Consider the following 288,358-nt stretch of genomic DNA (forward strand, 5'->3'; position numbering starts at 1 on the left):
GTTGTTGATCACTGGATTGTCGGGTCTAGACTCGATTATTTACAGACCGCCGCCATATAGCGGGAATATGGCTGAGTGTGGCGTAAAACTAAACTCGCGTAAAACTTGTGAATATATACCTCTGAATGACTTTGCTTAACCAGTCACAATCCAGTATTTACTGAAGTCATGGTAGAATATTTATTTGTCCTCACAGACATCGCAAATACACATGGTCATCTTGTCATAACATTTTGAAACATACAAAAGTTGTCAGGTGAGGGACACAAGTCCCTGATTAGATCCTCACTGTTTTGATTCGATTCTATTAACTATCAGGAGTGTTCAGTTGAAACTGGGAGTACATACTGATTAGATAAACACACTAGTGACACCTACAACTAGATTATCCTTAATAAGCTTTCACTGCCGCTACCTTTGATTCATGCTGCAGCGCATGTGTAGGCAAGTGGAGACAGTCACAATTCAGATGGATACTTGTCCAAGAAAGGTAGGTGCATATCATCTTTCAGTGCAAATATCGAGTTAAAATATTATTTTATTTGTTGGGACCATGAAATCAGATCAAGATATCCAAAATATCAAGACATAGAGTTAAAAGAGTTCAAATAATAATAAATAATGAAGGATTTTCCCAGGAACAAGAAATAATATCAAGACAACAGAGATATCGACTTATCAGAGTTCAACAAAATGGTGTTCAACTGTATAACTAAAAACACACATAACGAGTACATGTACACATTTATTCAGTGATGAGATATTATATCATACCAACAAGATCTCAGAAAAACAGGACATCTCATTGTATGAATCTGAGGAGGATTAAGTCTATCCAATGACAAACATATGAACAGACGGCACATATTCCATGATCATATGATGTTTGACTTTGTCACATAGCTTGAATTTGTACGCTTTCAGTTAACAAACACACATCAACAGTGGGGTGTTGATGTGACATTGTCAGTTTTAGTCAGGTAGTGCTGATTTTACTTATCCCCTGGTAATATGACACTTGTCAAGTTTTAGCTTGGTCATGTTGACCTTCCCTATCCCCATGTTATATGACATTGTCAGTTTCAGCCAGGTCATGCTGATTTTACATATCCCCAGTTAATATGACAGGTCAGTTTTAGTCAGGTCATGCTGACCTTACTTATCCCCAGGTAATGAGACATTGTCAGTTTCAGGCAGGTCAAGCTGGCCTTACTTATCCCCAGTTATGGCATAACAGATATTGTCAAGTATTGCCAATGTGAAGGTGCTGGATTCTGGCAATCCATTTCAGCTGACTTGGTATTCATTTTACTATGAATCCCTGCATTGTGTCAGCATAGAAAACACGACAAGACATTTTGACTAAACACCTAAATATTTCATAGATTGTTACCAAAGAGATGTCAGAACTAAATATGTATCCAAGTTACAGCACTGTGACATCCAGAATCCCATGTAACATTCTTCACCATTCTGCCTACATAAAGAGGGTTAGCACCCTCCCGTGAAAACTTATCCATCGTATGCGAGGTAAAGTCTTGTTGGCAAAAAGACGGCCTTGTAGAATTTGCAAACCACATTTTCCTGGTCTGTGTCTTGCCTTGAAATGTTGTTTCCCAAAAATCTGTTGTTCCGAGGCTATTTGTGATGGCAGATCTGCTCCATGACTGTACTAAACAATGCCATCAGCTGAAGATACTCATCTGCGCCATCCATCAAACACTTGTCTACTATCTGAAAACAAATAATTTCAAAAAAAATTTTAATTATACAGCCTATATTTCAGGAGTTCTTCAGTCAAGGAACTGGTCCTTTATTGTGAGGGGAGCTGTCTAGATAAGTTTGTGTCATCTGTAGGTGAGTTTAGTTTTATGCCAAACTCAGCAATATATCAGCACATGTCAACTGTCTTAAAATAATCAAGTCAGGGCCAGACAATCCAGTTATCAAACACTATCAGCATCGATCTATGCAACTAGGATACGATGACATGGGTCAAGTAAGTGAGCTGGATCATCTGATCTTTTAACTCATTAAGGCCGAGAGCCGCATATATGCGGCAAATTAATTAGCTTCTCACAGCGAAATCCGCTTATTGGGGGTAATATAAAGCACCTCTTATTCAGCGAGAGCAGCATATTGGGGGTTATGTAAAGCACCTCTCATTCAGCGAGAGCCGAGTATTGGCTGTTTTACATTTTAAATTCGTACTGTACCTATAATTTCAATCAATTTAGCAGTAATAATCAAAGATTAGCCTTTCTTACGAGAGAGATTTCTTTCTGTGTTAATCAGAAGAACTATTAATGTGTTTTGATAACAATTGCTTGCAATGTCGGGGGCTTATACAGGCAAATGAACACATGTCTGCGAGAAAAGGGATTATGAGATGTTGTTACAGGAGGTACGTGTTTGTTACTCGTCATTGGGAGTGAATACTAAGATACTATGTTTGCACATTGATTGAATTAACGGTGACAAGGTTACGAAACCTTCTTCTAAATTAAATCATTCATTCATTCATTGTAATAGTTCATATAATGAAGCGTATTTGAAATAAACCAAGTTACTAATTTAGACCTAATTCATTTGCGACTATTGATTTTTAAAGTTGACAATAATACATAATCGAATATGAAGTGATAACTCTTGCATCTACTCATAATATACACGAATAGTACACATAAACCATACAAAGGAAACTGGGGTATTTTGATCAAGCTGTTTCATGCTTATTTGAAATGTGATTTTTCAATGCAATTTACATAAGCATTGTGTAAGAAACGTTTGTATTTGATCTCTGTAATTATCTTATCCTGTGTAATGATCACGTGTATCAGATCCATTGTCAATAAAAGGAGGAGAATATATCAGTTACGGAATTGATGCGTATAATCATTCAATCAGACAACACTAAATATATGAACACCTCTTTCAACCTCAAAATAACAGTGCTAGCCTCTGGTCGAATGCATGTCCAGGTAAACTTTTGTCCGGTGACAAGTGTAAAACAAACTTATGTGCCGTTACATCATTGGACAACCTGTTTTGTAGAGTCACGCCCATTGCCAATCTTCTGAACCTCGTTTGCTTTCAAATCAAACATAAGTATGCCCATCTTCATAAATATTTGGGGAGATTCAACTACAAGTGTATACATCACAATAAATCAGTATCGTGTTACTTTTTTGAATTCTATAATACATGTACTTGAATTATGATATTTATTCATAACAATGTACAGATTATATTGAAATGTTCAGCAAGCCATTATGTTTGATGTACAAGTAGTGTGTGCAAAAAGTATACGCAAATAAATACTATCTCTACTCAATGATTGGATTGTGTTATCCGGGGTAAAAATAATAGGGTTGTAGCGCGTTGAGCACTTAGAAAAAAAATAAACTCGTCAAAGTGCTTGTTAGTCCTACGTGTACATTTCAGGCATCCTTACGATTATGTATGTTCACGATACACAAAGTTTTTCATGAAAGCCAGAGTTGATAAAGCCGAAATCTAGCATATCGATTGGTCAACGATCTAACCAATAGTCAATCTGTATCCAAGCTGTCTAGTGACCGAACGTACTCTTCAGAAATTTAGCCCACGCCCCATCACCTGTCATTTCCAATGTCACAGGTATCTCATGATACGATTGGTCATAGATAACAAATCAGGGACTATATTGAACAGTTAAGATACAAAACATCCTATTTGGGAACTTTGATGACGCCCATCCCATGACCCTTTGTCTTATGTATGTGCAAGGAATAGCATTATACAATATGTATGCATGTATGTTTGTATATTTTCTGCGTTAAATCTAGATGAACCAAAGCGAAAAACTGTGAATCTGTTATGTGTAAGTCACAGACTAGCTTATTAGTATTTTCCTTAAAATATTCAGTATACACTGGCAATGTATCAGCAAAAATGCTTCTTTCATAGATTATTATGCATGTGCGTAAATTCGTCTTTACTGCCATTGACATAGATGTTTTGAACAATTTAATCTCTCACAATGATATGAGAAGGACATCATTTGGTTTAAGTATGTCTTACATACAATGAAACGGACTGGCAAACGTTGAGACATCAAATGCAGATGTTCAAGCTGTGATGAGTTTTTGTGCGTTGACTGTTTTGAGGCCTACCATAAAGACTTGTTCCAAAGACGATAACGCTTTATGCACTAGTTGTGTTGTACAAATGGTGCCGTATACCATTCTTGTCAGTTGTTGGGCACAATGTGTGAAGCCCGCGCGATACTGCTGGAATATAGCTAAAATCGCTGTAAAACTAAATTCACTCATTCTCTTCAATTGTTGCATTTCAGTCGTTATTGTTTTACATTTCCAAAATACTAAGACATGTGTGTTTACCATCTGAGAACGAATACACTCATCATAGTGTCAGTCTACTCCCATATGTCTTATGTGTTTCTTTCATACATCATTTCAGTAACTGATGTTATGTTTACAATTCACAAATTGTTGCATGATAGTTGATACAGCCGAAACACAACATAGTCATTGGTCAACGATAAAGCCAATAATCAATCTCTACCCTATCACTTTGAGTGTCCAAACATGCTCTTCAGAAATTTAGGCCACGCCCCATCACCTTGCCCTTCCTATGTGACAGGTTCTCACGATACGATTGGTCAATGTATCAGCCAATATAATGAGTAACTGAGATATAATGCGTTACATTCGGGATATTTTATCCCTTCACATGACGAGGAGCTTTGTTTAGCATCGAGTAATGATAAATGTATCATGCAGTATGTATGTGTATGAATGGTGATGTATGTTTGCAGCGTTAAGTTAAGATGAACAAAGTGACAAACTATAAATCTCTATATGTTCCATGTTACTTACACACCTATTGATACTTTCCTTGAAATAGTCAGTCAGCATGAGCAATGTATTGGCAAAAACCTAGACGATTATAATGCAAGCCCCCCTCTTTTTAAACTCTATTACAAATAACATATTATAATTCAGTCCATACGATGAGAGAGACAGGAGGAATTTGTATATTTGTTCATCTCGTACGTACTAAGACCGCGTAGGTGTTGATAAAAATACAGCACACACTGGCAAAGGGGTATGAGAGATACAGGTAATAAATTACATGAAATGCTGTAATATATGTATTCACATCGGCCTCTTTCCCATTTACATCTTTACGACACAATTAAATAATCAGCACTTGTTTGTGAGACTAGACAGTTTCCTGTCATATCCGAGACCTGCCAGGGAAATCAGGCATGATTAGCACTAATTAGCCTCGTCGCAGCAATCAGGCAGTCAGCGAGGGGTGCCAGGTGTTGGGCAGTGGAGCGGCTCCAGGGCTTAATGAGTCACATAAGCGGCACATAAGTCACTGCTAACATACATGGACTACTGAAGATTATAGCTAAAATGGATAGAATTATCATTAAAACGGCCGCACGTTATCAGAAATGAGCGGTCCACTGTAACTTGATAACGCCCGCAAAATGCTTGACGACGGGCCATTATCAAGCCCGTTGTTACGTGACGTCATAAGTAGCTCAGCTGTTGAAGTTCAATCACCTACGGCTCGAATGAACTTGGGTTCATTATTGACCATATATCTGGCTCACATTCGTCACATGTGCCTGTGCCATTATGCACTACCCTGCTTGTGCCATCCATAACGATTGTGCCATAAATGACAACATACAGCAATGAAAACATCGACTTGAAGTCTAACGTTGTTGATCACTGAAAACAATGGCAGCTGGTAGTGTGAGCAAAGGTCAAGGTCGAATGTCGTCACACTCAATAGTGATGTCATTTGTGCTGTTCTATGACGTGTCTATATTTGTAAAATGTGTGTCAGTGACCTCAGTCGTTTTGTTGTTGGCAGTTAATGCTTCTAAACCGATGCCGCTGTTATTATTCTTACCTTATTACAAATTCTATTCATTTTAGCTATAATAACGGTAACGCTATTTTTCAGGGCATTATCATTTGAAGAAGCCCTCGGTCTTTTCAACTGCCCTCCTTCGTCGGGCAGTTAATGAAAGACCTCAGGCTTCTGCAAATGATAATGCCCTGAAAAATAGCGTTACCCTTATACCAGTTCGAACCCTGATCTTCACGGGTCCATCTGTGGAAAGACACCAAACATTTGTCAAAAGGCATTAGTGAAAAGAGGCCTCAGCTAAGGAACATATTATGGCCTAGACTAGTTTTTAAAGAAGAGTCATCAAAAGATGACATATCCCCCGGCCCCCACATGTTAGAAAGGACAAGTCATATGACAGTTACTTATTGTTTTTTTTAGACTAAGTTTGAATTGTTTCCATGGAAATCATGAAAAATATAAATGCCATATATCTGTAATCAGCAAAGTCACCATTTCAAGATCTGTCTCACATATCTGCCAAGATCTGTTGAAAGATATCAAATGGTTTTCCTGTTGTGATCCAGGAACGAAGCCCATCCCTCCATTTTGAGACTAAGTGCAAAATGTTTCCATGAAAACTGAGCAAAATAAGAAATCACAAAAACCTGTAAATACCCAAAGGCACCACTTCAGCTTCTGACTGATATATCTACCAAGTTTTGCAGAAAAATATTGAACGGCTTTCGAGTTCTGCTCCGGAAACGAAACACACCTCTCACTTTTGAAATTAAGTCCGAAACATGTCCATGGAAACGAAGAAAAAAATAAATCACAAAAACCTGTACATAGCAAAAGGCACCACTTTAGGTTCTGATTGATATATCTACCAAGTTTTGCAGAAAAATATTGAATGGTCTTTGAGTTCTGCTCCGGAAACGAAACACACCTCTCACTTTTGAAATTAAGTCCAAAACGTTTCCATGGAAACCGAGAAGATAATAAATCGCAAAAACTTGTACATAGCAAAAGGCACCACTTTAGGTTCTGATTGATATATCTACCAAGTTTTGCAGAAAAATATTCAACGGTTTTTGAGTTCTGCTCCGGAAACGAAGCTCACCCTACCATAAGACTAACACCAAAATGTTCCATGGAAAAACGAAAACAATATAAATGCCAAAATCTGTACATAGCAAAAGGCACAACCATAGGCTGAGATTACTCTATCTATCAAGTTTGGTAAAAAAAATATTGAATGGTTTCTGAGTTATGCTCCGGAAACCAAATGATTACAGACGGACGGATTAACAGACGAGGCGTCAACTATATCCCCCTGCAATTACATGCCGGGGGGATAATGATGTGTGAATTAAGGTCAAGAAAATATGTAACTTGGAAAATATTTCCTGATTGTTAAACTGGGATTCCCCAGCATTATATATTTTTAAGGTGCAAGGGACTCACAACGTAATGTTAAATGCCAGTCTGGACTGATGATGGGATATATATTTTGTACTTCAATGACTTCCAGGAATATGTTTACAAGAGTCATCAGGGGATGACATATCCCCGAGCCCCCACATATTTGAAAGGATAAATCATCCGACAGTTACTTATTGTGTTTTTAGACAAAGTCTGAATTGTTTCCATGGAATTCATGAAAAATATAAATGCCATATATCTGTAATGAGAAAAAGTCCTCATTTCAAGACCTGTCTCATAATCTGCCCAGGTCTTTTGAAAGATATGAAATGGTTTTCAAGTTGTGCTCCAGAAATGAAGTCAGCAACATGTTCATGGAACCGAGAAAATAATAAATCAGAACAAGAGTCATCAGAAGATGACATATCACCCCGGCCCCCACATATTTGAAAGGACAAATAATCTGAGAGTTACTCATTGTTTTTTTCAGACTAAGTTTGAATTGTTTCCATGGAATTCATGAAAATAATAAAAGCCATACATCTGTAACCAGCAAAGTCACAATTTCAAGATCTGTCTCATATATCTTTTGAAAGATATGAAATGGTTTTCGAGTTGTGCTCTTGGAACGAAGTCCATCCCTCCATTTTGAGCCTAAGTCCGAAACGTTTCCATGGAAACCAAGAAAATAATACATCACAAAAACCTTTAAAAACCAAAAGGCACCACTTTGAGGTCTGCCACACATATCTAGAAAGTTTTACTGACAGATATTAAGAAGTTTTTGAGTTCTGCTCTGGAAATGAAACACACCTCTCACTTTTCAGACTAGGTTTCCATGGAAATCGAAAAATAATAAATCACAAGATCCTGTACATAGCAAAAGGCACCACTTTAGGTTCTGATTGATATATCTACCAAGTTTTGCAGAAAAACATTGAATGGTTTTTCTGTTCTGCTCCGGAAACGAAGTCCATCCCTCCATTAGACTAACACCAAAATGTTCCATGGAAAAACAAAAAAAATATAAATGCCAAAACTCTGTAAATAGCAAAATGATGCACACGGCTTACGTACAACCATGACAACGGTGAGTAAACAGCCGCTGAAAATGGTGTTTTGGGCAATATTCAAGGATGTCATCTTGCGGAAATATTAGCTAATGGTAACCATGTCAACAGAAACCCCAAAGCGTATATACTGCAGGTCAAATAAGTGTGTTATATGTGGATTTGTTTGTGGAGAGATCTGTGTCAGTGACCTGAATGTTTTGAAAGTTCATCCGATCCCTAAATAGTAGCTGTTGTCTGATTGGTTAAATCTATTTAACCGTCTCGCGTTTGATTGGATGGTCATTGGTCACTCAAAGGTTACCTGAGGCGACCTTCTACTAGGTTTTGTTAGACTCAGTGGTGGAGTGTAACGAAATACACTAAAACTAAGTTTACTTAGACTGCCCACATTACATGCCGGAGGGATAAAAAAAAAAAGGTAACCCAGAAATTCACATGACCAGTTTAAAATGTATTGTACAAATTCTGTCATGTTTAAAGCACATACCGCCATTTTTTCACATATGGCCGACTTCTGATGATCGCTGAGCTCCCCAAGAGTGACGACCTCATCATGCAGCTGCGTCAACACCTGTGTCGCGGAGTACCCTTCACTGATAATGTGCTGTAATCAGAGCCACTGCATCAACAAACACTGTAGGTGAGTAATGAGCTACACTTATCAAAAGGTCAGCTCCTCTGGCCACCAAAACAACTTGTCTTTCTTTCTGACTGACCAATTCTATCAGGAGATACATATCCTTTACCTTGTCTCTTACTAAAATAATTACACTAGCCAAATTCTATTGCTTTTATTGCAATATTCAATAAAGTGAGTGAGTTTAATTTTACACCGCAATATTCTGGCAATATAGCGATATTCGAGCTATGTGGCGGCAGTCTGTATATAATAGAGTCTGGACCGGACAATCCAGTGATCAATAACATGAGCATCGATCTGCGCAATTGGGAACCGATGACATGTGTCAGCGAGCCTGACTACCTGTTCCCATTAGTCGCCCTTTATGACAAGCATAGTAACAGCCAGGTGAGCGAGAGGCACGTGCAATGTTGGTTTCATTGGTAGGGGATGGTAGCAAAAGTCATCACACTGTGCTTCTAAATCACTGACTCAAATGGACTGTAACCTCAGCACCACTTGCATGGCCAGACAAATGGCCAGAGCTAGCAGAAACCATACTATACTAGCAATTTACATGTAACAATACCATCGTACAAGCACTTATAACTTCAAGGAATGAGCATTACAGTACTTTGTAGTCACGTAAAAATATGTCTGTTTCTCATCAGTTTTGACAATAACCAAAAACTGCAGTACTAATTTGAACACCCTCTGTTGTCAAATGTGTTGGTGGACTTGGCAGATCATTCTTACCTTGACAGTTTTATCCAGCTTGTCGTAGGAGTCAGAATGACACGTCTTCAGAACCTTCTGCATCAGCTTCTCTGGACAAACCTGAAGCAGGTGAAGTTTAAAAAGCCTGATATATTTAGTTTTAACAAGACGAAAATGATGCATCGAGAAACTCAAATGTAGAATCGTCCAACATGTAAATCTCATTGTCAGTGTGGTAAAGTATCAAAACCTGAAACAGTTATAGGTCAGAAACAGCGAGGTAGCAGTCATTCGAGACCTGGAACATTGGCAGGGTGTGATTCTTTGATCATTAGTGATTTAAGGCTAAACTCAGCAATATTTGAGCAACATGATGACCACAAATTAACTGAACCAGACCATTCAGTGATTAGTTATCATGAGCACTCATTCATGTCATCAGGGTATGCAACCTTTGACCTAAGGTGATCGTAACTACCATACATAACAACCATTACAAAGTTAAGATTGTTTTGGAGATGGACTCCAAGACTCATATAGTCTCTGAAAAGGTCAGGTTGGTGAACTTACACCTGCTATCTCCCACACAACTTCTTCAGTTATAGCTTCCTCCCCTTTCAGCCTGGATGAACTCTGTAGATACGTGATGGCTTTCCGCAGGTCACCTTCCGAAGTCTCCATCAGGGCTTTGATGGCCTGCATGACATGACATATCATTTGGTTATTGTTTTGTACAAGTCATCAACTGTCAAGCTTTTTATCAACGATGCCTGCAATTTATCAAAACAGACTGAACCAGTGGATGATACTGTAAAACGAGGATTTGAAGTTTGATGATAGCTATCCCTAAATGTTATTGGTGTCTCTGTATTGTTTAAAACTTCCAAAAAAAAAAAAAAAAATGATTTCCAAGATTTAATGATGATTTGAGACATGCTGTTAGTCTAGAATTTAAAGCTTCTTGTTTTACCGTATGTGAAATGATGAAATAAGTAAAACACATTCACCATAAGACATCGTATCAATAATCTTTGTTTACATTTAAACTCTCCAGACTCCAAAAGAAGCTGTCGAATATGGTAGTGTCAACTTCAATTTCAAATGACTGAAAAAGCAACATGTGAACCTAGTGTCTTATTCATCTTATTTAATCCCATGAATGCTGAACACGCAACTCTTCATAGTAAGGTGACCTGTAGATCCCCGCTGAATGCAGAGACTTGGAGGAGCCCTCTGTACATCTACAATACTGCATCAATAACATACCTTTTCATCACAATTCACGTTTTCTTTCTCACAGATTAGTTTAAGTCTTTTTGTTAAGATTTCCTCCGACAGGGGTTTAAAGCGGAACTTGGCGCATCGTGATGTGATAGGTTCGATGATTCGACTGACGTAGTTACAGATGAGGCAGAAACGTGTGGTCCTTGATTCTTTCTCCATTGTACGTCTCAATGCAGCCTTCAAACATAATAATCAACTTAATAAAATGTAGCTTATCACCTTCAATAATTCAGTATTCATAAATCCTGTGTTTCACCATAAAATCTTCAGATTTTCAACAAATGTTCTCTTCACTGTCAACTATTCATAATCAGTTGTGAAAGTAACAGTGTCTGGCTAATTTTATCAGGCCCATACTTTGGACAAGAAACCATCATTTTCTTTCTATGTGGCTGCGTCAAACATGAAAACAATGTTAGATGTTGACCACCTGATCATGTTGGCTGCCTCCTACAACAAGCATGGGTAGAGTGAGTGAGTGAGTGAGTGAGTGAGTGAGTGAGTGAGTGAGTGAGTGAGTGAGTGAGTGAGTGAGTGAGTGAGTGAGTGAGTGAGTGAGTGAGTGAGTGAGTGAGTGAGTGAGTATGATTTTACGTTGCTTTTGGCTAGTGTAACGTGAACACTTTGTTGTGACTGGTACAGCTGTTCTCACCTGTGCTGCAGCAGTCATGGAGTCAGCCTCGTCCAGAATAACAATCTTAAATGGTGGACATGGCTTCCCACTGAAAAACAGAACCATGTGACATTAAACATAAATGTCAGATGTTTGAGGGGAGATGAAATAGGTTCATGTAGTGTTCGAGATATTTGTACTGGGTCTAGACTTATGCTAAACGGCATAAGCATACTGTTAAGAAAGCATGGGGTCTGGGTCAACTTACTCAGATCGGGATCCCCCTGCTGTCAACATAGCAAAGGATTTCACCTTCTCTCTCACAACATCAATTCCACGTTCATCTGAAGCGTTCAACTCCAACACGCGACTACGGAATATTTCTGGTCTGGAAAATAACCCAAAACAAGGCATTATAGTGAGTTAGTTCATTTTTAATGTCACATTGTCAATATTTCAGCCATATTGTGATGAAAAACAAATCTGATGTCAATAACTGAATAAAGAATATGTCTATATTATAAAACCTGTTGTCAAAGGACAGTAAATCAACTAGATCATCACAGTTAAAATTCAAAACTAGCAACAAGACGTTAGAACAAACCAGACATCAGGTGAACATTGTTTAACAGCTCACTTAGCTCTCTTACTTTTATCTTTTAGCAATATCAACGCTTCTTTGTACAGTGTGTTAGGTACACGATAATCACAGTAGCCTTTGAACACTGAGTAGACTCACCCAAATAGGTCCCTGGCAGCTGCCAGTATAGTGGACGTTTTTCCTGTGCCGGGTGGGCCATAAAACAACAGGTTTGGCAGCTGTAACACAACATGTACATTACCATGGCAGCTTTTGTATAAAGAGTTACTCAGGTTTAAAAAGCTTTGATATGTATTTGAGTCGATGATTAGGTGAGTAGTTCTTATTCCTACTTAGTGAGCGTGTTAGTTGGTTTAAAATCAGCACTGAACACTATATATCTGAGAGGATGAAGAATTCAGTTTCATAACAGCCGTGAGTGGATCAGTTAGTTTGAATACAGATTTTGAGTCTTGAGCTTGCTTACAATTTTCATGTGCTAACCGATTCCCTCGAAATGTTAAGAATGTACGGGAAAATATATAAAGGAAGGAGGTTGGGATAGGAGCTTAAAGATACATTCTCAATGGTTTCAAAAACAGTTCATCAAATCACTGAATTATTTGATCATGACGGCAAATGAGTCTTGTTTTTTTTATGAATCCTCTTATTTGAGGCTGGTGGAATGAAAAAACTGCCACTGCTTTTAATGTTTTGAATAAATTTTCACATTTAAATATTAGGAGTTTCAACATATGTGAACAAAGTTTATAATCCAGGCACCACCGACAGAGCTAGAATTTTGCTGAGAGTGGTGTTAAACAATCAAAGCAAATCTGACCTGAACGAATCTCCACACTTACATCAGCCCCCTCCAGAGACTTGTTCAGCACAGCAACGACTTCATCTTGATGTGCAACGTCGTTTATACATCGTGGACGACTGCAAGCAGATCATATCTGTTAACTCAACAAAAACTTAAGGGAAAACTGATAATCTCAAACCACAAGCTTGATTATTTCTGCACACTTTTTGACATATCTTCACAAGGCCAGAACTAAAAGTGGCATGTTGTTTTTATACAAAATTAGATTCTGTACACCCAAACACTTTACATCTGCCTTGTCTTGGGCGATTATTCTTTTCCCTCCAGAAACAGTTCTACAATACTGATTGTCCCTTTAAAAGTTCACATTCACAGAACTAATACTGGCAAAACCCATCAGTGATATATCAGAGGTTCCTACTATTTTTCAACCCATGGTATGAGTTTAGTCTTTGCTTCCTTGTCTTGTTTCGAGCTTGAAGCCGGCTTGTCCTTAGTCTTTGACAGGCCAGTTGTCCCTCCTTTCAGAAATGCCTGCATCGTTTTGCTTTATCTGGTTGTAGAGGCTGTAGAGACACAGGTTTAACTCCTTACACAGTATTTTAATCATTAGGAAAACAAGACGAAAGTAAAATCACAGTGTGGAACACCAGAAACAGGTTTTACTGATTGTACTCATGTTGTAATCAACCCTGGATCTTGGGCATGATGAGATAACACTTTAACCACTGGGCTACCATACTGCCCTAGAATACGAAGTTTTTCTCTGACAGGTTTACGTGTACCAAACTACGAGTGAAGTAGTATATACAATGGGGGTTTTAAAACACTTTCAAGAAAAGTCTCTACAAAGCCTTATTTACTAAATAAGGCTTTGGTTGGGTCCTTAGCTCTTGCTACTATTACCCCTACTACAAAAAAGTTGGCGGTAATTACTGTGCCTATGTCACGTTTATATCGATGAAACAGTTTAACGTGAACCGCCTACGATCACTTTGGTGTTCGTAATAAAGGCTTGCTGGGCTTTTTGTATCCCCTGTTCTATGTACTTTTTTTTCTCGTCCTCGCTGATAGCAGACTTACGAGACTTGGACCGAATATCTTGTTTCATTCCGTTATATTTTGTGAGTTCAGAGAGGATTGAACGAAACTCCTCTTCTGAGATCTTACTATCAGAGAGTGCCGTGGAAATACGCTCACTCACTGTGTTGAGCTTTGCTTCGGCCAGAACCCTGATCTCGTCGTGTTTCAATGCCTTACGATGCAGTCTGCGTGATACTAACTTAAGCGCCAACCCTGCCACCCCAGCTGTTATTTCAATACCTAGCACTATAGGTGCGGCCACGATGGTAGCTAACAACCCAACGCCTGCCGCCCCTAGTCCCATGCTGGTTACCATAAGGGTAGTGTCAGCCCCGTCCACGATATTGAAAGCTCTATGGTATTTTTTACATAGTGCTTTCCGCGTGTCACGGTCTTGTTCTAGTTGGCGTTTCACATCACATAACTGCCTCAAGCGGAACCCATCTACGGTTTCCAGCGTCTTCGCTACTTCCTCTACGACTGGGTACAGACCCATCCTATAATATATATTTTGAAAGATATTTTAATTGGGTTTCAGTTAATACTCTATTAATGTATTTGAAGTCTACAAGATCTAGACTACCACTCAGGGTAATAGGTGAGAGGCTAATAGACTTTCCTGTTGTAATAAAAACCCCACTGAAGTTTATTAAGCGGTTTATAGGACCCGTGGTATCATGTTGTATAACAATACGACAATATTGGTTTATGTGTTCGTCAAACCAGTGTATTGACACCCCGGGTAAAAATTGGTGTACTCTTGAGGTGTTTTCATTGTCTAAACCAAAGAAGACTTCTATGATGAGCGTGAAAGGGGAGAATATATCAAGATATACGTTAAAAGAATAATTGATAAATGCTAATTTATTTTTTACTACAGTCTTTAACCTATTTTTTAGTTGCTATGGGTACCCTCTCCGGAATGAAATCCCCGGCCCAGATACCGTTGTTCCTAATCTTAGAGATATACCCCGTATCTGCGTCTATTGTGATATAAGGTGAGGCGAGTGTTAAGTTGATAAACCATTTGGGCTCTTTTAAATCTGATAACGACACCCGTCTGTACACGTTGTCTTTGAAGTGCAGGATGTATAATTCATCTTCCTCACCAGGCTGATCGAATCCCTCCGTATCTCCTAGGTCGTTAAGCGTAGTGTTGGGACGATGACTGGTCATTATTATACTATTACGATATAATTTCCAACTGGTTTTCTGATAATAATTCAGGGGTGAACTTCATACCCATGAAGTGTATGTTGTCAGGCAGGAAGATCTTGGTTAGTGATATCTTGTTTTCCACGATCACGTTGACCCCCTGCAGACTGGTGTTGGAGCCGACACTCACCCGCACGTAAACGTTGCAAACTTGATACTGGTGTCGTTTCACCCACCCGAGTTTGATTCCCTTCACGATCTCGACATCATTCCCCGATGGTTCCCCTAGGTAGACTTTGATGATCAGTGTTGAGTTTGCCGGTAGACTCTCTAGTATACTGACCACGCCTTCGAATTCAGACACCAACTGTAATGTCACGTTTTGTATGGTCGGTTTACTCGATAGCATGTGGGCTGCCATAGTGTTGAGTGGGCTGACGACTACGCTACGTCTCTGAGTTGGGACGTAAGCCACGAGCAGGGTTCCATTGTTCACGACTTTGTTTAGGTGGTTGTCTTTATTATCCGTGAACACGTAGGGGGAGCCGAGTCTAATATTGAGAAACCAGTCGTTATCGGGTAACAACACCCACTTGTCATCTTTGGTGAAGACGAGCATATATGGCTTGTTTCGGGCGACGGTAGTGCTCTCAACATCGTCTAAGTCGAACAGTTTACCCCCGAACGATGGGTATATTATCCAGTTACTACCGGTGTTGACAAGGGCGTACTTAGTGTTGATTGTTGCTCTTGTGGTATCTACTATATCACTTAGGGTTCCACCGGAGGGGACTTCAACGCGTTTGTAAATGTTGTTTTTTAGTTGCAAGGCGTACGATTTACCATCTACTCCGGGAGCGTCGAAACCGCGCGTGTCTCCGAGGTCGGAGATCCCGATATTGACGCATTTTTTCACTCCAGGCCCTTGTGCGCTGGTCATTTTACATGAAGCGTTAAGCTGAGGTATCCTATATTTACAGGATTATGATTTATATCTAACACCGATATTATCAGCTCAGGTATGTTGCCCTGGGTTAATCTCTTATACTGCCGTGGTGAAAACGACTCGGTTCTACCGTCGTTGTATTTCTCAGTTTTCACCGGCACTGCTCTCAGTATAGTGGAAGGGTGACCTCCTTGAATGTTGTACGTTGTGCTCACCTGACCGAGATGAATGTACAGCTCTCGGTACGGTACTAGGTCTGGTAACTTCGTGCCTGTGACGGTTGTTGTTGGTTTTATCTCGTCAGGAGACATACCGTGTATCCTCGCTAATGGCCGGCCGAGCCTCAAGGAGGTTCTTCCGTTGTTGATTAACACCACTGTACCGTTTGAGTCGTTCATCTTGAGTTCGGCTCCCAGGGGTTTGAAGACCTCGTCGTTTAGAGAGCACACGCTGTAGTAGCCGTCAGTTATCTGACTGCGAGTTCCACTGACGAACAGCTTATTGTTGCTGGCGTTGATGTTAGTCCATTGCGGTAGGTAGGTGATATCGCAGAGTGCGACTTCGAGTTGGCCTGACGTGTTATCGATCGCGTGCGTCAGCTGAACGGCCTCACCGCTCGTTATTCCTGGAAGTGTTATGTACATATTATAATATATAATTTATATATTATAATATGGACTTAGCACACTTGAAAATCGTGGTGGTAGGTAGTACGGGGTTTAAAACAACCTTTATTAATATCTTTGAAAACTATATCGTGACCGTTAATAACGCGCAGGCGGTGGTAAACTGGAATCAAAACCCAATGCAGTTTTGGCAGAACCAACTCAACTTTGCTGTGTGGTGTGCGACGACAGGGTCGGGTGTGACACTAGACTACGGTATAGGCGTATTTGAGTAAGGCGGTTATTTTGTTTCATATTTATTATCAAACGAGACGAATATTGAAGGAAATAAGTGCTCCTCTTCCCCAAGATAAAGCGTGGAGTATGACGAATAACCCCTATGATAAACGCGCTTATGAACGTGTTTGTGGGGAGTTTGAGATTCCAACGAATAAAGACTTTCGCCTTCCTGGTGTGAACCATGGTCTCGGTATAGTTCTCGTGTACTTCTACAGGTCCGGAACATATCAGGCCGGTTCTAAAGATGGTTCATACAACCCAAACCGTCATACATTTACAGGCCCCACAACGAATGAAAAGATCCATGTCAGCTGTATAAAGCAAACCAATCCTGATGCAGCCACAGCCTGGACTAAAATGATCTCAACAACATCGAAAGAATTCACTCATGCTGGTACAATACGCTTGAACGACTCGATTCGAACGTACGTGTGGGCGCTGTTGGGTGCGCAGTCGATGACGCGTTCCAACATCCTCGGTAAGGGAACTGCTTACGACGCTCAGAAACAGTTCGTTGCCAACGTTGAGGATGCTATCAATTCTCCAGTTGATCTCCCGCGGGCCATCACCCGTTACCAAAACGTGTTAGAATACGCCAGATCGAAAGTCAATTACGTGTTCGGCGTGGGGCTGTACATGGCTCCGAGTGATATGCAACTGAGAGTAAAAAAAGTGGTGGGTTATAACAACAAAATAGTCATAGCCACGGCAGATCAAAAGTTGGGTATCAACCCCGATATTAACACCCCCTATATCCCACACATCCCACCACGTGAAACGGGTATAGTGGCGCCACCCCCGGAGTCTAAAGTTCATGTGGGGGTACCCCCCACACACCCCCATATTCAGGCCTCCAATCATATTGATAGTAAAACGGCCCTGGTGGTTGGTGGGGTAGCTTTGGGACTTATTTGGTTAAAAATTTCTTAGCCGCTACGTACACCAGACCCGCCACGGCGACGATGGCTGCCCACAGGTTTTGACTGAGCCACGTGGCAGTTTTAGCCAGAGCGCCCAACAACCACGAGACGATGCTACCCAGGATGCCGGGAAGGGCTTCGGCGACCTTACCAGCCAGTTTAGCTAGACCTTCCCCGAGTTTTTTTATCCAGTCTTTAACACCACTTGAGGTTCCGCCACTTGGGGTTCCGCCGCCGGCAGGCCCTGTCAGTGACACCACCAGGGTTGATATGATGAAACCCAATGCAGTCAGAATGCTGGCGATGGTGATCCCTTGCTCCCGGAACAATATCCGAATCCTGTCTGCTAACGTGGTGTCTCGGTAGAGGACTTGATTGATGGTTTCCCGTATACGGCTGACCTGGGATCGAAGCTTTTCTTTGAAGGAGGATGCTGTCTCCAGCCAGGTCTGCCTTTCCTCTTCCAAATTACGTATTCGTTCCTCGATGGTGGCTTTCATAGACTCGTCCTCAGTTTCACCGAGTTTGCCCTTTTCATAGGCGATGTGGTCGTCTATCTCACTCATTTTAGCCGTGCTTTTCCAGAGCTGACCACGAATGGTTTGCATCAACAGGTCCAACCCCTTCAGTTCCCGAAAGGTAATTTCGAGACCCGGGAAGGGCTTGTTCTTGTAGTCGGCCAACACCTTTTCAATATCATAAGTCATGTTTTGATCCGATGTGGCGTCCCTGATGCCTTCCAGACTTTGAACTAACTTCGGAGGATACTGCTTAGGTCGCGCGCCACCGTAATCTATGAAGCCTAGTTCATCGCGGACAAAGTTACTCCCATGTCGACTGCTCAGTGTTGATAAAGCAAGCGGTTCTCTCGTGCGTTTATGCACGAGATCGATCTCCGGGTGAGCCTTCAAACGCAGCGTGCCATTGCTATCGAGGGTAAACCTGGAATAGTTCCTTCCCAACGGCTTGAGTTTGGATTTATTTTCAACTGCGTTGTAATAATCGTGACGGCGCCCTCCATGAGTGAGCCACCTTGCGAGAATGAGGTCTCCTGGTCATCATTGAATGCCTGGGCACTATCGTCCCACATATCATCCATAGGTATGTCTTCATCCATTAGTATTAAAAATATATTTCCTTTATATAACAATGTACGGCAGAAAATTAGATCCTTTCAGAAGATTGAGAGAGCCATTAGGCGCCAGAGCCGTGCGCCAGTCGGTTACCATCACCAACAATCGCAGCAAGATAGACCAGAATCAAACTCTGCTGGTTAGATTTCCAAACCTTGGTGAGAATGACCTCATTGTACCAGGCACTGTTCGACTGGCGTTCAATATCACGTTGACCTCCGACAACGACAAACGCGAGCTAGTGCGGAACATGGGTCGAGCTATCATCAAGAAAACGACCGTCAAGATCAGCGGTAACGAGGTGCTGAGTATCGACGACAGCGACGTGTTTCACTGCTACGGGGATCTCTGGAAAAGCGAGGGAGAACGAGTCAATGATGTGTACCAGGGCATCAGCAAATCAACCCGGTCGCGCATAGGGTATGCCTTCACGCAAGATCAGCTAGACAAGCTATCGGACGGTGAAAAGGCCATCACTCGAGCATACGGGAATTGATTCTGCGTGCCGCTCGACTTCGAGTTGCTCACGGGACACGCGCGTACGATCGCGTACTGAGGCATAGATCAGTCGTGCGAGATAAGAGCGACACTGTGTGGAATATCAACCTGAACGTGCCGGCGCGATCGATGAAAGGTATCCTGGTCGTCCCCGTGGAGGATTACGAGCCATTCCGGAGGGACAGCGAGAAGTTTTTCAACCCCGAGATTGAAAAGGTGGAAGTGACCATCGAGGGCGTGCCCAACCAGCTGTTCAGTCATGGTATGAGACCACACCAGCAGTGGGATGAGATAAAAAAGCTACCAGTGGGGGATTATATAACAAAGGACCTGGACCTAGGCTCCGTGCAGATCGGTGAATACCTGACCACCAAGTACGCCCTATGGTTGGACATGCGATCCACAGATGATGATAAACTGCACGGTAGCGGGCGTCGTATAGATAACGGCAGCGAAGGGATAACCATCCAGATTACTAAGAAGGCTCAACCCGCTGGTAAGTTGAAATTATATCTGTACGTTATTATGGACGCGCAACTTAATATAGACAATGGGAGATTCGTGCAAGCCATCTATTGACCTCCCCACTGACCCACACTGCGCCATAGTGTGCGGGCAGACTGGCTGTGGGAAGACCGTTTTCGTGTTGGATATGTTGGAGGGTTACTACAAGGATGTGTTCGATAACATCGTTATCATGTGCCCTACTCTGAGCATGAATAAAACGTACGCGCGACCTTGGGTGATGACGGACCCGGACGTACACAAAATCGACCCTGGAACACGCTTGCAGGACTGGTTGAAAGCTCTTCACGAGAAATTTAAAGGGGAACCGACGCTGTTTATACTGGACGACTGCAGCGCTAATCGCGAGATAACAAAAAAGAGAGACATGCTATCGTACCTGGCCTTCTCCGGCCGGCATGCAAATCACAGCGTCTGGGTGCTAACGCAGAAGTTCAACTCGGTGTTGAAAGACCTCAGGGAGCAGACGCGATGGGTGGCCTTATTTCACTGCAAGGACAGGGATTCGTTCGAGGAGTGTTTGAGAGAGAACGATGTGATGAGCAAATTAGAACGGGAACGGGTGAAGAAACAGCTCGCTGAAACTAAACACGCTAAGCTCGTGCTCAAGACCGACCAACCAGTAGCATATAGAGTGTGCTAAAGCTTAGCAAAGCTAAGCAAAGCTAAGCAAAGCTAAGCAAATGCTAAGCAAATGCTAAGTATAGCTATGATATTTGAAGTGTTTGTCGTGTGCAACTTAACCTTCATTTCTCTGTGTTTTGTGTGCATCGGGTATTATATAGTTAAAACTAAATCTTACTTGTTATATTATAAGATGGAGTGTGAGGAATTGCTCGAACAATTGTTGGTGGAGGGTTCCCCCACTGATGATAAGCGAGAGAAACTGGTGGCGTTGGCTGTTGGCGGCAAAGCCAAACATTACTTTGGAGACTACACTCCGGATAAAATTCACAAAATGTCAGCCGAAGAAATCGATAAGCTGTACGCTAGATACGAGTCCCGGCTCGGAGCAGAAATGACAAAGACAATAGGATCGGCTATGACCCAGATATACACCGGTATTGTGTCATACTTCCTTCCCATTCCACCAGAGCGCCGACTTTACCTGTGGGAGGACCTCGAGAAAGACCCTTTTATCGAACACGCCGTGAGTTCTATCAGCTGCGGGCTGTACCACAAATATGGTATGTTGTTGGCTCCAGTGACGGCGGCGATTATCACGGCAAAGCATTGTCAATTTGAGAGAAAAAACAATAATGGTATAGATGGATGCTGCTCCCGAGGTGACGGTGGGGGTACCCCCCACACCCCCAACAGTGAGGGAAACCCCTCCCGAGGTGACGGTGGAGGCCAGGGAAACAGTAACCAGGCAGAAGAATCCTAAGAGAGTAGCTGCCGGTAAAAAACGGTGGTGTAACCAACATAAAATTATCAACCCCCGACTGTTGTTGGCTGTAGGTACTGCCGTGGTTATAACATGGTTACACGTGGGAGTACCCTCCCACAGTGAGGTGGTACCCCCCAACAGTGAGGTGGTAACCCCCACTGTCGACCCGCATATCATGTTATAATTTTAATATTTTATATCATATACATAATGTCCGAGGGGAAAACGTTCGTCAACGACGCATACCACGCCACAGTGGTCGCCAGTCTAGCCGTAGGGTACGCTCGGTTGACTAAAATGGTGCTTAAACAACCAACTATCAAGCTAGATTTCAACCTGCAGGATATGGGTATGCTCATAATGAACCTTGGTATGGCGATGGCCACAAAAGACATCCTAGTAAAACAAGGGATAATACCTGATAATATAATGAAATAAATATAGGATGGCCACGATAGCTATGATGGTCGGTGGGGCGTTAGTGAATGCCCTGGCATTTTCCGGGAGTAATTTCCTCTTCTCGAAACTACAAGATGATCACGCGGCTGAAATACAGGAAGAAAGGAAGCGACACGATCTCGCTACTGAGAACTTACAAAAGGCACAGGCCGAGTACGCTAAAAAACGCCTCCAGAGGATTGATTTTATTAACGAACAACTCCAGCGTGAAAACCATGCCGTTCAAACATTCAACGATGTCGATGAAGCAATGAAAGAATACTACCTACTAACTGGTAAACGATTGGAACCGCTCAATAAACCCACACTCGCTCAGTACTACACACCATCCAAGGGACAAATGAATCGTGAACTGGGCTTCATAGTGTTGGGTATAGCAGCTACTGCGTTGGTTGCGAAGCAATTAAATTAAATACCTATATAAGTAAACATGAGACCCGCTCCATACCAATGCGAATACATACTTATGGGGAAGACCGAAGCCTGTGGTAGGAAATGCAGGAATCAGGGGTTCTGTTGTTTCCATATGGGAAGTCCTAACTACACGTGTTCTGTGTGTGGTATCGGGGTTAAAGGGCACTACTGTCTATGTAAAGCTCACGGAGCGAACGTAGTCAGACATCAACTCATCTACGAGAATAAAAAGGGCTACATAAAAGAACGTAGGCGACTGCTCAAGATAGACTCCAATTAGACATTGGTTATGTTAGGTGTAAACACTATGACTACTGTACGCGAGCTTAAGCGGGTCGCAAAACAGAGAGGTGTGATCGGGTATTCTCGAATGCGGAAGTCAGCATTGTTGAGATTACTAGGTTTAGAAGCCCCTCCTACGGTAAAACAATTAAAAGCTCAAGCAAAACAGCTTGGATACACGGGTTATTCAAACCTGGGGAGAGCCGGGTTAACCGCATTGTTATCACATGCCCCCGTTCCCACTGTAAAACAACTGAAAGCCGAGGCACACGATTTGGGTTTAGGCGGGTATTCCCGTATGAGAAAACCACAGCTTGTAGAATTATTACGACAGAATAGAGCTATTGACCTACAGTTCGTGCGCACTGAGCGCGCTGTAGGCAACTATTTGAGAGGTTGGCGCATGCACGTTGATAGAAACATAGACATTACAGATATCAAGCCTCTGATAGCTGATAAGGTCAACCAGGAACTAAATAACCTAGGAAGTATCAAGTTTCAGATCACAGTGAAAATGTCGCTCGATAAGCAGGTTGGGAGTACCACTGAATATGTTCAGCCTTACTTCCGAGGTAAACAAGAGGTTGTCACACATACAGAGACCATTGACGCATCAATCGATACCAGTTTTCAGCAGATACGAGAATACCTAGAACGCTACACACACTTGGGGTCCGGGTGGGCTGTAGATAAAATCGATAATGTCTATCTAGACATAGCTAACTACGTGCCATTCAGAGGCGGGTCATACCTAGCCTTGCCCCCCTACTATAGGAACAAACATGCCATAGTAAACGTTAAGAATAGAGGAAACGATTGCCTGAGGTTAGCTATCAGGTCAGCCTTATTTCCAGCTGACACTAATCCGAACAGGTCTTCTAATTATCCTCAGGATGATGGGCTCAACTGGGATGGTATAGATGAACCCACCCCCATATCCCAGATCACTAAAGTAGAAAAACAGAATAATCTGGCTATAAATATCTTTGGGCACGAAGGTAACACAACAATAGTACACAGGGTCAGCGAAGTGAAGGATCGCCAAGTTATCAATATATTCATGATCCAGCGAGGTGACAAGTATCACTACACATGGATAAAACACTTTAGCAGGCTGTTGTATGACCAATCGGCACACAGAGAAAAGACCCACTTCTGTGAACGATGCCTACATGGCTTCACACGAGCTGATTTATTAGAATCCCACCGGGAGGATTGCCAAGGTGTGGGGCAGACGGCCATACGAGTCGACATGCCTAAGGAAGGTGATAATATCCTAAAATTCAGTAACCACAAGAACCAAATGTCTGTGCCTTATATCATATACGCCGACTTCGAAGCCTTGGTGGTGGGGGAATCCCCCACACAAGAGCATAAAGCCTGTGGGTTTGGATACATTATCGTCCGTTGTGACGGGGAAACAAAAGCTCTGGTAGTGTATAGGGGCCCTGACGCGGCTGAAAGGTTTCTAAAGTGTTTGCAGGAGGAAGAAAAAATTATTAGGAATACATTGTATAGAATCGCTCCCATGCGTATGACCCGAGTCGACAGGCTAGCTCACGCTAGTAGCACTAACTGTCACGTGTGTGACTCACCACTTAACGGTGATTCGGTGAGAGATCACTGCCACATAACTGGTAAGTATAGAGGCGCCGCTCACAGCGCGTGCAACCTCAAGCTTAAAATCAACCCTAAGACAATAAACATCCCAGTTGTCTTTCACAACTTGAGAGGGTACGACTCACACTTGATCATGCAGGCCATCGCGAAAATCGATGGTAATATAATGTGTATCCCCAACAACATGGAGAGATACATCTCCTTCAGCTTAAACGGACTTAGGTTCATTGACTCGTTTCAGTTCCTCCTGTCGTCACTAGACAGTCTGGTCAAGGCCAACAATACCTTCCCTGTCACCGATCGATACACAGACGCCGAGACTAGACCCCTGCTTATGAGGAAGGGTGTGTACCCCTATGAGTACATGGATAGTTGGGTCAAGTTCACCGAGACCAGACTACCCCCTATTGACTGCTTTTATAGCAAGCTGAATGAGGCGTCCGTCTCACGAGATGATTACTCGCACGCGACTAACGTATGGAATAAACTGGTTGTAAGAACCTGGGTGATTATCACGACCTGTACTTGAGGACAGATGTACTGCTGTTAGCCGACGTGTTTGAGACGTTTAGGCGGACGTGTTTCAAGCAGTATAAACTCGACCCCGCATGGTATTACACCAGCCCAGGTCTGTCGTGGGACGCCTTGCTTAAAAAGACCGGAGTTAATTTGGAATTGCTCACAGATTACGACATGCACCTATTCATTGAGAAAGGCTTGCGAGGTGGGATTTCCATGGCATCCAAACGATACGCGAAAGCAAATAATCAATACGTGAAAGGTTACGATCCTAACAAGCCAACCAATCACATTCTCTACCTCGACGCAAACAACCTGTACGGCTGGGCCATGAGCCAGTATCTACCTACAGGGGGATTCGAATGGGTACCCCACGTTGATGTTATGGGGGTTGCACCAGATTCGAACAAAGGTTATATCCTCGAGGTTGACTTAGAGTATACCAAGGAATTACACACATCGCACAACAGCTACCCCCTGGCCCCCGAACGTATGAGGGTTAACCCAGACTGGATGTCTGAGTACCAACATAACTTGTTAGGTGGGCGTGTGACAGACGTTGAAAAACTCGTGCCTATCTTAATGAATAAGACCAAGTACATCGTTCACTATCACAACCTACAGCTGTACCTGTCGTTGGGTATGAGGCTGACCAAAATACACAGGGTGCTCATGTTCGACCAGAGCCCATGGATGGAGCCCTACATCAGAATGAACACAGACCTACGAAAAAAAGCCACCAGTGATTTTGAGAAAAATCTCTACAAGCTCATGAACAACTCGGTGTTTGGTAAGACTATGGAGAACCTGAGGAAACGCGTGACCGTGAAGCTGGTTCGGTCGAGTGAGGAAGACAAGCTCAGGAGATTGATAGCCAGTCCGGCATTCAACCGTAGTAAGATATTCACAGACAACCTGGTTGCCCTACACATGAAGAAAAGCCACATAAAATTCAACCGGCCTGTTTACGTGGGGATGAGCATCCTCGATTTATCCAAACACCTGATGTACGACTTTTACTACAACGAGCTCAAGAAACAGTACGGTGACAGGTGTGAAGTGCTGTACACTGACGATTTATACGACACCAGCGACTACCCTAAGACCCATGCCATACACAGTACGGTAAATAAGAAGGTCCTAGGTAAGATGAAGGACGAGTGTGCTGGCACGCCCATAGCCGAGTACATAGGTTTGAGACCTAAGATGTACTCCATACTGAAAGCCGACAATAGTGAGATCCGGAAGGCTAAGGGGGTTAAGAAGTATGTGGTGAAACAACACATCAAACACGCCAGATTCAAGGAAGCCCTGTTCAAGACCCGTACCTTTAGGCATAAAATGAACACACTTAGAAGTGATGGACATAAGATATACGGACTGACTATAAACAAGACGTCCCTGTCGCCTATGGACACGAAACGTTGGATAGGTATTGATGGGATAAACACATACGCGTATGGACATGAAAAAATTTGAGGCTATTTACTACAGCCCGCGTGGGTACTGGAAAGGAGCTAGCGCAGTAGATAAGCTAGCTAAAATAGCGCGAGTACCCCCGGAGGAAGCCAAAGCGTGGCTTGAAAAACAAGCCCTGTGGCAGATCTATTTGCCGGCACCACGCTACGTGCCTAGAAGGAGGTTCGGTATTAACATACCTAATAGCGTTCACCAGGCAGACCTACTGTTCCTACCCCACGACAAGAGGTACAAGTATGCCTTAACCGTAGTGGACGTAGCCAGTCCTTACAAGGAAGCCGAACCCTTGACCCGAAAGATTCGGCCCAGGTAGCCAGAGGATTCGAACGCATATACAAACGCAGTCCGCTGACGTGGCCAACAGAGCTGCAAGTTGACCCCGGACGGGAGTTCATGGGTGCCGTGTCACAACTGCTAGCCAAACACGATACAAAGGTCAGGCGTGGCACGGCCGGAGCCCATCGCAGCCAAGCCATAGTTGAGAGATTTAATAGGACTTTGGCTGAGCGCTTGTTCGGCCATCAGTATGCTAGGGAGATGGCCACCCCTGGAAAACGATCGACTGAATGGGTCACGAGGTTACCCAAGGTGGTGTCGGCAATCAACCATGAAGTCACCCGTCTCACCGGTAAGAAACCGGCAGACGCTATCAAACTAAAATCAATAGTTTCAGAGTCGGCCGCTCCATTGCGTGGGAAGGAGAAACAGATACCAGATAGGGCCCTAGTGAGGTATCTCTACCAGCCGGGGGAACACGAGGGTGATAGCCGTAAGCGGGCCACCGATCCTATATGGTCAGTCAAAACTTACAACATAGATATAGTGGATATGAAAGCCGACGAACCTAACTTATACTACTTGAGGGATGGGCCGGGTAGGGGGTTTGTAAGAGAAGAATTATTGATCGTACCGTACGGCACAGTGTTACCTCCAACACACGTTAAGTAGTAGGGGTAATAGTAGCAAGAGCTAAGGACCCAACCAAAGCCTTATTTAGTAAATAAGGCTTTGTAGAGACTTTTCTTGAAAGTGTTTTAAAACCCCCATTGTATATACTACTAGTGAGGTATCTCCACTGACTCAGTCCACTGTCCTGGGTTCAAATCCACAAAGTCTTCGTAACTTTACCACCTGTCATAACTCTAGAGTTTATCATAGCAGGGTTTGTACATAACTTAAAGACCAGGGCCCACTTGCACAAAACGATCTTAGAGCTACAATTATTGTAAATCCTTAAGATCACGATCTTGGGCTTCGGCTACAATCACCATCCACTTGCACAAAGCGATTGTAGGCTAAGATCATTGTAAGTTACAATCAAAACTTATAATTGGTCGGAACCAATTGTAAGGAGCTAAGATCATTGTAGTCAGTAGCAAAATGGCGTTCAAGTTGGTGTCAGTTTCACGCAGATAATTAGCTTTACGTTTGGAGATTGCTTTTATATTGCATAAAACTGTATGGTTCACCTCGACACTTCAACAACACGGAGAATGCAACTTCGATTTAACGTCTGAAATACCGTTATTCGAGGTAGTGAACAACATCATTATCGAGTCGATGTCATAAAGTACGATTCAGTGTTGGTAAAAGTATGAACACCATACCTTTTTGACAAACATGGAAAGGATAGTAACGAAAGGTGTCTGCATGCGATTAGCAGTGGCCATGACCTTTTCAACACCACAAGGGCAGCTAATCTTAGTTTTTACGCAAGATAGGAGTGGTTTCCCTTTGCATATTATGCTGTTGCCCAAATACAATGTATCTTATGTTATGACATCGCAGATCTCCACATATATTTCTTTTCGGTCGATGATTTTGTCTTAGTTTATCAATAAAATTATCCACAGTTGGATAACATACAAAATTATGTTTTTTCTTCTAAAATCTAAAATTAAATCTGACGAGAGACAAGAGTTTTAATCTAAGCATATTAAATATAACACAAGTATGTGAAATCTACAACAAAACAAAAAGAAAAAATGATTCTCAACAAAATAGCATAAAGTAATTAATATACTGTGGATGAGCATTTAACACATACAACACACATGAAATAATAACGTTTTCATATTTCCCTGTCATGCGTTTGCCACAACGCTCCCACAATCAATACAAGTGATAATATATGTTACCTTCCACGTTATCATTTCCTTCAAGGATTTGTTGGTTGGGGGGGGTGGGGGGAGGGGATATTGTTTCGTTTCGTTTTGTTTTTATGAAGAATCTGCAAGATGCGATTAAGGAAGGAATGTCAGTTGCGTGCAGTAACCAGTACGTTTTATTTGCGCTGCATGCTATGCACTCTTGCAGACAACTGTAGACAGGAGTTAAGATTAAGAAATTTCTACCTCCAACGTTGAAGAGTTTGATCTTAGTTAAGATCGCAATCTTAAATCCATGCTGTCTTAAAATCATCTTTGTGCAAGTGGATTAGGGCAATTGTATAGTGATTGTAAAGTTGATTGTAGGGGCCTAAGATTGATTGTAACTAAGATTGCTCTGTGCAAGTGGGCCCAGAAGTTAAGGCTTTTCCGGGCAAAACTAAGGCCAATAAAACAAGCATTTATATAAGTAAACCTAATGAAAATAATAACAAACAAGACATCTGCGCACTCTTAGGTTTAATCTGAAATTCTGATTTCAAGCAGTGTCAGCTTATCTATGGTAGTAAACGAAGATTTCTGGAGTAATACCAAGGGAGGTAACTCCAAACTGCTATTACATCAGATACACGAAAAAGAAAAAAACACTCCGAAATTGAAGACGTTTTCCAGGCTTTTAAGTCATTTTCCAGTTTTGGGAGGCAAAAAAATAGATTTTCCAGGATCTTAAAGACCAATTGCCCAAATTCCAGGCTTTTTCAACATTGGACAAACCCTGCACAGGCCTACGATTGTTGCAGCTACCAATGTGCATCGAGACCCAGGACATTCCTCATATCCTAAAGTGAGCTGAATTCAACATTCTGGTGACTTCAAGAATTGCTTTGCCTTCGCCATATCGGGGACGTATGCGCACAATCTGTGTGCAGATTGTTTCATCAGTAGAGCGGATGCCCAGTTACTGTTGTGAGAAGTCTTATTGACAATAGAAATCCGGAAGTTAAGTTATATAAAAAGCAAACAAACATCAATATAATTGATCATTCTTATGTGAGATCATTAATGCCACTTCAGAATCAGCTACAAAATCAGCTTCCTGTAAAACAAAAAATAACGAGCTAAATTCAGCAAGATCACTGAATAGTCATCTGCTAGTTACAGGCAATACATGAATAGGAAGCCATGTGATCAAAACACACTGTCCAAGTGCAGAAGGAAAGCATGGCTCATCTTTAATTACACATACGAAATACCCAGATGTGGCGAGCAGCTACAGTTTTGCCCATACAATGTCATGAACGCTACTTTTGTACTAAACACTTGATATTTTTGTGTGAAACAGATGAACATATCTTTATCTCTCAAGGTTAGCAAAATAAAAACTTAAATGATATCAAAGATAAAAATTATTTTTTTGCCTTACATTGTCAAAAACCCCTATCACCAGGTTATGGGGACAGCAAACTTTAACTTTCATGAAGGGGTAACTAGATCAGACTTCCTCATATGCTGTCTTATAAAACCATTATATCTAGACATACTGAACACTGAGGTTCCAAATCTGATCTGCTGGCATCTGCAGGCTTTAAAATCTACAGGCCCTGAAAGATATCTGCTTGCCCATTTTGTTAAGTCAAACCAATAAAAACAACATAGACTACACTGTACACAGTTCAATGTGCAGTTTCACACTATTTCCACAAAACCAGTTGGCGAGGCATATGGCGCAGAGAGGTTTATATGTTATATGTAATACTGGTGTTGCCATTCCTATGTTCAAAGAAATGAAATATTAGAAGGTGAAACTGTAGTTTATCATAACATGGGGGATCACAATTGAGTCCTGAACATCAATAACGAAAGAAAAAATGAGAAAGACTACAATTTGAAACAAAAATGACATCTAATTTACTGAAGGCCACAAGGGCCTGCAAATATTTTAAACTGACTGTTCAATACAATAACATTTTGGTGCTGGGTCTCCAGGCCTGTGATTATTTCGAACCCTGACACAATATATTCTCCAGGCCACACTAGTAAGGTTGGCAGCTAGGTGAGTTGGTTTTTTGGGCAATATTTTAGCTATATGGTGACAGTCTGTAAATAATTATTGAGTCTGGACCAGACAATCAAGTGATCAATAGCGTGATCATCAATCTATGCAATTAGAATATGATGACATGTGTCCTCCACATCAGCAAGCCTAACCACCGTATTGCCTCCTACGACCAGCATGTGTTTCAGAAGACAAATTCTAAACCAAATCTTCACAGGTCTCAGCTGAGCTGGAATATTAGTAGTAATGTTAGCATAATATACAAAATGAACTATCTGTGAGGACTGGAGATAGGAATACCAACTGACTACACACACTGTAAGTAAACTTCGGCTTAGTATTATTCGTTACACTGCATTGGTGGATCCAGATGTGGGTGTCCACCTCCAGTAATCCCTTCTTGTCATGAAAGTTTGTTATGTGATATGTGACCGGCGAAAAGTGAAAACGGATGAAAACGAAGTGTGCCCCCACACCACCAACCCCTCCGTAGCCCCCTAAAACACACACACGCCTTCTCAAGATGCCGTACCCGCCTTTGCACTGCATTACACCGAGTCTAACAAACCCCAGGTCGCGTCATGCCTTCGCGGGTCTGAGAAGGAGATGCTGATTACATTTAGCTAAAGACGTTGAATGACACCAAGTTCCGTACTGAGGAATGTAATTATTCAGGATGCAAATCAAGTACCTCAAGAGATCATGTGCTTCGGGTGTTCTGTTGTACTATTATTCACATTCCACATCGGCCATTTCCCGCCGTATTCCTTAAATCAACTCACTACACTGCGTGTATCCAGTTCTTTCAACACAGGTGGCGCACGTTTTCGAAAGCGGATGAGCTGGTTCCAGGTTCCCTTTGCGCGCCCGCTATCTCGCGAACACAATCATAGCTATATGCGAGACAGGGCCCAGCGTAGACCACAAGTGCATCTAAACTGGTTTCACGAAATATAAGTATTTTCTATTTCCTTTGTTGGCGTTTTGTGATCTATACCAATTTTTAACATTTTGCCTTTAGAAATAAATGAGTACAGGTCATCAAAATGCTCCAACAAAGGAACAAATCTGACTAAAAATTATAGGAACGGGTTAGTCATATAATATCGCTAGGTTCGACTTCCTGAGGCTACGGATTATCAAGTATCCCGTTATATGACCATTTCGAACTCATTCATATAAATATTTTGCAACTGTTCTGGTACATTTTGTTGTCCTTAACAGGATAGTTGTTTTGATATTTATGTTTTCATGGATTATATTTTAGAATACGTAATATTCAATGTGGACTTGTAACTTGTAAGCGGAAATAAACCTTCCGATTCTAAATGAGATGCTGCATTGATTTATAGATTCACCAGCGCTAAAATGGTCGTATCTCCTTATGTTGATTTAACCAGACTTCAAATAGTAGATCATTTCAGTCAATGCATTTGAAATTCAACGATTTTCATTTGCTAGAAACATTCAGGGCAAAGATTCACTTGGGATGAATATTGTTTAGAAGATTTCTTCATAAGGCTGGACACACGTATTATACAGGATGAATTTCATTTCCAGTGTTCGGGTGTTTCTATGACAACATGGGTCTTAGGCGCTTAAGAGGAGACTGTTGACTAATTTCCATACTGGAACACTGAAGTATACAATATTGTGTCACGAATTTGCCAGAACAGTCGACCATGCGAAGTATCTATAGAGAGTTCATTCCAGTGTTCAGTCCAGTCTAAGTAAACTTAGTCTCAGTGTATTTCGTTACACTCCGACCCGTGAAGGTCCCGGGGTAGAATAGGCCTTCAGCAACCCATGCTTGCCATAAAAGGTGACTATGCTTGTCGTAAGAGGCGACTAACGGGATCGGGTGGTCAGACTAGCTGGCTTGGTTGACATGTCATCGGTTCCCAATTGCGCAGATCGATGCTCATGTTGTTGATCACTGGATTGTCTGGTCCAGACTCGATTATTTACAGACCGCCGCCATATAGCTGTAATATTGCTGCGTGCGGCGTAAAACTAAACTCACTCACTCACTCACTCGTTACACTCCACCACTGAGTTCAACAAAACCTAATAGAAGGTCGCGTCAGGTAACCTTTGTCCGACCAATGACCGTTCAATCAAACGCGAGATTTAACCAATCAGACAACAGCTACTGTTTATTTATTTTGATCTTTCAAAATATTCAGGTCACTGACACAGATCTCTCCACAAACATCCGCATATAACACAATTATTTAAAGGTCACATGCAACCAAAAATCAAACATAATCAAAACACAATTATCACTTATTCATGACATCTAATATACATTGCTGTTTGTTAAAAAACGAATAAACAAAATTATAAGCGTACAATCGCGATTCAAAAGTGCAATATTTTTTACTTGGGCTTACTTCCCTCGACACGAAGCCCTCGGGAGATCGAACCCAGTCATAGCGGGTGGCTGTGCACTCAAGGGTAACGACGACTTCCGATTGGCTGGTTCATTTGCTGATACGCTGAGGGCTCATTGTGTGTACAGAAAGATGATCTGTTTGATGGGCCTTTTACAAGCATGGCTAGTCACAAGAAAGTAAGATTCTTTATGGATAACAACTTCTTTTATTGTAGTTGATGCATCGTTTCAGTATGGATTCATATACCGTTGTCAAACAAAATCATTTACACTAGAATAAGTTGTTATCCCTAGAGAATGTTTATAGAAATGCTGGGTTTTGTACACACACGTTCTCTGAATTTGAGTTTGATCAAATCAAAAATCATCTCAGTAGAGATGGTGAACTACTGCGTGACTGGAAAGTGTCATTCGTCCAAGTACAAAGTAGGACTTGAAAGAGTGAAAGAGAAATGGCTGTAGTTTGTTTGCAACCCACAGACATAAAAACTTGTCATGTGTACAAGGATCACACCCGCCTAATTACATAATTTGGCAGAGACTGGACTCGGGTGCACGAGTCATAAATCAATTTATTTTGTTTATGGCGCATAGTCTGATAGGTGTTAAGTTCAAATTCCATGTGGTCAATGATTGAAGCTGTCTATTGTATATTGTCTTTAGCAGACAGGCAGGCAGACATACAGGTGTCAATAAACCAGACAATGAGCTTTCTCTGTGGCAGAGGCTGCTTACTACAAGTTTTTCTTATGTAACGAGTAGATTATTTACTTGTTTGTGTACACAACCAACCTATTCACTGCGCATGCGTTATGGGCGCAGCGCAGCACAGCTGTTGAAACCACTTCCACCCCCACCCCAGCGCTTGGGGGAATTTAGTGAACCGTTTGAACTCCGATTTCGCGGGCTTTTTTTTCATCGCGTTTCTTTCAACTTTATAGACTGAATTGGCACTTTTCATGATTTGTTTCGGTAAGTGCATACCTAAAAGTATCAGAATCTGCAAAGTTGTGTTTTACGTTGCATGTGACCTTTAACATGCAGTATATACGCTTTGGGTTTCTGTTGACATGGTTACCATTGGCTAATATTTCCGCAAGATAACTTTCTTGAATATTGCCAAAACACTATTTTCAGCGACTGTTCATCACCGTTGTCGTGGTTGTACGTAAGTTGTGTGCATCACCTGGAAGCGAGCGTACGCTAAATAGCATTTGGAATCGTTCGGGTACGGACCTTTTCGAGATAAAAAGTTCAAAAGGTATGTGCGAATGTGCACTTTCGCGATTTGGTATGCTGTGTTCTGATTGGTCAATCCCAAAGGTTACCTGACGCGACCTCCTATAAATAGAGATTAATACACGCGCGAGTGTGTCATATTGTTTTTACGAAACGAGTGTCAGAAAAAATGCATATTGATTTTCTGAGACGAGATTCGTAAAAACAATATCACACACTCGCCAGTGTGTTAATTTCTTTATTATCCATTTGTATCTAGCTTCTAACTTTTTATTTCTAAACAACTCCATGTAAAACGAAATCAGCTGTTGTCGCTTGACGTATAGGTCAAGGTCGCGTAAGAATGCAGTGATACGGCTCTAAGGACGTAAACTCCCTGTGTAATGCTACTAAGAAAAGAGCGCGACATATTGACTAGCTACTCTTGCACGAAGACACAAAATACAAACACATTATGTATTGAAATTTCATCTTTATCAGTTTAAGTAACTGTAAGAATTGTATAACCGGACACATTATTAATGAGAAACTTATTCGTCGTCAGAAGAGTCACTGAGAGGAGAGCGAGCAACACGGCGATGGCTCATAACGGCTCGGTCTCACAGTCATAGAAGACTTGTCAGTTTTGATGTGGAATGTGCCCCCGTATATTGCACCTCCGAAGATAGTGCGAACAACATCTCTAGACAAGGCTTTGCTTGTGTTTGTGTACGACATGCATTGGGATGTTAGATTTATTTCAGACAAACTGCCGATGACGGAACGATTGAAGACGCGACGCGAGCATGGAAACATAGCAGGCTGATTTCCGGTCGAAGACAACAGATTTCCCACTTGTTGTGCATCAGAAAGGCTTGGATAACTGTTAGCACATTGTACTTTTTATGTCCAGACACTTGCATGATTTGCGTTGGCGCCACGTTATTGTCTAGCAACTTCTGAGTCAAATGTTTGCGGGCACTGTGGTTAGTTAGCCGTTTGTCGCCAGTCACGTGTGCTCCACTTGTCGTTATCGAGCAGAGTTTATTTTCACCTTTTCTTGAAATCTCATATCAATAAACACGGTGTTGGAAAAACCGTTTGTTTGTAACATTTTGTATTTGATAGCATTTCATTGGTTCTCGAAGTAGAACATTCGTAGTAAATTTGTAGTAAAAAGTTCTGAATGAAAAAAGTAGTTCCACATTCCAGTGGGGTCATAGAGGTCATGGTCGGATAACTGACCAATGAAATTCGTTTTAGGGTTTATTACACATGTGCAAAGTATGATTTTTATTTTTCACTGTATGGATAATAGGGTTTTGTTCGACTCAGTAGTGTAGTGTAACGAAAAGTACTGAGGATAAGTTTACTTAGACTGTGTCAGACTGAAGAATGAAGCTTTTTATGGAAATCAGCTTCTTTATTATGAGAACACAACGTTTCGGAGTTAATGCTTACTCCTTCATCAGGTGATTGAGAATGGGGTACAGAGCTATATTTATATGTACAGGTAAAACAATAACAAAGTAACAAGTGGAATGAATTAACGAAAGTTGGAAGCCAGTATAAACAAGCACTGATAGGAAGCCGACAGTTATGATAACAATGATGGAAGCCAATGGTAATACATTACAGATGATAGGATATGTTTACATAACACAGATAGGGGATTAGGACGATGTACATGATTGGGGATAAAGACGGAAGCCAATGGTGATACATTATGCATGACTGGATGATGTTTACATAACACATGATTGGGGATTAAGGATCATGTACATGATATGCATGAGGGTTGATGAACATGATTACATGATGAGGGTTGATGATGTACAAACACAAGTTGATAAGGATGTACACGGGTAGATTGGCTATACAGTGGCACACTGTAGTATAAACACTAATGAATTACATAGACAGAATGTATACAGATAGATGAGATTAATTTATCAATAAGTCCCAGGCACTTGGTAGGTACACTCCCTGGTCACGGTTGATTGCTGGTTTCTGTCTCCAGATCTCGATGGCCTCTTGTAGTTTCCTTTGGCGCCAGTTGTTGTTGGTAGATAGTATCCTAGTGTCCTCCCATCGAATTGAATGTTTAGGGTTCTGGAGAATGTGTTCAGAGATTGCCGATTTCTGGTCGAGTGCTGATGGAGGTCTGGTGTTCCTTCATTCTGGTGTTGGTTGGTCTCAGCGTTTCTCCAATGTATAGGTCGCCACAGTTGCAAGAGATCTGGTAGATGCATCCTGTCGGGTTAGGGTGTTCACAGCTGGGTCCTTTACCGTTGGCTTTTAGGTAGATCTTGATGGTCTTGCCACTGGAGAAGGTGACATCGATGCCGGCTTTGGTCTTGATGAGGCGTGATATCTGATGACTGATGGGGCCAAGGTAGGGTATGGTTACTCTGATGGGTGATGGAGAAGGCTTGAGGCGGGGTTCTCGGTCCTTGAGGGTCTTGTTGATGGTGGCTGTGACGAGTTGGGAAGGGTAACCGTTGAGTGTAGTGAATGTCTTTCTGAGATGGTCCAGTTCATTGTTTAGGGCACCAGGTTGGCACGTCTGGTAAGGGTGGCGATGATAGCTTGCTTGATCTGAGGAAGGTGACAGGAGTTGTAGTGGATGTACTGGTCGGTGTGCGTCGGCTTGCGGTATACTGAGGTTCTAAGTCCATCGTCTGTGGTGTGGGGGGATACATCAAGGAAAGGCTGGTGTTGGTTGGTCTCAGTCTCCATGGTGAACTTGATTCTTGGATGTTGGTCGTTGAGGTGGTTAAGGAGCTCGCTGGGGTCGTTGGCATCGGCGATGGTGGTGAATGTACCAACAGAGGGGCTGGAACGGGGCTATGGAGAGGACTGCTTCCTCGAAGGAGGTCATGAAGATTTCTGTAATGAGAGGAGAAAGAGGTGAGTCCATGGGGAGACCGTGGATCTGCTTGTATATCTTACCATTAAATGTGAAGTAGGTGGTGTCAAAGCAGCTGCGGGCGAGGTTGATGATACTGTCTATGGTGAGGTGGGTGTCCAAGTCATATATCCTGTTGGCTAACTTGCTGCGAAGGATGTCCAAGGCTTCTTCTAGTATGATGTTGGTAAAGAGGTCCACGACGTCGTAGCTGACCATGGTGCCTGTGAGGTTGGATTCTGTCAGCTGGTTGACGAAGGATGAAGAGCCGCAGGTGTAGGACTTGCCATCTTTGCCAGATGGAGCGAGGAGACGTTGTAGAAACATATCCTATCATCTGTAATGTATTACCATTGGCTTCCATCATTGTTATCATAACTGTCGGCTTCCTATCAGTGCTTGTTTATACTGGCTTCCAACTTTCGTTAATTCATTCCACTTGTTACTTTGTTATTGTTTTACCTGTACATATAAATATAGCTCTGTACCCCATTCTCAATCACCGGATGAAGGAGTAAGCATTAACTCCGAAACGTTGTGTTCTCATAATAAAGAAGTTGATATCCATAAATAGCTTCATTCTTATGTATTTCACTTCTAAATGCCGACCCGTGAAGGTCCCGGGGTAGAATAGGCCTTCAGCAACCCATGCTTGCCATAAAAGGCGACTATGCTTGTCGTAAGAGGCGACTAACGGGATCGAGTGGTCATGCTTGCTGACTTGGTTGACACGTCATCGGTTCCCAATTGCGCAGATCGATGCTCATGTTGTTGATCACTGGATTGTTGGGTCTAGACTCGATTATTTCAGACCGCCGCCATATAGCTGAAATATTGCTGAGTGTGGCGTAAAACTAAACTCACTCACTCTAAATGCCGTTCAAAGACTTGTGTTAGACTCAGTGGTGGAGTGTAACGAAAAGTAACTCCTCGAAAAGCCGCTGAACGTATGTCTCGGGTCGTTACGTAACCAGTGTTGCCAATATGGTGGCAGCGTAGTATTTAAGATAGAGCCCGGTTCATTTTCAACTGCTGATTAAGTTCGCTGAGTGTTGTAACAACTGAAATCCAACATGTAGAAGATAGGTTAACTATTTTGTCACTTCAGGTTTAGTCAAATAATTGGTATTAGTGTCCGTATTAGGACAGTAGGTTTGTAGTAAAGTTTCAAGACGCTGAGTTATAGTTCACTGGCTTCTATTCTCGATAAAAACTTCTTTCACACATTCGTTTAATTTTTAGAAGGAGAACATACCTTTAGTTGAAAGGTATTTGCAAGTAATAGTGACAGTTTTATGACTTAAAAATTGTTAGGGTGTAATTCAGGTATGTGAAAAATTGAAATGCTATACGCCGTTGTTTGAGTGTTTCTAGTAATTACTTCAAAAACATTTTTCACATACACCTTTAATTCTTATGAGGGGAATATACTATCAGGTGAAATGTGTTTGCAAGTAACAGTGATAGTTTCATAATCTAAAACAAAATGTTAGGGTGTATTTCAGTTGTGAGACAAATATGACATATTGCCGATCTGATCTGATTCGCCATTGACGCCTGAGGGTTATAGTTCCATAACTTCTTTCTTTCTTTTTGATCATATTATTTGACAAAACTGGAAAGGTGTTTTAGAACGCTTAGTGAGAGTTTTACACTTTATTTTTGAGGGCAGTGTGACAGCGTCAGTTAACATTTTGTTAATGTCCATTCCATTCCCCACATGCAACAAGGTATCGGAATTAATTATTAATGTAAACAAAAATGTTTCAAAGTAGATTTCTTAAAATGACAGTTGATGTTAACACGTGTTCTCGCGATACCTTTGCGTTCTTTAAAATGTTTTGGGAGGGAATGTCGCGGTGTATCATTTATTCTTTCATTCATTCACATGTGTACGTATTTCTTTTATTCTTTTTCTTTATTGCGTTCTATCATTCACATAATTCTTGCTCTTAGGTTCTTACTATAATGCATTCATTCATTGTAAAATTCCGACTGATACATTAAACTGACTGAAGTTTTGTTAAATCAGGGATAATCTACAACGTATACTTTATATAGTCTCCCTGGATAAACACAACTGAAGTTGCACTGGGAACGAGCCAAGTCACTGTGTGCGTTGGAGCATGACGAGGCACACGTTAATTAGTACAAATGGTAAAGAAAGCAAGCGAGTGACCTATCCCTGTTGTTGAGTATCCCTGGTATAATGTATAAATATCTAAATGCATCGTTACCATCATCAAAAAGAGGAATTATTCATATGTTGTACTCAATGCATTTACCAAAAACCCGTGAAGGTTCCGGGGTAGAATAGGCCTTCAGCAACCCATGCTTGCCATAAAAGGTGACTATGCTTGTCGTAAGAGGCGACTAACGGGATCGGGTGGTCAGACTAGCTGGCTTGGTTGACATGTCATCGGTTCCCAATTGCGCAGATCGATGCTCATGTTGTTGATCACTGGATTGTCTGGTCCAGACTCGATTATTTACAGACCGTCGCCATATAGCTGGAATATTGCTAAGTGCGACGTAAAACTAAACTCGCTCGCTCGCATTTACCAAAATTTGCATTCCTTTTGCACGTTTGTGAAAATTAATCAGAGAGAACGGGGAAATCTACATTGTTGATATTTCTGTAATATTTTTCCTTGTTTCCCGTCTCTCAACTCTCTCTAGGAGTATTCGGTCTTGTTGAGCGGTTTGGTAAAGCAATTGATGAGCGCCACCTGGCGGTCTGTAGAATATGTCGCTGTGTAGAGCTGCAAACAAGATTAACTGGTTCGCCACTCAGGTTGCGCTGTATCAGCCCTCTCTGTAATGTTGTTTGGAGACGGAAGCCAGCTTAAACGAGAATACGGAAGTTACATCTGCGCAGACACGGAAGGTGACCCTGTTGTATTGTGATTATTTCCATCCTCTACGAAGCGTGTGCTAAACAAGATGCAAAACGTGGAAAAAGCACACGAAACGCGCGAAGTAGATTTGTCTGCTGCCCCAAGAGGCGTATGGCTTGTAAAGGTAAGTAAGCTGAAATTTCAGTGTTTAAAGTAAAACTTCTTTCAAGTTCAATGTTGACTACTATGAATCAGAGACCTCTGTATGAATTAAGTTGATATTCATCATATGGCAGATCTTCCATTCAATAACAATTAATATAGATACTTGTGATATGTTCAAACTGATTTCTTCAGGTTCCAAAATATCTGTCAGAGAGATGGCAAAAGGCAGCGGGAGGCAGCGAAGTGGGCAAACTCCGGATCACAAGACCAAAGTGAGTGTTGATGTACGGTACATTCTTGGAGCTTTGTGGTATTTTCAGTAGTGTCTCCGCGATAGTTCCATAGAGATTTGTGGTGGCATAATTGAATAACTCGATCGGGACAGTCTGAACAAGTATGGCGATAATAAATCAAACTACATCTGGAGTTTCATTCTCTGCATCTCCAGGGCTCACATTTGCTCCACCCTTAACAAACATCCAGTTCTTGCCCATTGTTATCAGAATATCAAATCATCAAATCATGTCCTTGATTTTTATCACAAACAGGGAACAGTTATTGTGAGTGAGTGAGTTTAGTTTGATGCTGCACTCAGCAATATTCCACCTATATGGCGGCAATCTTTAAATAATCGAGTCTGGACCAGACAGTCCAGTGATCAACACCATGAGCATCGATCTGCACAATTGGGAACCAATGACATCTATCAACCAAGTCAGTGAGTCTGACTACTCGATCCCGATTCCTTTTACGACACACATGTCTTTTGGTAACCGCTAGGTTTTGCCACCACCCGGCATACAAAGAAAAAAGACGTACAGTACCATGTCTAATACACAACAACAAATGCAATAACTCACTGAACATTCCAAAATGGTTTTATCCTTGCAGATTTGGTTTGTTGAGGTTTTTTCCCCAACACCCATTTTCCATGAAAAGGTAGATCTTTCGCAATGTTTTGGTCGAATTCTCCAAAGTTCTTCTGTTAATCAAATCTTTGGCTTAGCTCTTATTTGTCTAATGTAATATTTGTAATTGTAAACCATGTCTTGTTCCAGAAACCAGGGTCAAAAGCCAGAAGTCATGTTCTCCTCTCATGAGTCCATGCTGAAAGCTGAACCAGGTCAGGCACCAGCACCTAAAGATCATAAATTTGTTCTGACAGGGGTCGGCGTTCAGAATCTGGTGGTCATGTCGCAAACACCCATATTCGCTAAAGGTACGTTACAGTTGAAATATGGACATGTTTGGGTACAGTTGGTTCATTTGTCCCCTAACTGGCCTTATCAGCTGATTGAGTCATAGGAGACAGTTATGTTCCTCCATTCAAAAATGGCAACTGCTTGTTTTTGTTACCAAGGCAAAGAGTCATTTCAAGTTAAATTATGTTTGTTTCATTACCTTTTGGCTCTGTCGGGTGACCCAAGGTTTTAGTGAATTCTTGGTAAGGCTGCAATGATGCATCAAACTATCAATGGATTGCAAATGTTGAATCTCTGATAGCAATGAATCAGTAGCAGAACTGGAAAACTATCGATGCATCAACGGTATGTGTGACTATTGATAGTTTAGTAAGTGACTTCCATTTTTAAATGTTCAGCACAAAATACAAGGAGTACCACATAGGTTCACTTTGATGTAGAGTTGTCGACCCCTGTTACCCCTTAAACAAAGTTATTATGGGTTTCAAGTTTCTTGTCAGAAGAGACTGAGACTGAGCTACTTCAGCCTGTTTTTGTTCATACAAACTATACGTTCAGTGGGGAAATGACTTCAGATAAGACAATGGAGGGGGCCAAAACACTATCGCAGTAGTGTGATGCAATCACAATAGTGTTTTGCAATAGACTATTGTTATCACAATAGTTTGTCACAATAGACTATTGTTATCACAATAGTATGTCACAATAGACTATTGTTATCACAATAGCATGTCGCAGTAGACTATTGCTATCACAATAGTTGTTTCTGCCTCATTAGTCACCCCTGATTCTTGGAGACATCAAGGAATGGTGGCATAGAGTTCCTGAAGAGCATGCATGTAGATGCGATCAACTACTGTTTTTCCAAGTAGTCTGGATAACCTGAACATCTGATCAGTCTGGTGATATTTCCAGTGAGATGGCGCTGTAGATATTTATGTCAGTGGCGTGTAGGCAAGGTAATGGTGCTGGTGATTTTGTGACGTCTGTAAACTTTCAAAGATGTTGCAATTGTAATCAAAATTGTGTGCCAAAACATGTCAAATTATTGTTCCCGTAGTGTCAGTATATTGTGGAACACTCCACTTCCTTGTTCTGTGGAGGACGCATGGGTTGAAGTTTTTATTCCTGTTAGAAACACTGTTATTTTTTATTATTGTGTTTGATTTTTTCAATGAATGTTCAAGTTGGCTCTACTGTCTTGAAAAGACATATCACAAAGCTTTGCCCTCTTGAATGGAGTTGAATGCTGAATTTGTGATGATGCTTAACAGTATCTGATGTACATACTCATAGATAGTTTTACCAATGTATCACATTTAGCCAGTTTTAATGATAGACATGGAGGGGACATGTACTGAAGAGTTTGTTATGTTCTCGGATGTTTTCGGTTTGATAGCATAAACGCAGCCGCTTCGCGGCGAGGTCATGGCTTTTCATGCTGCATGAGATTTTGTGCAAGGTCCGACTGACTGCGCATCGTTAACAGGGTTAAGAAAAAAAGTATACATTGAGTGTCAGAGGTGAAAGGGTGCTGATGGGTTGCATTCCCCAAGTATTAGAAATATTAGAAATAGACACATAGTTGGAGAAAGTTACCTACTGACAATTTGATAGTATCTAAATAGGCAACAGTTTCATATTCAGTTTAAAGTTCATAATTTATTAGTTTATTTTCTCATTTACAAGGGAATTTCAGGTTTAGTTGGTTACAAGGGGATTTCACGTTTAGTTCCTTAGGAGGGGATTTCACGTTTAGTTTGTTAAAAGGAGATTTCATGTTTAGTTCGTTAAAAGGTAAGTAAAAATTTATCTTAATAAGTTAGTTTAATTTCCACTGTGCAACAAGCTTTGACATTCACATGTTACCATGGTTGCATAGTCACAAGGCTGCTTTCATAATGTAGAATTTGAAGTCACATACTGTTCACATTACGTTAACTCATGTTTCAGATGGGAATGGTACCACCAAAGAAAAGGTTGCAGGTATGTATGTTTACCTTGGTAGTGTTTGGAAACTGGCATGTTTTAGATACCATGATTGTTGGCAATAATTAGTAAAAAGTCCTGTCAGAATTCCCTTTTAAGAGGGGTTGGGCAGTAGTCTAGTGGTTGAGATGTTCACTTGTTGAAGACCCAGGTTCAATTCCCCACACGGGTGCAATATGTGACGCACATTTCTGGTGTCCCCACTGTTATATTGCGGGAATATTGTGAAAAAGTGATGCTCGCTCGCTCACTCACTCACTCACTCACTCACTCACTCACTCACTCACTCACTCACTCACTCACTCACTCACTCACTCACTCACTCACTCACTCACTCACTCACTCACTCACTCACTCACTCACTCACTCACTCTGGGTACGTCCCAACATTCTTATTCAGGTTGTGACTCACAACCAATGCCTTGGTTCTGTGACTTGGTTGATTGCTAGTCTTTGTACCCTGATTATTTTTGCTTGTTGGTCATAATATCAGTCATTGGGTGGTCTGGTTGAAACTTGATCATTTCGAGACTACCATCACATAACTGGAATTCTGGGGATTATACCATGAAATGACAGACAGAAGTCGTGAGATGAAACCCACAGTTTGACTGTTAGTCACTAGTAGCAACCTGTGTCTTGAGTGTGAAGACTGTCACTGGTTGAGAGATTAGTACATTGTACTTTTTGTAGACAGCGAGAAGTGTTATGATGCAATTGCATTGAAGTATAATATTCTTGGTTCTGCTAGAGATTGTTGACTTCTTGTCATGTATAACAATGTACGTTCCAGAAAGGATTGCAGTGGAGGGCAAGGTGCTGCAGCGTGCCGAGTGTCGACCTGTTGCTGATGACACCTACAATAAACTCAAGAGGTGAGAACATTAGAAGCGATGCCATCAGTCAGATTTTGTCTGAGTTATAAGCCCGAGAGATCATGGTATGGTTGTGAATATTTATGGCTCAGATATTACATGTACTTTTGACAAACTTTTTCGATTTCCAATTTCTGTAAAATTTCTGGTACTGGAAAATTTCTTGATTCTGATCAGTCAAAATATTAGTAAAATCAAATACCATATGTTGTGTTATGTGGGGCTACATTGGGATGCCTATCATGTACATATCAGCGATGCCCATTGGTTGAAACAGCCAGTCCCATCATTTATGACCAACTTATGCTAGTGAATGACAAGCTGAAGAATGACTTTTGCCCTTCTCAGGGTCATTTTATGACTGAGTTCCCTCCATGCACTAATAGGCCTAGTTAAAAGAACTTGTGGCACTATATTTGCATAATGATTCATGAATTTTTCCCCACTCATATATATTGCACATTCTGTTTAAAAGTCATCGAAGTTGATATACAATATGCTTTAACACAGATATATACTGGGTACCAGGTATATATTTCAATACTAGACATGAAAAAATAACAAAAATATTTTAAGTCACCTGCACATTCTAATTGTTTGTGGTTTGTTTACATATGCCTTCCACAATAGTGTTACAGATCTTCTGGCAGATAACAGATATGGGCGAGTGGTGACAAGTGTAGTTTAATGTCACTCTAATAGAAGTCAGCAATTGTATATTCTGTTTGGTTTTGTTCCATATGAAGACGTCACTGGGAGATGCAGAACAAACCCAAGCGGGAGGTGATCCAGCTGAGTGGAGTTGTCCAGTCCTACAAACCGAGGAGTGCCTTTGCCATGCTGGTAGGTCTTGCTGTGCCTACATCATTCTAGAAGCTCAATCTGTGCCTTTGGCATGATGGTACGTCTTGCTGTGCCTACACCGTTCTAGAAGGTCAATCAATGCCGTTGCCATGCTGGTAGGTCTTACTGTGCCTACACCATTCTAGGTCAATCTGTGCCGTTGCCATGCTGGTAGGTCTTCCTGTGTGTACACCATTCTAGAAGGTCAGTCTGTGCCTTTGCCATGCTGGTAGGTCTTACTGTGCCTACACCATTCTAGAAGGTCAATCTGTGCCGTTGCCGTGCTGGTAGGTCTTACTGTGCCTACACCATTCTAGAAGGTCAATCTGTGCCTTTGCCATGCTGGTAGGTCTTACTGTGCCTACACCATTCTAGGTCAATCTGTGCCGTTGCCATGCTGGCAGGTCTTCCTGTGTGTACACCATTCTAGAAGGTCAATCTGTGCCTTTGCCATGCTTGTAGGTCTTACTGTGCCTACACCATTCTAGAAGGTCAATCTGTGCCGTTGCTGTGCTGGTAGGTCTTACTGTGTCTACACCATTCTAGAAGGTCAATCTGTGCCTTTGCCATGCTGGTAGGTCTTACTGTGCCTACACCATTCTAGAAGCTCAATCAATGCCTTTGCCGTGCTGGTAGGTATTGCTGTGTGTACACCATTCTAGAAGGTCAATCAATGCCTTTGCCATGCTTGTAGGTCTTGCTGTGTCTACACCATTCTAGAAGGTCAATCAATGCCTTTGCCATGCTGGTAGGTCTTACTGTGTCTACACCATTCTAGAAGCTCAATCAATGCCTTTGCCATGCTGGTAGGTCTTGCTGTGTCTACACCATTCTAGAAGCTCAATCAATGCCTTTGCCATGCTGGCAGGTCTTACTGTGCCTACAATATTCTAGTGACCTGTGAAGAAAGTTAGAATTGGTTTTCATGAACCCATCAGATTCGCTGACTTGGTTGACACTTGTCATTGGTTCCCAGTTGCACAGATCTATGCTCAGGGTGTTGATCACTGGATCATTTTGTCCAGACTCAGATATTTACAGACTACCATCATATTGCTGGAATATTGCTGAGTGCGGCATAGAACTGAACTCACTTACTCATTTATCAACCCATGCTTGTCGTAAGAGGCAACTAAAGAGATCAGATGGTCATCTCACTGACTTGGTTTACTCATATTATCTTATCCCAATTGCATTGATCAATGCTCATAAAGTTGACAACCTCATTGTCTGGACCAGATTTGATTATTCAGACTGCTAGCCAGAACGATCACTGAATTTTAAAAAATAGAATGGTTTTATGAATTCAATTTTGCATTTCTGTAAGTGGGGAAAATGTTTTCAAGGTATGAACAATGGAATTTCTATATGGCCTCCAGGAAACCACCTTTGATTTACATGAAAAAAACTTAAAAACCTGAAGGCTGATCGCTAGGATGTGTATTGGTCACCATTGGGGATTTGAGGCATATTGGTCGGGCATCAACTATGATAGCCAATGCACGAACATTATCGAAAGGTTTCTTTGTATATGTCACTGACAAGCTGTCTTGTATCAATAGGATGGGGAGAAACGGAAGAAGGAGGAAAGCAAGAGGTCAAGGTTAGACCGTGAGAAGGTGCAGGACATGCTGTTCAATGCCTTCGAGAAACATCAGTACTACAATGTCAAGGACCTGGTCAAGATCACCAACCAGCCTGTGGTAGGTCACATCTTGGGAGAACATCATCTCTGAACACATCCATTTGTGATATCCTTTCCAAGATCCTTAAGTCATATTCCTTGATCTCATCCCCTTGTCATATCCTTGTCTCATTACTGAGTCACATCTCTGTTACACTCCCTTGTTACAACCATTAGTCACATTCCTTTGTAACATCTCTGTGTCATATCCCATGGTAACATCCCCATGTCATATCCTTGACCACATCCTCTTGTCATATCCCTTGGTTCTAATATCTCTTGACATATCCTTTGGTTGCATCTTGACATAGCCTTTGGTCACAATCCCTTGTCATATCCCTTGGTAGTATCCCCTTGTCATATCCCTTGTTCACAACTCTTGGTCACATCAATCACATTTCTGGCCAGATCCCCTGGTCACATTTTCTTCCATCTGTTCTGTCATTCTATTTCCAAATTTTATTGCTGTTTGTTCATTAAATTTCCTTTCAAGATCTTACCAAGTACAGTCTTGTTTGATTCTGTAAGTATTCATTGTGTCATTTCAGCCATACCTGAAGGAGATCCTGAAGGAGATCTGCACGTACAACATGAAGGCCCCACATCGCAACATGTGGGAGCTCAAACCAGAGTACCGCCATTACAAGGAACAGAACGACTCCTAGCACCAGCTCCAGGACATTGTCTGTGATTATTATGTGACCCTTGGATATCAAGGGGAAAATAGGCACAGCGCCAGACTCATTCCATAGGTACACTAGGAGGTGCTGTCTCTGGTCAGACTTGTCTAGTGTGTACTGCAGAGGGGTGCCTTCTGTCCATGACAGTACTTACTGGTGCTGTCCCTAACCATGTGTGTCAGACGAGTACATCGGGATGCCATCTCTTGTCCCATAGGTACATGACAGGATTGCCATCCCTGTCTATGCTTTATTTATGACTGCATTCAGTGTCAGAATAATTGCCCAACACTTATGTGAAATCTAGCTCTGTTTGTGGTTATGATGCAGATGCCCCAGTGGTGCAGGTGTCAGACTTCAGGGAGTTGTGTCCCTTACACATGGGTTTGAATCTCACAAATCTCAAATCTCAATCTCAAAACATGGGCAGAGATGGTAGGTCTGTATGAGCCCAACTGGTTGCAACATGCGAGTTAAACATGGCAGCAGGAAGCATATTGTGCCAAATAGTTCAATCAAATCAAACAGAATCATGTCACATGTAGTCACATACCAATCCATATTGATATTTTTTAAAACTCTTCAGACTCTTTTTCATGAACAAATGAAATAATTTTGAGTTCATCTAAAAACACAGAAGAAGTGATTTTTCATCTTGATGATGTGGTAATATAATGCAACTCGCACAGGGTTTCATTCTTGAGTCTGACAGGAACCTATCTCGGTGGGTTCAAATCCAGAAAGCCCATATCTGGTGTCACCCGCTATGATATTGCAACAATATTGCTAATTGCGACATAAAATCATACTCCCTCACTCACTCAAAGCCAGAACATTCCCAGGATCGTCAGCCATAACCTCATACTGGTGGTTGTAGCCAAGGTGTAAGCAGCACAGTATGTGTTTTTGAAAAGATGATATGACTTTTGGGTGAGGCTGTTTGGTTTTAACTGAGTAATACAAGGACTTTTGAACTGTGGACCACCATGATGCATTTGGGGCAGTCGGGTAGCTGAGTGTGTGAAAGGTGTCTCTGATGTGATATTGCTGGAATAATACTAACAATCTGAGACGTCACTCTCTTCAGGCAGAGGGCATTGTTTTGCCCTTATCTTAATTAATGATTAGCACTGCTTTAAAATGGTACCTGTCCTTTTGACTTAAACACTAGATCTTTAAATATTTAGAACATATTTTATGATTTACTAAACTGCAAATGCAATCATCTTGATTCAAGGGCAGATATCTCTGCTTGTATACAGATATAAAAAGGAGATATCCTGAAAACATTTCAACTATTGTCAGTTTTTGTTTTGAGCTTGAACTGATTAATGAGCGAAATCTTTCAATCATCACTGCTCTGTGGAACCGTTACCATGGTGCCAAACTGATTATTGTGTGATAATTTCAAATGTCAATGAAAATGTTTTACTGGAAATTCCTGTATGTGTTCCACAGGAGAGATTTTGTACGTTTATCATCATGATTTTAGAAAAATGATTTCATAAAATATGTGTTGGGGTTCATCTGATTCTGAGATTTCGTTTTTCAGTTTTAATGGGCAAATTAAAACATCCTGAATTGATGCTGTTACTTTCACTTTTTGCTCACATTTATGTTGCCAGAAGAATGTTTTTGTTGGATCACTTCCAGTTAGCTTGGGATCCTTTTTGAAACTGTTTGCAGTTAAAGCGTTTATTAGTCATGCGATGACCCAGTTTCGATTCCGCATATAGCTGCATGATATGAAGTCCATCTCTGGTGATCCTATGTTGTCATATTGCTGGGAAATTGCTAAAAGCCGCAAAAAACATATTTCAGAGATTTCCGTTACTCCTTTGACGTTCAAGTACATAGGAATAGTAACCCAGATAGCAAACAGCAATAGGCGCATGAAGTTTTGCATCCAAATGGTTAATAGCTCAGCATCGGCCAGTTGAAGGAAGATCAACTGGAGTTACTATCATCTCAGCAGACTTACACTGGCTTGACCATCACTATATGTAATATAAAATTATAATTGGACGTTCAGTATATTTACCTTTCATATTCATATATTTCATATTGGAATTTATTATTTTCCTCCCAAATAAATGCTCAAATTAAATACCAATTAGTTTACAAATAGAAATAAATATTTAGGAGAAAAATGTTTTACACTTTTTTCATAAGTTTCTTTGTCATCTGACTTTGGCTTAGGTTACAGGGCCCGCTTGCACAGAGCAATCTTGTAGGGGCCTAAGATTGATTGCAACTACGATCATTTTGTGCAAGTGGGCCCAGGTCTTAACCTTCAAAGGCTGATGTTCTGTAAAGCGGTTCGCCTCCACAACTCATTGTGTGTAGTATCTTATCTGTCATACAAATGATGCCAAACATTTCTCGAAGTGATGCCCGAACACATAATACTAAACATTTCCAAAGATATGGCTCTTGCATAAAGGTTATGAAGAGAAAATTATGCACAAAAACAATGATGGAGTTATGTTTAAAATGCGGTAATAGTGATGGAAGGCATTCAAGAACAAAAAAGCCTGAAGTAATATTAATACATCTCCAGTACGAAACCATCCATAATCAAACAAACAAAAAGGAATGAAATAAACTCTTAATAATTAAGGTCAATCGGTGTCAGTGGTATGTAAACTAGTGTCCCAAAGAAACGATACCAACTTTTTTCAAATTAGTTTATTACTAAGTGATTTGTTTTTGTGTACAAAAACGTGCCAATCCGTATTGCATATCCCAAACAAAGCGTATTTGATGGAAAATATCGGGACCACTTTACCACTTCCGTGGAAAACAAATTTCATGAAAGTGACGTTTCTCGCTCTAGCATGTTCTGCGCGTGCATAAAAACTGTATAACGGATGGATCTACCCGTTGATATCACAGCAGCAAAAAGAACACAAGACATGTCATGTTTGACAGCAAGAGAGTGAGAGAGAGAGAGAGAGAGAGAGAGAGAGAGAGAGAGAGCGTTGGAATGATCCAACAAGGAGTGACACACGTCGACGTCGCCAGAAGGTTGGGCATCACCATCACCAGACCGCTCCTTACGCCTCGACATCGGCACGACAGATTGATGTGTGCCAGGCGAGTCCGACGCTGGCAACGTCGTAACTGGGCACGTGTTGTGCTCTCGGATGAAAGCAGATTCCTCATCTTCAGAAACGGTGGACGGCAGCATGTTTACCGAAGCGTTGGTGAACGTTTGGCGCCTAACTGTGTTCATCAAGTCCGGCCGTTTGGAGGTGGAGGGTTAATGGTTTGGGGTGGCATATGTGGTGACGTCAAGACAAGGCTTGTCGTAATTCGAGGAAATCTGAATGCGCAACATTATTGTGATGACATCTTACGACCTGTTGTGGTGCCCTTTTCTTCAGTAGCAACCTCGTGGAATCATTTTCCAACAGGACAATGCAAGGCCACACACAGCAAGGTTGACACAGGACTTCCTTAAGAACGCCAACATACAGGTTTTGCCATGGCCCGCATGTTCACCGGACATGAATCCCATCGAAAGCTTATGGGACAAAATCAGACGTGGCCCTGTGCCCCCAGTCAACGTTCAGGACTTGGAACGATATCTTCTTGAGGAATGGAAACGCATCACTCCCAACATCATCAGACGTTTGACGTCATCAAGTCTGCAGGGATGTTCTGGTGTGTATTGAGGCTGACGGTGGACATACCCGCTACTGACTTAACTTTGAGACGTTTCAGTTGACATTTCATATTGTTTCTCTGATCAGTGCTCTAAGGAAATGTTCCTTTTTCGACCCCACCCATCTTTAAAGTCTTGTCAAATTCAGTGTTCAAATGTGACTGAAATGAATTCTTTTACAGATATTGAGAAATGATTTATCAAAAGAATAACACCAATCTTAACCTATAAACAGGTGGTATCGTTTCTTTTGGACACTAGCTTACAACAAATATTAAGAGAGCGAGGCATTTCTGAAAATCTCAAAATCATTCTTTTATGCAGCACATCGTCTGCAGGTTTCCTTCTCACAGATTCAGTTACCGAAGTGGTAAACACAAAATGTGTCCGAAAAACCCATTTGTAATATATTTTCATAATGGCATAAACAGTACCCTGTTCACATGTAACTCTGAACGTGTGAGTGGAAATTGTGAGAATCAGTAAACTAAGACGTGTCAACAGCGGTAAACGCATACAAATGAGGTATGACAATACTATGAAGAAACTATGTTTCAGTACATTCACAACATCTGAAATAGTTTTTAAGATGATTCTGAGCACGCAGAAGAACACCTTGTAATTCAGTACTATCGTGTTAGTAAGAAATGGAAGCTGTGACACCCCATTAAAACTGCCCATTAAATATAGGTATATGTACTCGTTTAGTTTACAAACTACATAGCTACCATTTCCACAATGTGCAGATTACACGATAGATGTATGCACATTATTGAATTTCAAGTTTAGAGGACAATTCAATTTCTTTCAGGAGCATGTTGGCGTGGTGAACAACGGGGACAGCCCAGTTTATGAACAACTTCCTCACATGTAGTACCTTACAAAGACCGAGTATTAATACATGTTGTTATAGACATCGCCGACTTCAAGCAACATCGTCAACGACCCATCCACATACACGCAACTCATTAAAGAGCCCCCTAAACGACTCCAAAAGGGACAAAGGGCCCTGCTGAAAGACTTCCAAATATGTAATGAAAGCTCACTGTCTCACATCCTAAGCCGCCCTACGCCAGAGTCACCATCAGGGTCCCACGAATTAAGATCCGATCAAAGTCCGCCTCCTGGTATGCTCAAGAAGTACGTCCATTACAATACTGCCCAGTGCCTTGCCTTCCTCCTAGTCCTCCTTGGGAATCTGTTCCTTCATCGGAGACTCCACTGATGATCAGCGCCATGTAAAGCCAAGCCGCCTTATCTCCTACATCGAGCGTTCCCACGGAAGATGTCTTCATCAGAACGAGAAACCCACCTCTCCATCCGAGTCATCAATTCCTACGTCAGCTCAACCTTCTTCGCCTGGCAAGACAAGATACTTCAACAAAACCACGCGCTCCCTTTGGTACACACACGCGCGCACACACGCACACCACCCATACTCGCCGTCATCGGGGAGATCTATACATATGGAAATTAATTAAGCAACACCAAATTCAAAGACACATAAAAACTTAACAAAGTTTAACGAAGTAATTTTGATGATTGATTATTCAATTTTGATGTATTGACATACAGCATGAGCTTTTCATGGGTTGATATGACGCGCGTGAAGCTTGCACAGCGCACGTGCATTGCTTTAACCTCAACTTTCGAAAAATGCACTTTTTCCCTGGGGTGTTTACAAGCGCAGGTTGTCGATTGCATTCGGTTTTTCATTCATTTCAATGTCATGGCACGTAGGAAATTATCAGAGGCCACTCGTTGGCAAATAATCGGCATGAGGAATGCTGGTATGTCTCTAAGACAAATCGGGACTCAAATCGGACGACATCATTCCATAATTTCAAAACTTTTGAAAAAATACCGGGCCACTAATGAAGTTAAAGACCTGCCTAGACCAGGAAGACCCAGGAAGACCACAGTCCGGGAGGACAGAGCTTTACTGAGACTTGTACGGCGCAGGTCCTTCGACTCGAGCTCTCGGTTGAGACAGGAGTGGCTTCCAGGGAGACCCATCTCGAACAGGACTGTTCGGAATCGTCTGAAAGCTGCAGGATACCGGGCAAGGAGGCCAATCAAGCGACCCAGACTGTCTCCAGCCCATAAGGCAGCCCGACTGGCCTGGTGTAATGACCGTTTGCACTGGAACATTGCCTCTTGGAGGAAGGTCCATTTCTCAGATGAGAGCCGGTTCTTGCTGCACATGGTGGACGGTCGTACTCGGGTCTGGAGGCAGAGGAACACAGCAATGGCTCCACGGAACATCCAGGAGACTGTGGCCTTTGGGGGAGGTTCCGTTATGGTATGGGGGTGCATTTCCATGAACTGCAAGTTGGATATCATTACCATCCGTGGCAACCTTAACGGTGTTCGTTACCAACAGGAGGTTCTTGACAGGGCTGTGGTACCTCATTTTGAGAACCATCCTCTGGCAACGAGACCCATATTTATGGACGACAATGCTAGACCTCACAGGGCGCATGCTGTAAATGATTTTTTGCGGCAAAATGCAATTGACAGAATTCCATGGCCTGCCATGAGCCCTGACCTCAACCCCATTGAACATTTGTGGGACTTTATTGGCCGTCGTGTGAGGCAGAGAGACCCACCAGTCCATAATCTCAACGAATTGACGGCTGCCCTGCATGAGGAGTGGAACAGGATCCCCCAGAATCAGATCCGGAGACTCATCCAAGGAATGAGGAGGCGTCTGGAATCGGTGGTGCGTGCGCAGGGAGGACACACTAGATATTGATGAAAGTCGGTGTGCAGACTCTCAGATGACTGTTCTTTCTTTCCATGTGACATTTGTGTTAATACACCTGACAACAACGTCTGTGGATGAATAGTAAATTGTGTCCATTTTTTCATGAATTTAAGACAGTTTTAAGAATTTGGATTTCGTTGCAATAAAGCAAAGTCTTGATACTTTTTCCCTTTAAGTTGTTTGTCAGAGATCGTCTGTTGAATAAAAAAGTGTCAAACTATATCAACCCGGCATATTTTGATTGTCAGAACACTTCAAAGTTGCTCCAATAGAAAAAATTGGGGTGTTGCTTGATTAATTTCCAGGTGTATATATGGCGGACAGAGCCCTCGAGACATCAGTCTCCGGCCATCCGGTCATGTGTTGATACAGAAAGGTTGACGATGCGTTTGTAATTCTAAACCCTGGTGATGACCCCAATGTCATCATCCATCTCAATGACTTTGCAAACATCTCCGTATGCGGCTCACGACGGAGGAAACGAACATCCCCCTGAAGTCAAGAGAGGAGAGGAAGAATAATAAATATCCTAGCCCGGTGCAGACTCGACGACACCACCGCGCGGATGGAAGTCTCCCAAATCAGGGGCGACAAATGACCTTCTTGGTCGAATCCCCACTTCACGCAATCGATTATCATTCATCTGATGAAGGAGCAAGCATACACTCTGAAACGTTGTGTTATTCTTTATACAGAAATCCAGTTCTAAATGCCCTTCAGACATTTGAAGCACCAAATTTAGTTCGGTTCCTCAGTGAGTTAGTGCAGTCAACAGGTAAACTAGCTTTAGGTAATGGCTCAGTAAGATGGACGGCATCTGGACCAAACGAGAAGAGGAACCTGTTGAATGTGTTTGAGAAAGGGTTAAGTAAGTATGTGACGTTGACAATGCTACAACAGACGGACTGTAACAAAAACAATCTAAAAAGGGTTTGTATTGTGAAGATCTGCCGCAAGGCTTCAATATCATAATCATTGCAATAACGTGTTTCAACGTTAGAGTTTGTTGTTAGTGACGTATCGGATCATTCGCCTGAAGAGGTCGTTGTCGGCACATGTACTACAGATGAACCCTAAACAAAGTGATCATACAGAATCGTACACGTTACCGTAAACAGGAATACTCTACAGCAGAGATAGGTCACTCGATTGCTCTTTTTACCACTTGTACTAATTAACGTGTGCCTCGTCATGCTCCAACGCACACAGTGCCTTCGCACGTTCCCAGTGCAACTTCAGTTGTGTTTAACGAAGAAGAAGACGAAGAAGAAATGTTTATTAACGTCTCGCTTATATACAAATAAAATTCATTATAACATATAAAATTTGACAAAACAAAATTGTATACGACCAGTCGTACAACGATTTATGAGACACACACACACAAAAAGGCTACAATAAATGTTAAAATGCATATATACAAAACAATACAATACAATACAATACAATATGAAAAGGTAAATTAAAGTTATTTGTATGAAATACTTTAACTTGCTTGAGTAAGGCTGAACAAAAGTAAAACAGCAAATGTGTATTAAGCGAAGATATTACCGATCCATACTTTGAAAGTTATCACTTTGTGATGATTCGGGATAGAATATTGATCTTCAGCAACCGACATGCTCGTAAGAGGTGACTAACGGGATCAGGTCGTCATGGTCGCCGACTTGGTTCATCGTATCCTAACTTGCGTAAATCGATGCTCATATTGCTGATCACTGGAGTGTCTGGTCCAGATGTGATTGTTTACGGACTTCCGCTGTAAGAGTGGGTGTATTACTTACTTGCGGCGTAAAACTACATTCATTGCTCATGCTGTTGGTCACTGGATTGTCTGGGCCAGACTAAATTATTTACCGACTGCTGTGATATTCTTGAGCAAGGCTTAAAACTAAACTCACACATTTTGAGGAAAGTAATACAAAATCCTGCAGAAAATGACGGAACTTTTCTCGAACGAGCCACGACTGACGGATGTGAAATCCGATTGTCTGGGAAAACAGCAAAAACAAAACGTGCATCTAGTTACAAACATTTAACTGAATAGTTTGTACAATACATGTGGTATTATTCACAGCCAAATTGAAGTTACGTGCTGAAATGCTCATATATATAATTATATCAATGAACTTGCTTTATCGGGGGTATGTGTGGTGTTTCGAATTTCGACCCCTACACCCTCCACACCCTCCTTTCCCACTTCTCATGGTAAAAGTATTGGATCCGTTAAATGCATTATGGGCTATTTTGCCAGAGACCAATATCAAACATATTTTCGTACACTCGAGCACGTGTCAGCAGTCGATATTCGGTGTAATGCCAGAAAATGGTAACTTGAAATATATGCTCAAGGGTTAATGCTTGTCAATGTTCATCGGTGCCGCAAAACTTTATATAACGGATAAACTGATTTATACAATGACTGCATGTAAAGACATCTACAGTTCCCAGTTGACATACATAACCCTAACTTTATCAATCCAACTTTGTCGCGCTGTTGACGGATCATATTTCATAGGCATTATTTAAACGAGGCACCGGCAAGATTGAGAGGCGGTGGAGATTTCCGGCACTTGAATTTGATTGTCAAGAGAATCACATAAACAAATGTCATCGTCGTGGGAGAATTGGGCAACTTCTTGCCTGACAACAGGAGCAGCCAAGCAGCAAGCATCTCATCACGCAGGGGTTTTCGGATTAGATGGTTCCGTATGGGGAGCGACAGACGAAGTCGCCAGAGAGGTAAGAATATGGCGCCACTGCCAGTGTTCACTTCTGTTCAAGTTTCAAAATTTGTATTCCTTATTTTCACTGAATGAAATATATCATGATATTCACAGGTGGATAATTATGGGTGAACGTGTGAATTATTTGTGGTGCAATTATTAGTTTGAGTCTTTGGAATTCCAAACATGAACTTAATTATTCTTTCGCAGGCGACATCTCAGGCTATTAAATTGCTTGTCAAACGGGATCACATAATGGTGGCTCTGTTGTTCGTTGTGTCAGCATATCGTAGTTCCCAGTACATGAACCACAGACCCGCACAGGGCCCAGTCACAGACGTGACACTGTTGTCACCACCCCTTTCGGTCGGTAGTTGCTGTCACTATGTCAGATCCAGTCAGCTTCGCCTTCATGTCTGGCCCATTAAGAAACTCTGAGTCATATTTGTGTTCCCATGTCTGGTGTGAGTAAACAAGGGCCAAATGTATGTTTGATTTGTCAGTCTTTGTCAGAAATAATGGTGAGAAGTTCATTTCAGCATTGAAATATTGCCTCACACATAACAAAAATGGTGTCTAGTTTAATGCAATGCACCTGTCCTTTCCATTTAGGATGTCATGTTTGTTTATGCACCAATCACAAACTAGCTAGGCTTAATCCTGTTGACAGAACTATTGTCAAGAAATGCAAGTGACTAGGGTGGAAAAAGTAGTTCTGAAAATGAGCCATGGTGTATAATCATGGAGTCATTATTGGTATTGTCACAATATTACATCTTCCATGTTTGTGGTGTGCTCCTCTCGGGTAGACACGTCTTAAATCCACAGATATTATTTTGTACCTACATAGGGGTCTGCTGAGCAAAACACTGCTATTGCTATGATTTTCAGTATATTTTAGTAGTATTATAATGACAGAAATCTTCCTGCAGTATATCATTAGAACCTGAGCAGGTCTAATATCTTGCAATTTGTATTACCAAAAGACTTTTGTTAGAATTTGTCTTCAACATTTTATGCTTACCATAACAGCCTACTGAAAGGATCGTGTAATGAGACTTTGACCAGGTTTGTCCATAGCTGAAGATCATACTTGCATAAGTCGATATTCTTGATATCAGTCACGAAATATTTTGGGACAGAGTTATTTACAGACCCTCATAATTACGCTGAGTTTCACAGGAAACCAACAATAGATGATACAGACAATTTGTAAATCTCGATTTACGAAACCATTCCAAAGACTTGGTTCATGTTTCAGATTCCAAAAGATTTTTTCATGACTGTGTCCACCATCATGTCTGGAGGTCCTGGAGCTGGCAAGCTAAAGATCAAAGACAAGTCATACATCACAATTCGTTCTGATGCCAACCTCCTTATAGCCAAGAGTGGACCTGGGGGAATGACCGTCAGCAAGAGCAAACAGAGTGAGGCTCACATGAGTTGATGATGTTGACAGATAGTGCCAAATTGTTCTGATTTACTTCATGTGTGAGAAGTGAGCAGTGTCAAGATACACCTGTGCAGCGCGAGCTTTCAAGCAACAATACCAAACATGATACATATCTTTCTGTTTCAGTACATTTGTTTGCTTGTTCATTAACGCCGGGCACAGCAATATTCTAGCTATATGGTGGCGGTGTCTGTAAATAATCAAGCCTGGACCAGACAATCCAGTGATCAACAGAATGCAGATTGATCTACACAAATGGGGTACAATGACATGTCAGTAATGTGAGCATGCCAGTCTTGTTAGTTGGAAGACAAGCATTGGTTGCTGAAGACCAATTCTAGCTGGGATCTTCATGGGCACTGTTCAGTACAAGATTGTACACTTAATACTGACATGCTCCTTTCCATATCATCAGTTAAGCATGGCAAAATGCACAATATATCACAATTCACGTTTGCTGGTAAAAATGGCCATGAGAGATGCCTTTTCCAGCTGACATCTCCTTTCAAACATGCTCTCCCGTCTGTGTCTGTGTCCTGACTCATGCTTATTAAGCTTATCTTCTCCCTCTATGTGAAAATGTTGGCACGCTTGCAGGGGTTAAAAAATCCCATTGCCAGTTTCCCGGGACAAGTCAGTTTTCATTTCCGGCAATCAAATAATGCTGTCTTACTTGTCCATGGACTACTAATTTTCACTTATGGTGTTGATCTGCAAATAATCTTGGATTTCATTTCATGTCTGCTCAGAATGAAGCTATTATTATTAAAGTTAGCACTAATGATAAAGTAGAGGTAGTAGAGAGCGAAATTACCGCTCTTCGATTAACATCACGCATTGTGTCATAAAATCAAGGCATTTGGAAAATAAGTCAGGACAAGTAACTTTCTTGAAGTCACTTGCCTTGTGGCAAGTGGCTTTTCAAAATATTTTTGTACCCCTGACTTGAAATCCCTTGAAGTTCACGCCTAATTAAAGCTGACATACAATACACTCAACCATCGCCAGCATGTTCGTCACTCTCTCCTTCATCAACTGGCGAGGATAGCTGGATTTTAATTTTTTTTGCTTATATTTCAGTCTTACAATCTAAATTATGTCGTAATCGTTTTTTGGATTGTAATCATTATCATCATTATGTAAAATTATTGTTGAAACTTTTACATGTTTTGGACATGTTTTCCTAGTTGATGAAATTGTGCACCCACTGTAAACTGTGGCTGTCAGCATTTGATCCGTATGTATTATGTCCATCATGCAATAAAACCTATTTGTTCTTCCACTGTTGGCTGTGAAATTTGCCAGAATTTATCTGATTCAGAATTTGCATTATATTTATATACTGTTCAAAGGCATGGTAAGGACAAACAATGTAGGCTCTCGTTAGTCATGTCTAAATCAGTTGATTTCACGTCTAGTAACCGTACGTTGTTAATTGCTGACATTCATATTTCTAGTGATCAGCCTGTCATACCCTGGGGTACATGAACGAGATACTAGTGAGACTTTGTCTAGATCACAGAAGAGGGCATCGTTAGAATCGGTATCATCTCAACCTAGGAAGTTGAAGACATCATCATCTGAGACTAAATCTTCAACTACTAGGTCTGCGCTGTAACTACACTCAAACAGCTTCTACAATGTCTTTCAGCAATGAGATAGTCCGTCCCAACAAATGTTGTATCTACGACGAACCTCCACTACTACTTCTTGAGGTGCAGATCATCAGCTCTCATGATCAACGATCAACATTTACTAGGTCTTCATCAGCTAAGTCGACAGCTACACTTTATCCTTCAGAGAGACTATGATCTACACAGACATCTAGAACGTCTATACTCGACACGTCTGATGCTTCTGCTAATCAACCGCCGCCACTTGCACGGTAGTCACTGGACACCGGCCTCTTCATGCAACAGTTCACCACTCGTATGATGGATCTGATGGATCGCCGTTTTGAACTGGATGGGAAATGCCACTCAGCAGCTACAACTACAATTGCTCTTTGTGATGGTTCCCCAACTGCATTATGTCCATCGGATGAAGAGGATGCATCGTGTGCACACTCCCATTCACGGAAAGCATTGCCATTGACTGTATCTTCATGTCGCAGAATGGATGATGCTCATTCCATCAACTCACCGAATGCTCGCACTCGTGGACCTAGTTACACCCAGAGGTGTTCTCTGTCTACATCCCCTGTTCATCAAAGACGTCATCATCGTTCATCATCTTCATCGGATACATATTCACACAGACATAAACGTAGGCATTCATGGAATGTTAGTCGTTCCAGGGATACATATAGTCAGGGGGACTATGATGACACTTGCTGCATGGAAATCAGCTCGCAAAAGGACAGAGATAGATGTCATCAATCTCCATGACCGGAGATGTCCTCTTCTCAGACTCAGAGATCACATCATGGATCATGAACAGGACTTAGTCTCTGCATTGAAGAGTAATGAGGACATCAACAACTTGACGTTTCCGCAGATTGCACCTATATCTGCCATCCTGGAAGCTATGTCAACAGCTTTTCAGACTGCGACTAAGTATCAGCAACAGCAACAACGCATCCCGACCTCTAGCGCTCGTTGATTCCCGTTACAACACATGGAGCCTCTTATGAAAGTGCCTGAAGTAGTCAAGTCATATAAGCTCATGAAAGACACTCGCAACAATTCCTATAAAGTAGAGGATAGGTGACTGACTCAACTGGATACAACCACACATACTCCAGTAGTGGACTACTTATGTCATCTACGACATACCGGACGACTGAAAGGTTTTACACTCTCGACATACTTGGTGGTACTCAACTTTGTTATCACCATGAAAATAGGGATCAAGCTGATTAAAGTACCTGAACTACACATCTAACTACATTCGTTCAAGTTGGAAGACCAACATCACCGGTTAAGGCTCCACCTTGGAATCTGAATGTTGTACTACAACAAATCGTGAGTGATGTCACTAGCCTCCAGACTGGACATGGCTGGAATTATTGACAGAGAAAAGACTGTTCCTATTTGCCCAAGCAACAGCAGCACGGAAGTCAGGAAAACATGTTCTGGACTTAATCACACACAATTCGAGTCCATCATCGTGAGATTGTACATCTAGGATTCAGATGGGATTTTATTGCTAAAAATCAACTGCCTGGACAACCAGACACACAATTCCATATCCCGGCATTATCTACAGCCCTCGGTCCACATGATGCACAGGATTTATCATTGTGCCCAGTCAGTGCATTGAAAATATATCTCCAACATACTAAGACAAGAAGACAACTTTTCAAATGCCTATTCATTCATTATCTACTGAGACACTTATGGAAGTATCACTTTTTCATCATGGATGAGTGCATTATCCTGAGGGTCTACAAAACAGCAAGACTCGAACCTCTGTGAGCTTCCAATCCACATGAAGTGAGAGCCTTGGCATCAACATACACTCCACATGGAAAGTGCTTGCTAACAGCTGTAATGGAGGCTGATTTTGGAGATCAAATACAGTGTTTGCCAGGCACTACTCCCGGGACCACGCCACAGAAGACGTCAATGGCATTAACTAATTTTGGCCAGTTATTGTCGTACAACAACTAATGGTTCCACAAGGGCGCTGAGTTTCACTCACCCTTTTATCACGTGACTTGTTGAGAACAAGACGCTTTGCAGAGTATGATGGTTGAGAGTCCATGCGGTCGTCTTGAACAGGCTAGTATGAGTGATTATGACCCTGTACTCAGAATGAAGATACATGTACGTGAAGAAGGGTCGCGACTGGTCTTGAGGGAAATTTTGACATACAGTTGCACTAAACATTAGCAGGACTTGAGCTGATCTAGATATCATCACATTCTAATCAGTGAAGGCTTCAAAAGAAGACAGTTTCAACTGGATGTGATTCTTTAATTCTCTGACCCACCACCACTCCGTCGGATTCTGTAAGCATAATAAGCATGATTCAGGATAATGGAAAATATGTAATTTTCTGAATAAAATTGATATTTTATCCTTATCCTGGCTCATGGCGTCAACTCCTCCCAACCGCCCCTCTCAGGCATGTTGAATTCACAGTAATTCTCATGTTGGAGAGAGTGGCAAGCATGGTTGGTCATGTGACCCTTTTGGTCAGACTGGAGACTGCCAATGGGTGAGTGTATTGTAGGTCAGCTTCAATTAGAAGGGAACTTCAATGGATTTTAAGTGTTGAGCTATCTTTGCATAGAGGGAGGAGATAAGCATAATATGCATGAGTCAGGATCAGTTTGAAGCATAAATTTTATTCAGAAAATTACATACTCAAATACACAATTTTGTGTGAGTATGTGTATCATGATATGTATCCTGTTGTGACCTATGTATTGCATGACATAGTGTTGTGACCTTGATTCCTAGTGAGGATCTTTAGTTGGTCAGATCAGCAAAGGATGAGCGAATCGTTCACACCAGCTGTCCTGATTTCCTTGCCTCTAAAACAAATTACAGTATCTTTGTAGAGTAAAATTTTTAACTTGCCTTACCATAGGTTTTATGTATATTACCTCAAGCTTCACTAGAAGAGATCAGACAGTCGTCGATTCACCATTCCCTGAATGGCTACCTCGTGTAATCTACGGATGTAGTCACGGAAGTGACATGATCTCCCTACTCACGCGAACACAAGCAATCCAAAATTCACTTTTACCTCTCGCGTTCGTCTGTTCAGACGTGTTTGTTTCACTCGGAGTTTTCCTATCTGTGTTGAATACAGTTGTCTCTCAACAGGGAGGTGTGTGTTGTTTCCCTAGGTGCCTAGGTTCCCTCACTTTGCTGTGTCGTGTTGAAAAATGTTTTTCTCTCACTTCGGTGTGGGTTTTTCCTGCGTCGCTTGTAAAGGTGTCATGGCGGGTTTGGAGGTTTTTATTCCGTTTGGGATGCTTCCTCCATCTGGTCTGCCATTTCGTATGGTAATTTCTCCTTGTTTTGCCTTCTTTTTCATTTGTTTTTTGTTCCACGTGGCGTGCTTCGCAGGTAGCCATGTTGGTTGCTGACTGTCGCTGTCGTGAGCTTACAGGTGTACCCACTTCTTGTTGGGGGTGCGCTTTTGCTGCATTTTTTGTGTAGGGGTGTTTTTCGTTCTCTCCACTAGCGTTGATTTTTAGTTTGACGCGTCGGTTTATGTTTATCTGTTGCAGTTAACTGTGTATGACTTGGCAGTTTTGCACTGTCTACAAGGGGCAGAAGTCAGCTAAGGATCCCCACCCCAGGTGTCCAGATTGTGCATCACAGGCCTGCTCCTTTGACAGTCGCTGTCAGCATTGTGCAAGTCTTTCAGTGGCGGGTTTCAAGACCTTTTTATCCGTTCGTAGGAAAAGGTTTACTCAGCGAAGGAGGAGAATGTCTTCCCCAGCATCATCCTTAGGTTCCTTACAGGACAACCCAGAGCTACCTACCTTTCCAGTGCCTACGCCGACGTCAGGTTTGGAACGCTCGTAAGTGACGCCTGTTTGCTCGTCTCCGGAGCCCCCTCGCTCGGACGCCTTCGTCGACTTATCCCGTTCTGACGCCTTGGCTCACCCAGAAGTTCAGAGACTTTTGCAGTCTCTCCTGACGCCCAGCACTTCAGTAAGAGAACCAGCGCCTACCACATCTGCAGCGCCAGCACCTTTGCCGATGTCAGTGCCTACCTTGATGCCAGAACTTGCTCCAACTTCAACGCCTATGCCTGTGCCAGCGCCCTATGCCTGTGCCAGCGCCCACGCTAGCTCCGATGGGGACACCCTCACTGGTCCCGGTACCAGCGCCTATACCAACGCCAGCACTTGTTCAGACGCCAGCTCCTGTGCCTACGCCAGAGCCTTATCAGATCCCCAGGATTTCTCACACACTTTCCTGGGAGGAGGTGTTACAACGACAGCTGGACGAGGAGCGTGCTCTGCGCTTGAAAGCTGAGCGCTCGAGACATAGATCGCAGTCCAGATCTCCGAGAGGTCGGCGTTCCCGTTCCCCACACCATAGTCGGCGCTCACGCTCGTGTTCACACTCTCCTAGACGCTCCTTGGAGGATTCTTGTTCCAATAGGAGTCGGCGGCGCTTCCGATCGCGATCTAGATCTCCTCGGCACTGTTCCAGAACCCGGTGTTCACGTTCTCCCGGAGGCTCCTCGAGTTTCTCTTAAAGCTTCTTCTACTCGGACTCCAACTACCTCTTCCACTCAGCGGCGGGAATCGACTTCGGTCTCCTGGGAGGATTTGGAGGAGCAACACTTCTGCCCTGACTATGATGTAGAGGCAGGAGTAGGCGATGATGATGGCACTTATCTACCACTATCGGCAGTGTTTGAATGGATCGCTGATAGGCTGCCTGACTGTCCTTCTCCGTCAGTGGACTCCAATAACCCGTCGTCCATCCATTTGTCTCCTGAACTACTCATTCCACCTCATCCTATGGTGGCGGATACAGTGTCTCTCCTGGACGAGAATTTTGCCAAGCTTTCATTGAATCCAACGATCAAGGCATCCAAGTCAAGGAAGTCGGATTATAAGATCCACAGCCTAGACTTCACGGATAATGGAGCTGCTCAGGACGACTCTCTCAAGCGCCTGTCAGGTTCTACACTCTCGGCCTATAAAGTTCTAGACTCTAAGTTGACGGCCATTGACATGGAACTCAAACGCATGCTCAAACCTATTTCTGCGTTAGCCTCGGCTACTTCAACGGGTGCAGTAGACTTATCAGAAGACAACGCCTCCGGGGTGGACCACCACACGACGATTTTTCAGTGGCAAAGCAAGGTTCTTCATGACCTTCTTGGTCATTTGCGTGCAGCTTTGGCCATGACTACATCTGTTCGCCGCTCCGGCTTCTTGGATACGTGCAATTGGCAGGAAGAGTTTAAACACCAATTGCTTCGTGCGCCCTTCACCTCCAAGTTTCCATTCGCCGATAAGATCCCGGATGTTTACAAGTCTCATGCGGAGTTAACCAACACCGAAGTACAGTTGTCTACTTTTGAGGCGCTGGGTTCTGCCTTTCGTGGCAGAGCCAGAGGTAGCGGCAAGAAACGATATATACCTAGGAGGAAATCCATCCGTTCCTCCTTTGGGAGGGGGCGTGGCCGCGCCAAGGACAACGACAATCAGCGGAAGCCCCAGGAGCCGGGACACCCCTTCAACGCCAGGGTGAGGCAGAGGCAAGCGCCCCTACTCTGGTCGCTGAAGCCTTGGATGCCTACGACTGGGACCTCCCACCCCCTGTCGTACCTATCCATCCGACTCCAGTAGGTGGGAGACTAGGGATCTTCTGGCCCAACTGGTCATTCCTAGAGGACCCGTTTGTAAGCAAGATCTTGAAGTCCGGCTACAAGCTGCCATTGGTCGAGACTCCACCACTGACATCTAATCCCCAGTCGCGGATATATCCTCAACACCAACTAGCTCTCCTAGCGTCCAATATCCTATTGTCCAAGAGAGCCATAGAGACAGTGCTGGAACCCCACCGCTCCCCGGGGTTCTACTCACCCATCTTCCTGGTGCCAAAGAAAGATTCCGACAAGATGCGCATGATTCACAATATGGCAGCCTTCAACAGACAGTATCTGGCCGAACTTCCAAATTTCCTGATGACGTCACTAGAGCAGATTCGAGCCAAAATGTCACAAGGGGCTTGGCTAGCCAGTCTGGACTTACAGGATGCGTATCTGCACGTTCCCATATATCCACATCACAGGAAGTACTTGAGGTTCGTCTTCAACGGAATGCATTACCAGTGGAGGGTGCCTCCGTTTGGAATTTCTACAGCCCTGTGGCTTTTCACACAGATCACGCTGCCGGTTACCAGGTTTCTACATCTCAGGGGAGTGGACTTCGATCCGTACATAGACGACTGTCTTCTCAACCACTGCAGTCCTCAACTGCTATGCAAACAGTTGGACTTCTCCACCCGCCTGTTACATCAACTGGGTTGGATTGTTAACACCGACATCATCACATCCAGTCACATCTGGAGCCAACACAAGAGCTGACCTTCATCAGGGGTTTGTTTCTAACGAAGGACAATCTTGTCAGGGTCCCTCCAGATCGGTGGCGGAAGATACTTGTGTTTGCGGATTGAGGTCTCTCTCAACCCATGACCCTCAGAGAGTGGCAGTCTCTGTTGGGTCTTTTGATGTCGATGCAAGATCTTTCTCTCAGGGGGTGCCTTATGTTGTAACAGAGGTTCCTGTTACCATTCATCCAGATGAACGATCTCAAGTCACAGTTCCTTCTACCTCCACATCTACATCAGTATCTTCGGTGGTGGACGGTAGAATCGAATGTCTGCACCGGCGTCTGTTTGAAAGACTTCAGTCACGACCACGAGTTGTTCGTGGACGCGTCCCTGCTAGGGTGGGGCGCCCACCTGCCCGGTCGGACGATCTCAGGGCTGTGGTCCAACGCTGAAAAGTTGTGGCACATCAAACAACATGGAGATGCAAGCTGTTATTCTAGCAGTACGCCACTGGCTACCAATCCTGTCCAATACCAAGCTCCTGGTGGCGTCTGACAATTCCACAGTCGTTTGGGTTATCCGGAACCAGAGCACGACCAGGCCCAAGCAACTCCTAGACCAAATGTTCTTGCTAGCAGACCTTCTAGACAGCAACGGGATCACAGTCGCGGTACGGCACATACCCGGCTGCAAGAATATACTGGCAGACGCATTGTCGCGTCCCGGCAGACCTTCTCCGACGGAATGGATGCTTCATCCAGACACGTTTCGTCAGATTTGCCTTCCCCACGGGAGACCCCTGATGGACCTCTTTGCCACGAGCTTCAACCACCAGTTGCCAACTTACGTGTCTCCCGTACTGGATCCGCAGGCTTGGGCAGTCGACGCACTATCCCTGTCGTGGGAAGGTCTAGACGCGTACACTTTTCCACCACCTGTTCTGCTCCCAGAACGTGAGACTGCTTTTCGTCGCGCCTTGGTGGCCAGCCAGACCGTGGTTCCTCGATCTGTGACGCCTCGTCAGCGGAGAACCATTTCAGCTCCCAGATTGGCCACACCTTCTTCGTCATCCTCACAGTCAACTCCATCCAGATCCGCTGAGATTCCATCTGCACGGCTGGGCCATTTACAGAAGGCATTAAGGGCGAAGTGGCGCTCATTTGAAAACTTTTGTGTTCAGAGATCACAGGATCCCATGACAGCCTCCCCACAGTTTGTGGCGAACGTTTTGATGTTCCTACGCAACTCCAAGCATCTGAAAGGGAGTACGTTGGGTACCTATTTGTCAGCGCTGAACTCTGTCTTGACGGTCAAAACGAATTTTCAGATTTCTAAAGTACCCAAGTTGGTTGCCCTGCTTAAGGCTTTTAAGTTTGAGGACCAGAAGGTCAAGTTCTGCCCTCCAGCTTCGGATCTAAATGTCGTTTTACAACACTTGAGAGGACCCCCATATGAGCCTCTAGAGGATGCCTCTTTTGAACTGTTGTCAAAGAAGACGGTTTTCTTACTAACCCTTGCTACAGCAGCTAGAGTTACTAGTGAGATTCATGCCCTGGATGTCACACAAGTGCGCTTTGAACAAGCGAGGCATGGTTGAGTCAACTTGGGTTTACTGTGGGACTTCATTGCCAAGAATCAGCTTGCCGGTCAACCAGACAGACAGTTCTCCATCCCGCCTTTATAGACTATCCTGGGATGACATGATACTGAGGAAGAGTTCCTGTGTCCAGTCAGGGCTCTTAGATGTTATATCCAGAGATCTACCTCTAAGAGATGTTGCCGGAAAAGACTGTTTATCCCTTTTTTTCGTCTTGCAAGGGGGAAGTAAACAGAAACATGATTGCCTTGTGGCTTCGTTCGACTATCCTGGTGGCGTATGATGCCAAGAAACTTCCCCATCCGATGGCGAACAACCCCCATGAAATTAGAGCTCTGGCATCCGCTATGGCCCCCCACAGAAACTGTACAGTGCCACAGATTATGGAGGGTTGTTTTTGGAAGTCAACCACCGTTTTTGCCTCACACTACCTGAGGGACTTGGCGGTCGTTTGGCCAGTTGGTGGTTGCACAGCAACTCACCCGGCCTTCCGCCCATTAGGTAATTATGTTGTTCTTACCATTGGTCTTAAGATTAACCTCACCCTCTGGGTGCGTCGGTTTCTCTTTGGAGTTCCCTTGGGTTATCCTTTGTCCTGTTTCAAGGTTTGCCCTGTGATGTTTGGCATCGGTCTCCCAGGTCTCCTGTGCATGTGCTTTGTCTGCTGAAGAGTTGAAGGCCCTCCAGAGTCCACACCACCGTACTCTCTGTCGAAGCCATATACATAAGACCTACGGTAAGGTAAGTTAAAAATTTATTAAAATCTAAATATTTTAGATATTTAAATACTTACCTTACCATAGGGCGGTGACTCCCTCCCAGCGCTGGATGCTCCTCCACACTTTGGACTCTTCGGACCTTTTTTGTGCTGCTGCCAGTAAAAGTGAATTTTGGATTGCTCACGTTCGCGCGAGTAGGGAGATCACGTCACTTCCATGACTACATCCGTAGATTACACGAGGTAGCCATTCAGGGAATGGCGAATCAACAACTGTCTGATCTCTTCTAGCGAAGCTTGAGGTAATATGCATAAGACCTATGGTAAGGTAAGTATTTAAATATCTAAAATATTTAAATTTTAATATTTATTATTATCACAACCTCAAAGGAGTTATTTTACAGCATGTGGTCAAAACCCCACAATAGTTCATTATACTGTACCTTACCAGGGGCTCAAGCCTCCCATCGCCTTAAGCCTGGGGACAAGGCAGTTATCATTTCGGGCAGTCAAATAATGGTATCTTACTTGTCTGTAAGCTACTACATAATTTCTGCTTACGGTTTCAAACTGTAAACAAAATGTAAAAAAGAAACTGTATTTCTTTTCATGTCTGCTCAAAATGTAGGTATCAAATTTCACAATGATAAAAAATAGAGTTGACTTTGTTGCTATTAATCACTTCTTGATAAATAGTCAAGTAAACATTAACATCAAATACCATGTTGATTTATTCTTTCATAATTACATCATCGTGATCTTTTTGAAAGATATGTTTGAACCCCTGATTATTTGAGCACCTGTTAATGCCTGAGAGGAGCAAATGTCTCGTGTGTTGTCAGTCATGTCATTGTCATTATTGACAGCTGGAATACTGCTGAGTGTGGTGTTAAAGCAAACAATACCTTATGAAATAAACCATATGTGTACTGGCAAACAAGGATAAGTTGAGCTCTGACCTCACAGTTGACCTGTATTAGCATGTATGAGTGCCACCCACTGACATTTGCCATTGTGAGCAAGGGGACCCTTTCTTGTCCAGGATAGGTGAAGCTCGAGAGTCTGATGAGCAAGAATCAATTGCATTGTCATGCACTGCATGTGCACTAGCGTACATCTGCTCTACCTTACTCAAGTCAAATGGGTTTGTTCTTTGCTGTGCATTGCCTACTCCCCTCAAACGTGTTCTCTACACTGGTCTAACTTATCCTTGTTTGCCAGTAGGTCTTGCAATCCCCCAATTCTTTTATTAGATTCAGTAATTCCACCCTCTTTTGTTTTCAGCGTACGTTGTTGGACTCTATGACGATGAATCTGTCCAACCATCAAACAACTGTCTAGCTGTGACAAGTATCTGTGATGCGCTCAAAGATTGCGGTTACTAAGCCAAAGGCTGATTCTTGACAAGGTAGCTGTACCCTGCATTTAAAGATTTAGCATTTGCATTGAAGTTGGCAGTGCTGTACAACCTCATCACGTTTCTGAAAAAAATTTAATTGCAATAAGAATTCAGTCTGAGTAATCTTAGGCTTAGTGTTATTCGTTTCACTGCTATACTGAGTGTAACAAGCCCTTTTACAACATCATGTCAACTAACCTTTGAGCGACTTATGCCCTTCCAGTTTGATACGAGACATCAGGACAGATTTAACCAATCATCACTCTTTAGGGAGTAGCGAGACTTACAAAACGTTTTTTGGATTATCTGTTCCCCAGTCACTGACACAGATCTCTCAACAAATGAAATCTATAAAACACAGATATTCCACCTACTGTAGATATGCTTTGAGGTTTCTGAAGACATGGTTACTATTAGTTTATATTTCAGCAACATGACATCCAGGAAAATTGACAAGAACACTATTTTCAGCAGCGGTATTTATGTGCTCATGTTTAAAATAGCATTTGGACTCTTTCGAGTTTTCGAGCGAAAATGTTTGATAGGACGGTCATACATCACTTAAAGGGCAGTTGACCCGACCTCATACTGTAGTCTGGTTGCAGTGAAACTTTAAACAAAAAGGTAAACGAATAAGTGAAATTAACATTGCAAATCCTCATAAGTTCCTATGCCAAGTTAGGGTAGTGGGATAGCCCAGTGGTTAAAGCGTTCGCTCGTCACGCCGGAGACCCGGGTTCCATTCCCCACATGGGTACAATGTGTGAAGCCTATTTTCTGGTCTCCCCCGCCGTGATATTGCTGGAATATTGCTAAAAGCGGTGTAAACTAAGCTCACTCACTCCTATGCCAAGTTAATATATCTCAGTTTATTCATCTTAGGATAAAAGTTGTTTAACAAACGATCATGGTGTCAAATTATTGGTTTGTGTTACAAGGGGGTAAGACTCAGGGTAGGGGTAGACTCAGTACAGCAGTACATAGCCAGTTTGGCTCTAAAGCAGACCTGGCTGTTCTCTGCACTCCTCCCTCGTAACAAACAGTGAACTGTGCAGATATATTAGAGATAGTTTCTTAAACAACTTGTGGGTTTTTAGGACAAACATTTTGCAAAAGAAATCACAAAGTTGGTATGATGTTTTGATTATGATCAGCATTTCATTGAGTATTTTCTGTTTAATAGTTGTCTAGTTAGATTGCAATTCATCAGTCCACTTTTGAACCAAACGGATTATAACAAATAATACAGAGCCTAAGTTTACTTTTGGCACCCATTCTAAATCTGTAATATTTGTTAAGCACTAAACAATAAACAAACCAATAAGTAGTTATAGTGTGAGTAGATGTGTTGCAGAAGTAACAAAACTTTGGATATAATTGGTTTACGATTGTTCACAGTATTTTCTTTTCCCACAGACGCCAACTGAGAAGTTGCCTGTCCATATGGGTTTGTGTGTTGGCCGGCCAGCCAGTCTGGCTGATCTTAATGCAGCTACTATGCATTGTAGTTTGACTACTGACCACAGCTGGTCTAAAGACAGGTGTTGAGTTACATCCGATCCAACACAGATATTCAATTGCATGACATATTTTATGTACATTTTTTAAATTTGAAATTGAAAAGACTTTCAATGCTTGTCAGTATTTGTTAAGCCATTTCTTCCAACTGTTTATGAAATTGACATGCTTGTTATTGATATTAGTTTCATTTATGTCTGTTTTATATTCTTCTGTTAAGCCACTGATTTGTATTGGCCGGATTCCTGATCCTTAGGTTTCAGTCGTGCATGGCAGTGTTGATGCTGTAATTTGTAGTAAATATTTTGGGGTTCTTACACAGCTTGGCTGGTTCACTTGATCCATCATTTTTATGGAGCAAATGTGAATATTCCAAGCTAAGTCCCAGCACATGACACCTTTGTTAGCCTCCCAATATTGCTGCCATCAGGGTAGCACTGTGAGGAGCTTGTTAGTTTTCCAGTCAAGGGAGACAACTCTTGTAGGCTTCAAAGGGGAGATGTGGCAACTTGCAGCCTTATGTAATGTTTGCTCATTTAGGTCTAGAGATAATGTGTTAAAGCATTCTTGTGTTGAAATAGTTTTACACTGTGTGATACATCATGTATATTTTATCAATACAGTCAAACGGATAGTGTATCAGTGTTAAAAAACAGTAAGTTCAAAGTGGCATTAAAACCAAGCTCATGCTAAATTAACATAAGTAGTATTCAAAATCAGGCTGGAATTCAAAGGGGTTCACTTCACAATCCCTGAGTCTGACTGTCAAGAGTCCTGTTTGTCAGACTCACAACCTGCTTCAAATTTACTTTCCTGTATAAACATTCTTAATTTAATTCAACAGAGAAAACTGAACTGAAAACAGTTTTAGTAATGTCTTTTGTATTCTTGGTTGTGATATGTTCTCAATAAATACCAGGTGACGTGAATAAAAATTCCTGATTTCTGAAAACAATTCGTCCAGAAATAATTGAAATCTGTGAAACAACTCGGCCAATTGCAGCCAGGGTACTGTCATTCCTTGAAAATGTCCCATTCACCACCATTTAGTGCCAGTTCATACTGCTCAGTAGCAAAAATTCGTCCATGTGCCCTGTCTCTCGTTGGTTAGGCATGACAGTCGACCTTGTAAACTTTATCTTGGTTTGTATTTGTCAGGGTTGTGCTTATTTCTTCGGGCTTCGTTTCTGTATCAGTTTGGAGTAATCCTCTTTACAAAATCACCACTTTACAGTAATCTGAAGCAAGATGCTGATGTTTGAACTTCCGTTCGCATCTGCGTCATATTAAATATGACAATCAACATTACTGATATGAGCCAGAAGCTTACCATCTAAATCTGACAAGGTAAGTTTTTACGGGTTGTATTTATATCAGTTTCACTGTACTTGTGTAGTAAGACCATTTACAATACACAATACCATAGAATTTGTTTATTTTTCATGTGTTAATCTAGTCCAGAAGATTGATGGAAGTCTTGTATCGTCCAAAGGAGGTAAATGTTTGTTGCACTCACACTCGCTGTCAGTGTTATTCAATTTAAACTTGTACTGATTCAGAATTACATTTCTCCACTGCTACTGGGTGTTAAAGGGCTGTTATCATGGGACTTTAGACCTCTGTTTAGAGTGTGGCTGAGCTGGATGTATAGTGGTACTGTGGCCTGATGCTTCACCTTACAGATACAGGGCAACAAGCCAAGTGTCATCACCGCGGTGATATTGACTGTGAAAAGTCATCTTTGTGTGCTACATGCATGGACTACAACGACTTATAACATTATGATCCTTCATCAACAGACACTTTTTTTTGGTACATGAAGATGATTGTGGTGCCCAACTTGCCAGGACTGTAGGCCAGATTGATGACCCATGACGTGCTGATGTGGCCATGTGGTAATCAGTGATCCAGTTTGTACCATTGTGATCTTTGACCTAGACTGTACTGATACTATTCACATTGTACTGATTTACAATTCACATTGCCGATGTGACCTATAGTCTGCTGTTCCAGTGAATGTTGAAACATCTTGATACTCTGATTGTACAAATATCACATAGTGGTTGTGTTTCCTTCATATGACAGATTTACATTCTATGGTGGTTTAATGTTACAAGAATAATTTGTAACATGTAATTTGTTTGCATCAATGGGCCAGATTAGGCCAATAAAGAAAATGTAGTGGATCTGATTACCTCACTGACCTCTGAATTCTGGTACCGATCCTGTTTCTTTAAGTGGTATGATTAAAATAAGCTTCCAGATACCATTGTTTTTATCCAGCACCAAACGAACACACAGATGACATAATGGCTGCAAGTTTGATTGAATTTTAAATTGATACATGTGTTATTAGTTTGTACTTTAGAAAAAAAAATATAAAACAAAACCCTAAAGTTTAAAATGGTGTAATTGGAACCACAACATTATTTGCGTTAAGCTGACACTCCATGATATCACAGGAAAACTGTTCAAAGCATCATTAAATTAAACTTATTTGATGTGTAGATATTTGGTCTATCATAACGGTATTGGGATTCAGGGTGAATTCTCTTTGTGAATCCCAATCCAAAAAGGTACTGTATTGGAATACAAATTACATCTCATGTATATTTATCATCAGAGTGCTGCACTGGAACTCTGAAAGCCGTCCTCGCAGGTTTGGGTGAATCATTGAAGCCCTAATAGACATTTCACAGGCTCAGAAAGTCGGTGTTTTCTTTATTCAGTTGTTTGGGGGAGACTACTCAAGAGACTGATTTAGCCTTGTTTCAGGAATCCTCAGTGTGCTACTAGTCAAGCTTACACCAGAAAAATGTTATTGCCATGCTTACACTTTCTGCCCGTGAGAAAATTTAAGAACTGGTTGAAAATAACAATACAGGCAGGCTTTATGGATAACAATTTCCTATGGTTGTTATCCTTAATCTTCATCTTGATTGTACTTGCCAGCCGCTAAAATGACACTAAAAGCGCTTCAAAATTATAGCATGCAAATGTTTCTTGTCCTTAAGGAATGTAATTATTGGATGTGTGCATGTCTTTGGCTAGGGCCTAGAGGAAAATTTGATGACTCACTTCACTGTGATGTTTTTAGAATGTGAAGAGATCCAGAATGGATTGAATGATGTCACAAAACATCTTTCAGATTCGTGTTTTACTGAATGAGGTGAACTTTGCAGATTATCAAGTTTCTTGATTATGTTATAGGTACAGAGCTATGTCCCTTTCATAAAACAACATTCTAGACAAGTTCTTTAGAAGGTGTAGTGTTTCCAATAAGTTGGGTTAAGATAAGGGGATTTCAGAGTGACAATGTTCCTGTTGATGAACTTTTTCTGTCAATCAGACTTCATGGACCTGAAAATATCCCAATAGTTCCACAACTGTTTTTGTAATTTTATCCTTAGTTTTGCTTATTGTTTTGTATTTTTGTAAAGGTCAGACCAATACATTCCTTTAGTTAAGTAGGAGAACAAGACCATTAATGCTGTGTCCACTTATTTTGAGCTTAACACATCCAAATGTAATATGTTAGAATCAGACCTTTATTCCATAATGGGTCAGAGAACCTCAACTGGTCCAGATGAAAAATGTATGTGTGTGTGTGTTCAGATGTCAACATTGTAACACAACTTAGGCTTATAGTTAAAGTGTTTACCCATTACAGAAAGCCGTGGGTTCGATTCCACACATGAGTGTATTGTGGAAAGCCTAATTTTTGTATTCCATGTTGATATTTGGAAAGGACATAGCTGAAACAAAAATATTTGAGCTACATTTTTTGACAACCCTCATTCATAAAAACAAGGTGACACAGCACACAAGCCTTATTTTCGTACTTCCTTCACTAACATAACTTCCTATGGAGGTAACCTGTGACCTTGGTGCAGAATGGTATTTGAGTGAAAGGATCGATTGTAATTTGATTGGTCTGAACAAAGTTCTGCCATACCTGTGTGTCAGTATTTTATGTTTACATAAATATGGCCCTACAATTCATATGTGTGTTAGCTAAATTTATTTTTGCAGATAAAATCATGAATTCCTAATTCTAATCCGCATCTGATAAGATTGAGTTGTGTGATATTATTTGTACCCTAAGATAAGAAACAACAGGGAACTTGGAACGATTTACTAGCAAGGATTCGCCATTTAGAGAGGATTAAGACTTTTTTGAGAGTCAACTCCACAAACTTCAGTCTCAGTAAGGTTACGTTTTAGTGCCTGCTTTCGTAAACAAAACTGAATAGCATCCCGAAGGTCATATCAAAATGGCCTTTTTTAAGACCAATCACAGCAGGGTTTACCAGATCAGTGAAGTATGAGTTGGGATGTATTTTCCAATCTGCACCTTGGAATGAGTGAACATGCTTTGTTCCAAATGACATCTACCATCTCTACAGTCAAAGTCATTGTATACCATTGACTTCATTGTTATAAATATTTCAACATAAAAGACTCCAGGTATGCATTGGGAAGTCCTGCCATAAAATCCTAGCCTTCATTTTGATTTCCAAGAATTTTCATCAATTCACTGACCAAATTTTGAATGGAGAAATTTGCCCAAATATTTAAGAAGGGTAGTCTGGAATAGAAGTCTCCAGTTTGAGACTAGTGTCATAAAGCTCCAGAAAGCTGTCTTCTGATTGGGTAATATCGACTTCCTGTTTGTAATTTTATTGATTTGTCAAAATTTTATTTCGATTCCATTGGAACTTTGTTTAGAGGTAGTGAAAAAAAAAAACGTTTGATTTTTTGTGTGATTTTACTTCTTTGTAAGTGCCAAAAATACCAAAATGCTTAATCTGCAGGTTTTTAACACTTTCAAGTATACCTTCAAGTGCAACAATGCTCCACCCTTTGTCATCTCAGTTTGCAAGTGTAATATCTTGTCATTAAGTCACATCAGTCTAGGTGACAGGCAGATAAAATGTTTCCCAAATCGTTCATCTTTCATTTTCCTGAAGGTTGGCGTGTTGTTGCCATTAAACAAGGAGGCCATTAGAGTGTTTATATGGTGGAATGCTGAATATAACCTGTGTGTCTATCTTAAATGCTTCATGAAAACACTCAAATAAATCCCACTTTTTTTGTGTGAAAACTAGTATCGCTTTGTTGTGTAACTAGTATACCAGTTTTGCTGTCTTTTGTTTAACTGTTTTTAGACAATTGTACTGGTTCCATTTGTGAACTTCATCCAATGTTTACATTTATCAGTTTTATACTGTTTTTATTCCTATATTCATTTGTTGTGTTCAGTCTAATTACACTTAGTCTCACTGTATTTCGTTACACTCCACCACTGAGTCTAACAAAACCTAGTAGAAGGTTGTGTGAGGTAACCTTTGAGCGACCAACGGTTAAATAGATTTAACCAATCAGACAACGGCTACTATTTAGGGATCGGAGGGACTTTCAAAATATTCAGGTCACTGACACAGATCTCTCCACAAACAAAAATCCACATGTAACACAATTATTTGACTGCAGTATATACGCTTTGGGGTTTCTGTTGACATGGTTACCATTAGCTAATATTTCCACAAGATGACATCCATGAATATTGCCAAAAACACCATTTTCAGCGACTGTTTGCTCACTTGTCATGGTTGTACGTAAGCCGTGTGCATCACCCGGAAGCAAGCATACGCTAAATAGCATTCGGGTATGAACCTTTTTGAGATAAAAAGTTCAAAAGGTATGTGCAAATGTCCACTTTCGCGATTTGGTAAGCTGTGTTCTGATTGGTCAATCTCAAAGGTTACCTGACGCGACCTCCCATAAGGTTTTGTTAGACTAGTGGAGTGTAACTGTTGTTTTGTTCTGTGTCTTTACTTAATTAGAGAGGTGATGGGGTAGCCTAATGGTTAAAGTAATTGCCTGTCACGCCAAAGGTCTAGGTTTAAATCCCAATGTGAAACCCTTGTCTGGTGTCCCCTCACTGTGATATTACTGACATGGCTAAATACAGGGTAAAACTCACTCACTCTAGACAATTTGATTGTTTAATGACCTGAGATAAATGTATTGAGAAGAAATCCAGCTCTTCACTGAGAGATTGTGAACGGACATTACAGTGCACCATGCCATCTGGGTTTTATTCTGGCTAGACATGAAATATTCTGATTGGCAAAAAAACAGAATACTTATGACTGTTGGAAATTGCAAAGTTAAAAATATAATCAAAACATCTGAATCAAGATTGAAATCAGTCATAGAAACACGGCCCCAAACACAGCCGTGATACTTGTAACAAAGGCATCACTGTCAAATAACTTTTTCTTGTTTAGTTTCACTTCATACCACCTTTGTACATGGTTGGAAACTTTCTTTGCACAGCTCTTTAACATGTGATGTGTTGTAATGGTTCTATCATAGAAAATGCTTTTCAGACAACGAAGTAGCAGCTCTTTTTTCAAAATTTCATTTTTGTTTTGTTTATGTTACTTTAGCGGATATCTAAAACTAACTACTTATGGTTTTAGTAGAAATCCATGAGATTTTTTGTTGAAACTCAACATTTCCTTTGTATGACAATATGTCTCGTATTGTCCTCCCTTGATGGCACTATTGCTTGAATAGTTGCCAACATGATTTAACATATAGATCATAGGTAATACTCATGTATGTATCACATATGCACAGTTGACCTCCGTATATGCATATTTCAGTGCTAATTGTTTTTCAAATTAACTGCTTTCAGCAGTTTTGTTGTGCCAATCCAGCAATATTTTTTGCAGTTGTATTAATGCTTGCAGTATTATACATTTTGTTTACATTTGGTTGTCCATGCTTAAAGAGAATTTTTTATTGACAACATTCCTTGTAACAGACTTAAACAGCCTAGAAAGCTTGGGGAAATGAACCCTGTAAATGAGGGCCAGCACATGGCTGTATCAACATCCTTACGTACATCCTTTTGCTTTTCCAAGTAATATGACCCAGAAAAATTACTAACAGCTTGAGGCAGGGATCACGCTTCTACCTCTTCTAACCTGGTCTAACATATTTTCTTGGCTATATTTCTCACAAAATTATTTAAGAATAAGAATAAACTGAAACATTAAGAAGCCAAGGAATTTAGAGTTGTGTCCCTTTCAAATGGTCCACTGCCCTTGTGCTGTTATGAAAATAAGTTTGGGCCACATTTGCAAATCATTTTATGAAATAATCATTTTTCTAGGTATTTGTTACTTTTTCATACAGGGAGGGTCTACAGGAATTGCCATATTTTTATGACTCTGACCTATCTTCTCAGAACCAAGAAATGATAGGTTCCAAACCCTCAAATGATTGTCTCTCATTCCATGAAGCCTATCACCTGGCACCATTCCATGACAGCAGTACTTTGTTAACTAGCTCATATATCCACCAAACCGTAAGTAGGGTAATGTTGAATAATAAAAAAGTGTTTCTAATTCATTTGAGTGCAGAATTTACCAACACATCCTTTCAAATATCATGCACACTGTTTTAAAGGGCCCTTTTAATAAACATGGAACTTCAGTATCATCACATGTTGCATCAGTGTAGTGGGGTATGTTTGTTCAGCCCTTGTCCTGCTGTTTTTAATGTTCATTGTTGGCAATCATGTACTTATTTCAAATGCCAAACCATGCTAGTCAGAACACCGTGTTTTCACACTGGTTTGTCATATATGATGATATTGAGAGAGCAGTCAGTGAGACATCTATCTCTCCGAAATGGTGAAAATAATCAAAATGTGTAATTAATATTGTGAAATCAAAAGTATGAAATATTCATATCAATTTTTAATTTTTAAACATTTTTTATATTGTGGATATCCATTTTCTCTTGTGAAGCTAATTTTAGTAATTTGATGATTTGAATGTAGAGAGATTGTGGACTGAAAGATCCGTGAACAGTGATGGTGTTTTGGTATTGTTGCTGTGAATAGTAGCAAACTGGATGCAGCATAAAGCAATATTCACTCACAAACTCACTGTATTTTGGTCATGTGTACTGTTCAACTTAATATATGTATAACTTAGATATTTTGTCAGCTATTTCCAATATGTTTATGCTGATTTGTCTTGTCTTGCCATTGGGTTGAATTCTGTTGCTAACATTTTGAGAGTTATTTCTGTTAATAAGTTATTGCCTTGTGCATTCCTGTGCTCTACTTTAAATGAATTTTTCTGATAAACTGTGTTCATTCACAAGTTTTCAAATAAAAAAGTTGTCTTTACTCAGATTGTGTTTTGAATCTGTATATTATAAAATATTGGATTGCACGTTCTCATTAAAGCACAGATTCCAGTCCTGTTTGTTGTTTGAGTCCCATGTGGGATTCGAACACACTCTCAGAATTAGGCTCTTAAATGCTGGCTGATCTAAAAGGCTATGTGTATTCATCTAGACAAGGCTGTCTAACCAGGCAGAAAAATAGACTATTTGGTGTCAAGACACACACAATCAAGCAACAAGCACCTGACAGGAGATGGTCTAGACTCACACATGGGCACATGACAGGTTGTTCAGCTACACATTTGAAATGGATTCAAGATACATGTATATCTCACCAACTGAAAATGGCTTGCTGTACTAGAAATTCATATTGGACTCCTCTTGAGTTGGAAAGTTTGTGCTGTATTTTTGGCAACTAAAACTTTGATCACCCCAACACAAATCAAGATTATCTGGATGCAAATGTAGAGAACTGGCACCTGAATACTTTTCAAATAAGTTGCAATATTAATGAGTCAGAGTCAACACTTAGATTCTGTTTTAAACAGGATACATCCATGACCATTTATTCATTCAGGATATGTCCATAGTCATTTATTCAATCAGGATTCAGATATCATAATCTAGCATGTTTTTGGAGAACCTGAAAGTTAATACCTTAAAACTCATTAGTCATTTATTCATAGCACTATTTTCACACATTCAAACATATTTGTCACTTTGATAGCAGAGCAGCAAAGATCAAGTTTTCAAAAGAATTGTACATGATGATAAAAGCACCAAAACTGGTCATCATATAAAAGAACATGGTTCAAATAATTTCAGATAAGGAGGCACCTCAAATTTTGCATCTTGTACGCACGCGCAACACATGAACTTTGACGAAGTATTTTCAGTGTTTCCCCTTCAATCGTTTGTATTGCCATTCATTGGATATCTTTAATTTTCATTTAAAGGTTCGTGAAAAGACAAGAAATGGATAATTTTAGAAAAATACAAAACATTTTTGAAACAATGAGCACTCCCTCCTCCCAAACTGGCGGCTAACAGATAGCTGATTAAAACTGAAGACAACTATCCCCTTCAAAGGCAAAATACTCTTCATGAATAGGTACTTCAATTTATGATTATGTCAGTTGTTTTGCGTGTATACAGCAAAGTGGAAGAAGAGTATTGAAAGGTTTTTAACCCTTATCAGGCCAAGCTTTTTATACCCCATAAAGTGCCAAGCCGGGCCTTAGAGGCCCAGCCATCCCCCTTCCTTTGTTGTGATACCAACACTGTAGACATCATGGAAACCCTGAAGAGGCATCTGAAGGCAAATGGGTGAGAATAGCTGTTATCTTTTGTGATGAAATGATTTTCGAAAATATGTTTAGTTGTATTTTAATGGTGGATTTTATTAAAAACTGAACTTTCAGATTTCAAATCTTAATTTTTCTGTCTTCATATACAAGACATAAATGCTTGTGTATTTTCCCGATCTTGGGGTAATTTTCAAAGTTAAACCATGAATATTAACAAATACAATGCTGATTAAAATGGAAAATGACATTATGAATAAATAGTATCAGCTACTAATAACTGTGTCTCAACATTGTTGTCATGTCTGATGTTCATTCTCAATTGCTCTTTCAGTCTTACTGCTTCCCAGGGATTCATACATGTTTTGCTGCACCATGGTGACAGTCGCAAAGCTGTGTACAGAGCTATGTATGGACAGCTGATCGTAAGTATTAATTATTTAATTTTTTAAAAACCACCCATTGGTTCATAATTGGTAAATGACTTATTCAAGATGATGTTATATGTTTCAGTATGGGGGAAAGATAGCGGAACCAGGCACTACTCTTGTGTACCCTGAGGAGATCAGATCTGTTGTTCGAGAGCGTTTCCCAGATCCGTCTGCTGGTACATATGATGCACAGTATAGTGATGACAAGGTATGGCCATTTGATACATGTGACATTTTGTATCCGTTTTTCAAGCAACATTTCGGTCAGTACTAAGTTTTTATTTTATTGTCTTTGTAATTTTGTACTTTTCTCTATTCCAGAGCTCTCGACACCTGACCTTGACGCAGATGGTGGCACATCAGTGGTGTTCTCCTCCAGCATCATGTGCACTGTGCAGAAAACCTACCTCTAAACCCTACTAAGGTAGATCATGTATCAACAGAAGAAATAAAACAACTTGAAACTTGAAATGAGTTATTTGTTTATGTATAGCATGTAACTGAACAGGGGTTTTACATGGCAACATTTGTCTCAAACACCGTTCAAAGACTTCAGGAAATTTAAACTAATGCAGTGTTACAGAGTGCAGTGAGCGATAGTACTCGCACTTATGTCATCAGTCCACAGCGTCGCTCACTCTTTACAGTCATCACACACAATTGTGGAAGAACTGTGCTCCTTGCACACATTGCGGTAACATTCGCTGCACACCAACTTGGTCTTCCTATCCTTCTTGCTGTCACAGATGCAACATCGTCGACGCTTCACGGGGTCCTCTTCAGTATCTTGAGGTGCTCCATCAGGGAGGACACATCGCATGTCCTGTTGTATATCTCTTGATAGACCAACTGGGTTTGCCCTTCGTCTTTCAATCTGTGGACATATCAGGTCTTCAGCAACAGCCTGTAGATATGCACGTCTTCGATCATTGTTTGACACCTTCCATGCTGGATACTTCGTCTTCCAGATGACATATGCTGCTAGTCCTGCAATGTCAAGCATGTTGAAGAACATGACACGTGGCCAACGCTTTGTCTTGCGTTTGGTAGTATACTTGTGGGTCATATGATCCATAGTGTCAACTCCCCCTTTTTTGGCATTATAGAAGAGAATTATTTCTTTGGCGGACTGGTCCACCTCTTTGTCACTGTGCATGGTACTGAGCACTGTCACACACTTCCTCTTCTTACACTGATACGAGACAATTGTTGTCTTGTCATTGAACCCAAAAGTAGAGTCATGGAGCTGCCTGCCAGTCTTTGCAGTAAAATCCGTTGGAAGGAAGCGCTTGTTTTGTCGAACAGTTCCAACAAGTGTCAGTCCATTGGAGAGCAACTCCTTTGCAAGATGAAGATCAACAAAAAAGCAGTGATGTTCCTATTTGACTGGAAGAATGGACGACACAAGTCCAAAGTGATTTGTCTGCCTAGTCCAACTTGTCTGTTATGACCTTCTTTTCCAACATATGGGATGCATTTCAGAGGGTAGAAACTGTCAGAATCCACAATCCAAAAGAGCTTTATGCCATATTTGTCTGGTTTCATAGGCATATACTGGATGAAAGAACACTTCCCTCTGAAGGGAACCAGCTGCTCATCAACGGTCAGATTTGTGCCTGGAATATAGTGGCGGCCAAGACAGGAGTGGAATTTCTCCCAAACATCACGGAATGGGGCAAACTTGTCTTTTTCTTTTCTGGCTGACCTGGTGCATTTATCGTCAAACCGAAAAAATATTAAAAGTTCTTTAAATCTGCTTCGGGACATTGCAGCTCTGATCAAAGGAATACCATATGATTTGGTCCACAGTACTTCTCTCTTCTCTATTTTTGCCATAGGCACCATGAGAAAGAGGGGGGTGACCGGGCCTAATAGGCCCGGCTTGGCACTTAGTGGGTTAAAGATTTAATTTTCAAAATATTTTCTTTTTCGGAAAGAATAACCATATTTAGATTTCATTGGCATGTAACCGTCAAGAAACTTGACTAATACCTGGAATATGACATTTCATCATCCAACGGTTTTGCAGTTATTACATGATTTATGCCACTTCGGGTCCAAAAATACCCACTTGGCCTGATAAGGGTTAAAGTTCTGCTCAAGAAAGGATCACTACAATCAAATTTTGTTAAAATCAAACTTGTTGCCATGGTACCGCCAAAAATATTCTATTGAGAATTCCGAAACTCACCAGTACACCACCACCAGATTTATGTGCCAAGTTTGATGAAACAACATTGAACGGTTTTTATGTTCTGCTCTGGAAAAGATTAATGAGCACACATGAAGTCCATTTTAATACATAAAAAACGTAATATAAAGTCTATTTTACAATCAAAATCCATGTCCTTGTTGGTTCCAGGGCAAACAATTTGAACAGATTGTCTTTCACAAGGGAGCCATCATTTTTTTGTTAAAAGTCATGCTTAATTGGTTTTACCGCTAAATGGTAAATATCAATAATTTAGTGCAAAAGTTCACTTTTTACTTTATCAGGACTTATACTATTATCTCATATCACTTTTGAATAGTTGTGGAAAATCAAGTGACTTGTGTTCCCCTTCAACAGAAAAAAACACTTACCCCAACACGCTCCAACCTGCGCATATGCAATGGATGAACATGACCACACCTTTGACTCTTCAGTCTCTCATAAGTGCCAACAGGGTTAGACATCATGAGGGGCCAACATCAGTCAATCAGCGGCTAACTTGATCTGCAGACGGGCTAGCCATAGCTTCCCCATCCCCTTCACCATACTACCATCTCAAGCAATTTTGCGAGTCATCAAGAACCAAAGCTATCAGAATGCAAGATCTTCGGAGTTTGCTCGGCTTGATACTATTATCTTCTTCTTCTTGGATGATGTCACACTACAAAGATCCACGACCCGTGAAGGTTCCGGGGTAGAATAGGCCTTCAGCAACCCATGCTTGCCATAAAAGGCGACTCAGCTTGTCGTAAGAGGCAACTAACGGGATTGGGTGGTCAGACTCGCTGACTTGGTTGACACATTTCATCGGTTCCCAATTGCGCAGATTGATGCTCATGTTGTTGATCACTGGATTGTCTGGTCCAGACTCGATTATTTACAGACCTCCGCCAGATAGCTGTAATATTGCTGAGTGCGGCGTAAAACTAAACTCACTCACTCACTCACTCACAAAGATCCACAGTCCGACAAAGAATGTATGCTTTCACCCACGGTCAACCAGAAGAAGTACCAGGAGTCTGTCTCAGACCAGATCTGCTCAGCATCAGCAGACTCACCTTATTGCGTACACAGGGAAGGATTGACCAACTGGGACGTTCTGGAAGAAACCTTTAATCACAAAGTCATGAGGAATAGATATATCATCCAGGTGAACACAACGCCATTGCTCCAGTCTGTGTTGCACAGATACAGTATGCAGGAACCCTAAAACCACAGTTCATATATGCTATAGTCACTTCTATCCTTAGAGGGAATAGAAGGTATACCTCAAAGGATTCGACCCGTGGCTCTGCTGCCCAATTTTCTGGACTCCCAAGATTATCAGAAAAGTCCAGACTAATATGAAGAAGTTCAACAAAGATCACTTATTGAAGACAGAGATGTTCAGAATTCTCCGCCTTCTACAGCTGACGCAGATGATAGAACAGGACAAACTTCTGGCAAGCATGCTTAGATTTAACACATGCACATCAGCACGTGTCAGTCCACCCAGGGTCAAGGAAGTATCTAAGATTCCAACCATCAGTAATACCAGTGGAGGAGTCTACAGTTTGGCATTGTCATGGCCCATGTTTATTCACACGTGCAACCTGGACAACAGAGTAATGTACCTTCTGCCTAGACAACGGCATTAGTCACTTCAACAAGCTGTTATACTCAAACGTCAGTTGAATTTCACCCAACGATTGCTGCCCAACGTCAGTCCAATCACTCACCAAGAGGGGCAGACTTCAACTATATGACCCATTCCGAGATTTCTAACCTTGTTCCTGGACCAGCAGGACTTCTGACCACAAATGCCTCGTCACCTACTTCAGTATCTACAGTGGTGCACGATGAAATTGAAGGCCTGCACGGGGACCTTCTGAGGTCCAAACTGCATTTGCACGTATACGCGTCTCTACAGGTTTGGTGAACACAGGTGTAACATTAGGTCTGTGGTCTCCAAAAGACAAGCATTAATTGTAATTAATTTACATTAATTACCAACAATAGGCAGTTACCCGAGCCAATAACCCCTTGACTGTCCGATCAGTCATTGATGAGCAGGGCATCCAACTCAGCCAGCTAGCAGGCAGTTCAGTCCCAAAACTTCCAGATTGGTCAAACCCTCTTACTTATCCTCACATAAAGCAGACGCATCAAAACCTGGGTGTTTTCGATCTGCATGCATAGAGCATATGAAGAACTTGGCCAGGCGCGGCTATTTCAGCAGCGCAGGAGTCTCCCTGTCTCTATACAGATCTACCAGAAGCCTGTGTGATGATAAACAGATGAATGAGCCTTGTAGGGACGGGATTCCAGCAGACATACAACCAAACAACCTCAAAGGGTCTCAAGACTGGTCTCAGTCTTAGCACCTATCAGCATCATCTTGCTGAAGACTCCAAACTCACTCAGAAAGTCAGATATCCATTCTAAAGACCTCTGTCGCACCGGAGTTGATGAGAGATGTCAATGCATTGGTGCATCTTAGTCTCCGTTTGGAATTTACTGCCAAAAATCAGCCACACCTCTTTCACACCCCACCATTTTCTTTCATACTTAACAGTGAAGATACGGAAGACTTACCACTGCGGCTGGTCAGAGTCCTTCACATCTATATACGCAGAACGAGCACCAGACTTCAAAAGTTAAGTCCAGGGATAATCTACAACATCTTGTTAGAATCTGCCTGTTAAGACCTCCAATACATCCCGCTCATGAGAGATGTGTCAGCAGACGTATCGGGTTTTTTTTGGTTTTTGTTTTGTTTGTTTGTTTGTTTGTTTGTGTTTTCTTTTTTCATATTGTAACGATTAGACTATTTATTTGATTGTGTACACAACCAAGATTAGACGCGACCTCATACTCTGAGCAGGCATACTGCTTCCAGCTCCCAGCTCCGCAAACCTATTCACTACACATGCGTTATGGGCGCAGCACACCATAGGTGTTGAAACCAGTGTTTCCCTCAGCGCCGTGGGAAAATTGGTGAATTGTTTGAACTCGCGGGCATTTTTTCATCGCGTTTTTCTCAACTTACTTGTATAGGTTGAATTGGCATTTGTGATGATTTGTTTTGGTAAGTGCATACCGAAAGAAATCAGAATCTGCAAAGCTGTGTTTTACGAGGGTTGGCTGAAAAGTTCTAAGCCTCTTTGTGAAAAAAAGTTACAAAGTCCACGTTTGTAATTTATTTTTCTACATAGTCCCCTTCCAAGTTCACACACTTTTGCCAGCGATGCTGCAAGGCCCGACTCCCGGTCAGGAAGAAATCTTCTTCAGCTACCCTAAAAAAATCAGTCACAGCGGAAATGACGTCATCATTACTTGCAAAATGGCAAGTTCCTTTTTCATTTTGGGGAACAGGTGGAAGTCAGAAGGAGCCAAATCAGGTGAATAAGGAGGATGGTCAATGAGTTCAAAGCCACAATCGCGGATTGTTGACATGGCCACCACCGATTTCTGAACAAGCGCATTGTCTTGGTGGAAGAGGATACCTTTAGCGATCATCCATCGTCGTTTGGCTTTGATTGCTTCTCGCAACTGGTTCAGTAGATCAGTATAGTATCTGCCGTTGATAGTTTGACCTTTTTCAAGATAATCAATGAGCAGAATACCCCTGGAATCCCAAACGACTGATGCCATCACCTTTCCAGCTGAAGGAACAGACTTGGCTTTCTTCGGAGCTGGTGAATCAGGATGCTTCCACTGTTTTGACTGTAGTTTTGTTTCTGGTTGAAAGTGATGTGTCCAGGTCTCATCCATGGTTACAAATCGTGCCACAAAATCATCGGGATCTGCTTCAAAACGACGCAAATTGTCAAGGGACGTCTGGAGCCTGACACGTTTCTGTTCTGCTGTCAAGAGCTTTGGCACCCATCTTGCAGAAACTTTAGTCATTCCTAATTCGTTGGTGATAATATGCTCAACCCTCTCATGAGAGATGCCCACTACACTAGCAATATGTCGAGTAGTCAATTGTCGATCATCCATCAACATATCGAGCACTCGCGTGATGTTTTCTGGAGTGGTTCCTGTTGAAGGCCTTCCTGAGCGTGGGTCATCATCAAGGCTTTGTCTGCCACGCTTAAATTCTGCAGCCCACTTCTTTACTGTGGAAAAGGAAGGAGCATCATCACCTAGAGTGGAGACCATGTCAGTATGTATCTGTGTTGGCGACATCCCTTTCTTTTGCAAGTACTTGATGACTGCCCTGTATTCAGTTTTGTCCATTTCTGATGATTTCAAAGGGTAGGTTTACCAAAAGAGCTGTAGTTGAGATAAAACTATTAGTACGTTTGTAGTTCTTGTGTCTATGATTCACTAAATGATTGTCCTCATTGGTGGCAAACACCTGTCTCTACCTGGTGGGGAAAAACCACTCAGGCTGAGAACTTTTCAGCCAACCCTCGTACGTTGCATGTGACCTTTAAGTTCAACCATTTTCATTTGAGATTATTTGCGAACACAAACTAAATTCATACCATGAACACATGCAAATGTTGTACAGCATGTCAAAAAGGCAGCTTACATGCAGACAGGTCATATAATGGGTCAGTCATTCCTCCACAGCCTGTACTCCCATCTCCAACTTAGTGGGTCTGGATGGAGAAGGAGAGTAGTCAGTAAGTTCTCTACTGACGACTCTACCATGCACCAACATGTTAGGAGTGGGTATCTTCTCTCTACAAAGGGGTGTAACCCCTGGTGCACGTGCAAACAGTCTTCACTTCCATGCACTGGTGTGAGAACCAGTATTCCTAACACTGGCTCGGCGATGTTTTCAAGATATTTAATCAGTGTTTTAAAAAATATATCGCCTCAGTAGGTTACCGATGACATGCCTATAGCTGTAACAGAAGCCAGAAAAGGCAAATTATTATTTATCCACTGCACATGCGCAAATGAAATTATTTTGCGTGTCTCTATATCCTAAAATGTTCTCCACGTACCAGTCTATAAATGTACAAAATTTCATGCTTTTATTACTGACTGAACATTTTATCTGCTTAACCGCACTACAACGTATTCAGTCAACACCTTATATTCATTGATTCCACTGACATTTCCCTCACAAAGCTGAGGGGATTTTTGGAATTATCACCTAGACTAAGTTAACACATTCACAGGATGTTAAGACTTTGTGGTCTGTGAACTTTGTTCTCATCCAGTGACATCATCAAAGAACAAAGCTTCAAAACAACAATAGCATAACTGGAAACATGTTTAATCAATGTTTGTGGCAGAGATAATACATTTCAGGAGGGCGAAGCACTAAATGTGCCATCTAGAATTTCTTCATGACAACAGATCAATGTCATACTAAAAACCTTTTTAATTGACGCTTTGCGATAAAGCTGATATTGGTCCGAAGAGATGGGAATTACGAAAGGGATTTTCTTCAGTCTAAGTAAACTTAGTCTCAGTACTTTTCGTTACACTCCACCACTGAGTCTAATAAAACCTTATGGTCGTGTCAGGTAACCTTTGAGATTGACCAAATCGCGAAAGTGCATATTCGCACATACCTTTTGAACTTTTTATCTCGAAAAGGTTCGTACCCGAATGATTCCGAATGTGATTTAGCTTACGCTCGCTTCCAGGTGATGCACACGGCTTACGTACAACCATGACAACGGTGAGTAAACAGTCGCTGAAAATGGTGTTTTTGGCAATATTGATTCATGCCATCTTGCAGAAATATTAGCTAATGGTAACCATGTCAACAGAAATCCCAAAGCGTATATACTGCAGGTCAAATAATTGTGTTATATGCGGATTTGTTTGTGGAGAGATCTGTGTCAGTGACCTGAATGTTTTGAAAGTCCCTCCGATCCCTAAATAGTAGCCGTTGTCTGATTGGTTAAATCTATTTAACCGTCTCGCGTTTGATTGGATGGTCATTGGTTGCTCAAAGGTTACCTGACGCGTCCTTCTACTAGGTTTTGTTAGACTCAGTGGTGGAGTGTAACGAAATACACTGAGACTAAGTTTACTTAGACTGGGATTTTCTGGTTAAAGTGACAGTTTCAACTTAATATCAGACCATAGAAACAATGTTGTTAAATATATAGAGTTCAAAGTTACCAGTTATTAAGTTTATTAGGTAGTAGTCGGCATGGTTCCCCACATTTGGGTATGAATCATCCAAAATATACATTTCATGGGGTCCAGGGCAGGTGAAGCTGGGTTATGTTTTATTTCATGCGACTCTAGTGTCATTTTATATTTTGTTTCAGAAGAACTTAGTTCCTATTTAACATTTAGACAGACAGCGTTTATTCAATAAAGAGGTGTTCGACCCATAATACAATCAGATGACAATGTATTTAGTGGGTGTGCTGCAGTTGTATCTCCTGGAGTTTATCAGTATGTGTATATGATATAAGTATATGCCAACATTGAATATTTATTTTTGCTTTGGAGGAGATTTACAAAAGAGTAATAAGTATGTGGTTCTTTTGTGAACGTTGTTGTATATTTACTCCTAAGTTCATCATTCACATTACAAATAAATAATACATGATATTCATTTTCTGTATAACGCTGACCTGCTTTTACAAGGACATAGTCTTTCATTATATTCAATTACATTGTACCTGCCGTATTCAACTGCAATATTACAATTACTGCATCTAAACCTTGACATAGCAATTCTTAAATGTATGGAGATGTCACAACGCAAATATCTTTTAATATTGTACAAAGTTTTAGAGTCCTTTTAAAATATACATTTCAGAGATTCTCCGACTGATGAACACCAAGATTGTTTTAAGTTATTCCCTTGCCTAAGCTTGACTAGAGAAGCAAAATGCTCCACATTTCCAATTTCTTCACTTGGCCAAGCATAACCAAATCCAATTTGAAACAGTATGTGTCTAACTATTTGCTACCCAGCTTAAGCTGTCTAATGATCTTAACATTCATGTGGGAGTTAATTTTGTGGCATATGTATAAGTCTTGACCTGTACAAATGGTGTAATGAAAATCTGCCACACTCTCCAAGAACTATACCATTTAACGTATTTTTTAAAAACTTTTTACATGTATACTGCTTAATACTTCATTTGGAAATATATCTTTTCAGTAATAGTTTTAGTTTTTAAATATGACGTAACGGTTGTTTTACTAAGAATAAACTTTGTAAAGGAAAAAGAAAAACTGAGGCTCCAGGGGGATTCGAACCCTCGACCTTCTGCTTACTAGGCAGACGCTCTAACCAACTGAGCTATAGAGCCTCGCTTGGACCTTGGGTGTTGCCTTGCCATATATAAATCTACGTAAAAGGCCCGCTAGTCGATACTTTCCTGGTAATAAGTCTAAATTTATTTATTGTCATATACGTGGAAGATGAATGTATGGCGAATTCAATCGCAAAATTACCCTTTCACTTCAGAAAAATAACATATTCGACCACCCTTTTATTGTACGGAATATAACGGAAATGGCCGACTCTGCCTGGAATTCACCTCCGTGACGTCACGCAAGGGAAATTCCTAACATTTTCGTTCAGCCATGTTTATATTGTGACTCAAAGAACACGATCATGAATAGGCAACTTTGGGGGCATGTAGGGCAGTGTATGATGACGTATTGATGAAACCAAGCATAAACATTCTTTAAAGAAACTGACGGTAAGTTAACGGAGATTAAATTGCACGGTGTGATGGTTACCGCACATGCAGATTCAAACTGTCTGCAGGTGCCTGTTTTGGTCTCCCAGTCGGAGACTTTGTCGGCTGTTGGTTTAAGGTGTCAGACCTATATACAACACGTGACAGTTTGTGGAGAGAGAATAATTTAATCTTTACATTTTCCTGTAGTACACCAGTTTACCCGTGCTTACAAATATTTGAGCTACCAATGGAAAACTTTACAACCGGCTCATGAAGGCACAAAGTACTGGCTTTCGGCAGCATATTTATTTTATTGAGTTATTATTTGATTTGAGTTTGTTTTAAAAATGCTGCATTAAAACTACTTTTGAATGTGATTAAGTACTATTATAACTGGCATTTACATAATCACTGTAACGTCATAACATTTAATAATAGTAATGGAATGGTGACCGTGATGATCATGCAGGCATTGCTGGTTCAGTTTATGGCAGTACATGGCAGGTATTCACACTGTTCATGTACAGACATTGATGTAAGATGACAGATTGGCAAGATTCATTTGATCCAGACTAAAAATAGGTTTACCATGCTTAAAACAAAGCAAATAAAAATTTGTTTACATCCATGCTTAGTCTACATCAATAATGTTGTCAACGCATTTATAACACAATGTTTCCCCCAAATCCTGGAAATCTGACCATTAATTTCAAACAGTGGACTGAATACTGAAGTGTTGTGACAGCATGATTTTCATGTTTAATGATCTGAAAAGAAAGATTTGTTTCCACCTGTAGTTCATTAAATTATTTTGAAAAGGACCAACATAAATCATTCTGCTAAATAAAGTCAGCTGAGTGACAGTCACCATTATTATGATTTTGAGTTTATAGTTTTATACACATCTGTCATCTCTTCCGACGTTCCAGGATTATGCTGACTAGCTATAATATAACAGGAATACTCATTCTTGGAAAGTTTTTGTGTGTCGCATTCAAAAGTTGAACAATGTAATTTGATATGGTTGTATTGAAATTTCTTTTTGAAATGTCTTATCAGTCCTGGGGTACTCATTTTGAACAAAGGCCATGTCTTGTGACCTCAGTGGGGTGGGGACATTTTCTTTGAACAAACACCATGTCTTTGTGACCTCAGAGGGTGAGGGGAGTAGCGTTGTGGTTAAGGCGTTCGCTTCTTACGCTGAAGACTTGGGTTGAATTCCCCACATGGGTACTGTGTGTAAAGCCAATTTCTGGAATATTGCTTATGAAGGCATAAAACCATACTCACTCACTCATAATAAGTTGGCGCATGAAAGAACATATTTAATGGTCAATATGTATCTGGTAACTTGTGAAGGGCCAGGTCAGAATTCGTCTCCTGCTACCCATGCTCTTTATTTGAGGTGACTAACTGGCCAGTCATTGTCAGTTGATCCCAACTGCATGGATTGGTGGTCATGTTATCGGTTATTGTATAGTCACTTGATTGTTAGCAGGACCATGCTATAAAGCAATAACGTTACTGAAGATACTGTGTGTTCCGTTAACCATCAAGGAAGCAAACAATCTTGATTGTATGAATAGGCACCTTGAGCTAGTTGTTTTGCTCCATGTGAATTTGGCATATGGAAAGACAAACATTTAAGAAAAGACATGTATTGTTTGATAATAACCAAGAAAGCGTCTCATGCAGTATGTCTCAGAAAATTATGTGATAAACAACTCTCAAAGTAGACTAACAACTTGTCTCTGAAATGATTATATTTTACAGAAAAAAGGCTCAGAGTGAAAAAATTGTTTATAATGACAAGAAGCCTTGAGACTTTCTTCCCTGAAGCTGTGGAAATCTAGACTTGCCATATTTTCTAGACTTTACTGGCATTGGCTTTATTGGAATTGTTTGCTACAGGGTCTCTATGACAGACTGTTCCTCATAGTTTCATTGATTCATGTTCAAAGTGTTGAGACAGATTCTGACTAACAGTTTTTCACTGAAGCGTCACTACGACGCTTCAGTAAGTTAAACAGGGATTGGGAAAGGTAGGAGCCATGTGCCATTTTGCACATTTGAATAAAAAGTGGCCCTGTAAAATTTTGGAGTTTACTATTGATACAAGGGAAGGCCCATTCTTAATTCAGAAAATGTCTAATAATCTTGAAAATAACCCATTGTCAAAGTTCTCTTTCTTAATCCCTGGTTAAATAATGTTTTTTTTTTAAGTTTCCATGGCATCAGCTTGGATGTAGACTGACATTTAGATAATGCTCACTTCCAGAACAGATATCCAAAGTTGATCTGGCTTTTTGAAGGCGTGCATGTATAAGAGTATTGTTTTTCAGGGTACAACTTTGCACAGTGGCGGGGGAATTGAAATAAGAAGACTTTTGATTATTCCTTGTGTTGCCAAAGAAATTAAATGCAAGTGTGAGGTGGGAATTTCAGAGCAAAATATGGACCTCCTGACTTAGAGGCATTGGTTTTCTTACATGTTCTAATTTATTTCTCTACTGTATCTTGCATATTTCACATCTGGAACCCTGTACAGAACATGACTCCATGAGCCTGTTATTTGTTTCCACAGGTATTTTCTTGATTACGGTTCGTACTGCAGGAATATTTAATTACACTCTTAATTTCAGATCATGAAGTCAGATATCACTTGTCTCTTAAATGGCATTTCTAATATCAGATATATCCTGTCATACTGTTATCAACTGACTTAGTCTTACAGGTAAAAATGAAAATTCTAATTGTACAGTGTTCTTTGCTTTAATCAAGTACCCAGCATTAAAGCGAGTGAGTGGATTCTTTGCCGCCTTTAGCACTGTTCCAGGGAACACCAAACATGGGCTTCATGTACACATATGGAGAATCGAACACAGGCCATTCAGTGTGACACGTTTTATAACCATACAACAAAAATCTTTTATATGGCTATGGGTTTTCATATACTGTATTTTTACGAGCTGAAGTTGCGTCAGTTATCTATCTTGTAGCAACAAGCCTTATATGACGGTAAACCTATATATGGATATATGGATATCTCTTTTCATGAGCTATACAGTAGAGACGGCCAATCTCGCAGTTGACATTTACGCAGCAGCAGACATTTAGTAAGAGCTGTTTAAAAAATATCCCTTGAGTTCATTGTAAACATGTGCATATGTAAACATCTTATCAATTGACATGATAAAGCATTGCCGATAGCGCATTCCTTTGACATGATTAATGAAGGACTATATTTAGTTGTACTGCTGATCTGTGATAATGATTTGTGTGCCTTAAATGGTTATATATCCTGGCTGTGTAATAAACATAAGTTCTAACAATTACAGCAGGTCTGATAAACCACAGTTTCCTCATGCCTTTGCTAAATTACTCAATAAATTGAGTTTTCACTCAAGCTGACAATAACTTGAGCCCTATTAGTTAGTGATAAGAATCCAGTCTGCGAGACCCCCTCTGTGTTTGTTCTGTGGAGGGTGGAATGTGCTGGAGTCCAGGGAGGTATTTATCTTATTATAGGATAATAGCGTGCGGTATGTCATTCTTTGTGGCACAGTGGACAACATTCCTTTCTCAGTACTGCTCGCCACACAACTTATCTTACATGTGTAGGCGATCTTTTGTTAGCATTAGCTATCAGTGTCCATCGAGTTTATAATGTTAGCAGGCTGTGGAATCAAGACAGAATTTCATCAAGGCATCTTGTCCATGGAGATTTTAGTTTTGTTGAATAATACTTACTCAGTGCTTTTCTTTATGAAATCAACTGTTTGGTCACATCACTAGTGTTAATACTAATTTAAATACTTGAGTTATGATATGTATGTGCTAGTTTTGTTATTTTAAGAAATTTCAACGTTCCATGAGGCCAGTCTCACGTGGGGTGATTACTGATGACCGAAATGTCTGGGAGACATCTGATGGTCTAATGAAATTTGATTGGGTATAGCTCTGTAGTATGATTTATAGCTTAGCTCTTGACAGAACTTTTGAAAAATTGGTGAAGACTTAACATATGAATTGATAAATTGATCGATATATAATGTCTATATATGCTGAGCCAAAAAAAGTAGGAATCATGAATAGTTTTGTGGATAACACTGATATGTTCTTGTAGTGAAGGCTGAACTCTGTTTTGAATAAGATTAAGGAGTAGTACACATGTAGGACAGAACTTATGGAGGAATCTCCTGGTGAAAGAGTAAGAATATAGCATATGTATACAGTAGAATCTGTCTAAACTGGCACCTCATTGGGACTGAAGAAATAGTCCAGTTTAGACAATGTGCTGGATTGTAGAACTGATGACAAATGTACAAGCCACTCATAGGCCTGAGATTTTATGCCAGTGTTGACAACTTGCCAGATTGGACAGAGGCCCGTTTTGACAGCTTCCACTGTACACTGAAAAGCTGACATTTGTAAATTATGCCCAATAAGACTGAACACAAATTTCATTAAGTATCCCCCAATATAGACCCTTAACATGTTTTGTGAAGGATTTTTAAACAAATAAATAGAAATAGTATGTGTCTACTGATGTCAGCGATATCAACACACGTTGATAAAGGTACAGATATCCAAGGTTTGCCAAGGATATTTTTATCTTTATCAATGAATGTTGATATAATTGATATCAGACACAAGGATGAGATTCTTTTACTTCTTCATTAGTATTCAATGAAAAATGTACATCTCTAAACACTGTACTACCATGAGACTTGCAGTGCAGTGATGTCATAGCATTGTGACATGACATTGTGGACATGTAGCATTATACAAAATACCAGTACCTCTTAGATATATCATCTCATACAAGTGATATCTCCCATGGAGCACACGTTTTGATGATAAATTGTCTTTGGCTACTATTTTTGATTATTAATGATTGGAAACAAACTTCACAGATGCTGAAATTATATCATTTATTTTAATGGAGATTCTTTTTTGTTTCAAATGAAAAAGGTACCTGTGAATTACACAGTGTTCAGTACAAGGAGAGAAGTATGAGGTTTGTGAAGTGAGTCAAGGTTAAAGATAAGGTGCTAGACAGACAGTCAGACACACTTTGCAATACATGAGAAAGTCTACAGCAAAATTCTTGGTATCAGTGAATCATGTATGGACATTGTTTAATTATGACTGTTTTCCATTTCTGGTACTTGTAAATCATTCTTTTGTAGCTGATGTACATGTACATGATTCAAGTGTTTATGAAAATGCTTACAGTAAAATACTGCCTGTTGTCAAGAGAGCTGGCTGTATACCGTAAAGTATTGCCTGTTCTCAAGGGCATTTCCTTTATACTGTTAAGTATTGCCTTTTGTCAAGGGCTCTGGCTTTATACTGTGAAGTATTGCCTGTTGTCAAGGGCCCTGGCTTTATACTGTGAAGTATTGCCTGTTGTCAAGGGCCCTGGCTTTATACTGTGAAGTATTGCCTGTTGTCAAGGGCCCTGGCTTTATACTGTTAAGTATTGCCTTTTGTCAAGGGCTCTGACTTTATACTGTTAAGTTTTGCCTGTTGTCAAGGGCCCTGGCTTTATACTGTGAAGTATTGCCTTTTGTCAAGGGCTCTGACTTTATACTGTTAAGTTTTGCCTGTTGTCAAGGGCTCTGACTTTATACTGTTAAGTTTTGCCTGTTGTCAAGGGCCCTGGCTTTATACTGTTAAGTATTGCCTGTTGTCAAGGGCCCTGGCTTTATACTGTGAAGTATTGCCTGTTGTCAAGGGCTCTGACTTTATACTGTTAAGTTTTGCCTGTTGTCAAGGGCTCTGACTTTATACTGTTAAGTTTTGCCTGTTGTCAAGGGCCCTGGCTTTATACTGTTAAGTATTGCCTGTTGTCAAGGGCCCTGGCTTTATACTGTGAAGTATTGCCTGTTGTCAAGGGCCCTGGCTTTATACTGTTAAGTTTTGCCTGTTGTCAAGGGCCCTGGCTTTATACTGTGAAGTATTGCCTTTTGTCAAGGGCTCTGACTTTATACTGTTAAGTTTTGCCTGTTGTCAAGGGCCCTGGCTTTATACTGTTAAGTATTGCCTGTTGTCAAGGGCCCTGGCTTTATACTGTGAAGTATTGCCTGTTGTCAAGGGCTCTGACTTTATACTGTTAAGTTTTGCCTGTTGTCAAGGGCCCTGGCTTTATACTGTGAAGTATTGCCTGTTGTCAAGGGCCCTGGCTTTATACTGTTAAGTTTTGCCTGTTGTCAAGGGCCCTGGCTTTATACTGTGAAGTATTGCCTGTTGTCAAGGGCCCTGGCTTTACACTGTTAAGTTTTGCCTGTTGTCAAGGCTGCTGGCTTTATACTGTGAAGTATTGCCTGTTGTCAAGGGCCCTGGCTTTATACTGTGAAGTATTGCCTGTTGTCAAGGGCCCTGGCTTTATACTGTGAAGTATTGCCTGTTGTCAAGGGCCCTGGCTTTATACTGTGAAGTATTGCCTGTTGTCAAGGGCCCTGGCTTTACACTGTTAAGTTTTGCCTGTTGTCAAGGCTGCTGGCTTTATACTGTGAAGTATTGCCTGTTGTCAAGGGCCCTGGCTTTATACTGTGAAGTATTGCCTGTTGTCAAGGGCTCTGACTTTATACTGTGAAGTATTGCCTGTTGTCAAGGGCCCTGACTTTATACTGTGAAGTATTGCCTGTTGTCAAGGGCCCTGGCTTTATACTGTGAAGTATTGCCTGTTGTCAAGGGCCCTGGCTTTATACTGTGAAGTATTGCCTGTTGTCAAGGCTGCTGGCTTTATACTGTGAAGTATTGCCTGTTGTCAAGGGCTCTGGCTTTATACTGTGAAGTATTGCCTGTTGTCAAGGGCCCTGGCTTTATACTGTGAAGTATTGCCTGTTGTCAAGGGCTCTGACTTTATACTGTGAAGTATTGCCTGTTGTCAAGGGCCCTGACTTTATACTGTGAAGTATTGCCTGTTGTCAAGGGCCCTGGCTTTATACTGTGAAGTATTGCCTGTTGTCAAGGGCCCTGGCTTTATACTGTGAAGTATTGCCTGTTGTCAAGGCTGCTGGCTTTATACTGTGAAGTATTGCCTGTTGTCAAGGGCCCTGGCTTTATACTGTGAAGTATTGCCTGTTGTCAAGGCTGCTGGCTTTATACTGTGAAGTATTGCCTGTTGTCAAGGGCTCTGACTTTATACTGTGAAGTATTGCCTGTTGTCAAGGGCCCTGGCTTTATACTGTTAAGTATTGCCTGTTGTCAAGGGCCCTGGCTTTATACTGTGAAGTATTGCCTGTTGTCAAGGGCCCTGGCTTTATACTGTTAAGTTTTGCCTGTTGTCAAGGGCCCCCTCTGTCTGTCTGTCTCAGTCTCTCTTTTTCTCTCTTTCTCTCTCTCTGTGTGGGTGTGAGAGAGAGAGAGAATGAATGAAAGAATGAATGAGGTTGGAATCATTGACGGTAAAGATGTCATTCATATGAAAAATGGTAGAAACAAAATATCTCCCGAGTCAGCTTTCCATCTCAATAAGCAAATATGTAGTTAGGTGATAAATAAAAATAGAAGATCTTTTATTTGAAGGCAAATGTTTTAGGAAGAGTATTATTTTGTATTTGTAATTAAATCACAAATGATGCTCTATGTAGATGAATTTTATATGAGATGCTGATTTAGATTCGAGACCTCTATTGAAGTGCAATAGAGCAGCCCTCACCAATATGTCCAAATATATACAGTTTTTAGTGAGCCAAACAGAGTTATGGTATTTGTGACTAAATTATAAATTTACTTCAGTTGTGATGCAATTGTTTTATTTGTTGTAAAGAGTGTTTCATTTCTAAAGAACACGTATCTTGGAAGTACATTTTTTAATTAAATGATGCAAGAATGAAAATTAGAAAAATATCCTGACAGATGTGCATTTATCACTTAAATGATAAAAGAATGTAAAGAAAAAAATATATTCACAGATGTGCATTTTTAAATTAAACTATAAAATAAAACTTAATTTTGTACAAATATCTTGCTGCATCCTTCAAACCTACAATATTCCTACATCTGCAAAAAATCAGATACTCCTGGGAAACAGAATATTTGTCTTAAATAGCACTAATGAGGAAGTAATGTTATTCCACAAGAATGTAAAAGTACTCAGCAGGACTACATATTTTGTCATGTTTGCCCAGACAAATAATCACATTTTTGTATCTTTTTGACCTGGATGGCATGTATTTGAAGCCACTTTTGAAATTTGACATGACTGAGACATAAATAGTTAATGGCAGCGTGTGTCCTTCTGTGTTTGAGGCGAGCTGTGAACATGCTTAGTTACCGATGTAATTTTCTAATTTGGGTGCACTCCTGCTGGTCTGACTGATGTTTGGATATAAGCAGAGTGGTGTCATTAGCAGCAGGCCGACTTGTCTGCTTAACAATGTGTTATTGTTGTTGGTGGTTACGTGTTGTGTGCATATCAGAAGTTATCACCGGTTCTCGACAGCTTAACTGGTAAATACGTAACTTATTCTCTTGTCAGTGTTTAATTTGAAGTCTTTCACTTGTTGTGTTAGTTAATTTACAGCAATGTGGGAAGTCACTGTTTAAAATGAAAGTTCTTTGGCATTGACATTTTTCTGTTTGAAACAGGAAGTCCTCAGAATGTGAAGTTTTATGTACAGGATTGTCCTGATTTGGTCACGCACATACACAGACGCACGCACGCACGCACGCACACACAGAGAGAGAATTTATTCTGGACCTGTACAGTAACATGTCTCTGTAGGAATTACGGTATATTACTTTAAAAAATATGTGTGTGAAAAAAAAACGTGTGGCGATACAGACAATGGCAATTATGTTATGCTTGATAAGGATATCAGGATTTTATACTCTTGGATTGGGATACAGACTGTTGAAGCTAAAACAGCACATTGCAGGCAACAATATCGTATTTATTATATATTTGAAGAAAATTGATGGAAATATAGAGATAATCATCAAAATATTTTGCAGTACAAAATTCCTGGCAACGTACATGATTCAAATACCTACACTTTTTAAAAGATCATTTAGTTTAACTCATCACTTTTAATGTATATTGGGACGATGGGGTAGCCTAGTGGTTAAAGCGTTCGCTCGTCACACCAAAGGCCTGGGTTCGTTTCCCGACAATGGTACAGTGTGTGAAGGATGTTAAAACTTTTCACTCACTCATTCTTTGTGACTGACATCCTCAATATCCACCATGATATAACAACTGTCTTAAGATATTAGTAAAGCAAAGATTACTATATTAAGCCGACAGTTCCTTAATGTAGTACTATTGTGTTCTCAATCACATAAACATGTATGCAAATATTGCATTATGAGCAAGTTGAATGTGTAACAAAGGTGTAAAATAGACTGTATTCACAATTTGTTTTAGTGATTGGAACATGTGATTAGCTTACATTTGCTGAAGTAGCATGTACATGTCAGCTGAGCAGTTGGTAGGATCAACATTCTCGACGTTGAACGTGAAGCTGATGCAGCATGATTAAGTTCAAATTCTGTTCAAAGTTGTTCGGAGGTAGGATAGACATGGCCACTCAACCTTCAATATTCATGCTAGTCTGCTGTTGCTGTGTGTCCCAGCTTTAAGTCAGTGAGTTTAGTTTAATGCCTTATTCAGCAATATTTCAGTATATGGCAGCGGTCTGTAATTAATCAATCCTGGACAGGCATTCCAGTGATCAACAGAATGAGCATCAGTTTATGCAACTGGGACGTAATAATGTGTATCAACCAAGTTAGCGAATCTGAACACCAAGTGGTGTTAGCCATATCTGATAACAAGTACGTGATACTGAAGATAAAGCGGATTTTCACAGGTACCTGTATATGACTATATGATGGGAGCTAGTCATTCAGACCTTGAAAAAGGCATGTCTAGTACATCCTGTTATAATGTGTGGCTAGAAAGTCAGGGCCCATTTTCATATTTTGTGAGTGTAATTTCCGGACCGTTTTCTGTAACATTTCAGTGACTAGTATTTTGTCTAAATGAATGTCTGTCTGCATGTCATCTAGGCTGGACCAGGCATCCAGGCTTCCGTTTCACAAAGCTATCATAGCATACTGTCGTAAGTCTATTCTGAAGTAAAGGAGGTATGATTGCTATGAGAAATGCTATGAGGTCTTAAGCTTACAAGAGCTTTGTGACATGGGGCCGTGCGTTTGACATTACGAGCATCAATCTATACAGCTTACAATTTACAATCTACAAGACACCAAACCGGACCATCTGAATAGCTGCCTCTCAGTTGTGACTGGAACCGCTATCCTCTAATCCAGAATTACCCCACTTGTGTTCACACGTACCCCTGCTTGATAGGTTTTATTTTTAACCATATTTTCTTGAAATTCAAGTGTGACTGTTTAGGTATATATAATGATACTTTTCTTTAATTTAATGAACCAATCAGAGCACAGCTTTAATCACAGAATTTCATTACAAATTGGTAACTAGGCCAGACCAATTTGTTTCTTGTTTTATGGATTCACTGGTCGTATTTTTCCAAGAATAAGAACCAAAATCAAGTTAATTGTCCCTGCTAAAAAATAAAATAAAATCTCATGTTTTTTTTGGACAAAAATGTACTATTCATAAAATGCCAAAAGTAAAATGCTTTTACTATTTAAAGTAATATTACCTTGGTGATTTTTTAATAAATCCCCCCTTCCTTTAGGTTTTCTGAGGATGAAAATCTATAAAACAAGAAAAAATTTGGTCTACCCTTGCTTAAGATCAAAATGATCAGTAACAGGAGAAAGTGTTTGTGACCACAATTATTCCTGCAAAAGTTTCATTTGATGTTTGTCATTAAAACAAAGGAGTTCAGCTGATCAACATTATAGTGACCTCATAAACAATGTCATGGGAGTCTTCAATCTTCCCAGGAGAAGTCGGTCACTCAAGGTATGTAGCTCTGATGTAGGGAAGCACATGCTGGAATTTGTTGTTTACAGGGCTGTGAGCCCACTGAATGGTGTTTTCTTGCCATTGTACATATTTCTACCTGGGACAGGTCTACTGAGTTCCTCGTCACTGAACACACAAACCTCCACGTAGAATCGCCCCAACTAGCGGTCGAGTACACCTAATACTCCTGCTGACTGTCAGGAGGCGGCCTCTTGATACTAACTAAGAATGTGAAGCATGCGTTGCTTAGACAAGTTTCTTTCTCGCTTGAAATGCACCATTGACAGTCTGCAATTAATTACTATGTAGATGCTGATGCTTTGAATCATTAATGGCCTAGGTAATATCCCTGACAAAGACCTGTATGAATAGAGGCATATTTACATAGAAGTACTTATTTATGAATTTCAACCATGAAGGAACTGTCTACAGTTTTCCATTGAATAGGCTGTTGAATACCAGTGTGATACGTATGATATACATCGCTGGCATATAAAGTGAACGTGCAGTCCCTGCTTTGTATATCATATTGGTGTTCTCCATGCCTGGACTATAATGTTTTATTGACTGCGTGTGCGTTACAGACTGAAGGAATGTACAGTGTGTCACATGCTATGTACTTTGTATTACTGGAGTAGTTGAGTGTAAGAAGAGCAGTTGAATGCAAGAAGTTGAAGAGATTGGAGACAACGTGTGACATTCTTCAACGTATACTTGGATATACTAGCCCTGTGCACTATTCTCTTCAAAACTCCCCACAGTGGATTACTGTCAAACTGGTGCTTCATTTGAAAAGAGTTTGGAGATTCATTTCAGGTTCTGCCAGGATGTTGACTATGAGATTGCCAGGTATGGTTCGCATTTGGTTTATGTCTGTGAGGGATCGCCATATAGCTGCATGTGGAGGCGTGGATCCAGGTCCTGCTTGTAGTTTAAGCTATAAGTATAAATGTCAGAAATAATTTTCTAAATTTTTGTCTTTTTAAAAAATAGTGATAATGATGTACCGTAATTTAAACAAATGAATACTTGTGATGTTCAATTGTTTAATAATGGGTAGTATTTCAGGGACATATTTTGTTGTCCCTTGTAAACAGAACTATCTTGGGACTGAAATAATTACCCCTACCACATAATTTTAGTCCGAGATCTCTGTGACGTCAAGAATAATTTTATAACTCTCTGCTTTTTTAAAAAATTTTCATAGTTATTTACATGCTATCATTTTTACATTATTTTCATGAAAGCCAATCTCAAAGCCAGTGAGAATGAATCTTGTGGCAATGACAAACAGTTGGTCTTTCAGTGTGGGAACATTTGACAAAAGTGTGTTAAAACACGGCTCTTAAGGAGGATTCTTCCAGTTATTTCAAGTCAAAGTTTTATAAATATCCTTCAAACCCAAACTTTACTTAATGACACCATTAATGAAAATTGTGCCCATCTCAACATAGTGAGGAGTCTTAAAATAGGTTGTAAGTAGCTGCTACACTCATGAATTTCTTTTGAAATTCTCTCAGCACTAAAAAACCCATTTCAGCAACATTGTAACTCATTCACATAGCCATGGTTCATCTGTGTGGGTTCAGCCAGACACATAGCCTCTAGCCTGGGGCTGTATGGCATTCCACTGTAATTTAGGTGAGTATCGCCTGCAGGCTTCAGCAGCTGCTTGCGAGACTGTACAACTTGGAAGTGATACTATCTTGTCTGTCTGGTAGAGCTATCATCTTGTCCATCTCCTTGTGTGTAGAGCACTGACCAATTATGTCTCTACTGTGAGTTTTCATTAGGTCATAAACTTTACGACTCTCATGTGGACTGATTCCTATCATACTGTTACTTTTCATCTCCTTTGAATAAGAATACTTGAGTGAATACTTGAGTGAATACTTGATCAGGTTTGTAAGATCCCAATGCATAATATATTATCCATATTATCATGATTTTGGTCAAGAATTTTGGTTATTTTTTCTTCAACAGAGATACTCTGCTGAACTAAATACGGAGATTGTCCCTTACCTAGACTTTCATTTAGTCCAAGAAATAGAGTTATCTGAGCTAAAAATATTTACCTAAAAACTGAAAAGGCAAGTCCAAATAGTGCCCTATACAATTTCATAACAAGGCTTGTATTTAGCAATGTTGAATTGAGTAGGATTCCAGTCTTAAATAATTCTCAAGGGTCTTGAAAACAAGACTATTTATAACTTAAGTCTTGTTATAGTGAAAGTGCTGGGTGTTTACTGGACAAATGTAGATTAACAGAGTAATAATGGTTAGCGTGTGTTATTCTGTATTATTGTTCGGATATCTCGGGAATCGGATTATCAGGGTCCAGACTAACGCGTCCTGACTGTATTGTTAAGCCAATAACCATTGTCATAGGGACTAGTGACTAGAATGAAGATTTCTTTATTACTGGATACTATTTAAAGGATTGGTTTTGGTGTTTCTGTATGTCTATGGATCATTACATACAATTTTAATAGATTTTGCTTGGTAGGGTATCCTAATGGTTAAAGCATTTGCTTGTCATGCCGACAACCTGGGTTCGATTCCTCACATGGGTTCAATGCATGAAACCCATTTCTAGTGTCCCCTGCCATGATATTGCTTAAATATTGGTAAAAGCCTGATAAGGTTAAACTTATTCACATGACATAGAACGCTATGTAGGTTTGGGAGTCGTGCATTGCTTATCCTATGTGAGACAGGTTTACTACCAATTTATACATTTTGCGGGTATGAATTTACAGTGATTTTTATAAATTGGTCAAACGTAACATAACATATTTAACATTTGGACCCGTGAAGGTCCCTGGGTAGAACAGGCCTTCAGCAACCCATGCTTGCCACAAAATGCAACTATGTTTGTCGTAAGAGGCGACTAACGTGATTGGGTGGTAAGGCTCGCTAACTTGGTTGACACATGTCATCAGTTTCCAACTGCGTAGATCGGATGCTCATGTTGTTGATCACTGGATTGTCTGGTCAAGACTCGATTATTTACAGACTGCTGCCATATGGCTTGAATATTGCTGAGTACAGCATAAAACTAAACTCACTCACTATTTAACATTTGGGATTACACATTCTTAGTAAAGTACAGATTCTAGGACTTGGAATTCAATACAACAAAAGTACTAGAATCTGTACTTTAGTTAGAAAGTTTAATCCTATTGTGACATATGTTACATTTTGCAAGTATAAATAGTGTCAGGGTCAGAAGGTGATCCTTGAAGTCACCAAATGAGATGTGCTTTAAATATAGAAATACATTAATTAAGTTCCTCATTCTGTGGGCTATGTTATGCATGTGTGTAGCAGTTAGTTTGTAATTGTTTTTTTTTAATTAAGAGCCTTGTCATAAATTAATATATCATGGTTAGTTCTATACGTTCACGATATAATGTATACATTGAGCCATGTTATATATGTGTATACCACACAATATATCATGGTATATGGAGTCCATTCATAACATAATATATTCATTGAGACTAGTTATAAGTCTGTATATAATGCTATATATCATGGTGTGCACCATCAAATATAGACCCAAAAACCTATAAAAGTTTGTCTGCCTATTAATCACTTTCTGATGAATGTGTAAAAGCACAGCATCAGACAGGAATGTGTCAGTTTAGCCTACAGGTTTTTATTCAGTAGGTTTCGGGGCAACTAGCTAAATCAGAGGACATAAACCAATCCCTCTACCAGGGAAAGTAGTCTCTCTACACTTTCCTTCAGGGATATAGGCAGGAAATACAGCCCGGCTTTACCTCCTGTAATGAGCCAGCAATGAAAGACGTTGAATTTTCACGCCTGGCCGAACACGAGGTATTAGCATTCCAGTTCTTTTTTTCTCATTGTTGGACTGTGTAGGAGCAGCTGGTGTGTAGTGAGGTCGTGGTTGAGTGGGCAGGAATCTTGGAGGCATTGAGAGATCACTGTTGGTAGAGGGGCATTTCAGTGAGGAATTTCTTAGTGTATTTACGTGTCTTCAAGTGACTGTTCACTGGATGTTATCTAGGGAGTACTATGTATTTAGGTAAGTGTAACCAGGTCCTACAACATGTTCATCACATGCCGATTATGTGAGATAGGGAAGGACAGTGTTTTGTTTACATCAGACATAAGGGAAGGATACCAGTGGCTAACAAAGACTGTCCATGTGTCTGTCCGATTGGAGGGAGTTGTTGAGGACACCTGCTCTTTGTCACAAGGCTCTTTCCTAGCATACATATTTCTCTTTCATAAACAGATTGTCTTGAAAGTTAAAATTAATGTTATTGTTCAGTGATTATACATTAACAAGTTTGCATTATTACTGTGACTTCTGTTTATCTGTAAATGTATCTATAAACAGATAATTAAACATAGGGTAATGTTCTATACTCAATGAAATTAAGTGTATAGAGGGAAACTTTAATTTATCAACAAAACCCATCAGTTTGAATTTATAACAGATAGTATAAGCTCTTGACATAAGTGTAATAATATGGTAAGGGTTAGTAGAATTTCACACTTTTGTGTCATCATTCATATCCCTTCCTGGTAGATGTACTTACTTTTAACTATAGTTCCCTTAGCCGTCCCCTCCCGACGATACTTTCAGAAAAAACTTTTGATGGCTGTTCATGTATTGCTGATGAACATAACCTTCAGGTTTTCGGGTTTTGAAAGTAATGTGATAGCATCATATCTGATCAAAGTTTTGTTAAAATGTTAACATCAATGCTGTAATTTTGAAAACATTAAACTATCTATACTATTTTTTTTATCATATAGAAGGGGTGTCATGGCTTTTGAGGCATCTGACAGGATGGTGAATTATGTACATTTATTTCCATGAAAGACGTAACTTATCATCACTTCCTGCCTGATGAATTCTCGCGTTACAATCCCATTTCCGTGTCGGTTACTGACAATCTACTGTTACTTCAGTTCCTATTTCGTCAGATTAGCTTGTTCCGTGCAATTAGTGTTCATATTTTGGGGGAATTGTACAGAACTGAATAGAAAGATGCATCATGCATGTCGACCTCTCTGATCTAGAAGATGATATTGACTGTTATACCCTGTGATAGTGTTGAATAACTGTGATCTAGCTAGGATCAGACAGTGATACCTAACTTTCAGGTAAGATAGAGATCAGGAGAACAGTAGTGGATATATATTTGAGAGTATATGACATCAGTCTTAAGAAAGAACCAGAAACACATACTTTTACTTGTGGCCCGTCATGCGTAAAGTATGATAACAATTACAGCATGGCGAGTTCCTTGTTAAAAGTGTTTGTTAGATTTAGTAGAATTGCTTTTTTCATCACTGAAGTATGCCTTATGCTTGAGTGAGTGAGTGATAGGTTTATGCTGTAGGTATTATTACAAGCTAAGGAGCTGACGGGTATCAGATGCCTAATTTTGACTTGGTATTGCATTCACCATGATACACACCGAGGACACTTAGGAACCATCAAAGGAAAGAGGCTTGTATAAACTGTACACAGTTAACTATGTTTTCACAGTTCAGTGGTGGTGAACGAATTAACATGAAATATCGATAAAGTTAAAATATTTTTCTTGGTTTGTTTGAAATTGCACTCAGTAGTATTCCAGCTATATCACAGTGATGTGAAATCTCTACCAGACAATCTTTTTGATAGTATTTACTCAGAAAAAGATGTACCATTTGCTTAGTGCTACTGTTCTAGAAGACAAACTCTGTGTTAAATTGTATGTAAAGTATACAGGAAGAAGTAAGGGCTGTCATTTATTTTATGTGTTTGAGCTTGCATAATGGAAACAATTTCTGTTTCAGATTACCCTCTTGGTGGCTTAACGTCTCACTATGCTCCAACCTATGATGAGGTGATCGCAATGCAGAACCAGTACCGAGAACCACCTCCCTACCCGGGGCACTCGAAACAACTTTATAACCAGCAACCAGGTAAGACGTAGTGTCAGTTTTATCTCTCGGGGGCTATCATTCATTATTCTTCCAGTGTCTATCCAGGTGAGCTATTGTCTATTTCTACCTGTATCTGTCAGGTGAGCTATTGTCTATTTCTGCCTTTGTCTATCCAGGTGAGCTGTTATGTATTTCTTCCTGTATCTGTCCAGGCGAGCTATTGTCTATTTCTTCCTGTATCTGTCCAGGTGAACTATTGTCTATTTTTTCCTTTGTCTATCCAGGTGAGCTATTGTCTATTTCTTCCTTTGTCTATCCAGGTGAGCTATTGTCTATTTCTTCCTGTATCTATCCAGGTGGGCTGTTGTCTATTTCTTCCATTGTATATCCAGGTGACCTATTATGTATTTCTCCCGCTATCTATCCAGGACTCTTCAAAGAGCAAAGTAGCCCCTAGGTCAGATATTATCAGCTGCCAAAAATGTCTTATCTTCCAGGTCTCATTTTGCTTTTATCTAAAACTACTATTGTTATTCCAGGTCTTCGTCAGAGTTTTTCTGGCAGTGAGACCAGCACCGATGTTTCTGTTTCGTCCACCGAGAACCTTGCAACCTCACAGCGCCAGGAGCCCCAAGGGGAGGAGACTCAAACCCAGAACCTGTACAACCAGCTGGATCTAAATGCCACTGACAGTGACTATAGCATTCTGGCCCGACTTGGGATGCCCACTTCCACATCTGTGGAACTCAAACCCACCCCAGTGCCTGCATATTTCATAACCGGACCCCCTCAGGGCAAGGTGTACACAGTTCACAGTGAGGCCTCGCCCGTGTATGCACCGGGTCAGCTTACCGTGCCACAGTGGTCACCACAAATGGTCACCACAACACAGCCACCAGTGTCGGTTTCGAGAAGCGTTGAATATAATCAAAATCTGATTTCGACTTACAGGACTATTCCTCAGTATGTCAACTCACAATGGAGTTCTCAGTCTTCTATGGATCAAGGTAGTCAGTTAATATCGTATCTTTCAAACCTGCCGCCACCACCGGAATATCCAGGCCCCAAAGCACCGCATTCAACGGAGAAGCCCGAACTCAGAAAGCCGGGTGAAACTATGGAAAAAATAGAACTGACTCGATCACAGCCTGATCTGTCAAGACTGTCTGATTCTCAAAGTAAAGTTGCCATGCCAGTGTATGCTAGTGATCCTAAGTTCTCCACTGCAGGTTTAAGGTGAGTGTTCTAGCTTTTTTTCAGACAAACCTCTAAGGGTTAATAAAAATAAACTTATCATTTCTTTGCATTTATTGTATTTGTTTGTTTTTTATGAAACTTCATTGCAGTTTGAGAAAGTTTATAAGTAAGAGTTCTTGCCACAGGAGTACAAAATGGGTTCAAGATTTTAAGTTTTAAAGTTAATAGTCCCAAACTGGTTATGAATTATGTAATTTTGTAGAATTTTGTGTTAACTAAGAGTTATGGAATGGCTAAAGAAACACGGGTAGAAGACCATAAATGAGCCTCACACACTGTACAAGTTTAGGGATGTGATACTAGGTCCTTGGCATAGCAAGGGATCATTTGGACCATAGCCATGTCAGTGTCCTTTCCTTTACCCAAGGGGCAGTTTTTATCTCGCAGAGGGACAGTGCATGAAGCTCATTTCTGCTGTCCCCTGCTCTTTTATTGCTGGAATACGGCTAAAAGTGGCGTCAAACTAATCTATCTCACTAACTCACTCACTTACTCAGCAGCTGGGGTTAATGTTCATAACATCAACCATCTATTCATCCTTCAAGCAGCTGGTATAATACTACAAGGCATATGAACAATTTTGATAGTAAAACGTGTCATTAGACTTGTATCATCAGGACTCTTTGTGATATGTTCAGCAGCCACACTCAGAATGAGGAGGTCGATCACCTAGCCATTGCAGCGCGTACAACGCAGGTGATCGAGATGCTGTCGGAGGAAAATAGACGTCTGCGAGATGAGTTAGAAGTAAACTACAAAAAAGTTTCAAAATTACAAAAGGTAAAAAAGGATTTCACAAATTTTTTGGAAATGTTTAGAAATATGAACTTGTGGTTCAAGTTTTTAGTTTACAACCCAAGAATATTGTTTGCTGGACATGTAGAAAACAAACACAATGTGATAGAAAGTCAACATTTACCAAAAATATATTCTGTCTTTAAGACATCACTGAGATGAAGCAGATTCAACAACAGTGCATGTGGAATAAAAACTAATGTGCTCACACACTCATCAATACCCCAATGAGACTGATGTGATGTCAAAATGTAGCTATATTGGTGTTTGTTTCAGTTCGAATTTGAAATCCAGAAGGTTCATGAAGCATACGAGTCTCTGGTAAAGTCGTCTGAGAAGCGCGAACGGCTTGAAGCCACGTTAAAGAAACGCTTAGAAGACGAGTTGAAGAAAGCCAGAGCTGAAAATACTGACATACGAGGTAAAAAGTCGTTGATTATGTCTGACTCTCCCTTTCAAGACTATTGGAATTTTTAATTCAGGTCCATGAAAAACTTTGAGATCTAGTGTGAAATGAATTGTACATGTGTTGGAAAACTTTTTCGTCCCTTTGATCTTTTGGCCATTATGCTCAGTTGTCATGGAATTTCTTATTGTTTTTGTTTGTTAAATAGTATTAAATATTGTTTGGATTTTTTTAGTTGTGACGTAATTACTTTTGTCATAATATTTGACCACATTAGCACATTGTCTTACAAAGAGAAAAGGGATTAGTGTTACCATGGTTTCTTAACATTTCCATATAATATTGTAAAACAAAAGTTACTTACTTGTCTTGCTGATAATCAAGTATATTTTATGCTTTTTCAGAAAAAATGGAGACGTCATTAAAAGAGTCACAAAATCAGGTAGCTAGACACTTGTCTTCTGCAATAAATATTTTTTGATTGATATTGAGAACTTGTCTTTGAAACGAGATGACCATCTTTGATCCATGAATTGCAGTCCACTGTAGTCTAGGTGGAGTGTGCCATTAAAATTAATTAGTAAATAAGTTTTCTGGTTAGTGGTTTCATAAGATTCTCGCAAGAACTGTCCATATCTGATGATGATGATGATGATGATGATGGTGATGATGATGATGATGATGATGATGATGATGATCTTCCAGAACCTGAGATCAGATAATGAAAAGGAGGGAGACCTGGGGAAATTACTGGCTCAGAGTGAGTACTTAGTCGTTGTTCTCGTGCCAGATTTAAGCCATGTAGAGGCCAGGTGCTAATATCCATGTCCCCTCCTAAGGTTGCAAGCTGTTGATGGAATTTTATCATATTCGTCTTGTGGAAATTATATAAATTTATATACTCTCACTGTAAACCCTTTGTCTGGAATCGCTGATGTGGCATTCAGTAATATTCACTCTGATTGATCCATCCTCTCCACGTTTAGTTATGTCCATTCAGGACAAAGTTACAACAATCTTTATTGAAACGTTGCTCTTCCCCCTCCCCCAAAAAGAAGTTGTTATCAGTTGTAATTTCACCATGACTGAGAACCAAGCCATGCTAACGATATTCCCTGTACTGAAAACCATATCCCTGTACTGAAAACCGCCTTCAATTCAACTTCACTGAAAGTTTCACTTAAGGTACATGTATAAACATGATTAAGATGCCCCATATTTGAAAGATGTGTAACTTGAGCCACAGCTAGTTTCTGGTGAAGATACCCAAGTTGCGTGGGAGGCCCAAACAGTCCTAGCCACTCGGTATCAACGTCATGGCGTCAATTACCTAGATATAGCAGAGCACTGCCATGATCTTATCTTTCCCAGGAAATTTGAGCAGGTCTTGTTTTCCTTGTGAAATGTTCAGCCACTTCTTAGAACATGAGACATGATACTTGAATTGTGATAACAACAACATGTTTGTGTAATGAAATTTAGGACTTTTTCTTTGAATAAGTGAACATTCAATAAAAAGTACTTTGTAACTTAATCTGTTAATAAACTGAAGTCAATCTTCCAAAGATGTCTAGATTCAAACATATATGTCCATGTATTTCTGAAAGCAGATGTTAATGGTTTTAAACTGCCATCTTTTAAAAATTTCTTTATACAAAATAATGACAATTCACGCTTTACAAAGATGCCTGATTCTGCTGCAGTATTTCCCAAAGCTCTAAGTACTGACATTCACAAGTTTACCTGTTTGCCTACAAGCCCTCGCTATCTGAGCCCGTGTGAGTCATGCACAAGATATGTAAGCAAGCGTGTGCAAAGCTCTCAGTAGGTGTCTGATAAGATGCCAGAATGTAAGGTAGCCTCATTGAGTCATGCAGGTTGCACAAAGGGAGACAACTCTGCAGAGAATTACTAAAGGTTCATTTTGAGGTCAATCTGAACAAAGGCAGTTCGATTCCCATGAAATAGAAATTATTTTATGTTTTTTTGTTGGATTTTTTGTATTTGAATTCTAAGGGATTTTTTACAGTTTTAAGGATAAATTATTGAATAGTTACAATGATTGTGCTCAATTGTATTGAAAATATGTTAACTTGGAACAAAGTAGTATAAATTTGCCATTTTGTTGTAGAAAAGGATCTGCTGTCTCGAACAGGGCAGGGACAGGAGAAGAAACTGGATATTTTAGAATCCACTTTATCAAACACCGAAGCCAGACTGGTTCATCTTGGGCAAGAGGTAAGTAGTTTAAGGTTCCTTGAGGAAACACAGTGTAAACATGATGGTGTTTACAAATATACAGCATTACACTTTTAACAAGTCATACTAGTCATAATTGAACACTGATTAAATTTATTTTTGCTGCAATTATTATGAAATTTTAAAAACAAAGAAAATAGTAGATTCAAGAAAGGACTGTAGTTAAGGAACCTCTCTTGCAATGGTTCTTGACAAGACTTGACAATGCTGTATGTTGACTTCAGTGTTCCACGAAGCAGGGCCACCTTGACAAGATGGAGCAGATGCAAAAATCACTCATGTCTCTACAGTCAGCCAGCGAGAGGCGGGAACAAATGGACAGACAACTCCGTGCCAAACTGGAGAAAGAGCTGGACTCACTCCGGGCACAACAGAAGGTAGGCAGTCGGCGTCTGCAGCTGTAAACTAGCTGGCCTTTGAAGGACTTAAATCATGATAATCTAGCAGAGGTGCCAACCCTTATGATTTCTCCATATTTATTACAGTGTTTAACTTCTAATTACGGCATTACATTAGTATGTAGCAGTACTATGATTTTCTGACTGTCAGAAATTCCTAATTGCTTCTAAAACTTACAAGTCAAACTTTTTATCTCAAACAATTTGCAATGATCCACCAAGCTTTCTCCAGTCACTGCACTTCCTGTAATCAGGCACAATTGTTTCCGGAGTGCATCATGAGGTAATCATGATGGCAAAGGTTGTGTAATTCAAATATGAACTACCTCATGACACTGGGCTTGTTTCTGACTGGTTGTTAAAGTAGGTCGGCAAAGATTGTATATTTCCACTATGCAAATGAAACTTACAGAAAAATGTTGTATTTCTCATCACTTATTACGAATGGGGCACTTTTAGCATAGGCACCTGTGATCTAGGTTCACTAACAGGATTGGGTGGTGTCATGTCCCAATGGTGTGGATCATTGCTCGTGATGGCAATCACAGAATTGTTTGGTCTGTACACCATTATGTACAGACTTTGATCTTATTGCTGGAATATTGCTAAATGTACAGCTAAATAAATAAGTTGGCTGGCCTATGTTATCATGACCTAATCACATTGGTAAGGTTGAAAATGTCATTAATATAGAGTGTTTTCTTTCAAAACTTGTACATCTAAAACGCAGCATTATTCTGCTTTAGGGATTTCAATCTGTTTTTGTGTTTATTATTATGAAATATTAAATGTTTACCACATGATTTTTCAGTTGGGGTGGAAGCGAGTTCCTGGACTAAACAGCGAAACAATGACAGTGATGAGGCTACAACAGATGCTGAGTGAAAAGGAAGCAAAGATCCTCGAGATGGAGGCAGACATTGCCAAATGGGAGCAGCGTTACCTGGAGGAGAGCACGTTGAGGCAGCTCTTGATGGAGGACAGTGCTGGCACAAAGTAAGTCATGCTATACTTGATACATTAAGCCATCAGTATCTCTGGAGGAAGGTTACCTTTATTATTTGGATCAGATAACTTTTTTAGTCAGATATACAGCATATTTCTTTAAAAGGAGGAACTGTTTTAGAGGCATTCTAGAAGTTGCAGGTAATAGGAATGACAAGACTTTATGGATGATCAACTTCAACTATTTATAAGGAGTCAGACAAGTTGAGGTACAGAGAACATCCCATGACTTAGATAGTTAGGGGGAGGTAACTCTATCAAGGGACAGAATGATAATGAGAAGGGTTCGACCCAGGATGGTTATACATATACAAGCTAAAGTCGGTTTTCATTGGCTCAATATTTAGAACAAGGTCTAACTAAATGTTTTTGTTTGTTTTTTTCCAGAGATGTCCGACTCGCAGCTTTGGAAAAAAATTCTGCAGAAACAGAGAAGCTGATTGATGAGGCCAAGTCTGAGAAGCTCAAACACATGGAAGAGCTCTACCAGGCCAACCGTAAAGTAGCAGAACTGGAGGCTAGGTGAGTTGCAGTGTTGTGGTCAGTGTTTTTAAACGTAGTTTCCTCATTTGACTTCATGGGGAAGCCAACCTCATAAAACAGAAAATTTGCAGAATGTGTGTGCATTCTCTGCAGTATGCTGTGAAACAGATTCAGACTTTTACTTCACGTCCAGAAATACAGGGCATTGGGGTGGCATAGAGGTTAAAGCATTTGCTAATCACATCAAAGATACAATGTGTACAATGTGTGAAGCCCTTTTCTGGTGTCCCTTGCCGAGATATTGCTGGAATATTGCTAAAAGCAACATAGACCTACTCACTCACATCCTGAATTGTTTTATTCACATTCATGATCCCACCACATCTCCTACAGGGTGAAATCGTTACAAACGCAGCTGACCGAGAAGGAAGCGACATTGAAGTTAGTGCAGCGGTCACCAATGACCCGCAGCAGCAGCGTCCATACCATCTATTGCTCGCCACTGCACTCCCCTCGTCCCTCCATTATATCCACTTCCTCGCTCACTCGCCAGGGGAGTCAGTCCGACTCGTACAGGGACTTCGCTACCATCAAACATGTCAAGACAGGTACGTCTCATGCCTCAAGCACTTGGTCAGATGACATTTTCAACATGGCTGTCTGGTAATAATATTGATAACAATACTGATAATAATATTGATACACCTGGTTTAATGTCGCTTTGAGCCATCATTGTACATATGATACAGCCTGACTATTACTGACTAGCGTATTAAGCAGTGAACAAACCTTAGACAACTGTGCCACGTTTGATTATTTGAAGGACCAGTTCGATACTGATTCTGCTGTATTTAAAGTCTCAAGTTTCTGCATTCACAGGTTGTGTCCTATTGTGATTATTTTTAAAGAAAGAGAAGCAATTTAGAATGACATTGATGTTTTTGATTGATTTTTTTTTGTGATGATGATGATGATGATGATGATGATGATGATGATTCGCAGGTAGTGCAAGTGCCATAGACTCCAGGTCTGCAGTGGAGGAAGAATTGAGGGAGAAGTTCAAAGATCTGCAATCAGAGGTAAGGAAGGTTGTTGCACTATATAAATGTAAAACAAAGAGAGTTTTTGGATTGAAAGTAAGCAAGAAAAAAAGTCTCCTAAAGTGTAGTGACCTGTTTGGCATTCATTGGAGTTATTTTCTCTGTACCTGAATATCGTGTAACTTGTAAAATGGGATAAAGAAGCCATTTCGGTTTGAGGCTCAGAATATGATTTAACATTACTGGTACTGTATTAACACAGAACATATTTGTCTTTGTTATTTCGTTAGACATATATTATCTTCATCTGCTTTTCAGAGCAAGGATGATTCGGATGATGAAGGAAAATTGCTGATGTGGCAAGTTTAGCACTTCCTTAATCTCAGCAGATCTGAAGATGTCAACTTTCGTGGAATGTGATTGGAAGAAATACTAATCCAGATGCTGTCTGTTAGCTCTGATTGGTTGACTGCAAGTGATAGCTGAAAGTTGTGATTGGTTGAAAGAAGAACCCATTGTGATTGGTTGGTTGATTATCAAATTATGCAATATGACTGCCAAAATGTTGTATCAGATGAATAGCTTGCAGAAAGTGTGATTTGATTGTCTGAAACAGAAATCATTTGATTGATTGTGAAAAGGAATTTGTGATTGGTTGGAAGAAGAAACCATTTGACTGGCTGAAAGAAGCAACCATGTGATTGACTGGAAGAAGGAACCATTTGATTGGTTTGAAGAAGGAAACCATTGATTGGCTGAAAGAGGGAACCATTTCATTGGCTGACCGTATGATCGGCTGGAAGATGGAACCGTTTGATTGAAGGGGAGGAATTACTTGAATCATATGATTGACTGTAGAAAACAGCAGGGGTGATGCTCTGTGAGCGACTATTTGAGATGTTTGATGACTTGATTTGTGTGCTAGGATTGCTGGCCGTGTTAATTTAATGTGTGAAATTCTTGTGCAATATGTTGTGCCATGGTGCTATTTAAAACAAAGAGGTCTCAGTTGTATATATTCGTGTCAGCGTCTTCCTTCCACTTGAAGTGTTTTCGCAGCCAGTGTAGCAAGCGCGCAAATAGAAAGAATTATTTTGTCAAATGAAGAGGAACTTGGTCCCAAATTGATCCAAATTATATGTTGTCAGTTATGTCAGCGTTATTTTACTCAATACCTTGGAAGTTACATTCTTTTCCCGAGAGGAGAATTTTGTTCTCCATGTTAACCAAATCTGACATTCCTAACCCAGTGTTGAAATACAAGTAGTTCTGCCTAGAGTGAGGCTAGTTTGCTGCATGTCAACTGTTTTTTCGACATTTTGAGGAAGGGAGACAACTCAAGCCAGACTTGTATAGTGTCCGACTGTTTATCTCTACATTGGTCAGAGTGAGGTTTCGTGAACAAGAATTCTTGTAGGAAGTGAAGACAGGTTACCATGAAGACCTGTCTGTTGGTATGGAATAATACAAGTCTGGTTTTGAAATGGCACTTTAGACTGTCTTGTGATGCAGGGGTTGGCCTGATTTGTAAAACAAGCAAATATTTTTATCTTCCACAATTTTGGATAACCAAGTTGGCTTTAAGGTACATTTACCTTTTGAGAATCTATTTCATACTGATTTACTGAAAGTTACTTTGGATGCAGCACCAAGTTTTGTTTATGTGTTTGTTTATGTGTATTAAGGACCCATGCCTGGATTACAAGATGAGGGTAGTTATTTATTTTTCCACTGCCATGTACAAATTGTAAATAAATACAAATACTGGTTGTGCCGTTATTAAAATATAGCCCCAATATCTCTAATTAAAATCTGCCATTTTTACATTCATTGATAACTAGTTTTTTTATGCAAGAAACATTTTCATTTCATTATCTGTATTTTCAAATCATGAGCTGAGTAAGTCTGTAGATTCTACCCGGATTGAAGTTTTTGATACCCGTTTGTGAATCTGAAACAAGTTGTAGTCTGAACAAGGGCACGTTTTCATGGATAATCAACTTCATTACAATACTACCAATGCATGAGAACATGTTCTTGTTCCTAAAAAGTTCTAAATTCAAGTCAAACATGGTGAAAGTCTGGAGGTTTTTTATATTATGACTGTTACCATGGTTACAGTGTTTTTGCATAATATGTGGTTGAAATGAAGCAGGTTCATATTAGATTGTATTTTTTAAGACTTGTTCTGTAACTAGTCTCCAAGGTTGTATCACAGATGTTGTCTAGTTAAAAGGACTAGTAGGCCAGTGCCTACTTGAAACAGATATCCAGTTATAACAGTTATGTGATTATATAGGATATATGGCTATAGAGGCTATCAGGATAACAAGAATACGAAGTTATAATGGATATGTTATAACGGATGTGCAGAACAGTATACAATGTAATGACTGATATGAAATTCTTAAGTGGGTTATAAAGGGTAGGGGTTATAGTGTTACACATGGACGGATACAAAGTTATGACACATAGTGTAGGATTCTGAGTTATAACTGTAGAAGTTGTGACAGATATGCAGTGTGAGATATCAGATTTAACAACTGGTACTGTATGTATTATATAGGTAATTATGTTCTAAGGGTTCTAACTGATATGCTACATAATGTATCTAGAATGTGATTTTAGAGGTTACATTATGTCGTGTTCACCAGTAGGATTATAAACTCATGGGAGAATTCTGTCCAAAAGTCTTATTTTAATATTGATTAAAATTAGATATGCTCAACTTCTGCATTAGTTATTTTAATTGTAGCAAGAATTCCTGGTGAAAAAAAAAACTGAAAAAAAATTAATGCTTAAAAATGAGCACCAGTGATACTGTATCAATACAGTAAGGCAGTCTCATAAAGTATTGTAAAGGATTTTGTTTTTCCATTGTGTGAAATCTCTTTCCATTTTTTGGAGTTTTTGAAACAGTTGGACCTAAGGCTTTTCTTCAACTGAAATGGTTTGTGTCTCCCATTTTCTATGAGTTTTAGCAATTATTTTTGAAAAATGTTTATGTAATTTCGCCTCTGTCCCAAATTGCATAATGCTTCCATCTGCATATACTGAAACCTTACATAGTTTAGCTTGATTTATTGATATGCCGACATTTACATGAAAACTGAGACGTGAGCAAAGTGGAATATGAAGTGTTTTAATAATTACAGCAGTACATCAAAATATCTGTCAGATTTTGAGATAGTGATATTTATGAGGATACAAATATACCTGAATTTTAAATTTTAAATAAAAATTATTATCCATTTGGATAAGATTAAGATGATAACAAAAAGCCTGCAAAAAGCTTTTTTAACATTGTTATTATCTGAAAACATACAATGGGAGAAACTGGAAACTTATAATGGGAGGGAGGGACTTCTTATCTTCTAGGTCGTCTCTTATCTTCATCAACATAAGAAAAATAGCCTCATGGCTTGATTTGTACTGTATATACATGTTGTGTCTTCAATGGAGGGGAGTTCGATGTTTTGAACTTTATTATTTTTTTCAGCACATACACATGGCATCAAAATAAACATTTGAAAAATATTACCACCATCAATGAGGATCCTGGTGCTGACAGTGAACATTATGGCTGCAACACCATTGATGCTAACAGTTAGGATCCTTTTATGATGCTGGATGTAGAGGTTACTATGGTTACACGTGGATCTGATGACTGTCAGTATATGGAGTGTCACTGTTTCCATGGTTACCACATGTTGTGTGTTGTCTCCCTCTGGTAGGGAGCTGGTTCATCTATATAATCAGGTTCATGAAGTTCATAGTCAGTAACTTGCAGGATGCAGGTTTATTTTTGCTAAAAAACTTTGATATTGAAATTCAATTTCATTGTTGTTTTCATGGCTGCTTGATCTGTTTTCAGGTGATTGACAGGAGAGAAGGTTGTTGTTGGCTCCTCGTGATTATTAAAATTATTGTTTTTAATGTTTTATTATTATGATATGGCAGTCAGGTCAGTTGGAAGCAGTTCAGGACAGGCACGAATAACAAATAACCATTGGTTGATTGTACCACAGATAGCATGTCATTATTGGCATAAAATGATGAAAATTCAAATTAATTATTTCGTTTGTTTTTTCTCAACCTCTGATTGAAGGAATGGGGCATTTGACCCACTTAAAATATCATGAACTGTTTAAAGACGAAAGCTCAAAGTGGGGCCCTCGTTTGCACAAGGACTGCAAGGATGTATCCAGGGAGCCTTTGTGTTGGGCAAAGTGTAAACGGGATTGAAGTTCTATCAGATTGCTTCAAAACCTGATAAATCTGATTGAAATCCTGTAAATGGTGTGAACTGCTAGTATTCACTGTGAAGGAATATTTTCTTTGATAAGTTGCACCGCAGTTGGGGCAAAGAAAACACCTGTTGCTGGACTTCTTGAAAATAGGGATTTCATGTCCAGAGACACTTCATCTTCTATTGAGGTAAATAAAATGGGAAAATAATATCTTTCGGTCACTAAATAGTACGGGTTTGTGCGAGTACACAATACATTCTTCTTATGAGTTGGATATGTCCAACTCATTGCACCCAATTCACAGCATCCTGTACAAAAGTACTTGTTAAGAGTGTACACTACAAACGTGTCCAGAGACTATTCACAAAACTGACACATTTTATGGGATCCCGCGTGTGAAGATCTGGGTCAGGTCTGGTCTTTGAACAGTAACCCATGCTGAGGGGATTAGGTAGTCGGGCTCGCTGACTTGGTTGATACATGTCATCGTGTCCCATCTGTGCAGATCGATGCTCATGATTCCAGTCACTGGATTGTCTGGTCCAGCCCGCCACAGTCATATTGCTGAAACATTGCTGACTGCGGCTTTAAAGAAGGAAACAAATTTAATGGACTACAGGAAGTGGATTATATGATACGCAACAGTACTACAGGACCTGTTCAAAACCAAACATGCAGAACACCAACTATGTCTGATTAGGAGTACAATTCTTTAATCCAGCAAGAGTTCGGCCCCATGTTGGACAGAGTTTGAATGAACGTGGTTTTCAAATGGTTGCTGCAGAGGAATGACAGTGGGATTGCATAAAATCTGCTTACTTCTATAAATGGCTTTATGTTGCTTCACATATATGCATACACATAACAGTATAACCACATGAAGTAACTCGAGGCACCATACGTCTATTATTGTGTCTAGCGGCGGTAGAGTAGCGTGACGGTAGCAGCGTTGCTAGATACTCAGAAGACTGGGGTTCGAGTCTCCACATGAAACCCATTTCTGGTGTCCCCAGTCGTGATAATGCTGAAACATTGCTAAAGCGCCATAAAACTAAACTCACTCAATCACTCACCTACACATCATGTAGTGAACCTTATCATGGACCAGAATACGTCTCCATTTGACGCACAAGTTGGGCTTTTTGTCAGTCTGCAATATCTACTCACTCACATTCCAGCCCCCTGGTGTTCCAACTCCGTAGTATTCCTTGAGTATTGCTAAAAGCGGCGAAAAAAGACGTACTCACTCACTCACTCACTTTTCCAATCGTTTTGCTTTTGCTGTGGAAGAATATTTTACGAGCGCATTTGTCAGTGGTGTAACATTTTCAATCGGTGGGCGGCTGAAAGTGCTGATTCAGCTGGAAAGTGACGCTGGTCGATGTGACCAATACGCCGTGTTCAGATGTGTGCCCTTAGTGTATCGCGCTGGTCTGTGAGTCAAAGATAACAATAAAATGTCGCTCGTGACCATTGTCCGTGAGGTTGGGCTCTTCACCTACTTTGGTCAAATGTCCAGTGATTAGTGCAGACTAAGGTTTTCATTGATCTAATCTGTTGTATGACATAACTTATATCAATATCCGCTGTAGTGTGAAATATCTTATATCCGTACACTCTGTAGTGAGTGAGTGAGAGAGTTTAGTTTTACACTGCTCTCAGCAATATTCACGCGGTGTGTATTTAATCGAGTCTGGACATACACTCTGCAGTATGAAATGACTTGCATCCATATACTCTATAGTGTGAAATAATACGTATCTCTGGTAACACACATCTCATAGTGTAAAATAACTTATATCCATACACTCTGAAGTGTGAAACTACTCATATAACATTCTGTTCTGCAATGTGAAATAACTACTACATCAATCTGTGCTGCATTGTGAAATAATTCATACATCAGTATGTTCGGCAATGAGAAATAACTCATATATCACTATGTTCTACAGTGTTAAATACCTCATATATGAGTATGTTCTGCCATCTGAAATAACTCATTTATCAGTATATTCTGCAATGTGAAATAACTCATATTAGTCTAAGAGTATCGTGGCTGTACCAAATTCACTTGCAGTACAATTGCAATGGCAGTTTTTGTTTTTTTGCGTTTAGGCGATTCGCTTACTTCTTTCGCCCCTGTGTTCCCTGAAAAAGCGGGTCTGTATGTATATGACATGGCTCAATATGGTTTTATAACATCATTTGTAATGTTGAGAATTTTTATGTCATGTTTTGCGGTGTACAGTTTCTTTTGAGCACTAGTGTATTTGTGACATAACTGATATCACGGGTCTGAAAACAAACAGATATTATGGTATCCGTCACTATTCGCCTCTTGCCGTATACTCAGACAAGATCGGCTTGTCCCGGAAAAACACGGGTTAGTCACGAGTGAGTCTATTCTTGAAATAACTGGTATCAGTGATCAGTTTCCAAAATAACTGATAACACGGATGTCTTATAAAAAGTAAATGTATCTGATAGCACAGTCTATTTTTGAAGTAACTGATGTCGCGGGTCCATTTCTGAAATACGCGACTTAACGACTTTTTTAGATTCGAGTATGTTTCTCCTGATCAGAGACATCTATAATAACGACTGGAACTATAATGACAATGAATGTCCTAGCTTATCTAGGAATCTGTAGAACTGATTATTCTGTAGATAACAACAATTGTTGTTTATATAATTTATTTTTATTTATAATATTCAGAATTATGATTATATTATGTTTATCTGCTACCTTTATTTGCCACTGATGCCAGAAATACTATCGATATGGCATCATCAACATGCTAAGTTTGGTGAGCTCCCAGAATGCATCTTTGTACTATGACGTCAAGTATATATGTCGCCATGCTAATGATGGTGGTAGTCGCTATGGCACGTTATCGACCAACCACTACATACTGTTGAGTGTTGCGATACTTGACGTCAATATTGTGTATATCTGTGGAAAACGAGAGTAGCCCTTACTGACAATTGTAAAGTGTAAACACTCATTGTTTCTTAGTGTTGAGAAAAATCTAGATCCATTATCATGCATAAATGCAAGTGAGAGAGAGAGAGAGAGAGAGAGAGAGAGAAGGAGGACGAGTAGTATATATTTTTAAAGTATAAACATCAATCGTTTGAAAACATAATATTTATTACGTATGCATGCAAGTGACTATGTGTGTGTGTGAGAGAGAGATGGAGGGAGAGAGAGAGAGTAAAAGAGAGACGTTGAATATTATTCATCCTCAATGTACGAGAATATTGCAGTGTGCCATGTCAAAATACAAACTAACCAACCACACTGTTTTTGCAATGACTCGCGTTTCACAATTTCATGAATCATTACAACGGACCATCACATTTGCTAAAGCTGATAGATCTAGATTGATCTCAAAAGAGTATTTTGTATGTTTGTTTGTTTGTCTCTTTGGGTTTTTTTGTTTGGTTTTGTTTATTTTTTTATGGTACGGTGATATTAGTAGTATTGTAAATGGACGCATGTAGATAGTCTCATTATTGCACAAATGCTGCTTAATTAAAAAGACAATGCCTGACTCAACAGATGTTTCATTTGTCCATAATTAAATTCTTTGACCTGGAAAACATGAGTAGAGACACTTAACTAATGTATATTTATCTTTCATTGATTATTTTCAACGGTCAGCAGAAGTAAAATCTGGTTGAGGTTCCGTCCTGCCATATTTCACAAAGTGTGCAGATTTTGCTAGGGTAAGGAGTTGCGCATTATCAGTATAATACCAGTATGGAGTCATGTGACGTCATTATTATTGTTGTCTCGAGACAGTAAAGGCATTTGAGTTCACGAGCGCCGTTCTCATACGTTTGAATCTGCAACATTATAAAAATCATTAATTTGAATAGCTTTACACCTACAAAAATAATCGAACAGTATTGTTACACGCATGCTTCAACACAGACTTGTATATAGTGGTATTTCAGTAAGTACTGCCTTAACATTGTCTCACACTGGGATTGTAACGATCGCGCGGGGGAAATGGAACCTTGCCAAGTTTCTCACCGCGATGTCAGATATAAAACAAACCTTGTGATATTTTCAGGAACGAGCTGATATTTGACACAGTGTCCGCTATATTGCCTGTAAGTCTTGTTCTAGCTTTCTTGTCACTTTTCAGGATAAAGTATTCATGTGGGACAATAATAAATTCCACACTTGTGGATGGCTCAGACATATTTATTCGTAATATTCACAATGTTTCTGGGGCTTCGGTCCCGAGTACCACTGGAGTATATGTACTTCATGAGGTGTATATCAAGAAATGACTGTTCGCAATGTACTTCTGTTCACCAAGCAGTCACTGGGTAACCGGTGGTTTAAGTTAGTAATGAGACTTGTACCTTTTTTATTGTTGTTGTTGGTGGTGAACCTCATAGGCAGAATGAGCTGTACATTCCACTGAGAGGGGAGACAACAGAAAAACAGAATAAACAAAAAACTAAACTCGCTTTCGCTCATTTGATACTAAATCGTTTAATAAGAACGGAAGGTAGTTTAGTATCCTCTATGACAAAGATATTACTATTGTGACGTCATAACTGTAAACTATTATGACGTCATACGTCTAGATATATTACACAGGGGAGACAGAGGAATAGAGAGAGAGAGAGAGAGAGAGAGAGACAGACAGACAGACAGAGAGAGACAGAGACAGAGACAGAGACAGAGACAGAGACAGAGAAAGAGATTCTTTATTTCCACCAAAACTCATTCCGAAGATTATTGATACATGAATTGAATCAAACCATACAACACGTTAGTATTTTCATACAGGACAATGCTATTCCTAGCTGATAATTGATATCGGAAATCGGACATCAAACGTTATAATATAATCAAATATCCACAAAGGGATGGCGTCACGTGCGCACATATTGTCTCCATTAAAAGACAAGCTCATGTTATGGTTCAAAGTGTATAGTTACAATATGATGTGTGTTTCGAACAAGGAACCGAGTTTCGTGAACATAGCATAAATATGACATTCTGTTCATTACCGAAGTGACCCGTGAAGGTCCCGGGGTAGAATGGGCCTTCAGCAACCCATGCTTGCCATAAAAGGCGACTATGCTTGTCGTAAGAGACGACTAACGGGATGGGGTGGTCAGGCTCGCTGACTTGGTTGACACATGTCATCGTTTCCCAACTGCGTAGATCGATGCTCATGTCACTGGATTGTCTGGTCCAGACTCGATTATTTACAGGCCGCCGCCATGTAGCTGGAATATTGCTTAGTGCGGCGTAAAACTAAACTCACTCACTATTACCGAAGTCCCCAAGCTGATGAAAACATACCCAAATCTAATTTCAAACAGAGGTTGGTTACTTGCCGTCTCCGCAAGTAGAACGCAACGTCATAGAAGAAACGTGACGTCATAACATTGTTCATGACGTCACGTCACCATGACAAAGTGATATGTTTGTCCATGGGCATCGTATGAAAAATATGAACCTCGATATTTTCTCCCTCGTAAGTAATAAATTAGGAGATAAACATCACGTGTTGGCCAATTTCCGGGTGTTATTGAATATTTGAAGCACGGGAATGCATTTGGAACCGACGGCGTCATCAGGAGGTTTCAAATGAAATATTCCCGTGCTTCAAATACTCAATAACACCCGGAAATTGGTCAACACATGATGTTTATCGACATTGTAAACACAAAAGAAAACCAAAGGGGTTTTAGTGTCTGCACTCGTTTACATCGAGTACGGGTACAGCAGTGAAGTGTCATCAGCACACCGTTTCAGCTGGTTCCCATGGTAACGTCTGGAGTTGCTCATTTGTGACGTCATTCTAACTTTACGTCACAATATGATTTGAATGTCGTCACCACTGTTGATGACGCAACAAAACAATTGTTTACGTGTCAATACGCAGTGAATAGTCTTGCAGTTTCCGGGAATCTAATACCGTTTGATCATGTTTTTCGACCAATCAGATTACAGAACACGGTGACTTTTGGTTTACAATATAGGTTATACGTGTGTTTTGGGATGGTTACACAACTTTGATGTGGTACATCCGACAAAAATAAGCAAATGTTTCCTCATGTGTGACGCCATGATCATGACGTCACCTGTGAATCACAACAACATTTACCGATTTTCTTTCATCTGGATCAACGAAAAGCATCCAGTGTGTTATAAGAGGTGACTAACGGACTCGGGTTGTCAGGACCGCTGACAAGCTTGACACATGTCATCGTATCCCAGTTACTCATGTTGTTGATCACTGGATTGTCTCGTTCATACTCGATTATTCACAGACAGCCGCCATGTAGCTGAAAAATTGCTGAGTGCGGCATCAAACAACAAACCAGTCAGCCATGCGGGTTTGCAGTAACTCACATTGCACAATTTGTTTTTAACAACTCCAAAACAGCATAAACCGCGGATAATAATGCCGGAATGTTTCTGTTTACTTTGACACATTTATGTACATCGGTGAATCAAAGGTTAAGAATAAGAAATATCTGTTACCTAGGCAGTAAAACATTAGCAAGATATTATAATTTGAATCTAAAAACTAACGATCAATTAGTAATATATTCTATTTGATCAATATTACACGTATTGCCATTATAATACGAGCTGTAGGCCACCAGCAATCAAGGCTAGATCACTTTATTGGGGATGATGAGCAGTATCTCGTCCTTCCGCGTGAACCCCGTCTGGGCCTAGATTTTCGTAGCTGCCTTAGCGCTAAGTAAGTGTCATACTTTAACGTTAACTTACAACTATTTTAGAGCTAAGAGTGCTTCGAAAGTCTATGCCACAGCATTTAACCCACCATTTTGGTTACCAACTAGCTATAAAACAAAACATGACCAAATATGAAAACACAGAACCCTGGTTGGCATTAACCAGAACAATGTCATGGTATGGCGAGACCAGGTGTCCGTTCTGGAAGAGACATCCCTGTGAACAACTATTTCACTACTCTAAATCTGAACTTGAACAGACCCACACTGGTGCCTACGTCATTTGGATGAGACTTTGGGTCAACCCTGTGGGTAAATGTTTACTCGTCACGACGAAGATTCAGTTTCGATTCCCCACATGCTTGCAATGTGTGAAGACCATTTTTCATGATCCATGGATAGTGCTATAAGCGGTCGAAAGTCACTCTTTGTAGCTCACTGCATTTGAGGCTTCCTTTAGAGCCATTGACTGAAGGCGTAAGCATCAAGCCGCCACGCAATATGGCAAGGTGACACTCACAAACTTACAGTGACCATCCCCGGGCGAAAGGTGAAAGCATCTCGGAGGAGAACACTCGAAGGAGTTTGATGGAAGACGTGCATGTTGACGGAAGACTAGACTGTGACTGTTAGAATGAAAATATACAAGCTGATACGTATTTAAATCAACCCATTCTGGAGACCCACAAATTTAACATTCCGAGCAGGTCAAATCAAGACATCTAACGGATGTTCAAACTTTATCTCAAGGGAGTGAGTGAGTATGGTTGCACGCAGCTTGAACAATATTCAGCAATGTGATGGCGGGGGACACCGGAAATGGGCTTCACACATTGTACCCATGTACAGGTCGAACTCAGGTCTTCAGCGTCACGAGGGGACAATCAAGTGAATGAGTGTCATATGGCATAGTGCTAATGTATCTTTAAAGTGCTGTCGTGATTTGTTTAAGTTCGAATTCTGTACAAGTTCACAATAATATGTTTTAACAATATCAAAATATTATAACGCACTGACTGAATACGTTCCCGGAATTTCATCGATAGAAAACAAGTACCGGCATGCACTGAATTCTCCCTATGATAAAATACCCACGCACAGGAAAGCACATATATTTCCCATATGATAAATGATATATATTCCCCAGTATGTATTGATTGTCATGTAGAACCACAATTGTCTGCATAATGGTATAAAATATTTAAAACATATAGAACGAGAACCATCACATGTACTTGGCTCTGGGGCTGGAGGCAGATAAAGCCAGTAATTATATTAAACTCCAGCGAAATTGTCCTCATCATTTCATCTGCTTTAATTCTTAATGAATGAAGAGAGATATATGACACATCCCCGTAAGACTATAGTAACAACAGGACATGCCAAGACCGTTGTCTTGGCAACACATATCAGCATCGAACAAAACCAATGCTACCTACATTGAGGACAAAAACAAGGAACTTTGTTTTTTACAAATGTTTTGAATACGTTTGTCAGATGGAAGGAAATTAGAAGAAATCATTTTAGATTGAAAACCTGTTTGAAGGCAGCATCAAAGCGAGCTCCCACCCATCTGGATATAACGGTTGTTGGAAGGAAGACAGTGTATCAGACAGGAAGGGTGGTCAAATGAAGGTGGTATCAAACACTGGAAGGTTGTAAATAAAAACAAGGTTAGAAAGTAACAATCGTGTTATACACGAAGAAGCAAGAAGATTTACATTACAAATCAGTGCAGATTACTCTAATGTAGTCACAGTAACTAAGAACACATGAATGTCACCACTAAATCTATAGCGGCTCAAACACAAAGAGATAGAATGCACTATAAATACAATAACAATATCTAAAAATCATATGCAAAACGCCTTTGCAATATTCCTGCATTGTCTCCAGAAACGGGTTTCATAAACTTCCCTAATGTAAGGAATCCCGTTTAACGATCTAACCACCAGGCTACACCACCGCACATCCATGTCTTGATGTAAAGTGGCATACGCTTGTCCACTTCCATATTCTTAACAACACCCAGAGTGTTCTTCATTCTCTCTGCCATTCTAGAAAATACCAGATCAACCTTGACCTCCAAAGCATATAGCAACTTCCGCACCACTGCGTCCATTACATGAATAGACTCCTGGCCACTACCTATTGGTAAAATCTTATCATGAACCTCAACAGAATTCTAACGGAAACAAGTATATCACTTTATCATTGCATCGGTCTACCATGCAACATGCACTCCCAACTGAGACCCATGTATTTGGCCTTCCAAGTACAACAAGAAGACAAAGTCATCAATATCACCAGCAAAATCATCTTGATGAATATGTCTACAAGTGTGTTATGTCAAATGTTTTGGCTTTTATATAGCACAGTGAGGGAGAGTTTTTTTCAAAAGTTCTGCTCCATAAAGGACCAACTTCAGTTGAACCAACATTGTCGTGGAAGCACAAGAAATATATGTTAATCAAAATTCAAAACTACCAAAAGGCGCCAGTTCACCACTAGCAGTGTGTGAACTAGCGTCTGCCCGGTGGCCCGCTAATTGCTAGGTACATGGCGGGCTTACAACTTTATTTTACAGCCGGCCCAGTGGGCCAATCCATTTTTCAAGGGTATATATTTGACCACGTCATTGGCTACTGGAAATATTTCGAAAATAGGTTACAGTTGTGGTAACTAGATGATATCTATACAGATCATGATCAGTCAAACTGTAACTTCCACAGATCAACCTACCCATTTATCTAAGACTAAATGTGACTGGCCTAGAGAATGCTTTCAGCCAATGAATAATGTCGTTATTTTTTGCTTTTCTGCTTAAGATGGCAGTCACACTAAACGAATCAACAGTGACCACCAAGGTATGATTTTATTAAATTTGCTCTTGCACATGTTTACGTTTAGCCCAGTACAAGAAATTCACTAATTCTTTTAACACCTTATCTCAATTTCCTATTTTTAATAAATTACATGGCTACATGTTAACAGAGCCGGCAACATTTTTAGTTACCAGTCCTGTGGACCTCCTGGCTTGTTCTAGGCGTTTCATGCACTGCCACTAGATATGCGTATTACTAAATTAGGTGAAGAAACAGTCAATGGTTTAACAGTTCTGCTCCAGAAAAGATTTAAGTCAAAGTCAAACTTGTTGCCATGGAAACACCAAAGATATTAAATTCAGAATTCAAAAACAACCAAAGGGCACTAGTGCACTGCCAGACCCATATATGAGCCAAGTTTGGTGAAGAAATAGTGAATGGTTCTTCTCCGGGAAAAGACAAATTTGCATTGACACACGGATTGAGTTCATTTTAACAGTATTAACATTGTACTAGAGAGTTGTGAAAACAGTAGATCATCCCCAGAAATGTTTGTCAGTATCACAGTGACTTGTATCGCTGAGAAACAGCGCTCGAAAGACATATATGTGTATAGACCCTACCTTAGTGCTTTATAAAAGGAAAGGGATGTAACGAAGAAACCACCCCCTGTTCGATCAAAGTTACATGTCACCGGGTAAAATATATTTAAGGCAACGGCGAGGCCAACGGATCGAACGCCAGATGATTTCCCTACAAAACGAGCCATAAATGGTCACAATCGGATTATTATTTCAAAATTTATAAGCCACGAATCATCGAAAACAGCTACCTCCGCAATTTCACGCCAAAATCATGGATCACCAAATACGGCGAAAACTCACCTTTTAAATTAGTTTATTAATTCCAGACACTTCCAAGACGCTTCAAATACTCAATAACACCCGGAAATTGGTCAACACATGATGTGTATCGACATTGTAAACAAAAAAGTAAACCAAAGGGTTATACTTTCTGCAGTCGCTTACATCGAGTATGGGTACAGCAGCGAAGTGCCATCAGCATGCCGTCTCCCGTGGTAGCATCTGGAGATGCTCATTTGTGACGTCATTCTACCTTTACATCACAATATGATTTGAATTACGTCACCACTGTTGATGACACAACAAAACAATTGTTTGCGATGTTTCTACGTGTCAACACGCAGTGAATAGTCTTGCAGTTTCAGGGAATCTACTACCATTTGATCCACTCTCCTACCCAGAGTTCCATGCTAAGTCATCGCTGCGCCGGAGTGTGCATTTGATCATGTTTTTCAACCAATCAGATTACAGAACACAGTGACTTTTGGTTTACAATGTAGTGTGAAGCGTTTCAAGTCGGGAGTTATCCCAAAACTGTTATATTTAAAAAAATCTTTAAATCTAGCAATGACACGAGGGCCTGTGGCTACACGTGAAACTGGAGTGGTCGCCTGTGGTGGTTCATACAACCAAAACAACTATTGCCTAAACCTGTGTGACAATGGTGAACATACCTTTAAGCTTAATTTATGTCCACGTTTTTGTGTATTCTTCTGCTGTAATTTGTTGTCATGTCTCAGTTTCAGTTCCGTTTTGTGTTGAATAGAATAACATGTGTTCCAGTTACCAGTTGTATCCGTGTAATTATGGTTTCCAAAGCGTAAGCACCAACATGTGTCCTTGTATTCATCTTAATGAAGTGGGTTATTGCATGATTGATGGATATATTTCATTATGACCTTGAGCGTGAAATTCAAATTTAATGTTGTAACTTGCCATTTGTAGTGTAACTGCCTGTAAGTGAAGAGATTAACGTGTCACCATGAGTCTTCAAATTCTAATAAAATATTTTATGAACATCACATTATGTGTATCACAACTTAATTATGCTGAAACGGTAATTTCTAAAGGAAACGCACGGGAAATATTTCATGTGACACTTTCAAATCGGATTTGGTAAAACTGTCGCTGAATTGCAAGAATTTAATTGATATTTTATAAATACACCTAATAAAATTGCGGTTTTGTGTTTACTTGAATGAGATAACGATAACATAATGACTCCTCTCTTGCGAAAGCCAAACCCGGATTATCGACCACACTTGCCCTTGAGTCTAATAACCTCAAGATTGTATTGTTTAAAATATCCAAAACCTTGGATGATTGTCTTGGGGTTCTTTTGTCAAATAGTACCAACATTTTCAGTCAGTATTGATCAGATGAAACCATAACCTACATATGTTTTGTCATGGACCTCTATATTCGATAAGGTGTCCTGTCATCTGGGATGGAAGGAGAGCTGTAAACTAGCTATTTCTCCAATTGTGAAATTACTGGTTATTGATTGCCTATGCGGACGATGTAAGAGGAAACACTGAAAACAGTACGACATTTTTGTCTACAACACATGCGCGCACGGGCATAAAAAATATGTGCCTCAATATCCGAAATTGTTTTGGAGAGGTTCCTGAAAATGATGGCCAACTTTTGTGTGTTTACCATTAAAATCACATTTTTAATGGAAACTGGATCTTAGCTGCTTTACTAAAACGCATGTTAGGAGTCATATGTGCGTGTAATCATGTATGGCTACATCTCTGCAGATTACTGAGTGATCCTGTGTAAATAGTGTTAAAATATTTTACACACCTACACATAAAATTAAAATTGCACATGCATCAACATGCATTAGACTCTGATATGAGCACATAGTTACTATCAACAGTATTTATTGACTCGTCAGCTTTAAATAGTTGTGAAAACGCTTGCTGGTAAGCTCCATCAATACCACGAGATGATTTGTGATAATGTGTACTCACGCAGATCTGCCCAGTGGCGTCACATACGCCTTCTTCTGGAATCCGACTTGCAAAGGTGACACATCTAAGCATAAGAACACCTAATGTCAATTCAAAGTGGATGAATATTTAAAAACATTCATGCAAATACAATATTCTCGTCTCTCATCTCACTATACGTGTTTCCATATGATCCAACGTACATATTGAACTAGAATTAGTTTAAAGGTACATAGTTCCATCATATACTGGACAAAATAAGTTACGGATCTTTATATCATTTTGTTAATGTTTGTCAATGTCAATGAATAAATGCATCATTATTCATAAGTTCAAAATTTTCATATTTTTGTCCAATGTATATACCCTTCAAAATGAAACAAGTAACTATGCATGCTGTTTTGGAGTTTACTTATTGAGTTCAAATAACCTTTTTCAAACATGACATTATTGCTCAGTTACAGAAAAATCCTCTCTTTACACATTTCCAAAATGAGTTTATCCAGGAAGTGTTTGGTTAAATACTGATAAAGCCACTTGGTTAGCGTGCAATGTCAGCATCTGGTGCGACCACCATGCACAGCTTGGGAGCGTTGACCACAGAAGAAAGGAGATGCCGAATGCTGTTTTGAGGAATGTTTCGATACCCTTGCTGAAGTGCTGTGTGCAGTTCTTGTAGTGTCTGAGGTGGCTAATTACCCTCAATCAAAAGCATTCCATAGATGCATCTTGTCGTCTATATTGGCTTAAAGCAATGCATGTCTGGTTGTACACCACTTTTAGCAATAATCCAGCAAGAGTACGATGGGTGACACCCGAAATAGGCTTGTACCCATGTGGGGATTCGAACCCGGTCTTCTGCGTGACGAGCCAACGCTTTAACCACTAGGCTACCCTAAAGTCCAAACAGACAACAACTGGGATCCCGTCTAATATCAATAAATGAGACGTTGCGGTTTCCGCTTGATTAGCAGAACAGTGCATAGCAGAACAGCTAGGTCACAAGACCTTCAAGCACCCCCATACTGATCCAGTTAGTAATTTTGGTCTGTTGGGAGAAACTGCTCTAGAGAACACAAACACTGCAATACCTGTGTAATCACAGTGTAACGCTAGATGGATTCGCTCTGATACGACGTAAAGTGTGACTTCTTTTTGCTTGTTTTCATATGATAAGCAACTGAAAGTGGACAGTTTTCTGTCCTTTTTTCAAAGAAGTTCAAGGTCATATGTAGACTTTAATGCTCGACACTTCTCATGTCTATTTCTACAGGCTTCTCACGGCCAGTGACACATATCTCATATATACAGACGTTTAATTGATTTTTTAACACAAAAGTTTCATATACATCACTGACAGTCAGAAAACGTAATAAAAATATGTTTGAAAGATATGGCACATGGATGTACAATGACAATATCAACTTATATCTGCAAAGGTCATCTCAGTACGAAAGTGAGCTGTGTCGAGAATTCGGACCCAAACCTGCTAAAGTAACGTTTGCTCTCTAAAACCATATAATTTGAAATAAAAAAAATTAACATTGGTGAAAAATGAAAAACCAGAGTTGCTTCTGGACTCTGTGGAAGGGAAAATGATATGGTTCAGCTTGACTGACTACCAGTTGTACAAAGGTTCTCACTGACAATGGAAGGCTTATGTAGTAATCTTCTAGATCTGGACGCAGCTGGAGGTTGTGTCAAACGTCTTTTTGATTTCATCCTATAACAAGTTGGATGGGTGACAAAATCTGGCCAAACATCAGTCCTATGGTATGTTCTATCTTCTGTCAGTGTTGCACTCTGTAACCGATTTAGCAGGTGAATCAGTGGGACATGTAGCATGACATGTATTTAGGATTACGTTTTTCCAAAAAAGTTCTGGTACTCTTTTTCGGGTTTCCAGCTCACACTCTCAATCAGACATGTAATTGCCAGACTGAGTGTCATCGATCTAGCCTAATCAGCCATGCCGATTTCACAAACATGGAAGTCGGAAAGGCTAGATCACGTACTTCACACAGATGTGTATGTCTGTAGGGACCCCAGAGTTACGGTGTGGTGTAATTTTGTTGGTTTAATTTCAGCTTAAAGCAATGCAGTTTAACCGGTCGACCGTGTTGTACGTCCACGAAACTGCTTGTCACGATTTCACGAAGTTACTCTGCAGTTGAACTGGCTCGTTCTCTGGTGTACAGTAAATGTGTGACGATATTCTTACTCATAAGAATTTGTGCACGTGTTTGTACATGTGTCTGTCATGCATGACCCTGGACAATCCATGCCAGTTTCAGTTTATGGCCATTTTAAGGCGATTTCATTTTTCCTGCTAGAATGAAATCCAAATATTTTTTTCTTCTCCAGAATCTTTAAGATTGCAAGAGGTATGCCCATGGTACGTGCGAATATGTTTTAATATCTAGGAACTATCGACACGATCATGGAATGTATATTTACACGCAGATAACTGAATCGATTGTCTGATGTTTTTCAGACTAAGTGCTTTGTTATACACACATTCGTGTTCATGTGTGACACCAACGGGCCTGCTTTCAAAGGAGTATGTCCTTACTGTGGCAGACCTACTGGATCGTTTGTACATGTTTTCCCAAGAAATGAGTTCCATCTTTTGACTCGTCCCAAGAACGTCACCGATGTAGGTCAAAACTGATGTCACGCCCCATCTCCCGTAACATCACAGAAGGATATCACAAGCATAACGATAAGCCTCATCTATAACACACCTATCTACAGCAGTTGGCGACAAAGGTGTGCGGAGATGAAGAGGTGCTCTGTTGTATGAGGGTGTCCGGTGCCATGAGAACCGATCTGTTCACTAAAGATGCACAGCACAGAAGCTGACCACCCGGTCTTGTTAGTCCCTTCTTAGGATGCTGTGGACTTCTTAGGATGCTGTGGTTCTTAGTAACGGGTGTATGGTGTCATTACTAAATGATTTTGTTGAATGACAATGTTGAATGATATTGTTAAATAACTTTGTTGAATGACATGGCTGCATAGCATTACTGAATGACATTGTTGAATGACACTGCTGAATGACATTATTGGATGACATTGTTGATTTCCGCCTTAATGACTGGCCTACTTGGCCACATGACGCTACGCTACATCCTGGTTCCCGGCCCGAGAACCAGGATGGCTAAAGTTCCACTACTCAATATTAGAATCACATATTCTCTGAGCAGGCAACGTATGTAAACAACTGAAAGAACAGAGACTTGTGACAGCTTTGACTGGATGAAATAGTGTTTTTGAAAAGCACGTGCATCCAGTAATCAAAAGTAACCACAATTTTAAGTATTTAGTACTGTCATTTTATCACCATGACTTATAGTTATGTGAAAGAATATTTCCAAATAGGTGACATTTTGTGCGAAACTGGGTTTGATGTGTTCCGCTTCCTGTGCATGGAAAATACGCCGGACGAACTGGCCAGAAATTGTGTTTTATTGTAGTTTAAAGGCCTGACTGTAGCCACGTGAAATGGCTATTGCAAGCCGGGATGATTTTTTAAAAAAATATAAGGTTACTGCAGAATTCTTTGGGAAAACGTTTGGTGTTGTGTAACCTTAAGCGGTGCAAAACTCACCAAATCGCGAGAGGCTTCAATAACAATCCAAGCACCTCCCGTGGCTAAAAATAGGTTTGGGGGGTAGTCCAGCTGTGAACTCCGTACAGCGTGCGTCACGCTAGGTAATGAAGCGATAGACATAGATTCGCCCATGTGATTGAGCTGGGCCTAGATTTTCGAAGCTCTCTTAGCGCAAAGATAGTCGTAAGTTCATGTTAATGTATGGCACTTACGGCTTCGAAAATCTAGGCCCTGGTTTAGAGTTACGTCCCATCTGCAGTATTAGTAGACTTAGTCTCAGTATTATTCGTTACGCTCCTTTACTGAGTCTAACAAACCCCACTAACAGTAGCCGCCGTTTGATTGGTTAAATCCGTTCAGCTGTTCCACGTTTGATTGGACTGTCATAGGTCACTCCGAGGTTAAGTGACGCGAACTCCTAGTGAAATTATGTTTACTTAGACTGGTCCCATCTGTATGAAAGTGTCAAACGACACGACAACATGAAGATTCAATACTGTGTCATACAATAACACAATTATTGACTTCAGTTCAGTTGATCCAATGTTTTATCGACTTGGGAATATGATATTCACCTCAGCTTCACCTGGATGAATATCGCATGTACAGAGTCGATAAATCATTGTATCAACCTCACTAGAAATCAATAAGTGTATAATAACACTGCTGAATGACATTACTGAATGACTCTACAGAACGACATTGTCGAATGACCGTGTTGAATGATATTGCTGAATGACATTGTTGAATGACATTGCTGAATGACATTACTGAATGCCATTACTGAATGACATTGTTGAATGACATAGCTACATTGCAGTGTTGAATGAAAATGAGTGAGTGAGTATGATTTTACGCCGCTTTTAGCACTATTCCGGCAGCATCATGGCTTAGGACACCAGAAATGCGCTTTAACACATTGTAACGACCCTCCTTAGTGTTAAATGACATTGCTGAATGGCAGTGTTGAATGACAATGACACATGTTAGAATAAAAAAACACAGCCAGAAAATACCCTGACAAACTTGGTGTATTTGCACGAGGATTGCAACTCCCATACCTTAACACTGCGATGAAGTCGTTGATACAAAGACACCCAGATGCAGTAATGAATCGTGCTCAGAAATACCAGTAACTGAATCATATCAGTCTGACAACCGAATCGAGGGTCTTTTAAAACAAGTTGGAGCCTATTCCAAACACAAAATCCACAAAGAAGTCCTGTAAGCAGGATCTTGGTTAGCGTTATAAATATGCAGGTAGATCTAGCTTTGTTGAAGTTTTTATCCTAAACTTATTGAAAACAACTACATACAACTTTAAAAATATATATATAGTTCCGGTAACAAAACATAATGGCGGTGGAACAAGCCACTGTTGAAAAGAAATGCATCTTACGGTGCCTTTGTAGCCCACGTGGCAATTTAATATAAAGAATGCAAATATAAAAATCACACCGGTAGTACATCTACAAGGTTATTCAATACCGTCTTTCATCTACATCTGATGACATTACAGTCCATACATGCCAGATTGTTACCAGGCATATTGATCTAGTCTGGGAACACTGTCCTTCTACAGGCACCTTGTTTAACGTGGAGTCATTCATACACGACCTTGGATAAGTCTTTGATGGTATTTGCCCCATTACATGTTCCCATGAACTGATACAATTTTAACGAAGGTTGTTACAAAGCAGCACAACGACAAGCATTCCCAGTGCATTGTGAGATATGCGTTCCCATGTAGCTTTAGTAACAGCAGTGGGACGGAAACTCACAGATCACTGAGGAAAGTTGAAAGACTTAAACCTCCGTTATGGTTAATATTTGATGGACTGGCAGTCTTTGGTGGGGCAAGAGCAGGCAGACTCTTCTACCCTGGTATCCCAGATAGGTATTGATTGGTGTAGCGCGAGGAAGTGTCGCCTAGCAACACAGCACGGGACGGCCACAGATCACCATCTCACGCATTCCCTTTGTCGTCTGCTTTGCGACAAGTCGTGTCGTCTGCTTTGAGGCGAAAGGTAGCAGTCGGGAGATACAGAAGACACTTTGGAACCTGTTTGCCCGAAAACGTCAACATGTCGATTTTAATGAACGCACAACACTTGAGGAAGATGAGACAGAAGGCTGCAGATGTCAGAAGGTGAGGTGCCAGCTGTGTTAGAGCAGCAGCCATGTTTTGTATGTACCCGTAATGGCGTCGCCGCCAACTCGCATCCCGCACAAATGGCAGTTTCATTGTAGCATCTCTGGGGGACTGTCACATGCTTTGAATTCTTGAAATAACATATTTACACGCTTGTTAACAAAATGTGTTCTGGAGACCTATTTCTGATCGTTTAGAAATTTATCCCGCACGATGTCCCAAGTGTGGGTATTTAATTATTAAAGATCAAAACAGATGATACCAGCACAATGTACACAGGGATTTTCTATGTTCCATTAAAAATATTAAATATATACTAATCAAACCTACACGAATATAATATGCAAGTTAATACTTTTGAAAGGAATCAGCGAATAAATGTTGTCGTTTTAACAATGCTTTTAGAAACATCCCAGAAACACAGCGGTACACTTTAATTTTTTATAATATTGACTCATTTTCCATGAATCCACATGTCTGTGGTAACTAGACATTGATGCATGTACAGAGCTTATGCCAAGATAAATATACCGACCGGGTGTGACGTGAACATCCGTGATCGGGATGTTGAATCGGGATTTAACAACCATCTCTTCAGGATCTTCATCGATGTTCTGGCATTAGGTAAATAGTCTTACGGCTTAAGTCAAATGTTGTTTCTATTGACGCAGTTAGGTATAGACATACAGTCTTTGAAAATATCGACTGAATACGACCTTCAGGTTATTACACAACAGACTCCCACACTTAAACATAGACTTGTCACAGACTTAGCGTTACGAATGTCCCACTTAAACATAGACTTGTCACAGACTTAGCGTTACGAATGTCCCACTTAAACATAGACTTAGTGATAAGACTGCACTACTTTCAACATTGACTTGCAACAGGTTAAACGTAAGGCCTGTCCCACTCAAACATGCACTTACCACAAGCTCAGTGTTAAGAATTCCCACTTAAACATAGACTTACCACAATTTTAGCGTTAACTCTGTCCCACTTAAATGCACACTTACAAGAAATTTAGCTCTACTACTACCACGTTTTAAAACATACGTACACCAGGTATGCTGTTAAGACGGTCCCACTCAAACATAGACGTACAACAGGTATACTGTAAAGACGGTCAGGTATGTTGTTAAGACGGCCCCACTCAAACATAGACTTACAACAGGTATCTGTAAAAAAGGTCAGAAAAACTGTTAAGACGGTCCCACTCAAACATAGACTTACAACAGGTATCTGTAAAAACGGTCAGGTAAACTGTTAAGACGGTCTCACCCAAGCATAGACTTACAACAGGTATACTGTAAAGACGCTCAGGTATGCTGTTAAGACGGTCCCACTTAAACGTAGACTTACAACAGGTATACTGTAAAGACGGTCAGGTAAACTGTTAAGACGGTCTCACCCAAGCATAGACTTACAGCAGGTATACTGTAAAGACGGTCAGGTATGCTGCTAAGATGGTCTTACCCAAGCATAGACTTTCAACAGGTATACTGTAAAAACGGTCTCACTCAAGCATAGACTTACAGTACTAAGATTTCCACACTTGAGCACTATCTTACAAAAGGCTTAGCGTTATGACTCCCACACTCACACACACCTGGGACCCCTTTCACAAATCACTAAGGTGCTCGTAAGTCACTAAAGTAATGCAGCGTTAAAGAATGGGAGCAAAGGTAATCTTAGTAAAGGCTGCTTCGTGAAAGGAGCCCCTGGTACACAGAATCGCCACTCCTAATAGAGTTTCAGTATGCTCCCATAGCGTCAGTATGCTCCCATAGCGTCAGTATGCTCCCGTAGCGTCAGTATGCTCCCATTGGAACCTATCCAGCCTCTGTTTGTTTTAATGGATTTGGATAAAATTACCACCAAGGTACAATTAAATGACATATCTAGACGCAAAAGAACGAAAACCTGCAGCTTATTTCATGGAAACAAACATTTCTTAGTGTTAATAACTATGAGCAGATGACCGTTAACGTAAGTACGGCCATTTTCAAGATTATGCCATACACTTCTTTAGAAATCACGTCAGTATCAATAACTGAGCACAATGTCAATATTTGGTGTAATGCTAACTGCCATGGCATCCCTGACCCTATCTCCATCGACTGAATCAGACGTGGAATTTGACGACAGTCAAAGATGGTGGACGCAACCGGTCGCATGTACGATAGCTCTTTAGATCATTTACGCAACTCATTGTGCAAGTACTATATATTGGCTAAAAGTCTTGTACGTTACCAAGAAGAAAGGGACTCTTTCGAGCTGACCCTTGCCTTCTAAGGCCAGAAGAAGGCGGCAAGGTTCCCGGACTGCAGGGTCCAAGGTGGCAGGCTCCATGGTGGCAGGCTCCATGGTGGCGAGGAGCCTATGTGAAAAAGGGGAAGCCATCAGGATCCTCAAAAGACTGACGAAAACACAGAAAAAACCGACGTTGAAAAGGTGTGTTTACGTTGAAACTAGCAACCACTTTACATGAACGGATGAAGTCTTGTGGCTCTGAGAAGGGCTGTATTTTCCCTTACAGTTAAAACTCGTGGTCCACCGGAACGTTGACGGTCCGTTAAATTAACCCCATCAACTGGGGTTATAAGGTTTTCTTGACAGTCGGTTGATAGTCGATGAGTGACAACCAATATCTCATCCGATCGCCATCAGTGACATGTCTGTAGTCAGTGTACCAATGGCGTGCCATCTTTGCGCCGTTGTCAGTTAAGGAGGCACCATATTTGCTTACCAACAACTAAATAAATTATTGAGCAGTATGAATGCGTTAATTAAACGTGATATTTGCCCAATGTCCGGTACACGTACTGCACGACATGCTCGCCTTTGATCGTGGCACGTGTATATATCTAAATCAATTTATTGTTCGGCCAAAGTGTAGAAATATTCATATAAACATAACTATAAGATGTGAATAAAAATACATCTGTGAGGCTTTAAAATCCCAGGTGTTGCTATATTTTGTTATGTAAATATAGTATATATACTTACATCAGTCCTAGCGCCTTTACCTCCACACTTATGTATAGACTTACATCAGTCTTAGTTTAGCTTAGCTTAGTTAGGGCTCCTTCGCAAGCGCTTGCTGTGACTCGCACACTTAACATAGTTCTGCGCGATGCCTTCATCAATTAAAACAATGGTTTGCTAAAAGATTCTAAAATACCTCAACAAATGCTTATAGATCTGGGTGGAGGGTGGTTCTTAAAAATACATATATTTGAATACTCAGTAGGGTTGGATATTCAATGACATCACAGCTATGTGTTGGGTGGGATATTCACTTACATAAACGACTGTCGGGTGGGATATTCACTTACATAAACGACTGTCGGGCGGGATATTCACTTACATAAACGACTGTCGGGTGGGATATTCACTTACATAAACGACTGTCGGGCGGGATATTCACATACATAACGACTGTCGGGCGGGATATTCACATACATAACGACTGTCGGGCGGGATATTCACATACATAACGACTGTCGGGCGGGATATTCACATACATAACGACTGCCGGGCGGGATATTCACATACATAACGACTGTCGGGTGGGATATTCACTTACATAACGACTGTCAGGTGGGATATTCACTTACATAACGACTGTCGGGTGGGATATTCGCTTACATAAACCACTGTCGGGTGGGATATTTATTTGCATAAATTATCTACATTTATGGTTTGCTTTGTGAAAGACGAGGTACATGATGACATTTTCTATCAGCTTATTCTGTTCTCAACCGATCTTATGCACCAAAATGTTTAATACATTATCAAGGTAACATACGTCATTGTCATGCGCATGACCGACATTTTTGTGCATTTATTTATAGATTTTACCGATTCATGTGCGCATGTGTAGACTTTATATTTCCTGTCTGTCCTGCTCGAGACGCTGCCATGTTTGGTATATCATTGGGATATTCACTGACTTACAACTGGGTAGGGACTGAATTGACATTAAAAGCGATTGGAAAGAAGAGATGAGAGTGATGCTAGGTTATAGTTAGATACACATTCATTTCGTGAAACCACCTGCAGTCTGCCCCAGTCGCCTCTACATGTAAAGTTATCTGCGAAGTGGGCAGCACCAAGTACCGATTGTAACCACCAGGGCATCAGTCTAGAGTTGCGGACACGTGGGTAGAATAGGCCACAACCGACCCATGCTTGCCTTTAAAGACTGTCGTAAGGGGCGACTGACGGGATCGGGTGGTCATCGTCGCTGGATTGGTTGACATGTCATCGGTTCCCATTTGCGCAGATCGATTATTTGCAGACCGCCGCCATATAGTTGGAATATGCGAAGTCCTGGCTATGCCCCCGTGGTGCAATATCAGGTGCCTGCCTCATCCTAGGACGATACGAAGATTACAATGGACCAGTTCAAAAGTGTGATGTCAGATAAAACTGAATTCCTTTACTTTTGAGACGTGCTCCTGCCATTTCAACAAAAAGGTTGCCCGGATGTTTGTTTTACGCCGCACTGAGCGGTATTTCCAGCTACATGGCGGAGGTCTGTAAATAATCGAGTCTGGACCAAACGATCCAGTGATCAACGACATGAATTCATAAAAGCACCATCTACCATCTACCATCTTCATACTCGTGAAGGAACTGGTCTTCAGCTACCCATGCATGTCAAAAGAGGCAACTGACCGGATCGGGTGATCAGTCTCGTTGACTCGGTTGACCCACGTCATATAATCCCAAATGCTTAGATCGAGGCTTATTATGTCAGTCACTGGATTGTCTGGTCCAAACTCGATTATTTACATACCGCCGCCATATAACGGGAATAGTGACGAGCGCGGAGTTGAACACGAAACAAACAAACCATCGCCATTGCTTATGTTCGAGGGGTCAGTGGGGTATCCCAGTGGTTTCAGCGTTCACTGCTCACGCCGAAGACCCGGGTTGTGTGAAGCCCATTTCTGGTGTCCCCCTAAGACCACACACTTTCTCACCTGTTCAAGTCTCCAAAATCCAACCATATGAACTAACCATGCGTATGGCCATACGCCGATTAATGGCCGAATCAACAAGGTTATTCTTAGGCTAGGCGGTGTTATTAAGCTCCAATTTGCCAATCTGATATATATATATATATATATATATATATATATATAAAAACAATACAATACGAAGCCTTAGATTGCAAAATGGCCTAAAAACGATACCGTTAAGTTGACGGGAGCCCAAGGGAAATCAATAACGAGTATTGATAACAAACCAAACGACTTCATGAAACTTTAAAGAATATGACTCGAAACTTATTGACATATGAGTATTTAGCCAGGTCGTGAATATTTTAGTGAGAATCCAACTAATAAAATATTATCACCAAGGTAACGACCTTGCGAGATTTCGCGAGATAAAAATGGCATGTGTGTATATACAAGGTGCATTCGCAGTTTGAAGCACTTTTCATTTTATCTGTGAAATGACCCGGAAAGTATTGTTTGAGACTAAATTCGATTTGAGAGACCAGCTCAGTACTATGCCACGTGCATCCACAATCGTGTACAACTACAGTCATGTAGCATAAGTCATTTTGTGATTACACTTTCTTGGTAAAGCACATATCATCGACTTTTCAGGTTTTTGAGTCCTACCCGGTGCTCAGTCTGGCATCTCCTAATCGCCAGCATACAAAGTCAGGTGTTCCGGAATATGATTCCAGTTTACCTGCATGTTACAGCTGAACACCTGAATTATTAGTATATATCATTGTTCACTAATGTTCAGAGACGCCTCTTAATTTGTCAGTGTGCTCGCCCTTCGACAATAATTCAAATGTGAAAAATGAGCGGACATTACCCATATGTGTTCATTCTAATTACTCTAATTGTATGACATGCAGCTGCAGAACAGAAATCACAGCTGGTTAACAGAGAAACAACAGAGTAACTATCAATGGAATCCTAAAATGGACATTGCATATCAGCATCGTCGCGGTTTTGAACGATTTTTTACAAATCTTGGATGGGGTGACATGGCGACTTGTTTTGACCTTAAAAACTAGCGCTCTGTCTCTTCGGTTGCCATTCGTATAAAATACTAGAGAAAGCGTAACTGTGTGATAACGATGAAATGTTGCGCTTTGGTTAGTTTCAACACATGGAGATAATCGGTGTCTGAACTCTGTGCTTAGAAATGTATTGATGACAACCCCAGTATTACGTAGTTGTATACGACAGACACGGAGGTTTTGCAATATTATTGCACTTCACGTACCAAACACTTCCTGGGTACTTATATCCCAGTTTAACGGCAAAAGTTTAACATTTTGCTTCCATCTAACCTGAAAGTTGCAGCGATAAAGGCCTGGTAAAGTTATTTGGTTGATGTGATGGTGGCATATACTGACAGAAAATAATAAGGGATCACATGAAAGCACAATGGTTCCTTTATTTTTTCCAACGTTTTTCGCCAACATGTGAAGGAATCTTGGAAAAAGTAAAGGAACCTTTGTGCTTTCATGTGATCCTTATTTTATCCCTCCGTATATACAGAAATGTAGCAAATATATCATCTTGATAGTTGGTATGTCAATGCCTCCAATCTCTACATCTTCGCAGATTATTTCACACTTACCTATTCACCCGCTTCTGTTTTGTATGAATACAGTGTGAATAACGGATTCTACCATTGTATCAGGACATGTTACCATTGCCGTGAACAGGAAAGCGCCGTTGTATAAAACAGTCGTAAGTCTAGGATGAGGTTTTGGTGTCATAATCACTTTAGCGCCATGATGATCTCTGGTACAATGACACCCGGTGTCATCAGTGGTTTTTCATCATTCATATTACTGAATCCTAATGTTGTTTGTTGTCCGCCCACTACAGACTGATCATACCAGGCCTTAATGTGTTGTATTTGTATTCACAGTAAAAATCAACAGACCAAGGGGTGAGTATACCTATTCCTAAAACACTCTGTTTACTTAGTAGATTTACTATCCCATGTTAATAGACCTGTGCGAGATTTTCTTTCACAGACTTATTAGACCAATTCCTTTTTCTGGGGCTTTTGGAACTATGCTTTCTTCTGTAGACTGTCTGAGTAGCCATTCTTCGATAGACCTTCTGAACACCGTTTCTTCTGTAGACCATCTATAGAGTTCATCTTCATTGGACGATCCAAGCATTGTTTCTCCTGTAGACCATCTATCAGGTTCTTCGATAGACTATCTAAACACCGTTTCTTCTGTAGAGCACCTATCAGGTTCTTCGTTAGACTATCTGCACTGTTCATCTGCTGTGGGGGCATCAGAATAGCGCAGTGCTTACAACATCCCATCGTTTTTTCCCATCCTGGTTCGTTTTTTCACGTGTGTGAAATTTGTGATGTCCCTTTCCGCCATATAGCTGGAATATTGAAACACACACTCACCCTTCTGCTTTGCTATAGACCATTTCAACAGTGCGTTCTTCTATAGATTAAGTAAAGAATTTATGCTTAATAATTCAATTAAATAATAATATTCTTTGATGATGTTTTCATCTATGTATCCCTAGGAAACTTAGTGATTTTCCCGTAGAATTTCTCAGCATTCCATTTCGGTAGACCCTCTTTCAATGCTTTCTCCCAGAGATCACCTGTATCACGAATTGTTTTCCGTAGACTAAGCACTGAAAGCTCTCGTTCTTCTTTGAATTGCATTTGCTTTCCAAGGGGCACATAAAGTGACACGGTCTTTAGCTGTGATGTGTTTGAATATATTTTAATCGTTTGTGAATTTTTAATTATTACTGTTTTTTAACAAATTATCGTTTCCTGGGAAAACGGTGTAATTCTTTTACAACATTTGAACTCACGCTTCATTTTGCTACCTCTCTGCTTTACATAAGGATTAAATTGTGAATTATTCTGTCAGTCGTCTGAAAGGAGTTTTTTTTATAAACAAACGATACAATAAACGTAAACAATGCAAACCATATATGCTTCTTATATATACCATGCAGACAGAGATATTATTCTACACAGTATACAGACAGAGATATTATTCTACACAGTATACAGACAGAGATATTATTCTACACAGTATACAGACAGAGATATTATTCTACACAGTATACAGACAGAGATATTCTTCTACACAGTATACAGACAAATATATTCTTCTGCAGAGCATACAGACAAAGGAAGTCTCTATAGAGAATACAGAAAAAATATTCTTGTATAAAGGACACAAACAATGACAGTCTGTATACATCATGCTGACAGGTGTTTTGTTCTATAAAGCATACAGGAAATAATTCTGTCTCGTTTTTGGAGGTTCTGAAGGACGTTTATTCTGAGATCATAAAATGTGTTTTTTCACAGATTATATTTTAAAATATTGCTTCATTGCTCATGTTTGGACGATGTACTTTGAAGTCTTTTGTAGACCATAAAAATTTAAACGTTTTCTTCAGTAAACTATATACATACACATTTTCTTCAATAAACCATCTACACAAACTTTTTTCAGTAAACCATACACTCAAACCTTTTTTCAGTAAACCATATATACAAACATTTTCTTCAATAAAACATATGCATGAACGTTTTCCTCAGTAAGCCATATATACAAACGTTTTCTTCAATAAACCATATGCATGAACGTTTTAGCAATAAACAATGCACATGAACGTTTTTAAGTCAAGCACGTGCACACCCAGTTTCTTCAGTAAACCATATACACAAACGTTGTGTTTAGTAAACAATATTCACGAACGCTTTCTTCAGTAAGCCATAAACACAACCATTTTCTCCAGTAAGCCATACATATAAACATGTTTTCAGTAAACCATATTCACAAACATTTGCTTCTGTAAACAATATTCACAAACATATTCTTCAGTGAACAGTAGAAACAAATATCTTCTTCAGTAACTCATATACTCAAATGTTATCTATAGTAAACCATATTCACAAACATTTGCTTCCGTAAACAATATTCACAAACATATTCTTCAGTGAACAATAGAAACAAATATCTTCTTCAGTAACTCATATACTCAAATGTTATCTATAGTAAACCATATTCACAAACGTTTTCATTGGTAAACAATATGCACAAACATATTCAGTAAGCAATGCACACAAGCCTTTTCTTCAGTAAACCGTAAACACAAAACATTTCTCTGTAAACCATACGCACACACAATTTCTTCAGTATACCATGTACACAGTTTGTTATATGTTCATGCAGACTAACGTTATCGTCTGTTGACAAGACCCATTGTTTATTCTGTAGACTGTACACACATGTTCTTCTGTTCACATTATAGGCAGTTCTTTCCTCATATACACAAACTGTCCTGTGGATCATGCAAACAAATGGTTTCTTCAGTAGACAAAATATACAAATCTGGTCCTATGGACTGCATAAACTAATTACATCTTTTATGTAAACCCATAGTATTGTGAATCATATAAAAAAAATGTCTCTTGTATATACCAAATAGGGTCCTCATAGACAAATGTCTCTTCTGTATACCAAATAGGCAAATGATCCTGTGGATCATATAAATAAATGCCTCTTCTGTATACCAAACAGACAAATGATCCTGTGGGTCACATATATAAATGGTTTCTTCTGAAATAAAAAAATGATCCTGTAGACCATATGAACAAATGATGTTTTCTGTAGAATAGATAAATAGATCATATTGTAAACCATAAAACTTGCATCTTCTGAAAAAAAAAACAAATTGTCCCGTGGATCATATGAACAAATATTATCTTCTGAAATAAAGAAATGGTTGTGTGGACCATAAGCACAAATAGTTTCATTGGTAGACCAAATAAGCAACTGGATTTTTCTGTAGACCAAACACAATAGCCGTGTAGATCATATAGACAAAGGTTTTCGTCCTCAATGAGCAAGTAGAGTTGTGAACCATCTCCGCAGACTGTGGAACAACGAAACAAATGGTCCCGCGCACCATATATTCAAATCTTGTTTTTTTCTGAAATATAAGAATAGAATTGTGAACCATATAAACAGAATGGTTTCTTTGGTTGACCAGATAAAACATAAATTTCGTCTCTTGCTCGTATTTTCAAATTTCTTTTAGCCACACAGACAAATATATCCTTATATCTATATTACTATATATGTTCCTTTTAGTCTCATTGACCATTGAGGCATTTTCCTTCTTTTGTAAACCATATAGACATCAACATGTATATTTTTTAAGACTGCAAACCAAACCAACAAATATTACCTTCTCCAGATAATATAATCCAAGTCTACTTTAGGTTGTATTTTGTATAGAATAATGACAAAAAATGTGTTTTCATCTGTAGACAGTATTTACAAGTAAGCTTCCTTTTAAGGACAATATAAACAATTGCTTGGCTCTGTGGAAAATCTGCCATGTTCACCAAACAAAATATTCCGCAGACAATCCTGTGTACTCCCCAGTATGACGTGTTGCGTGCGATCACATTTCTAAATGGCATTGTGTATTCATGCGTCATTTTGTACGACGAACCCTTCGTTAGGGGTGGCCCTGTCATTGGTTGCAATTGGCTGTGCTGAGTTACGTCCCTTTGGCACACCAGAACCCGTGTCCGTTCATGTTTCTAGGTCTTCACTACACCATGTTTGTGTTCGTTGATTTCAACAAAGACGTAAAGGTGACCCTGTACATCCAAAATAGAGCAATGAAAAGAACAGAAAACTAAAGAAAGAGCTGTTCTGTTAGATTCTTCTTTTAAACATACCATATACTAGTTACAATACTTGCATAACTGGCTGATGGTGTTTTCTACTCTGATTGAATTACATTTCAGATGTTATCAATGTTTCTTTTTATGCTACCAGGGCAGTTGTGGATGTTTTAACGACATTATGTTTTGCGAACGTTTTGCTGTATCAAACAATGAATTTCTATTTTCGACAGATATATTAAAAATGAAATATGACTAAATATGTCTATGACGTAAACAGCTCAGTTAACAGACAACACGTCGATAGTTGGGTATCAATTTCATCCCTACCATTAAGATAGGTTCATTTAAAAATGAAACGTTATTTTTGGAATGTATTACATTTTTATTAATTCATGAAGGCTATTTGGGTTTCCGCTTTTACTTTACTGACTAATATATGCAAAACTGAGTAAGCTATACGAAAAGGAGTTTAAGAAGGTGCCACGATTTTACTTTGTCATCACATGTCCAACTCCTTATCCGCCCAACCTTGTATACTGTAAGTTTCGGAGAATATACCAATCCAGAACTCAATCCATGAACAACATTTTATTCATTAGCAAGTGTTTTAATCCTTCTATATAGAGAATCTCCCCCAAGTGTCTACTGATATCAATTATATCAACACTAATTGTTAAAGTTACAAATATCCGATCTTGCCCAAACAGAACAAAAAAAATCAGGAATGATGTAAGTACCCCGTCAGGAATGACGTAAGTAAATGCTCACTGAAATGACAATCTGCCCATCTGTCTTCGTTACTACACGGTGTTCATTAACTGAAATCCCATTGCGGCACAAGACATTACTTACATCTATATCCTATAATGGCATCATGTGACAAATTTTGCACGAAAATACTATCTCCATTCTGTCGCAGTATACATGAGTATTACAAAATATGTTTACTTGAACCCAGTGCATTTTTGTCGAACATAACTTCAATTTCTTCCTCCGTGAACGGTTCAGCTCTAAATTACCTATTTTCAAGCCGTAACAATGCATTATACTTCAGCCATTTACGTGCCTGTTCGGTCAGTGTATTCCATTAATTAGAGTTATTTGACGGGGTTAGGATTAAGGGTTAGGTTTAGGGTTGATTGTTAAGGGTTAGGGTAAGGGACCTAATCCAATATAGTTGATAGATAGCCGGTGTAATGCATAAGTACCATTTGTTTTCGTTTTGCATTTTTAATTTATGTGCTTGAATTCATCGGAAGTCAGAAAGCTGCATTTGTAGTCGTTACCTGTCAGGTACCGGGCAAAACTACCTTGCATGCACTTCAGCAATCCTGGTACATAAGTCTCTCCGTCGCCCTCTTTCACTGTCATGACAAAACGGGGACCGAACTCGGTCTTCATTATGGCGATTCAGCGCTTTCCCCACTTGGCTACCCAATAATAATACAAATAAAACATGGCCACTGTGACGGCCATTTTGAAATTAATGTTCTTAAATTCTTATGGATGTTTTAGATGTATGGGAAAATAGTAGTTAACCTCCAAGTGCCAGTGACAGAATAAAAACTATCACAAGAGATTTAGTCATGGGAAGTCTAAGATTTATTGAGGGAGTTTGGTGTTGTGATCGGTCATTCAACAGATATTACAATTATTCTGTAAAGTGACTCGAATGGCGATCGTGACTATCATCATTTCCAGTTGTCCATTCATACAAGTTCCACTGCTATTGTGACTGATAAGCTCACTAGAATCTGTTTTGGCGGACAATCAAAACAATTTACCCTTAGATGTCCACATCTCACACAGTAATTCTGGATGCCTTTCTGCCTATTTGGTATTAAACTGCGGGTTCAACGACCCAGATTAAGGGTTAATTACACGTTGAGAATAGCATAGCAATGGATTGTGCCATGCTAATACAATGCACAAGGAATTTGTCATGAAACAAGAGTCCTAGTCAACGCTCACGAATCACGGCTTGAAAACATTAGCGTATTAAAACTAAAGTGTTTTGTTAATGGGACGACGGGACGACCACTAGAAGTTCTTCAGAATGGGAATACCGAAATATACTTGCAGAAAAATAACACAATAAACCACGGTAAAACGAACTTGGGGATCTGATACTGAGTATGATTTTACACCTCTTTTAACAACAGTCTAACAATACCACGTCGAGGAACAACGGAAATTGGTATCACATATTTACCCATGTAGGGAATCGAACCCAGGTCTTTAGCGTGACGAGCGGACGCCTTACCCACCAGTTACCTCAAATATACACTAGCAACATGGGCAAAAACAGTTCGTCATATCTGTCAGTTCGGTATAAGCATGTTCGGTTAAAATACAGATAACAGTATGCATCAGACTGCTGAAGAAAGGAAACGTTCCTTGGGAGAAAAGGTGGAAGCAAATGATATATATCTTTATCTGACTAAGCGGAGACAAACAAATGACGTCCTAAATTCTTCAATTCTCCAAACAAGTACCTTAATATTGCGTCATGTAGAGGTTTACCGTAGATACACAAGTAACAATTAAAAAACATTTAATATAAAAGTTAGAATTCAATGTTGGATTTATATCCACCTTAAATATATCTTTAAAATAGTCTATCAGCACTATTCCCGTCTCCACCGGTTTAATATTCTTTTGGATAGTGGCCCGGACGAGGGGTCGCTGGTAAAGGGAGGAGGCAGGGTGTCTGTGTGTCAGGATAACAAAGAATGCATTTAGTATTATGATGAAACCCGAGGAGAAGGTAAAAATACCCCACCCAAACCAAGTATCTTCTAGGCAGTTTCCAGAAAACCACTGTAACATTAATTGCACATCTTTCCTAGGATATTGATTTTTGTACCCTGGATTTTGAAGTAATTTATTCATAAACTGTATTGATATTTGAATACCATGAGCCCTCGATTGGCAGCGGGCTGGTTGCGAGGCAACAATGCTTGTTGAAGGGAAGATTCGTCACAAAGCTGAACATCATATGTAATCTTCTCAGTTGTACCTCAAAGCGAGTCTTACTTGGTTTGCGTAATTTGTTTGTTTAATAAAGCCTTAACATGCAAAGTGACAAACACATGACGTAACGAATAATAACCGATCGGAGCCGAGACTGCGGAAAGCTTGACAAGTGATTGACAAATGACTAGTCAATATTGACGTCATTAAAATAGCAAAATCTTTCGTGTGAGGTTGTATATAATTGCGTAACATAATATTTAACTCGTTTTGAAGATTTTTAATTGCAAAGATAATATGAAGCTTAAATGCCAAGTGCCTTTCAATGTGCATATGTCAATATGCAAGAACTATATGCCATGACGCACTGCACTTGGACTGTATTATACAATAACGCGCTGGGGTAGAGGAAGGTTCATGTGAAATGTTCCTGGTCTCGTGTTATATTATGTACACACACACACACACTCTCGCTCGCTCTCTCTCTCTCTCTCTCACACACACACACACACTCGCTCGCTCTCTCTCCCTCTCTCTCTCTCTCACACACACACATGCCTGTACGTACACACGTGTAAGCACATATGTATGCATACCGCAAAGACGCATCACCACATATTCAATCGCGCGCACACACACACGCACACTCTCGCTCACACACAGAGACACGCTATCACACAATCACCCTCTCTCTCTCTCTCTCTCTCTCTCTCTCTCTCACACACACACACACACACTCGCACTCATATACGCTCTCGTTCGCTCTCTCACGCACAAACACACACACATACACACAGAGAGAGAGAGAGAGAGAGAGAGAGAGAGAGAGAGAGGAAACATGATTATTGTATACATGTAACTGCGTAACACCACTACACCAATCGCCAGAAAATGGTCCCTGACAATATATTCTCTTTTCAAATATGATAGGCTTTGGTCTTCCTGTTATGTTATCTTTTCAACAATCTACGGTGTTCATTGACTGTTGATAACTTCTTATATCACCCAGATACATGTTCTCCATGAAGTTGAAGGCGGGGTTGTCAAAACGGGGAAAAACTCAATTTCCTCGCATTATTGTTGATTTTCAAATAAAGCTGTATCCGTGAAGCTACACATTGTGCTATCAAATGCTGACGAGGTATCAAACATGGGCAGGCTATCAAATGCTGACGAGTGATCAAACATGGGCAGGCTATCAAATACGGCCGACGGACGAGTTATCAAACATGGGCAGGCTATCAAATGCTGACGAGTTATCAAACAGATTTCTCAGGTAGAGATTTCTGATGCATAGGGGTGGAATGACTGCTGCTTTCTCCTAAACTTGAATCGAGACAGACTTACAATAAATTGTCAATTGGTACTTGATAAATAGACCTGTTATATCCAAGAAACGTCTCTTTAAACCTGAAGATCAAAACAGACTTTGAATACATTGACAATACATGTATTTTCAAAGCCATAATCCCCTTCTGAGTTCCAGCGACATCATTCAAACCAGATATCGACTTGGTTCCGTCTTCTTACTGTAATACTTGTGACACAAATGCTTGTGCGAAGCATAGACTGTGCTGTAGACCCATACCATTATCAGCGACAGTGAAGACCTTGCCTAAATGTAAAAAGGCCAATGAGAGGGAGAACCTGTGTTTGTAACAAGAGGATGCATACACAAATGACAAGATTTTTCAGGTCTTAATATATTTTTGCAATGGATGTTATCCAGCCCATGTGATATCTTTATGTTCTTCTGTAGAGATTTCACATAATAAACTATGATATGGAAATCGTATCCTTGTGTATATTTATAACGCTGATAAGAAACGTAACAATGTGTAATGTTGAAATTTAATTTTTGAACAACAGTTATTTATAGTATTGTACATAAAACAGGAAATAGGCCATATAGTCATCGTTTGCATCAATCGGGAAGCAATTACAACATAAACTAATTTCTAACTGACATAGCATAATAATCAAATGTGGAAATATTTAACAACAGTCGTTATTGAAGATAGTGACCAAAAAGGATTATATATTTTTTTAAAATATAAAAATATTCGTAAGCCATGTTGACCTGTCAGTGACCTGCAGGTGCCCGATCACGTTTTTATGATGACGAAAAGAGCGTGAGGGGCAAAAGTATGACGATAGCGATTTGCAGGAATCACAGACAATTAGTTAAAACACCAGGTATTTGTGAAAACCGTATTGATGCCCAATTCTTTGACATAACCATATTTCGTCCCAGTTCCATACTCTCCATGTCTGATAGAAAGAAGCTATTAATCGACTATGAATTGATGTACACAGTCCCAGTTTATAGATCAATGTGCTTGAAAACCGCATTATAAAACTTGTCTCTAACTTTCAAGTCTCGTTGTTTCCCGTAAAAGAAAACAATAGATGTACATAATCATTATTTCATAATTGTTGAAATTCAGGTCTTGTACATGCTTTACCTCCGTTTTGTGTTGACGCCGTGTAAGCTATTGATTATAATGTATGTTCTGATGTATCAACATCTTGATTCTTCCCTTCGTACGATGTTAAACCTAGTATTGGCCGCGACGTGTCGTCACAGAAGACGCTTGGAACTTGTATAGATTTAGTTGTGCATCCTTGCTCAACACAATCTCAGATCGGCCGAGTACAGTGGATCCATAAGAGTTACAAATGGTAAATTCGATAAAATTCCAAGAGAATTTCCTTTGAAGCTTATTTCAGTCAACCATTGTCTATGAACGTTGTATCGAGTTCATGCAAACAGCAGGTAAACTCGACGGCGTTAGTCTCCATGCATTACCTGAGGGGAAATTTCTAAGGTTTCATTGAAACATTCAGAATTTAAGTGTTCTTTTTCAAACTGATTAACCTGACGTTTAGTTCAATACATTTATACAAGAGAAGCAAGTCATGTTATGTCTACAAGTATATTTTTAAGTTGTTTTATCTGCATTGTTAAAAAATGAGGAGTCAATAATGAAGCCTACAGCTTTATGGATAGCAACTTTTTCTTATTACATAGAGCGACGTCTCTGTGTAGATTCTTACAAAACTAGTTTGATAACGGTGAAGGCATATGCACTCAACGTTTCTCTGTTCAGTAATGAGTGAGTGAGTGTGGTTTTACACAGTGACTGCTTTTAGCAATATTCCTGCAACATCACAAGTGGTCACCAGAAACAGGCTTCATCTATGCAATACACAAGAAGTTGTTATTTATATATATTCATATATTCGATTCTATTTTCGATTTTTTTTTGGATAAAACTTCACAATGTTAGAGTAGTATTGTTTAATTGAATCGTGCTGTATGGTATTGAGTTGGTATGTAACGACCGTGCCGTGCATGCTATATAGTTTACCCTTGGTGGACAAAGTAGTTGTGTGCAGTGAAAATATTTTGTTCCTTTCTGGGGAAACAGTTGTTGGAAGCATTGAAAATATATGCATTTTGATTTTTATCCTGTAGCAGTTCACTGAAAATATTTTCTTCCTATATGGCAAATCAGCCATAGTCTGTATGGCAGTTAGTGAGCACATATACGACCTCGCAGCTTTCTGTGGTACCTGTCAGTGACCGACCTCGCTCCAGGCTCCAGGTGTAAGACGGCAGCGCGCCACAGGTATGCTTTAAAACGTATATATGTTATAGCGAGATTGTGAAGCATTTCAATCATTCGTGAAATGACCAAGGGTCAGCCATTTAGCGTTATTTTATGTAACACTGAAATATCACTTAATAACGTAATCCGTTTTTGTCACTAACGATGTAACTGTTACACGAAGTGACAGTCAATATACATCAGGCATGAAATGAAAATTTCATTCAATCTATATGTGGTGGACAGAGGTTAGTGAGGTACTCCTGCTGTACACAACACGTGTCAAACAAACAGGTGTAAATGCTTCAAAGTAAGGCTAAGTGCAACAGTCGCTGCCAGAATAGTTTTATCTGTTAGTGACAACACGCGATGTTGACATTGTGATCCACTTTTGCAGATTAAGTTATTAAATCAAATTTCATGAAATGACTGAAGTATATTGAGTGCTGTCACAAAAATGACGCGAAACGACTGACCCTCTAAGTCACTTCACGGAAAGGAAATCAGAACATTAAGCTCGTAATATACATACTTCGTTATATCCGCCAGTTGTAAGTGTGGATAAGTCTCCTTGTATGTACACAAACATTTTCTCGTCAGCATTGTGTGAGGTACCAGAACTGTTTCATTTTCTAGCATCGCGGACACACCTTTACGGTATTCACACTTCACCTATATTTACACATTTGGTCCCAGCTCTAGTTCTCCAGTCGTAACATCGCCTTTCACTGCACGTTATTCAGATATGTTTTTCACTGTACACAAATCCAATCATAATCTTAATATATGCGTGAAACTGGAAGGTAGAAAGTGGTCAAATGTAACGAATGTTATATTTGGGATAACGCTTTGTGTCTTGAATGCAAAATCGTGAGCGATTTAACCCACTCAGCTACCTTTGTTGATTTCCATTATATGAATGTCAGATCTTTTATAAACTGGACCCACAAAATAACAACGCTCAAAGATTCGTTATCACTTAACGCAGAAAATAGAAAACAACGTTAAACAAAATCCCCATAATATTGACAATCGCTCCATACTGTATGCAAGCACATGTAATAGGAACGCACTCAGTAAAAGCGCCAGCATACGATAAACCCAGTTCTCATCAATATGTCCTTTCCAGCATATACTGCGAGTCTATAACATTGATTTTCCTGCGGGGATCATTGTAAAGACCCTTTGTCTTTGAATTTAAGTATTTGTTTAAATAGCATGTATTTACAAAAGCGTGAATGTTTTATTGCGCTAAACTCCACGACAATAAGTATGAAATATCATGAGTGTAAGTTTGTTTTGCAGGACCGAGTTGTGACTACGTTGTGTAATACCGGATGGTATATACCTCGCGGGTGTTCTTGTCCCGATAAGGCATTCATTATTGTGTTGGTTCTTTGGACTATTTTGGAAACAATATTGATTGTCAATACACATTCAATCCACAAACGAATCGGGCCACTTAAAGGGTTTGTAATTCCCAGCAAGTTGGGTGTCTGGCCCGTGTATTGGAGGTGGGGCACCTCATACTGTTTATCGAACCATTCTCTATTGAAAGCAGGGTTCATTATGAAATGTCTTAACTCCTTACGCGGAGATTAAGTATGCGTCTCGTGTTTATATAAACTCCATATCCCATTCTGTTCTGATCCTCTTTCCAGCAATTATCTGAAATAATCCATGTGGCAAAGCAGCAATTTTGTCACACCCTATATTTGGTCCAATTTTATGACTAAACTGTATCTTTGTGGTTAGATATATATCCTACATTTGGTTCATTTATGGCGGAGTGATATGTTGTATTTGGTTCCATTGTGACGAAGAAGTCGTGTTGACATATCCTTTATTTGGTTGTGCGTTGACGAAACAGTCATGTTGACATATCCTCTGTTTGGTTCCATTTTGACAAAAAAGTCATGTTGACATATCCTTTGTTTGGCTCTATTTTTTACAAAACAACAATGTTGACATATCCTTTGTTTGGTTCCATTTTGACAAAACAGCCATGTTGACATGTCCTTTGTTTGGTTCCATTATGACAAATCAGCCATGTTGACATATCCTATATTGAGTTCTATTCTGACAAATCAGCCATGTTGACATATTCTTTGCTTCGTTCCATTTTGACGAAGCAGCCATTTTAGTATATCTTTTACTTGGTTCCATTTTGACAAGGCAACCATGTTGGCATACCCTATATATGGTACCTTTGTGACAAAGCAGCTATTCTGGTAAGTCGGCCGACCGTCAGTTGATTGGTTGTATCACAGGGCATGTACTGGGAAACCATTGATCCATATCGACCACTGTGTTCTTATTTAACGATTAAGTTTATCTGTGTAAGACGTCAATGCACAAATATATTTTCGTAATAATTCATTTTTTCAGTCAAAACCACAAACTACCTACGAAGAATTAATTATTATTTTTTTCAAATCACCTCATATTGATGATAACGGCTTTTCCAAGCTTCGCAAATAAATTGTTAGAAGTTTAAGTTGTTCCCGTGATAAAAACCTGTGCAGAGAACAAAGCACCGTCCAGTCACGTGATGCCACCCGGTAGTGGTTCGGTTTATAACTGGGTTATAACTGGGTTATAAGTGTTCCCTGCTTATAATTGTTTCCTGGTCCAGTGGTGTCGTGGGACTCACCATGCTGGTCGTTAATGGCTAACAAATAGTTCCAGTGGCCTGATCTCGTCACTTGGCATCGTGCCTCAGTCACTTGGTAGACAGTCTGGTCAAGACTCCATTGTTAAAAGGACACCACCTTATTGAATATTTAAAAGAGAAGGGGAGAAAGGGTGCAGATGGAAGACACACCCTTTATTCGTAAAGGGAATCAAACCCGGTCCGTTTCAGACCACCTGATCCTTTTTGCCTCTACCTATGCACACCACATATGAGTACTGGAAGACCAGTACATCAGAACATTTATGGTTAGGCGTGTGGTTGAGCTGTGAGTTTGCATCTGATGTGATGGTTTATGTGCTCCAGAAAGACGGCGGCGGCAGCCAAGGCCAACAAGATGCAGAAGAACTGGACGTTCCACATGGAGGGCGTCATCTTCAACATCCTATTTCGTGAGTCCACTTTTGTCTTCATGGTTATATAACGCTCAAAAGATGTTAAGGAATTCCCGACTCCTTCAGTTCACAACATTTCGGACCCGTGTAGGTCCCGGGGTAGAATAGGCCTTCAACAACCCATGCTTGCCATAAAAGGCGACTAAGCTTGTCGTAAGAGGCGACTAACGGGATCGGGTGGTCCGGCTCGCTGACTTGGTTGACGCATGTCATCGGTTCCCAATTGCGCAGATCGATGATCATGTTGTTGATCACTGGATTGTCTGGTCTAGACTCGATTATTTACAGACCGCCGCCATATAGCTGGAGTATGGCTGAGTCCGGCGTAAAACTAAACTCACTCACCCACATCATTTCGACTCTTACGTTTATTTAGTCATTTTAACATATTTACTATTCCACTTTTGAAACGAGTATTTGGTATGGCCGCAATACAGAAATATAATTCCCGTGGGTCAGGTTCGTACTGATACAAAATGACTTCTCTGATTACCCCTCGGAAACTTTTAGTGGTATAAGTGACGATAGATATATATTGAACAGCAAAACAAAAGTAAGTTTCCGAAAAAAATGCTTATATAATAGGAAATAATAAAATAGCTGATATAATAGAAAATAACAGTGATTTTGTAACCCTCGGTATAATACATAACTGACCCACCATCTCTTATATACAGGACGAAAGCAACTGATAATTTTTCTATTTACTATTCAGAGATAAGTTCGAAGACTACAACTATCTCCAGTCCGTTGTAAGGTTCAAGGCACACAGAGCACCGTAAACCGGATATCATGTCTAACGGTTAATGCGGTTTCGGTTTTTTAATTCTAAAATCCAAATTCAAGGTCAAATTCAACGTGGTATGTTTGTGTGTTCATAACTCTCGTTGAAGTGAACTCCCCAATAGATGACATCCATCCCCCTTCTTTTGCACAACAAAAAAACATAATTACCAGCTCCGCAGTTTGTTTTGCTCAAGAACACGGGACCCTGTAAGGTTGAAGACATAGAGAAAGCTGACGCCCTGCAGGCATCACTCAGGTCTTTCCGTCCACACCAAACGGACGTGCGAAGGGGAAGTCTAAAGGTTTAAACTTTCACCACCTCGAAAATTCGAGAGCGTCAGAAATGCTGCAAACACTAGGCTACCCGATTCACCACGCTTCGTAGCGCTACGACCATCGTAAGTCTGTGATAAACTACAGAGTTACAACAGGTCGCAACGTTACGAACGCTTTGTGAATCGGAGCCCAGTCATACTCTTTAGGAAGACATGCAAGTGTAAATAGAACGTGCTCATAAGACAAACACCCTTTTTGAAGACACGTGGATAGCATTCGAAGTACAAGGAAGAGCGAGTAGGGAGAAAATAAATACAAAATGTATTTCTTCATATGACGTGCAACTGGATCGATCCATTCTATTCGCATTAGTAGTGAGTTCAAAAATCTATACGACAATGATTATTTAAAATCCGTGAATTGCTTCTAAAAACAAGTGCATTCTAATCAATATAAATTTATGACAGAATTGAAAGAAAAACACTACTAAAGACAGGCTCTGGAATTATTGACTGTCGGCGTGAAGACGAGCCGAACATCCTCTCCAGATCGTTGAGTACCTTGTCGGCAGATGCAGCCGTTGTTTCGCTGGGGAATGCAACATGTTACCAGGCACAACACTCTCCGACATACACAACACTGACAAGCAGCTCCCGTTACGCTATACTGCGCCTTATGAAACTAACGCGTGTTTAGTGTAATACTAAAAGTCGAAAAAAAAACTGTTTAAAACAAAAAGAAGAAAAAGACCTCTAACAAACCACTCGTCCTCTCTGACATTAATGCGAACCAAATAACCTAGGGACAAAAGTTTGAAAAAAAATGTGCAATGACATTTTATGTTGGGAAAATGACAATACGATTTGCAAGTAATGCACTTTGCGAAACTCATTGTTTTCGGAAGAACGATTCGATAAGCACCGAGTTGTGTGTTTTGGCATATTAAATTTGCATAATTTAAGGAATGATTACATCACATCCGAAAATAATTTGATCCTTAATTGAACCAAGAAGAAATTGTTTGGACAAGCGACAAGCTTATGAGATGAGAATTTTCAATTTTCGCATTTTTGTTTTTACAAAAAGAACAAAATTACAAAGTGTAAAATGCATTAGTGGCTAAAACAAATTTAAAAATTGAATTTGATCAAAATAGAATATTTAGTACAAGTCAAAATAGAAAAAATAACAGTACAAATAAAAATAGGAATTTGCATGAGACATGATAAACGTGGCTACACACAAAAAGTAATAAGTGTAAATGTTACCGTTGATAATTGAAGCACATCGTGACGAAACTATAGATATACGGTGCAGGCCTCGCGAACACTGGTGACGAAACTATAGATATACGGTGCAGGCCTCGGGAACACTGGTGACGAAACTATAAATATACGGTGCAGGCCTCGGGAACACTGGTGACGAAACTATAGATATACGGTGCAGGCCTCGGGGAACACTGGTGACGAAACTATAGATATACAGTACATGCCTCGGGAACACTGGTGAGGAAACTATAGATATACGGTGCAGGCCTCGGGGAACACTGGTGACGAAACTATAGATATACGGTGCAGGCCTCGGGGAACACTGGTGACGAAACTATAGATATACGGTGCAGGCCTCGGGAACACTGGTGAGGAAACTATAGATATACGGTGCAGGCCTCGGGAACACTGGTGAGGAAACTATAGATATACGGTGCAGGCCTCGGGAACACTGGTGACGAAACTATAGATATACGGTGCAGGCCTCGGGGAACACTGGTGACGAAACTATAGATATACAGTACCTGCCTCGGGAACACTGGTGAGGAAACTATAGATATACGGTGCAGGCCTCGGGGAACACTGGTGAGGAAACTATAGATATACGGTGCAGGCCTCGGGGAACACTGGTGAGGAAACTATAGATATACGGTGCAGGCCTCGGGAACACTGGTGAGGAAACTATAGATATACGGTGCAGGCCTCGGGAACACTGGTGAGGAAACTATAGATATACGGTGCAGGCCTCGGGAACACTGGTGACGAAACTATAGATATACGGTGCAGGCCTCGGGAACATTGGTGACGAAACTATAGATATACGGTGCAGGCCTCGGGAAACACTGGTGACGGAACTATAGATATACGATGCAGGCCTCGCGAACACTGGTGACGGAACTATAGATATACGGTGCAGGCCTCGGGGAACACTGGTGACGAAACTATAGATATACGGTGCAGGCCTCGGGAACACTGGTGACGGAACTATAGATATACGGTGCAGGCCTCGGGAACACTGGTGACGGAACTATAGATATACGGTGCAGGCCTTGGGAACACTGGTGACGAAGCTCTACGTATACAGTACATGCCTCGGGAACACTGGTGACGAAACTATACATATAGAGTATAGACCTCGGGCACACTGGTGACGAAACTATACGTATAGAGTACAGACCTCAGGCACACTGGTGAGGAAACTATGGGTACAGAGTACAGACATCTGGTACACTGGTGAGGAAACAATAGGTATAGAGTACAGACATCTGGTACATTGGTGAGGAAACAATAGGTATAGAGTACAGGCCTCGGGCACATTGGCGAGGAAACAATAGGTATCTATTACGGGAAGGGAAACAATGATAGGGAAACAATGCTTATATAGTACAGGCCCCGGACACATTGATGAGCGTCCAAGCTTTTGATGCATTTATGATTCACTTTAATACCTCAAGCTCACATATGATGCATGACAGAGTGGCCAGGAATCGGATCTGCTATGTGCGCAGTGATACATGTCTTACCTTTCCCTTCACCCAATCAGAAAGCAGTATGTGATTAAGTACGGAATACGGCTCTTCGCGTTTGTGAAAATTATAATAGGTAACGTTCGATGGAAGCGGATCAATTCTCCCACAAACAACTCTCCTCTGGGCGTACAATAACCAATATTGAACTGATAGGGGATACAAATGAAGTCGTGTGCGTAGTGCCTGTAGTCCGTGATTTCCCAGTTTGATTCAAAGTCGGTGTAGTATGTTGGTGTTTTGGTCGTGTTTGTGAGGAATTGTCCCATCGTCAAGCTGGATGCCTGTTTGCATGGCGGGTGTCTAGTCGTCACCGTGATTGATGTTGTGCAACACAATGCCGTCGCTTTAGTCGCTGCGTTCACCTGTATGTCACTGATCAATAATCGCTTGTGTTCCTGACACCGTAGCTGAAGCAAACATGCTCTCATTCCAATCGGAGCTGCGACCATTTTGTCATAAAACGGGGCTCGAGCAGTAATTATACTAGAAATAACACGAAAGAACCGCAGAACAAGACCATATCCTCTCATTATGTATGTTGTATTCTGGCTGACATTTCACTCAGCTCAAAGCTCATCAGAGACGGCATGAAACATTCAAACAGAATGTTGTCTTTGATATTCAAAACGAAAGGGCGGATGAGTTATTTATTAATGTGATTTGCACTCGAGCACCTGCAGCCAACATATCTATTTTGTATCGGTAATACGAGTTCCATAGGTTTGAGGAGACTGCTGGCTTCCTGTATAGAGCAAAGGAAACAATCCATCAAGAACATCGACATATGTCAAAGTCTTGTATCTGATGGAGTCCCTAAATGTGATCGAGTGAAGAGATTGCAACACAGGTCACCACTGTTAATGTCCTGTTACATAATCACGACCCAGAATGTTAGGATAGGGTGATGAGATCTGGAACCGTCTCTGGTTCTCGAGCACAATGAACAGCGGATCTCCAAATACCAAGACGTTTCATGGAAGCATGCCATGAGTTAGGACCAGCTTGTTTGGGACAGTACAGGGACAACACACGTCGCGCAGGTCCCACCTTCATTGTTCTCCATCTCCATTCTCAGACATTTCCAATGGCTGCTGTAGAGGACGTCATTTTGCAATAGCTACTGCAGAGGACGTCATTTTGCAACAGTTACTGTAGAGGACGTCATTTTGCTATAGTTACTGTAGAGGACGTCATTTTGCAATAGTTACTGTAGAGGACGTCATTTTGCAACAGTTACTGTAGAGGACGTCATTTTGCTATAGTTACTGTAGAGGACGTCATTTTGCAATAGTTACTGTAGAGGACGTCATTTTGCAACAGTTACTGTAGAGGACGTCATTTTGCAATAGTTACTGTAGAGGACGTCATTTTGCAATAGTTATTGTAGAGGACATCATTTTGCAATAGTTACTGCACAGGACGTCATTTTGCAACAGTTACTGTAGAGGACGTCATTTTGCAACAGTTACTGTAGAGGACGTCATTTTGCAATAGTTACTTTAGAGGAGGTCATTTTGCAGTAGTTACTGTAGAGGAGGTCATTTTGCAATAGTAACTGTAGAGGACGCCATTTAGCTTTAGCTGTAGTTGCTGTAGAGGACGTCATTTTGCTATAGTTACTGTAGAGGACGCCATTTTGCAATAGTTACTGTAGAGGACGCCATTTTGCAATAGTTACTGTAGAGGACGCCATTTTGCTATAGTTACTGTAGAGGAAGCCATTTTGCAAATGTTACTGTAGAGGACGCCATTTTTCAATAGTTACGGTAGAGGACGCCATTTTGCTATAGTTACTGTAGAGGACGTCATTTAGCTGTAGTTGCTGTAGAGGCGCATCATTTTGCAATAGTTACTGTAGAGGAAGCCATTTTGCAATAGTTACTGTAGAGGACGTCATTTTGCTATAGTTACTGTAGAGGAAGCCATTTTGCAATAGTTACTGTAGAGGACGTCATTTAGCTGTAGTTGCTGTAGAGGCACATCATTTTGCTATAGTTACTGTAGAGGAAGCCATTTTGCAATAGTTACTGTAGAGGACGTCATTTTGCTATAGTTACTGTAGAGGAAGCCATTTTGCAATAGTTACTGTAGAGGACGCCATTTTGCTATAGTTACTGTATAGGACGTCATTTTGCTATAGTTACTTTAGAGGACTTCATTTTGCAATCGTAACTATAGAGAACTTCATTTTGCAATAATTATTGTAGAGGAAAGAGGATGCCTTTTCCCCTATACACTATATTTATGCCGGATTTGGCCAAATCTACCACACGCTCCAAAATTTCAAGTTGTTGGTCAGATATTGAAAGAGGTCCTAGAACTGGCAGCTGCTACTGGAGGCTGGACACTGCTCCACAAGACGACTACAGTGGGGTAGCCTATTGGTTACAGCGTTGGTTTATTACGCCGAAGATCCGGGTTCAGTGCCACACAACGTGTGAAACCCATTGCTAGTGTTCCCTTTCATGGTATTTCTGGAATATTACTAAATGCGGCATAAAACCATACTCACTGGAACGGAGCCCTAGTTGACGAACAAGGGTATGATCTTCCACACTTGACCTTTTTCAAAAGGCAAGGATCGCAACCTATTCCTGCAACATCTGCCAACATCGAATTAGATTTATCCCTTACCTCGACCCTGAGAATATACCTACAAAATGTTGAATAAGCCATTAACAGACCGTTTGGCTTTTTGTGCTTGCCCGTTTCTCAAACATATGCTCTCATTACTGATTGCAAGAAATAATTTTCATCAATAATTTGCCTTTTACGTCCACCGAAATGCTTTTAGATCGGTAATTGTAAAAGAACCTCCGAATGGTCCCTTATCCAGGTTGTATTACCTAACAGACTAACACCCTTGGAAGCAGTGTTCATCGTTTCTCAGTTATGACCCTTTGTATTTTCTTGACTGCAAGAGGGATGGGTAGTTACAGTTTCATTGAAATCATCTCTCAGTTCTCGGCTCTGTTGCTCACAGACCTGGAGAAATCCAACTTCCGGGTCACGCCAGAGCAACCTTTTGCCAACGTTGACCTAGTAACTACACTATTAACTTGATGTCTCATTTGTTTCATTTTTCGAGCCTTTTAGTACAAGTTTCAATGTACAAACGTAATAAAATGGAATGTGAACACAACCAAATCGGGAATGTCTACCTAGTGGCAGAGGTAATGTTTCTGGGGCTGTTAATACCATGTCCCTGCGTTGTGGTTTCTCCAAACTGACGAACGTCTATGATCTACATTCCTTCGGGTTTTGCTCCCATATCAAGCAGACACGCCGTGATATAACTGGCGTTAGGACCAACCAGTGTGCGAAATAGCCACTGTCCCGCCCGCGGCTAGTAAAAATCTAGTCGGGCATGTAAATTTCCACAGCCACTGGATTTTGTAAATGTAATCTACATTTCTACATTCAAATTTCGGGCTAATGAATTATTCTATGGGCTAGTAACTAGTTCGCCCTACGGGCTAGCACAATTTGAAAATTATTTCGCCCACCCACGTCCCTACCATATGAAAAAAACACAGGGCACAGGAAAGGTTATTGAAAGGTGATACCGGTATTATAATTGAGGGTTTTTGTTGTTGTTTTTGTTGTTTTTATGTACCTTAATTGTTCTGTCGACTGTTTCAGAATATTAACGTTTTGATAACATTTGTAGAGCTACATCAACAAATCTTATTTTCAAATATGTATATTCTTTTGCCTGGCAGTTAGCTCAGCGATGCTGTCTCCCACCATTTATGCTTAAAGCATTTTGTCTTTAAACACCAAGTGATGAGTACACGAGGGCTTATTCGTCATATAATTATCCTTCCATAGTATATTGACCATGCAATAATGGCGACTACAATGAATACTGTTGTATTCAAGAAAGGTTATTCTTGTTGGAGTTGAGTGTTATCTAGATCTAACAGTCCCTTTTTGATCCGGAGTATGACAATGGTTAATTAATAATGCCACACTCATCGAAAGTCAAAGTCGTCATACCTCAGTGACTTCATGAATACCTACCACCTGTATGACCTCCGGTCTTGAAGGCAGCGTCGTAAAGGGGCAGCGCTTCGTTAGCATAGCGACAGCGACGGCGACAACGACGATGTTGAACAGATCAATACATTTCACTTATTTTGGTCTTCGGGACCAGTACTGGTGACAAAGTGACGTTAGTAATTCCTTAAGTATAAATAAAACGCTAACGTTCCACAGAGCGTTATTGTAAGGTCAAAGAAACGAAACACATAACCCCCATTTTTTTTTGTTACAATTCTCTTTAAAATATACAGATGATCATAAATCAAGCACCATCCTCTGATTTACATGATTGTATGGATCATACACGGAATTATGCAGATTTTAGAAAATTCACACGCTCGAATGTGCCGTCCAAGAGTCCAATTTATGTTCGGTGGTCTTTACGGGCCATGGCAAAGTGTTTAGTTTTGAGACTGTAAATTCTGTCACATTCTTAGAGGTATGGAGACATTAGCTCACTAATTTATTGTCCATATATACGTGTTTGGTATCTTTGGCTATATGTCTGAAGAAAAAACATCCCGCTCGAAAATGTAGAATTGTATGTAGTAGGCCTACAGCGGCGAAATCCTGTACTTCCTGTTGTTATCGTTGACTAGTGAGTGTGCCAGGTACATGTACTGTAATGAGATCCATCTTACCGTCATACGAAACTCAACATCACACCATCACTCAGATACACCCAAAGGGTTGCATGCACTGTTAAGAGAGTGTATTTTTTGTAATTTGTATTGTTATTGATTAAGTGATAGTTATTATTGGTTCAAAGTGTTTAGAGTTTTGACTGATAGTTATGGGTCACATTTCGTATCACGATAATAGTATTTTAACGGCACGTTTTTAAGGTAGCGCTTTAGAGTATTTGTGACCCATCACTTTGAATCGTTGTATCTTGCTCTTGTCTGCTCAATGCATAATATTGAATATTTCCTGGTGTTTTCCGATTACACTCAAAAACAATTTTCCATTTTTTCTCTTTGCTTTTTTTAATGTTTGTTAAGACAATGTGGTATATATCTTGCATGGTATGGCAACAGACGGGCAGGTCCATTCTAATATAGTCACTAAGACCATCAACAATAGTACAGCGGCGAAATACAATGTACAAAGTATTGATGATTGTAAAGGTAGACAGCAAAATGACAGGTTCTTAATTTCACATATTTTAAATAATTACCTACATCAAATTGCAATAAATCGTCACTGGTAATTCGGGTTTCTAGTATTATTAATTACCAGTTCTCAAAATAGATAAATCTACGGGCACTTACGTCAATATGGTAACAATCAATGGCGAGTTTTAGATCCATGGTGAAGAAGGACGTTTGGAAGTCAGACTTCACAGAACTATATCGTCATTCTCATTACTAGCATTGTGTCCCGGTATGTCGATTACTTATTTACAAGAATACCGTTCACAACACGATTCTCACCAGTGCACACAGACAAAGCGTACAATTTGAGCGAAGTAACTGTCAATATTACTGACAATACAAAGAGGATAGTGTCTTAATTTTCGGTATAAGGTTATTCAGTAATCCAATGTTACGAATGGCTGGTTTCAACTAGAAATCAAACCGTAACACGGAGAGCAGGTTTGGGAAACCATGAGTTGGGAGGTTCAAGGTGGACTAAACTCAATGCAGAAACACACTGTCGTGTTAATCGCGAACATAAAAGACATCTGAGATAGATAGCGCTGTCTCTATTCGTCCGTATGTTTCTGTGTTTTCCATCTCTTGCCCTTCATAGCGAAGCCTCTTTGTGTAAATGTAGCATTATGTATATTTCAATGAATAACCATATTCTACCATGTATACAGTGTAAAATGATGACGTGGGGCATATAGCCCAAGTCTTTACTGAATAAAGAATACAATCGGAAAAAAGACTCAGACCTCCCAAAACTCAGACCTCCCAAAACGCAGACCTCCCAAAACGCAGACTGTTTATGGTGGGTTGCATGCCTAATTAGTAGGCTGTAGCCTTGAATATGAAAAATGGTATTACCCATGTCATGACAATGCATCAGGTGATCCTTTATGTCAAGGATGTGTACAAGTTGTTACAAGTGAAATTTCATTTATCCATTTTATCATACTCAATGTCACACTTTATCACGCTCAGTGTCAGTGACAATCTTCCTCATACTCAATGTCAAACATGCTAAGTCACTGTCCTAGTCATAGTTTATCGGTCACTTCTTATCGATCACTTGTGGACCAACTGCATCCAGGAGCTGAAGGGGTTTCTTCTTACGGCGGTGAAGCTGTTCCTTTAGTCGGACAGGGCGTTGCTTTCTCTTTGTAGACAGCCTTCTTGGACGGTGGAGCTGCCCCAAATTTTGCTCTCTCCGAACCTTCAGTATTCTGAAAGAATTCAGTGGACCGGAAAACGTGTTGGTGGTCATACTGGAGAGACTTGCTGATTCGCAACTATGTAATCGCTGATGGTATCGGCTTGGCGTATGTCAGGACATTGATTCTTGGCGTCAAGTCAGGCATCTTGGACATCGAGAAGGGCAGCAGTGGCAGACTTGCAGCTCGCCGTATCCACTTTCGAGCCTCTACATCTTCTCAATAGTCTTACAAAATGATATAGATAATACAGATATATTTTTATCGTTAAACAAGACCATTTTTTACCAAAGGATTATAGGTTTCCAAGGAAAATAAATTTATCAGTTTTTTTTGGTTTAATCATTGCAAAAGTAACTAAGGAGAATACCCTTCCTTACATCATTTTGGGCTCCGAATGATAAGATAATATGAAATTCGTCACATATAGCATTGTGGCTACAGATTGTATATAGTCCATTTTCTGTGTTTAAATTACACGATCTGCCGGTTTCAATCGGTAATCTGTGATTTTATGCTGGCAGCTTCGTTAACCAGACATGCTGTTTCAATGGGAGGCAGGTTAAAGAAGATTCCAAGTTGAGAGTACATGTATTCTTATATAAGGAGTAATATTAACCTTTTGATGAGGTTTGAAGGTCAACACTCCATGATTGCTTAAACGGATCTATAAGTGTGTATTTAACAGAATTTTTCAGTCAGGCTGCGGAGGGAAAACTTTGGGACTGCCATATATATGAGAACCCAACATTTTGAACATACTTTTCACTATATTTAAAAGAGTAAATTGAAAACCCATTAGCCATTACACTACACATCGTACGGGATAACTTATGTGATGATGTAATGACTTTGCACAAGTAGCTTATGATTCTTGTTTTAATCATTATTTCAATTGGGTATCTACCGAGTATCACATAGACCATAACATTTGGAGCATATTGTCTTTCCTTAAGTATATATTTACAAAATTCTCAAAAAAATTCTGACCCAAATAATATAATTGGTAAAATGCATTGATCGAAAAGTTTCAGCTGACAGTTGGGATTTCAGGTTCCCTAATGGTTTTAAAAACAGAAACATAGCCCCTTTTGCAGTTCTGCAAATCTCTTAATTGCCTTAGCAAACTAACCATTGCCATTAAATAGAATTCCCAGGTATAGGTATTGTCGAACAACTTCAGTGTCCTTATGAAAAGGTTTAAACCTGTATCTGTTCTTTACATAACCTTTTATAAAAGATTACAATTTTGGTTTTATCTAATGCCCGCGCCCACACTGCCACTACCTCAGGACAATTCCTGGCCAATCACCACATCCAAACGATGGTTTGGCTACTCCTATCATGATTTAAATGAGAACAATAATATTCCCCGCGCTTTCGTTCCACGTTTGTTCATGTCCATGAGAAGACTGTGTACTCATGTGATAACAATAATGGCGGTCATACCAGATACTGATAACATCAGCTTCTAAACATGTCTAATCTGGACTCGTCAGGTTAGACACAATAAACAAAACATCATCAGATCTTAAATACACTCTCGTTGCTGTTGTTTATCTTTCTTTGGTACGTTCTGCATAAAGCATATGGTGGCTAGAAACATGCATGTGGGATAACAGTTCTCATTCCACATAGGTATGTCGCGTCTCTTTTGGAACTAAGGATATAATGCGAAACTGTCACCAAAGGATAGTATACGCTTTTTTGGAGGGACTTTAGGGTAGCCCAGTGGTCCAAGCTTTCACCAGTCATGCTGAAGACCGGGGTTGTATCTCCCACGTGTGTACATTGTTTCAAGCCCATTTCTGGTGTCCCCCTTCGTGATATTAATGAAATGTTAATAAAGGAAGCGCAAAAAAACATACGCACTTCTTCAGTGAAAGTTTGGATCTGATGCATTATCAAACTGTCACTGACCGGCAAAGTTCACCGAAATACTGCAAGCTTTGGGATCAAACCAAACTAAGGTAATGGATTAAATCCATCGCCATCACAAAAACCGTTTCTGGTCTTATAATGAACTTTAAACGGACATCAAATGTGGGTTCAAGTTTTGCCATGTAGAAAATAATGAGAAGTACCAAAGGTCAACTAAAATATAATGTCTTCCCTAAGGTCATCTGGCAGGAGTATCCGGTAAATCGCTTTTACTCATGAACAAAAGTGCCATTATGTCGACAAAGTATGGCATGGTTCATGAAATATGGTAAAATATTAACAACACATTCCAAGGGAGAACATCAGTCACGTACCCACCGCCATCTTTGATCCGATTATTTGCGGGTACGGATGGGTTTATTTCCCTTCGCTACAAATATGTAACACCAAACAGGTCGGTCATTGTGTTATGCCTCTTGCCGTTGCTATGTCCAATGACCTCGGAATTGTTTTTATGAATAGGATCTTCCTTCCTATGCCATGGGAAACGTAGTATCGATATAACTAGGTTTACACCTGCAACGCGCTAACTCAACAGTTCTAACCACAAACCCCTTTCCTTAGCCACTCCACCCCTCACCCCAAACTACCAATGTCAGAACCTACTGCAAAACTATCATGCTACCGTGATAAGCTTTGTCATTAAATAGTAATGACAGCAGGTGTTTGCGAGAAAATCACAAACACATGCAAATTCAAGTAAAAAAAGTCACCACTGGAACACTTGGTACTTGTCAAAACATGACCTTCCACAGGACGTTATTTTCGCCACTGATGAGTGGAAAATCGGAAATATCCTTCATACGCCTATCTTTTAAAGATTTTACAGATACCACCTCCAAAAATAAATAAATAAATAAATAAATAAATAAATAAATAAATAAATAAATAAATAAATAACAAGGTTCCAGTCATTACCTACTCAGTAAACTATGGGTATCATGGGGGTCGTAGCGTCAGGTTCACTTTGGGACATAGAACTAATGGTGGATAATGTGAGCATACCTCCAAGTACCTAGTGAAGGATCATACAATGCCATCCAGGCAATACCTGGACCTGTTGCCAAACAAACACAGAAACATATGTACGTTGTTTCTTTAGGAAACAATCCCCCTAAACAAGGTGTGTGGTTTCTTTTGGGCGACATGTTACTTCAGTGTTAATTTAAAATCTTATTTTTTCAGACAAAACCTCCTTGGCTGTCTCGTGTAATGGAATAGATATCCCAACATCTGTAAGTATATTTTTACATAGTATTACGTATGAAATTTAATTACGAAGTGTGTTATTTTCATTCCGCGATTCTGACTGGTCCAAGTGGAATTTAAATTCAAGGATATTTTGCGTAACTGCAATGACAATAGACCCGATGCTACTTTCAGACTCGTATCAGTACGCTAGCTAGCAACATTTGGAACAATTGTCTGAAAGGGCTCTACTTCGCTCGGACTGACAAACATTCATGCGAATTCAGGAGCTAATAATTTAGCAAACTGTCCCAAGGAGAAAGTTGTATTGATAAACTGTATGGATAAATTGTATTGATATGAGAACCTTTAACGCAAAACATCTTCCCGAGGCAAGGGGTCTAACTGACAATCAATTATATTTAATTTCCTGGCTGGATCGAGCTCGAGTGTTTATTGCTAATTAGGTCCCCCGTATTGACCAATCAGATTCTACCTTATATATTCCTTGCATTTGCTTCAAAATGCATGGCCGTCTCAATCAAAACGATCTAATCCCAAAATCAAGCTCTGTGTTGTAATTAAACCGATCTCTCCTGGCGCACGTTGATTAAAAACATTAAAAGAATGAAAATATTTGTTGACGCCCAGTCGGCGGTTCATAGCTGCAAATCTAGTAGTCGCCATGTTATTTACAAACCGGATGTCGACTTCGTGTCCCTATATACACTGGACCATGAAAGACTCGTTTAACCAGTCAAAATACAACTCAGAAATCCTAGTCTAGTTTGGAACGGGTTGAAACGGGACTTTCGGAGCCAGTTAATTCCCTCAGGACATGATTCCTTTGCAGTCATACTTAATAAAAGACATGGTGGCTTGCGGATTATTAAGATATTGTCTGTGGCACAATGCGTAAGTTTTAAATCCAGCCTTTTAAAAAAAAAGAAAAAGTAGAGAAATGAAGTACACTTATACAGCACCCTGTATTGGCCTGACAGCACCCCGAAATGACGTGGGGTAGCAAAATGAAGGTTTCAACGACAGGGACGATAGACACACACCTGAAAATGTTTCAGTGACACCTAACGTGTATGACCACTAAATAAAGCTACAAGACACGCAAAAATGTTGCGGCGCGAGGGAAATGTCAGTGTTCACGTGAGGTATGTAGGGTCCGGGTGAGCTGTTATGGGCTGACTAGAGGATGTAGTTCCTGTCGAACTCGACGATCCTTGACGTCCATGACGTCCCACGGGGGGTTTGATTTGAGGCATGTCTAGGGAGTGTGAGGGATGCGACAAAACCCAAATAGCCATGCGTTGTCGAATAACCGTGAACGATGACCGATGCTGTTGTCTCCTGTCCAGAATGTCCTCCTTCAACATTACAGCCCTTCGACGATCTCCTGAACGCAACATGCCGTTTTCCCTTTGGCAGTAATCGCGCAGTCTTCCATCAGCTCTGAACAAACAGGACCTGCTTTCATCACTGAAGACGACCCTCTGCCAGTCACGTCGCTGTCAAAAACAGTCCGCGCCCGTCAAACTGTGACGACGATGTTTCGTTGTAATTCATTGAGCTGTGAGTTGTCCGGCGGATGTCAGGAATAAACTCCACAAGATAGAAAGATGGCTAGTACCGGTATTCATTGGTTCTAGGTAACCCGGGCCTGCCTGCTAGACGGTCGTTTCCGACAATTATGGCATTGTGGGTATGGTTGGGCCCCATCCGCATCATACCCAGTAGAATTATACTGATCCGCGGCTATGGATGCGCATGCGTAACATTTCTTCATAAAGTTCGTCATCCAATATCAAAATCGGACACCGTCTGACTCTTAGCCTAGATGTACGACCAGGCATTGCAAGCTTCTTTCAGCGACAAGCGAAGCCAGATAGCGACCTGACGTCGGGCCAGAATGCCATTTGGGAAGTGAACTTGTCTGACCGTTCTTCGTCGTCTTGAACGACCCAGGTGAACCCATGTTTAACACGCGTCAACCTTGGGTGATCTGTGCTAACACAAGGTAACTAATTTATGTTCCACTCCGGTCGACTTAAATCGCCTACAGCAGATGAACACCTGGGTTGCAAGTGACGTCACCATTAAAGCTAATTAGTTTCCATTTATTGATTCAGTATTGAAGGAGAGCATGTTAATGGCAATAAATGACGATGTACTGATCATATTTATGTGGTCTGATATGCGTCAGGGAAATGCACCTTCCAGGTGTTTGTATCAATGCTTTAGAATGATCAATAATGCGACTTTGATGAAGAGTTGACATCTCCGTTTGATGTTTCACGCGTCAATTTCGACTTTCTTGTCGTTTTACATGCACGCTGTCAGCTCTGTCATGCACTGAGTGAGTGAGTTGTGTTTCACGCCCTTTTAGCAATATTCAGGCACTATGACGTCACGGGACACCAGAAATGGACGTCACACGCTGTATCGTATGGGAAATCATGTATTGAGGGTTAGCCTTTTGGGTAAATCACTTTAGCGTTCTGTCGTCACGCCGATGGCACTGGTTCGATTGCCCAAGTGGGTCGGTGCATTGTGAGAAGCCCATGTTCATCGCCGTGGTATTGCTGGAATACTGCTAAACCCCAACTCACTCACTCACGCCGTTATGCATTGAAGCAATAGCCAGTTGTTTGCTATAGCAGTGACCATTGCAACTGTGTTCTGCATGAAGGCTGTTTTGTATGTCAAGGTTGCAGTCTGTTTTCTGGTACTACCTTCAACAATCCTCGATTGTAAACCAAAAGTCACTGTGTTCTGTAATCTGACTGGTTGAAAAACATGATCAAATAGTATTTGATTCCCGGAAACTGCAAGACTATTCGCTGTGTATTGACATCTAGAAACAAAGACAACAATTGTTTTGTTGTGTCAACAGTGGTGACGTCATTCAAATCATATTGTGACGTAAGTTAGAATGACATCACAAATGAGCAACTCCAGATGCCAGGTGAAACGACCAGCTGATGACACCTCACTGCCTTACTAGTAGTCGATGTAAACAAGTGCAGACAGTAAACCCTTTTGTTTACTCTTTTGTTTACAATATCGGTAAACATCATGTGTATTCCCGTGCTTCAAATACTCAATAACACCCGGAAATTGGCCAACGCACGATGTTAATCTCCTAATTGAGGCCGGTCATATCAGATTATAACTTACCTAAATGTCATGACGTCACCATGTCATTATAGTTATAATTCTAAGATGCTTCGGCGAAAGATCAAAGGCGCCGACAATACTTTATCAGACGATAATGTGCACTTTCTGCATTACGTCACAATGTGTTGACTTCCTGTCGCCATTCCAGTCTGCCCCCTCGTAATCGAACTTTTTTGCATTGCGTCACAATGTAACCGACGTCACGATGGATGTCAGTTGCCATCGCCTCGTACAGCTTCCCACAGTAAACTGCTTCGTCGCATCCCGTTTCTTGGTTTGCAGCTGCACCACACAGCTAACATCACCGGTGGAAACATTACGTTTATTTTTTCTGACGGATAAAATATCCCATAGTTCGACTCAAAATCGTACAGACACACGGTAATGTTGGCAATGTTTACATTCCCATAATGCAATCGTGGAATGTCGCTTGACTTGTCAGCTTCCTCTGAATGTACTTTCGTTGGTAGTAGAAATGAGGCGGTCATATTGCCTTGTATGGTTTAAGAGAATCACGGATGTAATTAAAATGATCTAGAGAAGATATTTAACCCGAACATAAACCATCATCAAATTGTTCATCATTTGTTTTTCCAGTAACCTTTGTCTTAACGTAGTGGGCTGACACGTCAAAAGAACAGCGCGTCAGTTAGCCCTGTGCGAGGATTATTAATTTAGGTCACATGCACCGTCGTTTGTTTCCTGCCATAGATTAATCAAAATTACGCTTAGAAGTTATTGAATACGGCATCTTAGAAAAGAAATACAGATCGCTCTACCACCATGTATAGTGTAATAAAGCACACTTTCGCGAAAGTGTGCTTTATTACACTATACACGGTGGTAGAACGAACTGTATTTCTCAAACTTATATGTGACTATCAAATTTAGGGTGCTCCCATACTTTTTTGTTATGTAGTATATATCATGTAAAAGTGTCATCTTGGGAAAGTTCAAACTATACCAATAATTACGCGGTAGTATCAACGTCAGACATTGTGACCATTCCATCATTGCTGAGGACGGTTTCTGCTAAAGCAAGGCTACCGGTGTATGAAGTATGGAGTGTTTGCGATTTACATTACACAAATTACACAAGACACCTTTACTGCCGCGGAAATACCACGAGGTGTACTGGACGACACATATTTATGGCTAGTGGGTTTTTGTTTTTGTTTTTGTTTTGTTTGGGTTTTTTTCTTGTTTTTGACTTTTTCGTTTTTTCCTTATGTACAATGTGACTGACTACCCCTAAAATTAATAACATTAATGTACAAAGTAAGTGACACCATCCACTCTCTCTCTTTCCAAGTTTGGTATATCGGGGGCGTATACTGAAATACCCCAAGGAGACAATGAACCACTTCTGTGGCGGTAGTTCCACGGGGCGACAAGAATGAGCTTCACGGGACCTTTTCTCAGATGGATCTCATTAGGAAAAGACAAACGTGAAGGCAGAACTAAAGAAAATTTGCTGCCTTGGCTTGAGCTCCCACCAAGCTCATGGGTTTTAGCTGTGTTAAAAGTACGTGCTGAAAGCCTTTGTCCTATTCTACGCTAAGTCCTAAACAACACATTAACTTATCCGACTGATTACAATAGTGTGCCCCCAACGATTTTCTCTTATGTCGTGCGTGCATAGTTCCAATAAAAAGGTGCTAAAGTTGCTGGCATTATATATATGGTGTTCCAGGACAATGAGACCGTACTAACCTTCTCTCTGGGCGGTATTACCCCTATCTGTAAGCAGCACGGGGACATATTGAAACATGTGTTATAACACAGGCTTACATGCGTTACAGCCTCTCCATCACAGGTGTATGTCATTGTCTGCACCTTTGATGTCAGTGTTCACTGCGGGTGCTTTTAAGAGATGAATAATTTTATCTTAATTACAAGATTCACGCTGAGAAGAAATTGCTTTTTAAAGAGCTAGGAAATGCGTGTGATATTGCCAATTAGTGAGTAGCTCAAGGTGAATAGAGTATATAAACCATGACGAATTCATTGATACAATTGTTTATTATTGTTTTTTTGTTTTATTTATTTCTTACAAAATATCCCGTATATAGCGTGGATCTCGAGGGTGATGTGTAGGGGGCAGTGTCTTTGTGCGTGCGTGCGTGCGTGCGTGCGTGAAAATGCATGTGAAATGCATACATGTACACAAAAAGTTGTGTCGAGAGATGAACTGTGTTAGTTGATTATTCAGTACTATGGCTCCCAACCAGTTATCTGAGGCCACAAAATGACAAATTGTAGGTATGAAAGAAGGTGGCATGTCCTTGCGACAGATACCAAAACACGTTAACGTCTGTCACAGCGTTATCAGCTTGCTGAAAAAACACCACAGGACTGGTGAGGTCAGGGTCGCCGCTGGTCGAAATCGGCCGTATGAGAGATGGCAGACGCTGCTACGGATGGCAATTTGGTCCTCAAACAAAGAGTGAGTGTTTCTCGAGAGCTGGTCAACTCACGTCTCCTTGCTGCTGGTCTACGAGCTCGTCGTCCTTTGAAAGATTCACAGATTGACCAACCATCACATGCGCCTTCGTTTAGTTTGGACATAGGCGCGCGAAAATTGGAATTTGCGTCGTATTACTTGGTCTGTTGAGTCCAGGTACAACCTGTACGTTGCAGACAGCCATTTAGATGTCCGACGTCTTCCTCACACTGCACTCAATCCTCAAAACATTCTGAAAATAGTAGCTGGTGGCGGTAGATTTCTCGCATGATGAGAAGGTGGACATCAAAGTCATACAGGGCACGCTGAATGCAGAGAAGCTGCCATTTCTGCATGTCAATCATCATGTTGCCCTCATCGTGCTAGGGACCCGGGGTAGAATAGACCTTCAACAACCCATGCTGGCCATAAAAGGCGAATATGCTTGTCGTAAGAGGCGACTAACGAGATCGGGTGGTCAGGCTCGCTGACTTGGTTGACACATGTCATCGGTTCCCAATTGCGCAGATCGATGCTCATGCTGTTGATCACTAGATTGTCTGGTCCAGACTCGATTAGTTACAGACCGCCGCCATATACTGGAATACTGCTAAGTGTGGCGTAAAACTAAACTCACTCACTCACATATCGTGCTAGGAGGACCATAAGAAGCAGCATAGTCCTCAATTCCTCGGTTGGTCAAGTATAAGTCCAGATCCGATCGAACACATGTGGGACGCGATTGGTAGGCGTGGACACCATTCGAGAACTCAGACAGGCCGTGTTAGACGAATGGAACAATCTGCCAACGGCATTTTTCGTTGACTTGTACTGTCGATGAGGAGACGCTATCGGGGTGATTCAGGCTCGTGGCGGATATATGTACCACTGATGACCCCGGTATTGTTTCAAATGCCAATTTCAGTGGATTCCTTTTTAAGAAGTTCTATTGTTCCACAAAACATTACAGAGTCGGCAAGATGTTGTGTCGCTGCAGTTACTTACCAGACAGTGTAGAATGTTTCACATACCGTTTTTTGAAGGTCACTTTGCATTTTGCGAATCAAATACGCATCTGAAACCTTTCGTAGCTTCAAATTTTAGGCGTTGCTTCATATTGTACCAGCAGTAGCATACAGAGCATTTGTGAGCATTTATAGATAAAACAAAGCAGAGTAGTAAGATCATATAACCCTTTGATGCATTAATAATGTATTATCATTGTTATAGTATATCCAGTATTTTCGTTATATTGTTAAGAAAAAAAAGTCCTGTGATCCAAAACCGCCCTTCATAGGTTTCTTACAAGACAAGCTCGTCAGCGTGATAACGACGATGAACGATTGTGAACAAATCATTGTACAAGAGCAGTCAATAAACATATTACGTCGACCGTTCGATTCCTTGCGACTTGTGTAGGTTGCTGGAATATTGGTGAAAGTGGCGTAAAACTAAACTCACTCACTCACTCGCAATTGCTTGAAACTGATTTCAGCCATAATTATTCTTCATAGAAGCTGGTTAAGAGCACTGACACTGGGCATAGTTGGTATGGTTCATGGGGCGATGGTGTAGCCTAGTGGTTATAGCATTTACTCGTATTTAACTGAGGCCTCGAGTCCGATTCCCAATATGGGTACAATGTGTAAGTCCATTTCTGGAGTCCTCCCCCGTGATATTACTGGAATATTGTTAAATCTGCTAAATCTTTCGTAAAACTAAACTCATTCACTCACTCACTCACTCACTCACTCACTCACTTTATAGTATTACAGTCTCTTGATTGTGCCAGCATCCGCTGTCAACAACACCATGATACACCTGAAAGACATTTCAAAGCATGTGGAACATATCACATTTTCAAAATAAACAAGGTTGTAAATGAGTTGGTAACTAAGGTGGACACATTATGATAAACGTGTGAAGGTAGACACTTGGTAATTGGATTAGACCCATAAAATTTCAAAACGTTGGGCTGAAAATGTCGCCGAAACACTGCATGAGTGAGGTAGTACGTTTTTATGCCGCATTTAACAATATTCAGAAATATTCCACAAATGGACTTCACGCATTGTACCCATGTGGGGAATCAAACCCGGGTCTTAGGAGTGACGATCGAACGCTTTAACAACAAGGCTAGACCACCAGACCAAAACCTCACTATGATAACTGTGTAAAATACTTGACCACCAAATGACCATTTATTGTTTATCAAACATAGGTGTAGACGTTGTTGAGCAATCTATATTGACCGCCAAATGAAACTCAATTAAAGAAATCCAAACAATCTATATCCTTGATCAAATACAAAGTCGTGATAAAAGGTATAATTTTCATGAATTCTGAGTTGCATATTTATTGCTGGTCAGTATATGTGACAGCCTATGCAACAGTTACCAGTTTCGTAATGCCCAAGGTAAACATTGCATGAAACTTTGTCAAATTCTTTCCAGCACGAGTTCTACGATGATGGGGCTGTCATCACTTTCACCCTCAACGACCACGTCGCTCAGGTGAAGACGTCGGGCCACCCCGTGGACGGCATCGTCTTCGCGTTGACCATTGATGGACAATTCGTCCCCAGCACAGATGATTACTGAACTCGACATCCCATGGTCCTTTGCGCATCGACATACCTCCGTTTCCTGTATTTTGTTATTTTGAATTTTGAGTGTTAACCTATCTTCTTATAAATTTGTTCAGCCGCACACTGAACTCTTTACAACGTCTCCCGACAACGACAAAGGCAGAAACAAGATTGTTTTAAGGCGCAGTGACCATATTTAGAGCATTGATGACGAATGTACGAGCAGGATCCGATTCGTCCTTTATGACGAAATCTCAACAAATTACAAATGTCCCTAATTCAGAAGTTCCTTATGGCGTGCAGTCTAAAATCCTGTTAAACGGAGTGATGATATTTTATGGCAAATAAAAAGTTGAAATACTAATCTCAAAACAGTAGGTCAAGTCCACCATTTTGATTCGTGCTTATGGAGCGGATCGTGGCAGTGAGTAACTCATGCCTTAAATAACACTGTATCTCAAAAAGGTCACAATTTCGAGCCTCGTTCATCCAGACCCCGATGTTCAGGAAACAACTCCGTTTATACGATCGTTGACTTGTATACCATCATTGACGTTGACGTTCCTCCAGCTTGGAGAACCGTTAATCCAGAGCATAATGACCGAATCATACGGATAAACGAGGCTTAAGACCGTACCGGGACCACCTGTTCAGTTAAAATGAAGTTGATTGAAAGTTGAGGTAAAGTGCCCCAAAAGATCCCTTGTGATATTTTGCAAAAAGAATGGGGAGAAGCTGACGTTGTTATTTTTTTCATATTTTTATGTGATGTTGTCTTTTTGGAGAACGCAACACTTATTAATACTGCTGAACAAGCGATAAACATATAGGGCTGAAACCTGCTTTATGAGAGACCCCGAACGAATACTTTATTCATCCCGAAAGCCTAACTGCTTTTTGATGGGTAAGAAACTATTTGGCTCCTTTGTATGAGTATGATTATTAATGATGACGTGATTTAATAACTGACATTTTTGCGAATGTCACGTGATGAATTGAACAGACCAGTAAATATTTTCAGAAGTGCAGAGTGGTGTTATGGTGTATAACTGATATAATAGTTTCTGTTGCTCCAACACCTTATTTTCTCGCTACGCACCTGTTAACTTTGACATAAAAATACAACGAAACAACTATGGGTATTCCTGTTGCATTGATACTTTTCTTCAGTACACCTAGGTACATTTCATTACGTGCCTTTTTGTACTGCTTGAAAACACTTTCTCGTGGCCTTTCATAGTTTGTTTTACTTGTTGCAAGTTTCATGTCCAGTAAATATGTGTGTTGACATTAAAACAAATTTGGCCAAAGGTGCCAAGTATTCGTAACCACTCGTGTCATTCCGTAACAGGTTACGGAAAGGGTCGAGTGGTGACGAATGGGTGTTAATATGTGAGTCTGTAAAGTTTGCGAGCTTTTTGCTCTGTATGAACAGAACATCTGATGTCCACAGATCTGTGTCAGAAGCATGGTAAATGTTGTAGCCTTCTGTGTCAACGTTGTGGTGATTACAATAGTCTTTTACATAGTGTACACTTTTATTTAACGGCCCATTCGGCAGCAATTACTGAAAGAAGACTTGCGAAGCTCATCCTCGATTATCAAGGTATTTTAACTCCTTCACAGATATCCCTGCTCCTACACCATGCCTTACTAACGATGTTGAAAATAACCGTCCGATCAAATTATGCTCGTGTGTGATCGAAGATCTATGTGAGGTTACTGATATGGGAGCGAAATGTGTCGTCACGTTCCAAGAAGGTAGATAAGCAGATGGGTCCAGGCTATTTATAGCAATGGAGTGGAGATAAAATGCCCTTCATTATCGAGGATGAGTTTGAATGTCCTTAGTATTGATTTTGTGGTTTTGCTATGTAGATGCAGTCAAGTGGTTCAGTAAATACTGTTTCAAACACATTTGGGAATTCTTTTAACGTACCACATATTTTTAAGATTTGTAAAGATAACGAATGTGAAAAAACCCGAAATAAGACCATTTTGCTAAGCTCTAAAATCTGTGTTAGCCATCTCATGTTGCCAAAACAGAGTCGAACCCATGCTTGTGATTATATTGTTATGGATTGGTTTTACTTGTTGATTGTATTGGGTTTTTTATGTGTTCTATAAACTTGTTATACACGGGGTGTCTTTTACGTAAGTGTTGAGTTTTCAAACAGGCACTGTCGGTTTTAACACCTGTTCAAATTTCTAAATAGTCTATAGGATATCAGTCTGAGATATGTACCGCTTTTAACCTTTCGAAAATGTCGACCTCATCAGTGTGATTCACAGAACACTGAGTATTATACATATACACAGAACCATAAACGTGATTCACAGTACATTGTCTATTACACATGTACATAGAAACACACACACACACACGCACGCACGCACGCACACATTTTCACACACACACACACACAGAGAGAGGTTATATTTCCTCATGGGTACAATGTAAGAAGCCCATTTCTCGTGTCACCCTCCGCAATATTGTCAGAACATTGCTAAAAGCGGCGTAAAATCATACTCACTCACTATTCCTTCTTCGTACATTCAAATACAGATACATGTATATACAACTCAGATCAATTTTTCTCACAGTTTCTCACACTCCTGACACAAAGGTGTTCACACAAGCACACATTTCTCCCTCGTTATAAGGCTGCGGTCTCCATAAACGGCCGACTGTAATACTCTCGATTCCATACAGGTGAAATTTCATTTAATAAAGAGCAGGAACATGTGATATCGTTGAATGTAAGATGGTGTATATTTGAAATATATATCTTCGTTAGCACACCGGTGTAGTGTAAGTCGGTGTAAATATACCAAGTTTGACCTCCGTGCCTGTTTTGAAATTGTTGGGACGATTTTAGAATTTAGCAAGTAATTACATGTGTTGTTGAAAACTATTTACAATATTTTTATTAATCTACTGGTGATATACTATTTACCCTAAAACCGTCCATGCTTGTTACTGCTGTTTGTTTGAAGCGGCAACCGAGTCGGTAGTCACACAATACTATAGATCTGTGTTGTACGGACTATTTTCATTATACACATTCTTGGTATTGCTTCATGTAAAAAAAGCTCTTCACAATAAAGTTTGGGAAAAGTGTTTTCCTTGAATTCTTATTTATGTTAACGTGCATTCACTGTGCTTGATGGCCTGTTGTTTTACGCCGCATTGACCAATATTCCAGCTACAAGACACGGTTTGTGCACGGTTGCGTCTATAAGCAGAAACAAAAGTCGTTTACTTATGGACCCCCATACAAAGGTTGCAGAGTAAGCAAAACATACAGCAATATGGTTGTTGCAGGCTTACAATTGTTTAGAAAATCATTTCTAGAGACCATAACAGCCCGGTTTCCAGGGTCTGTTGCGCCTGCTCCGACAAGAGCATTAGCGCAGGCGCAACCGACCCAGGGAACCAGGCTACAGACGAAGGAAATACAATTGTCAAGTTGTTTAATGAAATACTTTCGGGTATATCCTTGAATAATAAAATTATGAACATCTGGACGTGTAAAGATAAAGCTGAACATAATGCCCAAATCCACTATTTTCATTTATTTCATTTTCTCTTGGACCAAATAGTTTCGTGATTGACATAAGTACCGATTCAAGCAAGAAAGATATAAATGAAGCTTTTAATAGTTTTGCGCCGTTTTGGGCTGTATATTTCAGGAATATCACGGCGGTGAACAGAAATTGGCTTACCACATTGTGCTCATGTGGGGAATCGAACCCGCATCTTCGGCGTGACGAGCGAACGCCTTAACCACTAGGCTACCCAAGTCCCCGAACAGATATATGACGGTGGATGATGGTCAAACAGCAAACAAGTCTGTGTCCATGGCAATTTCTAGTTTCATCTGAGGCAGCCAATATTTTGCAGGAATATGTTAATATTTATGTTTTATTTCATGATCAGTCTCATCCGTTGTTTTTCTTATATACAGCTGACACATAAGAAATGTGTTGAGGAGAAGAGTAATTATACTTAAACAGTAATGGGGAGAGTTCGCTGATGTGCGTTGTTGTGCTACGTCACACGTAAATGCTTGGCCTCCCATGTAAGGATGCATTCCATAGCGGAAGAAAGAAAACATCCACCAAAAACATTCATCAGTTGAATAACTAATGTAGATTGAGTCTTGGGAACAGTATGGTATCATATGTAAATGTTTGTATATTTTTTCTTATACTGAAATATGCTTGCAGTGCTTTGTGTCAGTAGATGATATCTATCTGCATATATCACTCAACTTTCCATAATCGTATAAGTCAGATATATACTCATGGAAACAAAACGGCCGGACTGTGCCTGGATCACCCGAACCGTCTCGGCAGCATTCTTAATTTTATCTGCAAAAAATAATAATAATGATGTTATTGTCTGGGCTTTGTGTAGAGGGGGCTAGGACCTTGAGCTGATGATGACCTTTACCAGCCTGACTGTGCCTGGATCACCCGATTCTTTATGATATTTTTAATCTGTAAGACATTATGTTATGATTAGAATATCAACTGCAATCAGTATTGATCAGAATTCTTACTCCTTCGCGCTATGCATACTGTATTCATGTTGGATGGAAGCAAAAATTGTAGATATCATGATAAGTCACCTGTTGTTTGGACAGGCTCACAAAAAGTGAGTGAGTATGGTTTTATGCCGCTATTGGCAATGTTCCAGCAACATCACTGCGGGGGACACCAAAATTGGGCTGTCCACATTGTACCCATTTTGGGAATAGAACCCGTGTGTTCAGCGTACCACAGTACGCATAAGCCAGTGGCCACCCAATCGCCTCGAGGTTCACAAAGAAATGGCAGTGTTGGATATATGCTTGATCTAAAAGTAGAATGAAAACTTCAAAATTCTTGGAATTAAATCTCTTACATCTGCCGATGAGATGGTTATTGTGATTTCAAAGATAAATTGTCAAATATATAGGTCAACAGGTGCGTAAACAGGATAACCCTTGACATAAAGTTTCAATTATTGAATCCTAACTTGAATTATCTTGTCCTTACGTTGCCAGTTCCACCGGGGAAATTCTTGGAGAAACTTAGCAAAATGTTATATAAATCTGTGTGGAACAATAAACGAGACGTGATTAGACAAGAAATTTGAAGCAGTCTGTGATGGTCTTACTATGGTTGATATATTTTCTAATGTAAAGTCACTTAAAGTGACATGGAGAAGAAAGCCATTTACAGATTTCTTTTCCTATTACAACCAGAGTATGAACTATGTCTTAAGGATCGCTAGCAAACGGGCTAGGAAGTTTTAAAGGATACTAGCCCGAATGAAAACTGACCAGCCAAACTAAAGGAAGATGCAAAACTCTCAAAAGTAGTTATTTACTATTTATTTCAGAAAGTTCAAAGTTGAACATCAACGTTACAAATTGTCAGGATCAGAATATTCAGCACATGAAGAATGTGTCGACTATTTCTACTGGTGTTTATTTCTTAACACTTCCTATTACGACGCGTCTTAGAATCAGGTTAGGATTTCAGCTTCGTGTGTAGTTTCAATAAGCTCAGAATTGTCGGCTTGAAACCAAAACAAAAAACAATGAAGGAATTTGATTTTTTTATGAGGAAAGGCCATGAAGAGACTTTTCCACAGACTGGAAATTTACACTAGCAAATCAGGCTACCGTCAATTTGTCATCACTAGCCCGGAAATGTTTTACTTAGCATCGGGCTACCGGGCTAGTGGTTATTTTCGAACGCTGGTTACATCACTATTATCCTCATAGTCATTTTTCTGTGGAGATATTCTTCCTAGCACACATGCAAATAACATACAAATAGCACAAAGAATACATTTTGGAAAGGCTGTCTTAATGCATATGGAGATTTTCCAAAACAAATACAACCAAATTTATTTGAACGTTTCCTGGATCTTACTCTGACATCGTTCTTGGTACACATACTTTCTGCAACACAATTTGGAGTGAAAAGGGCGTTTCTCAAATAACAATTGAAATATTCTTATTTATGTATGTCCTTGACAGAATTTGAGTGTTATACCGTGAAGGTGAATCTCTTGCATTATCTGGGCGTAGCAAGTCAGCAAAGGATTTACTGGAGAAAAAGGGCTAAAGTTAGTTTACCAAGTAACCCTGTGCCCGTAGTGAAGAATCTGTTTTACAGGACCTCGCAGCTGTAGAAAAAAGTTCCAAAAGTATCATACAGTGTTTTCTTCCAAAAGGTCAAATCAAATCGCTGTTAAAATGGGAATCAAATCGCTGTTAAAATGGGAAAACAACAGCGTCCGCGATGCCATCTCACACACTCCTGCAATTCTACAAGACACCGACTGATTTTGAATAAGCCGAGCCAGCAACCTGAAAACGGAGTCGACGTCAAGGGCACCACAGGCGTCCGTATGGAAAGCCGTCTTCACATTTGTTAAGGAGCTACAGATATCTTCAATTGTTTTAAAGAAAGATACATATAATGCTTTGAAGATACCTGTAAATAATGGAAGATATTTCATTTCAATTCATAATGTCTTCAATTCAGTTCCAGATAGATCTATCATTTAATTGAAAACCTCGTGCCATACGCCAGAACACTGTAAGGATAGCACTAAGCAACGAGGCACAAGAGTGGCTGGTGACCATCGTTATTTGGCTTTCGAATAAATACCGAGTAAATGTTGCTTGTGAAAGCTTGTGAGGGCAAGTTCCAGGACACTTTCTAGTAGTCAGAACAATTTAAAATAATCAATTCCTTCTACAGACCCATGCAAAATGTATTTGGCCACTTGACGTAATTTCCATAGACTTACATGTTCAGTTAGTGTGGCATAAATAATTTTCATTAATTCAATTTTCGTAAGATCCAAATCAAAGTTTGCATATTTATGGGGAATCATCTTACCTACAGTCACATAATTTCTGTTCAATTTACCGTTGCTTATTTATGGAATTGCGACAATTTAATCAACGTGTGTACAGTGCCGTGGACACCTTATCATGGCGGCCTCTGGGATTGTGCATTGTGGAACCATACGTAAGTTGATAAATGTGATGTCATTAGTTAAATAGTGGTCGGAAAATTAAAATGAAATTATGTGCGCAGACCAGAGATGATTTCCACTTCGCCAGTCAAATTTGATAAAGACCCACCCGAAACTCATTCATGAAAATTGTTTATGCTAGAATCTAGGTCTACACTGAAATAACATGCATGGAAATTAAGTCAAGTGTCCGAATACGTTTTGCACGGGTCTGTACCCTCGGCAATTCTGTGTGAAAATTTAAAATGCAAATTAAAATTAAAAAATCCCAGACATTTTAAAATATACAAATGGTGAAATCAAGACACCAAAAGATCTAGATCTACTGCAAGACTGCAAAACAGCTCAATGACGTAAAGGTAATGCAAAGAGATAGTTGACGTCATCTGAGAACTTTGTGAAACGGGACCGGACATCCAGAACAAAAATGACGTAAACTTGACGTCATAATAGTGACGTCATGCCTTGTTTTGTTGGTTGCAGGTAAGAACCTTTTGGACAATCCTTCGCCTCACACATTTTTTCTGCAAGAAGCATATGTTTAGATCCTACACATAGGCCTTACTCCATACGTTCTTTGCATTTAGGGTCTAAACATGGTTTGGGTTTGCGATAAGGTTAAATGTTGGATCTAGCTGCACTGCATTTAGAATATGCTCGTGTTTCTTCTAGATCTACCTAACATTCTACCAAAAATTCTACAAATTTGAATTGTATTGGCCTTTTGCTTGTTTGTTTGGGGTTTTTTTTTGTTTTGTTTTTTCTTTTTGTTCTTTTGGGTTTTTTTGTTGTTGTTTTTTTTTTTGGGGGGGGGGGGGGGGGGAGTGTTTTTTTGGCGTGTGTGTGTAGTTGCTTTGTTTTTGTTGGGTCTCCTGTTGTTTTGCTTTGGGAGTTTTTAATGTGCGGACCTGGCCTTTAATGTCTCGCGTGCATCCCAAGTACACTGTCGTCAGGCTCCCCATTGTCCTCTGTGCCCGTTGTTTGTGGTACTTCTGCGCAAATCAGGAGAGTGCCCGGGTTCTCCACCGGGAGCACAGCCCTTCTGACAATCTGGGTAATACAAAAGGCTGCATTTTAGTTAGTCTACATATACTCCGGAGAATTCTTGGTGGGTTCGACTTGGCAGTGTTTCCTGGGAGAAGTCCCATTCGCTGTCTGGGCTCCGTGTAGTGGGGGCAAGAGCCGTAACTGTATGAAATAAAATGGATGATATCCTAAAACAAAGCCTATGAATAATAGCTGGAGAAAATGTATATGAAGTATTTTTTATAATCCATTATTAATAGGGTGAAAAAAGTCTATGAATAGTAGCCTGAAAATAGTTGCGTCTTGACTTTTGATTTGAATGCGATTAATGATGTTGAAAGTTTGATGTCCAGAGGAAGTCCAGCTGTTCCATAGTGGAGGAGCTGCGTGACTGAACGACTTCTTCCATAGCTGGGAAGATTATACTTTGGTGTATTCTGAAGATTCAGATTTTGAGACTTTATGGGAATCTAGTCTACTAGCATATTAGAAAGATATGGTCGGACCATCTCATTTTGACGTCTGTACACCATGCATAGAATTTTAAAGTTGATTCTTGTTCCAATGGGAAGCCAGTGTTATGTGCGATGATTTCGGTGTTCTTTGTCACTATCCTAGCAGCAGTGTTCTGAACTTTCTGGGGTTTGTACTGCTGACGTTTGATTCCTATCAACAAACTGTTACTATAATCTCGTCTAGAATGAACAAGCATTTAGCTGCAATTAGCGGCACCCCGTGTGTTTGACTGATACAGCGGAAATGTAGTAACATGCTTTACAAAGTTTATCTATTTGCAGTTCCATAGTGAGCTGTAAATCAACAATGACATCAAAGTTTCTTACATGGTCAACAAAAGGGATTGAAGCATTTCCAATTTCAACAGAGGCAACAGGAACGTCAAGCAAATCATGCACCACGCGGCCTCTCTGTTTTGTCGTCATTTAGCTTCAACATATTTGATGTTAGGGTCGAAGTCGCTTTTCTTGAGAAGATGTTTCACAATAGCAGATTTGAGAGAGTCTGGAAAGTGGATATACTTAAATACACCAAATGACAGGCAGACAGACAGACACACAGGCAGACAGACACACAGACAGACAGACGGACGGACAGACAAACAGACAGATGACTTTGATTTTGGAATGGAAATATTCAACAAACTCGCTAACAAGCGCCCCATCACATTCAAGTTCAAGGAACTTGACTCTGTCATTCTCACCAAGGAGCTTATTCATGAATTTGTGAAAAGTACCCGAGCTACCTTTCGTTCCTAATATTCTATAATTGCAATAATTGAATTTGGCTTTTCTTATGACTCTATTGAGTTCAAGTCTTTTTTTGCTGATAAATCTGTCGATGTACCTCAAGTTTAGACTTACGCCATTGACACTACACCACTCTGCACTCTCGCTTTGCCTGGAGTATACTTGTTCATTGAACCAGAAAGAATCTGGTCTCTTCTGAACTGGAGCATGTTCATCCAAAAGACACATTATACATCCAAAAGACACATTATACATATGAGCAAGCACATTCGGATCTGTTGACATTTCACTCAGCGATGTCTTTCCTAAATCCTCTTTGACAGTGCTTTTAATATTCCGACGTGTGATTTGCACAGGTTTAGGTTTGAGTTTACTCATATTCCATGTCATGCTCACAAAACTATGATCTGACATCTGCTTATCAATTATCTGGACATCAGAAACCAAAGACGACTTTTTAGAATTAACAACACAATCCAGTGTATGGCCAGACGTGTGGTAGACGTGTGGGTAGGCTCGTTTTTAAAATGAACATTGAAGTCACCCAAATATATTAAGTTGTATTTGACATCCAGAAGTTTTCCAGATTCCTCTGAAAATTAGCTTGGGTCAGCTTGATCTTTCTAGAAGGGGTTGGTCTGTATAAGCACATTGCTTCGACACTCAGTTGATACCAAGTAACGCACACAAGCATTAACTCAAATGATTTTAATCCACCTGTATTTTCCGATCTACGTAGGAGACTGACGTGAAGAGAATCCCTATGGGTGACTGCCGATCCTCCACCTTTAGAACTATCTCTGGACAAACAGGTAATCAACTGGTGTCATTTCGACAATGACTGCTTTATCTTCTTGTGACTTTAACCATGTTTCACTTAAAAGCAGAACGTCAAATTCATTATCTTTTATGAATTCCGATACCTGAAGGGCCTTATTTCTGCTTGATTGCGAATTCAACGAACCAACTTTCAGACATGTTGAAACTAACTTGGCTTAGCAGCATATAGTGCATGTGCTCTTATCTTGTGTAGCCTCAAACGTCATTGTACATTTACGACAAGATTAAAAAGACCGAACATAAGGCCATGCTGATATTTGGACTGGGAAACCACCGAATGGACAGGCGAAATACGACAGAGTGATTTCTGGCTGCTTTAATTAAACTGTGTAAGCATTGTGAATGTTAAACTAACTAAAAGTGCTTTATGGTTCAACTTCTTTATTCTACAAGGTCACAACGTTTCGAAACAGATTCTAGTCTCTTCTTCAGGTGGAGTGAGGGTAAAACTAAAGGGTTGCGGTATATATACACATAACAGTAGACTGATAACAATGGGTAACAAGATATACAGGTTCCTATTAATTGATGTACAGGCTTCAATTGATAGATGTACAGGCTTCAAATTAAGTACAGGCTTCAACTGATTGGTGTGCAGGCTTGTGTTGATTAGGTTAACGAGTTACAGGTAAATGTTTGGATAAAGATTAGTCACTGAGGATAAGGTGGTTCCATGCATTGGGTAAGTAAACACCTCCGTCTCTGTTGATTGAGGGATTGTTCCGCTTGATTGCAATGGCTTCTAGGAGCTTCCGTTTTTTTTAAGTCACTGGCGTTCCTAACTAATGTCCTGGTGTTGTCCCAAACAATCTTGTGATTGGGGTTGTGCATGATGTGTTCACATACAGCAGACTTCTGATCCAAATTTTGAACTGATGTTTTGTGTTCTTTTAACCTCCTTGTAGAATAAAGAAGTTGAACCATAAAGCACTTTTAGTTTGATTCCTCCAACTTCTAAATGCCTTTGAAACAACAAATTGTGAATGTTGTCCTTGAAATCTGATCTGGGCGGTAATGGAATCATCGTTTCCTGAGAATGCACTGCCGCGGGTGTAGGCGGTGGGTGAGCTGGTCATACTGCCGACCAACAGAAGGCACAGATTCCACTAGATCTACACATCTGTTCAGACGTTTGACACTACCTCGAGATAAATGAATTCCGTCATGAATGAGCACATCACGAGCCTTCACTGACATCATCTGTTTAAAGACGTCAGTGTATGAAGCCTGTTTAGAACAAGACATTTCTTTAACAACCTGGTTGAGGTGTCTTATCTTATTCTCATACCATGATGGAGCCTGGCGAGGTACACGTGCACATGAACGTTGGTGATATCATTCCTGATATTTAGTACTGAGTCAAATTCCTTGACCATATCTTCTGTGGGTTGCTCACTAACATTGTTACCTCCAATTACAAAGATTAGAGTTTTGTTTCAGTCTATCACGAGTTTCACCACATGGAGCAACATGGAGCTACCAACAATCAATGTTTGGGCGGTCTCAATTCCCCGAGGAGGAGGTTTCACGCGACTTTTGTCAGAGCGAACAGCATCAACTTACGACATCTTGTGACCGTGGAGTGTAAAACGTGCTTTGGGACCTTACTTTCCTTTGAATGCAAGGTTCATTGCATATTCTCCACCTGGGTCGATTGTGCGCTAGAGGGACAAGTCCGTCTCGCCGATGAAGGCTGATCTGTAGAAGCCAGGCTGATTCCCAACGACGACAAAGCGTCAATTTGTCGCGTGGAAGTGTCGCGCTTTGACAAAACGTATATTTTACCTAAATGGCGACCCGAATATATGTTGCCTGTAAATTCATAAGTAATGGCTTTTGTTATTCATGAATTGAAATATGTTTGTGTTTCCCGAGACCCTTGATGATCCGGGTTGGAAATGATCTTCAGTAACACACTTGCCGTATTAGTCCAGCATATAACTAGACGACTTCGCGCTATGGAATACGAGTTTATTCATATGAACTATTGCCGTATTAGGCGATTAACGGAATCGGGCGATCATGACCAGGCTCGCTGGCTTGGTTGGCATCATATTCCAATTATAATGCGTAGATCGATGCTCATGCTGTTGATTACTGGTCTAGCCGAGAGCCGCGATGCGGTCCTATACAGTCAAGACATGACCCTGCATCGCGGCCGAGAACACCACCTTCATAAATCCTATTCAGATTCTAGCGGCCGATTACCCCTCGTATTTTCTTGAGATTTTTTAAATATACTTCCCGTGGGTTTTTGACTGAAAAGTCGATACCGATCTACTCCCAGATAATTTCCCTACACATACACGTAACTGTCATGTTTTTATAATCATACGTTTATATATTAATGGGCATGTTACCCGTAAACTTCGTGTTTCAACGATAGCGAGCTGACATGTTGACATGCTCTACGCATGCGCCAAATTTCTATAGTCTGTATCGGAAGATGTTCTGCATTAGTGGTACGCAAAACTCGCTCTCGTCTCCTGTTTCGCGCGCTCGTAATTCAGTTATAATCACTCTTATGTATAACGTATTTATCTGTTTTTGTGCCATGATTTATAGCTTTTCTTTGCAGAGAGGATTCCATTCACATCCAAACGAAAAATACGTTTAGTTGGGATCAAGCACATTTATTTTTGTACAACATAGTGCTCAGGACACTTAAGGAAGCACGATCTTGTCGTTTTCACTATGATTTTTCACTTCGACACATGTCCAAGAATTTCAAACATTCTCCAAATTTACTTTCTTGTATTGTTAACAAAATCCTAGCAGGCCTAAGTGTAAGATAAGAATGTTATTACTAGTATTAGTTTTTACACTTATAAATAATATTTTGCCGGATAATATGAATGTTTGAACTTAATCTGTGAGTGAATTTGATCGTGTTTGTGCAGACGTATTGATTGTTGCAAGGTAATTTGAATTCAGACGTCATTACATTTTTCTTTTAATCATAAAAAATGAGGGTGTTCTATTATGCATTTTGTTTAGTACCGGAATAATTTTCTATCCATTTTTTATAATGTTGTGCACCCGTAAAGATCCGGGATAGATTTAATTTTCAGCATCACATGTCTGTCGCAAGAGGCGACTAACGGAATCGGATCGTCAGGCTCGCTGACTTTGTCCACACATATCATCGTATTCCATTTGCGATGTTCACGCTGTTGATCACTGGATTGTCTGGTCCAAGCTCGATTATTTACAGACCGGCGCCATATGGTTGGAATACTGCTGAGTGCAGCTTAAAACTAAACTCACTCACTCAATTATACTTGGTTGTTCCTCAATGATATTACATGTGTTGGTTTAAATAAAATATGAATGATATTTTCAGGTTCAGCTTTGCAGAAAGAATACAGAGAAACTACAATTTTAAATTTGAACGACTTTATCTGTTGTCAGCATCCTAATTTCTGTGAATAATACGGTGTTGTAGTCATCTTAGCTTTGTCTTCTTCGTTGCTATTACTTACTGACGTTGTCAAATTATCTTTCGATATTAATGTATCAGTATCATTTTGCCATTTTGATTAACTAATTTTTGTCTATATTTCCCCTTTAAACATCATCCTCTAAGCAACAGCATAAATTAACCTGCATCCTCCCCCTGTAGTATGAAGTTCTGAGGTTATATGTATATGGATTTAATGCTTTCCCCAATATACAATCAAATGATACAGATTCAGTTTCCACATCATAGGATTTTTTATGGATTTGATAATATCTTTTCCAAGAAAAATACTTGAAAGGAGATATTAGAAGGGGTTGGGGGGTTGTTTATAATATATGCGGCGTAATCACTTTCAATTGCCAAAGACATGATATTAAGCTGGTTATGAAACTTTACTTCTGCAAAAACTGTACCAAAAATTAAAAACAAAACAAAAACAAAACAAAAACAAAAACAAAACGACCCAACAACAAAAAAACGCGTAATTTATGTTTAGACATTGAACCACATGGTAAATTATTCCGTTGTTTATCTGTCAGGACATTCAAATGGTGAGTGATTGATAACTACACTGGCAATATTTCAGCCATATGGTGACTAAAACAATTCATTTAATAAACCCGTGGAAACGATTTGAAGTTGTCAAACAACAATCAAGCTTCAGGTAATCTCAGATTTGTTCTTTTATATGTAAGAAGTGAGGGCCGGTGGGATATGTCATCTTCTAATTAATAATGAGTGAGTTAATATTTAACGTCACATCGGCAATATTGCAGCCATATCGTGACGAGAACATACGTGATATAAAAACGAAATATATATGCATAGTATGAAGAACCTGTCGACCAAAGGACAGCAAAACCACTAGACTATCACAGTTAGTATTTAAAACTAGCGCGTCTTCTAAGCGTCTTCTACTGACTCATAAAAACAGAAAAAGTTATATTATAGAAAGGACAGGAATATAACTAGATTATCACTGATAGAGAATTAAATTAAAATAAAGAAAAGAAATTAAGAAAAGGACTGGGGATACGCGCCAACTAAAGGTAGATCACCGGGTATCTCGGTGACTTACAGTAATTTGTCTACCTGCATGGACCTTATTTGGATTTACATGATCTCTTGTACCGCTGGCGATAGTAGTCAAATCTAGCCATATTTGGAAACCTCAAAAATCACACGTTTAAAAAATATGGTAACTTTGCATTTACTTAAGTTCGTGAGGTAGGAACTGTCTCAGGACAATACTTTTACACTTCTTCAACATCCTTTGAGGATAGAGCCGCAAACAATCTCAGTTGCTAATTTAAACTACCAATTACAAAAGAAAAAATATATCTAACAACAACAACCCTCTCTGCAAAGAAAAGCTATAAATCATGGCACAAAAACAGATAAATACGTTATACATAAGAGTGATTATAACTGAATTACGAGCGCGCGAAACAGGAGACGAGAGCGAGTTTTGCGTACCACTAATGCAGAACATCTTCCGATACAGACTATAGAAATTTGGCGCATGCGTAGAGCATGTCAACATGTCAGCTCGCTATCGTTGAAACACGAAGTTTACGGGTAACATGCCCATTAATATATAAACGTATGATTATAAAAACATGACAGTTACGTGTATGTGTAGGGAAATTATCTGGGAGTAGATCGGTATCGACTTTTCAGTCAAAAACCCACGGGAAGTATATTTAAAAAATCTCAAGAAAATACGAGGGGTAATCGGCCGCTAGAATCTGAATAGGATTTATGAAGGTGGTGTTCTCGGCCGCGATGCAGGGTCATGTCTTGACTGTATAGGACCGCATCGCGGCTCTCGGCTAATTACTGGTCCAGACTCGATTATATACAGGCCACCGTGATATAGCAAGAATACTGCTCAGTGCGGAGTGAAACTAAACTCACTCACTCATCTGACGTCACCTGCGACCTTAATCGCACTTGGTGAGTTGAAAACTATTAAAACTTATATAAAAGTCTTAATCAAACAACATTGAGAATGGCGCAAATCGCCAATACTAATGCCATACGCCTGGGACCAAATTATAGCGTTCAAATAGAGTCGGAAAATCTGGGCTGCCCTGTTCCATGATGATGTACAATTTGTACATCCGGCTTTACGACAACGTTTTCATTTCTGGCAAACAAGGAAGCAGTATGGCGACAAGTCCTCGTGACCGTCTCATGCAGCTGGAGAAAATAGAGCATGACATCGGTCTCTGTATACAAAATGCCGGTTTGTATAGAAGGCGAATAATTTTTGTATGTTTTCTATGAGTTACGAACGTTAAAATTACTTTGACAATTACATGAAGTCACGTTTGTATTTCACCCAGCAACCAAACTATGCCCTGTGAAAAAAGGTTCCCAGAGAAGTTTATAATGTCGCTAAGTATTATTTTGAAGCAGGTTTCAGTGAAGAAACAATGTTTCCATCCGATCACAGATGTCAGTAGAAGACAGCCTGGTCGTCAGTCAGTCACATGTGAAATGAAATGATTTATTTAGGAAAGAATATGTTAAAATGAGTGAGTATTGTTTTACGCCCCAGTAAACTTACTTCTGTTGGGTCTCACAGTCACACCACGGTTTATGTCCTGCTTTGTACAGTGTCAGTAACTCAATACGTCGTTATGTCTGCACGGAAGAAAAGAAATGACCATAGTTAGAGATATTGCAAAATACTGTTAATCACGAAATTTTTGCGTCATATTTTTGCAAGCGGCGACCAACAGACGTTTTTGCTTCACATTATTTTTGCAACTTGCCTAATTCTCGAAACATAGTTTAGTTTGACAGTTTCCAAGCTTACTTGCATCTGAAAGTTTTATCTGAAGTAAATCCAATCACATATTAAAGTCTGCCGCTAATCTTGAACACCATTTAGTGGAGTACTTCCGCATGTATGCAGTCAGTGATGTTTTCCTAAAAACAACACTCGCTGCATAGGCCATATACGCTTATAACAGTTCAAAGGGATTAAATTAAATGGAATGACTCTAATAAATTTGCACTGATTACGACCAGTTTAGTCAGTGTCGGCGAAGCTGTTGATCTCCAGGTAAGTGTCATGAAAGCTATCCACGCCCACTGGATGGTGTTGGCCTTTCAAACAGTGGTTGATGCCTGTCTGGAGTATCGGACGTACTGATTAGTGACTGAGTGACTTTTGTTCAGGTATCCATTGTTTGACATGTGACAAGTGAGTAATGCTAGTAATTAGTCATTTTCCGCGTTGTTGTCATTGCTTAATATATGTATTGTCTAGATCTGTTGTTAATTTATATGAAGTGGTGAATAGTAAAGCGAAGATAGGACATTTTGTTTGCTGATTATTCTTTACATTCTACCAGCAAATTGCGTCATGACATTTTTACGAGCTTAAGTCATTCGCAATTTTCGCAAAAATACCATGCTCGCAAAAATTTAATGATTCACAGTACCCAGATGTAGCAAGCAGCTACATTTTTGCCGATACGATGTCTTTAACGCGACTTTTGTTGGAAACACATGAATTTGGTGTGAAATAGATGAATCTTCATCACTCAAGGTTATCAAAATCAAAATTTTAAATGATATCAAAGATTAAAATTTTGTGTTACATCTTCGAAAACCCCTAACACTGGGATATTTTTATCCCAGTTTCAGCTATTTTGGGCCACGTGACACAGATTCGCGGAACATATGTAACCATGTTATCATAATAACATGTTTTACATTGAAAACAAAGTATATTAGTCAAGGTGTATTCTCTTTCATTCTATAAGATTCTGTCAGCTTAGTCTGTCAAGCAAAGCGGCCATGACCCCAATTTGGCCATATTTGGCAACTGGAACATTATGTCTTTTGTCTCAGAAAGTCGGCAATGGTGATGGATCGTTGTGTTTCTTGGCGCATGTCCTTTCCCTTTTGACTTACTTTTGGCAGAAGCTCCTTTAAATGAAATGGACAATGTGGACAACGATGTTGTGACACATGACCTTTTCTTCACCTTACCAACTTCCTTATCAGACTTCCGTTTCTCAGGATGTTGTTTCTTGTGTTCAGCTATCCTGTCTTCCAACTATCTGATCTGTGATGACTTTTGTTACACCCCTCGGATTCAGGGATATCAGGTGGTTTTCTGAAAAGTCAAATGACCGGTGAACTCTTTTGTTCAGTCCTGTATTCTGACCAAAATGGCATGCCCTGAAGTGGCATGTGTAAACCCTGTAGGTATCTAACAGTAACTTTACCGTCAGAGTTATCTCCCCTTGGAGTGATTTCATGAAGCCCCCCGGCTTATACAAACAATCAAACTTGAGTGTCATTTGTCACATGTTTCACTTTCTTTCCTGCCAGCAATTTTACTGATGGTGTTCTGTGTTTGAACATTTCTGCACCCAGACATTCCAAGAATGTTTGTGCAGTATCCAGTCTGTTGTCAGTATCCAGAACGAGCACACCTGTTGAACTTGAAGACATGGGGTCGAGGGGGAAGATTCCTGATATTGAGAATGATGGCAAAGGTTAACAGAGTTAATGTTGAGTTGAAAACATGACATGCTATCCTGCATATATCGTGCTTTCTGATAGTTTCTCCAGAGTTCATTCTTAAGAATGAATGTCATGATTGTATCCATGTCATGTCAAAAGGTCAGTAACCTCCGATGTCCAGTGGCTGTAAGAGGTGGTTTGTGTGAGGGGACAGAACAAACAGGACGATATGATTTTCCTGTGCCCATTCTATCAATCCAAGGGAAACATGACCCTTGTGTCCATCATAGAGGATTAGAACAGGAGAGTCACCGCTGAGTGATGGTAAGTGTCGGGCCAGGTGTGTTTTCATGTACATGCTGAACACTTCCATATTATACCACCCTGTCCCTGAAACAGTGACAACAGTACCGGGTGTAGCTGAGGATAACAGCTCATCTCTCATATGATGACAAGGAAGTGTAAAGTAAGAGGGAACACTGCCACCAGCTTCGTTAACAGTGGCAATCATTGTTACTGTTTGTAATTTCCCAGTTGTCACTGTTTATGTGGATGGTGTTACATCAGTCAATAGTCCCTATTCATCAATGACATTCGACAGTTTTGTGAAATACTGATTGATGGTTTCTTGGGTGGTTGGTCTCACACTCACGGCTTCAAATTCCCTTGGTTTCTGTACTTCTATCTAAGTTCCAGCCATCTATCTAAGGAACTGTACCCCCATATGTCTCCATATCCTTGATTGACAACGTAATCACTTGCAAGATTAATGGTCTGGGGTATAACCATAGCCAATGACCCCCATAACTCTGATATGGCTCACAGAAAAGGAGGAAACCAGCGGCATGGGACCCGACTAAGTGATGTACGCTGACTACGCTGATATTGCCGGAGCCTCCCACCTAGCTGCTGGTTTCTGTGCGGACACATTTTCCTCTATCATTGTCTATGTCATCTCTGATGTATTTGACTTATACAGACCACACACGGTCATATTTTCTGAAAGGATACAAGAAAACGTATCAGACATTGTTTAACATTACTGAGAACTGGATAAGGATGGCCTGAAAATGTCTCCATAGATTTTTAATCAAGTTGCATCTTACGTCACAAGTCACATGATATAATGTTGACAAACATCATCCGCTAGCAGATGATGCAAACAAAGATTGAAACTCCAGGATTGGTGAAATCATGCAAGAAATATGACTCCCAAAAACAGGAGACACTGATGGGATATGTATACTTTTCATTGAATCTATGGGTGTAGCTGGTGTACCTTGACTGTAGTGATCAGAGCCACCCAATCGAGAGATGCATCCCCTGACCATATATGAAAGACGTTGATGACATGCAGGGATGTCACTTTGTACATAACTAATAGGAAGAGACATTGTTACTGTACAATCTTTGCCATAGAATCCGCCTCTCCTACTACTCAGTGTATACCCTAAATTTGCAGGCTTGCAGTGGCTGTTTCTTGTAAGCTGTATTTGGATGATGAAACAGTTTTCAGGCTTCTCTGTATCAAATTAAAAAGGCTCACTGACTTGGTTGACTCATGTCATCGGTTCCCTGTTGTGCAGATCGATGCTCATGCTGTTGATCACTGGATTGTCTGGTTCAGACTCTATTATTTACAGACCTCCACCATATAGCTGGAATATAGCTGAGTGCGGCAGGAAACCAAACACACTCACTCAACAGATGTGTCAGATTTATACTCATGGAAACAAGTAAGGGAACACATGAAAGTAAAAGTGTTCCTGTTCTGTTCCGTGTTTCTTCACAAGGTGTGTACTGCACTGTCAGTGAAATTCTGGAATTTAATAACGGAACATGCTTACTTTCATGTGTTCCCTTATTTGTTTTGTTTGAGTGTATTCAGATATACACACATCACCCATTTCCCTGTCAAAGCTACGGTAGCATATACAGCAACCTCCCTGGATCTCGAACCACAAGGGACCATTAAGACAAATTCGAGATATTGTGTGATTCGAGATTAAAATATGTTGTATACATGCACATTGTGTACATAGTACTACATATCCATTGAACTTGTATGCAGCAATGTAGAAACAAAAAAAAATCAAATTTCATTCTTCTCTTGATTTCACAGTAATCATCATACACAAGATACATAAATGTCAAAACAAAGTCACAGTGACACTGCAAACTCAATAATTGAACTAACCCTCACGTTATTCAACCATGTAAGGGAAATGGAACGCATTGAACATGTCTTCCGGCGAGGACAGTTCGAGATTGAGATACAACATTTATATGATTTTGGGACTAATTTTCAGGTTCAGGATATCATTTGTATGTGCGTCTCGAACTTCGCGATATAATACAAAAATAATGATAAATATATAAGAAGAGGTTGGGACCAGAGATTAGATTTTTAGATATGTAGAGGATTCGAGATTCAAGAGTTCGAGATCCATGGATTTTACTGTTATTCCATACAGTAGTGTGCCAAAGATAAGTGAATTGATACACCAATTTGTTTGTTCATAGCCAGATGCCTCATTCAGCATTTTTCTAGCTAGATGACCAAGGTCAATAAATAAATAGTCTTGACCAGATTGTCCAGTGATTGAATTCATAAAAACAACCACCAGGATATGATGACTTGCATCAACCAAGACTGACAACCCAATCCCATTTGTCGTCTCTGAGGACAAGTATGAGTTGCTGAAGACCAGTTCCAACTCAGGTTATCCATATTGCTTTTGTGATTCCATAAAAGTCAGTGACATGAGTGCAGTTTCCTAATTGTTCCTCGTGTTGGTCTGAATGTAGTCACTGATTTTGTGCACAGTGTGTGAAGCCCTTTTCTGGTGTCTCTTGTCGTGATGTGATTCCTTGTAATACAGTGATAAAGTAATACAGTCTGTTTTCTCTATGTCACTGGCTTGCATTTCCTGTAGTGATCCCTGGATCTATGCTAGTGTTTGCTGTAATCTCCTATTACCTCCCTTTAATTTCCATTTACCATTTCTTGGCTGTGGTATAAGGTTTTCCAACCCAATCATAGTAAAACTTTCAAACCAAATCCACTACTACTGATCATGGTCACCGAGTAATTCAATTTTGAAAAACTAGCAAAAGAAACTGGAAGGCAAACATTGTGGATGACAACTTCTTAATTTTTTGTCACAATGTTTCTGGGCTATTCCTTGCCCCTTTGTCAGATGAATTGTAGCAACAAGATACATTCATGAGTGTATATATACTAATTGTACAAGAAGTCAGTGTTGCATGTATATACAATAAATTGAGTAAGAAACAGGCGATGAAAGACTGAGATGTACAGATATTTGGTATTGTTTACCTGAGTGAAGAGTTTATGCTGGTGTTGAACAGATGTGGATAAAGCCAATATCTAAATGACCTGTTTGACTTCACAGGCACTGGGGAAGTATTCTTCTTGATCCCTGTTCAGGTGACCCATGAAGGTCGGGGTGGAATAGGCCTTCAGCAGCTCCTGCTTACCATAACAGGCGACTATGCTTGTCGTAAGAGGTGATTAACCGGATCGGGCGATCAGGCTTGCTGACTTGGTTGACTAATGTCATCAGTTCCCAATTGTGCAGATAAATGCTCATGCTTTTGATCACTAGATTGTATGGTCCAGACTCAGTTATTTACAGACCACTGCCATAGGGCTGGAATATTGCCAAGTGCGACGTAAAACTAAACTCACTCACTCACACACTGACCCTCTTCTGGAGCGGTTGTAATTATTTTGTTGCTAAGGACTTGGTAAGTTTGCACTTGTACCAATCATAGACGTTAGAAAACCCTCACAACTCTTTTTGATAGGAAGGATGTCTTCATGCACATTAAAATGGGAGGTGGTTTTGGTTTAATCTTACGTGAGTTATCTCCCTTATTTTTTTGTCTATGTCTATGATTCATTGGTCAGTAAAACCATCGTTGGTAATCAAGGGTTGATAGATGAATGGGCTATGTTGGTTAACCAGAATGTGAGTCTTGCAGATACAACTGATGATTTAAGACACATCACAGTCCATATTACTGTTTATTACTCACCCATGGAAGATACTGCAGTGTAATATTTTTAGTATTACACTTGTGAAATAACGCTAGACATATGATGTCATATTGATTCACAGTGATGACATCACAGTGCTAATATCTGTCACAATTGTATTAGACATTGCTTGACTCACAGATAGCAGAGAATCATCACACTGTAGACAATTCCTATCCATTTATGTGTGAGAGTAATAAACAGAATACTTAATTCGCGTCCATGAAGTACCATCTTTATTAAATTCATGAAAGATTTAGTATCGCTCATTTGATACCAAATCATTAACTCGTTTAGTGAAACAGAAATGGTATTACACAGAAGGTCGTTTAATATCCTGTATATATTGTCCAGGTTTAGCACTACAAGAACTTGCCAAGGACAAGCCAGTTCCAAACAGTGTCACAAGTCACACCACCAACTTCCTGAAGACTCTGCAGGGGATAGACAATGGAATGATGCTACAGATCAACTATCTTACGCAGTATTCTAATGGTAAGTCACTGAGATTTCCTTAACTATGGTTACCTCTTCTTAGAAATAGCAAGACTTTGGATGTCGCAGTGGCTTAGCAGGTTGGGCAGCTGACTTTATGTGCTGGCGATTACGTGCCTGACGCTGAGGGTTTGGGGTCGAATCTCAGATGGGACTCAACTCAAAAAGTACAAGAATATGTACTTAACTAAGAAAGCGTAATCCCATGAAGGGTCAGGTTAGAATATTGGCTTTCCGTAACCCATGCTTATCCTAAGAAGGGACTAACTAACAGAATCATATGGTCAGGCATGCTGACTTGGTTCACACATCATCGGTTCCCAATCGACTCACTTATTTACAGACTGTTGCCATATAACTGGAATACTGCTGGGTGCGCCGTTAGACTATTTTATGTGTTGCACCTTGTTCTTTTGTCAGGTATCTTAATCTAAACATCTAAATCTAGATGTTACTGTGTGTTTCCAATGGTGGCTAATTCTGCTTCTACAAGTGAGGCTGTTTCTTCTTTATCGAAAGATACTATGTTTTCCCTCTGAGATGCCTCATTATGGCCATGTTTCAATAGGCTATTTTTTCTGTCTGTATTAAGGCCAAGTTTTCCCCATGAGGCCATTTCTTTTTTTCCCATTGAGGCCCTTTTTGTGTATGTCCTTTCATTTCTTGCCTTCTTCCATGGAGACCATTATTTTCTCTTGGTTTGTTCTTCTTCAGTCAGTGTCAAACTGCAAATGTTTTCCCTAGCTCCCCAGGAGGAATTGAACAGCTTCTGTCCTGTCAGGGTAATAAGCATACGATCTGACAAAAACCCAAGGGCTGAATTATCTGTTTCTAGTTACAGTCATAATATTGATTTTAATTCAACTAGCGTGTCAGTTATTGTTATGCAGCTTCATCACATCATCTTACTGAGAGTTTATATGGATAATAAAACACTCTTTCTTGGTTATGGTAAGTCCTCGACCATCGGGGAAGAGAAGAAGTATGACCACCATTGCTGTTACTTTTTCAATCATAACATCAGAGGCTTGCTTTATCCTACATGTGTCCATGATATTTTAGTTCACCTCTGATTTCCAGCCAACGCCCATGAGGGATCAGCTTATGGTCCCCAGAAAGATCTGCACATGGCAATCCACAGAATGCAGCACGTCCGCAAGCTACTGGAGAAGCTTGATAACATTCGTACAGAGCAGACGAAAAAACGTCAAGGTCAAGTGCAAGGTCAAATGCAAGTGCAAGGTCAAATGCAAGTTCAAGGTCAAGTACCATTGACACAGACATATTCCTTGCCAGAACAGCATAAATGACAACTCCCTCTGTTGCCAGTGGAAGGGAGAACGTTTCAGAGACTGGATGATGATACTGATTGTTAAATCTCTCTGTCACCATCCAAAGGATTGTTACATCTCCCTCACCCACCTCTGTAGAAAGGTGTCATAGGTGTCTGGGGTTATGCAGGTGGAGGTGCCTCGGTGAGCTAGAGGGTTGCAGGTGTCTGGGTGTTGCAGGGTGTCAGTGGGCATGTCCTACATGTCTGGGGTGCTGTAGGTAGGGGTGTCAGTGGGCTAGGGTGTCCTACATGTCTGGGGTGCTGTAGGTAGGGGTGTCAGTGTCTCAGTGAGCTAGAGGGTTGCAGCTGTCTGGGGTGTTGCAGGGTGTCAGTGGGCGTGTCTTACATGACTGGGGTGCTGTAGGTAGGGGTGTCAGTGGGCTAGGGTGTCCTACATGTCTGGGGTGCTGTAGGTAGTGGTGTCAGTGGGCTAGGGCGTCTGGAGTGCTGTAGGTAGGGGTGTCAGTGGAATAGGGTGTCTGGAGTGCTGTAGGTACGGGTGTCAGTGGTCTAGAACTGTTGCAGGGTAGTGGCATATGTGCACGACCTGCACCACTTTGGGACTTTTTACAGCAAGAAATGATCATTCTGGAGCACACACTGACATGATTTAATCTCACACTCAGCAAGTACATAGTTCATCTGCCTCAAAATCAGTCAATTTGCCATGGATGCCTGTTGCGCACAGCAGTCACTTTCCTTTGTGAAGTCATGTGACATTTACAGCCGGTAATAATTGTGTTTAACTTGGAGAAATTTCTGCAACATGATAGTATGTTATTCCTTCCTGACCTTAATGTGCTCCTCATCGTGTGATAACTCTTGCCATTCAGGGAGCAAGACTTTCAGGAACGTCCATTACATGTTGTGATATAACTGATGGTGACATACTAAGATTCAAAACTAGTAGGATGCTTGTTGGTGTATATGGTTCACTAGGATCAAGGCTAATCATGGTCATGTAACTGTTTTAGATCTTTTTGTTATTAACAACAAACAGCTGTACCTTTTATTATTTTCTGGCCAAAACGGATAAGTTGAGCACAGACCTGACAATAGATCCATAGTGGCATAAACGAGTGCCGCCCATCAGGGCTTGCCATTGTGAGCAAAGGGGCCCCAGGTTGTCCGTGATCAAGTACAGTGTGATGGCTGAAGCACAATAGTCAAGAGGCAGGTGCAGCGACGCGCTGAATCAGTGTCATCATGATGCATGGGCATGTGCACTAGCCTACATCTGCTCTACCTAAAGTGGATTTGTGCATGGCTGTACACCACCTACGGCTCATAAATGTGTTCTCTGTGCCAGTCCAGTTTATCTGTGTTTACTAGTAGTAACTTGATCCCAGACCCAGTCATACAGACTTTGTAAACTTGATTCTCTGCTCCTCCCTGTACATTCATGTGTGCATGTTCTTGTTTTGTTGGAACTTTTGACAGTTTGACAGTATTGAGACACCAACCATCAGTTAAACATGGCTACCCAGCTCAGATGCAGTGTGTAGACTCAGATCTGACTAGTCCTTGTTTTATCCCCAAACCAGGCAGGGTGACAACAAGTATCAAGTTTTGATGTGTTTAAACATGATGGAGGCAGGGTCTTGGACCGCTGACCGTCACTTCTCCTGGGAGATGGTCCGTCAGCTGTCTTCTAGAAAAAATGTTGAGATGATGTTCTAGTCTTTCTGAAAGTCCCTTAACTACACTATTTTCCCTTTATCCAACATCAGTGTTCATTATTTTTGCTTTAGCACAAAATAGAGCGAATGCAGATTTTCCTCAGGCTCAGAATGTCCCATCTCATTGTTGCTTTGCATGTTTCTATGGAAACAGTATGTTTTCAGAGACTAAGTGTGAGTATGTTGATGTTATTGCTATGAATTTTAGTAGAATATTTGCATACTGTTCGGTGCTAATGCCTCACATGGATTTTTATAGGGGCAGTCCGATTTCTTTAGATCAGAAGGTAAAACATACATTCCAATTTGAGATATTTTTGTGATTTATCCAAAACAGAGTGGTTCTTTAGTATGCTGAGCAAAAGTGTGATGTATGACAGATGTTCTGGTTTGCATCAAACCTATTTTCTTCAGTTGTTCCCCATGAATAGCTGCAAAACTGCTGATGCGCCATTAAGCAATATTCACCCACTCACACCTCATGTTCTGCTGTGTCTTGCCGTTGACTGCATGTGACATCTAGAACTAGAGTCTAGAATCTACAACTCCACAATCTAGAATTTGAAGAAAGAGGACAGTTTTTTATGACTGCACATCTCTTTGTTTTGTATCAATGAGGTTTCAGCAGATTCTAATGTCATCGTCACTTGCTTGACGACATTAGAATCTGTCAAACATGGCCCATATAGAATAAAGAAACTATGCATCCATAAAAATTATCCTCGTTCTTCATCTCCTCATCTTCCAAAATGTCATCCAAAGAAGGCAATCTGGAATTTGTGAAAATATTGTTGAAATTATATTTTTGAGATACATATTTTCATATACATTTTATATTAATTACAAGTCTATAACAAGACAAACATACGGGTTGTATCATATGGTTCTTTTCAAAAAATACCACCAAAATAAGTGAAAGATCATATTGTAGTTAATCAGCCATCCCATGACTGTAGCAATATGAAAGAATTTAGAGTTTAGCTGTTTATAGCGGTATGTATGTCATTCGTTCAAGTTATTTACAAACAGTTGTTGACTTGATTTTGTTGTTATATTGGAAACAGAGCTGCCTCACTGAGGACAAATATTCAGATATGTATGAGAAAGAAGGAAGCTGGAAACAGAGTACTGTTGAAACTGCTTTATGGATGCGATAACAATGGATTAGGCCAAACCAGTTTTATTTCTTGTTTTTCAGGTTTTTTGTACTCCAAAAACTTAAAGGCAGGAGGGGAAAAAACATCACCATTCAAAACAAAAACCCACATGAGTTTTCATCTTGACTCGTTTGGTTTGTTAATGTCAACTAAAAACAAGACAAGTGAGTTGAGGTTAAGCACTGATTTCAAGATTAATTCACTTGTATCTCATTCACATTTGGATTTTATTTTCTTTAGAGGGGAATTATTTTTTATCTTATTGTCAAAAAAATATGATCGACAGAGCCATGAAACAAGTGAAAAATTGGTCTGACCCTAAAATAAAAATATGAGGAACTACTGCTTGCTGAATATTCTGGTGTGGCATTCTATGATTGGTGTATGTGTGATTATTTCCTGGAGGATAAATTCACAGAGGACTCTGCAGCAGGGGAAATTATGTGTATTATCATGGACAATGAAGACACAAGACCAGGGAAATCTGACTCTGGGTGTGTCACTGTCAGTTTGCTGATATAGTATTTTTAAGGTATCATATATGTACACATGAGCATTAATTAAGCACCACCCATTTTAATGCTATAAGATTGTGTTTAACACAACACACTGGTCATGCATGATATGGAAACCAAACACATGGTTATAATTTCGTTAACTGAAATGTCTAAAGTGTCAATCTATCAAATACCAACACTTGCACAGATAACTGCAGCAACCCTCCTCATGCTGGAAATCCAGCGCCAAATATGCTTCATTGGAATCTTCTGCCATTCCTCAAGAAGAGCCTGGGCTAATTCCAGTAGATTTTAAAGAGGTGGATCCTTCACTTTAACTTGATGCCCCAGATGGTCCCATAAATGCTGGTTGAGCAAGTATGAGATAACAGCTCTGGAATGATGGGGCCTAGCATTATCATCCATAAATACTGGCCGACTGGCGAGAGGTTGGTTATCAAAATGCCGGACAACAGCAGCTTCCAGTACTTACTGTTATCTCTGACCATTGAGTGTCCCTTGAATGGTGTTAAGATTCAGCTTACAGTCATAGGAGATACACCCCACACCATTACAGAGCCATCGCCAAAGGGTTCAGCTGCATGGATCATCCACTGTTGATAAGCCTCATTACTCCTTCTCCAAACTCACCAACAGCCATCAGTAACATGAAGAAGAAAACGACTTTCATTGGACAGATTGTGGTTTTGCCGTTGATTACACCAAGCCAAACATTGAGCCTTGTGTCCATCAGTGAGTAAGGGACGTCTGATTGAACGACGTTCACGGAGTTCAGCGGACCTGAGCCTCCTTTGGCTAGTGCAGGGTGAGAGACGAACACCCGCTTTCCATTGTTCTTTGAGATCTTTGGCATTGGTCTTGGGCCTGCGTTTACTAGGCGAACTAGGGCATGGTCATTACAGGGAGTGGTCTTTCTCGGCCTTCCTGATCGTGGACGATCATTGACGTAACTAGTGACCGCATGTTTCCTTACAAGGCGACTAATGACAGTGTGATTGATATTCAATCTGGACCCAATGCTGCGACAGGACAAACCAGCTTCATGCATACCAGTAATCTGCCATCTGTTATTTTCAGAAAGAGTACACCTCAGCATGTCCCAAAAACTTCACTTGTCCAATTTCAGCACTGTTCACTTATTGATGCATCGGTAAGAAAGCAATGACAATACTTCATTTCACCTTTTATTCCCCTCATTCACTTGTACCATGACACAACTTTAGCATGAAAAGCATGCATTTGAGTCAACACATGAATTTCATGCTAACTGCATGTGTGTTTGGATGTCACTGGTTGACTTCTCTGTTTTGATCCCTTCTTGTTACAATCGACAATTATTTTTGGTGGTGCTTAATTAATGCTCAAGTGTATATATGGCAGCAGCAGTTAATATGAAAAACTGACCCACCAGTTGCTGCTAAAATACAATGGCACACCAGACAAGTTGACAAACTGTTTTCTGTGTACGTGGGGTACGTACGTAAGGTATGAGACACTGCAATCAGCAATGTTCTGAACATGCTCCACTGTTAATATGTCGGAGTGAAATGGTAGGCTAATACCACAGGATGGTACGTATAGTAGTACAAGGCCTTCAAGTTCGTGTGTTTCTGGTAGGTATATGAGAACTTACTTCTGGGGAAATATGTTGCGGCTGTCTAACAAAGAAATTTACAGAGTTTGACAAAATGATTCAATTTCTGGACATTTTGGAAAAGGTTTGAAAGGGTTAATACAATTATGGTACGAAACCAAAAACAAGTCTTTGAGCTGAACCATGAAGGTTGGTTGGCCAACTGTTCTCAAACCCTGTACTCGGTTGTCACGTTACTTTTCACCTGTTTCTTTTTGTTTCATTATTTGGTTGTTTATATATGAAATAAATGAGTTATGTTTACACAAGCAGGATGTAGTTTGTCTTCATCTATATAGGATCACCATGAACCACATGCTAATGTGTTTATCGATACTGTAAAACTGTAAATAGTTAAATGACGTATGTGAAAGGACCAGATTTCCGTTATAATCATTTTATTAAACCAATCAGATAGCATAACACACCCCTGGCCCATTATGTTTTCAGTACTATCCATTCACCTTTCTTCTCAAATCTGACTTTAAATAAAGACTTTTCTTTGAGTATCATGTAATTTACAAACATGGATCATGTTCCATCACAGCATATAAATGAAGGTCACCTTTGACAGACTACACCTGTCCAACATGCCACTTGCATGCACAACCTTGAAACCTGTTTGTACCCTCAGTGCATGTTAGAGTGTGCGGGTTTGTTCTCAAATATGCTACAAACAAATAATATGGGAACTTCCAAAGACTCAATGGTCATATATAAACATAATCATGGCGAGGTCATTTATACTCTGTGGTAGATGTATTTTTTTGTGTGCTTAATGGGCACTTTAAACAACATGCTAGAACTTGAAGTGAAGCAACTGATTCAGTATTCATGTGAGTGAAATTAAACATTGTCAAATACAGGGCCAATGCATTGCTACAGGATGGTGAATCTTTGGTAAGTGTTGCTCGCCGTCTCCAGGTTTCTTCCTCTGTCATTCAGAGACTGAGGGACAGGTTCCACGCCCAGCGTTCGAAATAATTGCCGGCCTGGAGGACGTAGCCAGCTATGCAAATTTCTGGAAGGATGTTTAGAATTGTCTCCCCTGATAACCTTCAGCTGGTACTGATCAATGTAAAACAGTTTCTTGGACTGTCTTGACTCTTCCAACTGGAACAAAATGGATGACTTAACAAACATATCCTTGAAGATATCCTCAAATGAACCTAATTCGCCTTGAAAATTAAACAAAAAACCTGAGCTATATCGCTGTGATCTAACTCAACTGAACTTTATTGAGGACACCGAGAAAACACATCCATCAAAAATTAATCTTTTAAGTTAAATAATGAAATGAAAATAGTGTATAAAGAAATTGTGGTAGAAATTTGTCGGCGGTGTCTTAAGACACTTGAGGAACAACTTTGACAGAAAGATGACCTGAGAACAACAATCCAACCAGTCATTTACCATGCGATACCTTTTAAATGGCTTTTGGCTTGTCATCTTTGACACCGGTTGACTGGTATTCCATCATCTGCTGTTACCACCCCCACCTCTGTGATCCCTGTGGACAGCGTGACAAGTGAACCACACTAGCCTACCCTACCATCCAAAATAAGGAAAAATCTTTAATTTTGGATTACAATCTCAAAAACTGATTTTCTATTTTTGTCAAAGGATTGTATACAAATAGCACGTATCATACCTTCATCAGATACGCAGATACTCAAGCAAATCAAATTGTGAGAAATCGTGTGCCAAAAGTAAGACTGATGGACTTTAACAGGTCAATCATTTGATTGTCTGGTCAATACACGATTATATACTGACTGCCATCAAATAGCTGGAATATTGCCAAGTGCTTTGTTCAGCTGCAAACAATTACCTGCACAAAGCATAAAACCCTAGGTTAAAGGATCATTTCATTTAAAGGGCAATGGGGTAAAGGGCAAAGTATTGGCTCCTCGGGTTCCAATTCCCAGATGACTACAATGTGCATGGCCCATTTCTGGTGCCCCCTGCTGTGATATTGATGGAATATTACTAAAAGTAGCGTAACTAAAACAATACAACACTCACTCGCACTAAACTTGAATCTTGTGATGGATTAGAAAGTATATTTCTGTTTTCATGGCACAGATGGCATATATTCAGCTGTAATATGTCAACCTGTCTAAAGTCGACCTGAATATCACACATCTATATACTGGAGCATGATGTGACACGTCCTTGAAAACTCTGGTTGGTTCCCGTGATTCCTGACTTGGAAACGTTGGAACAAAAATACCCCAGGAATCTGAAGCATGTCAATTAGTTGTGCAATTCTGTGGCTCTGAGGTTCTGTTTAGAACCTCAAATTGTCAGTCAGATTAAAAACCCATGGTCCTGGGCTGGGCTTGTCATTGCCTAGCCCTGCTTGTGGAGTTTATTTGGGTGGTGGGGTATCCTAGTGGTGAATGTGTTGGCTCGTCACACCAAAGACCTAGGTTCAACTCTCCACATGGGTACAATGTGTGAAGCCTATGTCTAGTGTGCGCTTGCTATGATTTTGCTAAAAGCGGCATAAAACCATAAACACTCACTCACACAGAAGTTTACTGAAGCTGTGATCATCTTAGACCTGCATCCCTTTCCAGCTGTCCTCTTGTAATGCTGACATGTGATGTAGCTGAACCAAACTCACTCACTCACTCACTCATTGACTCAGGTAAAGACCTGTGAAGATCAATAAAACTGGTCTTCAGATACCAAAGATAACAGGATCAGGTGATCAGACTTACTGACTTTCTTGACACACATCATCCCAATTGCATAGATTTATGCTCATGCTGTTGATCACCGGATTAGCTGGTCCAGACTGAATTATTTACAGGCCGCCACTATAGTTGGAACAGCTGCTTAGTGCAGCACTTGAAAATACTTCGGAAAATGTGAGACTGTGCATCTCATACAAAACAAAACAACAAACACAAACAATACTGAATCATTCTATTACTCAATTACTATATAAAACATTTCATAAATGTACAAATATGGACTTGAGATAAAAATAGTTCTGTGGATACTGACATGTTGAGCTATGATTCTGTGCGATGGTCTGCAGCCATGAATATCCATCATAAGGGCCTCTTTGTTAGTCTTACATGCCCTGAATTAGTATATTATATTATGGCTGACCACATGGGAATGTGAAGAACTGGGGTGAACTGTTCCTTGGTGTCTGTAAGAACATTACATAGATCTGTGTCACTGAGCTACACTGACTCCAAGCAAATCCGTGCATCACACGCATCTTAAAGGGAGACAACTGAGAAACATGTTATACCACATGTATGTAGTATTAACCTTATGAAAAGTATGTTATAACTGTTATATGCACCACATTTTAAACTTGACAGAATATCTTTTGTATACTACTCAAAAGAAGTTTAGATCACACATGCTTGATTCTTTCAGATAACTGTAGTTAATCTGTGTTCCTTAACTCATTTTCAGTAGTATACACAACCATGAAGAAGCACTATAATATTGCTCCACAGTACACTGACTACTCGGGTCTATCCAGAAAACTATGTTGAGATTTTTAAAAAAAACATACTGACATTGGTTGAAAAATGTTTCTTTTTAAAACGAGTTGGTCAGATAAAAACTAAAAGATATGAAACAGTTATATGGTGACACTGTTCCTATTTTGACCAACTTCTGTTTTTTTTCTGAAATGAGTAAACTCACAGTTAAGAAACATGTTTTATCAAAAATACTCTTTTTCAAATTAAGAAGAGAAATTCTATAAATGATTCTTCATAATGTATTCATGTAAGTGAGACATATCCCAGTCATAACATAAGCAGTCTATCCATTACAGTTAGAAATCCTAAGGAAATTGTTCGTTGTTTGATCTAGAAGGAAAACAGTATCCTTTTAAGGATTCCAAGATATAACATGATATACACAGACATAACATTTGATACCTCTTTTAACCACAAAATGACTTTAATTTTAACATCAGTAAAGCTGTAATGATGCCTGGTTACAAACATGAGCTACAACAGGAACTGTGTTGCCCTGGTAACAAACCCAGGATAAGCTGATGCCCAACATTTACCATACAACCAGTCTACAATATCACTGTAACAAACATCAGAACTTCATGCTTGTTTTAAACATTGTTAATTATTGACAAACATGTATTTAGTATAAAACATTTAACCGAGTACAAAATGCCAAATAAAATTATTTCTTCATTAACAATCTTATGCTGAAATATCATTTAAAATTAATCAATAAAAATGTCATAATTGATGATTGCATAACTAGTGCTGCATTTTGAAGCTGTTTGTTCTGAAACATTCTCTGGCTATGGGAACTTTCATCTGACATAAGCAGCATATTTCAAGATTCTGGTTTGTTTTTTACACTGTCACATACACTACAGAATATGCTCATGTACCTGACTGAATAAAAATTATTATGCAAAATAAAACATAAGTTCATCAGGAACAGCTGACATTAGAAGTTTTCATTACTTGAGGCGAATATAAATAAGAATTCGAATCTGCAATATAGCACAGCAAACATGCAAAAAATATAATACTGGTCTCTAGCCTGATGACAACAGCAAGCTAGACAGAAACAGAGTTGTGAGAAACAATGACACAAACACAAATCATGACTAAGCAGTTACCAGCCATGAACTATAATTTGCACTACAATAATATAAGTGGTTCACAGGTCAGAAGAGGGACATTGGTTGATGTACCGTAAATGTTAGGGCTCAGGAACAAACATCGAGAATACATCAATCCATATGCCTCAAGGGACCAGTGAACATATATATATCTTATATTTATCTTACCGAACACCTCAATGTTAATTTTGAAATGTGTGAAGCAAAAAAGTACATCTTTTTGCAGATGTCACTATTTTGCAGACAAGAAAAACAGATGTTTTATCTCTCATTCATCGATTTGCATTCGCAAAACATCAGTAATTTCCGTACATCATATGTGATTCAATGTTATTCGAGATAAAGAATTACAAACATGAAGTACGAAATGAGTTCAGCATTCCTAGTGGTGTATATTGAAATGTTACTTGCTTGTAAGCAGGGTACATTGAGATAATTGAACAGCACTAAGCCAATCAGAAAGCATCATCTATGGGTGAGGTACGATAAATATTCAAGTATAATTTAAGACTACATCCTCAGTTCAGTCATTGATACAACATTGTAAACCAAAAGTCACTGTGTTCTGCAAGCTGACTGGTTGTAAAACATGATCAAATGGTATTTGATTCCCGGAAACAGCAAGAGTGTTTGCATATTGACATGTAGAAACATCGCAAACAATTGTTTTGTTGTGTTATCAATAGTGGTGACGTCATTCAAATCATATTAAGACGTTAAGTTAGAATGACATCACAAACAAGCAACTCAAGATGCTGCCATGGGAACCAGCTGAAATGGCCAGCTGATGACACTTCACGGCTGTACTCGTACTCGATGTGAACAAGTGCAGACAGTTAAACCCTTTGGTTTACTTTTTTGTTGACAATGTCGATAAACATCATGTGTTGGCCACTTTTCGGGTGTTATTGAGTATTTGAAGCCCGGGAATATTTCATCTGAAAAGTCTGGCTATTGGTTCCAAATGAAATATTCCCGGGCTTCAAATACTCAATAACACCCAAAAAGTGGCCAACACATGATGTTTATCTCCTAATTGTGCAGAGTACCTCAATGCTTGTTACTAAATTGGCTTCTATGACATCACAGTTAAATGACATCACAATCAAATGACATCACTGATACTGAAGATGATAAATTGTAATGATACTACTAGTTACTGAGACAAATTGAGAAAGTTGGAACAATTTGGGATGATAAATAGAATTTTGCCTTCATATCTTTTAACTATATAAACACATCAATAACCAGCTCGAAGAGAATCAAAGCATTAAATATTTATCAACTCATGCCAATACATGTATTTTTTCTAGCAAAGGGCATTCTGGTAGGATTATCTGTAGATCTGATAAGAATTGATGTATCAACACATTGGTATATATCAAAAAGACCCTGTGAGACTGACACTTTTATCATTCTGTATTGATATATTTCACATCAAAAGACACAAGAGAGATTATCTGTATATCTGATTAGAGTTTAAACAGCACATCAATAACCTGGATACCTTGGCAAGTTATTTCACATAGAAACATCAGAAGGTGTATTGTAATATGGAGAAATCAGCATATTCACAAAGAATGAGAAGACATATTAGAATGTTGCTATTGATCTGCATGAAGATCATGGTTCTCTTACACAAACAACACCTGAGTGAGTCTAGTCTTATGCCACACTCAGCAATATTCCAGCTATATAGTAGCAGTCTGTAAATGATGGAGTCTGGATAAGACATCTAGTGATCAACAGCATGAGCATCAATCTAGCCAGTTGGGAACTGATGATGTGCATTAACCAAAGCAACAAGCCTAAAGATCCGATCCTGGTCGTTGCCTCCGAAGACAAGCATGGACGATCAATTCTAACCCATTTCACACAAACAACAAAATGTTACATGTCGATGGTTAATAACAGCAGTAACACAAAAACTTGAGTCAATATTCTATTGTCTCAAGGGTCATGTGACCAAACGTTACAAATACAAGAAGTATGAGGACTTATAGACTGACAAAGAATCAGAGACAGAGTGAGTGAGTTAGTTTAGTGTTACACCACTTTTAGCAATATTCCTGAAATGGGCTTTACACATAGTACCCATGTGAGAAAACGAGTCCAGGCTTTAAGCGTGAAGAGCAAATGCTTTAACCACTTGGGTACCCAACCACCCCTTCCAGAAACACAAAATCATAATATTTCTTTAACACTATAAAGTTCAGCTGTAGTACCCTATAATAAAAGATCTTCCTTTCTGGATCCAGTTCAGATTTTATTTCATGATGAACATTTTCAAGGAGTGCACATGGATGCTGGTTTTAAGCAATACTCCATCAATATTACAAGAATTCAGATTCACATGTTGTTCTCTTAAGAATTTGCTTGTTTGTTGTTTAATGCCAAACCCAGCATCCTTCTTGTATGGTGATAGTCAGTGGATAATCAAGCTTGCATCAGACTATTCAGTGATCAACAGTTTAAGAAATCAAACCTGCCCAAGCGAACACTTTAACAACTGGGCTATTTGGTGTCTGGATGTGTTTTGATTCATAACCATCACAATATGGTCCTACACAAACAAGTTAAGCACATAGCAAGGAATCAAACCCAAGACTTAAACCTGAAAGCAGCACACTACACACTACCCCAACTTTAGTGGAGACAACAACAGAATAACTTGATTGAGTTTTACCCATCTCACTGATTACAGTTCATCTTTCCAACATGAAAGACATTATTCAAATTTGAGACATTTAAAAATAAACCTGTCTAAACATTTATTTTAAGGTAAAAACGTCTTGAAAAAATTACAAGAAAGATTTCAACCTAGACAAACTGCTGTTAGTACATTTACATTAAGTTCTGTTATATTTTTCAACACAACTGCTGACATATAAAACAGCAGGTGACTAATTTTGTATGCACATGGTATAGTAAATTCCCGGGATCTCGAACTCCTGAATCTCAAATCTTCCTCATATCTTGAACCTAATCTCCAGTTCCAACCTCTTCCTATATATTTATCTTTTTTTTTTTAATTTGTATCTGGAATTATATCTGCACATACACACAATATCTCAAACCTGAAAATTAGTCCAAAGATCACCAAATCATATAAATTCTGTATCTTGGTCTCGAACTGCACTCACCACAAGAAACATTTTGCAGACATGTTCAATATGTTGTCAACAAACAATTAGTTGTATAAACAATTGCACTTACATAGTTAAAATAACGTGAGGGCTAGTTAAATTATTGAATTCACCGTGTCATTGCCACTTTGTTCTGACAATCACCTTTGAGGCTATGACACGTGAGCGGTGAACTAGCTTCATCTGCTGCACATGGGTACACCAAAAATACAGACCACAATACATACAGATCAGGTAAACTGCCAATTTGTTGACAATCACCTTTGGTTCTAAAGTGCCCTGCGATGGTAAGTGGTCGGTAATTTTCTTGCATCATGTCAAGTGTTGACGATTGTGAGCAATCCGGTGGAGGACCTAGTCATTGCACTGGGGGATATCTGGATCCAATGTTACTGACACCAACACGGAAGAGAAAATCTATCAGTGCATTCCACAGATGTAAAGCTGGCTGCTATCAAGAGCGGCGAGGCCAAAATAAAAAGACGCTAAAGATTTTCTCATACAACTCAACACCCTGTATATGTTTTTTGTGCATGATGATTATGATGATTACTGTCAAGCGAATAAAAAGAATGAAACTAGAGATTTTTTGTTTTCTGCATCGTCGTTTACAGGTTCAATATATATGTAGTAATATGTTCACACTGTGCAAATATACAATGTATTTCAATCTCGAAACGCATGATATCTCGAATCTGTCTTCATGGTCCTTTGGGGTTTGAGATCCAGGGAGTTTACTGTAATAACATAAAGACATGTGATGGAAACCAGCATCAAGGATATGTGCAGAGATAAACAGAAATACTTCTCGCTTGGCATTGTAACAAAAATACCTTGTACAGACAGATCTAGTCAAAGCTGGCAATAAACCAGTCTGACAGGATGCTGATTGTGCAGTTTCTAGTAGGAATGTCCTGACAACTACCTCCATATACATACCATTATATAAAGAGTAACACACCAACACGACTCAAAATATGCTTATATGCACATAAATTCTCTCTCCTGAAGACAACAATGTTACAGTCAGACCATGTTGCAATACATACTGGGAAAACAAATGAAAGGTCCCGGAAAATTCAAGCTTTAATTATTTTCCAGTTTTCATCTCCACTTTTGAATAGCGCTGTGGTGGTGAAAACTGGAAAAATGATAAACAAATGTTTCAACTTTCCTGTGATCCCTCTGTTTTCCTCGGTATATTTTCTGAGACACGTTTTCTCACTGTTTGTCATGTCACTATGACAATGTCATGATACAATGATTCACTGTCTGAATGACACAATGACACGTCTCCACAGTTATACACATCTTTACAGATACACAGTGGGACAAATACCCTCACAACCTTGGTCTAAGGCAACACAGTATCACAATGTTGTCCTCTGCTCTGGTTCACCTACAAGACTCCACCACCGTATCCATGAAGCTAACTCTGAGAATGATCCGTGTCACTTTAAGTTGTGGTGCCTGGTAGTCATACATGATGTGGTTAATGTTGACCTCTTTTCAATTCCTGAATAAACTGGGCTGTTCTTCACAACTGGTTTGCCTGTCTCAGGTTTGAACTGAGTAGAGTGGAACACCCTACCTGATGCACCATCACTAGCCAACTTCTGCCTTTCTCTGACAGAATGAATTTATTAACTTCATACATAAAAATTTTCCAGTCTTAAGGGCTGATTTTACAGAAATGCCCAGATCGTTATGGAAACATTTAATCTACAGATTTCAAATCTAATCCTTGATCAGATCTTCCTGGCAGCAGTGAACCCAAGCAGGTGACAGAACACATGTGATACAGATGGTTCCATAACAATGACACATGTCATCTTTTAATCACATTGATCAATCCACATAAATATTTTCTGAATTTTTATAAAGTTATAAGATATATTGCTTTTTCATTTCAGGTAAAGACTATAATTAAGGACAACACTTTCAACAATAAAAGCGTTGACAAATGTTTTGTTTACAAAACTAATTTCCACAAACATCAATGACATGTCAGTTAATAATAGCATAAAAACCACACATTGTCATTCTCAATACTCTATAAAATACATCAATTCATTATCATTTCAATAGTTCTTATCTGTTAAAAGTTAAGTCAAAGTGCTTTATGATTGTGATAATGTGAAATCTTGAAATAAGAAACCACTAAAAAGGTATCAGGCACTTTAAAATAATATTCTGTTTGCAGGCACATGAACATGCACATTTTTCCAAGTTTGATAATTTCATGTTTTACAACTGATTGTTGCTCGTATTTGCCTACACACAAATACCAAAAGATAACGTGTTCCAGTAACACTTGGTTTAGTTGTGAAGGGACAAGAAAATTGTCTTATGAGATTGCAAGCACCAAATGTTCTTCACAACCTTTGTCACTTAAAACAAAAGAGTGAGATACACAGCACATGAATCTGGATACAGCTAATAGCAAACAAGGATAAGTTGAGCACTGACCTGACAACTGACCCGAATCAGCATGTAGGAATGCCTCCTGGTGCTTGCCATTGAGAGAGAAGTGGCCCCAGGTTGTCTGTGATCAACTTCAGTCCAAATATTACTGACCTGCTACACCGACCACAGGAGTAAGGCTTGTGCTGCTACATGCAGAATCAATTTCGTCATGCACTGTATGTGCACTTCCCTACATCTGCTCTCCCTTTCACAAACCAAAAGGGTTTGCTTATTGCTCTGCACTGCTTACTTCTCGTAAACGCATTATCTATCCAACTTATCCTTGTTTGCCAGTACTTTTACCAGCTTCTGAATTGAATCATGTGATTTTTGTTTCTTCACGTTCATTCGTTTTTTTCTTTCATGACATTTCCATAGCATAAAGAGACAAAAACACAATAGACAAACCTCCTAGCACCCAGATGAATTTGTTAAATGCTGCAATTAGCGATTTCCACCTATACAACAGCGGTCTGTATAATATCGGGTCTGCACCAGACAATCCAGTGGCATCATGAGTCTGAGCAAATGGATATTATAACTGAACATTACTGAACATTATACACACCAGACATTCAGAGCAAAACTTTGATATTCTGCTCAATTGTTTATCTTTCCATTACATACACAAATAGTTTCACATTAAAGACACTTGGCCACGGGCATTACCGGTAGTTATTTCAGTAGAATGTTTATGACTTTAACCAAACTGCAATGTTTGGGGGTTTTTTTTCAGATCTAATCAGATGTAATGTTTTGTTGTAAGAAATGTTTGGAGACCACAAATAATGAGAATATCTGAGTAAGGCAACTGAAAATGGTGATGTCATCTCAGCAGAATAACTCATACACTGACTTTCCCAAGAGGCATCTACACAGCGACAACAAATCTTTAGCAAAACAGTACATATCCATGCCGACGGAGACGTGCGAGAGACAATTCCATTCGTGATGCTCAGAAGTGCAGTGACTTCCATATTTATACAGACAAATAATGATCATAGCACTTTCTTTAAGAACTTGCCAGCACTGAACAATATGACAACAAAATCGAAACATTTCTCACATGTATAAAACATAATGTACACTAACACAAAACCGGTACAGCTGTCCATCACCACCAGATCGAACACAAGTTTTTGTATTATGGCTTTTTCAGCTTCATGAGATTCAGCAGAGGTGATACATTTTTCTTGATTACAAACATACATATATAGACACTGAAAACATGGAGACAAAATATATTAAATCAACCGGAATTTGAACATCAGCCATTCAAATTATATACAAAAGAGCTGTACAAAAAGTTAACTACAAATACTTTATCATGAAAACACATTTCAAGGCATCACTGAATGGTGCTTCATCCATAGAAACCATTTTATAGCCCAAACTGTCAAAATATATGAGACTTGACCAAACTTGTTCTTTTTATCTTTCTAGGAAATACTACCATAAGATTTCTTTTATGACTTTTATTGAAAATGTGCTTTTGTTGAACATTTCTTAGTATTATTTTTAGAATTTTAGAATGATATCTCTAAACATGATTTCTTTGTTTCCATACCGAAGGGACAAAGAAAATATAAACTGGGGAAAATATATGGTTTCATTTTGAAAATATAAATGTTCCCAATATCTCCATAAAACACTCATGGTACATGACATAAACAGTGTGCACTTATGATGATGTACTACAGTGGAATGACAGTTTCAGACTTTGGATATGTCATAGAGGTGGGGGTCATTTTTTCATGGGTAGCAAATTTGCAACAACACCTGCTGCTATGTGAAGTTTATCTCCTGTATGCTTGTGATCATTCTGTTCCAGTGTGCAGGATTTTGAATGCCCATGCGTAAAAGATCCGGGGCTGTGAGCTTGGGGAGTCTGGAGATTGAGTCCCAGCCAGACTTTAGAAACAACACAATGTATTCCTCTAGACCAAGCCCTGTCAGCCATTCTTGTACTGAGGTAGGCTTGGCAAGTCCATCATAGTTCTTGTCACCCTGGAAACAGATTGATAACCATTACACTTAATGTTCTTTGATTGGCATTCTAGAAGTTGGTGAATAAATAGCAAAATATTTGAAGGACTACAACTTTCTGATTACTGCATAGAGCAAGGTTTTAATCTATGTTAGTTTGTTGTTTTGCCAGATTCGAGACATTTGGCAGCAATCAGTTAACAATTAAGTCTGGACCAAACAATCCGATGATCAACATCATGAGCATCAGTCTATACAATTCTGACATGATGACGTGTGTCAACCAAGTCAGCAACACTGACCAAGCGATCCCGTTAGTTGCCTCTTACAATAAGCATGGGTTCCTTAAGATAAATTCTTATCTGAGCTTCATGGGTACGTTTAGATGTAGATTCTTATAATCAAACAAACTGTGATCCAACCATGTGATGGGAAGTGTATATAGACAGTGTGTAGTGACAAGTGGCAGATTAACAACAACAGGTAATAATTTTAGAAAGTTGCTTCAACAATTTGATGTTTGTACCTACCGATGTTGGTCGTTGTTTCTTTGGCAGAGGTGGTGGCGGAGTGTCTACCTTGACATCATGCTTCCGACCCAACTCGGCAGGTCGAGGCATCGCGACTGGAGGTGCAGTTCCCACACCACTGAGGCATGATGGGACAGATTCACTTGGACGTATGTTGGTAGGAAGTTGTGATGTTGACACAACAGGCATGACCTGTCTCTGAGAGGCGGACGCTTGCAGCACTGACTGGCCCATAATTGGTTTGCGTCTTGGCGATGAGGACTGTCGGCCATTGTTTGGGTTCAAGGGCCACCCTGGTTCAGGGCTCGAACTCTCTTGGCCCAGACGAAGCAAAACCTCATCACTGCTGTATCTTGTCTGACGGGCAGGTGAAGAATGTCCGTTGCTAGGCAGCTGAATTCCAACAGACGATGACATGGAAACAGGTTGGTGTCGTCCTTCTCGTGGAGTGGACGGATGGATGTCTTCAGGATCTTGATATTCCGTATCCAAGGCAACGATTTCTGAAATGATAAGAAAAGGCTATTGCAGAAACATCTCCAAACACATAGCATAATAAATACTACAACACATATATAATGTGTTGCATCACAATATGTTGCAAAAGAATGTGACATTTTGTGTCCTTTTTGAGATTTTTCAAATATATTTAGAAATTGGTATGTTATACAAGACATATCTTAAGGATAACAACTTCTTGATTTATTTTGAGTGAGTGAGTGAGTGAGTGAGTGAGTGAGTGAAGTTTTACGCTGCACTTAGCAATATTCCAGCTGTATGGCGACGGTGTGTAAATAATTGAGTCTGGACCAGACAATCCAGTGATCAACAGTATGAGAATCGATCTGTGCAATTGGGAACTGATGACATGTGTCAACCAAGTCAGCGAGCTTTCAAGTCTGAAGGGCTGCCAAGTTTCTCCAATATGGCTGCTTCCAATATCACAACACATTTTGTTGATGTATCCTTTAGGGTTGGGCAAGGTCTGGTTGCTGCCCTCAGGACACTGCTCTCAGGACGGTTTTCAAAGTTTTATCAGAAAGATACATCACATCGACACTGTGCTGATGTGACACTTTATTCTGATAAACCTTTATGTATTTTCTAGGACTGTTGGTAAACAGAATAGTACCAAGAAGTCATATCTTCATGTGTCAGTTCAAAGTTTATTAGGTGCTGCTAACTATGCAAGTAATCTAACTGCTTAACTCATCACTGTTTTACCGATCAGGACATAGATTTTAACTCTTATACATAGTATATTTGAAAGCTTTTGTTTCTCTATAAAGAGACAGACAGAAGGAAAATTCTGTGGTTTGGTCAACTCTATATACCAAAAACAGAAGCGTTTCTTTACCATATGTCTTCCTGGACTTGCCGACTCTGTATTTCCCTCCCATAGACACACGCATCTCACCCCTGGAGGAAAAACAAGGACATTATCAGACATATCTTACCCCTGGAGGAAAAACAATGACATTATCAGACATCTCACCACTAGAGGAAAAACAAGGAAACTGGGATATTATCAAACATATCTCAATGCTGGCAGAAATAAAAACGAGGACATTATCAGAAATATCTCACCCCTGGTGAAACAAAGACATTATGTAAGAATGTCGAGTTTTGATTGGTCCACGTGACTCTGATAAAATACCATGTACACCCATCACGATCCGCCAGTGGGAGTATAAAAGTCGTATACTCCCGCTGCAAAAGTCATATCACCCCGCTATGTCTCTGTGACGACGCGAAGTGAGAAAAGCTTGCAGCCTTTAGTGACGTGCGGTGCATTGAGTTCAAACGATCAGCTGGTGTCAACATGGCAGCAAGTCAATTCGATGCATGTTGTTTTGTTTTGATTTAGTGAAAATATTCAGCTAGATAAATGCGTTATCACATCGTGTTGAGGGAAATACGGGTTTTTTTCAGTCCCTCGTAAGGTTGTATTCCCCTCGCCTCCGGTTCGGGGAATACAACCTTACTCGGAACTGATAAAATCCTGTATTTCCCTCGACACGATGTGATAACTTATATTATCAGATTTGTCTCACCCCTGGCAGAAAAACAAGGACATTATCAGATATATCTCACCCCTGGATTAAAAACAAGGACATTATCCCACATATCTCATCCCTAGAGGAAAATCAAGGACATCACCAGACATATATCACCCTTCAGGGACAAACAAGGACATGAAACGTATCTCATGCCTGGAAGAAAATCAAGGGCATTATCACACATATCTCACCCCTACAAAATAATATGGGCATGACAAGGGACTGCTTCTCTAAAATGTAGCACATTTTGAACGTTTTTACAGTGGCGTCTTTTACCTGAGTTTCCCTGTCTCCTCTCCGTTGTGGGTGAGCACACACTCAAAACACTGGAAGTCTGGTGAGAACTGATCCTTCAGTGATACCACACACTCACCTGTAAACATCCACAACAATAAACATCTTCTAGAGGGAATACATTAAATCACGCACTTGAGAACAAAAACAATAATATATGCCTGTAACTGTAATGGAATACACACACTTGAAAACACACACAATACATCCAATTGTTAGATGCTATGTGTCATCAGACTATTCATCGTCATCATATCCCTGAACATTTTATCATTTATGCTTCATCTCATTTTTCTTACTGGAAAAGTGATTTCAACTGTGCATTTCAAGACTGCATGCAATCTAAAAACATAAGCATAAGAATTTCATCCCATTTATTCATGTACTTACTTGTCACGCACACTGACAAAAATTCCATCAGATTTTACATCCCCAACATGTTATAACACTGATAGCAAGAAGATACTAATTACCATAAGACTCATCATCGTCATCACATCCCCGAACAGCTATCAGGATGTGCTGCTCCTCCAGATAGTCCCGGTCCCCAAACATTGGCCGCAACTGTAACAGAGAACCACCAAGGTCACATGTTTCAATGTTGGAAGAGGGAGTGAGAATTCTCAGCACAAGAGAAGTTGTTATCAAAGTTGTGTTGCAAACAACTAGTATTTTGACAAAATCACAGAGAACTATCTTCGATCTAAGTCGATGTATCACATTTGGACAGAAAGAAAAAAACATGATCAGATTGGATAGAAAGAAAGGGAGATAATTAGTGTTGCTACTTTGGCCACTATGGGATTTTAAGAGAACCAGGAAATATGGCCACATTAGAACAGAGGTTACATAGGAAGATATGACAAGAGTAACCTCTGTGGGAAGAGGATGGGTTCATGGAAAAGAAGGATGTAAGAGATACCATGGGCAGTTGGTCAGCGTGCCATTCTGGACAGCAGTAGAAGCTGCTCTTGCTCTCGATAAACTTCACATTGGACTCACAGCAGATGATGTCTGAAACACGGAGCATGGTATTCATGATCAGGGCCTAATTGTTGTCCAAGATACACAGAAACCTGTATAGTCAAGCATCTTAGCTCTCAAGTCAGAGATGTAACCATGATCTGGGCTATCACCTAGCACACTTCCATTTATGTGGAAGCCATGATGGCTGAGTGGGTTAGATTGCTGACATTGTGTGCTTGGAGTTAAGTGACTCAACCCAAAGAAAGTACTACAATATGTACGAAACTGAGAAAACGTAAAGGTTCCACTAAATCAGAATCACATGTTCTCTGAGCAGGCACCGTATGTAAACAACTGGAGAGACATAGACATGTGACAGCTGTGATTGGATGAAACAGGGTAAAATGTTTGTGTTTTTCTAAAGCACATCCATTCAGTAATTACAACTGACCACAATTTTAAGCATTTAGTGCTCAGAAAGTTAGTGAGACAAGGTGGCTGGAAATTGTGCTTTATTGTAGTTTGTACTCCAGACAATACCCATGTGTACTTGGAATGGCTGTTGACAGCCTGGATAATGTTTTTGAAAAATATGAGGTAACGATAGAAGTCTATGGGTGAACATTTGGTGTTGTGTAACCTAAACCTAAACCTAACTGACCACTCCCTAAATGGCATTGTGTATTTAGAGCTTAGTATAGTTAAACACCTTTATTATCCATACACTGAAACATAACCGAGTACATAAAAATCACATGCTGCACACGTGTAATAAACCCTAAAATGAATTTCATTGGTCAGTTGTCCGACCATGACCTCCATGACGTCATTGGAATGTGGAACTACTTTTTTCATTCACAACTTTTTACTACAAATTTACTACGAATGTTCAGTCTCGCTACTACGAGAACAAACCAATGAAATGCTACCAAATACAAAACGTTACAATCAAACAATTTTTCACACACCGTGTTTATTGATACAAGATTTCGAGAAAAGGTAAAAATATACACAGCTCGAAAACGACAAAGGGAGCACACGTCACTGGCGACAAACGGCTAACTAACGCCTGCAAACATTTGACTCAGAAGTTGCAAGACAATAACGTAGTTCCATGCAAGTTTCTGGACATAAAAATGCACAGAGTGTGAACAATTATTCACGCCTTTCTGATGCACAACACTGGGGAAGTGGGAAATCTGTTGTCTTCGACCAGAAATCAGCCTGTCGAGTTTCCATGCTCGCGTTGTGCACTTTCAATCGTTCCGTCATCGGGAGTTTGTCCGAAATAAATCTAACATCCCAATGCATGTCATACACAAACACAAGCAAAGCCTTGTCTAGTGATGTTGTTCACACTATCTTCAGAGGTCCACTACATGGGGTACATTCCACATCAAAATCGACAAGTCTTCTATGGCAGTGAGTGAGACCGAGCCATTACAAACCATCGCCGTGTTGCTCGCTCTCCTCTCAGTGACTCTTCTGACGACGAATAACTTTCCCATTAACAATGCTTCCAGTTACACAATTCTTACAGTTACTTACGTTGATAAAGATTAAATTTCAATTCAAAATGTGTTTGTATTTTTGGCCTTCGTGTAGCTAGTCAATATGTCGCGCTCTTTACTTAGAATCATTACACAGGGAGTTTATGTCCATAGTGACGTATCACTGTATTCTTATGCGACCTTGAGCTTTACGTCAAGCAACAACACGTTTTACATGGACTAAGTTGTTTAGAAATATAAAGTTAGATACAAATGGATAATAAGGAAATTGACACACTCCCAAGTGTGTATTAATCTCTATTTATTACTTCCTTCAAGATCAGAGCCCATGGATGTCTGAGACTTTGCTCGGCCCTGACTATGATTTAGACACATCCCGTGATTTGTCAAAGACTCAGAGTTTAGCATAAAGGGGCTCAAATGTAGTTTGTGGTCTGACGTCCAAAAAAGGGGCCAATATTCTGGCTAGAAAGTAGATTGAAAATAATCGTGTCAGAGAAAAAACATTGACTGATATTATAAGTATTGATCAAGACACAATGACACAATGGCACAATGACACAAGACTGACCATGATATACATGGAGTAGCCTTGTATGACAAGCGCAAGGTGTTGGGCTGTGTCCTATCCTGGAATACCCTTGGGATGACAGAAGAATACACAGAGAGTTCTTGGTATGATATATTAGAGGGAATCATATACAGGTACTTACCAGACAGACAACCGGAATAGAACTCCAAGTTGAAATGTTGCCGGACACATGTCCTCACCTGAAACACGGCAAGAGTTATTGTTAATAATCACCTTTAACTTAACTCGATTGCATCACATCATGTCATCTTGAAGAGGTGATGTGACAGGATTTTCGATAATTACCACTTTTGAAAAGAACACTGGTTCCTGTTGAGCCTAAGGGACATAACTCCATCTGGTGATATGCAGCATTTGAGATCAATAAAGGGAATACCATTGTTTTACTTCAAACAAAATGGACATAATCAACAGACCACATATATCTACAAAACACACAGCCTTTTCCCTTTTCAAAACCATACTGGCAATATTTCTTATTAGGTCAAGTACGTATGACAAACTAAGATACTTGCAGTTCTGATTATGGAAACTGAGGAGAAATTCCACTCAACCGCCATCTTGTATCATACCTACCTGAGCCTCTATTCTGTTGAAGAGGATTCGGATGCTGGAGTTCTCGGTGAGCATGGCTTGACTCTGTACAAACTGTGATGCGATCCCAACTGTGAAGGATGCGAAGACAGGTCGGTGGTCACTGTTTAGAAGATTCTCCACACTTCCTGTAATGGAAACAGTTTCAAAATGACACAAAGTTTCCAGCTTTCAGCCAAGGGAGCCATGCCAATTAACACTCATCAGAGGGCTACACAAACCCCACAGTCTAGACTACCAGTTGTCCGACCTTCACTTTTGTGGAAGTCGTGGTGGCTGAGTGTGACAGGCGGCTGACTTTGTGCACTGGCGATTAGATGCCTGATTCTGAGAGTGTGGGTTTGAATTCTGGATGGGACTCAACTACAAAAAGAGCTAGAATTAGCACTTTATTAAGATTTTGTAATTCCAAACGTCACACATGACACAAAGTGAGAAAAAGAAAAAAACTGATCCCCAGAAAAAGTTTTATAACTATTCATGAAAGAAGTCACTATACACCAGGGGCTCCTTTCATGAAGCAACTATGCTAAGTTTAACTCCTTAACCCACTTTCTTTAACACTGCACTAAGGTTACCTTGATGACTTGCAGTCACCTTGATGCTTTGTGAAAAGAGACCCTGAACACCCAATGTTCCCTCCATTGAGGATCATGTCTGCAGCAAGATTGCTCCATATTTTAACCAAATGTAAATCTATATGTTTGTACTGCTAATTGTATGATTTTTCCATAATTTGTCCATTTCATCCTCGTTTGTGTTTTTGTATTTAACACCACTGCAATATGTCACAATATCTTTACCAAACAGCAAAAAAAAAAGCAAGACAAGTTTTTAAAAAGAGGACATATACACGAACACTTACTATTATTTCATATTTTTCAAAACTTGCATTTATTTTGTTGTTGAGTACATGTATTCTGGGTTCACCACTTGACCTTCCTACTGCACCAGTTTACCAAGTCACAAAGCAGTTGAAGCTCCATGACTGACTTCTCCAACAGACTGGTGACAGCATTGACTTAACATTACTCCATGTTTAACTGTAGATAGATATAACACTCAGAAGGTTGTGTCTGGCTGTCATCTTTACTATAACTAATACTTCCATATCTGCAATGTGGTCGCCATTATCAACCAACAAGATCTGACTAGGTACCAGTTTAGGGAAACAGATGTGAAATTATGCCGATCATAGTGCAGACTACAAAACAAAGTGGTTGTACATATTGAGTGAGTAAGATTTTATGACGCTTATATCAACATTCCAGCAATATACTGACCTGGGATTCACACATTGTATCCATCTGGGGAATCAAACCTGGGTGTTCACCATGACAAGACAGTGCACCTCTAGGCTACCCCTACACCCTGGTCATGTACTGGCTGATTGAATGACTTACTGAATACGAACATGTGACAGACTGACTACAGTAAAGTTGTAACAAGATAGTCATAATAATATTTTTTACAGGTCAAGAAATGCAACTCACCATATGCGTTGTTCTCGATGAAAGTCCCGGGGTAGGAATGCCACAATATTCTGTCACACCAAGATGGTACATTTATCCTTTCCTGAAATGACATAACTACGCCATGGAGAACATGTCCACGAAGAAAAACGTGAGTGAGCGGATTTGTGTGAGTGAGTGAGTGAGTGAGTGAGTGAGTGAGTGAGTGAGTGAGTTATATTTCACATCACCTTTAGCAGTTTTATTCTAGCAATATAACAGCAAGGGAAATGCAACAACAGAAATGTGCTTCACACTGTACCCATTTGGGGAGTCAAACCAAGATTTTTGGCATGACAAGCGAACACTTTAACCACTAGGCTACCCCATTATCTGGACATTATTTGGACTTTAAGATCATTAGTACAGGAAGCTGTTGGAGACTGACCTGAACTGTGTGGTGGCCATGTTTTATACACCCCAGCTACAGACTCACCCCTGTTTTCTTGACCTTCTTCCAATCGTACTTGTAGCCCGGCTTCCCTCGGTACAGGCGGTAGGTCGGCATGAAGTTGATCTCGCTCTCATCTGAAGGAAATACAAAATTCTGTAACTATTTGTGAATGTTTTGTCTGTATGGAATGGAATGGTGTTTCACATGCTTAATAAACGGCTAGCAAGATATGACGCTTTTAGAAATTTTAAACCGGTAATGGTGTGGAACAAGTTGAAAATGCAAGTCCACAAGTTTCTTAATCAAACTGGAAATCACCCTTAAGACACAAATCACCCTTTCAGAAAAACAATCACTTATTTCCCACTTATTTTCCAAATGATAAATCCCCAACCATGTCTCAAGGCCGAAACAAAGGTGAGTGAGTGAGTTTAGTTTTACGCTGCACTCGGCAATATTACAGCTATATGGCGGCGGTCTGTAAATAATCAAATCTGGACCGGACAATCCAGTGATAAATAACATGAGCATTGATCTGCGCTATTGGAAACCGATGACATGAGTCAACTAAGTCAGCAAGCCTGACCACCCGACCCCATTAGTCACCTCTTACGACAAGCATAGTCGCCTTTTATGGCAAGCATGGGTTGCTGAAGGCCTATTCTACCCCGGACCTTCACAGGTCCAAATGAAGGAGTAAACACAAGTATGCTAATGGTAGGCAGTCAGTTTAAAGAACTTTAAATCCTAAAGAAAAATCACAAGAGAAAAATACATGCCAACCTCCCGCTTCTGTAAATATTATTTAATTTATGCCTCATCATTCAAGGTGACAACTCACTGAAGTTGAAGAAGGCATCTTTATCAAACTGTGTCTTCCTCAGTTGGTCTCTGTCCAATAGGAATGGAATATCTCGGTCTTCAGCTCTCTTCAGCACAACCTTCATACAAACGCAGCAGAAAATGTGTATCTGAGTTGCCTCCCCTTGCTATGTAAAGACGGCAAGTGTCTTTGTTTATAATTGCATAATTAATATTGTCCATTATGAAATGGTTCATATGAATTTAGACCATCAGAGAGAGTTAGTATCGGTTTACATCATTTTTAGCAATAGTCAAGCAATATCCCGATAGGGGACACCACTGTGCCAATATGAGGAATCAAACCTGTGTCTTCAGTGTGAAGAGCGAACACCTTAACCACTAGGATACCTCATCAACACAGGACCATGGCAGATCATACACCTAGCTTTGGATCTGTTTGCAAGTGACTTTTGTTCTCAACTCCCTTAGGAGTATTACAAGAAAAGATGACCATGTTCTTGTGACACCAATAACTAATTAAAGGGAGGCTGCAGGGCAACCCAAACCATGTCACCTTTCAGTTGAGATCTGAACTCAGATCTCAGAGAACTAACATTAAGCACTTACATCTACTTTCTCTACAATTCTATAGTTAAGATCTCCAAAGAAGAAAACATGGTGAAATTTGTGTGAAACGTCAAATCCTTCAAAGCTTTTTGGTCCGAGTGACAACCCCCTCAGGATATCTCTGTAGTTCTGGTTTCTCCTGAAATGTTGTAAATAAATCACAATGAGAGTCAAAGGACACAACCATCAGTTTAAAGCTTTTTTCATATTCCATAATCATTTTATCTGTGCCAGTAAAAGCAGTTTTCCCAAACCAACTTACCTGTGCAACCTCTCATCCCCTGAAGTCAGATGTGCGTTGATGAAACAGATACTAGTACCGTTGAACTGGAATGAAACAGCCGAAGCTCCCTTGTTGCCTAGTAACAGAAAGTAAATGTTTATTTCACTGTACCAAATGTGAACAAATTGAGTTGGGTTTTACTCTGCTTCTAGCAATATTCCAGCCAGCAGTATCAGATGGGGGACATGAAAAATGGGCTTCACACACTGTACAATTGTGGGGAATCAAACCCGAGTCTTTGGCATGAGGAGCGAACACTTTAACCACTACACCATCATATTGACGTCATATTGACGAAAAATCACACACAAGCACATAAATGTTCTTCATTATAAACAAGATTAATGCTTGTGTATTGAATCTGGCATTAGGTTTAGAGAATCACAGATACAAAGTCAAATCAACAACAAGAGTCATCAGAAGATGACATATCCCCCCGGCCCCCAAATATTTGAAAGGACAAATCATCTGACAGCTAGTTGATGTTTTCTTAGATTAAGTTTGAATCGTTTCCAAGGAAGTCATGAAAAATATCAATGCCATATATTTGTAAACAGCAAAAGGCACGACTTCAAGATATATCTGCCAAGATCTGTTGAAAGATATGAAATGGTTTCTCCGGAAACGAAGCCTATCCCTCCATTTTGAGACTATGTCAAAATTGTTTCCATGGAAACCAGGAAAAATAAAAATGCCAAAACATTGTAAATAGCAAAAGGCACTACTTCGTGGTCTGTCTCAAATATCTGCCAAGTTTTGCTGTAAGATATTGAATAGTTTTCGACTTGTTCTCCGGAAACGAAGCCCATCCCACCATTTAGAGACTAAGTCAGAATCATTTCCATGGAAACTGGGAAAATGATAAATCACAAAAATCTGTAAATAGCAACTCTGGGGGTCTGCCACACATATCTACCAAGTTTTGTGGAAAAATATAAAACGTTTTTTGAACTCTGCTCCGGAAACGAAACATACCTCTAACTTTTGAGACTATGTCCGAAACATTTCCATGGAAACCGAGAAAATAATATATCACAAAAACCTGTAAATAGCAAAAGGCACCACTTTAGGTTCTGATTGATATATCTACCTATCTGTTTAAGTTTTGCACAAAAATATTGAACGTTTTTTTAGTTTTGCTCCGGAAATGATGCCCACTCCACCTAACACCAAAATGTGAAAAATGGAAAATGGAAAATGGAAAAACTAAAAATATAAATGCAAAATCTCTGTAAATAGCAAAAGGCACAACTATAGGATGAGACTATTACATCTATCAAATTTGGTCTAAAAATATTGAACGGTTTCTGAGTGATGCTCCGGAAACAATTGATTACGGACGGATGGATGGACCGATGGGCAGGCGGACGGATGGATCGGCGGGCAGACTGACGAGGCGCAGGGGAGATAAAAACGAGAATGTTCAGATAGAATCTTCTGTGTGACTCTAGTTATGTGGTCATTTTCAAATTATATGAGGAATGAAGTTTGTATTTAGTTAAACCAAGAGAGATTGTGTAGCACATATTTACAAAACAGATAATAGATTGAAGGACTGATTGAAACAAAGCATGTCTTAGAGACATGAGAGGCCCATAGAACAGAACTGAACAGAAGCTACCTTTGTGCATAATTTATGGCTAGGAGTGGTGGTGATGATTGTTATGGGGGGGGGGGGGGGAGGGGGCACCCATTATGTTCTCAGGAGGTAGGGTGTACTGTACTTATAAATCAACATCATCCCACCTAGCCATAATTAAGGAACGGTCCCTTTGGCCCTATTTTGCTACTCTCCATGCAGGGTGCAACAGGTGACAGGTTTCTATAGCAACATACCAAGAGCATTAGCAATGCCAGTCTTGACAGAGGACTTCTGTATGTGAGAGATGCAGTGCCGGTGTTGCGGGTTGATGAGGACGACAACTCGGATACTCCACAAGTTACACATCTCCAGCTGAAGCAATGGAGTAAATATTTAAACATTCAAAATAACAAAATGAAGGCTAAGAAGACAAACTACACATTTAGAGCAAGGCTAGTCCATTGCATAAGTAGTAAATAAACAGAAGACAAAGCATACAATACAATAGCTACAATATATTTGCCTGAATATCTCACATTTGCAGTATAATGTTATAGTATGTGTATGTGTCATGTTCAACCTGGAGATGTATATATATCACACAATGCCTTTACAAGCAACACAACGAAGATGCTAAATGTCTCACACAATCTTTGTGTTTGCTGTTCATGCCTCCTACAGCCTCCCCTGGGATGGATTGATGGAGGGTGGTTGGTTCATGGATGGATGGATGGATAAATGGATGACAGATAGGTAGGTGGATTGATGGATTGGTGGGTGGGTTGGTTGCAATAGATGAATGGTGGGTGTGAGGATGGATGGGGGAGGAAGGATGGATGGATGACAGATGGAGGATTGGTGGTTGATGGATGGACTGAGTGAGTGAGTTCAGTTTTACGCCACACTTGGCAATACTCCAGCTACATGGTGGCAGTTTGTAAATAAACCAGTCTGGACCAGACAATCCAGTGATCAACACCATGAGCACTGATCTGGTCAACAGGAACTGATTGATAACGTGTCAACCAAGTCAGCAAGCCCAACTACCCGATTCTGTTAGCTACCTCTTACAAGCATAATAGCTTTTATGGCAAGCATGGGTTGCTGAAGGCCTATTTTACCCCAGAGCTTCACGGGTTTTGATGGATGGATGGATGGATGGATGGATGGATGGATGGATGGATGGATGAGTGGGTGGATGGATGAATGATAGATGATGGTATTGATGATGGATAGGTGAGTGGAGGATGTATGACTAAAATAGTCATGTCCCACACCAACAGTGTACAATGACAAGTCACCGTGCTTGTCTACCAGATCTGACCTTGTCTCACTTAGAGAAGGTAAAACTTGGGCCTTATTATGCAGTGGAGTAAGTTCATGCTATTTCTACATCAACAAAAATTCATGTGATTTCTAAAATTCAAAACATGTCAAGGGTTGATATATTATTCCTCTATAGTGCAGAAAGATTTTCAGTTCATACATCTCAATTGACATTCAGAATTTCAGGCTCTGAATTAACAGGACCAAACCTAGTGACAATCATAATGGTTTATAACAAAGGTTTTTACCATCTCCACATCCACCATCAGTGTGGCCTTCAGTGACGCCTTCAGTGTGTTGACCCAGTCCTTGTCATTGAGAGCACTCTCCTGTGTGCCAATCACATAGATGTCATGTGGAATGCGTGACAGTGTACGATCAAGTGACTTTCCTTCACCGTTACACTTCAACCAATGCTTCAATGTGTGGTCCGGTGCCGACTTTCCTGGAAGACAACGTGGTATCTCAGATAAACATATGTCAGATCTACTTATCTGAAACCTATGTCCACCTACTTATAGTCTACTCCACTTACTAATAGTCTACACAACCTACTAATAGTCTACACCACCTACTAATAGTCTACACCACCTAACTAAACAGACCAATATTCCTCTTCCATCTACCCATATTCCACATCCACATACCCATATTCCACATCCACCTACCCATATTCCTCTTCCACCTACCCATATTCCACATCCACCTACCCATATTCCACATCTACCTACCCATATTCCACATCCACATACCCATACTCCACATCCACATACCCATATTCCACATCCACCTACCCATATTCCTCATCCACCTACTCATATTCCACATCCACATACCCATATTCCACATCCACATACCCATATTCCACATCCACCTACCCATACTCCATATCCCATATTCCACATCCACCTACCCATATTCCACATCCACCTACCCATACTCCACACCCACCTACCCATACTCCACACCCACCTACCCATACTCCGCATCCATCTACCAATATTCCATGTCCACCTACCCATACTCCACGTCTCATATTCCACATTCACTCACCCATACTCCACATCCACCCACCCATATTCCTCTTCCACCTAACCACATTCCACATCCGGCTACTGATATTCCTCTCCCACCTACGCATACTCCACGTCCACCTACCCATATTTCACATCCACCTACCCATATTCCACATCCACCTACCCATATTCCACATCCACCTACCCATATTCCTCTTCCACCTAACCACATTCCACATCCACCTACCGATATTCCTCTCCCACCTACGCATACTCCACGTCCACCTACCCATATTTCACATCCACCTACCCATATTCCACATCCACCTACCCATATTCCACATCCACCTACCCAAATTCCTCGTCCACCTACCCATATTCCACATCCACCTACCCTTATTCCTCTTCCACCTACCCATATTCCTCTTCCACCTACCCATATTCCACATCCACCTACCCATATTCCTCGTCCACCTACCCATATTCCACATCCACCTACCCATATTCCTCTTCCACCTACCCATATTCCACATCCACCTACCCATATTCCTCGTCCACCTACCCATATTCCTCTTCCACCTACCCTTATTCCTCTTCCACCTACCCATATTCCACATCCACCAACCCTTATTCCTCTTCCACCTACCCATATTCCTCTTCCACCTACCCATATTCCACATCCACCTACCTATATTCCTCTTCCACCTACCCATATTCCACATCCACCTACCCATATTCCACATCCACCTACCCATATTCCACATCCACCTATCCTTATTCCTCTTCCACCTACCCTTATTCCTCTTCCACCTACCCATATTCCACATCCCAAGTTCCACATCTACCTACCCATACTCCACGTCCACCTACCCATATTCCATGTGCGATATGCCGCATTCACCTAACCATATTCCATGTCCCATATTCCACGTGCCATATTCCACATTCACCTAACCATATTCCACATTCACCTACTTATATTGCACATCCACCTACCCATATTCCACGTCCCAATGAACACTGATATTTGGTCCACCTTCTCTTCCTTGGAATGTAAGCTCTTCATGTGTCGGATCTGGAGGCAGAAGTTCTCTCTAGCGTGAGCATTCTCAAACATGTAGGACGTCTTCTTCTTGCCCTCGATGATCACATCCAGACGACTGTTGTCTGATGTGCTTTTCACAAGTTGAAGAACTGGAACAAAATAAAAATTTAAATACAATAAGTGATACATCTGAACTCAAACCAAAATAAAATAATGTTTCCAAATATAATCGACATCCCTTTTGTCCTCTCTTTTTGGTTATACTTTTGTAAAATATTTTATTTTGTCACAGTACACTGGAGTCTCAACAATTCTCCATATTAAATGTTCCCAGGATTCATTCACCAATAATTAACCCTACAAGCCTCTCTTGTCTTATGTGTTTCTTATTCAGAGCTTCACACTGATAAGTAAGACATATGAAAAAAATCCTTTGGTTTAAAATGCCACAAATACATAGTGATAACAAGACATGAGAGAAATACTCTCACAGTATGCACTTTGTCTGATAGAGTGTCTGCTTTATATACTGGCCTGACAAATCTATGCGAGCACTCTATTTGGCCCTCTACCCGTGTTAACAGTTGGGTGGATTTTGACAAACTATGAACAGTTTATAAGTAATGTTTGAAGATATTACTTCTGTCATGTGTAAACGTGTTGCTTGAGTCCAGGAAGTCTTTGGAGGGTTTCACAGCATAGAACCGGCCTTGACGAATGTCCACATTCAGCGTCACCTTGCTGGTCAACTTTCCTGCTTTTGATGACCGTACCTGGAAAAATAGACACTATTCAAAAGGAGATCATTTTCTTGGGGGGAACTCATGGATATTCCAGTTAAACCATGGTAGCATATAAAGAATGATATCAGGACCCAACAATTCAGTCATAGAGGACTTACTGCAAAGGACAATGGTAATGTAAAGAGGGAGACTCACCTCAAAGGATGAGAGTGGTATAGAGAGGGAGGACATAGGCGATGGCATCTGCTGCAGTGCACCAGTGAGCTCCCGCATCTCGTCAGGGTCCAGGTAGTCATAGCTGCTGTCGGGGAGCTGCTTCACTACCTCATGGGCCTGCAACATATACAACAGATCATGATGGGTGGAAGTGTTAGTGAGTGAGGGAGTATGTTTTTACACCACTTTCAGTAATATTCCAGCAAAGGGGAAACCACAATAGGATTCACACCATGTAAGGATTCAAACTCAGGTTTCTACGTGATGAGCAAACGTTTTTACCACATCTACCTAACCAAGCCAGTCGCCATACAAAATATTTTCATGTCCGCATGATATCTCACAACACAGACATACTTTTTAAATCATACCAGTTTCATTAACTCATTTTTTTGCAACAACTATTAACTAAATTTTAAGTCCGCATGATATCCCACAACACAGACATACTTTTTAAATCATACCAGTTTCATTAACTCATCTTTTTGCAGCAACTATTATCTAAATTTTAAGTCCGCATGATATCCCACAACACAGACATACTTTTTAAATCATACCAGTTTCATTAACTCATCTTTTTTCAGCAACTATTAACTAAATTTTAAGTCCGCATGATATCCCACAACACAGACATACTTTTAAAATCATACCAGTTTCATTAACTCATTTTTTTGCAGCAACTATTAACTAAATTTTAAGTCCACATGATATCCCACAACACGGACATACTTTTTAAATCATACCAGTTTCATTAACTCATCTTTTTGCAGCAACTATTAACTAAATTTTAAGTCCGCATGATATCCCACAACACAGACATACTTTTTAAATCATACCAGTTTCATTAACTCATCTTTTTTCAGCAACTATTAACTAAATTTTAAGTCCGCATGATATCTCACAACACAGACATACTTTTTAAATCATACCAGTTTCATTAACTCATCTTTTTGCAACAACTATTAACTAAATTTTAAGTCCGCATGATATCCCACAACACAGACATACTTTTTAAATCATACCAGTTTCATTAACTCATCTTTTTGCAGCAACTATTAACTAAATTTTAAGTCCGCATGATATCCCACAACACAGACATACTTTTTAAATCATACCAGTTTCATTAACTCATCTTTTTGCAGCAACTATTAACTAAATTTTAAGTCCGCATGATATCCCACAACACAGACATACTTTTTAAATCATACCAGTTTCATTAACTCATCTTTTTGCAGCAACTATTAACTAAATTTTAAGTCTGCATGATATCCCACAACACAGACATACTTTTTAAATCATACCAGTTTCATTAACTCATCTTTTTGCAGCAACTATTAACTAAATTTTAAGTCCGCATGATATCCCACAACACAGACATACTTTTTAAATCATACCAGTTTCATTAACTCATTTCTTTGCAGCAACTATTAACTAAATTTTAAGTCCGCATGATATCCCACAACACAGACATACTTTTTAAATCATACCAGTTTCATTAACTCATCTTTTTTCAGCAACTATTAACTAAATTTTAAGTCCGCATGATATCCCACAAGACCGCATGATATCCCACAAGACAGACATACTTTTTAAATTATACCAGTTTCACTAACCCATCTTTTTTCAGCAAATATCAATCAAAATTAAAATGTATTGTCCTCCAAGAGCAAAAACAGACAGTGCAAAATCAACTTTAACAACTCTGAGGGACAAATTTCTGTAATACAATTTCATAGGATCAACTTACAAATTTCAATTTGCCACCCTTTTTTGAAGGGAAAATTTTTGTCCTTGATGAAAAACATTCAAGAGGCATTGCTGGAACTGGTTCACCAGTAGAGTACTACTCTTCACACACTCACGTCAGTTTTAACTCTAAGATTGGTCAGCTTGTGCTATTTAGTTGTTCTGCTTCAAGCTGTCACAATACTCCATTGTTCTACCAAACAGTGTCACCCACCATGCTGCAGGAGACACACATTGGCCTGTCTCAATTGTCTTAGTGAACACATTCATTAACTGTTCATTATTCCCTAATCACTCACCTTGCTGCGAGCTCAGGGAAGGTAAATGAACCACCTGCCTGTGTTACAACAAGACAATGTTGCACCTGGGAGTGTATGGATTTGGGGATTATAAGAGATAATCCTGTGTTTGAAATGGAAGTACAAACTGTAAAACACTGTTTGCTTCATGGTTTACATACATGCACTTCAGGGGATAGATACACCAAGTGTGCACGCATTGTAACCACTTCCAACAGCCACCTGCCCTTTTGGGATAAAGAACTGAGATGCTAACTTGCATAACATTTTTGTTGTTTTCTTTACAAATCCACTGGCCTTAAAATACAACAAATACATAAAAATTACAACCAGAATGACCAGTTTCTTACACTGATGACACACATGATCACTTTGGTAATAAAAAAATATATTAAAAAAACAGAATACACTGGATCGTGTTCTTGGCAGTGTAAAGCCAACAGATATTTGCGGCATATATCAATATCGATGCAAATTAGAGTGGTCATATGCAAATTTTACGAACTGCCTTCACAGTGTAAACAAACATGGGTCAAGGGTCAGTGGTTGTGTCCATTTTGATGTAGTTACGGTACTGTCAGTGCTTTGACCTAAGAAAAGTCATTCCTGGTTATGATAGATGGAGTAGGTTACAAAGCCAAGAGAGAAAGTCATAGGCTTACGAAGATACCAACATCAGTTTCCCGACCGTCTGTCGGTATGTGCGACAGAACGGCACAGGAATCTATGTGCACAATCTCACGCGAATATTAAAGTGTATTTGTTGTTCAAAGGGATAGTTTCTGAAGTGCCATGCTTTAACCCCTAGGCTACCCTACGCTCCTCCATCCACAGATGAAATCCATTTTTTTTCATCTTTGTAACAGGGTTTACGTCTGTGGTTGTGTGGACAAGGCATCAGATGAGGTACGTTGTTCAAATTCCATAACAGGACATGTATAAAGATCTGGCTGGTACAAACCCATATGGGATTCAAAGCCCTGCTACAATGACACAACATTTCAACCACCAGGCAAGTCTACTACCCCTGTACCAGGGGGAGGCACGACGAGGCAACCACTCGATCTACTAGACCATGGAGGTAGTGTAACCTAAGCAAGGATGTCTTACCTTCTCTTCTAGTTTGAGGACTTGGCTATGACAGGTCTGAAGTTTGTCTGCCAGGAAGGTGATATATGTCATGGCGACCTGAAGAAGGAAAATCACAGACAATAATAAGACGAATATGAATAATTCATTTACATAGTGCCTCACATCCAGTGTAATCAGAATCTGACTATCATTACCCTAGATAACCCAAGCTGCACAGTGCAGCGCTGAAAGGTCAATGGTTACATGACTGTATCCCACCGGGCCCCCATTTTTCTGCTGGGTGAACAGAGGCAATTTTGAACAAAGTCACTTGTTTACGGTGAGATCATATGTTAACATATCTGCTAATTTGATTCTGAATCAGCTACAATAAATCCTTACATTTGTGGTAAAGTGATGGGGTTGTCATGTATAGTTTTCAATCTGCTGTTAGATCAGCCCTCAAGGGAAATAACTCTCTGTTTCTTACAGAAGTAAATGCTACAAGCATACTTTAATTTTAATGCACATTTCTAATGTCATTTTTCATGACTCTGCCTTACAGGTACACACATCCAAAGGTCTCAGTGATCTTTGGCTAGGTTGAAAAATAATGCAAACAACTGAAGTCACATATATCGCTTATGGTGGATGAGGGTGAGTTTACTTTTATGCCACTCTCAGCAATATTACTGCAGTGTCACAGTGGGAGACACCGGGAATAGGCATCATATATTGTTAGTTAAGCTATCCTGGTAAGATTCTCACCAAACTCACCAGAAATTGCAACAGAATTGATTTTCAACTGTTGAAAGATCCTGAAGCATTCCTTTATAACTTCTAGGAAAATCTCAATGGTGGAACAAGGCGAAGGCATAATATCTTTGGGTATTTTATGCTTTTGTACAATATTTTGACATTATATTCAGAATTTTCAGTACAGTGGTACAGAGATTTACTTTGCATTTGAAAACAACATATACAGCAAATAAGCAGAATGATTTTTCAGTGGATTGATCCTGTATCTTTTGTATTTCTGGCCACCCGTGGCAGCTAGTCGTAACTGGTGGCAGCTAGTTTTAACTCAAAGCAGCTAGTTGTAACTGGTGGTACCTGGTGAAAGCCATGCAGGCTTGGATGTCCAAGACTTGAGGGATATAACTCACCCCATTCATGGTTAATCCTGAGTGTCGAGAGCGATCATCCTCATCCTGAGTCAACAGATCCTTACACAGCGATAGCTTCAGCAGGAAGGCATCCATCTCCCTAGGAAACATACACAATGGCCAGATTATACTGTTCTTAAGATGCAACATTACGCATTTGTTCAAAAATACATGTCTGGGAATCATCAAATCAGATAAGAACTTCAAGAAAAATATTTTTCGGACACATTATCTCATCAAATCACATTGGATATGATCTTAAACTGCATGGACTATACACGCAGACAAACACCGGGATGTGATGCCCAGGCTATATATAGAAAAGCAGGGGATATAGGATTTACAAGACTGATAAAATCCAAATGATAAAGACAAGGAGGAAACAGATGATGATGAGAGGAAAATCTGACTATTTATTCCATTGTTTTGAAAATGTTTCATCTGTACTTTTTTGGAATGGTATTTATACCACATGAACAATGACAAGCTTGACTGTGAGTTGCAGTATCAGCTATTCTACTCTTAACTGTACAACCCTAAATGGGCCTCTATCCCCAAGAGTGTCTCAGTGCAATTTATAGTACAAGGCAGTGTAAGGGGGATAACTCTAATTGCCCTTGTTTGAGAGTAGAGAACATATGGCCATGGTCTTGCCATGCCTGTTATGTAAGCCCATCTTGAGCCGGAATAACCCCACATTAATCGGTGATAGTTGTTTTACACACCGCCAAAACAGTGGCTGAAAGCCTGCATTCTGCAATACTCTTGCTATATGACAGAACATGACTGTTCCGCGGCTGGCATTGTGACCAATGATCCAAGCTGTCGATGACCAACACTAACATGCAAGTCACTGAGCATCAACATATAATCAATAATGTTGCCTAATATCGTCAGGACTGCATAGTTATTGACTTTTGTCACAGATAATAACTAATCTCTGTAATGGACAATGACTGCTGACCTTTTAACAGCCAAATCACTGAGATCTCTAGAGAAAATTACTGACATCAGTGCAGAAAGGAAATGGCTTTTGACTGACCTCTAGAACAGCGAAAGAGTTTAGTTATATACCGCTTTTAGCAGTATTCCAGCAATTTCATGGCGGAGGACAGCAAAAGTGGTTTTCACATATTGTACCCATGTGGGGAATTAAACCCTGATCTTTTGCGTGACAAGCGAATGCATTAACCCTCCCACCACCCACCCTTCTACAACAGACAATGACTAACCTTTGAAGACCTTTGCCTGCAATCTCCAGAAGCTGCTGGAACTCAGGCATCATGTCGTCACCAGCACGGTAGAGAGACGCATCCTTCTCCATTCCACTGTCGATGTACTTCTTGATGCCATCCACAAACTCCCCATCACAGCTGGCAACACAAACAATGTGTTGCTTAGCACAACTAGTTATCACAGGTATCAACTTACCTGGGATGACAATTTTACTGTTTCCAAAAATCAGAATTATAACACCTATAACATGTTTAAGTCATGGTGAGATATTGTTGCTGATTATAGTTTTCAGAGGTGTCTATCAACATTGGAAGATAATGTTGCTGATCTTAGTCATCAGAGGTGACGATCAACATTGGAAGATCATGTTGCTGATCTTAGTTATCAGAGGTGACTATCAACATTGGAAGATCATGTTGCTGATCTTAGTTATCAGAGGTGACTATCAACATTGGAAGATCATGTTGCTGATCTTAGTTTTCAGAGGTGACTATCAATATTGGAAGATAATGTTGCTGATCTTAGTCATCAGAGGTGACTATCAACATTGGAAGATAATGTTGCTGATCTTAGTCATCAGAGGTGTCTATCAACATTGGAAGATAATGTTGCTGATTATAGTTTTCAGAGGTGTCTATCAACATTGGAAGATCATGTTGCTGATCTTAGTTATCAGAGGTGACTATCAACATTGGAAGATCATGTTGCTGATCTTAGTTTTCAGAGGTGTCTATCAACATTGGAAGATCATGTTGCTGATCTTAGTTATCAGAGGTGACTATCAACATTGGAAGATCATGTTGCTGATCTTAGTTATCAGAGGTGACTATCAACATTGGAAGATCATGTTGCTGATCTTAGGTATCAGAGGTGACTATCAACATTGGAAGATGATGTTGCTGATCTTAGTTATCAGAGGTGACTATCAACATTGGATGATCATGTTGCTGATCTTAGTTATCAGAGGTGACTATCAACATTGGAAGATGATGTCGCTGATCTTAGTTATCAGAGGTGACTATCAACATTGGAAGATCATGTTGCTGATCTTAGTTATCAGAGGTGACTATCAACATTGGAAGATGATGTTGCTGATCTTAGTTATCAGAGGTGTCTATCAACATTGGAAGATCATGTTGCTGATCTTAGTTATCAGAGGTGACTATCAACATTGGAAGATCATGCTGCTGATCTTAGTTATCAGAGGTGACTATCAACATTGGAAGATCATGTTGCTGATCTTAGTTATCAGAGGTGACTATCAACATTGGAAGATGATGTTGCTGATCTTAGTTATCAGAGGTGTCTATCAACATTGGAAGATCATGTTGCTGATCTTAGTTATCAGAGGTGACTATCAACATTGGAAGATCATGTTGCTGATCTTAGTTATCAGAGGTGTCTATCAACATTGGAAGATGATGTTGCTGATCTTAGTTATCAGAGGTGTCTATCAACATTGGAAGATGATGTTGCTGATCTTAGTTATCAGAGGCATCTATCAACATTGGAAGATGATGTTGCTGATCTTAGTTATCAGAGGTGACTATCAACATTGGAAGATCATGTTGCTGATCTTAGTTATCAGAGGCATCTATCAACATTGGAAGATGATGTTGCTGATCTTAGTTATCAGAGGTGTCTATCAACATTGGAAGATGATGTCGCTGATCTTAGTTATCAGAGGTGTCTATCAACATTGGAAGATCATGTTGCTGATCTTAGTTATCAGAGGTGACTATCAACATTGGAAGATCATGCTGCTGATCTTAGTTATCAGAGGCGTCTATCAACATTGGAAGATGATGTTGCTGATCTTAGTTATCAGAGGTGACTATCAACATTGGAAGATGATGTTGCTGATCTTAGTTATCAGAGGCGTCTATCAACATTGGAAGATCATGTTGCTGATCTTAGTTTTCAGAGGTGACTATCAACATTGGAAGATGATGTCGCTGATCTTAGTTTTCAGAGGTGACTATCAACATTGGAAGATCATGTTGCTGATCTTAGTTATCAGAGGTGACTATCAACATTGGAAGATGACGTTGCTTTTTTTTGGTTAGAGGTATCAATCAACATTGGACGATAATGTTGCTGATTCTAGTTATCAGGGTTTTTTATTCTTTTGATGCATTGCAAGTTCATGATTTCTGATAAAGCGAAAAACATCAGCACTGTCAATATGGGAAATATGGTGTAGAAAGCTAACCTTTTAAATTAAGACATACAACCCAAGATTGAGCGCATTTGTGACTCAACTGTGTTTGTCTTGTTTGGAACAAAAATGAACAAATTCAAGTACGTTTGGGTTGAGTCCCACTGAGTTTCGAACCCACATGCTAAGAGTGAAAAACCCAGCAAGTTTTCAAAAAACATAAAGGTAGGCATCTTTGTGTGTTATCACTTTACACAGGAATTTAAAACCTTGTTTGCAAGAAGGGTACTTCATGGATATTACCAGGAAAGATCCAGTCTTGCAAAGTTGCTGAGGAAGCCATATTTGAAAGTTTTTGAGACATGTCTGTCGCTGCTGCTAGCGACCTCCTCTGGGAGATATGGAGCAGATGGGACACAGAAACCATCAAATGTCTCTTCTTCATCTGGAAACATAAACATAATCATGGTCAGTCAACTAGACACCTCAGTTTCAGACAAGGTAGTCGGAGTCAGTAGCGTTAAAGACACTAGTACACAGTAACAGAGTAGCATGTTATATACTAAACAGTAATAGCATAACATGTTATATACCATACAGTAATTACATAACATGTCATATACCAGACTGTAAGACTATCTTTTTAACATGACATTTGACAATAGCTTCATAACTTGGTCACATGAGACAATATCATTGAAACTTGGTGACATCAGGTAATATCATCATAACTTGGTGACATCAGACAATATCACCACAACATTGCTGGCATTAGTGAATAACATCTCAGCTCGGTGACATCAGACAATATCTGCATAACTTGGTCACACTAGACAATATCGTCATGACTTGGAGACATTAGTCAACGATCATTAAAACAAGGGAACAAACTTCAGCATTAAACATACATGAGAAATCTCTCATCTGCCTACTTAGCAATCAGGTGCCCCTGACTAATTCATAGCTGATGCAAAATAATCTGTCAAAAACATTTCCATTTCAAAGATGGATCCAACAAATACCAACTTTGAAAGAAGATTTTATGGAAATCATGTAATACATAATGTCAAGAATATTAACCTTCTGAGGTAACAAAACGCCAGATCAATCGTCAAACATAATGTTAACTACATGCTGATGTTGCAACAAAAGAAGTTCAATTATTCATAAAGCAGCAGCTAAAGGTCGGCAGACCTCATAAATATTTCAGAGTAGAACGTCCAGAACAAATTCAGCCTGCATCTATGACGTGAACAAATATAACAAACCCAGACCTAGCTTTGGGAATCAGCCATCCAAATCTACCATCCATTGTTGTGGACTTGTGGCGAACAATTATCGATTATAATTGAAATATTTACAATTTTAAAGTAATCACCAATTTTTACGGTTTTTCACAAGCTTTTTGCACTTCATATTTTTTATAACTAATATTGTCATGCAATGAAATGCATGCATGCAAGAAATTAAAGACACTGGAATTGTAATTAAACAATCTTAAAAGTGATTAAAATATTACAATGTGCACAGCTTTATGCTGTTGAACACACATTTGTTCATGAATGTTCATCAAATTCAACGCTTAGCTTACTTCACTCAAATGTGTTATACTAAAACAACAAAATTTGGATAAAGAAAAAAGATGTTTTTTTCAAGAATCGATGATCATTTTAAATCCTTCTTTAGATCAATTTTTTAATATTTTCGATCATCGCAACACCACTAGCCTAGCCAGAATGACAGCTGTACGTATGGTCCTGAGAGGTACAATGAAACCTGGATGTGCCTTTTGGTCTGTAGACCACTAGTCCATGGAACTGGTGAATCAGACAAGCCAATTGTCTGTGACAGTTTTCTCCTGTTAATTTGACTACCACTTTTACTGATGTGTCCTGATAGGGACAACAAATGGTCACAGGCTACAAGGTCAGCTTCAAACCCAGAGAAAACTTGCTATATCTCAGGATGTATGTAATATCATAGACAAGTTCTCATATTTGAGGCAATATAAGTCGTTACATCCCAGACAATTTGTTATGTCACAGATAAGTTGTTGTTCTAATCCAGGCAATTTGTTATGTCAGATAAGTCATTACTTCCCAGGCAAATTGCTTTATCATAGATAAGTCATTATATCCCTGGCAATTTGTTATATCATAGACAAGTCATTATATCCCTGGCAATTTGTTATAGACAAGTCATTATATCCCAGGCAATTTGTTATATCACAGACAAGTCATTATATCCCTGGCAATTTGTCATATCATAGATAAGTTGTTATAATCCAGGCAACTTGTTATATCATAGATAAGCTACTATACCCAAGGCAATTTGTTATAGCACAGATAAGCCATTATATCCCAGGCAATTTGTTATATCATAGATAAGCCATTATATCCCAGGCAATTTGTTACATCAAGAAATTGTTACTTCTCAGAAAATGAAGTAATTGCTAGTTTCAGCATTGGGGGTGACCCCTTGAGATGACCTCATGGAATGTCCCAATGACATGTCGCTGTAGAATGACCCCATGAGATGACCCCACAACACCTGTGCATGCACAAGTACCATCTACATACCTGACTCTGGCTCTCCAGCCTCAGGCCGATCTGTCGGAACCGGCTTCCGTAGTGCACACACCAGACCATTCTGATCCCCCCGGACCAGGTAGCCCTGAATCAGATCCTCTATGTCATTGAAACGCACAGCTTCCACATTGCCTTCAGACTGGAAATTTGAAAATATAATACATCTTAAACTAGGATTTGCATCACTTACCCTTCTTCAAAACAACAGACTAATCAAGGAGCTCAATCGAGTCAAGTTGGATGCCAATTTCAGCAACACAGCAGTGCTTTCAATGATATTAACGGTAAGTAAAATTGTGACCACTTTCAGCGCTACTCCTGTTGAGGGTGAGTGAGTGAGGGAGATGGGTTTACTGCCACTTTCAGCACCACTGCAGAGTGAGTGAGTTTAGTTTTACATCGCACTCAGCAATATTCCAGTTATATCGCGGGGGTCTGCAAACAATCGAGTCTGGACCAGACTATCCAGTGATCATCAACATGAGCATCAATCTGCGCAATTGGGAACCGATGACATGTGTCAACCAAGTCAGTGAGTCTAAACACCCTATCTCATTAGTCGACTCTTACAAGCAAAGTCGCCTTTTATGGCTAGCATGGGTTGCTGAAGGCCTATTCTACCCCAGGACCTTTACGGGTCTCAGCACCACTGCAGAATCTCTTAAAGGTAGGATTGCTGCCACCATTGCAGCTCTACCCACTTTTTTGTAACAAGAGCAGAAGGACAAAAGCATAATGTGGTTATAATTGGTTACCATCTCTACCTCAAATAGCATGAGTATAATTAGTTACATCGCTAACTGAGCAATTAGCATGAGTATAATGAGTTACGTCACTAACTGAGCAAATAGCATGAGTATAATTAGTTACGTCACTAACTGAGCAAATAGCATGAGTATACAGCCAAACCCCATTGTGTCGAACTCATCGGGTCCAAGGGGAAAGTTCCACTTATCCGAGTGTTCGACACATCCGTCAGCACTGAAAAGACCAAGAACCAACACGACCCCGGTGCTTAACACATCGTTATTTTGCAGTAGGAGACACATACGAACAATATATCTTTGCAATAAACATTTACAGCAGTACTGATCTTTAAATTACAACATATACAAATGTAAATCAATTCAATCACTTTATTCGTCATGGCAAATAAATATGCATACAAAAAGATAAGAACAAGAATAATTTAACAAACTCACAAGCGATCCCATTTAGTTGACAGCACAAATTCATTTTCAGTCGGTATAAAAGTTGTATAGTTCAAACAAACGAAATAATAATGTACATACGTGTACATGTGGGGAATTTATCTCTTAAAAAAATACGAAATTACAGTCTGTTTGGCGTTCGGGCATGGCATCACATCCCCCCGGGTCCTTCGCTGAATTGCTCTGCCATGTTACTAACCGTACTGGTTAAAAAAAATGATCCTACACCTTAAATACTAAACCAAAAACAAAACATCAATTTAGATAATCCAACTCCGTTTTCCTCACTTCTCATTTTGTATTTTCAAGGAAATCACATGACCGCTAACATAGACTGTCACATGACAACAACATGCGCCATTGTTTGTTTAGAGATATCCTGTCGGTCCGTGATCAACGTGTCACTGGTAACAACTTAATTATGGTTAATTGTTTGAGTAAAGTTCAGTTGGTAAGTGTGCTGACAATGTGTGTATAGATGCGTAGTTAAACATGTCACTTGATTGTTGAGTCCGTTAATCGTTACTTTTGATCTTTAGGTAGCACGTTTATGAGGATGACTTCCGATTGCGCAACTGAAGTTTTCAGTTGCAACAACCAGCTTTGACAGTTCGAGGCAAAAGGGTAAATTTGTACTTGTTAGAGCCTTTGGGGACCCTAAAATGAGTTCGACACAGCCGGGAATTTGACACATCTAGTTCGACACATCAGGGTAAAAATAATGATAAATATAAGGTAATCGGCAGGGACCAAGATGTCAGTTCGACACATCCGAGAATTCGTCTCAACCGAGTTCGAGACAATGGGGTTCGACTGTAATTAGTTATGTCACTAACTGAGCAAATAGCATGAGTATAATTAGTTACGTTGCTAACTGAGCAAATAGCATGAGTATAATTAGTTATGTTGCTAACGGAGCAAATAGCATGAGTATAATTACTTACATCGCTAACTGAGCAAATAGCATCAGTATAATAGGTTACGTCACTAACTGAGCAAATAGCATGAGTATAATTGGTTATGTCACTAACTGAGCAAATAGCATGAGTATAATTACTTACATCGCTAACTGAGCAAATAGCATCAGTATAATAGGTTACGTCACTAACTGAGCAAATAGCATGAGTATAATTGGTTATGTCACTAACTGAGCAAATAGCATGAGTATAATTACTTACAACGCTAACTGAGCAAATAGCATCAGTATAATAGGTTACGTCACTAACTGAGCGAAAAGCATGAGTATAATTGGTTATGTCACTAACTGAGCAAATAGCATGAGTATAATTGGTTATGTCACTAACTGAGCAAATAGCATGAGTATAATTACTTACATCGCTAACTGAGCAAATAGCATCAGTATAATAGGTTACGTCACTAACTGAGCGAAAAGCATGAGTATAATTGGTTATACTGGAACTGGGCAAATACTTGAGAGTATAATTGGTCACTGTTGCTCTCACTGTCGGTAGCTGGGCAAATATTGCGAGTGTACCTGGTCACCGTCACTAACTGGGCAAATGTCTTGGCTCACAAGACTGCGATAGAATCACTTACTCCCGAACTCATTTTAGATTTATAAGACCAAGGTTAGTCATATCTTATTGGCAGACACACACCATAAAGTGTCCAAGGTTAATCATATCTTATTGTCAGACACACATCATAAAGTGCCCAAGGTTAATCATATCTTATTGTCAGACACACACCATAAAGTGTCCAAGGTTAATCATATCTTATTGTCAGACACACATCATAAAGTGTCCAAGGTTAATCATATCTTATTGTCAGACACACACCATAAAGTGTCCAAGGTTAATCACATCTCATTGTCAGACACACATCATAAAGTGTTCAAGGTTAATCATATCTCATTGTCAGGCACACATCATAAAGTATTCAAGGTTAATCATATCTCATTGTCAGACACACATCATAAAGTGTTCAAGGTTAATCATATCTGATTGTCAGACACACATCATAAAGTGTCCAAGGTTAATCATATCTGATTGTCAGACACACATCATAAAGTGTACAAGGTTAATCATATCTGATTGTCAGGCACACATCATAAAGTGTTCAAGGTTAATCATATCTCATTGTCAGGCACACATCATAAAGTGTCCAAAGTTATCAGTTATCAGTTACAAGAAAAGACATTCTTGACAGCTGCCTTTGCATTAAAGAGCAATGCCCTATTTTCTTTTATGGTAATTATGGTAGCATAAAGCAAAGAGTATTTTTTGCAGATCACTAGAAAATAGAAACTAGCTGATCCTCATTCTACCATAGAACAGACATGTTGTCAAGTGCGTGCACAGAAGGTAACACGGAGGGCAAGTTACTAACTAGATTGGGCAACGTATGTACACACTGCACAGTGAGGAAAAACCCTGTTGTTGGTGACATTATCTCCCAGGTATTCTTTTCATAAGCACAAGGAAGTAGATCCATGCTCGTGAAATATGTATGTTACAGTTCATCAGAATATGAGGGAAACCGATTTTTATCCTGAAGAGAAAATGCCTGTACTTCATACACATGTGTCTACATTGCATATGCAGGTCACGCTATTGTCTGGTGAAGGCCCCATAATATAAACCTAAAGTGTGCTTCTCCCTATATATTAGGTCATTTCTTGTTTTCCCAGAATAACTGCATTTGAAGTTTTTGTTTTGGAGGGACAGATTTTACTTTTCTCTAGAAAGACCTCTTCCCTGGTTTTACTCTTCCTAACTTCATATGGACATCAACATTCAAATGATACATGAGTGTTTGAAATCAATTGAAAAATATCATTCAACCATCAGGGTCTGGGAATCCCAAGGGGCGGACCCCTCCGGTTTTACATTGTCCACCAAAACCTCAGAGGGGTGTTTTCTCAAATACTTACATTCCTCATTTTAAATGATTATATCCCATACAAGCCACACCCTTCACTGCTTGTGCTCTCCTAAAGGTCATCATCAAGTGCTAACACTTGGTTTCCAGACCTAAGGTATCACATGACTTGAATTAGCCAGGATGAAAGTTCCTTCTTGATCACAGTACTCTGGAAGACTCAGTACCAGCAGACACTTTTGTTGACAAATATTGTAGACAAACTTTCTTGGTTTTAACTGAAAGGTTGTGTCAATTTTAGAAATCTGCAAACCTTGGTGAGTACAAAGAGGGTGAAATTACCTCAAATGTTTTGTGTCCACATAGTGCCTATCCACATGACGCCTGATTGTGATTCTTCAAAGGCTTACAGAAGTTGGTGCAGTAATAAAAGACAAATCTTATGGGTGAGAACCTCTTAATTTATTTTTAATGTGTCTCAGTTCATCCATCTGAAGATGGGGCAAGAGCTATCCTAGAAATGTTGTGAAAATCAAATCAAGGAAAATCACATGAAGAAGTTGTTATCCACAATATTTGTCTAGAATAAGATTGTAATTCATTAAGCAGTTATTGGGGGATTGATCCTCTTAACAACAATATACATCATCAGTGTACAATGATATGCCATCAACCAAGAAACAAAACCTGACTACAATCGCCACTATCACGTCTTACGGTGATCATGGATTGCTTTTGGAACATGTTTTACAATCTATTTATTTATTAAAATATCAACATTGTAGAAGAAATTATAAACCTCTTTTGTTTCAGTATCTGGAATATTGTACATAAAATATTATGTCTTTTGAGTACTTGATATATTCAATTTAGACGCACCGTTGGCAAATAATCTTCCATCGAAACAAGATGAAAGCTTACACCTCAAGCCACTCAAGAGGGCAGAAAAGAACACATGTTTGTGTGTCTAAGAATAGTCAAAAACCTTCTGGGAACAGACTGCAAATCAATGACTGCCTCAGTTCAATATGAATGAATCTGACCTACTTCAACTTAAGTAACATGTTGTACAATGGTTGAGTGGTTAAGTTGATCTGCTACCACTTTAACATTGTATATAGTTCACTTACAAGAGCAGCATTGTTCCTGTGTGATGTACATAAATAGTATCAGTTCTTCAAACAGTGGATTTTCTTAGTATCTGACGTAGCTGTCAAAAATTACTAAATTTGTACCAAAACATAAAAAATAATGAGCTTTCCTAAACAGATATCAAAATGACAGGCACCACTTCAAGATCTGTCTCAAACATCTGCCAAGATCTGTTGAAAGATATCAAATGGTTTTTGAGTTGAGCTACAGAAACGAAGCCAATCCCTCCCTATTGAGACTAAGTCCGAATGGTTTCCATGGAAAAAGGGAAAAATAGAAATGCCAAAACTTTTTAAATAGCAAAAGGCACCACTTTGTGGTCTGCCTCACATATCTGCCAAGATTTGCTGAAAGTTTCTGAGTAGTGCTCCAGAAACGAAGCCCATCCCTCCATTTTGAGATTATGTCAGAATCGTTTCTGTGGAAACTGGGAAAATGATAAATCACAAAAATCTGCAAAGAGTAGAAGGCACCACTTTAAGGTCTGCATCACATATCTGGCAAGTTTTGCAGAAAGATATTGAGAATTTTTTCAGTTCTGCTCCAGGAACAAAGCCCATCCCTCCCTACTTAGACTTAAGGTTCGAATCCCTTCCATGGAAAATGGAAAAATTATAAATCACAAAAAGGAAAAGGCACCACTTTATGGTCTGCCTCACATATTTGCCAAGTTTTGCAGACTGACATTAAGAAGTTTTTGAGTTCTGCTCCGGAAACGAAGCCCATCCCTCCATTTTGAAACTAAGTCCGAAACGTTTCCATGGAAACCGCAAAAATGATAAATCACAAAAACCTGTAAATAGCAAAAGGCACCACTCTGGGGTCTGCCACAAATATTTACCAAGTTTTGCAGGTAAATATTGAACATTTTTTTAGTTTTGCTCTGGAAACGAAGCCCACCCCCACCATCAGAAATGTTTCATGGAAAAACAAAAAAATATAAAAGCCAAAACTTTCTACATAGCAAAAGGCACAACTAGAGGTTGAGATTAATATATCTATCAAAGTTGGTCCAAAAATATTGTACAGTTTCTGAGTTATGCTCCGGAAACAAAATGATTACGGACGGACAGACGAGGCGTCAACTATATCCCCCCGCATTACATGCTGGGGGCATAAAAACATTGATATTTACCAATCAAGTACCACAATGTGAAATCACTGACATCCACCAATTATGTAAAAAACTGTCAAATGATTGGCATCCATCAAACATGTATCGAACTTCAAAATCAAGTAGATGCAACCTTCATTGGCTGGAAATACTGAATTCCCTTATAATTACGAAATAAAACACTTGGATTGTGACTGTTTTTGCAAGCTACAGTTCTACAGGCTAATGATAATTCCACATGTACAAGAAGATGGGAAGGAGATGGGAGGTGCTGATTGGCTCATCCCATTATCCAATGACAGCTGCTGTTTCAAACTGTGGAACTGTGTAGAGTACAAACATGCTCTACCATAGACTGGAATGACTGGGATACTGTATTACAAACAGGACAAATAACTGGGTGGCATTGCTGTAATACTACCAGTCTGATTTATCTCCTCCACAGCGTGCCAAGTGTGCTTGTTACAGAGTGCAGCTGATCTGAACTGATAGGATCTGATTCCAACAAGATTCTGATTGTTCTAAGAATAACGTGTTCTGGCTATTCTCAGTGCTACAGTGTTCTGATTGTTCTCAGTGCTACAGTGTTCTGATTGTTCTCAGCACTACCGTGTTCTGATTGTCCTCAGTGCTACAGTGTCCTAATTGTTCTAAGTGCTAGTGTTCTGACTCTTCTCAGTGCTACATTGTTCTAATTGTTCTCAGTGCTAGTGTCCTAATTGTTCTAAGTGCTACAGTGCTCTGATTGTTCTCAGTGCTACAGTGTTCTGATTGTCCTCAGTGTTACAGTGTCCTATTTGTTTTAAGTGCTACAGTGTTCTGATTGTCCTCAGTGCTACAGTGTCCTATTTGTTCTAAGTGCTACAGTGTTCTGATTGTCCTCAGTGCTACAGTGTCCTAATTGTTCTAAGTGCTACTGTGTTCTGATTGTCCTCAGTGCTACAGTGTCCTAATTTTTCTAAGTGCTACAGTGTTCTGATTGTTCTCAGTGCTGCAGTGTTCTGATTGTTCTCAGTGCTACAGTGATTTGACTATTCTCAGTGTTACAGTGTTCTAATTGTTCAGTGTTCTAATTGTCCTCAGTGCTACTGTACTCCAGCTATTATCAGTGTTAGTGTTCTGATTGTTCTAACCATTTTCTAATTGTTACAGAGTGCTAAAGTGTTCTCTAGAGTTTGGAAAGTAGATGAAATAATCTACGACTGCAATCAGCTGAACGAACTATAGTTTACAAACCATATGTCACAATTTCCTTCCAGATCCTGCAAACCTCACATATTTATCTCTACCCACTTCAGATTTCAAGGAAATAGTGAAAACACATTTCAAAATATTTGACTTTGCTGGCATGATCCAGCACAGAAATAACTCTTCTAATGTTACATTTACTGAGTCCACTTAAAACTTCTATGCATTAATTACACGGAACTAACATAACACCAAACATACTTAATTTGAGCTGATGAAGACACTGGTAATGTCACACACCCTGCAGCGCCATGTCATACAGCCTGTATTACATGTTATATATCGCCTGTAGGATATAACAGGTGAACCATGACACATATCAGTTAGCAGGTGTTGCATGCAGCGCGGTATATACAATCTGTTGTTAATAGCAGTGATTGACAGGTGATTGATCTATGTTCATGATACAGGTAGGTACATCTGTCATGGCTCAGGTGTTGTCTCCACTTTTCTTTTACATGAGAGTATAGGACTGGGCTTATGAGCAAAAACTATGTGTTTGTAGGATAGACTCTCATTGTTGGTTTCATAATAATTAAACATTTAATATAGCAAGAAAGTGTTGGGGTGTGTTGACATTATTTTGAACAGTATTTTAGTTCTAACACAGCAGAGTGATTCAGATCTCATATGATTATCATTGAAGTTGATCCTACATGCAAAGGTATACTTTTATGGCAAATTTGGGAATGAAATCCACAATGATAAGACTGCAGCAAGGGAGGGAACTGTTCACAGAGTTATGCAGTGCCTTTGAAGACTGAGCAAATCTGTGGGTGAGTGAGCAATCAAGTTGAGTGAGTGAGTGAGTGAGTGAGTGAGTGAGTGAGCGAGTCAGCTGGCAAAGAAGTGGACACATGAATGAATGAGCAGCAAGTCGATATATACACTACATCTAAATTCCTCTTAGATACATCAGAAAAAGTAGATTTTTTACAACTAAAATAGAACCTCTGCCCTCTGAGTGCTGTGTAACTTGAACCAATATCACTTCTTGTCTTAGGGATCTAAAGATCGCCTGACTCCTTCCCTAGCCCGACGAAGCATGTGTTACAAGTTACTGCAGCCTACCAAACCAATACAGATAGTACTATCTCTCTCTCAGCAGCATGTCAAACACTTCAAAGTTTCACATGTTGTAGGTGCATTTGTTTTCTTGGATGCCTCAAATTCCACGTTCTAAGATCATGTACCATATTTCCTCCATCAGTCCATGGGCAACTTTTAATTTCATCCACCCTACTGACTCAGATTCTTGTCACTTCAATGCTGGCCCATTGATAATGGACAACCTTCACAGTCTACAACCATCGGTCAAAATATTTACAGGTGCATATCTGGAAAGTAAGACCAAGACAATCGCCAATTGTAAAGGTGATAAAAAACTGCCCCCCTCCCCACATCCCACACCCCTTGTATTGACAAAAACAGCTAGTGAACAACAATGTCTTTGTCTGACACATAAACTACTTCCTGAGTCTCAGACAGAAGTCACAATCACTGATCTCATTATTGTGTACAAACAATAGTGTCATGTTGTATTCTGTTGGTTGGTTGGTTGGTTGTTTAAAGCCACTCAGCAATATTCCATCCATATGGCTACTGACTCTAAATAATCACAACCAGACAATCCAGTCATCAACAGCATGAGCATCGATCTATTCAACTGGGATATGATGCCATGTGTCAATTAAGTCATGAGCATGACCACCCGATTGCGTTAGTTCCTTCTTATGACAAGCATGGATTGCTGAAGACCAACTCTAACCCAGATCTTGACAGGCAACAAGCCCTGGTTGCTGAAGACCAACCCTAACCCAGATCTTGACAGGCAACAAGCATGGATTGCTGAAGACCAACTCTAACCCAGATCTTGACAGGCAACAAGCCCTGGTTGCTGAAGACCAACCCTAGCCCAGATCTTGACAGGCAACAAGCCCTGGTTGCTGAAGACCAACTCTAACCCTGATCTTGACAGGCAACAAGCATGGATTCCTGAAGACCAACTCTAACCCAGATCTTGACAGGCAACAAGCATGGGTTGCTGAAGACCAGCTCTAACCCGGATCTTGACAGGCGACAAGCTTGGATTGCTGAAGACCAACTCTAACCCAGATCTTGACAGGCAACAAGCCCTGGTTGCTGAAGACCAACACTAACCCAGATCTTGACAGGCAACAAGCATGGATTGCTGAAGACCAACCCTAACTCGGATCTTGACAGGCGACAAGCATGGATTGCTGAAGAACAACTCTAACCCGGATCTTGACAGGTGACAAGCCCTGGTTACTGAAGACCAACCCTAACCCAGATCTTGACAGGCAACAAGCATGGGATGCTGAACACCAACTCTAATCCAGATCTTGACAGGCGACAAGCATGGATTCCTGAAGACCAACTCTATCCCAGATCTTGACAGGCGACAAGCCCTGGTTGCTGAAGAACAACTCTAACCCAGATCTTGACAGGCGACAAGCATGGATTGCTGAAGACCAACTCTAACCCAGATCTTGACAGGCGACAAGCCCTGGTTGCTGAAGACCAACTCTAACCCGGATCTTGACAGGCAACAAGCCTTGGTTGCTGAAGAACAACTCTAACCCAGATCTTGACAGGCGACAAGCCCTGGTTGCTGAAGACCAACCCTAACCCAGATCTTGACAGGCAACAAGCATGGATTGCTGAAGAACAACTCTAACCCAGATCTTGACAGGCGACAAGCATGGATTGCTGAAGACCAACTCTAACCCAGATCTTGACAGGCGACAAGCCCTGGTTGCTGAAGACCAACTCTAACCCGGATCTTGACAGGCAAGAAGCCTTGGTTGCTGAAGAACAACTCTAACCCAGATCTTGACAGGCAACAAGCCCTGGTTGCTGAAGAACAACTCTAACCCAGATCTTGACAGGCGACAAGCCCTGGTTGCTGAAGACCAACCCTAACCCAGATCTTGACAGGCAACAAGCTTGGATTGCTGAAGACCAACTCTAACCCAGATCTTGACAGGCAACAAGCAAGGGATGCTGAAGACCAACCCTAACCCAGATCTTGACAGGCGACAAGCATGGATTGCTGAAGACCAACTCTAACCCGGATCTTGATAGGCAAAAAGCATGGGTTGCTGAAGACCAACTCTAACCCGGATCTTGACAGGCGAGAAGCCCTGGTTGCTGAAGACCAACCCTAACCCAGATCTTGACAGGCAACAAGCATGGGATGCTGAACACCAACTCTAATCCAGATCTTGACAGGCGACAAGCATGGATTCCTGAAGACCAACTCTAACCCAGATCTTGACAGGCGACAAGCCCTGGTTGCTGAAGAACAACTCTAACCCAGATCTTGACAGGCAACAAGCATGGATTGCTGAAGACCAACTCTAACCCAGATCTTGACAGGCAACAAGCCCTGGTTGCTGAATACCAACCCTAACCCAGATCTTGACAGGCAACAAGCCCTGGTTGCTGAAGACCAACTCTAACCCAGATCTTGACAGGCAACAAGCATGGATTCCTGAAGACCAACTCTAACCCAGATCTTGACAGGCAACAAGCTTGGATTGCTGAAGAACAACTCTAACCACGATCTTGACAGGCAACAAGCATGGGTTGCTGAAGACCAACTCTAACCCGGATCTTGACAGGCGACAAGCTTGGATTGCTGAAGACCAACTCTAACCCAGATCTTGACAGGCGACAAGCCCTGGTTGCTGAAGACCAACACTAACCCAGATCTTGACAGGCGACAAGCATGGATTGCTGAAGACCAACCCTAACTCGGATCTTGACAGGCGACAAGCATGGATTGCTGAAGAACAACTCTAACCCGGATCTTGACAGGTGACAAGCCCTGGTTACTGAAGACCAACCCTAACCCAGATCTTGACAGGCAACAAGCATGGGATGCTGAACACCAACTCTAATCCAGATCTTGACAGGCGACAAGCATGGATTCCTGAAGACCAACTCTAACCCAGATCTTGACAGGCGACAAGCCCTGGTTGCTGAAGAACAACTCTAACCCAGATCTTGACAGGCGACAAGCATGGATTGCTGAAGACCAACTCTAACCCAGATCTTGACAGGCGACAAGCCCTGGTTGCTGAAGACCAACTCTAACCCAGATCTTGACAGGCGACAAGCATGGATTGCTGAAGACCAACTCTAACCCAGATCTTGACAGGCAACAAGCCTTGGTTGCTGAAGAACAACTCTAACCCAGATCTTGACAGGCGACAAGCCCTGGTTGCTGAAGACCAACCCTAACCCAGATCTTGACAGGCAACAAGCATGGATTGCTGAAGACCAACTCTAACCCAGATCTTGACAGGCAACAAGCAAGGGATGCTGAAGACCAACCCTAACCCAGATCTTGACAGGCGACAAGCATGGATTGCTGAAGACCAACTCTAACCCGGATCTTGACAGGCAAAAAGCATGGGTTGCTGAAGACCAACTCTAACCCGGATCTTGACAGGCGAGAAGCCCTGGTTGCTGAAGACCAACCCTAACCCAGATCTTGACAGGCAACAAGCATGGATTGCTGAAGACCAACTCTAACCCGGATCTTGACAGGCAACAAGCATGGATCGCTGAAGAACAACTCTAACCACGATCCTGACGGGCGACAAGCATGGGTTGCTGAAGACCAATTCTAACTCATATCTTCATGGGTATAGCGTACATAGTGATCACGTACCTGAACAAACAGCCGTCCATCCTTGTCAGGCAGGATCCTGTACTGGTGAACCCGAGACTGGTATCTGCAATGACATACAGTATCAATTTGTTTTGACTGTACATTCAGTATATATCACTTTGAGATAAACTAACGATGGTCACATTTTCAGTGTGTGATTTCAATATTGTTTTTTTAAAATATAAGGTTTTATTCCTAGAAGGAGTGAGTTTGGAAGTGGGTAGTGAGGACTTTATGCTCTCTGGGTAGAAGATATTACAAAACATGTAAGATTACAAGAGAGGTAACTAGTGATGTGTAAGGATCAAGTCAACTGCCTCTTTTCACACTTTTCGTACAAAACTATAATTCTATTCTGAAAACACAGAAACATTTCAATCCTGTAATATCATCTTTCATCACTAGGGGTGGTGGTTTAGTCTTGTGGGTTGAGTGTTCACTCGTGACACCTAAGACCTGGGTTCAATGCGCGATGACAATTTCTGATGTTCCCTGCCATTATACTGCTGAGGTATTGCTAAAAATGGTGTAAAACTGAACTCACTCACACACTCTTTCATCACAAACTTTTAAGTACATAGGGAAAGACATCAGGGTGTTGTCCCACCTCCTAACATGTAAACAAAACAAAACCATTTGCCATCAGAAATCTAATATGAGAAATTACTACAAAATAGACTCTGTTGCTCATCAGAGTATGATTTTATCAACATTACCTATTGAAGAGAAACTGTATTTCAAACACGCGATTGGTTTTAGTCAGATATTTTGGAGATACATGATTGATTTGTGCTAGAAATCACAACACATTTTCATGAATCTTCCACAACAGATATTGTTTATCCAAAATAAGTGATATCAAGTATAGAAGCATATTTGGACGCAGGATATAAATGGACATCTCTGACTAAGATCAGGTGAGACTAAGTACAGGTGTACTTACAGCAAGCACAGCACATAGGCCCCAGCTAGAGATTCACTGTCTCGCAACAAGAAGGCGCCATCGTCCCGAGCCCTCATCAACAGCTCCTCGGCATGGAGGCGTGAAATCCCTTTGTGGAAGCATGATGTGGCCGACATCTTCTTCGGGATCCGACGCTGTATTATCTTCCCATAGGTTCTGGGGATAGAAATATCATCTATAGGCGTCCGCACCTTACATACACAGAGTATACATCAAATACTGGTGAGAGTGAGTGAGTGAGTGAGTGAGTGAGTGAGTGAGTGAGTGAGTGAGTGAGTGAGTGTACATAAAGGGGATATGGCCACAACCCCCATAAACGCCCATCAATATCTCGCTGGTTTTGCCTATTTCTTACAGGGGGTTGAGTAAGTCGAAATGGAAGGATAATGGTGTTGTCATGTATACAACTGAGAGAGCGAGTGAGTGATATATTAGTAAACGTGCATGCATTCAAGAGAGTGGGTGACTTTTGACGGCAATAATCAGCAGCATCACAATGCTACCATCGCATAGTGACAGCGGCAGTAAAATTGTTGCAACAGTTATAAAGATCTAAACATTCACCTTCCTAAAATCTACAGCACTAAAGCACCCATTTATAGACCCATTATGATGTTCAACATCTAAGAAATGCAGATTCAATATTCCTCTCTCCCTACAAAGAAACATGTCAGTTAATGATCTGTATCAACCTGATCTCTTTCCATTTTTTCTGTCCTGCTCACAAACTCAATCAGCAGATAACACAAAGACAACACGAAAATGTTATAAATAAATACACAAAAGATTGAAAACATTTACAATCAAACAATGTTTCTAAATAAAACATTCTAACATGTTCACAGATCTGGATGTTAAACAAATAAACCACTGAATCCATTGTTTTATCGACTAGCATGGCAGCTCTTGGATGAACATCAGCTCTACATGGTACATTCAAACTAGTCTGGCAAATGGATGTTTATTTTGTTCTTTTCAAGATCGATAAAAAATTCATTAAGACAATTTCAAATAACACAAAGTATGCAGTCTAGACTACCAGTTGTCCGACTTTTTTCTTTGTGGAAGTCGTGGTGGCTGAGTGGGTTAGGCGGCTGCCTTTATGTGCTGGCAATTACGTGAATGACTCCAAGGGTGCGGGTTCAAATCCCAGATGGGAAGAAGTACTAGAATTTGAACTTTCCTAAGAAAGTGTAATCCCAAATAGGATATATGCTACATTTGACCACTTTCTAAATCGCATTTGCTTGAGACAATTTTAGTCTTGAAGGTTCCAGCTTTGACCATTCACAACCACCTCTGTGATGCAGTAGACATGGAATCTGGCAAAGAAAAGGGCAACAACTGCCTACATCATAACAAGGGTGTTAGAAGATGTTGTTGCTGAGCTTAGGGGTGGAGCTGAGGGACAAAACTTGTTATCCGGGATGAAATATGGTAGAACACTACATCATGTAGCTGTGTCCAAGCCCATGGATATGTTTGTGTTGGGCTGATTATACAAGCATTATCTAATCCACTTTGTGTGGTAACAGATACAGGTACAATGTAAGGTACATGTCTACCCAACATGGACACTCTCAGTCAAATGCTTGACACAACTGTTTTTAATTCTGCTTTAATGAGTGCGTTAGTACAATAGGTATGTTTTTTTCACACTGCTTTTAGCAAAATTTCCAGCAATATCATGGTGGGATACACCAGAAATGGGCTTCACACATTGTTCCTATATGGGGAATTGAACCCAGGTTTTCGGAGTGACAAGCTAATGCTTCAACCACTAGGCTACCCCACCACCCCAATGATATAGAGGGCTGTATCTTGGCTTGTTCAGAGGTCTTCAGAAAATTTCAGTAAAAATATTCCGATGGAGCTTTAAAAGATTCTGTTTCATGTTAAAACAGTTACAAGTAACGAGAACTGGAGTGACAAGAATCAGTGCTGCCAAAAAATACTATAAATCCTATAAAATGTTGTATTTCCAAATTTAGAATCACAAAAGTATCTCCCTGCTCTGAGGAAAGTGTGTCTCAATGTCGACCAGCCCTTGTGTTTTTCCAGTAGCAGGCAGGGCAACAACAAGTATCATCTTTCATTACATGTTGGTCAAAATCTGCCAGGAATCAAACCACTGAGCTAAACCCATATCTCCACAAGTGAGTGAGTGAGTGAGAGAGCGATCTCCAAGTGTGAGCGATCTCCACTAGCCAGTGAGAGAGTGAGCGATCTCCATGAGCAAGTGAGAGAGTGATTTCCAGGAGCTAATGAGACAGTGATCTTCAGGAGCTAGTGAGAAAATGATCTCCAGGAGCTAATGAGAGAGTGAGTGATCTCCACAAGCAAGTGAGAGAGCAAGGGATCTCCACGAGCAAGTGAGAGAGTGAGTGATAGTGATCGAGGGATCTCCACAAGCAAGTGAGAGAGTGAAGGATCTCCATGAGTGAGTGAGTTCTCTATCCACCACACTACTCAGTTGTGACAATTGAGAAACCTGGACTACAACCATATCACTGCAGTGCAATGCAATGATCACCATCCACCACAACAGCTAATCAATACCTACTCCTTTCAACCCTTTAATGGATACGCCTGTAGGCCTTCATGATGTTTTAACAGCTTTCAGAAAGCGAACTGAAATATGCAGGTAAAAGGATGCGTAGCAATTCACTCCTTCAATGATGAATGGGATCACCATGGTCTCCCTGCTTTCATCTCGTCTATCCGCTGCCACAGGGATCTGATTAGGCCCCATTATGTTTTACAGCCTAGGGAATAGCTGATTCGTTTTTGGACAAGTGTATAAACTTGTGATGTTAATGATGTTTATTTCTTTGATGACAAATTTCGGACAGAGATCAAAAAAAGAAGAACAGATTGAGAGTGGGGTTCATTTTGAAGGTGATAACTAATTGAAACATCACTACTTTTCATTGCTGTTTGAAATAGCTATCTAGTTATGGCACATGGGTGGTACAGTAATATACAGCATTTCTTCATGCCACTCATTCTGGGGTTCATTTCCCATATGGGTACAAAGTGTGAAGGACATTTGCCAGTCCCTGTCATGATACTGATGGAAAACACTCACAGTGACCGAGAATGATGGCTGAATAGGTCAGGTGATTTCTTGCCTGAGTTTGATTCCCAACATGGGACAATGTGGTACAAACATTAATCATTTTCACATGTATAACTGATAAAAACTCTAATAATATAAATGTATTTAGAATCATGATATTTCTTTAAGATTACAGAACTACAAATCCCTTACAAAATAAACATTTACAAAAGAATGAGCAAATAAAAAAGATAAATATGTCTGCCAATACAATATGGCACAAGAAGCAAACAGGTGATATCGCTTAACAAACATCACATACACAATTAACAACATATTCCAAGAACTTTCAAAGAACACAAAAACATTCAAAGTATTTTCATCACCATCGACAACCATACCACATTTCAAGACGAAGAAATGAATCTGCTTGAAAACAATTCTTGCAAATTTAAAAATTGCATGAACATTAAACTGATGCCTAGTAAAAATGTTAAACATCATGCCAGTCCTGAACTTGAATAAGGGCAAATCACATCAGAGGCAAAATTGACAGTTGTGAAACATTATCTGTGTTAAAATGGCAGTGAGGTGACAAGCTCCCCCTGGTGGTGACCTTTCCAGTGCAGCAGAGGAGCAACCTCATGCCATGATCAGTGAACAGTGCTGATGTGGATGATATAATGTGATATAAGGCTTGCTTGTGACTGGACAATCAATCAAAGTTTCAGTTTACAAATAACCATCTGTCACCGGAACAACTAATTTGACAAACCAAATCACCGAGGAGGGTTATATTTATGATGAAGAGCTTCTGTCTGAATTATTACTAACAGACACTTTGAAAAAATATGTACAATTACTGTTAATTGAACGAAGGGATTGGCTTGTTACTGTACTCTCTCCTTCTTCTTTGTGAGTGAGTGAGTGAGTGAGTGATTGAGTGAGTAATTGTGGATATGTGTGAATGTAATTAAATGGGTGACTATTGACACCATTGTTTCATGCAAACTATAGTGAAATCATTCACCTTCCCGACATGATCGTTTGTAGTGTGCAAATAGGCCAATACCTTTACTTATCTCATTCTCTTTCATCTGCCTAACCCTCTCTCTCACACACACACAAACACACAGACACACAGACACAAACACACACACAGACACACACACAGAGACAGACACAGACACACATTAACATGCATGCACACGCACACAGACACACACACAGAGACACACACATACAGACACGCACACACACACACACACACAAGCTATGAAGTCAAGAACATAAGGAACTTCTAAATTTTCAGACAAACCAAATGAAATGTCTTGAAAGTAACATCACATCGTTAACCTAAATGGTAAGAAGTGCGTGATGCACATCAAAATTGGAAATTCCTGCTTAATGGCAAACAGCCCTTCGAGAGATCTTATTAGTCAGGAATACAAATAAAATTGTCATGGCTCTCAACCCAGCGCAGATTAAATAGATCCTTGCCATAAATTATTTCTCGAGTCTGTGCAGTCACTCAAGGAGCAGTAATGGCCAATCTCACTCCCGTAACTGGTGAATAATACACTTTTAAATCAGACTCACATATAAATCTGAAAAACGATCACAACCAGCTCATAGTCGAGTTATGGATATCCTGTTTGGGGGTTTGAATTAAACTGAAGACAATCATTTTGAAATGTGCTTCCAGTCCCTATTGGAATGGCTAGTCAGGGTAAAAGTAACAAAATTGTCTTTCATGTGTGAAAGATCTCAGTGAAATTTACATGTTTACCTCATTCAGATTTTGAGGGTTTTTACCTTCTGAATTTCTCTGAATTTCAGATATTTCCAAGTCTTTCTTCAGAAAATACATATTTCTATTCATTGTGGCTTAATTCTAAGTCATGAATGTATAAGAATTCCTGTAGTTCCACATCTAAGACATTAAATGGAAACACGGTTACTTAGGTTAGTTTCATTCTACGTCATCAACAACTGATCAGAGGAATTGTTGACGGGAAGTATTTTGGTTCAGTCTTCAGATGTGAAAACATCAGCTGTCGAGGCAGCCTGGCATACAGACCCTGAAGGAAATATACCCAAGAAAGACCATGCAAGTGTAGAAATGTGGTAAGTCTAGAAACAGCTTCAGTAATTAAGAAAGGGCTCCTTTTCATTATGTTATATTTTTGTCCCTATGAACGTTTTTCTGTAAAATATGTTCATTTCAAAGACTAGTTGTAATCTACTTTAGAGGTAGTGGTCAGGAATCTGTGACTAGAACATCACAGTACGATCACTGTATCAGATATAAAACATAACTTTTTAAGGCCCATCGCAACCGGCCATCGTTTGCCCTACACCTATACTAGACACTTCTAACCTCCCAGGAGAGAGTAGCTTAGGATTTGTCCTTCAGTTTGGTATAGAATGTATCCGTAAGCTTATACTCCTCCCTTTTTGGTTAGCCTCTCACCCAGACCCTGCAACAAATATACCAGTTACATACAATGCAAGTCTAGAATCTGTGGCAATTCTAGATTTCTTCAATATCAGACACTAAGTCCCGGGCTCCTTTCTCATATAGCTCATATATATATTTAGGAACATTTTTTGCTCAAATATTTCACAGACTAGGTGTTGGTCTACTTGTGGGTCTCTGGACTAAACTAAGTTCAAAGCATCCTTTGCTTATCAACCATCCCTCCTTCAAGCACTGGGACGATTGGGTAGCAATGTTTAAAGCATTTGGTCGTCACAGAGCCGAAGAACTAAGTGTCATCCGTAACACCCCTTGTTGGAGATACAAACATCTTCCGATCAGAAGTCCCTCCCACCTCCAGGCAGAGTCCAGGAAAGGATGATATGACAGATGTCATGCAACCAAGTCACGAAGACCTTCTGATCCAGTACATCACAACTAATATCATGTTTTTAATTCACAACCAACATGTATGCTGAGAGCCAAGTGGCATCTTTAACACCCCCCAGTAGGAGGTAGGGATCAGGAATGCCCATAGAGTCCGAGAAAAGATGATACGACACAGACATATACAGAACACAATACCAAATGCACACATACACAAAATGCTTTATGTACATGCTTCGAATGTTTCAGTCACCACAAACAGTGACAGTTTTTCTGTGACCGGATATTACTGATGCTATGCTAGGCCTACTGCATCGACCCCACACAATAAATCTCACATTCCTTACCTCCACTGATGGATGGCAGAACGAAGAAAAACAGAAGCAAAACACGACTCCCACCTAGAGAGAGAATGGCTTAATATTTTTTCACTGCTTGAAATGTTTTCTAAACTTTGAATGTGCCTCGCTGGGTCCTGTGATCAGCTAACATGATGACAGGGAAAAGGGATCAAGCAGCGTCAACAAATGCCTGTAATCACAGAACCAAGCGTGAATACATTTGCAAGTTTCTGTCGTTTCTCTGAAAGTTTTCTTAGTAATTTAGATGCCAGCAAAACGTTCCACTGAATCAGTAAATGCTGCGCTACACCAAATATCTCAGACAACATGGGTTATATTTGGGATTAAAGTTTCGCAGTGAAGTACAGATTGAGGTACTTTTGGGGTTGATTCAAACCCATACTCACATGCCCATAAACACCACAGACAAGTCTGCAATCTAACCCACTCAGTCGCCATAGGTTACACTGTCCATTCTATTATGTTTGGTTATGACTGTACAAAACTATCAAGAACGTTTCTCAACTAAAAGAAACCCTTTCTCAATATTAAATACATCCATTTTTTTCAGTTGTGGATTGGAGAGTTTGGTCACATGATCAATGATGAAAGGAAATTGACCACTAAAACATCCAGAAGGTATATACCATTTTGTCCACTAGCTACAGAAAATGAAACCCAGTTTACTTTTGTATGACACTACTGATGTGCCTGGAGAAGTATACGGTCACTCTTTTTACGATAATGGTCACGTTTCTAAGACAATGGTCCGACTTTGAGATAATGGTCATACATTTCAAGACTATGGTCACACTTTAAGACAACCGTCAGTTTACTCAAGACAGTAATCACACTTTTCAAGACAATGGTCACACTGCTCAGATGAAACAGAGAGACTTAACTATACCCATAAAAGCAATTACATATTTTTCACTGAATGCACCGTCAGAATACCATCATTTACACATCTAATTAGGCTATGCAAATATTGAATGCCACCCAGTTTTCACCATTATCAAGTCATCTAGACAAACCTGCGTCCAGGGACATGGATGCCCCCACTGTTGTCGGAAGTGTTCATCTTTTCAACTCTGAGATGCACACCTCTCAAATCCCAATGAAACGCATTTATCATCACAGAGAAATTCCACAAATTTATCTAAATTCACATGTCTCAAAACACACACAAAAAAACACAAAATACAAAATATGAGATGCACACCTTTAGAGTCTCTATAAAAGACATATATAAGCTAAGTGTTTTGTGCTGTGGTTTTTAAAGAGTGGATAAAGTACATCCCTGTTGTATGGGACGAACAGGATGAATAGAACTAACAGGATAAATAGAACCAAAGTCAACTAAGTTCAAACATCTGTAGAAGGGATGAAATTAAGGAACTGGATAAAGTGTGAGATGCACACCTTTAGAGTTTCAATGAAACACATGTAGAAGCTCAATCAATTCTGTTGAGTTGTTTTTGTGGAGAAGTGGATCGTCTTCATCCCCTATAAGTGAGTGAGTGAGTTTAGTTTTACGACGCTTTTTAGCAATATTCCAGCAATATCACGGCAGGGGACACCAGAAAATGGACCTCACACATTGTACCCATGTGGGGAGTCGAACCCAAGTCTTTGGCATGACGAGTCAACGCTTTAACCACGAGATTACCCCACCGCCACTCATCCCCTTTAACACTGTATTCAGAGATAGATTCAACAAAATTTATGCAGGTTCAACCGGCATTAAAATTGGAAGAATAAATAAAATACACAATCAAAATATGAAATACACACCTTTAGAAACCCTGTAAAGCACATGTGTAATCTAAATGAATTCCATAAAGTACTTTTTGAGGAGAAGTGGATAACGTACATCCCCTGCTACAATACATTAGCATCAGAGAGAAATTCAGCAAAATGTACCTAAGTTCAAATGTCTCTAAACATACCGAAAAAAACAATAAAATACAAAAACAAAATGTGAGATGCCCACCATTAGAGTCCGAAGATAGCCCATGTATAAGTTCATTGAATTCCTCAGAACTTTTTTGTGGAGATGTGGAAAGAGTACATTCCCTGTTTTGTACAGGCTGATGGACGGAAAGACTGACACGGAGGGTAGCCCTATATAGACCCAGCCAATATATTGCAGGGCCATAAAAATAATCAGAACTGATTGATTATTGATACTCAAGCAGTCATTTTAAACATTTCACAGTATGTTGAAGCTTGTGTCAATGCTGATTCAAACTTTAGCATTTTCAATGAAAGATTACCAAATCAAGCTGCCTTTTCAAGCCTGAGCGGACGCCGTGTGCAGATTGTTGACAAAGCACTCAAGCATAGTGGCAGCACGAGCCATGTTCCCACTTAACATCAAAACATCTGAAGTAGGTAAATATGACACATATCTTCCTATGACACAACACTGCCTCAACATAAATACCACCTCATCTTCAACACAGGATGCTTCATAATGACATGATGGTGGATCCAGCCTGAATATTCTGCTCAATATAACCTCAGTTCAAACTGCATATGTGCATTATGTAGATTAAATGTTGAAATGCATTTTTGCAGTTTCAGATGACAATCAGTCAAGTAGAAGATATAGAGGTTTCAAATAGGCACCATATGGACAAGCATGGTGACTGAGCCAATAAAATCATTCTGAACTGGTTCCCTGTGGAGAATGATGCTGTCATAGAATGGGGCATAACAATTGAATGGTATCATGGAATGGAGAGTAACATCAATTCATCTGAATGTAATACTGATAATATTTGTAATAGGGAATCACACAAGTAATAGGGAATAGCAATATAATATTGTTGTGTAATATTTTCATGTAATGGGAATAACAATGTAATCTTGTCAAATACTGGGGATTAACAATGTAATATTGATATGTAACAAGGAATAACACATGTAATGGGGAATATCAATGTAATATCATGAAATGGGGAATAACAACACATCATTATCATGTATGAGGAATAACAATGTAATGCTGCCATGAAATATTGACATGTAAAGGGGAATAACAATGTAATATTGTCATTTAACAGGGATTAACAAAGTAATATTAACATGTAATGAGGAATAACAATGTAATACTGTCATTTAACAGTGATTAACAAAGTAATATTAACATGTAATGAGGAATAACAATGTAATACTGTCATTTAACAGGGATTAACAAAGTAATATTAACATGTAATGAGGAATAACAATGTAATATTGTCATTTAACAGGGATTAACAAAGTAATATTAACATGTAATGAGGAATAACAATGTAATACTGTCATTTGACAGGGATTAACAAAGTAATATTAACATGTAATGAGGAATAACAATGTAATACTGTCATTTAACAGTGATTAACAAAGTAATATTAACATGTAATGAGGAATAACAATGTAATATTGTAATTTAACAGTGATTAACAAAGTAATATTAACATGTAATGAGGAATAACAATGTAATACTGTCATTTAACAGGGATTAACAAAGTAATATTAACATGTAATGAGGAATAACAATGTAATATTGTCATTTAACAGTGATTAACAAAGTAATATTAACATGTAATGAGGAATAACAATGTAATACTGTCATTTAACAGGGATTAACAAAGTAATATTAACATGTAATGAGGAATAATAATGTAATATTGACATGTGATAGATAATAGCAATGCAATAATGTCAAGTAATGGAGAATAACAATGTAATACTGTCGTGTAATACTGACATCATGGAAAATAACAATGTAATATTGCTAAAAAGATCACCTTTGAGAACACCTGGGCTTGTTGGGAACATGATCTTAGTGACAATTCCACGGTCATAATGCTGTGTGAGACAGACTAATTGCATAATACAACTGACCTGGCAAAATAGTTAGAAAATGACAATATAAGACAGACATGTTTCTAGCAATGACAAGACATTTACTGAACTGAAAATCTGCTTCTTTAACAATGAACACTGAACAAGGGATGCAAAAGAAATACAGTATGGGTCCTCTGGGATGCAGAAGATGTGTTGCATGTTTAAGAATGAATGATGCTATTTCAGAACTTGCTACCTCTTACATAATTAACTGCTGTACGCAATCACTGAAAAGATTCAACACACAGTTAAGTCACAAGCCTCCCGATCTTCTAGAGGTAGCACTGACAGTAACATTTGGGAAATTCCATATCTATTTCCAACTGACAGCCTCTCAGCATGATTTTAGGACACATGTGGAAGAAAACCGTTTCCATATACATGCAACAGATCGGGGTGAAGTGAGTACACTAGAGAAAAGATTTGCTGATGATTTGAGGTACAAGTTCGAGCATGATTCAGTTGCAAGCACTCATAAATAAGAAATACACATGACTTGAAATGTTAAATAAAACATATGTCCACAAAGAATTTAGCTGTTGTAAGAAGCAGCCAACAACATTGTAATAATGTCATGTAAGTAATCATGGTAATAATGCCCATATTCTAATGCCTTGTAAAGGGGAAAAACAGCTTAATAACATAATGTTACAGAGAATGATAATGTTATGTCTTATATAAGTTATAGAGTACAAAATGTAACAGCAGCATGTAATGGAATAAACATGTAACAAATTCTATCTACCACTGTATCATGTTACAATGCAATAATGCCATGGAAGAAAGAATAACAATGCCATTAAAAATGTCATAATCAATATCACATAGCAAAAATGACATGTACATGGACATATTGCCATGTCACGGAGAAAAATTATGACATTATAATCTCAAGTAACAGGGACTAATAATGTAATAAAGTCAAGTAATGAGCATTATCAAGATCATAATGTCACATAACAAAGGCTGTAAAGGTAATAGCATCATGTCACAGGGACTAATAATGTAATATTGTCATGTAACAGGCAATAACAATGTAATAATGTCACGTAATACTAACAGTAATACAATGTAATAATGTCATGTGACAGGCAATAACAATGAACAATGCCATTTAACAGGCAATGACAATGTAATAATGTCATGTATCAATAACGATGTAATAATGTCATGAAACAGGCATTACAAGATGAAATAATGACATCTAACTAGCAATTGCAATATGTAATAAGGTCATGTAACACTAACAGTAATACAATGTAATAATGCCATTCAACAGGCAATAATGAGGCAATAATGTCATATAACAGTAGTACAATGTAATAATGTCATTCAACAGGCAATAACGAGGTAATAATGTCATATAACAGTAATACAATGTAATAATGCCATTCAACAGGCAATAACAAGGGTAATAATGTCATATAACAGTAATACAATGTAATAATGCCATCCAACAGGCAATAACAGGCTATAACGAAGTAATAATGTGATATAACAGTAGTACAATGTAATAATGCCATTCGACAGGCAATAACAAGGGTAATAATGTCATATAGCACTAATACAATGTAATAATGCCATTCAACAGGCAGTAACGAGGTAATGATAATGTCATATAACAGTAATACAATGTAACAATGCCATTCAACAGGCAATAACGAGATAATAATGTCATATAACAGTAGTACAATGTAATAATGTCATTTAACAGGCAATAACGAGGTAATAATGTCATATGACAGTAGTACAATGTAATAATGCCATTCAACAGGCAATAACGAGGTAATAATGTCATATGACAGTAGTACAATGTAACAATGCCATTCAACAGGCAATAACGAGGTAATAATGTCATATAACAGTAGTACAATGTAATAATGTCATTTAACAGGCAATAACGAGGTAATAATGTCATATGACAGTAGTACAATGTAACAATGCCATTCAACAGGCAATAACGAGGTAATAATGTCATATAACAGTAGTACAATGTAATAATGTCATTTAACAGGCAATAACGAGGTAATAATGTCATATGACAGTAGTACAATGTAATAATGCCCACCTCACAGTGCTAGGATGTAGAGTTAGCAATAGAGTCCGATTCCTCCTCGACACCACCGAGTCACCAAGGATGAGAAGCAATATTGATTGTGTTTTATAGAGTGAGACCACCTGAAGTGTCTAGCTTCCACTTTCCAGACAGCCTAGACTAATGGATGAAGACTTATGCTACTTGATTTATAGCAATGAAGGGAATAAATCCTAATATCCAACACTAGACTGTAGGTGTAGACTGTGTGTTATATAAGGAGGTAATATCCAGCTGGGGTCACCTTAAACCAGCATCAGTCGGCTTCAAATTGACACTTACTTATTTCATTTGTGACAGGATGCACAACACTGATGTCTTCTTGTGGGTTCCGGCTGATAATAAAAGTTCTCTCTTTGTGTGAAGGCGAATCATTGTGGATTTTTTCAAGACAAGTCTTTACTGAAGACTAACTCTGCTACAGTCAGGTGAAAGATTGTAGATTATAACCAGCTTCAGTGGTATATATAGGAGGCTATCACTGTCTATTATCAGGTGAAGTGGTTTAACAGTTTCAGTAATATAGCAGAATCAAGATTGACCTTTTCAAATCCAAAAAGAAGCTGGTCTGAAGCACATGTTACCATGGTGATACCAAGTATCACAGGTATGGTGCCAGTGGACCTTACGTAGATATCAAAGTGGGATTCAAACTCAGACACATTGGTTTATGCATGCATCAGTCATTAAAGGGACCCATCTCAGTAAAACACACTGACTGATTGAGATGCCTTAGATGAACAAGTCACTCCTGCCCATTAGCTGGAGGCAGATCAATTGATTTTCTCTAGTAGCAGAACAGCCATGAGTGAAAATTGCAAGAGTGTCAACTTGCTTCATTATGATGCTGACATGTCTTGTTAAGACATGGATGTCAAACATCTTGTAACATGGTTCATAATAGAGATGCAAAAACATTTTGACAAGATATGAATTTTAAAAGAACAGAAATCAAACTGAATGTAGAGATTCTTCATTAGAAATGGTCTCCTTTGGGGTTCTATAGGACTACAGGCTCAAATACAAGGTATAAATAGATAACATGTTGTTGTGGATCTTCATCAGAACATCAATCACTGGATTTTCTGGTTCAGAGTTGATTATTTACACTGACCACTGTCCATGTAGCTGGGAAAATGCTGAAAGAGGTATTAAGCTACACACCAACCAGTCTTGATGAGACAAAACATTCCTAGTCATGGCGGAACATCTGTTTCCACACATTACATCATTACACCGCGTCCATCAGCCTTGTATAGAGAACAGGCTCCAACTGAAATCCAGCTTGTGTGTGGAGGTAGGGATTTGCTTTTACTTGTGTTTGACAAATACAAAGCTCTACATTGACTTCCACTTGGGGGGTACATTGATTCATATAATTTTCATCCACTGAATGAAGGAAATAAAGATCCTATGTATCGTGAGTGCAGGCATTGAATCAATACTGACACGAAGTTATGCCACTGTATCATAGGGATTAAGGAATGAATTCATATTGCAATCTGTATTACATGAAGACAGGATTGACTCATAGCGTTTGGGCTTTAAGTTTGATAAACATTCTAAGTATATCCAAATATATTTTGAGAGCGTCTCACTCCAAATGAATGGTTATCTTGAAAATGAAGTGAGTGAGTGACTGAGCGAGTATGGTTTTACGTCGCTTGTAGGAATATTCTAGCAATATCAGAGTGGGGGATATTAGTATCACGGCTTCACACATTGTACCCATTAGGGGAATTGAGCCCAGGTGTTCAAAATGAAGTGCAGCCGTGTACTAGTGAATTTGGTTAATTATAAGTCGACCCATGAAGATCTGGGTTAGAACTGATCTTCAGTAACCAATTTTGTTGTAAGAGGCGACAGGATGATCACGTCACGTGATCGTATCCCAGCTGCATAGATGGATGCTCATGCTGTTGATCACTGGATTGTCTGGTCTAGACAATTATTTACAGAACACTGTTATATATAGCTAGAATATTGCTGAGTGCGACAGAAACCTGAACACACTCATTCATTCATTACCTGTCAAGAGAATTAAGTACATCCTGGTTCAACAAAGGGATGCAACTGTGAAAGCGTTATTATTATCACATGATATGAAGTGACTAATAACTCAAGATCAAACCAACATCACCATCTGGAAATGAAATATCAGTAAATCCACATTTAAATTTAGGGCATGTAACTCTATGAAAGAGTTCTTATCATAGGCTAGAGCAGGGACAGATTTCAGCATGTGCAAACTATAAATGTAATAATTATATCCCAGCATCAAACCAACATGTCAGGACCAGCAGTGAAGCACTAAAAGACACTGCACTTAATAACCTTTCAGAGTTGATGTCTTGAAACTCTAGAGAGTTTCACACATTTGGAGATAATGGCAGCAGCTGTATGGACACCTGCTCAAAAACTACCTCATTAGATTGAATTCAAAATTGTAAAACAGGGTTTCCCTAGCAGTCAACACTGAGCTTTTTTCTGGAATAATGTCACATATCCACTGCAGAACAATGTATCAAGTCCCAACATCCTACAACATTACAGGGAAATCCTGTTGAACTCAATTATCTGTGCATATGGCTGGCGACTTGGTCACTTTATGGCCTCAACAGAATCATCACAAGTCTATCTCTTTCTACAACAGATCCCCTGTCAGTCCAAACCCTGTTCAATCTGGAAGGATCTGGTTTTCAAACATAAACATGGAAAATTTACTCTACATTGCCAGACCATTCTCATCCCTGTCTTCTTTTACTTTCTTTCTTTCTTTCTTTCTTTCAGAGTTTGTGGTAGGTTTTGTACAAGTGTATGAAAAAATACAATTGTAAATATGAAGTCCAAATCTTCTGTGCATGAAATTTTCATTACAATCCTGCATCATTTCAAAATCTATGGGTTTTTTTTCATATGATGCTGTCTTAAGGTACTTTTTAAAATTAATTACATCAGAATCTCTGCATCCAAAAGGCCCATGCAAACTATTGTTTTGCATGTGTTTATTGATTTTTTTGCATGAAAAATGTAGGTTTCTGGGGTGGGGTTGGAGGGGTATATGTTGTTAAAAAAATATTGACGCAAGAAAACAACAAAATTATTAACATTTTTCATATTATGTTTCATTACAGTGATAACATATTGTAATGTCATAATATCTTTACACAAACTTGATGTTTGTTTCATGGTGCTGAAGGTCCAGTCATAACCTCATATGAGATTTAAAGGCCTTTTGTTTTAAACACAAGGACTTAAAAGGCCATACTGGAAATTGCAAGTGACAGTTTATTTACATAGAGTGAAGAACATAGTTGACTCAGCCCTTGATGTACTACAAATAGAATATTTCAATTGACTTGATCAGCATATAGTTTCAACAGCAGCATAAATACTCATCCAGTCAAACAAATGAACTAATATATTTATCATTTAGAAATTAATTCATACAAAAGGACTGAAGGGATTCTGGGATCCGTCTGACCTTGAACCTCAACCTCTATCAGCTGTCTGGAGTAGAGAACTGTCTGTGTTCATACACAAGGTATTCAACTGACCACACAATACTCCCAAACATACTCACCTCGGCATCCATGAAATGGCCGACATCTCTCGTGGAATCCAGTGAGTTTAGTTTATCATCTGACTGTAGAGGAACAGGGAATCTATAGTACCCATACAATGGTCTCACGTAACAGTAGAGCTTGGTGCAGCAGTTACATTGATTGTGCTCTCTAAGCCTGTCTACATCACCACGAGAATGACCACATCGCTCGGTGCATCCAAGTTGGCTTCACCCTTCCATCCACACCATGCTCAAAGCATAATGAGGAAAAGATTCCCAGTTCAACGTTAGTCAAACTCTTGTGCTTCTTCTATGTTATTTATCTGCTTCATTTTACTTCCTTTTGGGACGTCTGCTCAGGAATACACCTCCTGGTACATGACTACACTACATCATCAAACAGGAATCTCCTAATACAGACTCGGACAAGTGTCAATGTGTTATATGTGGCAGTGGTTTTTGCTTCATCTAGTTAATTCATTCATGTTGATTCCAAAGTGAACATTTTGAGACACCATGTGTCTGTTTACAACTGAACGTTCTTCTTGCATGCTACAAAGGATGCAGGCTTCCTGGTTTTGTTTTCCTTATCACATGGAATAGCATTGTCTTATCATTACAAGAGTAATTATTATCTGAATCCAGAGTTTCACATTTAGTAGTTTCTACTTCCCCACAACAAACATGACACTCTACAATCATGACCCTACACAAACACGGCCCTCCACAACAATCGCATCTTCCGGAATCACGACCCTCCACAATCACACCCTCTACAATCATGACCCTACACAATAACGATCCTCCAAAATCATGACCCTCCACAATCAAGGTCCCCCACAATCATGACCCTCCAAAAACAAGACCCTCGACAATCACAACACTCCATAAACGTGACTCTCCACAAACACGACCCCACACAAACTTAACCCCACAATCATGACCCTCCACAAATACGACCCCACAATCGTGATCCTCCACAAATACGACCCCACAATCATGACCCTCCACAAACATGACCCCCCCCACAACAATCACATCCTCCGGAATCACGACCCTCCACAATCATGACCCTCCACAATAACGATCCTCCAAAATCAAGATCCCCCACAAACATGACCCCACAATCATGACAATCCAAAAACAAGACCCTCAACAATCACAACACTCCATAAACATGACTCTCCACAAACACGACCCCACAATCATGACCCTCCACAAACACGACCCCCCACACACACAACCCCACAATCATGACCCTCCACAAATACGACCCCACAATCATGGCCCTAAACACACACACCCTTCTACAAACATGACCCACCACAATCATGATCCTCAATAAACATGACCTTCCACAATCATGACTCTCCACACTCATGACCTTCCAGAAACACAATCCCACAATCACAACTTTCCACAAACATGACCCTCCACAATCATAATGATCTTCCATTAACACAACCTTCCACAAACATGACCCAAAAACATGACCCTCCACACACACAACCCCACAATCACGACCCTCCATAATCATGACCCTCCACAATCATGACCCTCCACAAACACAACCCTCCAAACATGACCTTCCACAATCACGACCCTCCACACAGATGACCCCCCAAACACGATCCTACAATCACGACCCTCCACAAACACAACCTTCCACAAACATGACCCTCCACAATCATGAAGCTCCATAAACATGACCCTAGACAATCACGACCCTCATCCACATTACAGAGTGTCCATGATACAAAAACTGAATCAGTTCTTACTCATTTTTTTTTAGCAGAACACACATATACCTCAATAAATCTAACTCTTTCTGGTTTTGTCAATCCCACTGACATACAGCATACAGACATATTCCATATTCACCACATCAAGCAGACGCTGGTACAGCTGGGTTTGCAGAACTGGCCAACATGAGGAGTTAGTACAGGTATAAATACACATAGCATCAGCAAAGTGTAGCCTCAGTGTAGCCGTGTTTCGGGACAGATACTGTGCAGGGCTTCCTTCCTTGTTGTCATCGTCAGTATCAGGGATGACAATGCTTGACCAAGAAACAAACCAGCGAACAGACAACACACTGTGTCCTTGAAACACTCTCAGTAAACAAATCAAACCTCAATCAAAATTTGTCAGTTCTTGAAAAACCAAGACCTATGGATGGTCAATTTCTTTGTTGCAATGAGTGTGATGTCCAAAATGCCTCTCAAAAAAGTAATAAGCTCTTATTTGATAATTCAAGTGTAGTTTAATATAATAGCTTTATAAAATGCATTTCATGTATAATGAAAACAATAGGAACTGTGTCTCCACTGTTTCTCTCCACTGGTCATGCTGTAGGTGAAACCCAAGTTCTCCTGTTGCTGCTGTAGTGGTCATGATAACATGTACTTGGTACTAACATTAGTTGATTACACTGGGTGAAATACATGCTACTAAGGTCAAGATAAATCAATGGGGTATAAACACTTCAGAAACTAACAAATTAAAATCAAGATCACCTAAACAAATGTGAATTATGCTTCACTTGTTATCACAAATGATTTAAAAAATATATCTTGTACTTAGATTCTTGTAATTCTGTGTAATAATAAAGTGTTGTCACATAAGTAGCTTATTTTATTAAATTTGGATATTTGGCAGAGCTGTGAAGGGGTTAAAAGTAGAGAAGGTTACATACTTTGTCATGCTGTTAGTTTGAATATTAACAGTAGAATTGTCCTGAATCATTATATTTGGGGTTAGTACATTATCACATACAAATGGAGGAGGTGTATGTAACTAGTGTCATCATTTAGATCCTCTTTTGTCAGTGATTTTGATTTGACGCCTAGTTTAGAACAATTTCTAAATTACACCTCTAATAATTCATAATAACTCATATTATTTGGATGCTTGAATGTGGTATGAATAATCATAACAACCAACACTATAGCTACAAAGTAAATGCATCTGATGTGCCAGCGTGTACTATAAGGGTGTGCATATATGTGCTAAAGGTCATGATTTCAGACAGTGTTGCATTTCAGACAACCCAAATTACACTGGAGTCTATTAATGGATCCATTAGTGAGGTCAAGCTGACCTCACTGCCACACATGTCCAAATTATCCTCATACTATCCTGTGTAGTTCTTCAATTAGTTTAAATCAGAAACCTTTCCAAATTCTGAAAAAAATCTGATAATGTGAATGGGTTATCATGTATTTCTTTAACTGTAATCACACAAAAAAAGCTTACTTTTTGTAGGCACAGCCATTTCTGGTTTCCATGGTAACAAGGAAACAAATTCCTTCTCTTTCTGGCTAGTCAGCACTTTTGTGGATGAGGGTGTCAAGGGGAGGCCTTGTGAACGACTAAATATTGATAATGCTTGTAATTCTGAGGACGGCTTGTATAGTGCCTGGCATTGCTAATGCAAATATGCTTATTTCAGTAGAGAATACATGGTGTGAATAGACAAAGCAGGTATTCATATCATCCATACAGTCAATGTTGGACATGGAGGGTCTTTTATCTGAAACTTGTCAAAGGTCACCATGACTTATTGGTCAGAAGAAACCCAACAGTATATATTGCAGGTATCATTCTTATGTGTATCTCCCATGAATGAATATGTGGGTGGTAGAGAGTGAGTGAGTGAGTGGGTGGATGGGTGGGTGAGTGAGTGAGTGAGTGATGGCAAGGTCAGCGGGAGGCATGCTAAGGAGTTGGCACTTTAATCAGTGAGTGACATCAGGTGTCCAGGTGAGCGTGCAAGCTTGCTGCTGGTAGTGAATGAGTTAGGCTGCATAAAAAAATTTAATGTTTCTTGGGCACATATTTTTCAAAATTGACATGGATGGTAGGACTTTTTTTATATTTTTTTATTAAAAAGTGACAAGGGAGGAAAACATTTTTATTTTTTTCTCTCACAAATACAGCTTGAGAAGTTTAGCGTGTGTCAAGAAGTTGTAGATTAAGTCCCACTCATTTCCACTGATACTCATTCTTATAGTGGACAAATTAATAATCGGGACACAGCCAGTTCAAAAATATTTTTTTAAAATGGCAATGAACAATTGTTGCACACACAAATAAAAGTGACATGAACCAAGAAACAATTCACTTTTTTAATATACTGTTTAGCCTTAAATTACAGTGGGTGGTAGCTTGAGGGAGCGAGTTGTGGTACAGAAAGTGGGTAAGGGAATGGGGTGGGGGTGGGGGTGGTGAGTGGCTGAGTATAGAGCAGTATGAATCAGAATACATGTAGTATATTGTACGCTATGAATAAAATAAATCAGAATAGATCCTTACAATAAAAATAATTACATCACACACTCATAATTGCAGGGAAATTGTCAGTATTATTACATTTCAACAATAAAATATTGTTGCCAAGCCTTAAACACCCCAACTCTTCATGTGCCATAAAGGCGAGACAACCGATCAGTAGAGGACCCTGCTTAGTCCTCAAGCCAGTCTGGCCACATCACCAAACGTCTCAAGTCAAGTGCTTCGTAATAGCAAATCCCTCACTATGCAACTAAGTGTCATGATGGATTCATTTCTTGATTAGGAATGATTTTGTAATCTAGATTTTGATCGAAACTGGACTAAAATACCTTCCAGGCATCACTCTCCGCTTTACTCGTACACCATATCGTCTAGACCATTATTTTCTCCCCAAATGATTTCATACGTATGTAGTCATTTTCTCCATCGATGAATATGATTTACCGCCATTTCCGCGGGAGTAAAACTAATAGACATGCTGCATGCATCCCCTATAAAACTGGAACAGGCAGTACAGAGATTAATCATTTCTTCACATAGTCATAAATCACGCAGTTCCAAACAGTGATCCTCACGTTGGGTTGAAGGGATGCTCTACTTGGGGTGGAAAATTTCTCCAGCAGTTTACAAGATGCACCAACAGAAAGTTGACACTAACGTCCTGACTTACCGCAGTCGCTTAGTTGAAACGTTTCTGTATCAGCATTACTGGGAAGAAAGTTCACACACATCTGAGAATTGTCTAGTTCTGGAGGAAAACATGGGTTCAATGAAGATGCTTTTTATAATTATAATGCAGTAAGAAAGATGTCAATTTAAAACATTATCACTTGATCATACTAGCATTATGTAAATGAATTTACAAGAGTACAGTGTAAATTGACACACTGAGAGTGAAGAATACAACACATTATAATAAAATGAGATATGCCACAAAAATATGTTGCCCTGGTTACAGGACTCAGTGTGATCAGTCCGGTGTCAATTTCAGATGTGGGGCTTTAATTACGCTATATTAGGCCAAACCTGATTTTATAAGAACCTGATGTATGACTCTGTTGTACTTCTGTATCAGTCTGGAAGCTATTATCAGCCATAAGACAAGTGGTCGCTGCTCATCATGTTGATAGTGTTAATTTAATTTCCTGTAATTACACTTCCTTTAGGAAGGAAAATACATGCAGCTTAAAATGTGATGGAAAGCATTAGATCAATCAGCTGGAATCAACTTGAATTTACTAATATCATCATCATCATCATCATCATCATCATCATCATCATCATCATCATTAATAATGGACTCATCATTATCCAGCTTTGTGAGTGGGACAAGATATAAAGCTGCATAAAAAAAAAGAATGTTTCTCAGGCACATTTTTTTCAAGTGATGAGGGCAGTAGGACTTCATATACAATTTTTTATAGAAAAAGGGTAGCGAAGGAGGAGAATTCTGTTTTTTCTCTCACAAATACAGCTTGGGAGGTTTAGCACATGTTAAGAAGTTGTAGATTCAGCCACACTTGTTCTTACAGATACGCATTCTTATAGTGAACAAATGGATGATCAGGATGTCGCAAAGTCAAAATTATTTTTTTAAATGGCAATAAAAATTGGTTGCCCACACAAATAAAAGTGATGCGCCAAAACCTGAGAAACATTTATCTTTTTTCATTCAGCCTAACTTTAATTTATTCTAATCATCATCGTCATTGTCATCATCATCGTCGTCATCATCATCATCATCATCATCATCATCATCATCAACTGGTCTGTATTCTCCATCCCATCACTATGCATGTTTCTGTACCCATGAGTACAGCTTACCTCTGCTACGTTTCTATGTTGCCCACGGTAACAAGGATCTTGACATTGGGGAAACTGCCTGGATCTGGTTGACTTCCTTCATAAAGGTCAAATATGGTCAGCTCCAAGTTTGGGATGGGGTCAATGTCAAGCAATTAGTGAGTGAGTCTGGCTGTCATGTTTACCTCACAACTAATCTCATTACTCTATCTTGCACTAACATGACCCTGATGCCCGTGGGGTAGCGAGTGTAAGAAATATGCACACAGCAGTTACAATGTACAGGTGACGGAGAGACTGATTACCAAACAAAGTTGCAGTGATGATGGCAACTATTCATCATGCTGGAATGGAGGAATGATTCCCTGGATAAATGAGGATGTTCTTCCCATGGCTACAACACTTAGTAATTACAACTCTTCAGTACATTTGCATTGTATCTGATATCTGATGACCATATTTCTTATAAGGTTCAGCAGCATGTGTATATGAAAAGCAGTATGTTTAGGCTGCATAAAAATAATTAAATGTTTCTCGGGCACATTTTTTTCAAAAGTGACGAGGGTGGTAGGACATTTTTTAAATTTTTGATAGAAAAAAAGTGGCGAGGGAGGAACACATTTTTATTTTTTCCTTTCAGAAAAATACAATTTGGAAAGTTTAGCACATGTTAGTGAGTCGTAGATCTACTCACACTCGTTCTTACAGACACTCATTCTTATAGTGGACAAATGGATGATCAGGATGTGGCAAGAAGCAATTCTTACGTGCACAAATAACAGTGACGCGACGATGCCTAAAACACATTTCTCTTTTTTCACTTAGCCTTAGACTGGATATTATCAGATTAATCCGAAATTAGAAAACTTCTGGTCATGTTATATGGAAACTGACTATTATAACAGGCATAGGATAGTCAAATTTCCATATGAAATAATTTCTAAGCATGTTCTCTATTTGTAGGATATTTTGGGGACAAAAGTTGACAAGCTATTACATTCTTAATATTACATTTCTGGAATTCTAAGCTATCATTCATGTAAGAACAGACAATGAAAGTTTTTGCATCTATAGAAGAATTTTCCTCACAAACAGTCGTTGAGAACACTATAGAATCAGCAACATTATTCAGCCAAAATATTGCAACATAAACCTACCCACTCTGTTATCAACCAGCCAAAAAACTACAAACAGGCGTGGCCTACATTAATTATGGCATAAGGAAACAAAAACACTGTTGTTGAATGAATGGCATCAGTTTGTATAATCTCTTGTATAATGTGAAAAGTGTAGGAGTGTTTTCACAACCATCAGTTTTGAAAAACAGGACACAAGAAGTAGAGTAAACAACGACTGAAGTTCTTTCCTGACAGCTAACTTCAAGTCTGATTTGCAACCAACTTAACTGAAGAGATGGAATAGCCCAGAAACGTATAAACAATACAGAAGAAGTTGAAATCCATAACATTTTGCCTTTTCCTTACAAGTTAAAATAACTCTGTAATTACAAAAACATGAACTTTTAAACTCTACAATTACTACAAATTAATGTTTTTATTCCAACATAATATTTTGTCCAACTTACTATTTTTGATAAATGGAATCCTAGACAAATCACAATGAAATACTAGATAAATCCCACTGAATGAGTTTGGTTTAATGCCATTTTAAACAAGCATTGTTACTAAGGTGACATAATCCCCTGCTGCTTATTATTATTGTAATATCAAATCAAACTTCAAAAGAAATGAAAGTGGAAGTCGTAGTTTAAGATGAATTAAAATGTCAACAAGAACAATACACTCAAACTCTCTTGATATCTTGCACTGTAGTTGTTCAAAGACAAAAATATTTTGAAGAGTCTTTTAGACCTTGACCAGTGTATGAAACTCCTTAAAAACAGTCGCTGTGACCTTGAAAATTAACTGAAGGTCACCAAAATCGAGTGGACCCTGCACCTTGGTCTTGAATATGAAGAAAATCCAGTAAATGGTTCTTGAAGGTAAAATGCTAAAGTCCACTTGTGACCTTGAGATGAAGGTCAAGGTCACCAAACCTGACTGCGACCTTTCTTTTACTAGACAATAAATATGTAAAGAATCCAGTCTACGGTTCTTATGATATTCCCATCCGGATGGATGAACAGAGCCTATGCTAGAATAATACTTCATAAAAACAGACAGTAGCTTAGTGGTTATAGAGTTCGCTTGGCATGCATAAGACCTGGGTTCAAATCCCCACATGGTTAAAATGTGTGAAGTCCTTTTCCGGTGTCCCCTGCTGTGATATTGCTGGAAAAAATGCCAACACCATCCAAAACCAAAAATCACTCACTCATTCAGACAATTCCAAAGAAATGCAGGTTATAGAAGTTTTAGTATATTTCAGAAAATCACATATCACAGGTTTGGTGCCAACAAACCAAATTGTCTACCATGATAAGGATGAATCAAGAATCAAACCCCAATCATTGGCTCCTTGCATTCACATCAATACAAACTATTCGTGTCTTGGGATTCAAACCTACATTATACCCGCAGGGCCAACAAGACGTTACCAAGAATGTGATTACACACGTAATGGGTCAAAGCTTCCACAACCATGAGTAATAAGAAAACACCTGGCCTTGTGGCACACTGCCAGGTAATGAAAATCCAACACAGGTAAATCAGCCTAATTGACGGAGGTAGCCTCAGGTGTGTCAGGTGTTCCCCATGACCCAACTTCCTCATAGACACAGCACAGTTATTTAAATCCTGCAAATCAATACGACTCATAATGACGTACTTACTCACACTGTCATGTCTAAAATGGAACAGAAACTGTGCACTAGAACCATGAAGATTAATCACATCATAAATCAAGTCAACTTCCGATATTGCAAAGGTTGACATTTACTTAATGAGTGTAGGATAATATGTCATGCAAATAATTCATTGGTGTTGGTTGAAGTGGGTTTAAGCCTGAAGTATAAATATCAACATTTGTGCGGGGGTTACTGTACAGTGTACAGTGTAGTCTGGAGAGGTCATTCAAGGTTGAGATGAATTCATCCTAACCTGCCAAATACCTTGGGTATTTCGATATTTGCATTCAATTACTAATTTAAGGTTGAACTGAGTATTTGGGGTTCATTAAGGAATGATTTAAAATCTGGTGTAAAACTCTGAATGCAATAACAACAGTTCAGCCAATCAGAATGCAGGAATTACAATGAACACATAAACATGATACCCGTGAATTAAATGGATTTATATGGACATCTCTGGGAATTCTGGATAACAATGGAGATCCCAACAGGTGTTGTAAATGTCAACCAGATGGACTGGATGATCAGATTCACTGATTCATGTGGATCATGTCATCATATCAGAATTGGAATCCCCATGACATCAATCACTAGATTGTCTGGTCTAGACTCGAGGTGGTAGAGTAGCCTAATGGTTAAAGCATTCACTAATCACACTGAAGACCTGCGTTCCATTCACCACATGTGTGGGTACAATGTGTAAAGCACACTTCTTGTGTTCCCTGCCATGATATTGCTGGAATATTGCTCAAAGCAACATCAAAACAAACTCACTCACTCACCCTGGTCCAGACTCATATATGCAGAGACGACAGTGATGTAGTTTGAATACTGACGGCAGACAACAAACCAGAACATGATATATGACTTAAATATGGAACATTTCAGTCATATGTATTGTTATAGTAATCCGAAGAACAATTTATGCAAGATTATTTTAGTATTTTGTTAATACTGAGCAGTATAATTACACACATTGCAAAGTTTCGGCTCCATCTGCAACTACAATCACCTAGTACATCTTGGATGACTACTAATTAACACTACATGAAAATTTATGTAGGTATTTCTGGAGATTTCTTTCCTGAAGATTTGGAAAGCTGGAAGGTCATGAGTAACTATGGTAACAGAGGCAAACTTCAATCTAAGCCAGTATAAGTACGTGCCATGTGACCACTGACTTTGCCTTTACCTGCTAAAATATCAAACTGATCTTGAATTTATACAATAGTTTGATGACTTGTAATCTTAAGTCAACTGTTTGCTTGAACCTTATATAATTTACTACAAACCTTCTTAAACAGCGAGACAAGTTTTGACACAAAACAATACGTAATACACTGCTTGTAAATGAAACATGTTATTTTCCCTGAAAACACCATGACTTGTAATTGCTTACAAGCATTAATCATGTCTTTTGAGTTACAGCAAAATGTGGTTAATGTTTAGTGATGAGTTATTTAAATATTTAAATTCCACAACCTGAAACAACACTATAAATAAGATAGAATATAGCCCCAAAATACATATGAAGTAGACAGCAAGTCCCAGGAACAAATATTTTCAAACTCACAAATACCAGGATTCAACAGTACTGTACCATCATCACATTAAGATCAACATGAGAATAGTATCTACAGTCTACTATGCATTTGGAACTTCTGGCCATTTGATCATTCAAAGGTTTCAAAAACACAATAACCACAACCATACAAACCACCAGTGCATCCTGGCATGGGTAAGGGACATAACTCTAAAGAGCAATATACAATGTTGAATGAATACATGTAAGTCTTCCTGAATATGGGCAAGAGTAGGATCATGGCAAACCAAGGATCATAACTGGGATTCATCCTGGCATGACAAAGGGACATAATCCCTGAGACCAGTGGACCATCCTTCTTCCAACGTCAATCAACATCCACCTGTCCAGTACATTTTCACACTGACGACTGAATTCAACACATGTAAAACTGCATCTGCCAAAACTACTTCCAGAACCAATCACAAGGCACCGAAGGAGCATCCTGCAATTCTTCAGAGGATTCAAGTCTGGGATGTTTACTTAAGGTGCGATACTACTTGAGGCATTTATCAATAACCTCACTCACAGGTGTCAGTCTATGCAATAACACTTGGATGCTAACAGAAATTATTATCAAACATTTAAAGGGACACTAGGCTTCCATAAACTGACAGTTCCAGCAAACTTAATTCTGGTTCTATAAACACCATCTTGTTTGCTTTCCGTCTTCTATTCTTTTGTGGACCAGTCTTGCCATTAATCATGATCCCCCATACACAGACGCTGTCACAGTGGAACAAATTATGTCTAGACCTAGCACGACCAGAAATAGACCCCAAAATAGCTGATTAGAAAAAGGAGAGGTGTGTGTGTGTGTGTGTGTGTGTTTGTGGAAAGGGGAGTGCACACATAGGTCATATCTATTCTGTGTCTTACTGCATGAACTGTGTCAGCTGCAAAGGCAATCAGTCTAGTAAGTATTTAACATATGACTCTGATTATGAGAGTTACAATTTTATCATTCAAAACTGTGTTTCAGGGAAGATATTTCTTGTATGAAATAGAAGGCAACATCACTTTGATAGTAACTTTTGTACAATGGTCTGACATCAATTACATGATTCACAATCCTATGACATCAAAAACCTGATGATGTCACAATGTTATGACATCACTGCACTGCAAGTCTAATGGCAGTACCATGCAGAGTGATGTACATTTTTTCATTGAAAACTAATGACAGGTGATTTATTATGAGAAACTGAATCTCACCCTCATGTCTTCTGATATCAAATATATCAACATTTGTTGAAAAACATAAACATAAGTTTGCAAAGACACTCAGAAGAGATTCTCTATGTCTTACCACTGCCCTTCTCAAAGCAAATATAAAGTTCAATTTAGGGAAATGAGACAAACTTCCACTATGAAACCTTGTTGCACTTGACAAAAACCTGTATACACCTGATGCTCAGTATAAAATATGCAATCATTTATAACTGAGTTTTACTATGGATGACAACTGCAACATCATCATATCAAAATTGTTCTGGGT

General features: G+C 39.8%; 7 protein-coding genes, 1 long non-coding RNA gene, 1 other non-coding gene and 1 pseudogene across 16 annotated transcripts in view; 6 read left to right on the top strand and 4 right to left on the bottom strand.

The window, feature by feature from the left end:
• Positions 1 to 732: 732 nt before the first annotated feature.
• On the bottom strand, positions 733 to 31,403 carry LOC137281859 (replication factor C subunit 4-like). Its single transcript, XM_067813515.1, has 11 exons — positions 31,195 to 31,403; positions 13,433 to 13,577; positions 13,049 to 13,127; positions 12,345 to 12,424; positions 11,874 to 11,993; positions 11,645 to 11,714; positions 10,975 to 11,169; positions 10,279 to 10,404; positions 9,748 to 9,828; positions 8,860 to 8,976; positions 733 to 1,734 (listed from the first exon to the last, which is right to left on the bottom strand). Exons 2-11 carry the CDS (start codon positions 13,549 to 13,551, stop codon positions 1,639 to 1,641), a joined length of 1,083 nt encoding a protein of 360 aa, XP_067669616.1. The 5' UTR covers positions 13,552 to 13,577; positions 31,195 to 31,403; the 3' UTR covers positions 733 to 1,638.
• Positions 31,404 to 39,837: 8,434 nt separating this feature from the next.
• Positions 39,838 to 48,884, top strand: LOC137281861 (general transcription factor IIF subunit 2-like). Its single transcript, XM_067813517.1, has 8 exons — positions 39,838 to 40,045; positions 40,219 to 40,298; positions 41,085 to 41,245; positions 43,182 to 43,214; positions 44,011 to 44,092; positions 44,839 to 44,935; positions 46,498 to 46,638; positions 47,168 to 48,884. The coding sequence occupies exons 1-8, from the start codon at positions 39,968 to 39,970 to the stop codon at positions 47,282 to 47,284; spliced, it is 789 nt and encodes a 262-aa protein (XP_067669618.1). The 5' UTR covers positions 39,838 to 39,967; the 3' UTR covers positions 47,285 to 48,884.
• A 7,376-nt stretch (positions 48,885 to 56,260) lies between these two features.
• Positions 56,261 to 73,512, top strand: LOC137281863 (uncharacterized). The gene is made up of 4 exons (XM_067813518.1): positions 56,261 to 56,475; positions 57,721 to 57,886; positions 69,491 to 69,614; positions 71,022 to 73,512. The coding sequence occupies exons 1-3, from the start codon at positions 56,341 to 56,343 to the stop codon at positions 69,589 to 69,591; spliced, it is 402 nt and encodes a 133-aa protein (XP_067669619.1). The 5' UTR covers positions 56,261 to 56,340; the 3' UTR covers positions 69,592 to 69,614; positions 71,022 to 73,512.
• Positions 73,513 to 80,995: 7,483 nt separating this feature from the next.
• LOC137281998 (uncharacterized) lies at positions 80,996 to 81,425 on the top strand. Its single transcript, XR_010956778.1, has 3 exons — positions 80,996 to 81,063; positions 81,152 to 81,277; positions 81,391 to 81,425. It is a non-coding gene; the product is annotated as an uncharacterized lncRNA (long non-coding RNA).
• Positions 81,426 to 90,433: 9,008 nt separating this feature from the next.
• Positions 90,434 to 90,507, bottom strand: Trnat-agu (transfer RNA threonine (anticodon AGU)). Its single transcript has one exon. It is a non-coding gene; the product is annotated as a tRNA-Thr (tRNA).
• A 258-nt stretch (positions 90,508 to 90,765) lies between these two features.
• On the top strand, positions 90,766 to 119,431 carry LOC137281864 (angiomotin-like). Of its 7 annotated transcripts, none has more exons than XM_067813526.1 (14): positions 90,766 to 90,903; positions 107,627 to 107,755; positions 108,256 to 108,952; positions 109,615 to 109,753; positions 110,045 to 110,189; positions 110,579 to 110,616; positions 110,880 to 110,934; positions 112,306 to 112,412; positions 112,658 to 112,810; positions 113,643 to 113,827; positions 114,224 to 114,358; positions 114,713 to 114,927; positions 115,322 to 115,398; positions 115,678 to 119,431. In XM_067813526.1, the coding sequence occupies exons 2-14, from the start codon at positions 107,686 to 107,688 to the stop codon at positions 115,726 to 115,728; spliced, it is 2,067 nt and encodes a 688-aa protein (XP_067669627.1). In that variant the 5' UTR covers positions 90,766 to 90,903; positions 107,627 to 107,685; the 3' UTR covers positions 115,729 to 119,431. The 7 variants fall into 7 exon arrangements, with proteins under 7 accessions (XP_067669627.1, XP_067669625.1, XP_067669620.1 ...); XM_067813524.1 differs by having other exon boundaries at positions 90,784 to 90,903; positions 109,612 to 109,753; XM_067813519.1 differs by lacking the exon at positions 90,766 to 90,903 and adding an exon at positions 102,503 to 102,649 and having other exon boundaries at positions 109,612 to 109,753.
• An 18,156-nt stretch (positions 119,432 to 137,587) lies between these two features.
• Positions 137,588 to 182,855, top strand: LOC137281866 (fas apoptotic inhibitory molecule 1-like). The gene is made up of 5 exons (XM_067813531.1): positions 137,588 to 137,758; positions 144,680 to 144,700; positions 158,039 to 158,124; positions 171,513 to 171,562; positions 179,601 to 182,855. The coding sequence occupies exons 1-5, from the start codon at positions 137,694 to 137,696 to the stop codon at positions 179,745 to 179,747; spliced, it is 369 nt and encodes a 122-aa protein (XP_067669632.1). The 5' UTR covers positions 137,588 to 137,693; the 3' UTR covers positions 179,748 to 182,855.
• Positions 182,856 to 195,521: 12,666 nt separating this feature from the next.
• Positions 195,522 to 209,008, top strand: LOC137281868 (mediator of RNA polymerase II transcription subunit 11-like). Its single transcript, XM_067813532.1, has 3 exons — positions 195,522 to 195,618; positions 202,276 to 202,416; positions 203,497 to 209,008. Exons 1-3 carry the CDS (start codon positions 195,540 to 195,542, stop codon positions 203,724 to 203,726), a joined length of 450 nt encoding a protein of 149 aa, XP_067669633.1. The 5' UTR covers positions 195,522 to 195,539; the 3' UTR covers positions 203,727 to 209,008.
• On the bottom strand, positions 197,806 to 198,663 carry LOC137282101 (uncharacterized; annotated as a pseudogene).
• Positions 209,009 to 219,332: 10,324 nt separating the features above from the next.
• LOC137281870 (phosphatidylinositol 3,4,5-trisphosphate 5-phosphatase 2-like) overlaps positions 219,333 to 288,358 on the bottom strand; it is an 84,256-nt gene continuing 15,230 nt past the window's right edge. The window contains exons 1-26 of one of the 2 annotated variants that reach the window (XM_067813545.1): positions 276,392 to 276,753; positions 260,534 to 260,710; positions 259,591 to 259,654; positions 247,317 to 247,464; positions 245,041 to 245,182; positions 242,576 to 242,716; positions 241,344 to 241,443; positions 240,217 to 240,294; positions 237,041 to 237,178; positions 236,743 to 236,875; positions 236,054 to 236,251; positions 234,290 to 234,486; positions 232,970 to 233,087; positions 231,113 to 231,209; positions 230,851 to 230,989; positions 230,261 to 230,360; positions 229,462 to 229,553; positions 229,008 to 229,089; positions 227,497 to 227,642; positions 227,042 to 227,099; positions 224,774 to 224,865; positions 224,325 to 224,415; positions 223,834 to 223,930; positions 222,855 to 222,916; positions 221,498 to 222,000; positions 219,333 to 220,988 (exon numbers count right to left, since the gene is read on the bottom strand). In XM_067813545.1, coding sequence (XP_067669646.1) covers positions 220,767 to 220,988; positions 221,498 to 222,000; positions 222,855 to 222,916; positions 223,834 to 223,930; positions 224,325 to 224,415; positions 224,774 to 224,865; positions 227,042 to 227,099; positions 227,497 to 227,642; positions 229,008 to 229,089; positions 229,462 to 229,553; positions 230,261 to 230,360; positions 230,851 to 230,989; positions 231,113 to 231,209; positions 232,970 to 233,087; positions 234,290 to 234,486; positions 236,054 to 236,251; positions 236,743 to 236,875; positions 237,041 to 237,178; positions 240,217 to 240,294; positions 241,344 to 241,443; positions 242,576 to 242,716; positions 245,041 to 245,182; positions 247,317 to 247,464; positions 259,591 to 259,654; positions 260,534 to 260,710; positions 276,392 to 276,417 — 3,441 coding nt within the window. In that variant the 5' untranslated portion in view covers positions 276,418 to 276,753 and the 3' untranslated portion in view covers positions 219,333 to 220,766. Of the gene's footprint in view, positions 220,989 to 221,497; positions 222,001 to 222,854; positions 222,917 to 223,833; positions 223,931 to 224,324; positions 224,416 to 224,773; positions 224,866 to 227,041; positions 227,100 to 227,496; positions 227,643 to 229,007; positions 229,090 to 229,461; positions 229,554 to 230,260; positions 230,361 to 230,850; positions 230,990 to 231,112; positions 231,210 to 232,969; positions 233,088 to 234,289; positions 234,487 to 236,053; positions 236,252 to 236,742; positions 236,876 to 237,040; positions 237,179 to 240,216; positions 240,295 to 241,343; positions 241,444 to 242,575; positions 242,717 to 245,040; positions 245,183 to 247,316; positions 247,465 to 259,590; positions 259,655 to 260,533; positions 260,711 to 276,391; positions 276,754 to 288,358 lie in introns of those variants that run through there. The other variant, XM_067813546.1, reaches the window with a different exon arrangement.

The sequence above is a fragment of the Haliotis asinina genome, chromosome 4 (genome assembly GCF_037392515.1).
Source record: "Haliotis asinina isolate JCU_RB_2024 chromosome 4, JCU_Hal_asi_v2, whole genome shotgun sequence".
Lineage (NCBI taxonomy): Eukaryota > Metazoa > Mollusca > Gastropoda > Lepetellida > Haliotidae > Haliotis > Haliotis asinina.

Coding starts and splice junctions, on each gene's coding strand:
- LOC137281868 (XM_067813532.1), top strand. CDS start 195,540: ATGGCGACAAGTCCTCGTGACCGTCTCATGCAGCTGGAGAAAATAGAG. Junction 195,619..202,275: donor TCTCTGTATACAAAATGCCG/GTTTGTATAGAA, acceptor TATATTGTCCAG/GTTTAGCACTACAAGAACTT. Junction 202,417..203,496: donor TCTTACGCAGTATTCTAATG/GTAAGTCACTGA, acceptor TCTGATTTCCAG/CCAACGCCCATGAGGGATCA.
- LOC137281863 (XM_067813518.1), top strand. CDS start 56,341: ATGTCATCGTCGTGGGAGAATTGGGCAACTTCTTGCCTGACAACAGGA. Junction 56,476..57,720: donor CAGACGAAGTCGCCAGAGAG/GTAAGAATATGG, acceptor TTCATGTTTCAG/ATTCCAAAAGATTTTTTCAT. Junction 57,887..69,490: donor CGTCAGCAAGAGCAAACAGA/GTGAGGCTCACA, acceptor TTTTGTTTTCAG/CGTACGTTGTTGGACTCTAT.
- LOC137281866 (XM_067813531.1), top strand. CDS start 137,694: ATGTCGATTTTAATGAACGCACAACACTTGAGGAAGATGAGACAGAAG. Junction 144,701..158,038: donor AAAAATCAACAGACCAAGGG/GTGAGTATACCT, acceptor TATGTGCTCCAG/AAAGACGGCGGCGGCAGCCA. Junction 171,563..179,600: donor GAATAGATATCCCAACATCT/GTAAGTATATTT, acceptor AATTCTTTCCAG/CACGAGTTCTACGATGATGG.
- LOC137281859 (XM_067813515.1), bottom strand. CDS start 13,551: ATGCAGGCATTTCTGAAAGGAGGGACAACTGGCCTGTCAAAGACTAAG. Junction 11,994..12,344: donor GCTGCCAGGGACCTATTTGG/GTGAGTCTACTC, acceptor GTTATTTTCCAG/ACCAGAAATATTCCGTAGTC. Junction 11,715..11,873: donor GCAGGGGGATCCCGATCTGA/GTAAGTTGACCC, acceptor TCTGTTTTTCAG/TGGGAAGCCATGTCCACCAT.
- LOC137281864 (XM_067813519.1), top strand. CDS start 102,628: ATGTTGACTATGAGATTGCCAG. Junction 110,617..110,879: donor TAAAAGAGTCACAAAATCAG/GTAGCTAGACAC, acceptor ATGATCTTCCAG/AACCTGAGATCAGATAATGA. Junction 113,828..114,223: donor GAGGACAGTGCTGGCACAAA/GTAAGTCATGCT, acceptor GTTTTTTTCCAG/AGATGTCCGACTCGCAGCTT.
- LOC137281861 (XM_067813517.1), top strand. CDS start 39,968: ATGCAAAACGTGGAAAAAGCACACGAAACGCGCGAAGTAGATTTGTCT. Junction 44,936..46,497: donor GGAGTGCCTTTGCCATGCTG/GTAGGTCTTGCT, acceptor TTGTATCAATAG/GATGGGGAGAAACGGAAGAA. Junction 46,639..47,167: donor AGATCACCAACCAGCCTGTG/GTAGGTCACATC, acceptor GTGTCATTTCAG/CCATACCTGAAGGAGATCCT.